The sequence below is a fragment of the Gopherus evgoodei genome, chromosome 8, assembly GCF_007399415.2.
Source record: "Gopherus evgoodei ecotype Sinaloan lineage chromosome 8, rGopEvg1_v1.p, whole genome shotgun sequence".
Classification (NCBI taxonomy): Eukaryota; Metazoa; Chordata; order Testudines; family Testudinidae; genus Gopherus; species Gopherus evgoodei.
In genome coordinates, this window is record NC_044329.1 from 89064408 (window position 1) to 89281514 (window position 217107).

Consider the following 217107-nt stretch of genomic DNA (forward strand, 5'->3'; position numbering starts at 1 on the left):
ATCACTTAATTTTAGCAGTACAAGACAACCGCATTTCACACAGTAGCTTAATACAAAATGAGAAACTTTTAATGTCTGTATGAGAGATGGTATTATTAGCATTCATATCTGTAAGCCCATAATGTACCATATTGCCATTGCTTAAGATTGGTATTTGTTTAATCTATTCAATGTAAATGTGTTAGGGAGGGTCTGATCCATAAACACAACTACATGAACAAATTCAAGACCAACAAGGAAATTGTTCCCTTTCTCCATTCACCGCAGTACATCTGGGATGGTACAAATGCTATGAACACATTGCTATTTAATTATTATAAGAATGTCATATAAAAACTTGAAAGGAGTTAAATGCTGCACAGAGGAGTTAAGCTGGGAAGGTTTTAATAGCATTCTAAAATGTAACTTTATATTTCCATTAACATCAAATTGTATTATGCAACTTTACCTGTTAGGAAACACTTTCTTATAGTTTATCATATTTGAAAAGAACACTGCTTCATTTTGTGCTAACAGAAATACCAAGTATGACTCAAACTTACTGGCTTAATTGATTTAAATTACTCCTGAAGTTGCTAAATTAATAGCAAAAATCATGTTAAAATACCTTCCTCTTCTCTTTGTGAAAGTGGAGAGACAATAGTAATTATCTAATTTTTTCCTCAGCAAAATAATGAAATTACAACCATTCATTGTTGGAGGTGGATCCCCCTGCACCACAAAATCCTCAGGCTTCCCTTTCTCTCTCTTCTACCCCCTCTCACCATCCCACCCCTACACTACACTGCCGCATATCTCTTCTCCTCTCCCAACCTACCTCTTCATCCTGAGGCCCCATAACTTCCTTCTCAACTTCATTCCCTGCACCAGGACTCGAAGAGACCCTCCCTCTCTCCACCACACACACAAAGAGAACCCTCAGAGTCCACTCCCTTTACTATATCACCGGGCAGGCAGGAATGTTGGGCAGGCAGATTAGGTCAGAGTGCAGGGGTGCCCATTTTTCTAGGGGACCCCAACTGGCCAGAGGCCCTGGACATGGGCCCCATTGGCCCAATGGTTAATCCATCATTGCTAATACCAAACACATTTACCCTATGTCTAAAAATCCTGCATTTCATACTTTATCCCCACATTAAGGTTTCCAGATCCATCTTCAATTCTAAATTACAAGAAGTTGAAGAGAAATAACAGGTCAAATCATGGCTGGAATTTACACAGCACATACAGAACAGCTATGGTTAGTAGGAAATTGGAAAATGAATATAATCTTGATAAATTTCATTCACTTCTCAAGACCCCTAGAGGAGTCATTAAATAAAGGACAACTTGTCATTTCACATCAGGCCAAACTTTTTTTTCTCCTGTGTTGTACTCAAATTCCTGCTGTTAATTATGTGAATTAATCTGTATGCGCCAGACCTTCACCAGCATCAGTGCAGCTCCATCAGTGCAAAGCTGTCCTAATGCTGCCTTACTTGACTGCAAGAGGATCCTGCCAGCATAAGGGAAATAAATGAGTGTGGTAGATACACTACATCAGCTTGTAGAGTGCAAGGGGCTTGGCTAAGGCATCCTGAACCCTGGCAATTTTGGGCTGCCATAGTGGCTTTTTGAAGCAACAGGCAGCCAAAGCAATTAGAATAGGCTCTTCTTACATGTACCATGGGACTAGCCTGGCATAAAGCAGCCCCAGGACTGGGAGAGCACAGACTCAGAGCTACCTTTGTCCCTCTCCTGCAGCAGTGCTTAACACTCCTCATAGTTTCCTATTTGTGTATTTGATTTTAAAATGGTCTCTCCCTACCCCTGACCTTCCATAACACTTACCTACTGCACTACCTGGGCTACAGCTAGAGAGGGAACAAAAGCACCATTTCTCTCCCCTCTACCTACCTTCAACTGAGTTGCATGGAAATGGTGCAAAATGGCCGGAGATGGACCCCAGGAAATAATGGGCTTTTAATGCTACATTTCTATACATAAAACATGCACAAAGAAAGTGTTTTGGTACTTGGAGGGAGGGAAGAAGAAGGAAAAGGCTTAAATCATTCTCCTAAAAGAATGTCTGAACTTTGACCTGGGGTATAATTCCCAGCTTGAGGAGACATACTTGTGCTAGCTCTGATCAAGCTAGCATGCTAAGAACAGAGTGTGGTCATAGCAATCAGAGTGGCTAGCTACCTCAAGTAAGTTCCTGTCTAAGACACTAGGCACATTCTCATGGCAGCTAGGTCCTCTGTCTGCCGGTGCCATCATGGCTACACTCTATTGTTGGTATGGTAGCGCAGTGTAGTAAGGCTCATCATCTACTCATTTTTACCAACCAGATTTAAATGGGAGGTCTGGAAAGTCTTCTCCTGGGAATATTGTATGTCTAATTGGAAAACAATGTTTTAGAAACAAATTCAAAACAGTCCAAACATGGAAAAATCATGAGCGTAAAAGGGATGCTTTATTGGGAAAGCTGTGAGAGCAAACCTCCCCTTTTGAAAGAAACCTGTTTTAGGAGACTTTCTTTCCAGAAACAAAACATAAGTATTTTGATGATTCAAATCATAGTGTACAGCACAACATAGTTTCAAAGTACAAAATCTGTTTTAAAGCGGTGGTCTCTCCGTATGTATGAAGCACATGCAACTATTCAATCCTCCCACACAGATCAGCAGGGTATGAACTCACTGATCTTCAGATTCCTATCTTAGACCCTTACTGTTGAGCTACAGGAGTAACAACCCTTTTGCAGACCACCCAGTGAAGAAGGACTTAACATGCATTTTCCCAGTGGGTTATGCAACTATTTCCTAGTTAGCAATAGAATACTGGTGATCAGGAATCTTGGAGTCTATCTCCGGTTCTGGAAAAGGAGGGTGGCTTATAGTGGTTAGAGATAGGATTGACTAAAACCAGTTTTAATCATTCTGAAAGGCCACGGAGATAAGACTGGGTTTGTCATTTAGAGACCTTGACTCTGTGTCTGCAGTAACCTTTGCATAAACTGTCTGCTACATTATGAAAAAAAACAGATGTGGAGGTCAATAGCTCTTTCCTAATTGCCTTTTCCTTTCAATCTGTCCTCCGAGGAACTGAGTAATTTGCCATCAAATTCTGTGTGTTCAGCTTGGAATAAAAATGTTCAGTAATGGCTAAAAAGTTACACTCTATAGACTAACACTACCCATGAAACTGATATTCTAGGAATCAGCACATGAGGAAGCAATAACACAGGAACACTGCGAGTACAGGTGAGAGCATTTCCCTAGATTTCCGTTCCTGTGTGGTGCCATAGTGGATGCTGGCAGCCATGAGGCACAATTACAGAAAAGTTCTTCTCAGCCCCTGCTGCCCCAGGCTGCAGCATACTTGCAACAGATGGAATCTTTAGAGAATTTAGTTGCCAAAATTTAACAATTATCCACTGAGCATGTGTGAATTCTTGGTTTTTCGGAGACCTATAATTATGCCAAATTTGGGTATATTTTTATGGGTACAGAAAAATGCACTTCCCTGACATGCGGGCAACATTTGCCCCTTCAGCAAATTTCATGTCCCTGCTCTAAACCATGGAGATACTGAAGCTTCACACTGAAACAGTTGTAAGAATGTTTTTAATGAGGGCAAAACAATCTATATGTCCCTAACCTTGTTCTGAGAAACAGCTGAACTATTTTTGCCATAAAGATCCAAAAAGAATCAACCTGAGGCAGACATCCAGTATGAGAAATTTCAGCCTAAAGTTTGGCAAAGTTATAAGCAGCTGAAAAAAACAGGCTTATAATAGAAAGTGTTAAGCAGCCTTGCCTTGAAGCATCCCTACAATCTCCACATATAATAAGAGATTAAAAATGATAAGATAGAGAACAGTTCAGTGGGAATATTGTTGGGACAGGTGGGCAAGAATTAATTTTCTTTGTTACTTCCTTACTCTCATTTTTGTCTGCATCTTCAGTTTCAGTTGTAAACTCTTTGAAGCAGAGACCAATCATGTCTATGTAAAGTGTCTATCACATTTTGGGAGCTGTGTGAATAATAATAATCCATAAAAGAGAGGGAAAACATTGGAGAAAAAATGTATTGGCAGTGTTTTCAACTAATTTAAAAATCAATGTAAAATCATTGGAAGCCCCTGGGGATTGTGAAGTCTTTGCTGCAAACTGCCTTCAACCAAAATGCTGTGTCTTTCATTTCGTTTTGTAATTGACACAGCTACGGCAAGAGATACTCTTGAAAAGGAAACCTTGGAAACAGTTTTAAAAGTTTTTTCCCTTGATATTTTTTAAATATGTGAAAATAAAATATGCCCAAGAAAAAAGTAAATGACTGTAATTTAGAAAAGGCTATTTATTAAATTTATACAAACACTTAAATAAATCCTTAAAGTATGAATAGTTTAATTAACTTTTTATAGGCTAGTTTGTGCCCCCACTTGGTTGCTTAAAGAGAAGGTGGGCACAAGATTAAACAGAATCCCTCCTGGAGTTTCCACTAAGGTGGAGGGAGATCCTCACTGGTCCCAACTCAGAGCTGTGATTGGACCTTAAATTTGGCCACCTTCAGCCAAAATTATTTCCAGAGGTGTGGTAAATGCCCTGCCTCTGGCTAATAGGTGATGTCAATATATCACTGCATGAGACTAGACAGAAAAACTAGCCATTCGAGTGAAGTGACTAAAGTGTTGTCAAATGCACGAAAAAACAAACAGAAAAGACAGAGCTGAAATAATACTTTTTCTAGTCTTTGTCATAATTATAGAGAAGTAATCTTAGATGTTGCTTGTAACTGTAGTACATGAAAAGCATGTTCAGTCAAATGTAGTTTTAATGTTAATGAGATTCCTTTAATGTTTAGGCAACAGGAATGCTAAAAGCTTAACCATGTCAATGTATATGCAATTTTCTGTAAAAAGGCCAAGGATGCTGGCTTTGCTGTTGCCTGACCTATTCCACAGATAGGTATCATTTGGTGGAAGGCCAGAAAAACACCTCATTTTCCAGGGAGTTATATCCAGGAAGAGCAAATAAGTTGTCTGCCTACCACAACTCCCTTTCTTTGGTTTGATCCATTCCTTCTCTCCACACTGGGGCCATGCTTCTTAGAAGGATTTAATCCAGCTCCAGAAGGTGAAGAGATGTAGTGACAGACTCTGTAAAAGGGTTAATTTTCTATTTTGAAATAAACCTTTCACCATCCTCTGTTGCTAGAGAAGAGTTGGAGTAGTGTCTCCACCAATCGCTAGCAAAAAGGAGTGGGGCCCCCTACCCTCAGTCTCTTCAGAATCTCCTTGCTTTTGCTGTTTTTAAAATATAGGGACTTTTGGCCATCACTGACATATCAAGAGTCATATGGAAAAAAAATTGTTTCATAGTTATACTATTTATACAAAATAAATGCTTCTGTTTAAAATTTGCTCCAAAAAAAATTCTTCAGAGGAATAACTATTTATACCCACATACAGGGAATGTGATGCTTCAATAGTGAATATAATTTATGATGAGAATCAAAGATTTTAAAAAATAAAAAACATTACATGTCAGTGATACAGAAAATAAATATTTTGGCCCTCACCAAATAAATTAGTCCATCAGTGTAAGCTATAAATTACTGTCCATCTTCAGTTTGTGCTTGTCCAGACACAGGACAATCAGCTTCATACTTTTTTTTCAGGCCTTTCAAGAATATTCGCAAACTTTCTGGATCCAATTGAGAGTTCCTTGCAGTCTGAACCAGCCTTGTTGCTAGATGGTATACAGCCCTCTGTCTTAATGTCTCAGGAGTGGTTCTTTGCTTTTGCTGTTCTTAAAAATAAACACATACATTAAAATGTGAACACAGATATTCATTTATTGAAGTAGTAATGTTGGCTGTTTTCTGCCTGTCCTGTATCTGAGTCTGCTGATATACCATTTGCAGATTCTATCTAGGACTATGTCTCATACTTCATAATAGTAATGACAGTGCTCTTCAGTAAAACCCATTAAAACCGCTCCCAAAAACATAATGTCTAGTTTTTTGACCTAACACCAGAATGAACTGAGAAATCCGTTTGAAATCTATCCTACGAACAGCTTCTTAGTCTGTAAAATTCTGGTGAATTAAGGTTACAAGGATTATATAAATTACAGATTTATTTATTTTTCGCAACAGTTCATGGAATAAAGAAGCTTTTTGAAAATAAAATCCTTCTCTCTCTTTCTTGCAGTCATTTTATTAGCAAATTTGTTAAAAGTAAAACTGATTTTCTTTAAAAATTCTCAATAACCAGTAACACAGTTGCCCTGTATCATTAGATCTTATTTTTTTGTGCCATGCTTATGTACCTCTGTAATATATCATTGAGCTACTTACATTTTATCAAACAATAGACAATACATGAGAATATATTGAAGGTATGTGTTTTATAAGACTATAATTTAACTACTGCAAATTACTACTACATACCAAAATTTGTCTAGCAATATGAGTTGTGATCTCCTTTGCATCCAAAATTATTGATGGCGGTAGAGAAGAAACTTCTGCAGCTTTTAATCCTAAATATAAAAAAATATGAAGTAGTCCTTCGCCGTCTGTGCCAGAATGAATACTTACCTTAATCAAAATGTCACTCTAAAATGAAATTTTTCAAAAAGTATTTATATTTAATTCCCCTATACGTTTCCTCTCCTCTGTATCTGAACTCAATAATTTTCATAGCAGTCCGACTTATGGAGAGCAAAGATTAAATCAAGTTACTCAGGGTCTATAGTGATGCCTGCTCTAAAACATATATATTCTGTGTAATCACAATAGCTATTATGACACAAGCTAACTGCTGATGTCACTAACTGCTCATGCTCAAATGCGTCAGCTGTAATACTAGGGCTGTGAATAGGCAGCTCTTTTTCCATTACTGAAGGAGGGGCAAAGTCTACAGAGTAGGAAGAAGAATCCCCCAGTAAGAGGATTGGAGAACAAAAGTTGGGAAGTGGGTTTAGCAGCCTTCACTTAATTCTGATCCAACATGGAAGAGAGAAGAGCTGGGTGTGGAACAAAAGTAGGGTTGCCATCTGTCCAGATTTTCTCCGGTTCGTCCTTTCCTGAGATAATGTCCCAGGAAATCTGTAAGGGAGATCAATACATGCTGTCAGTCATACATTTTTATGGGCTCAGGACATCATCTTGGATGGCCTGTTTTTTTGTACTTCGGAGATGACAACCCTAGACAGAAGGAGCCTTACTCAGTGAGGAGAACGAGGTGGAGAGCAGAATTTGAGTGGCTGGTTTCCAGGATCAGTGAAAATGATTGAGACTCTGTGTGTTCCTGTCTCTCACCTGATGAGCCATTTGTCTTTGGGAAGAGGGACAGAGTATCACTGATGCCTGTCCTGCTCCCTAAAGTGTGATGTTTGATTCTTCCTCCATTCCTTAACTGGCCTAGGAGAACTTGAGACCTAACCCAATCTAACAGCTGCTGACCAGCTTCTCTTTTCAATAGCTGGGCTGCATGCTTCTGCCTCCCCTGAAAGCTGAAAGGAAACAGCAAGGCTCCTAGGAGTCCTTAAATCCTGCAGTAATGCTGGCAGACCAGGTTCCTCAACTGAACACTACTCCTGAGGGCATTCTGCACCAAAAAATTAAAAACTCTGCACATAGTTTAGAATTCTGCAAAAATTCTGCAAGTTTTGTCAATAAATAAATGCAGAGGCTACAGCATAGCAGTGGGGCTCACAAGCCACCAGCTGAAGGTGGGAGATCACTCTGCAGCCTCCCCACACCCCGGGACACAGACTCAGCGGTGAGGCTGCACCCGACCCTGACACAGCACAAGGCCTGGGCTTGCCACGGAAACACCCTGGGGCCCTGCCCTCTGCGCCAGGTGTGGGGCAGGCAGGCTCAACCAGGCAAGATCCAAGTGTGGAGAGACTCAGTGTGGGGGGGATCCAGGTGTGGAGTGAGAAGATTCTGTGTGGGACAATCTGGGTGCAGGCAGCTCAGTTGGGGGTCTAGGTGTGAGGGGATCTGGATGCACAGAGGCTCATTGGGGGGCTTCCATGTGCAGGGCAATGGGACTCTGCACGGGCTTCCAGATGAAAGTGGTTAGGGCTCAGCAGAGGGGTCTGGATGTGGGGAGGTCTCAGTAGGGGGGGTCTGGGTTCTGGAGGAGTAGGGCTTGGTGGAGTGGAGGTTTGGGTGCAGCTAGTTGGGGGCCAGAGGATGGGAGTTTGAGTGCAGAAAGCTCAGTGGGGGTGGTCTGGGTGCAGGGATGGGAGTCCAGAGGCAGAGGTTCTGGGTGCAGGGGGCCTCCTGATTCAGGGGTTGGGATGGGGTTCAGGTATGAAGGGCCAGGGGGGTTCTGGGTGAGGGTCAGGCTTGGCAGGGATGTCTGGGTACAGGAGGTCCAGACGCACGGGGGTTGGGTGGATGGGGAGCAGCTCCCTGTACAGTGACCCCTCCCCCCCAGCTGAGGAGTGATGGGAGCAGGAAGCAGGGGAGGATGCTGAGCTTCCTGCAGCTGAGGGAAGTTTCTGGGGAAGAGGAAGTCCCATCCTCTCCTGCTTCCTTCCAGCCCAGCCGGGACTAGCAGCTGATCCTGGTTTAGGGTAGAAGCCACTGGCTGGGGTGTCCCCAGTCCTGTGGTGATTTACCTCTCTGCCAGCTGCTCTGGGTGCCTGAAGCAATGTACCTGCACAGCTAGGGAGTGGTGTGTGACTGCTCTTCCCTGTCAGAAAGTCATTTTTATGTGGGGAAGCAAAGAAATCTGTGGGGGACATGAATTCTTGCAGTCCTATAAATAATCTATGTATAATTTTTCAGAATTCATTTTGTAAAAAATCCCCAAAACTGGCCTTGTGTTACCAATGTGAGGCAAATTAGCAGTGAAATTTTGATAAAGGCATAGAAGGAACATTTTATATTAAATTAATTCTAACTTTAACTCAAATAATTTATAGTCTTCTGCTATCTCAGACTTGTAAAAATTGTGTGTTGTGAGACAACTCCCTATTGATTAAATCAGCTAAATCAGGGATCAACTACAAAATCTAGCATTTATACCTAGTCTACACTAGAAGCACCACATCAGCGCAACTGCATTGATGCAGCTGCTCCACTGTAGCATGCCTGGTGAAGACACACTATGCCGACAGGAGAGAGCTCTCCCAGCAACATAATTACTCCACCTCCGCGAAAGGTGGTAACTATGTTGGCAGGAGAGCGTCTCCCACTGATGTACTGCTGCCCATATGACACTTGTGTCAATGTAACTTGCATCGCTCAGGGGGGATGTCTTTTTTACATCCCTGAGTGACATAAGTTATATCAACATAAGAGGTAGTGTAGACCAGCCCTCAGAAACATTATGTGGATTCTTTTCACTCCCTGAAGGATTATGGGTCTATAAAGAAATGAATGGATGACAATGAGACATAAATAAAATATTTTAATCTGTTACACAGTCTGCTTCACTACAGTTTATATTAAATTTAAAGGATAAATGAACCCACTTTCCCCAGAACACAGTTTTGACATTTCAAAGGATAAAAAGCACCTCTCTGCATAAATAAACTGAGGCACTCATCTATGAACACTAATTTATCATTTTTAATAAAACTTCATTCATTTAGGATGAGCCAAATGGGTACACTTTTAGCTAATTCTTTTATATCATCCTATATGAGCAAAGACAAAAGAGGCAGCTCTCAAATAAGTCTTGAATGTGCAGGCATCCATTTAAGATTATCTCACAGCCCCTTGAATTGCTCCCATAATCAAACAGGAAACCAATGCAGAGCACTCAGTACAGCTACTATGTGCTCAGAGTGACCCATTTAAAGTCACTGTGTTCTCAACCAGTTGAAGATTCCAGGTGAAGTCTTAGAGCAGAAAGATCATTTTATTAGACAATTAATTTTTTCATACTGTGGACACAAAATAACTACCTTATTACACAACTATTTAAAATACAAAAATAAATGGAACAGTATTTTAACCTGTTTATTTATTTAGCATGTGCATAGTCGTCTAGCCAAGCAATGGCATCTTGAGTGGCATGAGGAAGTTCTTCTAGGCCACCGCTGAACCTGCAACAGTTACTATGTAAAAAATTATTCACAAAATGGAGTGATCTGTCAGTGGATAGTAGGAATGTTAGACCCTAATAGTTTAATATAGCTTCTGTACTTTTTATTAATATCAATACTGAAGTCCATTACCATAGTTTTTTTCCTCTGTGTGTCCTTTCGAAAGTATGTAAGTATAAGTAATTTTTTCCTTATTTCCAGCACTGTTTCTCACGTGTTGCACTTCAAAATGATTGTTTTCCACATTGGGATATAAAGCATCTATGTGACACAGTTCCAGGAAATGTGTAGCAAATAGAGTAAATGCCTAAATTAGGCAACAGAAAAGGAAATATAATAACATATTAAGTAATCCTGCATAATTCATTATAATTAAGCAAAATAAGGTTAAAATATATATTTTCAAAGTGGGTATAGGGTTTAGCACTATGACTTTCATTGATGGCTAAATCTGTGTGCATTGCTTTGAAAAAATGCCCTGAAATTACTAAAAAATATTAAATTGAATGAAGAGATCTATTTCTTTGGTACTGTAAACATGGGCACGATTATAGCAAAATAGTAAAGAAAGCTCCAAATATAGGCAGTTTTAAAGCAGTTTCAAAAATATATTAAATGAGCCCTTTCATTTTTAAATTAAGTGATACTGTTTGCTGAACATAATACATTTAATCAACCTAATGATATAACAAAAATGGACCATTTAGACTGTATATCAGAAAAACACATGAGAGACCTTTTAGGCTATGGGACAATCTCATAAGAGGAGCAATGGAAGTCTCAATACATGCATCTGAGGAAGTGGGTATTCACCCACGAAAGCTCATGCTCCAAAACGTCTGTTAGTCTATAAGGTGCCACAGGATTCTTTGCTGCTTCAATACATGACATATTTTAAACTAGACTGGGAATAAACAGTAACATGAATTTAGGATACAATCCTTTACTGGCAGGAAGACGGACTGGATGACTCAACAGATCTTCCCAACCTGGATTATCTGACCCCTTTCCCAATGGAATATATAAATGTAGCCACTAATACAGAATTTCCTAACTTTCATACTATTTTATCAAAATTACTGTCTAGAATGTACACAAAATTGCCTGAACATTCTGATATTATATATTATCCTTCAGCTAAAACTATGAGAAATATTTGAACATTTCAAACCAATCTGCAAAAGTATTCCAAAATAAGCCCGGGTAAGAGTCCAGCCTATGTCCAGGTCTGCAAAAGTTTGACAACATGCTGAAGTTAATAGCTAGGAAATAATTGGAGTTTCCTCCCCACTTAAAGGCCATTTCTACTTCTCTTGATAAGCCACCTTATCTACGCACCTTTAAGTTCAGGAAGATTGGGGGTGGAAGATCCCAACAAATTATGGAAAGGGAGCAGCCAGTTGGGAGTTCCCTTTGGAGATTTAGGTATATAAACGCTAATCTCCAAGCAAAACCGAAGAGGTTAGTTAGTTTGCTTTCAACACAGAAAGACAAACAGAAGGGTTCATTTCATGAACCAAATACTGCAGGATTCTCCTAGAACCAATTACTATACAACTACTTTAGGGATATTGTCAGTCTCGTTCTTGGTATAGTCACTGCAAATTGTAAAAGTCAAGGCAGAGTCTTGGCCAAAGGAAAGAACAGGAAGGAACATGAATGGAGCCAAGGGTTAGAAGGAGTGTGTTCAAGGGATGATCGTGTGGTTAGAATGGGATGGGATAAGAATAGGACAAGTACTAGAAGGGCAGGAAGTATGGCATCCTTGTCCTTATTCTTATCTATTGATCAATCTCTTTTTTATCCGTAAATCCCAGTAAGTGTATCCGTATTATTTAGATCAGAATTGTCCATAAAATGAAGACTGGAGTATGAGAAAATGTTTTTATTTGGTACCATTTTAAGTCTGCGTGAGAAAAAAATTACAAATTTTAGAGACTAATGATTAAAAAATATTAAAAATACCTTTAAAGTCAGTAGATATTCACACACTGAATAACAAATGCCAATACCTTCTTCAGTGCTGGTACCTCTGCCAAGTTCATCAATTATGATGAGTGATTTGTCATTAGCATTTTGTATGATATATGTTATCTAAGAAAAAAAATACTTTGTTATCTCTAGCAGTATATTTTTCAATCTCTGCCCCCGCACCCGAAAAACCAAACAAACCAACAAAAAGTCCACTGATAATGTGAGTAAAGAACATAATCTTTCAGAAGATCCATGGCTTTCACCTCTGAGCAGCTTCCAAACAGCTGGCATTTTAAAACAAACAAAACATCTTGCCACAAAAGTGTTTGTCTCTTTCTCTCTAAATATGTAATTTTTCCTCAAAATGAAGTCTCAGGTGAAGTACTAGCAACAGTTAGATATGGTCCAACAATAATTTAAGGTACAATATCTAATGAAACATCAAGATGTCCAATGGAACAGTGATTTCTACTCCTGTTGGAATGGTTTCAGAGATACTGGACTTAAAACGGTGACATGATTTAGAGAAAAGCTATTATGAATAATTCTTAGAACTTCCTGCTCATCTCCAGCTTGCTGGTTGGGGAGCAGGTCTTAAAGTCCAAAACCCACACTGAAAATCTTGAAGAAAAAAAGAGAAGATGGCAGGCAAGATAGAAAGTTTGGAGGGCATTATAGAAAGGAGCTACAGGTAGAGAAAAGGATGGTTGTGGGGTTTTCTGCCTTATTTGATAGCAGGCCTATTTTAGAAAAGTTTTAAAAAATAACTTACTGGTATTATTTTTCTGCCCTGCTTCCTGAGAAGTCCAGTTGTCCTAGTTACTAACACCTGTTTGCAATATGGAGGTCTGGTTAAACTCTTCTTCTTTCATATGGCTTAAAAACAGTATCGTTAGCTGTCCAGATTTAAGTTGGCAATCCAATTGATTGCTTCAGGTGATGCAGAGTAGATGGAAGAAATACCACTGATATATGATCATTTGGGACATGAGTTGATAAGGTGTTTCATAGCTTGAAGTCTGTTTCTGCACTCACAAATAGAATTATGTATCATCACATTCAGTTCAAAGTGTAGCATATTTTCATGTGAGTGAAAAGCCAGTGGGTTGTTCAGTTGAGTCCTTGATGAGGTGTTTGCATGGAACAGTAGTGTCCTTTCACCTTGCTCGCCACAGACTTCATGGGAGAACCCCGAGTCTTCAAACTTTTGCGCTGCAAGCCAAAAAAGCTCTCTGGATTTGAGTTGGAATCTTGATATATTATTTAGGTATTCATATATTGGAAAATCCTTTTCCTTCAGGTAGCAATGAATTTGGAGTGGGCTGATGTGTGCCAGTATGGGAAGCCATGGTTGTGACATTGATTTTACTGTGTCTGTAATGACATGCATGATGGTGTTTAGTTGAGAATTGACAAATAGTGTGTCTAGAAAGGTCAGCAGTATTCTGTGGCAGAGTAGAAAAAGGCTAGTGAAGAGGTTTGTAGAGTTTCTGCATTGGCTCCCCAGGTTGCTGCTCACAGCTTATGGATGGGGTTTACACACATCTTTATTTTGTCATAGATATTTTTCAGATGCTAGTTCAGAGCTAGTGCTGACCCGGTCTCTGTGCTGCGTGGTGGCGGGGCTGGCTCCAACCCGTCCTGGTGCTCTGGGTGGCGTGGCTGGAGCACTGGTAAAGGGACAGGGAGTGAGGGGATTGGATAGAGGGCAGAGGAGTTTGGTGGGGTGGTGGTCAGGGGGCAAGGATGTGGATAGAGGTCAGGGCAGTTAGAGGGTGGGGACCATAAGGGTTGAATGGGGGCAGGGGTCTCGGGGGGGGCAGTCGGGAAGGAGGGGGTGGGTTGGATGGGCGGTGGAGGGCAGTCAGGGGCAGGGGTTCTGGGGGTGGTTGGATGGGGCAGGAGTCCTGGGGGACAGTCAGAAATGAGAGGAGGGGTTGGATGGGGCGGCGGGGGCAGTCAGGGGCAGGGATTCTGGGATCGGTCAGGGGACAGGGAGCAGGGTGGGGAATGGGGCAGGGGTGTCAGGGGGGGCCATCAGGGAATGGGGAAGTTGGATGGGGCAGGAGTCCGGGGGGGGGACGACATCAAGGGGTGAGAAGCAGGGGGGTTGGATAGGGGGCAGGGGCCAGGCCATGCCTGGCTGTTTGGGAAGGCACAGCCTCCCCTAACTTGCCCTCCACACAATTTCAGAAACCTGGTGTGGCCCTCAGGCCAAAATGTTTGCCCATCCCTGGGCTAGTGGAATGTGAGGCTTTGGTCTAACATCACATCAAGACATTTTGCAGTTTTATCTTCTAATCACAGACGTCCATGTGCAGCTCTGCCCTAGTTTTTCGATTGTTAGATGATATGCTGACACCACAGTTTTAGCCTCTGTCTACACTGCACACGACATGTTTAGTAGGTATAGCTCTCTGGTGCTGGAGTCTTAAATGGGGGGCAAAGGCTCCAGCAGCTCCTGTGGCAGGGAAGTCCTCCAGCAGTGGGAAGCTGCCAGAACCTTTTCCTGCTGCTGGAGAATTTTCCTGCAACTGGAAAAACTCCAGCAGTGGGGAGCCAGTTGCAGGACATTACACTGCTAAAAATAGCAGTATAGATGGGGGAGTCACTGCTTGGATGAGCAGAATGCCATGTAGGGTACAAGATTCAGGCATGTCTTTACTATACTCACCAAAACAATACCTTGCTGCAATTGGACCAGCTTTTGACGTTCCCCTGTGTTCGCCACCCCAAGCTGATGCAAAATTAGCCAAGCTTTGTGGCTGCAGTAAGTGATATCCTGATCTTCAACTGTCTTGAGTCATCTTTGATGGCATGCTAGAATCAGTGACTCTGCGAGGGATGTTGCGGTATTTATTTGGTTCTTCTTTACTTCTATTGCCATTTGGGCAATGACATGACTACTGGAGTTCAAACCCAATGTGGATTAACAGCAGTCGATGCCAGCTGTGTAGAAATTAGCAAAAGTAATGCTAGACGTATTCTGAGGGATTTCAACTGGTCTTCGGTGATGAAACAGAAATCTGGATTGCAGTATCTGTTCCAGGAGCAGAATGAAAAGTGCCTGTGTCTTTTGCATACAAAAGAAGGTATGTGTCTTCATTTGATGACAATTCCAAAAGTGCCTCATCCACAATATCGTTACTAGCATAGTCCTACATTGTGTGGTGGCGACTGTAATCAATGACATATATATAAGCCAGGCAACAGACTGTGGGTAATGAGGGAGAAGACAAGTCTGTATTCAGTGGTTTATGCACGTTAAACACTCTTCTCTTGATGATTCTTACTGAGATGGTGAAGGTTTCAGAGTTGCTCCTAGCAACTATCGTGTCATAATCCTCAGTGCTGTGCTTGATGCACGTCTCAAGGCTGTGTTTTGGGTGATGGAGGTAGGTGATGAGATTGTAGCCAGCAATATGGCAGCGTGGTTCTTGCATTTCTTGCAGGGCAATGATGTTAATCATGTTGTCTCATGTAACACTGAGCTAGCTGGTCGCTTTTAGGCTAGTAAATAACTTCAACATTCACACTGGCAAATTCTTAGAGCTGGGTCTACATTCTCTTAAGTGACTCTGGATGGAGTCACTTTTTGCAGAGTAACTATTTCCATTGCTGTTCAATCTGGGACTTCACTGGGTGATGTTCAGATGCCAATTTGACAATATTGGTTGTGCTTTAGCACATAACAATGGAGACCACATGGTAGAAGGTTGTCATCACCTGCCTCTGATTAGTCTCTGAACAGTAACTAATGGATCATATAGCAGCAACATCCAGACAGCTTTCTTTCGCTCTACAAACAGCCATCCGGTAGTTAACATTTCTTTCAGATGCATCACCTCAAGACTAGACTACTGTAATGAAGGGATGCATCTTAAATTCATGTGGCAACTGAAACTGATGCAAAATTCACTTGTTAAGTAAGGTTTGTTTCCCCATAATCAAATTAAGACTGTGATTCACAAAACACACTAAGACTATGTTAAGTTCTGTGCTTGACAGTGACAGCCAATTAGTTCCTGCGTTGATTTCTGATGCTGGTTTTGACCTGTAAATCCCTAAATGGCCTGGGACCTACCCTTTCTAAAAGATGCTTCTCTCCTCATGACGTACAATATGGAAGAGAGATACAGAAGCCAAGTTGTCTTGACTGCTTTGTTGTACACAGAATCATAGAATGTAGGTTTGGAAGGGACCTCAGAGGTCACCTAGCCCAGCCCCTGTGCTGAGCAGGCCAAGTACTCCTACACTATCCCTGACATGTGCTTGTCTAAAATAAAGTGCTTCATGCCAATGAAATATATCCATAAACCAATGTAAACTGTCCCAGCTTAATGTTAATCAGGGCCCTTGATACTAAAATAATTAAACTTGTACCTCTTTCATTTCCTTCATGAATGTCGATGAATTTGTTTCTATGTCATCATCCATACCAATTCTAGTGAAAATTTGCTCAGCAATTCTAAAAGAAGAATATTCTGCTGGGACATAAGAACCTGTAAAATAAAATAAAAGTACAAGTTACCTTATGTTATCACTGGTAGTAACACTATAGCTAAAAATTGGCCTTGTGTAATACACATAAAATCTCATCTTATTTTTAGAAACACATTTTTCCACTTAGTAAATAATGAAATTTTCAGTAGAAAACAATATGAGTAGTGCAAAAGAATACTTGTAAGGTAAACTGTTGCTCACCAATCTGTGCCATAATTTGACAGAGAGCAATCTGTTTCAGATAAGTTGATTTACCACTCATATTTGGTCCTGTAATAATGATAAAATTGCTGCCTTCTGTGATATACGTGTTATTAGAAATAGGTTTTTCCACAGATATCTTTTCAAGAATGGGATGCCATCCCTGCTTGATTGCTAAGGTATCAGTAAATTCTGGACGAACTAAACCAAGAAAAAATTGTAAGAAATGTTAAGCACTAAATACAAAATAAACCTATGACAATTATTAAAAAGCTAAATTTTTTAAATAAAATAAGAATGACTCATGCAGAGCTCTGAGTCTGTTACACTTTCTCTTGTTGAATAATATCTTGCTACTTGAGTTGGGGGCTTCACTCCTCTGCCAGACATAGCATGACAAGGTGCTGCCTCAGTTTCCCCCAACCTGTATCTACAGAATAAGTCAAAACAAGCTTGCCTTAAAGCATTTCCCTTTAATTAACAGAAACAAATATCCAAACAGGAAGACCTTCCACTCAAGCCTTTAATCCTACTCCTAGCTCCAGATTTGGGAGACCCCTCTTACATAGTTCTGTATTTTGACTGCATCATGAGGGCTCCTAGTCCTCCTCCCTGGAGCTGGAGTACTGTTCAGAACAGTCTTTCTACTGTTTACAGAAAATAACCCTCCATCCTCCTCCCCAGAGCTGGAGGTACCACCTTCACCTTCCCAGTTCTCACTGGAGCTTGGGTAGAACTCTTGCCATTGCTTTAGCTAACATGGCATAAAGATATGATCCAGTTCTTCTCCCTGGAACTGAGGTTCAGGTATCATTTGTCTATCCCATAACAGAGTGGGCACCCTCCCCTTTTCTATTGCCTGCTATCTCCTGTCATCAGGAGTCTTTTTTCCCCAACACTGCTCTTTGCTGACCTCCTCTCCATACTGAGTTCTGGTAATTTTATTAAAATCAGGTGATCCCCTAACTGAGCAGTAATCACCCACCTGGGCAATCAGTTAGCTCCCAATCCACCAATTAGTCACCAAGGCTGGCGTACCAACCTTAGTCATGGGTAGACTGTCCCTAATTCTCTAAAAGGTCAGTCACCCCGTGACAAGAACTATTCACAAAGAAGAGATTATTCAACATGAGCAAGAGTGGAAGAATCAGAAAGGATATTCCCATGTAGAAGACCTGACCTATAGCTATCAAATCAGCAAAGACAGTATACTTGGAGGAATTAATGGGCTGTTTTCAGGTAGAGACTACATCTTTTATACAAGTCCTCATGATCTTATTACAGAAAAATAACATCTTAGCCCTCCATTCTCAGATAACATGCCAAGATTGTGTTCAGAAGCAAGTGGAGGAATATGTGAATAAAAAGGGAAAGAAAAGTAGGAAAAGTGAAGCTATAAAAGTAATTCATACACTGAACTGAAATCCAATTTTAGTTCTATAGATGACTAATATATGAAGAGATAAATACAAGAGCCACAAACTAGACCTGGTACTATTATATAAATATTGGGGGACAGGGGTGTAGCTTTACCAGCATTTTTATTTATATTTACCATCTCTTAGAAAGACACTTACCGTAGTCAGAAAGAGTGCAGGCATGGGCAAATGACAGCAACATATCCAACATTGACACAGTGTCAGAGAGTTTGTATAGGCAATGGATATGTTCATAGATTTCACTCAGTAGTTTACACACTATCCTGCAAGCAGACTGCTCTGAATTAGTTACTGTACACTACTATATTTTATTGCTTTACACAGTTTACAGCAATAAAGCAATTATTAAGTTCATAATGTCAATATGGTACTTAGATACGAGGATGACAGGCATTACATAAATGCCATAGAGATTTGTAAACATGGGCAATTCTGTGAATTTCTAAAAAGCATAGTAAGTTATTGGGGAACAACTTCTAGGCCCAATTCTGCCATCAGCTTTGCAGATGCAACTTCCACTGCTTGAAAGGGAGCTGCATGTGCAAAATTCACTCTAAAAAACACAGTTTTGGAACCAATGTTGTTCTTTGTCCTCCAAAAAGTGTGACTCTTCAGTTTCTTGAGTCCTTCATATTTAAAATGGGTTCACATGATCTCCAAAAGAAGATGTAGCCAAAACTAGCCTATGTTAGCTTTTGTGATCTAGATTTAAAGAGAACAATATATGCCCTTGGATCCCTTTATAAGCATAATTTATGGAAAAACTGAAGGTTAAAATGAAAGGCATACTTAATAGAAATAATGGCTACAAATTGCCAAATTGCTATACTCATGGTGTCATTTTGTTTTGATAATATTCTACAAAAAGTTTAATAAATGTCATGGATACTCTTCTTTTTTATGAATAAATCCCTATACATTTTAATCATAATTCAGAATAATGTAGATTTAGCCTTTTAATGTGCTCTCTCATGAAGAACACTCACTCTCTACAATCTGGAGTGCTTTTATAAGACACCATTATTTACCAATGAAAATATATTAGAAAACCTCACAACTAGTTGTTAATATGGCAAATAAATCAAGTTAACACAAATATTAAAGAGTTTGAAATGTTCTTACAAGTAGGTCATGTGATAAATTTCTCTCAAAGACTCCTGGCTTCTTTCATTCATTTTAATTAAGTCTGCTGAAGTAAAGCTATATGCATTTTTCATTTTAGTGATCTGTAGGGAAATTAAAACTTTAAGTAACACATTTCAAATAAATGCACATAAAGAAAGATTTACAGAAAACAAAGTAAGAACAATCTGGAAAGCTAGTGACAAAACTGTTCCCTTATTTCACTTTTCCTAAATAAAATAGCATGAAAAAACAAGAAAACAAAATGCAAATATCAGAATGATAGAAACCTTATAACATTTCATATTATCTCACAAATAATATATCACATATTGACATTTAACACACTGTATAAAAGAATATGGGTTAAATAAATTCTATCCTCATTTATTATGTAATATCACTGAAGTCATTAATTTTATGACAAAACATGTCCAGAACACATACCTTTGTAAATTCTGAAGGAAGCTGACCATTAGGTAATACTGCACACTCTGCATTCATTTGGATAAAAAATCCACGAGCAGAACTGAAACTCAACTTCAAAGGTAGGTTGTATTTTTCTCCAAGCTGTGTTATCATTCCTAAGTAATATGAGGGGGGAAAATCAGCCATAATTGAAATATTTTCTAACATACTATAAAACTCATTGTGTTATCTGAGTAGGAAATTCATCATGCGGATATCTAGATACCAATTCCAGTAAATTAGACAGCCTTGTTAGGACCTTGAAACGAGGCTTGTGTGGAGGTGAAAGAGCTTGGTAAACCATTCAAATAAGAGCACTAGCTTTATAAAACTAGTGGACAAAAAGTGCCAGGTGAGAATAGGAGAATTCATAGGTTCTTTTAAAAGATATTCATACGTTGTTATAGGGATCTCAGGAGTGGGTTGTCCTTTTTCTGGAAAGGAAGATTTCTCAGAGAAGTAAGCTTTAGATGAATCCACTTTCATGCCAATGTGTTTCACCCTGCTTTCTCAACAGGTAACCGTAATGCTTAGATCTGGGGCTGTCAATCTTTTCCCACTCACTCCATAGTTCAGAATCCTTTGCATTTCTAAATCCTAACCCCAACCCACCCACCTGGGAGGGTGATAGATGCAGAGGACTATTAGGTGGCAGGAGGAAAGGTGCTGCTAAATTATAGGAATTCTGAATTTTGCTGAGTGGGGTACAGGCATGTGCGGGTGCTTGGGTGGATGAAAAAAAATACTGATGTTGTACTGCTGTGTGGGGAGAAAAGGAGGATGCTGCTGAACAAGGTTTCACTGGCATTCATACTCCTCACTGAGCTGGCTCAACCTCCCACTGTTGCTACCACCAGAGACACAGACCAGCAAATAGTTAGGTAGAGAAGATGGGCTCTGTTGGACACCTGGATCCAGGAGTCACTCAGTGCTCTAATGTCAGCATTTACTTCCTCAATGCTTAGCATGATAACAGGAAAAGGAGAAAAGAAGCTCTTCCGCTGTAAACATGTGGGCTGCCGTAAAACTGGACTGCAGTAACCATCAGGAGTGAGAGAGAGCTCCTCCTTGCCTACATCTCTCTGGGTCTTAGCAGCCATGTAAGGAAAATTTTGGAAAGCAAGGGAACAACTAAACTCTTGTGATGTTCACTCTTTGTGATGTCAACTGTAAGCTACAAAGCTAACAGGAACCTCAAGACAATCTATAGTATATTATTGGTGTTAAATATTCTATTATTCATGTGTGCTATTTGTCATTCTTTCCTGTTAAAGTGTGAACTAAAAGAATAATCTTGTCTGCTCAGAAACGTGATAGGAGCTATTCAGAAAAAGACAATTATTTTCATCAACTTTAGACACTTTATCTAAAACAGTTACATTCAAAGAATAGAGGCATTCTTCCAACATTGATTTTATTCATTTTGGCTTTAAAATAATATCAAGAAAGTGGTTTTACACAATTCTTAATAGCACACAGTTAAATCATAGCTCACAGACTCAAACTAGTTAAAATATTAAAAACAAAGTATTTGTGTTTGTAATGTGTCAGCAGATGATAAAACTAATTTTTTGTACCGGAAAATTTTATTTGAAATAATATTGTTTCAACACTTCAAACTGAATTTAGATGCACTGCATTGTAGGTGCAAACCATAGGTTTTAAATGGAAAGATTACTATATGTTTGATTCATATTAGCTTGTTTTTCTGTGGCAGAATAAACAAAGCAATCTTTTTACTTTTTAAAATCGCAAAATAATTATTCATCATTTCATTTTAATTACAGTTTTTATCTACAAATGGAAGATCTCTATGTAAATTTCAAATAGTGTTACCATATTTCAAATTCCCAAATAGAGGACACTGCAAGGGGGAAGGGTGAGATGGAGGGGGAGTGGAGCACAGTTTATTTCTACTTTGAATATCTAGCATTTATAAACAACAAGTGTAATATCCTCAAAATGTCCTGAAATAGGACAAGAAAGGAAATATCATGGACATTTGTTCATATTTAAAAAATCTGCCAGGACAGAGATTGGAGGACAAAAATAGGCTGTGTCTGGGAAAACCGAGACGTATGGCAATTCCAAATGTACCTCAACCATTTTTTTTAATCAATGACAAAATCAAATTACAATAAAAATACTTGCCTTCTCTTCATTAGAAAGTTAGCACTATATAATCTTCTACAATTTTATGGTGCTATATAACGGGTGCAATATATTTCTATTAGCAATCAATTATGAAATACCTGCTATGTCATCTACAATCTCTGTGTATGTTCTACGAGCTATATCAAGGAATTCATTGATATTTGGCCTGACTGCATAGCACTTCTGGGTCCTCATATTCAGGCATCCTTTTGTGTATCTTGTATCATCATTAATGACAGTTTTAATCTTTTCAAGTATGATTCCAAACCTACAACGGTAGTTATATCAGCTATCAGCTAGGTAATATTTTTCAACTTCATTATCAACATTATCTTCAATTACAAATAAAAATGACTGAAGCCAATAAACTAAAAACTTAACGTGATTTTTTTTTACCTTACGCATCATATGAACACACCTAACTTTAACCTAAATATTTCAATACCTTAAAGAATAGCAGACATTGCACACTGCTCAGATATCGGAAACAGCTACTTGTCCTCAGTCATTTTGGGTGATTCTAAGAAATCAAAGTATTCTCAATTTTTTTTGTCTTTTCAATAATATCTACTGGAGTATTTAATTTTTGTAAGAATTTAAATTATGTTTGTCATTCATAGCGATCAACTATTGTTAAAACCAATGTTCTTTTTATCTTTTTTCAAATTTCTCCTGCAATAGTTGAAAAACTGAATTCCTAAAAACTTCATAAGAAAGAATAAGTAAAATGAAGAGTTTCTAATGATAACACAAAAAACAGGAGCTATATATATAAATAATTCAAGAAGCAATATCTTAAAATCCTAGACATCCTCAGAAAAAAGGAGACAAGATATTCTAGCTATTAAAATATTATCACAGTACCTTTTGTCTTCCAGAGAACTGTAATATGCCTTTAATAGATGTGTCTTGCAGCTTTTCAAAGCAGTCTATTGAAAATTAAAATATAGATTAAAATTTAATCATGTTTTTATGATTAAATAATCATTTTAACAGTCCGTAAGACCTTAGATTCATCTGGGCTTATTTGAAATTGGGGTAATATAGAGAGCTTACTGGTTGGGCTGGCATCTATTTAAGTTAAATAATCATTATAAAATTAAGCTTTTAACTAGCATTCAGAATCCAGTTCTGAAAGTATTAGAGACTCAAATATGTTTATTTTTAAATCAACATCAAATTTAGCATAGGCCCTTGTCTTATTTTTAGAGGATGTTACTACAGTGACAATGTACAGTTCCATGAGCTATAAAGTAAATATAATGAACTGCACTGTGTGACAACAAAAATTAACTAGTTTGGGTTTTATATAGAAAAAGTAACAGATTACATTTCACCTTTAGAGGATCCACAAGTTCCAAAGTATGCTTCAGATAGATTAAATTAGTTATTTTTGATTCAGCAGCTTTAACCTGTTGAAAAAAAAATTACAAATACAGTACGTATAAATTTTTAAAATACATTTCAAAACAAGCATGTATTTTTACACACATATTCTGAATGTATCTTTCATGCATTATTAAGTGATTTATGAAAATTCATATGACTAATGACCAGCTTGACAATTTGTAAATTTGCTGGTTTTTTTTAATTTGACTATATATAGCTTGAGAAAACTCAAATTACAATACAATATTTTTAAAAATTTTCTTCAACTGACAGGAAGTCTAAAATATTTGTGCTTTCTTACAGAGAACAGAACATTTTCTATGTGCTGTTGCCTTATAAAGAAAGAATAGGTAGCAGTTCCATAAGGGAAAAAAAATCTAATTTTTGTGCGGCGAGTTTAAATCAATATTGGAAAATCAAAGGCTTCTGAAAATGAAACTGAAGAAAACTTTAGATTTGAAAAATGGAAAATTCTTATGTAGAAACTAAGGCAGATTTTCAAAGGCACAAATGAAAATCTTCCCTGTTTTTAAAGTCAAATTAATAGAAAATATAAACAAAAGTGAAGGCTCCTGTGTGGGAAATCTAAATAGTATTTTTATTTCAATTTTATGAAAAATTCAATTACACATAAAAATCTACTAAAAAGCCTTAGTTTACTTTAAAAATAATTATGCTACAAATTGTTGGAACAGAAACACCCCAACCCACCCAATTTCTAATGTTCTGAAGTTTCTTAGAAAGAAAAATGTGCTCACAGAACTCAATTAAATCCCTTTATATGTTGCTGAATTTTGCTGAATTTTCTTCTCAGAATGAAGCTTGGGAATCAGCCCAGATGGTGTCTTAGTGTAATTGAAGTATCAGGGATGACATTTACAGAAATATTCCTTAAGATGGAGCAATTTGATTGCCTGGAGTCACCTTAGCAAAGTGGAAGCAAGCAAGAGGAGCTGTTCCAATAACCATAGCAAGCTTCTGCCAAAATCTCCCCCACATACACACATTACCAATTACAAGTCCAAGAACTTAAGTGTGTCTTGCTTTTAAGAAAAAAAAAGCAGCATTCAACAGTTTTTTTATTCTATACCTGTTGGTAACATTATAACATGGTGTTTTAATTTATTTTTTAACATTTTAAAATAGACACATGGATGAGAGTAAAAAGAAAGATTTATTTCCTTTCTAACTTATTTTTTGTCTAAACTAGCATCCAGAAACACTAAGGAAAATTGTGATGTACTGGCTGTATTTTAAGTATACTGAATAAGAAAAGTTCTTTTGTTAACAATGAAGTCTAGGCAGCTGTATTGTTACTAAAGCACTTTCCTGACATACTTTTTTGCACTAGATGGATGCACTTAGTCATTGGTTAGTAATGTTTTGCAGTTTGCAAATAACGGAAGTGGTAACAGCCTACTCTGAGATGAGCTAATTGAAGCTGTCGAGGTCAGTGCTGAAGTCCAGGATTCAAATCTTGGTGTTGATGCATTGAGAATAGGGGCATGTAACAGATTTTTTAAAATTACATTTAAAACAAAATGGGTGGCAAAATCTGGACCTAAAAAATACCCTGATTTGAGACGTTGACTTGTATTTAAATATTCTCTGCATCCCTCTATCTCTAAAACAGCTTGCTAAATATGGCAGGTTCAAATTTTCAATATATTTTAATCCCCTTGAAAATTTGTGCATGTGCTATATTTGAAGAAAATGAGCTGTAATAAAACAAATATTAATAATTGCTGCATTTAATTGTACTGTCTATGTTATGTGTATTAATAGTTTGTACCTTGATCGCTGCTGAGAGAGAACTTATTTCATAGTTGTAAGAGACTTTCACTTGGTTTAAGCATGAAGGCCTGTGTATGGAAGCTAAAAGGAACAAGATTCTAAGTTCTGGCTTGACAGATTTGGAAGATTTATTCAGAAACTGAAACTAAACTAAAGAAGTTTGTTTTTTAGTAAATTTTTTGCAGCCCATTTATAAGGTACAATCTCAACTTCTTTATATTGCATAAGAGGCTCCTGAAGCTAAATAATAGACAAAGCAAAGTTAAGTGGGCAATCAATTTAAAAACTGTGAGTATATCACAAAAAGATTATTTCTATTATACAACTTTTAACATTAAAAGGTGTATTTTACCTTTCATGCTCATATGAAAATGCTTCTCTCTCCTACTCTCCAGAGATGTTAAGATGGAGGTGTGATTAGGATGAATAAGTAAGAGGATGGACATTTTAAAAGTACAGTGGCATTTGTGAAGGAACAACAATCACATTTTTTTAGTCATTCTCCACAAGAGTAACAGGGCCTCGCTTCCTCCCCAACTATTTAACAGCTTGAGCTTGTTAGCCTTGCTGCTTTGCCCACCTTTTCTCCCTCACTTGTGAAGAAGTGTGTTGGATTAGACTGGGTGTAGGAAATTGCAGATTGTGTGAGAGCAATTCACATCAGTCATGTATTTTGTTGTTGTGTGTTTGAGCTGATATGGGGGAACCAACAGGCCTGTTTCAGCGTATTTTTACAATATTGTCAAGGATGCCTAGAGCATTAGCTGGGTGCTCTTTTATTACTCTCTACATAAATCTAAATAAATAAATGAAATCACTTTGTGACTGGCTGAAATTCTTCACCTGTTACAAAGTAAAAATATGGTTTAGTTTAAGGGGTACGTACTTTCATCTTTCTGGGTGAGGAACAACATATATAAATCGCTGTATATCTTTAAAACCATGTTTCCATCCCTCTTTGATATACAATCTTTTTCTTACAATATAATACAATTGTACAGCTGTTATATGAAGTTTACATGTTGCATACTCTATTGAGATAACTGACAATTATTCATTATTTATGAGATAGATGCATTTATAAACCTACTGTATCTTGCTTTGGAAATTGTACTAAAATTGAAAGAAGTTGTTCAGTATCCAGGAATCTTGAAATCACTGTAAAACAAAATTAAACATAAATTAGAAACTGAGCTGAAATTTGCAATAATTTTAATAACAAATCTTTAACAAATAAGTGATTTCATTTTCCAAAAGAAAACAGGCACAGAAAACTATTTAGTACTTCTGTTTGTTAAGTCATTTTCTTCCCTCATCCAGTCACAGAAAAATCTTGACAAAGTATTGTAGCTTCAATTACCAGAAAGAAAACAGACAAAAGAACTACCTATTTATCTAGATTCTTATGTCACATCCGTAAGCATGGTATCTCAGCACTTATTGGTCATTGTATCATGATAGCTATAATGACATTAGCTCTCCCATATTCTCTTCAGTAAAGAAACTCACAGAATTTAAACAACCTAAAAGATATTGAACGGTAAGAACATTCCTATCCCCACAACAGGGTAGGAGGGCTGAAATATAAATGAGGGGAAAGCGGGAGACTATAACAAAAATGGCATTGTCAGTAAACTACTGTCCCTTGTCAAACGTCTCTACTTCCTATTTTATAACAGAAAATATGAGTCAGATTGCAGATGTAGCAGGCAGTCCTCAAGAGCAAACAGGCTATCTTAAAAATGATAGCAACATTTTCTGTTTGAAGATTCCCATCCAGTTATGACAATGAAAAGATTACTATGTATCTGCCCTGCAATTTCAAGAGTTGTAACCTGAGCCTGTGGTGGAATGACCTTATCAGAAGGAAGCCAGACAGAATATAGCGCTAACTATGCAACTACAATAGCTCAAGAAAGATGCTGGCTGGTGGGCACTACTGAACTATTTAAGGGGCAGCAGACCCCCATGCATCCTGCAGAGGAAAGATCCCCAAATCCAAAAAAAGCCCTGGTGTGTGGCAGTGCTTTAGTGGTGCTATAGCACTGATTGCTGAAGAGCTACACATATGGTCAATCCTCCTGTATGGATGTGAGAGCTGGACATTTAAAAAGGAGCCTGAGACACAACTCACAGCATTCACAATTTGGTATTACAGAAGGTTAAAAATTAGCTGGATAACCAAAATTATGAATGATCAGGTGATGAAAAGGAACAATTTAAAAAGAACAAAATTACTCGATATTGTAGGTAAGAAAATAAAATCTTTCTGTGGACAAATTGCTCGCCAGTCACCAGAGCAACTTGATTCCAGCTCTTATATTATCAGGCAAGAGGAAGAAAGAGAACCAGCTATGTTGGAAACATCACCAGGTGGACTGGTATCCAAAGGATACTAGAAGTTTTACAACTCTGTTGTGACTGTGAAAGATGGAAGGTGAAGGTTGACAACTTCCATATTAGAAATGTCATGGAAGGACACAGCTGAGGAATTAGCCTCCACTTGAATGGAGATAATGTACTGACCTTTCTCAGGTATTACCCTAGCTCCTGCTCCATTTCACACCTGGTCTTAAGGGCAAAGAATGAGAGATCACAATGGGAGAGCTACATTTCTGGCAAGGACCAGAGTGAAAATTTTTACAAATCATAAGGATCATCACCCAGATCAGAACTGTTCTAACAGTCACAAAGAAAATAATGAGAGTTGTATGGTTCATACATTTTAAGGCCAGATGGAACCATTAAAATTTAACTTCCTACACAACACAGGCTATAGAACCTCATCCAGTAATTTCTGCATCAAACCTATAATTTCTGTTTGAGCAATAGCATACTTTTTAAAAAGATGTCAAATCTTAAAAGTCCAATTGATGGAGAATCCACTATGTCCCTAGGTAAGTTGTTCCAATAGTTAATTACCCTTACTGTTAAAACTTTGTGCCTTATTTATAGTCTGAATTTCTTTTGCTTCAGTTTCTAACCATGGCCCTTTTCTATGCCTTTTTCTGGTAGATTAAAGAGCTATCTACTGGCAGATATCACATTGGAAACTGTAACCAAATCACCTCTTAACCTTCCCTTAGATAAACTAAATAGATTGAGCTTCTTTTAGTCTCTCACTATAAGGCTTGTTTTCCATAGTCTCAAATCTTTCTTGTAGTCCTTCTCTGAACCTTTTCCACTTCAAAAAGGATGTTGGAAAAATTGGAGACCCCAGAACTCAGTGCAGTACTCCAGTAATGGTCTCACTAATACAGTATACAGACATAATACCAACTCTCTACTCCTACTCAATATTCCCCTGGTTATGCACCTAAGGATCATGTACACCCTCTTAGCTACAGCATTACAGAGGAAGCTCAGAGTCAAATGGTTATCTGCCAATACATCCAAGTCTTTTCAGGATTGCTGCATTTCAGAATAGTGTGACCTACATTCTTTGTTTGTAGATGTATGATCTTACTTTTGGCTGTATTAAAATGCATATTGTTCACCATATTGAATGATCCCAGATTGCCTGTATAATTTATCTTTCCCTGTTATCATGCCACCAATTTGAGTGTCATCTGTAAATATTAATCCATTTAACATGGACTACATATAGTGCAAATTCTTAAAAAATCAGAATGCATGCTAGAGTCTTAAGTATATTATGCCAACACAGTAAACTTTATTAAACTTGTGATGTCAAAAAATACCAAATTTATTTGTCAAGACCTATTTTCCATAAAACAATGTTGATTGGCATTAATTATGCTAACATCCTTCAATTCTTCACTGATTGCATTCCATATCAACCTTTCCATGATTTTGTCAGGATAGAGGCCCACAGTTATCTGGGTCATTCCATTTACCCTCTTTAAATATTGAAATATTAGTAAATGGTGATTTTTTTCCAATCCTTCTTTGTTCCCAGATTTGTTATAAATCAAAATTAATGATTCTAGGAGTTCCTTGTCCTATTCTTTTAGTAGAAAGAAAGCAGCTGCTCCTCACAAGTTAGAGAGCTGATCACTAACAAGATCAAGAGACAATGTTTGACAAGTAGTCTTGTGGGAAAGCATATATTATAGTACACCTCTCCTACCTACCTCACTACCTTTGAGCTACAAGTGCCAAAACACAGTCTCCTCTGCTGCATCTTCACATGCATATTTCTGATCTATTGAAATGGGGTGGGTGCGCATGGATGAAGTTAAAGCTGGAGAAATACACTCCAAGTTTCCAGGGGAAAGGAAACAAAAATACTAAAGAAAAAGTGGGTGGGCTGGTATTTTTATACCAACATACACCTTTTGCCTCCTTACTTCTTGATAGGTGGAATATAAATATCAAAATATTTTCTATGATAGGATGGAGATAGAGAAAGAATGAGAAATTCCCATTCACTGTTTTAGGTAGTCGTGATGCAGTAACTTTTTTCCAAACTTTTATTTTAAAAATGCATATTTGTAATATTTAAGGTGTAAAAATAAAGGATAAACATACTATCTGAGCCACTCTGACAATCTGCAAAATTTGGTGGTATTTATATATTCACATCTGCTCTGCTGTTATAATATCAAGCTAAAAGAGTGTAGCTCTACAGACTACACGGCATCCATTTTCGTGTTGTGAAAGCCTTGGAAAGAGTTCCTGATCTGACCAAAAGTAGTTACTCATTTAGTTAAAAACCACAATAAGCCGTCCAAAACCAGGAAATAAAGATTTAGCAAATTTAATGTTAAGCTTAGTTGGACTAACTAACTTGTGCTCTTTAGCAGTGTGTGTGTATTCATATGTCTCATTACCTGTATCTTAGAAATCAAAAATGAGAAGCTGCATATTCATAACAGTATGCAAATTACATTACAGATGTTAGTGGTGTATATCTGGAAAGCTTGGCTCCAACACAAAATGCACTTGTTAAAGAGCTAGTGAGACTGTAAGGAGGCGCCCTGGCTCCCCGCCGTGCCTGAGAGGGACGAGCCAGAGCAGGTGCTTCAGTGGGCGGAGCCAGCACTGCCTGTCCCCGCCCCCCGGAAGTCAAGGGGCGGGACAGGAAATATAAAAGCCCGGCCCTAGCGCTCAGTTGGGCGCAGGCTGCTGGAGAGGACAGACGCTGGTGCCCAGGCTCCCGCCGGGCCTAGCCTGCCCCGCGCCCACTACCCAGAGGAGCGCTGGCCTGACTTGCCCCGCGCTCATTACCCGGAGGAGTGCTGGCCGGACCTGCCCCGCGCCCACTACCCAGAGGAGCGCTGGCTGGACTTGCCTCAGATCCGGTACCCGGAGGAACGTTGGCCTGACCTGCCATGTACCCGATACCCTGAGGAGTGGCCTGAGCTTCCCCACGACCGGTACCCGGAGGAGCCCATGGACTGGGACCCCCCCAGACAACACTGGCAAGGACCAGGTACCCAGAGAGGGGGAGGTTGGAAGTGGCCCGGGGGTAGCCGACCCTGGTTTGGCTCCTGAAGAGCCCGAACCCATGTCAGTGTGTTGCGGCCAGGATCCCCACTGACCGCAGCGGGTCTTGACCGCTGCTAGGGCCCCGGGCTGGAACGCAGTGGAGTGGGAGGGCCTGCGTTCCCCCTGCCACCCATAACCGGGTGGCAGACTCCCCCTCTTCCCGCCTATTGCCACTGCTCTGCCCTGATCCAGAGGGCCAGAGCTAACTAGACTTGTGTTTGGTGCCCTGTCCGAACCAAGGGCTGGGCACTTTTGACTTTGCCACTGCTCTGTCCTGATCCAGAGGGCCAGAGCTAACTAGACTTGTGTTTGGTGCCCCGCCCTGCAAAGGGCCTGGGGTGATACTGTGTTTGCTCAGCCCCTGCTAGAGGCCTGAGCTTGAACTGCTGGTGCCCCGCCCTGCCAAGGGCCTGGGCTGATACTGTGTTTGCTCAGGCCCCTGCTAGAGGCCTGAGCTTGAACTGTTACTGCCCCACCCTGTCCAAGGGCTGGGGCTTATTTACTTTGAGAGCCCCGACCCTGGCTAGAGGGCTGGGGCTCTACCTTGTTTGCAGACCCTGTACCCCCCTCAACACCTGCGGAGGGGCTAAGCCTACCCGGACTGCAGCGTGCTAGGAGGCGCCCTGGCTCCCCGCCGCGCCTGAGAGGGACGAGCCCCGACACGACCGGCTTACAGAGACCAATTCAAAATTCCTCTAAAGCACCATTCGCTGGTCTGCCTCATTTACTAAAAATTTTAGCAAAATGATCAAAAAAGAGGTAAAAAGTCAAATTAAATAATGACGGATTATGAACTATTGCTAGAAATCATAGCATTTTTAAAATCCACTATGAAATGTAATTTGACAAGTCAAAACATGTTTCATATCTATTTTATTAACACATGCTATGAATTTTCAGCTATTATAAAAACCAAAATATTTGAATGGATATTTTTAAGTGTTTTAAACATAAAACGAGCTATTACCTGCCTGAAGACTAAAAAAGAGCTCCTCATCCTGGAGTAGTTCCTGAACACAATCCAATCTTGTGTTAATTGTTTCAGCATCAACCAGAGGCTCCAGGATATTAGACCTAAGTCTTCGGCTTCCACCTGGAGTTTTAGTATAATTTAGAACGCCAAAAAGAGTGTGACCATTCCTTTGAAAATAACACAAATTTAAAAAAAAAAACCTCAAAAAAATCAAGCTGATACAAATCAAATGAAATTTTCTGATTAAATTAGCCTACAATTTACAGCTTGGTTGTCAGAAGTGCTGAGCACACACAAATTCCCTGGAACTCCATGTGAGCTCTGGGACCTCAGACAGAAATATCAGACTATGAGTAAGGCTACATTTTAGTCACGGGTATTTTTAGTAAAAGTCACAGACAGGTCAAGGGCAGTAAACAAAGGTCATGGGCCATAAATTTGTCCATGACTTTTACTAAAATTACCAGTGAATAAAACTTGTGGGGGTGGGGGGCTGCCCAGAACCACTACTGGTGCTGGGGGGGCACAGGCAGCAGCGCGCTGCCCGGGACTCCCACTGGTGCTGGTGTGGGCAGGACTGGCAGGCTCCCTACTTGGCCCAATGCCCTCCCCACCCTGAGCAGCAGCAGAGTTTGGGTATGGGAGGGGGCAGGAGGTTGGGGCATAGGATGGAGTGAGGCAGGCTCCGGCAGCGCTTACCCTCTTCTGAACTCCCCAGAAGTGGCAACATCCCCCTGGCTCAGCTGCTAGGTAGAGACATGGCCACACACAACTTGTGGGTCAGTTAAATAAGTCAAACCTGCTGACAGCAGGTTCATTTGTGACAGATACACTATACACCTTTACACAATTCTTATCTTTTCTTTTTTTCTTTCTTTCTTTCTAATCTCTTTTATTATTAGGGGTTTGCTGATGCACACAAAAAAATTCCAGGCTAGGACTACAAATTTTGCACTAAGTTGCAGTTCATTTGTCTTTTCAAATTATTTAAAAATCAGCTTTGCATACGATGTAATTACTATGACTAGATAGATTAGATACATGTGCATAGAACTTGGCGCATTGTAAATTTATAACAATGAAAAAAAATTGAATTTGTAAAAACAAAATAATCTTACCGAGAATCTCTATTGTTAGTTAACAATTCAAGATTTTGGGCTGATGATGAATCTATCATAGCAGTTTGCTCACTTCCCTGGAAACGAACCTTGAGCGACTTAGGAGCATAAACTGAATTTTGAATAAATTCAACATATTTTAGCAAAGCTGCAGCAGCTGCTAGACAGTAATACCTGTAAAGTAGTGATCACTTACTGAACATTAAATATTTCTCCTCATCCAGCGCAAAAACATTTACTGTACTAGGGAGAAGGTTTCTCTTAGCAATCTTATGCCAAGCTATAGAGTCATGTTCACACCTATTAGGGATTGGGAGCACTGTGTAAACTTGCTGATCCTCCGAACCATATATGACAATCTTCAGAAGTTTGAGAGCCAGGACATGCCTGCCAGGGCTCCGGGCTTCAGTCCCACTCCTGCTGATGCCCCAAGCCCCAGCAGATGACTACCGCAGGACTGAAGCCCCAAGACAATCCTTCCCATTATGCAGAAGTCAGAGGCAATGCGTGGTGGGGCACATGCAGTCACATGCCCCCCTCCAATTTTTCCCAGGGTTTGCTGGCCCTGCATGGTTACATGGTACCACTGGGCTTCTGCCCTCCACAGCAGCTGTTGGAGCCAACATGCTGGGAGTTTTGGCCATAGGGAGAGGCAGCAGCAAACAGCTGGGAGCTGTAGGGAGAGCCTCTGCTTTTGATGTTCCCTCTCCTTGCACTGTTAACACCTGGGAGATGCAGGGAGGGGTCACTGATAGTAAGAGGAGGAGGGTGACAAACTGTTGGGGGCGTGAACCTTTAAATTGCACACTCTCACTCTCAGCAAGCACCAGTTGTCTCTGGCAGAAACCTCTAGCCCTACCACCCCACCGCAAGGCACAAGCCTTGAGCTCCCTGCCATGCTCTGGTAGGCATGTGTGTACCACAGGGTTTCTCAAATAGGGGTCACTGCTTGTGTAAGGAAAGCCTCTGGTGGGCTGGGCCAGTGTGTTTACCTGCCCCGTCTGCAGGTCCGGCCGATCGCTGGCCATGGATCACTTCTCCGAGCCAATGGGAGCTGCTGGAAGCAGCATGGGACGAGGGACTTACTGGCTGCCGCTTCCAGCAGCTCCCATTGGCCTGGAGCAGCAATCCACGGCCAGTTGGACCTGCGGATGGGGCAGGTAAACACACCAGCCCGGCCCGCCAGGGGCTTTCCCTACACAAGCGACGATGCCTGTTCGAGAAACCCTGTTGTACCAATTAATGAGAAGCCACTGGCCAGTGTATTAAATCTGTACAAACTGTTAAAACCTTTTATCTGGAAACGCTACTTCTTTTTCTTACTTAGGTTAAACATACTTGGATTGAACCTCCATTAGGACAGTGCCGAATTCAGATGTACACAACTGTTCTATATATTCCAAGCCCTTTGTTTCATTGAAGTATTTTCTTTGGACAGTAGTAAAAGTCACATTCTAATAACAACAAAAACAAAAACAAAAACAGCAAAGGTTTCAAAATCTCATGGAAATGACCCGTAGTGTTGTGATGATTTGATCTCTGTATGTAAAAATGTGACACAGAGGTCCATTGGCAGTTCACAACTCTGGGTCAGCAAATTTTATCAGGCCTGACATACTCAGTGTACCCCCACTCACCGCTATTATGATCTGTATCTGGAAGGTGTCATGTAGGATATCATGAGCAAATTGGTGGCACACTGGTCCTGAAGCTCACTGCATGACTGGTCCTGAAGCTCACTGCATGGTGTATTATAGGTGTGTTCTGGAATTATGTTCTTAAACTGTGTTTGGTAACTAGTGCGTGGGCTCAGTCTGCCTTGGACAGGGGATGTATGTTTGCTTATCTGACTGGTCTGGTCATCAGGCAGAGATGATGAAGGTAAATAAAACCATCAAATGGGTGAGTGGGGGAGATAGCCTCTTAACTATCATGACAGGGGAACACAAAACTGCAAAAATTAACATGGTGTTGGCTCCCTGCAAGACACAGTAGACTGAGCCCTCAAGAGGGCTTCCTGAGCAAGTTCATAGATTATTAATGTTAGGAGGGACCTCAAGAGATCACCTAGTCCAACCCCCTGCTCAAAGCAGGACCAATCCCCCAAATAGCCTCCTCAAGGATTGAACTCACAACCCTGAGTTTAGCAGGCCAATGCTCAAACCACTGAGCTATGCCTCCCCCCAGGTGTTCATTGAACTTTAGAAGATATAAGCAAAGACAAGAAGCTATTTTGGCATCCATCACTTGAGGGACTAGAGCTCTTGAAATCACTGACTGTTGGATCCTTCAACTCAGGGGACTGAAATTTCTGGGAATGAATACAGATCAGAACCCTCCTTAGACAAAGCCTGTAACTTGCTTTAAAAATTAAGTTTTAGTCTTAGAAAGAGATTTTTACGTTAGTTTGCTTGTAACCATTCTTATCTTTATTCCTTATACACTTAAAGCTATGAGTTTTTATTTAATAAACTTGTTTTACTTAAACCAGTTCAATGCTTTGACTGAAAAAAGTGTTTGTCAACCCTCCATTAAATTAATGAGCTGTTGTTTACTGGCTCTTTAAAGGAGAAGCAAATTTAGCTTCTGTGAGTATTCCAGGACAAGACTAGACACTCCAGGGCAAACACTTTCAGGGAAATTCAGTATTGGGCACAGGTGTTGTGGTCAACCTGCAAAAAGCAATTGCATGGTGGAAGTCAGGATATGACCTGCATGCACGTAGGCTGGCTGTTGGTGTCAGAGTTGTGAGCCACACCAGCATCACATTTAAGGCATCAGAGTTGCAGGGCAGGCAGTTACATAACCCCTTATTGGTCCAGGCTGAACCCCAAATTGTCACAACTTATTAATTCTGGTTGATTCTATGAAGTTATTATAAAATTTTGCATCATAGAATGACTGTGTGTATGTGGAATCCATCAGCTGCTGACATGGACAGCTCTATACCTACCAGACCAGGGCCAATGGAGAGTTGTTAACTTTAATCACTGTGCCCTGGACCAAGCAATGAACATGCTAAGGAGATTGGCTGGAGCTGGGAGAAACTACTTCCTCCAACTTATCTGCAGAGAGGGGAAGTAGAGAGTGGAAAATTGCCAAACAGGACACAGAGACAGAGATGACAAAGCTAAGATTTTAAAATGACTCACAAGAAAAACAGTAAGCTTTGGTAAGAAGAGGGGAAGAGAAAGGCAAGCATTCATAGTGGGGGATCCAATTTAACTGCAGGACCAACAAATGTCAGAGAAGGCTAGATGGGCTGGAAAATCTCCATAATTCAGAAGACATGACGTGGAGCAGAAGACACCCCAGAGGACTCTGCCCAAGCCTAAAGAACTCTCCAGAATGGTGAGGAACTGAGGCAAGGAAATTGTATACATATGTTTATTATTTTATCTTGATCTATGCATTTCTCATTCTATTAAGTAAAGAGCAATACTACTTTAGAACTGTGAAAGTCTATTGATGTGTCTGTTGGCTTTCACTGTTGCATGTCCCTGAAAAGGCAAGCTGTAAGCCAGAAGGCTCACATCTTTGGAAGGATTCTGGAAAATGTGCAAGAGCTGCTGGGGATGCTTGCAGGAGATGGCATTACTTTTGGGACATAGGCAGTTGGACTGTGGGGTCACCACTGCCAAAAGAGGGTCAGACACAAGGTAACACCTGGAGTGTGTGTGCAGAGGCCAAAAGCCAGGAACACTGCATAAACTTTGCCCAGCCCCAGTGAACTAAGGGATTCAGTGTTTGGATCCCCTCATAAAGACGGTCACAAACCTGCAGCCATATAAAACAGTCAAATAGGAGCCCTATAAAAACTAAATGAAGTCTAAAAAAAAGATTACCTTGAAATTTTCTGTTATCAAACTGAACAATTTGGTTGTATTCCCTGTATCACAAGCGGTATTTGACATTATTATTTCTAATGGTGTTAAAATCTTGAGTTTTGTGATAACCTAAAAACAAAATTAAAACATAATTCATTAAAAATCATTTAGCAGTCTCAAAGTACATTTTCACAAATAAAATAGTCCAGAAATAACTGACAAATTCTATAATCTTTGTAAACACTTTTAAATCAATTAAAAATTCCACTTGAAGGGATGTGCACGCACAAAAATCAGGCAGACATCATCTATTCCCAGTCAGAACTAAAAACAGTAAGGTTTTTAATGGCTTTTTCACTTCCTGAGCTTTGAGCACTGGTAACAGGTGAGACTGCATCATTAGGAACTTTCTGTTGGCCAGATAATAAGTAAGTGTAGTACAGAAAGCAATAGGATAAATATAATGCAAAAAGAGAGGATTTAGTTACACCTATTGCACCACGCTCCAAAGAGAGTAGATGAAGATATATTATTATTTATTATTTGTAGCATGTAGAAATCTGTTAAATTTCTTTCCTCCTCTCCTTCCCTTTTATGCACTCTTGTCTCTCTAACTGCTGCATACAAGAACTAAAAAAGAAATAGCCTGTAGTAATAATTTTCCAAACAGAAGTGTCTGCAGATATCGCTCACTAATATAAAACAGAAAAATAGTTACAAAAATACCTAAAATTAAAGTAAAAGATTTGGATAATAATTTATCTTATGTCATGAATATATATATATATATATATATATATATATATATATATATATATATATATATATATATATATATATATATATAAAAATATGATGAAACACCCCTGCAAAAAAAAAGGTGGTTACTCACCTTTGTAACTGATGTTCTTTGAGATGTGTTGCTCATATTCACTCCAATTAGGTGTGTGCACGCTGCGTGCACCATCGTTGGGAGATTTTTACCCTAGCAACACTCGGTGGGTCAGCTGAGGCGTCCCCTGGAGTGGCGCCTTCATGGCACCGGATATATGCCCCGGCCGACCCAGCGCCCCCTCAGTTCCTTAATGCTGGCTACTCCGACAGAGGGGAAGGAGGGTGTGTTTGGAATGGATATGAACAACACATCTTGAAGAACAACAGTTACAAAGGTGAGTAACCGTCGTTTCTTCTTCGAGTACTTGCTCATATCAGTTCCAGTTAGGTAACTCCCAAGCCTTACCTAGGTGGTGGGGTTGGAGTGAGATGTTGCAGAGTGAAGAACCGCTGAACCAAACGCAGCATCACCCTTGGACTGTTGCATTATCACATAGTGGGGTGGCAAAGGTCTGCACTGATGACCAAGTCACTGCCCTACATATCTCCTGTATGGGTATGTGTGCCAGGAAAGCAGAGGATGAAGCCTGAGCCCGCATGGAGTGGGTGGTAAGGTGTATAGTTGGGACACCAGCCAAGTCACCATGCACAGATGTATGATGTGATCCAGGACGAGATGTGCTGGGAGGAGACTGGAAGGCCCTTCATCCAGTCTGCCACCGCAACAAACAGCTGCAACATTTTCCTGAAAGGTTTTGTTCACTCGATGTAGAAGGCCAGGGCCCTGCGAACGTCCAGGGAGAGCAGCTGCTGTTCCCGCTGAGAGGCAAGTGGCCGCGGGTAGAAGACAGGGAGGAAGATTGTCCTGGTTGACATGCAAGGCAGACACCACCTTAGGGAGGAAGGCCGGGTGAGGTCACAGCTGTACCTTGTCCCTATGGAACATCGTATATGGTGGTTCCAATGTGAGTGCCCTGAGTTCAGACATCCACCTCACCGAAGTGATAGCTATGAGGAAGGCTGTCTTACAGAAAAGGTACAGGAGCGAGCAGGTGCCCATCAGCTCGAATGGGGCACCCAGGAATCTGGATAGGACCAGGCTAAGATCCCATGTAGGGATCGGTTGTTGAATTCGTGGGAACAGGTACTCCAACCCCTTGAGAAAGATGCTGACCATGGGATTGGAGAAGACCAGATGCCCATTTTCGCCTGGGTGGAAAGCCGAAATAGCTGCTAGGTGCACTCTGATGGATGATATTGCCAAGCCCTGCTGTTTTAAGGACAGGAGGTAGTCCAAGATGATAGGTACTGATGCCTGTAAGGGGGCTGTATGACTCTGAGCTCACCAGCAGGAAAAACATTTCCACTTGGCTAAATATGTGGACCTGGTAGAGGGCTTCCTGCTACCCAAAAGGATTTGCTGAACCAACCGAGAGCAGCACAGCTCAGATTGATTTAGCCATGTAGCATCCACGCTGTGAGGTGGAGAGATTGCAGGTTGTGATGACAGAGTCGTCTGTGGTCCTGAGTAATCAGGTATGGCCACACCGGAAGTGGAATCAGAGTGTCCACCAACAGCTCTAGGAGAGTGATATACCATTGCTGTCTGGGCCACACTGGGATGACCAAAATCAGATGGGCTCTGTCCCTGCACAGCTTGATCAGGACCCAATGGACTAACGGGAATGGAGGAAAGGCATAGTGCAAGTGATTCTTCCATTGTATTAGGAAGGCGTCCGACAGGGAACCCGGAGAGCATCCTTGGAGAGAGCAGAACACCTGGCATTTCCAATTCTCGCGAGAGGCCAATAAGTCTATCAGAGGAAAGCCCTACTTCAGGAAGACAGAGTGGATGACGTCCAGGCTAACCAACCACTCATGAGCTGGAATGATCTGCTGAGGTGGTCCGCTAAGATGTTCTGAACTCCTGGGAGAAACAACGCCACCAGATGGATCGAGTCAGCTATGCAGAATTCTCACAGATGAGTGGCCTCCTGACAGAGGGGGGACAACCGGGATCTCCCTTGCTTGTTAATGTAAAACATGGCCATTGTGTTGTTTGTGAGGACTGCAACACAATGGCTTTGAATGCGCTCTCTGAATGCTTGACACACCAGGCGCACGGCTCTGAGTTCCTGTATGTTGATGTGGAGGGATAACTCTCCTGCAGACCATAGCACCTGTGTATGTAGATTCCCGAGGTGGGCTCCCCATCCCAGGGATGACACATCCATGACTAGGGACACAGAGGTCTGCAGGGTGTGCAATGGCAGCCCTTCGCACACTGATTTGAGATCCAGCCACCAGTCTAGAGAGGCTAGTATCCCTGGTGGGATGGTAACCACTGTGTTCAAACTGTCCCGACCTGGGCGGTATACTGTTGATAGCCAGGCTTGGAGTGGATGTAGTCACAGCCTGGTGTGCCTGGTCACATACGTGCAAGAGGCCATGCGTCCCAGGAGGCATAGGCATGTTTTCACGGTCGAGGTCGGGAAGCTTTGCAGGCTGTGGACAATGTTTGCCAGGGATTGGAAGTGGGCTTCCGGCTGAAGTGCCCAGGCTAGGCTTGAGTCTAAGACTGCTCCTACGAATTCTATCCTCTGGGTTGGTACCAGAATGGATTTCGTGACACTGAGCAGGAGGCCCAGTCGATTGAACATGTTCATGGTAAGCTGAACATGAGACTGTACCTGATCCCTGGAGCGACCCCGAATAAGCCAGTTGTCGAGATATGGGAACACTTGGATCCGTTGTCGATGAAGGGAGGCAGCCACAACAGCCATGCACTTAGTAAACACCCTGGGGTCTGTGGACAGGCCTAAAGGAAGGATGGTGAATTGAAAGTGCTGTTGATTGACCACAAAGTGAAGGAAGTATCTGTACGCTGGGTAGATTGCAATGTAGAAGTATGCGTCCTTCATGTCGAAGGCGGCGTGCCAGTGTCCAGGATCTAGGGAAGACCTAGTGAGACCATGCGGAACTCCAACTTTAGCATGAATTTGTTGAGTCCACATAGGTCCCGGATGGGCCAAAGCCCACCCTTGGCCTTGGGGATAAGGAAGTATCGGGAGTAAAAACCCCTGCCCCTTGACTCTCCCAAAACCTACTCTATCGCTCCCAAAGTTAGGAGTGATTGGACCTCCTGTAGAAAGAGGTGCTCGTGAGAAGGGTCCCTGAAGAGGGATGGGGAAGGAAGGGTGGGGGAGGAAAAGCAAATTCCGAACGTGATGCTGGACCAGTTGGTGCCGCAGGGGCACTCTGCACCAAGGACGACGGTGCCGAGTCTCGGTGCGCGGAGGAAGGGACCGGGCTAAGTGCTGCCTCCATAAGGAGCTGCTTCAGTCTAAAACCCCACTCCTTTTTGGTCCTCGGCTTGAAGGCTTTGCAAATGTGGCACTTGTCCGCTTGGTGGGATTCCCCCAGACACTTTAGGCAAGAGTCATGGGGGTCTCCCATTGGCATCGGCTTCAGGCAAGCCGAGCAGCATTTGAAGCCCAGAGACCCAGGCATGGAGAAGACCTCGTTCCCCCCCACTAAGTAAACTAAATCTAACTATACTAAGTAACTATTAACAACTATAAACAACTATTAACAACTAATCAGAAACTATTAACAGGTACTAAAGCAAATGCTCGGGAGAGTGGAGATCAGCTAAGCTGTGCTTCACAGTTCCAATGACCGTCACGGGCGGTAAGAAGGAACTGAGGGGGCGCTGGGTTGGCCGGGGCATATTTCCCATGCCATAAAGGCACCACTCCAGTGAGGGCCTCAGCCGACCCACCGAGTGTTGCTAGGGTAAAAATCTCCCCACAATCGTGCATGCGGCGCGCACACACCTAATTGGAATCTATATGAGCAAGCACTTGAAGAAGGAGGTTATGCCTAACATGGCATTCCATGGGTGTGACTGAGGCCTGATCTACACTACATGTTTATACCGAATTTAACAGTGTTAAATCGAATTAACCCTGAACCCGTCCACACAATGAAGCCCTTTATATCGATATAAAGGACTCTTAAAACCGATTTCTGTACTCCCCAACGAGGGGAGTAGCACTGAAATCGGTATTGCCATGTCGGACTAGGGTTAGTGTGGCCGCAAATCAACAGTATTGGCCTCTGGGTGGTATCCCACAGTGCACCACTGTGACCGCTCTGGAAAGCAATCTGAACTCGGATGCATTGGCCAGGTAGACAGGAAAAGCCCCGCGAACTTTTGAATTTCATTTCCTAACCCAGAGTGGAGCTCTGATTAGCATGGGTGGCGATGCAGTCCCAAATCCAAAAAGCTCCAGCATGGACCGTACGGGAGATACTGGATCTGATCGCTGTATGGGGAGACAAATTTGTTCTATCACAGCTCCGTTACAGAAGACGAAACTACAAAGCATTTGAAAAAATCTCCAGGCTATGATAGACAGAGGCCACAGCAGGGACTCAGTACAGTGCTGCGTGACAAGTGTAATGGAAAGCCAAAGAATCAAATGGATGCTCATGGAGGGAGGGAGGGGGGTCTGAGGACTCCAGCTATCCCACAGTCCCCACAGTCTCCGAAAAGCATTTGCATTCTTGGTTGAGCTCCCAATGCCTGAAGGGTCAAAAACATTTTCCCGGGTGTTTCAGGGTATATGTCATCAATTTACCCCCTTCCCCACCCCGAAAGAAAAGGGGAAAAAATCGTTTCTCGCCTTTTTTCAATGTCACCCTATGTCTACTGCATGCTGCTGGTAGATGGGGTGCTGCAGCGCTGAACACTAGCATCCCCTTCCTGGTGGCAGACGGTGCAAAATGACTGATATCCATCCTCATCATCAGCCCGTGAGTGCTCCTGGCTGGCCTCGGTGAGGTCGGCCAGGGGCGCCTGGGCAACAATGGGAATGACTCCCAATCATTCCCGGTAGACGATACAAAATGCTTGATAACCGTCCTCATCATAGCAGCTGGAGGCTGAGTTCCATCAGTGCCCCCCACCCTTCATGTCTAAAGAAGATTCTGTGCTGCCTGCACTATCATAGCAGCTGGAGGCTGCCTCCCCCTCATTTTATCTCACTAAAAAGTCAGTGTTTCTTATTCCTGCATTCTTTATTACTTCATCACACAAATGGGGGGACACTGCCATGGCAGCCCAGGAGGGTTGGGGAAGGAGGGAAGCAACGGGTGGGGTTGTTGCAGGGGCACCCCCTAGAATGGCATGCAGCTCATTTCTGCGGGATCTCTGGGGCTCTGACCTCGAGCGGCTGTGCTCTCTGGTTCTCTAGTACACTTGCCCCATATTCTAGGCAGGACTAACTCTATTTTTAGACAAAACATAAAGAAGGGAATGACCTGGAGATTCATTCCCATTTTTGTCCATGTGCCCCCAGCCGACCTCAGTGAGGCCAGCCGGGCGCACCCATGACAGCAGCAGATGGTACAAAAGGATTGATAACCGTCATCGCCAATTTCCAATTGCAAATGGTGCAAAATGACTGATAACCGTCATCTCATTGCCAATTTCCAATTGCAGACAGTACTATAGCTGGTAACCATCTCTGCTCCCTTGCAAAGGCAAATGAATGCTGCTGTGTAGCACTGCAGTACCGCCTCTGTCAGCGGCATCCTGTACACATACGGTGACAGTGACGAAAGGCTAAACAGGCTCCATGGTTGCCATGCTATGGCGTCTGCCAGGGCAATCCAGGGGAAAAGGGCACGAAATGATTGTCTGCCGTTGCTTTCATGGAGGAAGGATTGAGTGACGATATTCACCCAGAATTACCCATGACACTGTTTTTGCATTGGGATCTCAACCCAGAATTCCAATGGGCGAAGGAGACAGCGGGAACTATGGGATCGCTACTCACAGTGCAACACTCCGGAAAGCGACGCTAGCCTCGGTACATGGACACACCACCGAATTAATGTGCTTAGTGTGGCCGCATGCACGCGACTTTATACAATCTGTTTTAAAAAACCGGTTTCTGTAAAATCGGAATAATTCCGTAGTGTAGACATACCCTGAGGAAGTACCTTTTCAATCAGAAGTAACTTTCTGGGTTTGCAGCTGCAGAAATTCATGGTGTTCCTGAAAGTCATGAGCTGCAGACTCACTTGGACTGTATAAGGCTCTTTGGATTAGGTCATATTTTAGACCTTGTAACTTATGCATACATGTTCATGCTACAGTCTAACCTGCATTATTTCTCTGTTTTGGTGGCTCAAAAGATACATATTTAAACTAGCTTTTCCTTTTCAATGAGATATTCATTGTGACAGGGTGTACCATGTGTTTGACGCCCTCCCACCTTGGCTAATCCTGCCCCAAGCAGGTTTCCTTCTGGTGGAAAAGAGCAGTGAGTTTAGATACTTCATTGGCTGCCAAGAGAGTCCACCAGGTTCAGCAGTTGGCAGAACCAACAAGAATTGGTCCTCAAGCAGCTAGAAGGATCAGGAGGAGAAAGTCAAGCAGGGCACAACAAACAAGGTAAAAAGAACTGTCTGCTTCCTCTGGGGAGAGGGGCTAGTTCTGGGTGAAGGTGAAAGAGGAGAGGACGGATGTCCCCTGTCTTGAGCCAAAAGTCTGTGCTGCCTGGTCAGGAGCCTAACTTTTATTTAAAGTACAACAGAATTTTGCTGCTAGTTTCTTATCTAGGAAAGGATTAACATCTACATATACCTAACAAGATCAATTATTATGTATTGTTTCTATTTGTATTATTTGCAATAATGCCCAAAGGCCCCAAATTAGGATTTGGGCTCCAGTATATAGGTGATAAAGTGCTGTACAAAAAAATAGAAAGACATAATCCCTGTCTAAAATCTCTTACAGTCTAAGACAAAATTTAACCAGTGTGACAAACAACTGAAGGGAGATGGTAGGGGGAATGGGAGTAACTATAATAAATTAATGAAACTACATAGACTCAATAGTTCAGAACCATCTAAAATATTTTTGTTTGGGCTGTGGCTGCCTAACCTATCCATCATTAGCTGCTTAGTTTTTTGGTGGCATTACAGCAAAAATAAGTCTTAAGGAGGGACTTATAGGAGAAGATAGTGGCCTTAAAATATTAATTCAGGGATGGTGTTCCATGCATAAGGGGTGGCATGGAAGAGTGCAACAATGGTTGAAGCAATATCATTGGCAAAGCAGAGGTCACAACCCAATAAGAGACAAGTATGGATAACAGAGGGGCATTGTAGTAAAGGGCATTGAAGACAATGGGGCCAGAAAATGGTAAGTTGATGGAAGGGTAAAATCAGAGTGACAGGTAAAGGGAGATGATCTTAACACATACGTTTTGTATGGACTGAAGGGTGAATGTGCTGTCAGAGAAGCCAGCAAAAAGGAGGTTACAGCAATCAATATGTGAGATAATGAGGAACAAGTTTTTGCAGTGTGTACAGAATGAAAAAGGGCAGATTTTAAAAACATTAGCACAAAACACAGCAGGAGTTGGACAGAGCTTGATGTGGGAGCATGGGAGAGGAAAGAATCAAAGACAAGTCAGGTTATGTTTGAGTGACAGGTAAGACAGTGATGTCAACAGTCAAGGAAAATGCAGGAAGGTCTTGAAAGGATTTCCATTTTTTATCATGTTAATTCTAAGATGGAGACAATTAAGAGGGGATGTCAGATTGAGAGAGAGATGGAAATACAGGATTGCATGGATGGAGACAAGTCAAAATTAGAAAGGTAACTTTGAGGATCAAGGCCAAGGACAGGGTCATAGTGGAACCCCAAAGGAGAGTGGGAAAAGGGAGGAGAAAGAATCCAGACACAAATAAATACACTATTGCTGAAGAGAAAACTTACTTGCTATCATGAGTTGATAGACTCTTTTAAGAGAGACAGCTTCAAAAATGAGTATCCAATGCACAAAAAAGCCAGCATAAATGATGTTACTCTTCACATTAACAATGCTACTTTATTTTTTTATTACTCTTGGTATGAACAAACTGCAGCTGTCAGTCAGGGATTTCCTGCTATTATTTATAAAAACTTCTGACAAAAAAAGGACATCTATAATAATCTTCAACATTATGTAAAATACAACCATATACAGCAACCAAAAGTATTCCAAATTACCTTAGCATAGGTTGTATTGTCCGCAAATTGGGATAATACCACTTCAGGGTTTTTTAAGTCAATACTAGCCATTCCTACTTCACCTCTGGCAAGTCCTCTCCCTTCTACTACAGCTACAATAACGGATGCAACCAAATGAGCAGAGACAGCAGATGAGGATGTAACTGTAAAACAGTAGTATACATTTATAGTTATCACCCAGTTCATGATAGAGTGAACAATGTATGTTCTTATATCCCCCACTCACAAAGAAGCAAAAGTCTAGCAATTGTCCAAATTTACTTAAAAATTCAAAGTACAAGTTGCTGGATTCTACATTTGATGTATTATGCAGAGAATGAACCATATTATCAATTATTTGAACACCACATATATATGTGAAAAAATAAGAACAGAGCACATGTACACAAATAGGGGATGAACACGAAGAATGACATTTTTAAAGGTGCAAATATGTGTAGAAAATACAGTGCAGGAGCACTATTTCTGCATTATGAAAAACAGGTAAAGAATAGAAGGGCTATTACGATCATTAAGCATTTGTAATTTTAAATACAAAACTGAGGGCAGCTATTATTGCTGGTCAAATTTAGACAAATTAAAATATGGAGAGAGACACTAAAATTGAAGGTAGTTTTCCATTAAAAGTGTAGTTCTGATGAGGTGTCCCTAACTTTGTAAAATACTAAGCCATCCTTTCTGAAATTTCATATCTGATCTTATGCTAAGAGAGATATTTTCTGATGTTTGAGGAAAATCAAACAATGCATTTGAGACAAATGATGTAGGTTTCACTTTGGTGAAATTTTCCTAAGCAATCTGGCTTAGAAATTCCATGTTTTGATCTCTTGGAGTTGGTAAGGAATCAATTAGTGAATATGGTTAATATGTACATCAGGAACTGCACAGAGTTCCATATATATGCACAGCACATATAAGTGCTTTACAAACTCCAACAGGAGCAAACCTCCAAAAGCATATAGGAGTTTTGTGGAAGTAGGAGTGGTGTTCCAGATGACACATGGTTTAGAGAGATAAGCACAGCGCTAAAAAGTCAGAAAAGCCTATCCTATTCCTACATCTGCTGAGGACTTACTCTTCTTTCCACTTATATAGAACTTCACAAATATGACTTGACTACACCTCAAAACATCACAGGAGATTAACATCATTATCTCCATCTTCCCACTAAAGAAACTGGGGCTTAAAGAAGTGATTTGCCCAGTATCAGACTGCAAGCAAATCGATGTCAGGACTTGGTTTAGAATACAGGTCTCCTGACTTCCACACTGAAGCCTAATCCTGTAGTGTAATAACCTAGTCCCAGATTTGGACCTTAGCGTCCAAAATATGGGGGTTAGCATGAAAACCTCCAAGCTTAGCTACCAGCTTGGACCTGGTACTTGCTGCCACCACCCAAAAAATTAGAGTGTTTTGGGGCACTCTGGTCCCCCTGAAAAACCTTCCCTGGGGACCCCAAGACCCAAATCCCTTGAGTCTCACAACAAAGGGAAATAATCCTTTTTCCCTTCCCCCCTCCAGGTGCTCCTGGAGAGATACACAGACACAAGCTCTGTGAATCCAAACAGAGTGACTCCCCCTCTCTGTTCCCAGTCCTGGAACAAAAAGTACTTTCCTCTTCACCCAGAGGGAATGCAAAATCAGGCTAGCCAATTCAACACACACAGATCTCCCCTGATTTCTTCCTCCCACCAATTCCCTGGTGAGTACAGACTCAATTTCCCTGAAGTAAAGAAAAACTCCAACAGGTCTTAAAAGAAAGCTTTATATAAAAAGAAAGAAAAAATACATACAAATGTTCTCTCTGTATTAAGGTGACACAACACAGGGTCGATTGCTTAAAAGAATATTGAATAAACAGCCTTATTCAAAAAGAATACAAATCAAAGCACTCCAGCACTTATATTCATGCAAATACCAAAGAAAAGAAACCATATAACTTACTATCTGATCTCTTTGTCCTTACACTTAGAAACAGAAGATTAGAAAACAGAACTACTTCTCCAAAGCTCAGAGAAAGCAGGCAGCCAGAAAACAAAGACTTAGACACAAACTTCCCTCCACCCAAAGTTGAAAAAATCCGGTTTCCTGATTGGTCCTCTGGTCAGGTGCTTCAGGTGAAAGAGACATTAACCCTTAGCTATCTGTTTATGACATGTAGACCAGAGGTTCTCAACCTATTTCCACTCAGAACCATTATAGCCACCTGACCAAAAGCATCCCATGTATTCACAGTCTGCACACTATTGTAATCATCTTTGTAAAAAATATGCCTTGTAACATATTTGAAAACAAATTACTGGTGAATAATATCATGGTGATATGTATATAGCAACATTATATGAAAGTTATGAATTCTCCCATATGATGTCATTAGCACATGTTCAAAACCAAACAGCCCTGCCTAGGCAAAAATTGTTACACAGGTCCATCCTAAACAAAGGAATGCATGTTTGCCTCAATTTCCATATAAGTAGTAGACAGAATCTTTAAGACAGCAGGGGGAAGAGATGGCAGGAAACAGAACAATCTGCATTTTAACAACACAAGTAGGGGCACGGAGCCTCCTTCGCCACCAGACTCCATGCTGCTTTTCTTACTGCTTGAATGAACTTTACTCTGAAGGGTAACCCTCAGAAGAATCCATTTAAAAGGTTCACTGGACTGTAAAAAAGGGGTAGAGAACCTGACATTCTCTTTCACCTAAGATAAAGGCACCAGAACCTTTGGGCCTTTGGGAGAGATCCTGATGAAGTAAAAGGTAATTCATGATTTTGCTGGAAAACCATGGGTGAGAAGGCCATCTTAAACAAAACCTTGAACCAAACCTTGATAGATTAAGTTTTAGACTTCTAGATGCATGTTTTCACTTTTATTTGTTTGTAACCATTTCTAACTGCTATCTCTTATACCTGAATTCACTTAAAATCCTATCTTCTTTTGTTAATAAACTTGTTTTGTTTTTAATCTAAACCAATCTAGTGCCGTGTTTAAACTGAACTGTTTGGTAACGCCATCTAAAGTAACAAACTATTGAATATTGATTTCTTACAGGGGCACTGTACCTTAATATCTGAACTACCCAGGAGAGGGCTGGTCATTGCAGAACACACGTTTTTGGGAAAATCTGGGACTGAGAGTGTGTTGGGGTCACCTTGCAAGTAGTAAACAAGGCTTGTGGAAGCCAGTGTGTGACTGGTGCATTGCTGGCAAGCTGCTAGGGTCAGAGCTTCAGCTATACACATACACTTAGGATATGACCTTTATGCTGGTAGCCTGGTTGTGCTGGGCCAGGTTGGGAGCTACAGCAGTAAAGCATTGTGAGGCACCCAGGAGGACAGAGCAGGCAGTGACACGACTCCTCACTGGTCTGGATTGTACCAGAGAATGTGACACCACCCCATCAGGTTTTTTTAAGTGGTCCACCCAAAAGGACTGTGGGATTGGGTAAATGGCAAAAATTCTCAAGGATTTTTGGGGATTCTAGTGAGCTGTTATTGGATAGGTAGAGCTGGAAATAGTAAGGGGGATTTGGTCTCTAGCTGTTGGTGCTTGGAGCGCCTGGGTTTGGGATTGGTCAGATGCTGGCTGATGCAAGTGCTTCCCTTCTCTCTCAACCCTTCCATACCCCCTCACACAGCTCTCAGACAGCATTACTTCAAGAGGCTATCAAGCCAGTTCAACAGCTTCTAGATGTCCTGTATTATCCTGCCTCAGAACTGAACACTGGGAAGGGGGAGAATCTCCACTGTGATTGAGTTTGGGGATGGAGCAGCAGTAGCAAAAAGGGGGAGGATTATTTGGGGGAAAAAGCTGCTACTTTCTTGCTCTCCCTTTGCTCCTGCTGGATCTTCACAGCTATAGGATTCTGCTAGGTGGCAAGGGGTGGGTTGTTCTCAGCTAGTGGAGTGCTAGCCAGCAGGCAACCCTCAGCAACACACCTGAAGGCATGGCTCCATCATTTGAGAAATATTGCTGTAGGTTACAGGGCACCATAGACAAGACACTTAACTAAACTGAGACACAGAGAAGTTTAGTTTGTATACCTATTCTTTGGCAAATTGATTCTAGGAATATTACATTTAGACAGTATTCTTTATTAAAAGGTACAAATGGCAAATCATAAGCACATTTAAATAGCTTTGTTTAGTGTCTGGGATTATTTGTTTCACAGTTAATGTTATGTATTTCCAAAGAACAGGCTAGTGGAGAAATTACTAATGACTTCTTTTCAAGAAAATTGTGGGTGAGGTAATATCTTTTACCCACCTTCTCTCTCTAATATCCTGGGATCAATACAGCTGCAACATTGCAAACAAGAAAACTGTGACCAATAACCAGAGTTCTTGACAGACCCTAATCCTGTTTGAAGCTACTATAAAACAATTGTCCAGAAAATATGTCATTAATTAGAAGATGATTCTGAAATGTAAAAGACCTCCAAATTAAGCTAAGAAAAATTCTTGCATAAGGTATATATCACATTCAAGCTTTATTTACAGCAGTTCCGCAGTATGTAGCTTTTATGGCACAGAGAGATTTACTGAGATATCAAACAATTTGAAACTGAAAGTGAATTACTGCCAAATCCCAAAAATGTTAAAAAGTCAATACATTAGATTCTTTGCTAGAAAGAAAGTTTCTTGCTCTGCCTTTGTGGTACCAGGCAGTGTTCTCATCAATCTTTTTCATTTTTTTAATCAAATACTCTTCTAGAAGGCAACATCTTCATCAATCTTTTTTCTTTTATCAGTCAAACTCACTATCACAGTTGTCAACCTCTTTATCAACTTGTCAGTTCTCCCTTTTGTCCACTTCGCTATTAACCTTCTATCAGTTTATCGCTAGATTTGGGTACAGTATAATAGTTTAAATCAAAGCTAATTCAAAATAAAAGCTAAATAAAAGTTACAATAATATTGCTACTTATTTTACAGATATAGTATATTTCATTCTGAAGGATCCCACAGCACTTCACATAGTAAGCCCTTACACTAGCTCTGAACTGAAGTCATCACTGGGATGGATGGTGTTAGCCAACTAATACAGAGCAATATGATATAACACGGTATGTGGCAGGGGACATTTTGGTCCAGATACTAAAGCAAACTTTAAAAAAAAAATACTCTCCCCATTTAGGGATTTATAACATGACCAAGTACTATCTGAATGCAACCCAAAATTCAAAAATCTAGCGGTCTGAAAGTCTAATATCCCCCATTTGCTTTGTGATGCGAATGTACGCAGATGTTCATGTCAATGTTTACTTTTTCCTCTCGTCCATCATCTTCATTTATTTTTCAATTTCAAGGAAGTTGTTGTGGGAAACCTCATGTAAATAAATGGGTTATATTTTATTCTGAAGGTGGTAAGATTTATGTTCTTTCTCAGAAGGGAGTTCCACAGCAGTGGGTCTACTGGAAAGAAGCCACAATCCGCTACATTTGTGAGTTTCATTCGGGGTGCAGTCACAACGCCAATGTTCCTGAGAAGCATAGCTCAGCCCACAAACAGCCTCAACGATCAAGATCAGAAATTTACATTGGATTAGTTATTGAACCAGGTGCCATTGTAGTGTCTGAGCACCACGGTGTTTTTGATGTGCAATGTTGATTAGAAGGTGGATTGCTTCATGTTATGCTATCTGGAACATCTTAACAAGCAAAAGTATGAGGCATTGCTGTAGCAGAGTGGAAGCAATAAATATTCAGATCATAAGTGGGAAAGCTGTCTTACATGAGGGAAATGCAGAGCTGGGAGTCATCAGGACACTACTGAAGCTGGAGTCTGTGGCAGTTCACAACCTACCCTGAGATTTAACATGTGTCAAATGGGGATGTGGGAAAGGAACTGAGCCTCCTGGAACTGTACAAGGGAGTGTCCTTGTGAATGAGAAGCTGATGCCCACCACAACTCCCTCTTCTGCCTGAGAGGAAGATTTGGAGCCAACATAGTGCAAAGTTTGTCCATCCTGCTAGATATCTCAGGCAACGAACCACATCTCATAGTCAAGTGTGTCAAATGTTGTGGACATATCTAGTTACATGAGCACTGATGTTTGTTGTCCACTGCTAAAAAAAAAGATCCAAACCTATGACCACCCTTGTCCCAGTGCTGTGTCCTGGGCCAAAATCCAATTGTGCGAGTCAAAGTTGCTGGTCAATTTGAGCTGCTGCTAGAAAGAGCTGTTCTCAAACTTCTTAACAACCTTCCTCAGAACTAGCAGATTTGATACTAGACAGGACAGGAACTGGCAAAGTCATGTCAAGAGATTTTTTTGAGCACTAGCTAGACAAAGCCTTTTTCAGGGTGGCTATTACATTGCAATCACCAAAGATGATGCTGAGAATCTCTGTCAACAGGGGGTTCAGGTTCTCATGACTGCTTTCACCAGCCATAAGAGATAGATAGCAGAGTCATAGGCTCAGATATCCTGCAGTAACTTTGAAAACTTCCAGCTGAATGAACAATCTTAATTCTATGAAGGATACATGTATTTGCACTCCTTTTGCATAAACCCCAATTCTTGGGGCCCAGAGCCTTTGTCCCAGATCCCAGCAATCTTATCTGCAAGGCAACTTTGTCATTTTTAAAGCACCGTCAGGGCTGGCGCTTCCATTTAGGCGACCTAGGCGATCGCCTAGGGCACCAGGATTTGGGAGGGTGGCAGGCGGCTCCGGTGGACCTCCCACAGGCGTGCCTGCGGACAGTCCGCTGGTCCCGCGGCTCCGGTGGAGCATCCGCAGGCACGCCTGCGGCAGGTCCACCGGAGCCGCAGGACCAGCGGACAGTCCACAGGAACGCCTGCGGGAGGTCCACTGGAGCCACGGGACTGGCGAGCTGGCCCTGCGCCTAGGGCACCAAAAACCCTGGCTCCGCTCCTGAGCACCATACAATATTATCCTGGTATCTAAGGACCATCACTGTGGTACTTAGGTAGAAAGCTAATCACAGGAAGAAACGCTGGTTCTGAGGATGACAGAAGTGAAGACAGTACAGCTTGACAAACTGGTTAACAAACAAGAATAGTTCTGCTGACTATAAAAAAGAGATTATCTTTTTGTGCTGTAGCTAATTGGTTTCCAATCTCATTTTGTGCCACTTACTTAAGTTCTGTAGGCAGTAGTATCCCATAGACTTGAAGAAGTCTGTCTTACTGACAATCTCCACTTCATCTAAGGTTTGAAAACCTTGTTGCTCCACCTCTCACCTAGCACAGTCAAAGTCTATGGAGCACTTGTTGGTTACAAGTGGGTTGCTAATTGATCACATTGAGCTACTATTTGTCATTTCCAGTCACTAAATCACATTAAAAGCAACTAAAAATATTTCCCAACAGTACTTTTCAGATAACACGTGCTGTAGTTCTCACAAGGATATTATTTGATCATCAGTAAGAGATGATGTGTTCCACACATTCACAATCTAAATAAGAAAGGAAGTAGTCTATGAAATACTCTGTTCAGATGTGATCCACATGATGAAAAAGTTTGAAAGCTGGTACATAGACTAGCCTGGGTGGGGGTGGTGGGGGTTGTGTAAATTGGACCATATAGTGGTGTAAATTTGACCTATATTGCACTATATGTGTCATTAAACCAGGTCTTAACTATGCAAGCCAGGTCAGACTTCTCATCAGAACAGGTCATGTTGAAAAGTTTATTGACCACTGATCTTGAACTGATTAGAATGAATCTGAGATCTAGTGTCTTTCCTTAGTTTGTGTTATCTCCTGTAGTCTCCAATGTCCACACTGAGCCTAGCTATAGATATATACCCTTGGGTCCTTGTATTTGAACTGATTTTAATTTGTCTACCTGTACCTGTAATGAATGGGAATGGGAACATTTAGCTGGACAACTGCTACCAGACATTTTTAGTTCAATAAATTCCAAGGTGCTGGCAAGTCTCCTCAACCCTAGCAGGGACAATACTGATGACATGGCGCATTTGAGATATCAATATACCAGAGTAGTTGATAGTAGGATGCATGAATATGCAAACATGATGTAACTGGGTGAGAGACTGTAAAGGTATGGGCCACCGTGTGCACCGCCTTGTGGCCAGGTGTGGCACTGTGGGTCAGCCCTGGATTACTAGAACACTCCTTCACTGGGACTTTGTATGTTTTGAAGTTTGCCCTATTGGAGCAGGGAAGGGCTGCTGTTGCTCAGTGCCTTTAAGAGCCAAAGATAGGCCCGTGAAGAGGTGGTTTCACTGGTGTGAATAACTGCAATGGAATCTTTAAAATGCATGCAGAAAATGCAGGGACTCAGTTCCGAATGTTGTATCCAAAAGATTTTCACATAGAAAACTACATGATACTCATTTAATCTAACTCTGAAGCCAAGAATGGCTAAATCCTCTACGTCAGCATTCAGACTTGAAGTTCATGGGAGTCTAGTAATTCCAAATCATGTGCTCAGACCACTGAGACACATCATTTAAGGAAAATTGCCAAAATATGTCTTTAAAAAGAAATGCACACGTCTAGAAGACACACTTCAGTGATGGTTCATAAATTATGCAAAGTCAAGCATCATCTTCTGGCCTTGTTCACCCTCATTCTCATATTTCACTATTGTTATCCTACATAAAGGTAAAATGTCTTACTTCCCCACCCCCGCACAGTTTGAATTATTCCGTCACTGTACAGTGCCTCTCTTACCAGAAGACAGAGAATGAACATTTAATTTTTTGACTACTGCCAGCTCACTGTTATCATAAACCTAGTCCCAGATTTGGACCTTAGTGTCCAAAATATGGGGGTTAGCATGAAAACCTCCAAGCTTAGTTACCAGCTTGGACCTGGTTAAGCTGCCACCACCCAAAAAATTAGAGTGTTTTGGGGCACTCTGGTCCCCCCAAAAACCTTCCCTGGGGAGCCCAAGACCCAAATCCCTTGAGTCTCACAACAAAGGGAAATAAACCTTTTCCCTTCCCCCCTCCAGGTGTTCCTGGAGAGATACACAGAAGCAAACTCCGTGAATCTAAACAGAGGGATTCCACCCTCGCCATTTCCAGCCTTGGAAAACAGAAGTACGGAGAGCTAATCTCTCTTCCCCCTCTCACCCAGAGGGAATGCAAAGTCAGGCTGGTAAATCTAACACACACAGATTTCCCCCTGACTTCTTCCTCCCACCAATTCCCTGGTGAGCACAGACTCAATTCCCTGGAGTTCCCCACTAAAGAAAAACTCCAACAGGTCTTAAAAAGAAAGCTTTATGTAAAAAGAAAGAAAAATACATAAAAATGGTCTCTCTGTATCAAGGTGACAAATACAGGGTCAATTGCTTAAAAGAAATATGAATAAACAGCCTTATTCAAAAAGAATACAATTCAAAACACTCCAGCAACTATACCAAGGTAAATACAAAAGAAAACAATAGAAACCTTACTGCCTTACTATATTTGTACTTACAACTGGGAAACAGAAGATTAGAAAGCAGGAAACAGAAATCCTCTCATAGCCGAGAGAGAGACAGACAGAAGACCAAGAACAAAGGACTCACACACAAACTTCTCTCCACCCAGACCTGAAAAAGTCTGGTTTCCTGATTGGTCCTCTGGTCAGGTGTTTCAGGTTACTTTTTTTCAAGTGAAAGAGACATTAACCCTTAGCTATCTGTTTATGACAACTGTACATACCTGTCCTGCCAGCTCAATGCTTTAGATGAAACTTAGAATGTAGAAATTATTCAAATATGCTAATTTAGCAGAAAATAAGGCACAACAGTCTTTAATTTACCAGAGCCAACTTGAAAAGGAGGTGGTCTGGATTTATATGAAGCACTTGAAGAAATTTTAAAGGAGTGAAACCCAACCTTTAACTTGCACATATGTCCAGATATTTACAACTTCCTACTACAATTTATGTAAAAAAAAAAAGGAATTAGTGTCTTACAGATACCAGCAGAATCCAATGAGAGAGGAAGTGGCCCACCCAAATGGAAGGCTACTGCACCTATTGAAAACTTAAGATATCCAACCTATAATGTTCTGTAAATTCTGGGGTCAAGGACTGGGACACCACCTTGCATATTTTAAGAAAGGACACCTCCACTCTCTTGGCCCAAGAGAGAGACAATGAGCTTTGAAAGAGACTGCTACTTCCTTGCCTCTCCTGATGCATATCTCTATCACAAATTTCTTAATCCAGACTGGTAAAGTAGACCTCAAAGCTATTTGTCCCTCTTGTGACATAAATGTGTCACAAAAAGCATTTCCAATTTCCTGAAGGTAACTGCTCTATTGTAAGGAATCCTGAGAAGCAATCCTTTTAAAAAGTAAAAAATAAGTTGCAGAAGTAAGGGAATTTGAAGTTTAGAGCTTCTAGTCATAATCATGCATATACAATTTGGATGGAGAAAATGCGTATTATAAATCTGAAAAGAACAGAATATTTGAGGTTATTGCCAGAAGAGGATGGAGCCAGCAGGACAGAAGCTGCAAAACTATGAGAAAACAATGCAACACACAAATAAGGCAAGGGATGAAGTTGCCCCATGCATAGACCTCTACTCTTAATGAGCTGATCCCCAAAATTCTTACCCAGAGAATCTCCTGAATTTCTTCTGTTCTGAAATAATCATTGCACACACAACAAAAGGTTTCCAACATATGCTGGAGAGGTGGTTCCTTTCTTGTAGTACATTATAGTACTAGTAGTATAGTAGTAGTTTCACACAGTCCAATTAACCATTTTTTCTGGAGTATGGGGAGCTCAACAGCTAAACAGTAAGTCTGAAGTACACTGCATTTTTACTGAGTATCAGACTTAACAGATTTTCTGACACTGGTAGTTTGAATTAATGAAAGAATAAATAGTGTAATTAGAAGAAATTAACAATGGAGCTAGGAGGACAGGAAGAAAAGGAAAAGTAAAAGATGGAGAGAAAAAAGAAACAGCTTTAGATTAGGAAATTTTATGCATTCATGGTATTAGATTTTAAAGTATTTCTTTCACAGGAATCCCACAGATCCATAAAACTGCAGAACAGTGTTACTGTATAAGGCAGAGGAGAGATTAGAATTGTTTTTTCTTTGTTTTAAATTACATGACACAGATCAAGTTCTAATTTGGAAAAAGGGAAAGAGTTCAAATAATTAAAATTAAATTAAGGGGATGCAGGGCTCAAATGTGCAGGATGTCAAGTGCCCTCACTTCCTTTGGACCACAATGGGTATTTAGAGCACTCCCTATTACACAGGATCAATCATTCAGAGAGGGAAACCAAGCAGTAATTGTTGAATGTATACACATACCATGTATGGGAGCATTAGTTCCTTGCTCAGAAAACTCCCTCAGGTGATCAACAGATGCAGTACAATTTTTCTTATCTTGGGAGACAAATTATAAATAATGTATTTTGTGTCAGGATAGTCAAAATCAGCTGACACACTACTGCTATCAGTTTCTGACCAAACTCTTTAGGAGCAGTTTTAGGCATACAGAGCTGTGGGCCTTTGCTCATGAAATTAATTTCCTCTGTTTGCGAATATATGACAAATTTCAGGATACAGCATAAGATATATCTCAGGAGGTTTGTTTTTAATCATGTGCCAGTGAAGCAAATATAGTTATTTTATGCAGGCAATGTTTTGAATTTTAACTGTATGTTTTTAATTCTGAGTTGCCCATGTGCTATAGCTATTATGTCATTTTTCCACATTTCAGAAGCAATCTCTGTTTGTCAAGCACTTTGTTTTCCCAATTAATTTGTGCAAAATTTAGTTCTAAACCTTACCATTTAATAATGTTTCTGGTGAGACTTAACCCTGTTTTGACAGATGTTATGCATTTTTTGAGTATGAGGGCATTCAAACCCGGCACTTCCCTGAGGCCAATTGCTTGCTACTTTTCAAATTATGCAAAAAGAACAGGAGTATTTGTGGCACCTTAGAGACTAACAAATTTATTTCAGCATGAGCTTTCCTGAGCTACAGCTCACTTCTTCGGATGCATAGAATAGAGCACACAGACAGGAGATATTTACAGACTAACACAGCTGCTACTCTGAAACTTTTCAAATTATGTCCTTAAACTAATATCAAGTGGAGGTACTTTTTATTTTGATAGAATACATTCTCTTTATATTTTATTGCCTTTTGGTTTCACTGGATGACAAAAAGGTAAACTATTCTATTTCTGTCATTAAATGTGAAGACAATACAAAAGGACTTAAAGCAATCTTCCTGGAAAACTAAAGCTGTTCATGTGTTCTATATCTCTCGGAACCATAACATAACTTTGCAGTGCCCTCTACTGTGCATCTCAGCAACTCCTTCTGATACCAAGAACCAGAGAGAAACACGTCCATGAAAACAAAGAAAGCCACCGCAGGTCAGAAGCAAGCAGCAAATTTGAAAATGCTGTGGAAATAAATAAATACACAAATTTGTGCACCTGCAATCAGACAATCTGTGCTTGGGATCAAGTTTTCTTTCATTTCTCATTGTTTCCTCTCCTCCAATGAGCCAAGAACTGTCGACCAAAACTGGAGAAACCAAGTGATACGACCTTGATACAGATTTGGGGAAAAATGGATCATTTTTTTAATAGGATCTCTTTACCTCTATGTTGTCTATTGAGGCTGTAAACTCTCAGGCATTAAGTAATAAGGATAACAAAAGCTATTCTATAACCATCCCCTAGCCTCAGATAAAAATTCCAAAGTCACAACCAAAAGTCTGTGCTTAAACTGTAAATGGGACAATTTGTGTTCTTCTGATTTAAACAAATGCTTGAAGAAGAGAAGAAAGCAAGCAACGTGTAGGCATATAAGTTGAACCAGATAGATTCTACCAAGAGCATGTAGTCGTACATAAGGCTATGATTTAGTCATGGGTATTTTTAGTAAAAGTCATGGACAGGTCATGGGCAATAAACAAAAATTTACAGCCTGTGACCTGTCCATGACTTTTACTAAAAATACTTGTGACTAAATCTTGGGGGGCGGGGCTGCTAGGGGAGGATGCTGGGGGGGCTGCCGCTGATGAGGGCAGGATGCCCAGGGCCAACAACACCAGCTGCCAGGGATGGCACAAGCAGTGCCTGATCCGGCCACCTGCCCAGAGACTGCTGCCGGGGGCCTCCCAAGCAGCGGTTGGTGTGGCTGTCCCTTGGGCCACTCCAGCAGTGGCTGGTGTGGCTGACCCAGGGCAACCTGAACAGCTGGCCCTAGAGTCAGCTGCTTGAGCGACCCTGGATCAGCCACACTGGCTGCCTGCAGAAGTCATGGAGGTCACAGAATCAGTGACTTCCGCAACCTCCATGAGAGACACAGATCCTTAATCATACAGCACAAAAATGGTGTCTTGCTCACAAAAGCAAAGCCATCCACCAGTACTTTCACTTACAAGGCAACACTTATAAACTCCATATACACCCCAAAACAATCTAAGCATATTATTTCAAAAAATAAAATATATTTAACTCCAAAAAAATCTAATTCTACTATTTCTCTTGAGTTTAACTCTATATAAAAAAGAAAAATACTGTCCCTAACTTTTCTCCTTGTTAAACAAATCTATCTTTCCTGAGAAGTATGCCGACTCCTCCTTTCTGACAATGCTTTGTCTTTATTTCTCACAAACTAATTTTCTCCCAAACAGCTTATCCTGTTTCCTCACATTATGAAACAGGCTATATTTCTGTGAAGCCTAGGTTGTCTCTCACAGGGATTGGCAATCTTTGGCACGCAGTCTGCCAGGGTAAGCACCGGAGGGAAGCAGCAGCCAGCACATCCCTTGCCCTGCGCCTCTTCCCGCAGCCCCTATTGGCCTGGAGCGACAAACTGTGGCCAGTGGGCACCGCGATCGGCCGAACCTGCAGACGGGACAGGTAAACAAACCGGCCCAGCCCACCAGGGTGCTTACCCTGGAGGGCCGCGTGCCAAAGGTTGCCGATCCCTGGTCTATCATAATGCATCTGCAAGACTGGATTGCTAAAGAATTACTTTTAAAATGTTACTCCTGAAGGAATTCTGCGCCAGAAAAGTAAAAATTGTGCGCACAATATTTTAAAATTATTCAAAATTCTGCATATTTTATTTGTCAATAAATAAATGTGGGGGTTCCAGCATGGCCACTGGCTGCATGGTAGTGGGAGATCACCTTGCAGCCCCTCCTCCCCTCCCCGGGACATGGACTTGGCAGTGAGGCTGCACCCAACCCTGACACAGCACAAGGGCTGGGCCTGCCCCAAAACACCCTAGGGCCCTGCCCCTCCATGCCAGGTGCACCAAAATAGCAAGCAATAGAGACAAAGCTGTCCTCCTATCTAGGTATGGGGCAAGCAGGTTCAGCCTGGCAGGATTGAAGTGTGAACAGGCTTAGTGTGGAGGGATACAGGAGGGGCTGAGAGAGTTCTGTGTGGTGCAATCTGGGTGTGGGCAGCTCTGCAGAGGGGCTCGTTGCGGGGTTTTGGATGTAGAGGGAATGGGACTCTGCAGAGGGATCCAGGTCAAATGGTTGGGGCTCAACAAGGGGAGCTCTGGGTGTGGAGAAATGGGGCTTGGCAGGGGGGTCTTGGTGTGGGGGGATTGGTGGGGTGAAAGTCTGGGTACATCTGGTTGGGGATCGAAGTGCGGGGAGCCTGACAGAGTGGTCCAGTGCAGGGAGGGAGGGCTCATCAGAGTGGGAGTTCAAGTGTGGGGGTCTCAGCCAGGGTGTGGTCTGGATGGAGGGGTGGGGGTCTGGATCCAGGGAACAGGGTCTCAGGAGGGAGTCTGGGTTCAGGGGGCCTGGGTATGGGGAGTCTGGATAAATAGGGGTTGGGCAGATGGGGGAGCAGCTCTTCCCCCGCAGCTGAGGAGTGATGGGGGTAGGAGTGGGGAGGGTGCAGAACTTCCTGCAGCTGGGTGGGTTTCTGGGAACAGGTCTGGCCTGCTCCTTGTAGGGGAAGAGGAAGTCATGTCCTCCCCTGCCTTCAGCCCATCTGGGACTAGTAGCTGAGCCCGGCAAAGAGTAAGAGCCATCGGCTGGGGCATCCTCAGGCCCGCCCCCCACCTTGCAGTGATTTACTTCTTCACTGGCTGCTCCGGATGCCAGAAAAGACACACCCAGGCTGCTGGGGAGGGGTACATGATCACTCTTGAAGCTTCCCTTTACTTCCCAGTCAGAAGTCATTTTTCTGAGAGGATGCCAAGAAATCTGCAGGGGACATGAATTCTGCATGTGTGTAGTGACACAGAATTCCCCCAAGAGTAATTTTAGTATCAGAAGACTCAACATCTAATATTAATGGAAACCCTGTCCAAGGGGCTGTCATGTTCTGGAGCGCAAACCAGGGCAGTGAGGGGTTATGTCACTGCTTGCCCTGTAACCGTGAGTGACTCAAAATGCTCTGCTGCTGAAGCTCCCTCATCTGGAGGCTTCCAACCAGCATATAAGCATGCACTGAATTTGTGTATGTTAAGCAGCCCTGGTTCAGCACTCTGATTCCAGCAGCCTCCTTGTTATACTACTGCCATACTCTTTGTTGTGAAATAACTCCTTGAGACGAACTAGAAGAATTCTGCTGCTAACTCCTTCACATGTTAGTGTGGTATCAGGTTCTGTGGTGGGGCAGAAGTTCAGTCCCTAGGAGAGTGCAGATACTTCAGTTCCAATTAGGGGTAATCTTCACAAGCTGATGATGTTGAGGTGTTGTGTAGCATCCATGTGGTGGGTCCTAGTGTCATGGTTTCTTCCAGAGGTGGTGTTTTAGTGGTTGTGTAGTTATTGTAGTTGGTTCCACCTTTATTTTTGTGTTGGATGCCTATCAGTTTTTTCTGATAGTTGTTTTAGGTTTCCTGCATGATCTCCAGATAGGTTTCCCGATTTTTTTTCTTCCAACAGATATGAGTATGTGATGATTTCCTGCTTGCAGTAGTCCCTTCTGGAGTATGTAAGGTACAGGAGATGGTTCCCTCTGTATTCTAAGGTGCTTCTGAAGAGCTGTTCAGCATATTTGGGGTTGTATGCGGTGGTCAGAGCATTATAAATGGTGAGTTCTTTGGAGATGATGATTTGTTTCTTACATCTGCTCAGAGCATAGATGTTGCTGCTCAGTCTGGCTTTCTTCTTCATGTTATGAACTTTCCATTTCTAAAAAATTATTCCTCTAAACAACTCTTCTTTTCCAAGAGTGAAGGAGCTCACAACATAAGCTGCACAAAACTGAAACCAAAAACTTTTAAAGTGGTCACTTTCACAATATATCAGAACAGCTGATATAACTATATATATACTGGAGCTGATTAGAGCCTGGATGAGAGCTTTGCACTAGCAAAATAAAAATTACTCTTCCTAAAAGTATGGGGACAAAGCTGATTTTGTTGTTTGTCTGACAAGATAAAAAAAATAGAGTACAAATTTAGGTAAAGTTACCTTAGTTAAAGTTACCATAGACTCACCAACATGTCCATATACTTACACCAAAACTGAATAATTGAGAGAATATTTGAGTTCCAATTTATATCAATTATTTTGAAGAAAGAATGCAAGGAAGCAAAAAGTTAGCTAATCAGTAACTAAAATAATATTTTTCTTAGGTACATATCCATCAATGTTAGGTAGCCTATACAATGCAATACCCCCCCAAAAATACATGAACATAAAAGTTAATGTTAAGTATGTTACTATGTAACATTAAATTGTTAAAATATATTTTAAAAAATAAGGCTACAGATTTAAAGAGAGCTACTCCTATAAAAATATCAACTCTACCTGAATATCCCATGAGAGGAGTCCTGCTTCTACAACCTGATCTACTAGAGAGAGGGGTGTTTTTCCTATCCAGAGCACTATTTAGTCCTCTTGCAGAAGAAGAGGCTTGTAAAATTCATTGTGCTAACATTTTCTGCATACGAACTCTTGTCCCAAAGTATGAATCTATGAAAAAAAGACAGAGCATCTCTTGAAAAGATAATGCATAGATCACTTTGCTGTTTAAGTCACACAAACGCCATAAAATAAAATTAACACAATCAGACATGAATTGTTTTGTTTGAAAAGCAATATAAATAAGGAAAAATAGTTAAAAGACTGTTAAGACATCTTAATGGAGAAAGGTTAATATATCCAGTTACAGAACCCAGGGGAGCTTTGCTGAATTGATATTAATATTTATATAATCCAAGTATAAAAAGAGAAAAAGTAAACTTCAGTAAGATGCTATTTTGGAAACCAACTCATATTGATATGATAATTTCTCCTTAATGCCATTACTTTATACTGACAGCAAATTCCCTGCTTAGGATATTATACTAATATTATGTGATAAAAAGCCAGATACAATGCATAATTTCATATTTGAGGGCTTTCTAGGCCTACAGAGGGGCTGCTCTATTTGTCAGATTTTCTACCTTCAGTTGCCTGTCAATTTCAATAATAATATCTGAAGTTGCACAAAGTGCTTAGGAAAATTCCCAAGTCTGAAAAGGGTCATAAAAAGAATGTATTTGCCTAATACTGAACACACATTTTAAAGGGTAATAAAAATGAAGAGAAAGAACCATATTCAAAAACTCATTCAGTTAAATTATCTTCTTCTGCCTATATGGTTCAACGCAAAGTCATACAATTTAAAATTTAAGAACTGGTGTGCTTCCTGGAATTTCTATTTTACTGATGAATTTGAAGATCTGCACTGTGAATTCTATGATGGTGCATTTACCTCAGAATCTGCTCTCATTTTAGTACATTAGAAACACTACAACAGCACAGACGCAGCATAGACACTACAACAAGAAAGGAGTTCTTTGGTTGCTATAGTAAATCCACTGCTCCAAGATAATTCTTTCATCGACCTAGCGAAGTCAACACAAGGGCTTAGTTCAGTTAAACTACATTACAAAGGGCATAAAATTTTTCACAGCTCAAAGTGATGTGTAACTTTGTAACAAAGAGCAGGCCATCTGTGTTTATTTAGATCTTAACTGGTTTTTAAATCGTTCTCTTGAGATAAAATGAATCAACGTATAGGAAAGTAAGAACCATCTGAATTAGATTTACATTTTTGATCCATCTTGTGTTAAATAAAGCAAGAATATGTTTTCTCATATCCAAAGACCGCATTAAATGTAAAAAAAAAAAAAGCGCATTAACATAACAGGGTCTGTAAAAGAAAACATTGTTGTATCCTATATTTTATGAAAATATGGTACATTGGTCTACAATACATTGCACTTAGAAATTGCTAAATGCCTAATGGATTTCTTGAAATTATCTCCAGATGGTTGGCACAAAAATACAGTTTACACCACCACCATTTATGTAATAGAAATTTGATCACAAAATACTATGACTGAAATACCATTAAAAGACTTGACATTCACTAGTCCTTACTCTCTGGAATAACCATATTTCCTATAAACAGTTGTTCCTGCAGTATACCAATTGCTGTATAGTGGCAGTTGATTTTTTAAATGGCACCCACAGTATTACTCATACAGGCTAGGGCCTTGAAGTAACAATATAAAAAAACATAACACTTACCCACTGCAGTATGTTAGTTATTTTCCTAATAATAAATGGAGAACACCTGCTGAGGGGAAGATGGCCAGTAAGTCCCAGTGGCAAAAGCCCTAAGTACCTCTGTACGATCTTTAACAGTTTCCATTAAATAATCTTTGACCCTAATGGCCTAATCTATTAACATAATCTTGCACATTGAAGCCAGGGGAAGTTTAGACAACACTAGAGCAGACTGTGTCATGGGCTCCTACACCTCCACCACACAAGCCAACACAACATTCCCATTCCACATACAAGAAAATATGCGAAGTACCTCAAATAGATATTAGGTAAATGTTGACTTTTTAATGATCCTCAATGTATATATATCAGCACTATTGCTTTCAACTTTGGCCACTGGTACTTGGCTGGCCATACACCTCCCCTTTAATGGTATATATCAGGGGTAGGCAACCTATGGCATGTGTGCTGAAGGCGGCACACGAGCTGATTTTCAGTGGCACTCAGACTGCCCAGGTCCTGCCCACCAGTCCAGGGGGGCTCTGCATTTTAATTTAATTTTAAATGAAGCTTCTTAAATATTTTTAAAACCTTATTTACTTTACATACAACAATAGTTTAGTTATATAATATAGACTTATAGAAAGAGACCTTCTAAAACGTTAAAGTGTATTACTGGCATGCGAAATCTTAAATTAGAGTGAATAAATGAAGACTCGGCAGAGCACTTCTGAAAGGTTGCCAACCCCTGGTATACACCATAACCCTCCTCCCGACCGGTGCTGAAACCAGGGCCTTGCCCCTGCTGAACACCTGCAAGCCGCCACATATTCAACTGTCAGCACTCTAACCCACAATACAGCTTGTGTGGCTCTAAGTCCAAACCTATTTTGTGTGTTCTTGTATGCTCCAGAATATGGAGTACTCCAAGCTTTACTATGTGCCAGAGGTTATACTAAATGAAAGTAATTAATTGAGGTGGGTGGGGGCTCAACACAGATGCTGGGCTCCACCTTGTTCAGCCTCAAGGACCAAAACCTGTACCATTGAAGCCAGGGAGTTTTATCATAGCTTTTATGGCCCTGTCTTGATGGCCAAAAAGAGTATAGTTTTCAACTGCATTAGCGGGAAGTAGCTTAACACAACTGCAAAATTATCAGAGGTGTCAATTAATTGCAGTTAACTCGTGATTAACTCAAAAAATTAATTGCGGTTAATAAAATTAATTGTGATTAATCGCAGTTTTAATCGCACTCAAACAATAGAAAATCAATTGAAATTTATGAGATATTTTGGATGTTTTTTCATATATATTGTATTCTGTGTTGTAACTGAAATCAAAGTGTATATTTTTTATTATAAATATTTGCACTGTAAAAATGATAAAATAGTATTTTTCAGTTCACTTCACACAAGTATTATAGTCCAGTCTTTGTCGTGATTTACAAATGTAGATTTTCTTACATAACTGCACTCAAAAACAAAACAATGTAAAACATCAGAGCCTACAAGTTCACTCAGTCCTACTTCTTTTTCAGACAATCACTAAGAGATAAGCAAGTTTATTTACATTTACAGGATAATGCTGCCCTCTTCTTATTTATGTCACAAGATATTGAGAACAGGCATTTGCTTGGCAGTTTTGTAGCTGGCATTAAAAGATATTTATGTGCCAGATATGCTAAACAAAAGTCTTAAAAGAGTAACACTGATGCGGCAACTACAGAACCCGAACCATGAAAAGAGAATAACAACCTTCTGCTGGTGGCATCTGACTCAGATAATGAAAATGAACATGCATCCGTCTGTACTGCTTTGGATTGTTATTGAGCAGAACCCGTCATCAGCATGGACCCATGTCCCCTGGAATGGTGGCTGAAGCATGAAGGGACACATGACTCTTTAGTGCAGTGGTCCCCAACATTGTTGGCTGGCGGGCACCAGCCGAAGGACCACTGCGGCAATGGAGCACTCGCCGAAATGCTGCTGAATTTCGGCGGCATTTCGGCGGCGACGCCTCTCGATGACATCGCTTGCCCTCGACAAGCGACGTCATCGAGAGGCATCCCTGACGAAATTCGGGAGCGACGCCTCTCGATGACATTGCTTGTCGATGGCAAGCAGTGTCATCGAGAGGCGTCCCTGCCAAAATTCGGGAGCGATGCCTCTCATTGACGTCACTTGTCAGCAACAAGTGTCATCGAGAGGCGTCCCTGCTGAAATGCCGCTGCGGCATTTCAGCGAGTGCTCTCCCAGGGGCGAGGACGCGGGTGCATTAAAAAGCCCCCGCGGGCGCCATGGTGCCTGCAGGCACCATGTTGGGGACCCCTGCTTTAGTGTATCTGGCACATAAACATCTTGCAGTGCCCGGCTACAACAGTGCCATGCAAACACCTGTTCTCACTTTCAGGTGACATTGTAACAAGAAGCGGGCAGCATTATCTCCTGCAAATGTAAATAAACTTGCTTGTCTGAGCAATTGGCTGAACAGGAAGTAGGACTAAGTGGACTTGCAGCCTCTAAAATTTTACATTGCTTTATTTTTGAATGCAGTTTTTTTATATAATTCTACATTTGTAGGTTTCATGATAAAGCAATTGCACTACAGTACTTGTACTTGGTGAATTGAAAAATCTTTTTAGTTTGTTTTTTTACAGTGCAAATATTAGTAATCAAAAATAAAGTGAGCACTGTACACTTTGTATTCTGTGTTGTAATTGAAATCAATGTATTATAAAATGTAGAAAATATCAAAAAATATTTAAACAGTATTCTATTAATGTTCAACAACGCAATTACTCACAATTTTTATTGCGTGATTAATGATTAATTTTTTTAATCCCTTGACAGCCCTAAAAATTGTTAGACTACATGTTTAAAAACATTAAAAGGTCTTTTCAATCATGTTAGATTTATTGAGCTAATACAACTGAAAACCACACCTTTTTGACCCATCAAGGTAGAGCTTGTGGGAACAGGATCTAAGTGCTTATCTACATAAAACTGTACCATTTTAACTATACTGGCATACCTAAAATAGTACCACCATCCCAGGTGTGGATATAGATACACTAGTATAAAATGTGCTTCCCTAAAGGAATGGAACTAAGCTCTACTGACATAACAGTATACTTTATACTGGTGTAAACAGTGCCCACAACCTAGAGCAGGGGTCAGCAACCTCTGGCACACAGTTCGCCAGGGTAAGCACCCTGGTGGACCAGGCCAGTTTGTTTACCTGCAGAGTCAGCAGATTTGGCCAATTGCGGCTCCCACTGCCCGCGGTGCACTGTCCCAGGCCAATGGGGGCGGCAGGAAGCCGCAGCCAGCACATCCCTCACCCGCGCCGCTCCCCGCAGCCCCTATTGGCCCGGAATGGAGAACTGCAGCCAGTGGGAGCCACGATCCCCCGAATCTGCTGACGTAGCAGGTAAACAAACTGGCTCGACCCGCCAAGATGCTTACCCTGGCGAGCCGTGTGCCAGAGAGTGCCGACCCCTGACCTAGAGATTGTGCAACTATTTTGATTTAAAAATTACACCTTTAACTAAAATAGATATATCAACACAGAAAGCATGCATAGACCTAGGGTGACCAGATGTCCCGATTTTATAGGGACAGTCCCAATATTTGGGGCTTTTTCTTACATAGGCTCCTATTACCCCCCACCCCCGTCCCGATTTTTCACACTCGCTGTCTGGTCACCCTACATAGACCAGATGCTTAAAATGATGAGGCTACTTCCTGCAAGGAAAGAGGTTTTATTGGTCAACTGAGGACTTCACCTGATACTGTTAACTCCTTCTTACCCCAACCATATTAAGTAATTTTTTTTAAAATAAACTGTGAAGCAAATTGTAAAGATGTGGAGGAATTTTTGATGGGTTTAGAGAGCAAATTGTTTTTTCTTATTTATATGTTTATTTTAACATTAGCAATATCACATCGCCCCACTTTCTTCCCATTATGGGAGATGTGAGTATTGCTGTCATAGGAAACTTTAATTTGAGCTGCAGTTCCAACTCCATCAAAAGGAGAAGAGCATCCTCCTCCTTACACAGACAGCCCATCTAACCGTTCAGGCCGATGGGCAGAGATTTGCTGGGACGGGATATACGTGGACGCTGGGCGCTGTGTAACACTGATCCCCTGGGGTGCACATTCCCGTTTCCCCTTCCCAGGAGCAGCAGTTGGCCTGGGTTGGCTGGTGGAACAGGGAGGGCACGGCGGACCTAGCTCCATCTAGGCTTCTAGGCTGCTCAGACCACTCCGTACACAGGGCCCGGCAGCTCGGGGGGTGGGCAGGGGGCGTGTCTGAGTTCGGCCAGCCGCCCTGCTCCCCACCTCCTGCTGCCGCAGAGAACAGCTGCGGCCCCGGCGCTGGGGTCACGCCCCTGCCGAGGGAGTTTGCCTCTCGCTGGGGGCCGGCCGGCTCCGCTCTGCCGCCAGCGCTGCCCGCCGTGCTCAGCGGGGTTTGCAACAGCCCGAAGTGGTAGCGGGGAAGGTGCTCCGCCCCGGACGAGGACGAACAACGGCCCGAATAGGAGGCCGAAGCCGAGGCTTCCTCTCGCGCTACCGGCCTCCTCTCGTCGCTTCCCCGCTGCATCCCCTCAGCGCAGGCACCAGAGGCCACACACAAAATGGCGGCGGCGCCGACGCTATGAAACCCGCGCATGCGCAAACAGGAAAGGGCGCCCTCCGACGCAATCCAGTATACCATGGCCACCTGGAAGCTGTTTTGTTTTGGGAATCGTAAGAGCCCTGCCGTTTGTCATGCGGCTGGCCCTATAAATCCCCGACATGGGAGGGGGCGTACAAAACAGCTGCTGCTGCACAGTGGGTTTGGTTCCCGTCTGCCCGAGCAGACAAGATGTAAAAGTCCCTTGGGGAGGCGCATGGAGGTTCCCCTTGTCCCACATGCTGTTCCTAGCTCAGGCCCTCCGCTCCGCTGTGCTACCCATATACCCTACGCTGCCACCCGCCAATCCTCTTCCCCTGCACCAGTATTTTCTCCAGGGGCTTCCCCTCACCCCATCTTCCTGAAGATTTCCTCCAGGGTGCCTGCCCTTCCCCTTCATTTAGCAAAGATAAGATTGAGGGTGACTGGAGCGCAGTCTATACCTATCTACATGGAGAACAGCTATTTAATAAGGGGCTCTTCAGTCTAGGGTTCAGTGAGGTTATAGTGCAGATACCCAAGAAAGAAACTCCCAGAGATTGGAGTAACTGGTGTGGTATCACTCTTTCATCCGTGCCATGCAATGTATTGTGTAAGAGCATAGTCCAGCATATATATATCAGAGGTAGTTGGTAGCATTCTCAGGAAAGAGCAGACCGGTTTTTGGAAAGGGCGTGGATGCACAGACCAGATCTTCACTCTATGAAAAGTAACAGAACAAAGGTTCAGAGAAGGGCAATTAAAGTGATTAGGGGTTTGGAACGGGTCCCATATGAGGAGAGATTAAAGAAGCTAGGACTTTTCAGGCATAAATAAATAAAAGGAAGTTCTTCACACAGTGCACAGTCAACCTGTGGAACTTCTTGTCTGAGGAGGTTGTGAAGGTTAGGATTGTAACAGTGTTTAAAAGAGAACTAGATAAATTCATGGAGGTTAAGTCCATTAATGGCTATTAGCCAGGATGGGTAAGGAATGGTGTTCTTAGCCTCTGTTTGTCAGAGGGTGGAGATGGATGGCAAGAGAAAGATCATTTGATCATTACCTGTTAGGTTCGCTCCCTCTGGGGCACCTGGCATTGGCCACTGTCAGTAGACAGGATACTGGGATGGATGGACCTTTGGCCATTCTTATCTTCTTATGCTTAGAATGGCAACGGCAGCTCTACATAAAATTCATAGACTTTGAGAAGGCTTTTGATTGCACCACAGGCTGATCCTGTGAATGCTTTCTGTGGGCATATGGAATCCCTCTCTATATAATCAACATCAAAAGCTTCTATTCCAACTTTATATACAGTGTTGATTACAGTGAGCTCAGTTTTGAAGTCAAAACAGGAATATGTCAGGGGTGTGTCATATCTGCAATCCTCTTCAACATTGCCATCGACTGGATAATGCTGCATACAACAGAAGACATGCCAAGAGGCATTAAGTGGACACCCTTCTCATCCCTTGAAGACCTGGCCTTCACAGATGATCTCGCTCTCCTATCACATACCTAACACCATATACAAGAAAAAACAACTTGACTCAACACATTCAGCCAGCAAATTGGACTGAAAATCAACCACAATAAGACAGATATTATGACCTTTAATATTGCCTCACTATCACCAGTATAGATAGAGGATCATGTTTTTACCAATGTAGAAACATTCACATACTTAGGCAGCACCATCAGCCAGGACGGTGGAACAAGCCAGGACATCCAGAACAGAATCATTAAAGCCAGGAACACCTTCAGGAATTTAAATGCTGTCTGGAAATCATCAAAATACAACACTAAAACCAAACTCAAGAAAAGCTGCATACTTTCAACACTACTTTATAGTGCAGAATTCTGGGGAATGAGAAAGTATGACATGTCCAAACTGTCTTCATTCCATACAGCCTGCCTCAGAAAAATCCTCCATATCTTTTGGCCCAGAATAATCTCAAACCAAGATCTATTCACACAGTGCAGCTAAGAAGATATGAGTACTATCATTGCCAGGAGATGGATTGGCCATGTGCTTTGAATGGAAACCGATCCCAACACCAGAATAGTAATGAGGGACACCTGAAAGCAAGCGAAAATGAGGTAGCCTGAAAATAACATGGCAAAGAGCTGTGGAAGCTGAGCTGAAAAAACTGGGGCACAGCTGAGGACCCATTGAAAAACTTGCCAGAAACAGACAGGAGTGGAGGAGCTTCATTACTGCCCTAAACGCTGGAGGCATAATGGGAACATGGTGATGATGATCTTCAATCTAACTGACAAAGATATAACACCATCCAATGGCTGGAAGTTAGTTAGACAAAATTGGACTGGACATAAGGTGCAAATTGTTGACAGTGAGAGTAATTAACTAAAGACCCTTGTAACAATTTACCAAGAGTCATGATGAGTATCCATCAATGACCATTTTAAAATCAAGACTAGATGTTTTTCATGAAACATACAGTCTAGGAGTTATTTTGAGGTGTTCTATGGTCTGTGCCATACTGGAGATTAGACTAAATGATAACAATGGCCCCTTCTGGTCTTGGACTCTGTGAATGCCTGGCCATCACAGACCAGGCCTCCTTTATTCCTCCCCTGCTTCCACAGCCCCCTTCTTCCATGCCCTTGGTACCCACAGGCTTCACTGTTGGTCTTCAAGGAGGCAAATGGCCTTTTTCCCTCAGCCTCCCCTCTGGAGGCTTTGGGGTCAACCAGCTGGCCAGCTCCCCATCTGCTTTCTACAGGGGGCCCTAAGAAGAGGCTATTGCTTTCCCAGTGAGACTACCCCATCTGGTTCTCAGGGAGTTAAAGACTCACTTCAGACAGGCAGCATCTGCTCCAGGAGAGCCCTCAGCAGCTCCTCCTTATTCCTGAAGGAATTGTGTGCCAAAAAAGTAAAAATTCTGCCCACAATATTTTTTAATTCTACAAAATTTATCAATAAGTGTGGAGACTCAAACATGGCAGTGGAGAGCACAGGCCACTGGCTGCATGCAGGTGAGAGAAATCACCCTGCAGCCCATCCCACACACAGGACAGGGACTCAGTGGTAAGGCTGCACCTCATCCTGACACAGCACAAGGGCTGGGCCTGCCTCTCTGTGCCAGGCGCACTGGGTGTGGATAGGGAGGCTGAGCCCAGCAGGATCCCCGTGTAGAGGGGATCCAGATCTGAAGCGAGAGGGTTCTGGATGGACAGGGGCTCATGGGGTGCAAAGAGTTCTGGGTTTGGGGGCAACAGGACTATGCAAGGGGATCCAGGTGAAGGTGGTTGGGGCTCAGCAGGAAAGGTCTGGTGGGGGGGGGGGCTCAGTGGTAAGTGTAGGTGCATCTGGTTGGGGCTTGGGGGGGGTAGGCATCTGCGTGGGGGAGGCTCATCAGCATGGTCCAGGTGCAGGGTGAGTGGGGTTCATTGGGGTGGGGGTTTGATGAGCCTGCTTAATGGAGCCCCTGCTGCTGAGGGGACACTGCATGCTGGTTCCCGCTTCTTCCCCTAGTCTGCTACCCCTTCCTCCTATCCCCTACCCCTCTCTCCCACATCCCCATCTGTCCAATCCCATCTGGCTTCCTTCCCAACTGCCTCTTCCCCTCACCCACCACGTGCACTCACCATTGTACAGAAAACAGGATGGCTCTCAGCACACATTAGAAGAGCCTAACGAGCACTAGGACCCATGAGTCCATCTTTTTAATCTCACCTCATAATGCTGTTCCATAACATTAATCATGTGTGTTGCCTGTCTGTCCAATTCTAATGCATCTTTGAGATAAGGCAAACAGTACTGCACCATATGCAAGGTGTAGGAAAACCATAGATTTATAAAGTGTCATATTTACTGTCTTATTTATCCATTTCCTAATGGTGCCTAACATTTTTTACTGCTGCTGCAGATGTTTTCAGAGAATTATCTATGACTCAAGATTAAATTAGCTGTTGCTAATCAAGAAGACACCATTATTTTGTATGTACAGCACTTAACACTGAATTCCATCTGCCTTTTTTTGCCCAGTCACTCAGTTTTGTGAGATCTCTTTGTAACTCTTCACTGTCAGCTTTGATCTTCACTATCTTGAGCAATTTTGTATTGTCTGCAAATTTTGGCACCTGTTTACCATTTCCTAGGTGATTTATTAAGACGTTGATCACCACTGGTCCCAATATAGATCCCTGAGGAATACCACTATTTCCCTTTCTACATTTTGAAAATGGCCATTTATCCAACCCTTTGGTTCTGGTGTTAACCAGTTACTGATCCATGAGAGAACCTTCCTTCTTACCACAAAATTGTTATTGCAGTTCTAGGACATTAGTAGCTATGCTGCAATGAATGATTGTGTGGTTTCAATACATGCACTGAAGAATATTTCAGTATGAAGTTGTGTAAAAATATCAATAAATTATAGAAACAAGTGTGTGAAAACATTTAATAAAGGATCTCTACATGCAAAGACAAGCTGTCACCAAAGACAGTACTAATATCTTACTGTAATTCCACAAAGTGAGCTGAAAATCTTAACATTTAACAAGATAAAATGAGGTAGTTAATGATACCAATGCACTCTGCTCTGAAACTAAGTACTTTAACTTCCACATGTTGTAAAGGCCAACTAATTTTCTTCAGTGGATGCTTTATTGATGGAAGATTATATCTCATTCAGTTTACAGATAAATGAATATGTGTAGTGATACACATTGCTTGATTAACTACAATATACAGTACCAGAATCTTTCCAAAAATTCTGTATAATATTGTAATTAAAATGGAAGAAAATATATTTAAACAATGACTAATTAGGATACTAGTTTGCTTTGTAATACATCTCTAACCAGTAGTCTTATCTAAAAGAAACATCCATTAATTTAGAAAAAAATAGTTTGACTGGCAAAAAGGCTTTTAAAGAAAAATAACCTTAAAATAAGGCAATTGAAGTAAGGACTAGTGCTCTGCATTGACCATTCTATTAAAAATGGAGAACTTTTGAAAAATCTTTTTAGGACATCTTTAACTATAAATAAGCTGGGGGACTGTTAAAGCCTACTTTTTCCTTCACAATTACCTTTAATATGATCCAACAGGAATTTCATTTAGTCCTTCTCAGTCAGAACATGGTGGGCAGATGCAAACGCACAATGCTACGGGATGTAAAATAGAGGCACTTTAAGCACTCCAAAGACAAAACGATTTCATCCTTCAGAAAAAATATTTCATAGCTACTTTTATTTGATATTATTTCTTTCACAACTATTTTCTCAAGTGCTAATGAAGTAGTAATTCATATCAATGACAAATTTTCAATTAGCAGCACATTTGGCAAGTCATACTACTGTAGAGAGGCGATCTGTAGAATGCTTATTACCTGCAAGTCTCAATCGACACTCAACACAAATGATATTGTATTTTCAGTAGTAAAAATATCTTCTTTAATAAAGGACTTTACTGGTGGCTAACAACTGTATTTGCTGAGAACAAAAACCTTTACACTTATCAATTGCTATGAGAAGAAAACTATCAGTATTGGATAAAAATGATGGAATATCCTAAACAGGATGTTTTAAATGCACACAGTTGTCCACTAACATCAAAGTGTTGTAACTACTAGTATCTTTTCTCTGCTTCTCTTAAATACAGTGCTCAGGGTAACTGACTGTCAATACATGCTTATATTATCAAGACAATGTTTTGTGACTGATGTAGGAAACAAAAAAAAAAATCAAGTCATTCAAGTACTCTATTACTGTGACTAATATGCTGTTGTTTTGAGTTAGTGTACAAACAGAGCCCACAGGTCCACATATTTAGATGCAGATAAAAATGTTTCTTCATCTGTTACAGAACCTGCAATACATATAACATCCACATAATTTATTTAAACAAGCCATTTTGACACAATCCACGGACAAAGTGACAAGGTTTATTGTACAGTGATAATTTTACTGTACTGATGTAAACACATTAAAATGAAAAATATATGCAAGTATGTTTGAGATGAGTTTCAACCAACAAAATCAAAGCAGCTGAGCATAGCAATTTTTTGCTTCTGTAAGGTCTAGCTCACAAGTTCAGGCTGTACATTTATTCTTTGAAGGATGTCTTCAGGCATACAGAAAACAGGACTGACAGGCTTAATTTGTTCATCTCCTAACAATGACAGACCAGCAATTCCAAATAAGGTGTGAAAAGGATCCACCTGGAAAAAAAATTAAGAATTTATACACACTGACAACTAAAACCCTTTGGATGAGTTTACAGCGAGACAGTAAGACGACTGAGTTGCTAGAAGAGACTGAGAAAGCTCAATGGTGGTTGAATATTTAATTTCAGAGAACAATGGAAGTGCACAACTTCCTGGTTTTTAGTATGCAATTACTTTAAAATATCAGAAGTAAATATTCACACACATTAAAAGGAAAAAAATAGCCAGCTTCAAATTATATACATTTAGGATACAACTTTGAGATGTTTGAATTAATGATGTTTGTTGCCACCAGAAATTTTTTTAAACCTGAACTCAACAGTACACATGCAGATAATGGAAAAAGTCTGACAGCTCTTTCCACCAATTCTTGTATGCATTATTACAACATGGTAAATCTAATTCCTCATGGTTTTACTATCTATAATGTAAAAGTTACATGCTAACCTGATGATCTAAAACCAACTCTGCCATAAACTCCATATTTTTTTTACTCAACATTATATTGCTCTTTGGCAATCTCTCTGAACTAGAGCTGTGCTGACAGGTCTTAGAGGGGGCCAAAGGGACCCAAATACACAACTGAAGGGAAAACAAGGAAAAATGGGGCATAGGAGAAGAGAAAACATAGGTAGGAGGCAATTCTCTCAGATTTAGAGATTCCTTCATGAGATAAGGAACAGATTTTCCAGAAGGCTGCTATACAGTTTGCATGTCCCTACACAGACAACATAGAAGGCTACTTAAACCTTTAGGCTGAAGGTATGTATGTCTTCAGTGATGTAGCCTGCATCCTCACTGCAAAGTGGGCATTGTCAGCCCTAATAAAAACAGAAACCAGGGCTCTAACCTATACCCCCAACTGTGCTAGCTAGCCCAAATAGAGAGCACCACTTAGCTCAGGTGATAAGATGATGTGTGTGGACAATAACCAAGTAGAAACCTGAGCTGACTCTACGCTAAAGACAAACCCTTACGACCTAGTTCACAGCTTACTAAAGCTCCTTACATTGCTCTGCAGCATAAATGAGCAATAAATTAGGTGGAAAAAGCCCCTTGCGTATACCATCTGCACAGGAGGCCTCATTGGCCAGTTTACAGCTGGCTTAAGGGCTCTACAATGATCCAGCTACCAGCCTCCCACATATTATTATTATATTGCCTAAAAGCCCAGCCTCAGACCAAGGCCCTAATGTACTGAACAAAACAATTAAAAGACTGCCCCTTCCTAAAGAGTTGGCATAGCAGGCACATCATAAGAATGTCCAGAATGCACAGCACTGACTATTCTCTGCTTTCTAAGGCCCACACATAGGCCATTAAAAGCCAAATGTAAGCTAAAGGAGCTCTTGAAGCTGCTCTAAATTTACACAGGGGGCTGGACAGGCCCCTGCATGGACCCAAAGTTAATGTTACTTTCTAATTCTCCTTAGAGACATAAAAAAAGCTTCCTGCTACACGTGTAGGGCTAACTTAGACATGGGCAGGCCCAAGTTAAGACAAGCCAAGCCTGAACAAGGAATTGCTGTAACAGCTAACCATTATGAATATATTTCTAGCAAATAAGGGAGAGAGAAACTAACTAAACTCACGATTGTGGATATTAGAGACACAAAGTGGGTAAGGCAATATAATTTATTGGACAAACTTCTGCTGGTGAGAGAGAAGCCTTCTAATTACAGAGCTCTTCCTCAGGTCTGGGAAAGGTCCTCAGTCTCACAGCTAAATACCAGGCGAACAGAGAATTTAGCTTTAGTAGCAGCAGTATTCAATTCTCACAATAACTGCCACAACACTTTTATTGATGATCAGATTGCAATTTGACCTTAAATATACTGATAATTTTAATGGGAAATCTTAAATGCTATTTTTACCTTCCGTTTTCATGTAGCTCACTTTCATCTTTAGTTTACCTAATAGTTTTTGTTTAAGCTGACACATTTGTCTTCACTAAATTCTAAGCCAGCGGTTCTCAAACTGTGAATTGGGACCACAAAGTGGGTCAAGACTTCATTTTACTGGGTCAGACTTGCTGGGGCCTGGAGCTGAAGCCCGAGCCCACCACCTGGGGCCAAAGCCCAAAGGCTTCAGCCATGAGTGATGGGACTCAAGCTTCAGCTTCACCCCTGATAGGTTGGGCTCAGGTTACAGGCCCCCTACCCGGGCTGAAGCCCTTGCGCCTTGGCCCCCCCTGCTGGGGTGGCGGGCCTCAGGCGGGCTCAGGCTTCAGTCCTCCCTCCTGGGGTCATGTAGTAATTTGATATCAGTAGGGGGCAATGAAGTCTGAGAACCCGTTCTAAGCTATAAATATCAAGAGCATACATTCTTAATGTTTTCCAACATCACTTTTAACTGAAAAAAATATCAAATTTAACTGGACAAGTCTATTTAAATGAAACATCTTTAACTTTTACTTCTCTTTTTACTGTAGCATTTTAAAATGTAACAGTCACAACTGCAATACAGTCTACAATCTTATTAGCCTGTCGCTTTTCAACAAAATGTTTTTTCAGCCATCTGCTGGGGCTTTAAACAGGGAAAGGGTCCTGAATTCTCAGCATGGGATAAGTCAGCAGATATTGAAAACCGTCACATGCTCCCTCAAGAAAACAGATATGCTAAGGTAGCATTACCTTGTTCATACTCATGTACTACCTTTCATATAAAATAAAGCCTTTTGCAAACCTGTAAACTTTGAATTTCAACCTAAAATGTACATTTAAATTAACTTGCCATATCTCCTGGTCTGTCTGCAAATCCTCCAGTCTCCTCATCCTGGCAAGCCAAGATAAAGCAGCGTAATTTCTCTCTGTCAATCCAATGTAGTCTACCAATTATCTTCAGGGATGCTAACACCCACCATGAATAACATACATCTGGTAACTGGCAAATAAATATATTAATAGAGTATTACGTTTTTTAAATGAGTTGCAGTAGTAACACTAGGTTTTGTGAAACCACTAGCCATATCAAAACATCACTGAGCAGAGTACAAATTTGGAGCACTGCCTCTTGGGCAGAGATCAGAGTTCCTCCACACACCTTATTTGCAGATGCCCTTCCTCCCCCGCCAGCAGGAGAATCACAAGTGTTCTGCTGCTTTTGAAACCTTGCCAGTCTCTGACAGGATTTTGGCTCTGAAGAAGAGACTCATTTAAATGGTATTTTCATTTTCATGGCTAAGAGGGACGAGAGACTATGAGAACAGTATCAACCACTAATTTAACAAAAAAACTCTTAAGTTTGAAAGCATTTGTCTGCTGCATCCATTAAGAAAACTAGTGCTAAGAAGTCTCCACTTGCAAGTCAGTCATACCAGACTACATTATTCAACTGTTGGACACACACAACACGAATCCTACAAAAATTATAAATCAAGTATTTTTCTGGTTACTTTATGAACAAACATTTATAAAACCTGTAGTATACAGCATTCCTAAGACATCACAATATATCCAGGCCCTGATTCAGCAAGGTATTTTGAAACCTTAAACTATGTTGAGAACATTGCATCTTCTAAAACAAGAACCAATAGTGGATGATACAGTGAAGGAATCAAGATTAAGAGTAAAAACATCTGAAGTTTTGCAACAGCATTTGAAAGTCCATATTTTCCAGAAATTAGAAAAATAATATTTCTGCTTCTACACTAAGCAGAGTAAAAGTTTTTTAAAAAGTGAATCAAATACCTTCTCTGGCCTTCCATTGAGACCCCCAGAGGGTAACTGACGTTCACAAAGCCACCAGCCCAGCAAGTCAGCATTTATTTGGTGCAACTGGCCTGTTATGGCCAGAAATCCTGTGCAACAATAGATCTAAAATTACAGACATAAAGTTCATGTGTATTTAAGAACTAAGTAGCATGTAATAGACTAAATGTAGGAGGATCACAAAGCAGGATTCCATTCTTTCACATCATGCTAATAGTTAAAATAAGCAAGTCAGAAGATTAAGTGTTCAGTTTACAAAGTGAACATACTACTCCACTGTTATGATTTTTTAAATTTTATCAGAAGATAACATCTTACTAATGTACTCCAGTTGTCATTAAAAGCAAAATGTAATTTGTAGTGTCCTAAAAAAAATCAGATTGAACGTTAAGGTATTTTCTTAATGTATGCAGGACCTTAGAGGAGATTTAGAATTAAAAAAAAAACCACCACTATTTTGAGGGGGGACTATGACACGTTTAGGTTGTATGTTTCATAAATAATTAAGTTTCTCTACATTGAATAGTTTTTATATTTTCATTTAAACAAGTAAAACCTTCCAAATTACAATACTCAGAACAATTGTGGAAAATGAACAGCTGATTATTGTGATTAGATCTATATTGAAATAGTACTAAAATGGGTTGAAGGTCATTTCTATCAACTGGAGGTTCGGAGTAAGTGTCGGTATGAACTTCATCCAAAGTTAAAGTTACATGTAAATTTTCTAGAGGAAGTCATACAGGTCATCTTCCTTGGCATTTATCTATTCTTAATGAGCTCTAGTACCCCTCCAGCTAGCTTGTCACCTTAAAAGAAATTCCACCAGCACCATCAAGAAGTTAACCAAGTTACCTCTGCAACATATCAGACTTTAGAATAAAAGGTAAGAGTGGAATCTACAGTAAATTCCACTTGAACTATAACTATAACTGGGCCCTGAACTATAATTATCATTGGGCCAAACAAGTATTTTTCCTACCAGAAGGCAAGACATTTGATCAACGTGCAATCCAGTGAAGTACAAAAAGTTCTGATATGCTTAACCTAACAGAGGAAAAAGTAGATGACGTCAAAATTGTATTCTAATCATATTACAAAATTTGAGATTTCCTCCCTAACAAATTTGAATGCTCACTACTTTTTGTCTCTCTTTTGGAACTTTAGCTACATTTTTAACTCATTCTTGTGATGTCTGAAACAAAAATTCACACTATGCAAAACTGTGGTTCTGATATGGATTTTTAGGGACAAAATCCAGCTCCTAGACCTCTTTACAGATCAATTCTGTACTTGTGTCATTTAAAGGAATAAAGTTCTTTACATACATTTAGGAAGTGACAAAACTGCTTCAGTCTGCATTGCTGACAGGTTTTAGAAACAGTTATAGAAACTAGATATTTGAGAATTTCTTGTTAATTTAAAATATTTCAATGTGCAAGCAACAGCACTTACCTGCCCTGCATGTGATTCAGAACCAGGTCTACAACCAAATCCTCCATCAAAGTTCATACAGGACAAAACAAATTCGACTGCTTTTTCCACATCAACAACATCTAGCTTTCCCTGCAAGTCAGAAAAGTCCCTTTAACATTTTATACTACCACCAAGTAAATTATGTACAGCTACTGTAGCATCATTCATCTGCCATCTACAGAAAACTTAAGTATTTGTATCTAATATCCACCCTTATTGCAGAACTTACCAAAAGAGCTAGTGTTGCTGCAGCACAGAAAGAGAATCTGGTATCTATTTCTCCTACAAAGAAGGGAGGGAAAATAGTATAACTGCAGAGAACTAATTTTGATATACATATGCACACAGATGATGCATGCTATTAAAAAGAACACAGTAAGTCACTAAACATGGGTGTTTCTCTGAATATTAAATAGAAAACACTCCAATACTTTATACCAATATTTTCCTCCACCAGCCAATAATTCACATTACTTCCCAATAGGATCACACTAAACAAATACAAAATGATCTCTATGTAACCATGAATTAATAATCCTTTGATTACTTAGTGGTTGCAAAACAAATATCCAGGCTTACTTCAGTTAAAAGAAATTTGTAAATATCTTATTTTTTAGTTTATAAAAAGTACCCAGTGCACATATTGTGCACTGAATAGAAAGAGAACTGGTTGAACAATGTTACCACAGAGATTCATTCACCAGTTAATTACCCACACTGCCCACTCTCAGCTCTTCACCATCATAATCTGAAGGCCACAAAGACTCACAACTTTGGACAAAACAAGTTAAAGGGCAGTGGACCCTCAAGAAAATATCAGCACCAGTCTCCACAATACTCAAGGTCTTCAGCTGGTGTGAAGGCATAGATCAAGAAAGAGGGTCTCTCAGGCAAGGTCTACACTAGAAACTTTTGCAAGTATAGTTTCATCAGTTAGAGGAGTGATTTTTATGACATTTCTATAGTGGCAAAAAAGCCCCAGTGTAAATACAGTTATATTGTTTTAAAAAGTTTGTTATTTTGCTAATGGAAAAGGATTACTACTTGGTATAGCGCGCGCACAAGATGCATGTGCGCGTACGCGTGTCTGTGTGCGCAGACACGCAGTTATACGAGCAACTGTGCATAAATGGGCAGTGTGTGTCATACACGTGTGCGTCTGCGTGTCTGTGCGCGCGCGCGCTATACCAAGTAGTAATCCTTTTCCCAGTGTTGATTAGACCTCAGTAATTAGAACTCAAGTCAACACTTTAAACTGTACCCCAGACGCAAATAGGGAATGAGTGCAGTTTTTCAGAAATGGTTTAATATCCTTGTTGTAGCTCATATCACCAATCAAGCAGCTAACCGCATTCTGTACTAGCTTTAGCTCCTGAATTTTCCTCAATGGTAGCCCCATTTATAGTGCATTTCAGTAATCCGGTCTGATAATTTACATTTTTGTTAGTATTTGTCATATCCCTGCCTGTGCATTTTATTACTATATTATGACAAACTGGCTGAAATGTAAAAGTTAGTGCTGAATACGGATGACCATTTTAATACCAACACGTAGCTTGTCAACTTCAAATTGATGTTTATGGATTTACATATGTTGAAATATCTCGATCAGTTCATTTTATTAACTGAAAAATGAAACAATGGCTCTGTTGTAACTGATATTCAACAGGATACAATACTGAAATATTAAAATATATTTCATAATAATAAATAATACTTTAAAATGTCAATAGAAGAAAAGGTGAACAAACATACCCTTTAAAAATAAAAATCAAACGAGATCAGTATTTTTAGAAGCTGTGAATGCAGACACAGATTGGTGTCATTACTATGCAGAGAGGTAATTCCCTTTACAAGCAATAAATATATACAATTTATAAATCACTAGATATTAAACTCAAAGATTAATATCTAGTACAAGTTACACTGAAATGAGAAGGCACTTTCCCATCACAAGCTCTAGCAAGTTTTCAGCTTTCAGAAGCTTCCATGAAGGTTGATCAGTTTTTGTTATTTATAATCAATTTTTCTCTAAGGGCTTGTCTACATCAGAAAGTTGCAGCGCTGGTGAGGGAGTTACAGCGCTGCAACTTTGAAGGTGTACACATCTGCAGGACATCACCAGCGCTGCAACTCCCTGTTTGCAGCGCTGGCCGTACTCCCGTTTTGTCTCGGGTGTAGAGGATCCAGCGCTGGTGATCCAGCGCTGGTAATCCAATGTAGACACTTACCAGCGCTTTTTTTGACCTCCGTGGAAGGAGGAAGCCTCTGGTAATCAAGCTGGTCTCCTTCCCCGGCTTGCTCTCGCGTTCCCGGAACCCCGAGCAAGCAGGTCTCCTTCCCTGCGGTTTGCAGGGTGGTTCGGGGAACGCGAGAGCAAACCGCGGCGAAGCTGGTCTCCTTTCCCGGTTTGCTCTCTCGTTCCCGGAACCCCGAGCAAGCAGGTCTCCTTCCCTGCGGTTTGCAGGGTGGTTCGGGGAACGCGAGAGCAAACCGCGGCGAAGCTGGTCTCCTTTCCCGGTTTGCTCTCGCGTTCCCGGAACCCCGAACAAGCAGGTCTCCTTCCCTGCGGTTTGCAGGGTGGTTCGGGGAACGCGAGAGCAAACCGCGGCGAAGCTGGTCTCCTTTCCCGGTTTGCTCTCGCGTTCCCGGAACCCCCCTTGAAGCCGCCCAACAGCGCTGCAGTGTGGCCACATCTAACACCACTTGCAGCGCTGGTTGCTGTAAGTGTGGCCACTCTGCAGCGCTGGCCCTATACAGCTGTACTAATACAGCTGTAACAACCAGCGCTGCAAAATTTTAGATGTAGACATGGCCTAAGTTGAGTCATCTAGAAAAGCAATGACGTGACTGGCTGTTACACAATGGCTCCTTTTTACAGCAAAGGTAATAAATGCAGTTCATGCATAAGACACAGTGAAAAAACATGCAGAGCGACTTATTCTTAACTGCTTCATTATACGTAAACCCATTCATGAGATTTTGAAGATATGTTACCCCATTTGTCTCCAGCAAATGATCCATCTTCTTTTTGCAGGCTCTTTACGTAGTCCACAATTTTATTTACATCAACAACATGGAGACTATCATATAAGGTAAGAATCTGCAAAACGAAAAGGACTCAAATCAATTACCAGAAGGGTAAAGTTTCCTAGAATTTACCAGAGCCCTAGTTTTCTTAAAAACACACAACTTCATTTTACTGATGATGAACATAAATCACTAAAATTTTTAACTACCATGAAAGCTTCAGCTAACTGCAACCTACCCAATGTTACAAGCTTGATTCCACAAAATTTTAAAATTCCCAAATTAAGGTGAAGATTTCCATGCATGGTCTCAACACAATCTCTTTCTCCACTGTAAAGTTTTAAGTAATCATTTGAGTTAAACTAGCATCATGGAACACGGTATTGATTTATTAGTGTCTGATTATGGTTGAATTTTGTTAGGAGAGAAGAATGTTCTGGGCTTGTACTAGTATGTATACCTAAGTAATGGAGAGGTGTAGAAAGCTTTTGGATGGGCACATTTTTACAAATATAAATTCAAAAAAGAAATCACAATTTAAGAACCATCAGACTTTAAAATTATAGACTAGTCCTCAATAAGAAGCACATGCTTGGTAATAGCGAGAAGAATTTTAAGTTATGAAATTTTTACTTAAATCATATTATAGGAAATAATGCAAGTGATTCATTCTATAGAGGTTTTTCCAAGAGCTTTTTTGAGTAGGATTATAAGTGTTGCAATATGCTTTTTAAATTGAAAAAAACAAACGGAACACAAGATGTCAATGTTAACATAATAGAGTTGGAGGACAGGAAAAGCAGAAATTAAGCTTCTGATGGTAATCTGCACTGATTTATCATTTTGGATTAGCAGTTTAGAATTCTTAATGTACAATATAAATGAATACAGCATGTACCAGGTGGATTAGTTTAGCATTGCTAAAAGAACCACAGATTTGCATTTCCTGACTATTTTAAATTTGCAAATTTAATTCTCAGTTTAGATTTTTATACTTAGGCTGCAATCTATTGTGGTTTTATTATCTTATAGTAACATCAATATTAAGCATAATGAGTCTAAATAAATTGGAAGAACCTCAAGACTTATTCCCTCTCTATACTGGGTTGGGAACCCTACACACAAATCTTTTGGCTGGCCTGCATGGATAGACCCAAAGTAGATCCAGAATGTGTCATAACCAATTAAGACAGTGAGAATAATTTGTGCCCAAATGTATGATAAGCAGAAGTGTAGTTCTCTACCCACAATAGCTGGTACTCACTCAAACTAAAAAGAGTGGGCATAGCAATTTCCTCAGGTCTCAGAGTAATTCTAGAGCTAAAGTGTGATAATCGTCAACTTTAGATTCAGGTAATACATGCCAAGACTCATCATTGACCTGCGAAACTCCTGGGCCCCATCTCTCACTACCAGACACATCTACTCTATATTTCATCCTATTCAAGGATTACAACCCACAACACTTCTTCCCTAGAAAATGATCTATGATGCAAGAGTATTTAAATGCCATTTAGATACATTTGGTCCCAGCTTGTCAAACTATTTTCCACTAACTTCATTCAGTTCTTGTAAGTGTTTAAAACTGGACTGGGTAACATTTTTTGGTATAGAGCAGAGGAAACTTGACTCTACAAGTAGTTAGAACCTAGATCTGTAATGGAGCTAGTGTGTAATCACGAGGATCTCTGTTGTACGGCTTCCTGTCTGCTGCAGATACATGACCACACTTTCACTTTGAAAGAAGGCTTTACATTATTAGCTGAATATGAGTAGGCAGGCAAGTTGGGACAATACTATGGTAGATGTTGGCTCAGAATGACAAGATGCACTTGGGTCAACCTCTGTGTGCAGGGTCCCAACACCACAAAAGAAAGTGTTTAATAGCTTACAATTAAAAAAAAAAATCTACATCAATGTTTTACTTCTCAAATTTGTATTGCTGTACTAGTAAGCTTTAAAACAGAAGCTTCCCAATTCAAAGTTTCAATTCAGGCACTACACACAAAGGGGAAAAGGGAAACATTCATCTCTACTAGCTTTAAAGAAACTGGGTTTATATATCCTTATTATACACGTGCCTTCTTATTTTCCCCAAAAGAGGTTGATACAATTCAGCATCATTCTTGTAGCCTTTTTGAAAACTAGACAGACTATTCTATTTCTTTGGAAAATAAAACATTACTATAGTTAGAAGTGTGCACATGAAGCACATGATCACTGCCTGAAGGTGACAAGCTGCTGCATCTTGTGCTTTCCAACTTGGTGCATTATACATGTCTAACTTGCAATCAACTTATTAGAGAATTCACAGAATTAAATCTATAAGTTAACAATTTTTCTAATGAACAAATCAGGCTCAAATAAAGCCTTTCAATGTGCCAGCAGAAAAATGAAATACCTTGGTGGTATCTAGAATAGTCAAATAAATGTATTAAGTTAAGCAGCTGTTTTCACTTACTTCCAATATTTTCTTTTCAATATATTTACCTGGACAGCGCTAAGGGTATATAAAAGGTGAGGATCGTGACCTATACTGGCACTTATTCCACCGCACTCATGTTGACATGATTTGATGAACGCTAGAATTTCTTCTTTGGTCATTCGTTGCAGCTGTCCCATGAGATCCATTACAGTCAGTCCCCAGTAGACACCACTCATCCTCAAATATTCCGACATACAGTACTCCTAAGTAGTACAGAATTTTAGTTCTTAAGCAGACAAAGATATAGAAACAAGTAGAGCCCTGCCGGGATACAAAAATTTGGATCCGCAACCGATCTGCAAAGATGTTAACAATACAACTGCATCCACAGATAGAATGCAGGTATCTGTGGATTTGCAGGGCTCAGTGTAACGTACAGAATTGCAGAATTTACAATGTTTTCTGAACTAAAGATCTAGCCATTACCAAATCCTCCCCATTCAACCAACAAGCCAAGCTATACTTTATTCTAAGTTGTTTACTTAAGAAATATAAGCTTTCTAAGCTGGCTAAGATACTGCAACTGAGTCAGTGAATTTCTGCCTTTTACTTAATTTTTCCATCTTAGATGGCTGAGGCATAAGGTCAAGTTACTTGCCCACGTTTACGCAGCAAGATAGTAGCTCAGACCAGATTATGAGTTACCATCTTCTTGGTTCTGGTCCTTTGCTCAAGCTACTAAACCAAATGGTCCCCTCAAAGTAACAGCCTAACATTCAGTTAAGTACATAATTGCCATTTCCCAAAATCAAAGCAAAGCAACTTAGAGTAACAGGAAGAGAAAAACTCATTTATTGTAGCTTAACATATTGTTATAAAATCTTTACCTATGATTTTTCATATTGTATTATAAAATTCCACAGTAATTTATGTATTTTCTTGCTACAGGTGAGCAGGAGAGTGAGACCATACACATGGCAAAAGAGAAGGCAGGCTTCAGTCAGAGGCACCACACTTTAAAACGTAATTGAGATCATCTTGTTGGGAGACCTGTCGTATTTAAACGTCTAATTTTATTTTTCTGTACATTTTCTCTGTGTAGCCTTATGAATATAAATTATATACAGATATTTATAACTGGCTTAAAAAACCCCAAGCACAACTGCTACAGACTACTTTGGGAAAAGGTACTATCTGACTAAACTGTCCAATTCACTTAGTTCGTAATTCTATTAAAACTCATCTAAGCAGTTCTACTATGAGCAGGATACAAGATATTACTTTAATAAAGAATTATGCATTATATGCCCAGCTGAAGTCATAAGCCTGCCCAATATTGTAACACACATCACATGGCTAAACTATGTCATTTTCTACTTAAACGTTGCTCCAAGCACTGACCCCATAACATGTCAAGATATGCCTCCAGCATACTGAGGATTATTACAGAATATCTGTATTTGAAAGGATCTGCAAGTACTCATTCCCAAGAGAAAATTCCTCATGTCTTGGTATTTCTGGCACAAAGGTTAAGGCTAGACCATTGGGTGACTTGAAAGCGGACCACTAAAGTCAAGCCAGACCGAAACAAGGAAACATAAGAGGTCCAATAATTAGAGATGGTCAGGAATTTTCCAACAAAACAGTTCCATCAAAAAAAGCCAATTAACTGAACCAGACGTGTTTCAAAACAACAGTCTGCTTTGACAAACTTGCATCACAGACTTCCTAGTGGGTTGCTCTGGAGCCTAGGATCCCAGGGTCTGAGGATCTCGGGTAGGTAAGCCAAGCGGACTACTTGAGCTGCGAACCAGGTTCCCAGCACTCAAGGGCAGGCCCATTATGCAAGGCTTCCAGGGCTCCTTGCCATGGAGTCAGGACCTGAAAGCCCTGGCTCTAATAAGGGCTTCCCTGCTGCAGATACAGGAGGGAACCAGGGTTCTCAGGGCTTCCAGGATCCCTGCCACTGTATCCTGATCTCTCAAAGTTTATCTACACTGCAAACAAACAAAAAACCCAATCCACAGCTATAAATAGGGCCCTACCAAATTCACAGTCCATTCTGGTCAATGTCATGGCTACAGGGTTTGATCAATTTAAAGATTTTAGATGTTTATCTCTGAAAATTCAAGGTGTTGTAACTGTGGGGCTCCTGACTCAAAATGGGATAAGGTGTGGAGGGAGGGGGGCCATGCAGAGGCAGGGAGGTTTTGTAAAGCTGTTGTAGTGTTGTAGTGAGGTCCTGAAATTCCCATCCTTACTTCTGTGCTGCTGTTCTGAAGGCAGCACACACCCAGCTTCCTGCAGTTAGAGGAAGTTCCCAGAGCTGGAGGTGGGTAGGATCTCCCCCAGTGCTGCTGGGAGCACCCCAGCCAAGGGTTCCGAGCTGCTAGTCCACACCAGGGACAGATTAAGGCAGGGGGCCTGGCCAATTTAGGGATCCCCCCCGGAAAAAAAATCAGTGTCCCAGCCCCAGAAGAAGCCCCAGGTCAGAAGCCCCTATCAGCTCACCGTGAGCCCTGGAGGGAGCTGTAGGGGAAGAAGCCCCGAGCCTGGGATGCCCTGAAGCTCGGCAGGAGCGGCAGCAGGGGGGAAGCCCCAAGATAGAGCTGCCCAGAGGCCAATATGGCAGGAGCAAAAATCCTGAGCTCCACACCCAGAGGCACAGGAGAAGCCACGAGAAGTGTGTGTGTGCACATGTGTTATGGAAGCCCCGACCCCTGGCTGGAATGACAGGGGCCAGTAGCTCCAAGCCCAGGCTGTCTGTCCCCTCCACTGCCCTGGCTGCAGCCGTCAGGAGCAGAAGCCCAGAGAGGAGAAAGCCCTGGGCTTGGTGCCAGAGCCGTGTGCGGGGCAAACCCAGAAGCTGAGGCTGCCCCAGCTGCAGGTACCAGGAATGAAAACCCCCAGCCTGGCAAGAGACGCTGCAGGAGGAAGCCCCGAGCTTGGCACCTGGACGCAGAGCTGCAGCCTGGGGGAAGCAGAAAGGGAGAGAGAGAGAGAGCATGACAGCCAGTTCCTGGGCTTCTGCAGCAAAGAAGTGAGGGTGTATCACCCTCATTTCTGCACTGCCTCTGGAAATGGGTCTGATCTCCTCACCAAGAGCAGCCCTGCAGGGAAAGGACAACTCCTGTGCCTCCCAGCATGGACGGACTACCATCTAGGAGCTCTCAGCAGCAGGGGAGATCAGATTTTACCGTGACACATTTTTCACAGCCGTGAAATTGGTAGAGTCCTAACTAAGTCTCAGAGCTCAGGTTTGCAGACTCAGGCTTGTGTTAGAGTGCTAAAAACAGCTGTGCAGACATGGTCACGCAGGCTGTGAAACCCAGAGATAGGGGTGGGTCTCAGAGCCCAAGAGGGAACATTTTAGTACCACAGGACAAGCCTGAGCTTGTAGATCCAGACTCTTGAGACTTGCTGCCACAGATCTGTTTTTCTGCCGTGTATATATACCCTGAGGGCTTCCTGCGCACTCTGGCAGATCAAAGCAAGTTTGATCTAACACGGTTTCACCTATAACGCAGAGAGATTGTTTGGCTCCCGAGGATAGCGTTATATTGGAGTAGAGGTGTATTTTTATAGCTCTATTTTTTTTTTAACCTGTCTCTGTTTGTTTGTTAAAAGATATAACATGGAATTGTATTTGGAAATGCAGAGTGAAAGCCTGGCCCTAATGCCAAAGCTCCCAACGATTTCACTGGGACCAGAACGTCACTCCTTAGCTGGGAATTTTGCTGGATGATGAACTGAAAGAGGAAACAAGTATTTTGGCCACTTATGAGAAAGTAATAAAACAGTGATCTGGGTTCCATGTCAGCGACAGATAGTTGTGGTCATCTTCTCCTACAAAATTCTATAGGAGGGATGAATGACCAACCAAAAATATACCAAAAACAGTACCATTTCTCTTTCATAAAACCAGATAGGGTTTGTTGGCTAAGGTTCACTATTAACAAGACAGAAGTATATGCTGGTTGCCTAGAACAACTATATGGAAGAGAGAGGCGCAACTGCCTTGTGTTACCTGAATTCCAATGTAAGGGCCCTGTGGGAATTTCAGATGCTTTTGAATATACAAACAGCAGCAGCAGATAAGAGTGCTTCCTTTTGTCTATGTTTGGCAAGGATAGCTGCAACTTTGCCTCTTCGATGAACACCTCTGCAGTTATCTGTATCCTTTTTACCCTCAAACTAGATTATTAAGAACATAAGAACGGCCGTACTGGGTCAGACCAAAGGTCCATCTAGTCCATTATCTGTCTACAGACAGCAGAATGCCAGGTGCCCCAGAGGAAGTGAACCTAACAGGCAATGATCAAGTGATCTCTCTCCTGCCATCCATCTCCATCCTCTGACAAACAGTGGCTAGGGACACTACTCCTTACCCATCCTGGCTAATAGCCATTAATGGATTTAACCACCATGAATTTACCTAGTTCTCTTTTAAACACTGTTACAATCCTAGCCTTCACAACCTTCCCAGGCAAGGAATTCCACAGGTTGACTGTGTGCTGTGTGAAGAACTTTATCTGCCACCTATTAATTTCATTTGGTGACCCCTAGTTCTTGTATTATGGGAATGAGTAAATAACTTTTCCTTATCCACTTTCCCCACATCACTCATTATTTTATATACCTCTATCATATCCCCTCCCTTAGTCTCCTCTTTTCCAAGCTGCAGAGTCCTAACCTCTTCAATCTTTCCTCATATGGGACCCTCTCCAAACCCCTAATCATTTTAGTTGCCCTTTTCTGAACCTTTTCTAGTGCCAGAATATCTTTTTTGAGATGAGGAGACCACATCTGTACACAGTATTCGAGATGTGGGTGTACCATGGATTTATAGAAGGGCAATAATATATTCTCAGTCTTATTCTCTATCTCCTTTTTTAATGATTCCTAACATCCTGTTTGCTTTTTTGACCGCCTCTTCACGCTGCATGGACATCTTGAGAGAACTATCCACGATAACTCCAAGATCTTTTTCCTGACTCGTTGTAGCTAAATTAGCTCCCATCATATTGTATGTACAGTTGGGGTTATTTTTTCCAATGTGCATTACTTTACAAAACATCTGTTAGTCTATAAGGTGCCACAGGATTCTTTGCTGCTTTTACTTTACATTTATCCACATTAAATTTCATTTGCCATTTTGTTGTCCAATCACTTAGTTTTGAGAGATCTCTTTAAAGTTCTTCACAGCCTGCTTTGGTCTTAACTACCTTGAGCGGTATAATAGTGTAATACACTGACTTTAGGGCTACAGCTAAAATAATATGGAAGTCTCAAAATAGTACCTATTCTAGAATCCAGATTATATCCAGTGATGTTGAGGCTCATTATAGCAGGCAGAAAGGCAACTATGGGGCATACGTGGTATTTGGGAACACATAGCACTATAACACAAATTCATCTTAATAAACAAAAGATCACGTTTCCTAGGTCTCAGAGTAATTCTAGAGCTAAAGCAGTGATCTTCAACTTTAGAGTCAGATAATACATGCCAAGTCTCATCATTGACCTAGGAAAAGCACCATCGCCACCTCTCAGAACAACAGTATCTTTTCTTTTAACCCTTCCCTTTGCATTCAGCCAAAAAGATACCTAACTTCCTAACTCATCACCTGCCAACCTACTCCTATCAGTGCAGGAAAGGGCAAGATATATCGCTTATCAGAGTATTTTCAATAGTGAAATAAGCAAATACCTACATAATCGTCTTTCTTTGCACCATAAGAAGCTATGTAATCTGCATGTTTCTCCAAAAACAAGGTGCTTGGTGCATCAGGTTTTATAACGACATCCTTTTGTGGCGTTCCCTTTTTTAAAAAGAAACAAAAAGTTAAGTTGTATTATCAATCTAATGAGATCTCAGTACCTGATTTTTAATTAACCGATTATTGTTACAAGTAACACTTAAGTTGATTGTAACAGAACAGAGAACAATTAATTCATGTTATCTGTACCTGTCGAAGCTTCATTGTCAGTACTTCATTTCTTTTAAAACAGACATTACATCTGCTTTATTCTTTCCAGATAAAATTTATTTGACAGAGCAAAGTCTATAAGTAAATACTTCAGTAAGTTTACATTTTCACTAACCCAGATAAACATTAACCAAACTACAAGTTATTTTAAAAACCGACCTCCTCTCTTACCCCCCCTGGCAATCAAGGGGGCGCTCTGCAGCGAATCCACGCGGACGGGTTAATAGCGAGCCGCCTACGGTTCACGTGGCTGGGCCTGGGCCTCGTGCTCATCGCAGCCCCGATTCCAAGTCAGGATCGCTCAACTCAGCGCTCAGATTCCAGCCCCCAGCCTGCCCCTAATCCCTGCTGGCTCCGCAACGTCAGCCTGGGACCGCCCGGCACTGCCCAGTTACACATCCCGAGTCCCTCACAGGCCGGCACCGAGAACAATCCCCCCACCCCCGTCTCCATCTCCAGCCCAGGCCCCATCGCAGCCCGCAGCCCCCACCCCCGGGCCACGTTACTCCAACGGCCGCCGCCCCGCTATCCGCGCGCTTGGGCCCCGCTAGGCTGGCAGCGGGCGCCGGGCTCTACAACCGTTACCGCGGGGCGACGCCTCCCGCGCTCTGCAGCGAACCAACTGGTCCGGGAGCGACGGGAGCCAAGCGAGCTCGGCAGGCGCAGGCCGGTGGCCCGGCCGGACGCCGAGACCCGCCGAGCGGAAGCCGGCAGCAAAAGGGCGGCCCAGGCCAGCAGCGAGCGGACGCGGAGGGAGACCGCCCGGAGAAGGCCGCACCACGCGGCAGGAGCGAGCCACCCACCATGTTAGCAGCCTCCGCCGCACGCGCCACCAACCGTCTGTCCTACGGGCGGGGTCGCGACTAGTTGAGCGGGAGAAGGCGGTGCCCCGCCGGCCTCTCAAGACCCCGCCATAGCTGTCTATGGCGCTGCCTGCGCAACTGGTTACTCTGAGCAGAGCTCCTCGTAGCCCCAGCGGCGCAGTGCGGGCGCCCTGCCTAGCAACGAACCGACTCCGCTTAGGTGCGCACGCGCTGCCCGCCTCAGGAGGAGCCGGCTGACCGGCGCCGCCTGCACAACAGAGAGCGACCACGTGGGGCCCATGGGGGGTCTCGCGCAGTTGCGCAGGAGTCACCAAGAGACTGAGGCTGCGCCCAGCTGCAGCCACGTCAGGCATCGGCTTACGCCCCGCGCACGGCGTCGGCCGTCCTGACTCGACGGGGCCCAGGCCCATCGCGGGTCAGCGTCTGCGCTGTGCTCAGCGGCTTGTGGTGGGGTCAGCACACCGCCAGCAGTGCCACCTCGCCAGCCCGCTGCCCCAACGTTCCGTTAGCCACTTCTGCCCAGGGAGGGACACTGCTCAGCACTCCCGCAGTGTTAGAGAGAGGGAGACTTTTTCAGGGGAGGGTGTAAGGAACTGGGAAAGTTCTTAATGTTCTCTCTGAATACTGTGTTGGTGCCTCAGTGTCCCCATGGCCGTTCTTAAGTATCTGGCAGAGCAAAGGGCCAGTGCACCTAAATGCCTGACACTCTGTCTCTTAGCAACTGATGGCCTGGGCCCCTCCTCTGCAACAGTGCCAGCTGAAGGTATTGGAGACAAAGGGATCAGGTGACCTCCTGGCCCGGGGAAAGGGGCTGAGCAGAGAGGAGGGGCTGGGGGGGTTGTTAGTCTGGAGCTGGCTGAGGGCAGACATGGGGGTCTGGCTCACTGACCCCCAGAATGGACCCGGCCGAGGGGTCCAGTTCTCTGTACCTACAAGCTCTGTTTTAGACCCTGTTCCTGTCATTGAATATACCTCTGTTTTACTGGCTGGCTAAGAGTCACGTCTGACTGCAAAGTGGGGTTACAGGACCCGGTGGCTCCCCCAGGACCCTGCTGGGGTGGACTCGCAGTGGGAAGCGCACGGAGGGGCAGAGGATGCTGAATGCTCCAGGGAGAGACTCAGGAGGTGAAGACGTGTGAGCTTCTTGCCCTGAACAAGTCTGCTCCAAGGGAGAGGAGGCTCCCCAAAGTCCTGCCTGGCTTGGTGGGGAGGAGTTCCGGAACATCGCCCGGTGACTCCGTGACAGAGGGATTGTGGCTTCCTTGAGGCTTACAAATCTTTTTCGTTTTAATCTCTAATCCCCCACCCCACCCCACCCCACCCCACCCCGCTTTTTTATAAAGGTTGGGCCCTCCTCTGGGTTAACCTACCTAGGACTCTCCCCAGACCAAAGAGCAGATTGAGATGTAGCTTCTCCGACTGGGGCAGCACACCATACAGGAAAGAATGAACTAGATTAACTGCAAGAGTTAACTTAAAGCAAATTCAGGCTTGAAAGTTAATGCAGGTTCAGAGAGGGAATGAATGTAAAGCATAATAGCTGTGCTTGATAATTCCACCTGTGGAGGCGTTCTAGAAGAGTGCTTTGGGCAGCAGCTTAGTCCGCTTTAAGTAGGAACAAAACACGCTTAAGATTTTTCTTGTGTAGACCAGGCCTAACTGTTAACTACTGGAGGAATGTAAAAATTCACACCCTTGGAAAGAACAGTGAAGCCAACATAACCCCTAGCATAGCACTAGGTCAATGGAAGAATTCTTCATGACCTAGCTAATTTCCACCTCCAAGGGAGGCAGATTACTTACAGTAATGGGAAGAGTCCCTCCTGTTAGCAGAGGTAGTGTCTACACTGAAGCGTTAAGAGTGGAGCATCTGTGCTGCTGTAGCATTCCCTTAGGTCTAGTCTACAAGGTAGACCTCAGTACATCACTCAGACCTATGAAAAATTTTGCATCTTTAGGGCAGTAGCTAGTTCAACCTCACCAGCATGTAGAGAAAGCTAGCCTGACTGACAGCTGCTGCCCTGAACCTTAGAGACTTTACTATATGACTTGTAAATTGCATAATATGTATATACTTCATCCTTCCTCAGCGTGGGGCTCCTTTTCTGGCCTTATATTTCTATCGTTCTGTAATACACAAGCTATATGCACTTTCCAAGGCAGCCGTTGTTTGTTAAAGTCAGAATTCTAGGAGTGCAGTTATTGTTCTTTCAAACGTTGGTAGAGTTGTCGTTTTCTAACACCTGGCTGGCTTCAAAGACAGACTTTGGGCTTGTCTACATCACAAAGTTGCAGCGCTGGTGAGGGGGTTACAGCGCTGCAACTTAGGAGGTGTACACATCTGCAGGGCATCACCAGCGCTGCAACTCCCTGTTTGCAGCGCTGGCCGTACTCCCGTTTTGTCTCGGGTGTAGAGGATCCAGCGCTGGTGATCCAGCGCTGGTAATCAAGTGTAGACACTTACCAGCGCTTTTCTTGACCTCCGTGGAATAAGCAGGTATCCCAACATACCTGAGGAAGCCTCTGGTAATCAAGCTGGTCTCCTTCCCCGGTTTGCTCTCGCGTTCCCCGAACCCCGAGCAAGCAGGTCTCCTTCCCTGCGGTTTGCAGGGTGGTTCGGGGAACGCGAGAGCAAACCGCGGCGAAGCTGGTCTCCTTCCCTGGTTTGCTCTCGCGTTCCCCGAACAAGCAGGTCTCCTTCCCTGCGGTTTGCAGGGTGGTTCGGGGAACGCGAGAGCAAACCGCGGCGAAGCTGGTCTCCTTCCCTGGTTTGCTCTCGCGTTCCCCGAACAAGCAGGTCTCCTTCCCTGCGGTTTGCAGGGGGGTTTGGGGAACGCGAGAGCAAACCACGGCGAAGCTGGTCTCCTTCCCCGGTTTGCTCTCGCGTTCCCCGAACCCCCCTTGAAGCCGCCCAACAGCGCTGCAGTATGGCCACATCTAACACCACTTGCAGCGCTGGTTGCTGCAAGTGTGGCCACTCTGCAGCGCTGGCCCTATACAGCTGTACTAATACAGCTGTAACAACCAGCGCTGCAAAATTTTGGATGTAGACATACCTTTTATTTTTTCTTTCAAAGGGTGAGCAACAGAGAATCTAAAATGCATAAAGTACATAAAAAGAAAAAATTCAATTACACTCCATTCCAATATTATTACTTATAAGAAGTTCTGGAGATAAAATTTAGTATTCTGTTTTTGCAAGCTTTGAATAAAAATGTGTTCTGGAGCCACACTATTACAGATAATAAAAAGAGAATCCACAGTACTATTTCAAATACTACATGATATCATACCTAACTAGCGGGCTATAGCTATGCCAAACCATAGTCACTTAATTACTTTGGTATTCAGAGAATAGATTAAAGGATTTCCAAAAGCCCCCTGGAGTGTTCTACAACCAAGCCCTAAGAGTAAAGCGTCCTTCAAAATACAAACATTCCAGGAATTGGGTTCATCGGTTTCTGAGGGAATACCTTTACCAGGCTTTTAGAAACGTAGTCAAGTACCAACTAAAAGAGCCAAATACCACCCTGTAATTAGAGCAAATAGACAACTTCCAGTCTTTGAAATCTCTCTCCCATTATTTGTAATGTCTGTACTATTACCACATGCAATAGGTTTCCATTAGGGCCTCTGCAAAACCAACAATTTCTTGACAATACAGTTCATCAACCACCTGTACAGAAATATACAATTACAAATTTAGTTTTGGATGCTTGGGGGCAGGGGAACATGAAAACAGCATGCCAGCTCAGATGACCCATGGGAATCACTTTTTATGTGCGTGGGAGGTCTGAGGGAGCCGTACAAGTCATTCCATTCCTCAGACAGAAATGCCATGTAAGATAATATGTAGTGTTGGAGCCAAGATTGAGATAAATGTGTAAATATGCTATTTATTTTTCAGTTTATAAAAGGCACCCAGTACACAGTATGTGCACTGAATAGAAAGAACTGGTTGAAAAATGTCAAAACAGTGATTCATTCACCAGTTAATTACCCACATTGCCCACTCTCAACTCTTCAATATCATAATCTGAAGGCCAGAAAGACTCACAACTTTGGACAAAACAAGTTAAAGAGCAGTGGACCCTCAAGAATACATCAACACCAGTCTCCACAATGCTCAAGGTCTTGAGCTGGTATGAAGGCACAGATCGAGAAAGAAGGTCTCTCAGGCAAGGTCTACACTAGAAACTTTTGCAAGTATTAGTTTCATCAGTTAGAGGAGTGATTTTTATGACATTTCTATAGTGGCAAAAAAGCCTTAGTGTAGATAGTTATATTCTTTTAAAAAGTTTGTTATTTTGCTAATGGAATCAATAGTTATACCAGCAACTGTGCATACATGGGGGTGTGTGTGTGTCTGTGTGCGTGCTATACCAGTAATTCTTCTCCCAGTGTTGATTAGACCATAGTAATTATAACTCAAGTCAACACTTTAAACTGTACCCCAGATGCAAACAGGGAATGAGTGCAGTTTTTCAGAAATGGTTTAATATCCTTGTTGTAGCTCATATCACCAATCAAGCAGCTAACCGCATTCTGTACTAGCCTTTGCTCCTGAATTTTCCTCAATGGTAGCCCTATTTATCGTGCATTTCAGTAATCTGGTCTGATAATTTACATTCTTGTTAGTATTTGTCATATCCCTGCCTGTGCATGTTATTACTATATTATGACAAACTGGCTGAAATGTAAAAGTTGGTGCTGAATACGGATGACTATTTTAATACCAACACATAGCTTGTCAACTTCAAATAGATGTTTATGTATTTGCATATGTTGAAATATCTCGATCAGTTCATTTTATTAATTGAAAAATGAAACAATGGTTCTGTTGTAACTGATATTCAACAGGATACAATACTGAAATTTTAATATTTCATATAAAAAATACTTCAAAATGTCAATAGAAGAAAAGGTGAACATACCCACCCTTTAAAAATAAAAATCAAACGAGATCAGTATTTTAAGAAGCTGTGAATGCAGACACAGATTTGTGTCATTACTATGCAGAGAGGTAGTTCCTTTTACAAGCAATAAATATATACAACTTATAAATCACTAGATATTAAACTCAAAGATTAATATCTAGTACAAATTACACTGAAATGAGAAGGCACTTCCCCATCACAAGCTCTAACAAGTTTTCAGCTTTCAGAAGCTTCTATGAAGGTTGATCAGTTTGTTATTTATATCAATTTTTCTCTAAGTTGAGTCATCTAGAAAAGCCATGACGTGACTGGCTGTTACACAATGGCTCCTTTTTACAGTGAGGGAAATAAATGCAGTTCATGCATAATACATAGTGAAAAAACATGCAGAGCGACTTATTCTTAACTGCTTTATTATATGAAATGTGTCAACCCATCCATGCAATTTCAAAGATATGTTACCCCATTTGTCTCCGGCAAATGATCCATCTTCTTTTTGCAGGCTTTATACGTAGTCCACAATTTTATGACATCAACAACATAAGGTAAGAATCTGCAACACGAAAATGACTCAAATCAATTACTAAAAGGGTAAAGTTTCCTAGAATTTACCAGAGAACCACAGCCCTAGTTTTCTTAAAACAAAAACACACAACTTCATTTTATTGATAAACATAAATCACTACAAAAATTTTAACTACCATGAAAGCTTCAGCTAACTGCAACCTACCCAACGTTACAAACATGATTCCATAAAATTTTAAAATTCCCAAATTAAGGTGAAGATTTCCATGCATGGTCTCAACATAATCTCTTTCTCCACTTTAAAGTTGTAAGTAATCATTTGAGTTAAACTAGCATCATGGAACACGGTGTTGATTTATTAGTGTCTGATTATGGTTGAATTTTGTTAGGAGAGAAGAATGTTCTAAGCTTGTAGTAGCATGTATACCTAAGTAATGGAAAGGTGCAGAAAGCTTTTGGATGGGCACCTTTTTACAAATATAAATTCAAAAAAGAAATCACAATTTAAGAACCATCAGACTTTAAAATTATAGACTAGTCCTCAATAAGAAGCACATGCTTGGTAATAGCGAGAAGAATTTTAAGTTATGAAATTTTTAGTTAAATCATATTATAGGAAATCCTGTAAGTGATTCATTCTATAGAGGTTTTTCCAACAGCTATTTGAGCAGGATTATAAAGGGGGCGGTGGAAAGAAGGAGAATTTCAACAAAATTTTGAAAAATTTCATCCAAGTCTATGTTCTCTTTATCTGTTGATAGCAATTAAAGTCCTATGGAGTTCCAGAAAACAAAATTAGCAATGCCACAATTCCAGCTACAGTGTTTGCAGTAATCTATATTTTGCAGTTTACAGAGCATTGCATAATACTCCAGTGTTGTAATATGCTTTTTAAATTTAACAATAAAACAGGACACAAGACGTCAATGTTAACATAATAGACTTGGAGGACAGGAAAAGCAGAAATTAAGCTTCTGATGGTAATTTACATTTATTTTGGATTAGCAGTTTAGAATTCTTAATGTACAATATAAATGAATACAGCATGTGCAAGGTGGGTTAGCTTAGCATTGCTAAAAAGAACTGTTGATTTGCATTTCCTGACTCTTAAATTTTCAAATTTAATTCTCAGTTTATATTTAGGCTGCAATCTATTGTAGCTTTATCATCTTATAGTAACATCAATATTAAGCATAAGAAGTTTAAATAAATCGGAAGGACCTCAAGACTTATTCCCTCTCTATACTGGGCTGGGAACCCTACGTACAAATCTTTTGGCTGGTCAGCATGGATGGACCCAAACTAGGTCCAGAATGTATCATAACCAATTAAGACACTGAGAATAACTTGTACCCAAATTTATGATAAGCAGAAGTGTGGTTCTCTACCCACAATAGCTGGTACTCACTCAAACTAAAAAGAGTGGGCACAGCAATTTCCTCAGGTCTCAGAGTAATTCTAGAGCTAAAGTGTGATAATCATCAACTTTAGATTCATAATACATGCCAAGACTCATCATTGACCTGCGAAACTCCTAAGCCCCATCTCTCACTACCAGACACATCTACTTTATATTTCACCCTATTCAAGGATTACAACCCACAACACTTCTTCCCTAGAAAATGATCTATGATGCAAGAGTATTTAAATGCCATTTAGATAGTTTGACAAACTGGGACCAAATGTATTTTCCACTAACTTCATTCAGTTCTTGTAAGTGTTTAAAACTGGCCTGGGTAACTTTTTTTGGTATAGAGCAGAGGAAACTTGACTCTACAAGTAGTTAGAACCTAGATCTGTAATGGAGCTAGTGCATAATCACGAGGATCTCTGTTGTACGGCTTCCTGTCAGCTGCAGATTCATGACCACACCTTCACTTTGAAAGAATGCTCTACATTATTAGCTGAATATGAGTAGGCAGGCAAGTTGGGAAAATACTACAGTATAAGTTGGCTCAGAATGACAAGATGCACTTGAGTCAACCTCTGTGCGTGGGGCCCCAACACCACAGAAGAAAGTGTTTAATAGCTTACAATTAAAAAAAAATCTACATCAATGTTTTACTTCTCAAATTTGTATTGCTGTACTAGTAAGCTTTAAAACAGAAGCTTCTCAATTCAGAGTTTCAACTCAGGCACGATACACTATTAAGTTAAGCAGCTGTTTTCACTTACTTCCAATATTTTCTTTTCAATATATTTACCTGGACAGCACTAAGGGTATATAAAAGGTGAGATCGTGACCTATACTGGCACTTATTCCACCGCTCTCATGTTGACATGATTTCATGAATGCTAGATTTCTTCTTTGGTCATTCGTTGCAGCTGTCTCATGAGATCCATTATAGTCAGTCCCCAGTAGACACCACTCATCCTCAAATATTCCGACATACAGTACTCCTAAGTAGTACAGAATTTTAGTTCTTAAGCAGACAAAGATATAGAAACAAGTAGAGCCCTGCTTGGATACAAAAATTTGGATCAGCAGCCTATCTGCAAAGATGTTAACAATACAACTGCATCCACAGATGCATGTAGCCACAGATAGAATGCAGGTATCTGTGGATTTGCAGGGCTCAGTGTGACGTACAGAATTGCAGAATTTACCAAGTTCTCTGAACCAAATCCTCCCCATCCAACCAACAAGCCAAGTTATACTTTATTCTAAGTTGTTTACTTAAGAAATATAAGCTTTCTAAGCTGGTTAAGATACTGCAACTGAGTCAGTGAATTGCTGCCTTTTACTTAAATTTTTCCATCTTAGATGGCTGAGGCATAAGGTCAAGTTACTTGCCCACATTTACGCAGCAAGATAGTAGCTCAGACCAGATCATAAGTTACGATCTTCTTGGCTCTGGTCTTTTGCTCAAGTTACTAAACCAAATGGTCCCCTCAAAGTAACAGCCTAACATTCAGTTAAGTACATAATTGCCATTTCCCAAAATCAAAGCAAAGCAACTTAGAGTAACAGGAAGAGAAAAACTCATTTATTGTAGCTTAACATATTGTTATAAAATCTTTCTTGATCAGCATGACCTATGATTATTCATATTGTATTATAAAATTCCATAGTAATTTATGTATTTTCTTGCTACAGGTGAGCAGGAAAGCGAGACCATACACATGGCAAAAGAGAAGGCAGGCTTCAGTTAGAGACACCACACTTTAAAACGTAATTGAGACCAATTTCTTGGGAGACCTGTCATATTTAAATGTCTAATTTTATTTTTCTGTACATTTTCTCTGTGTAGCCTTATGAATATCAAATATATACAGATATTTATAACTGGCTTAAAAAACCCCATGCACAACTGCTACAGACTACTTTGGGAAAAGGTACTAACTGACTAGACTGTCCAATTCACTTAGTTTGTAATTCTATTAAAACGTTATCTAAGCAGTACTATTATGAGCAGGATACAAGAGATTAATTTAATAAAGAATTATGCATTATATGCCCAGCTGAAGTCATAAGCCTGCCCAATATTGTAATACACATCACATGGCTAAACTAACTATGTCATTTTCTACTTAAACGTTGCTCCCAGAACTGACCGCTAACATGCCAAGATATGCCTCCAGCATACTGAGGATTCCTAAAGAATATCTGTATTTGAAAGGATCTGCAAGTACTCATTCCCAAGAGAAAATTCCTCATGTTTTGGTATTTCTGGCACAAAGGTTAAGGCTAGACCATTGGGGGACTTGAAAGTGGACCACTAAAACCAAACCAGACCGAAACAAGGAAACATATGAGGTTCAATAATTAGAGATGGTCAGGAAATTTCCTACAAAACAGTTCCGTCGAAAAAGCCAATCAACTGAACCAGATGTGTTTCAAAACAGTCTGCTTTGACAAACTTGCATCACAGACTTCCTGGTGGGTTGCTGTGGAGCCTAGGGTCCCAGGATCTGAGGATCTCGGATAGGTAAGCCAAGTGGACTACTTGAGCTGGGAACCAGGTTCCCAACACTCAAAGGCAGTCCTATTATGCAAGGCTTCCAGGGCTTCTTGCCATGGAGTCAGGACCTGAAAGCCCTGGCTCTAATAAGGGCTTCCTTGCTGCAGATACAGGAGGGGAACCAGGGTTCTCAGAGCTTCCAGGATCCCTGCCATTGAAAACCCACTGCATCCTGACCTCTCAAAGCATATCTACACCGCAAACAAACAAACAAAAAAATCCCAATCCACAGCTATAAATAGGGCCCTACAAAATTCACAGTACATTGTGGTCAATTTCATGGCTAGAGGATTTTTGATCAATTTAAAGATTTTAGATGTTTATATCTGAAATTTCAGAATCTTGTAACTGTGGCGCTCCTGACTCAAAATGGGATAGAGTGTCCATGTGTGTGGGGCACGGGGGGGCGCGGAGGGGAATGAAGAGGCGGGGAGGTTTTGTAAAGTTGTTGTAGCGAGGTCCCGAAATTCCCACCCTTACTTCTGTGCTGCCTTCAGAGCTGGGTTCTGAAGGCAGCACACACCCAGCTTCCTGCAGTTAGAGGAAGATCCCAGAGGTGGATAGGATCTCCCCCAGTGCTGCTGGGAGCACCCCAGACAGGGGTTCCTAGCTGCTAGTCCACACCAGGGTCAGATTAAGGCAGGGCGCCTGGCCAATTTAGGAATCCCCCAGGAAAAAAAAAAAAAAAAGTCGGTGTCCCAGTCCCAGAAGAAGCCTCTACCAGGTTACCCTGAGCCCTGGAGGGAGCTGCAGGGGAAGGAGCCTTGAGCCTGGGATGCCCTGAAGCCTGGCAAGAGTGGCAGCAGGGGGGGAAGCCCCAAGACAGAGCTGCCCAGAGGCCAAGATGGCAGGAGCAAAAGTCCTGAGTTCCACACCCAGAGGCACAGCAGCAGCCCCGAGGAGTGTGTGTGCGCATGTGTTATGGAAGCCCCGACCCCTGGCTGGAGTGGCAGGGGCCAGAAGATCCAAGACCAGACTGTCTGTCCCCTCCTCCGCCCTGGCTGCAGCCGTCAGGAGCAGAAGCCCAGAGAGGAGGAAGCCCTGGGCTTGGTGCCAGAGCCAGGGGCGGGGCAAGCCCAGAAGCCGAGGCTGCCCCAGCTGCAGGTACCAGGAGTGAAAAACCCCAGCGAGGCGAGAGATGCTGCAGGAGGAAGCCCGGAGCTCAGCACTTGGACCCACAGCTGCGGCCGGGGGGGTGGGGGGGGTAGAAGGGGAGAGAGAGAGAGCCTGGAGCCCAGTTCCTGGGCTTCTGCAGCAAAGAAGTGAGGGTGTATCACCCTTATTTCTGCACTGCCTCTGGAGGTGGGTCTGATCTCCCCACCAGTAACAGTACTGTCTTTTATAAAACCAGACAAGGTTGGTTGGCTAAGGTTCACTATTAACAAGACATAAGGTACATGCTGGTTGGCTAGGAGAAATATATGGAAGAGACAGGCGCACCTGTCTTGTGTTACCTGAATTCCAATGTAAGGGTCCTGTGGGAATTTCACATGCTTTTGAATATATAAATAGCAGTAGCAGACAAGAGTGCTTCTTTTTGTCTCTGTTTGGCAAAGATAGCTGCAACTTTGCCTCTCAGATGAAGACCTCTGCAATTACCTGTATCCCTTTCACCCTTAGACTAGATTATTGTAATACACTGAATTTAGGGCTACACCTAAAATAATATGGAAGTCTCAAAATAGTACCTTTTCCAGTAGAATCCAGATTAAATCCAGTGATGTTGAGGCTTATTATAGCAGGCAGAAAGGCAACTATGGGGCATACGTGATGTTTGGGAAGACATAGCACTATAACACAAATTCATCTTAATAAACAAAAGATCACGTTTCCTAGGTCTCAGAGTAATTCTAGAGCTGAAGCAGTGATCTTCAACTTTAGAGTCAGATAATACATGCCAAGTCTCATCATTGACCTAGGAAAAGCACCATCGCCACCTCTCAGAACAGTATCTTTTCTTTTAACCCTTCCTTTTGCATTCAGCCAAAAAGATACCTAACTTCCTAACTCATCACCTGCCAACCTACTCCTATCAGTGCAGGAAAGGGCAAGCTATATCGCTTATCAGAGTATTTTCAATAGTGAAATAAGCAAATACCTACATAATCGTCTTTCTTTGCACCATAAGAAGCTATGTAATCTGCATGTTTCTCCAAAAACAAGGTGCTTGGTGCATCAGGTTTTATAACGACATCCTTTTGTGGCATTCCCTTTTTTAAAAAGAAACAAAAAGTTAAGTTGTATTATCAATCTAAAGAGACCTCCGTACCTGATTTTTAATTAACCGATTATTGTTACAAGTAACACTTAAGTTGATTGTAACAGAACAGAGAACAATTAATTCATGTTATGTGTACCTGTCGAAGCTCAATATTTGTCAGTATTTCTTTTCTTTTAAAACAGACATTACATCTGCTTTATTCTTTCCAGATAAAATTTGTCTGACAGAGCAAAGTCTATAAGTAAAACCTTCGATAAGTTTACATTTTCACTAATCCAGATAAACATTAACCAAACTACAAGTTATTTTAAAAACCAACCTCCTCTCTTACCCCCCGTGGCAATCAAGGGGGCGCTCTGCAGCGAATCCACGCGGACGGGTTAATAGCGAGCCGCCTACGGTTCACGTGGCTGGGCCTGTGGCTGGGCCTGGGCCTCGGCCTCATCGCAGCCCCGATTCCAAGTCAGGATCGCTCAGCTCAGCGCTCGGATTCCAGCCCCCAGCCTGCCCCTAATCCCTGCTGGCTCCGCAACGTCAGCCTGGGACCGCCCGGCACTGCCCAGTTACACATCCCGAGTCCCTCACAGGCCGGCACCGAGGACAATCCCCCCACCCCCGTCTCCATCTCCAGCCCAGGCCCCATCGCAGCCCCCACCCCCTGGCCACGTTACTCCAACGGCCGCCGCCCCGCGATCCGCGCGCTTGGGCCCCGCTAGGCTGGCAGCGGGCGCCGGGCTCTACAACCGTTACCGCGGGGCGACGCCTCCCGCGCTCTGCAGCGAACCAACTGGTCCGGGAGCGACGGGAGCCAAGCGAGCTCAGCAGGCGCAGGCCGGTGGCCCGGCCGGACGCCGAGACCCGACAGAGCGGAAGCCGGCAGCAAAAGGGCGGCCCAGGCCAGCAGCGAGCGGATGCGGAGGGAGACCGCCCGGAGAAGGCCGCACCACGCGGCAGGAGCGAGCCACCCACCATGTTAGCAGCCTCCACCGCACGCGCCACCAACCGTCTGTCCTACGGGCGGGGTCGCGACTAGTTGAGCGGGAGAAGGCGGTGCCCCGCCGGCCTGTCAAGACCCCGCCATAGCTGTCTATGGCGCTGCCTGCGCAGCTGGTTACTTTGAGCAGAGCTCCTCGTAGCCCCAGCGGCGCAGTGCGGGCACCCTGACTAGCAACAAACCGACTCCGCTTAGGTGCGCACGCGCTGCCCGCCTCAGGAGGAGCCGGCTGACCGGCGCCGCCTGCACAACAAAGAGCGACGACGTGGGGTCTCGCGGGAGTCACCAAGAGACTGAGGCTGCGCGCAGCTGCAGCCACGTCAGGCATCGGCTTGCGCCCCGCGCACGGCGTCAGCCGTCCTGACTCGACGGGGCCCAGGCTCATCGCGGGGCAGCGTCCGCGCTGTGCTCAGCGGCTTGTGGTGGGGTCAGCACACCGCCAGCAGTGCCACCTCGCCGGCCCGCTGCCCCAACGTTCCGTTAGCCCCTTCTGCCCAGGGAGGGACACTGCTCGGCACTCCCGCCGTGTTAGAGAGAGGGAGACTTTTTCGGGGGAGGGATTGTGGCTTCCTTCTCAGGCTTACAAATAGTTTTCGTTTCAATCTCTAATTCCCCCACACCCACACCGCTTTTTTATAAACGTTGTTCCTGCCTCTGGGTTATCCTACCTAGGACTCCCCCCAGACCAAAGAGCAGATTGAGATGTAGCTTCTCCCACTGTGGCAGCACACCATACAGGAAAGAATGAACTAGATTAACTGCAAGAGTGAACTTAAAGCAAATTCAGGCTTGAAAGTTAATGCAGGTTCAGAGAGGGAATGAATGTAAAGCATAATAGCTATGCTTGATAATTCCACCAGTGGAGGCGTTCTGGAAGAGTGCTTTGGTGATGGGCAGCTTAGTCCGCTTTAAGGGGGAACAAAACACGCTTTAGATTTTTCTCGTGTAGACCAGGCCTAACTGTTAACTACTGGAGGAGTGTAAAAATTCACACCCTTGTAAAGAACAGTGAAGCCAACATAAACCCTAGCATAGCACTAGGTCAATGGAAGAATTCTTCATGACCTAGCTAATTTCCACCTCCAAGGGAGGCAGATTACTTACAGTAATGGGAGAGGCCCTCCTGTTAGCAGAGGTAGTGTCTACACTGAAGCGTTAAGAGTGGAGGATCTGTGCTGCTGTAGCATTCCCTTAGGTCTGGTCTACAAGACAGACCTCAGTACATCACTCAGACCTATGAAAAATTTTGCATCTTTAGGGCTGTAGCTAGTTCAACCTCACCAGCAGTGTAGAGACAGCTAGGTTGACTGACAGCTGCTGCCATGAACCTTAGAGACTTTACTATATGACTTGTAAATTGCATAATATGTATATACTTCATCCTTCCTCAGCACGGGGCTCCTTTTCTGGCCCTATATTTCTATCATTCTGTAATACAAGCTATATGCACTTTCCAGGACAGCCTTTGTTTGTTAAAGTCAGAATTCTAGGAGTGCAGTTACTGTTCTTTCAAACGTTGGTAGAGTTGTCGTTTTCTAACACGTGGCTGGCTTCAAAGACAGACTTTGAAAGAAAAAATAAAAGGTGAGCAACAGAGAATCTAAAATGCATAAAGTACATAAAAGAAGAAAGAATTCAATTACACTCCTTTCCAATATTACTCCTTAGAAGAAGGTCTGGAGTTAAAATTAAGTGTTCTATTTTTGCAAGCTTTGATTAAAAATGTGTTCTGGAGCTACACTATTACAGATAATAAAAAGAGAATCCAGAGTACTATTTCAAATACTACATGATATACCTAACAAGCAGGCTATTGCTATGCTGAACTATAGTCACTTAATTACTATTCAGAGAATAGATTAAAGGATTTCCAAAAGCCCCCTGGAGTGTTCTACAACCAAGCCCTAAGAGTAAAGCATCCTTCAAAATACAAACATTCCAGGAATTGGGTTCATCGGTTTCTGAGGGAATACCTTTACCAGGCTTTTAGAAACGTAGTCAAGTACCAACTACAAGAGCCAAATACCACCCTGTAATTAGAGCAAATAGATCACTTCCTGTCTTTGAAATCTCTCTCTTCCATTATTTGTAACGTCTGTACTCCTATTACCACATGCAATAGATTTCCATTAGGGCCTCTGCAAAACCAACAATTTCTTGACAATACACTTCATTTGGGCTGCTGTACAACAATCAACCACCTATACAGAAATATAAAATTACAAATTTAATTTTGGATACTTGGGGGCAGGGGAACATAAAACAGCATGCCAGCTCAGATGACCCATGGGAATCACCTTTTATGTGCGTGGGAGGTCCGAGGGAGCCGCGCAAGTCATTCCATTCCTCACACAGAAATGCCATATAAGATAATATGTAGTGTTGGAGCCAAGCTTGAGATAAATTTGTAAATATGCTATTTATTTTTCAGTTTATAAAAGGCACCCAGTGCACAGTATGTGCACTGAATAGAAAGAACTAGTTGAAAAATGTCAACACTGATTCATTCACCAGTTAATTACCCACATTGCCCACTCTCAGCTCTTCAGTATCATAATCTGAAGGCCACAAAGACTCACAGCTTTGGACAAAACAAGTTAAAGAGCAGTGGACCCTCAAGAATACATCAACACCAGTCTCCACAATGCTCAAGGTCTTGAGCTGGTATGAAGGCACAGATCAAGAAAGAAGGTGTCTCAGGCAAGGTCTACACTAGAAATTTTTGCAAGTATTAGTTTCATCAGTTAGAGGAGTGATTTTTATGACATTTCTATAGTGACAAAAAAGCCTTAGTGTAGATAGTTATATTCTTTAAAAAAAATTGTTATTTTGCTAATGGAATCAATAGTTATACCAGCAACTATGCATACATGGGGGTGTGTGTGTCTGTGTGCGTGCTATACCAGTAATTCTTTTCCCAGTGTTGATTAGACCATAGTAATTATAACTCAAGTCAACACTTTAAACTGTACCCCAGATGCAAATAGGGAATGAGTGCAGTTTTTCAGAAATGGTTTAATATCCTTGTTGTAGCTCATATCACCAATCAAGCAGGTAACCGCATTCTGTACTAGCTTTTGCTCCTGAATTTTCCTCAATGGTAGCCCCATTTATAGTGTATTTCAGTAATCCAGTCTGAAAATTTACATTCTTGTTAGTATTGGTCATATCCCTGCCTGTGCATGTTATTACTATATTATGACAAATTGGCTGAAATGTAAAAGTTAGCGCTGAATACAGATGACTATTTTAATACCAACACATAGCTTGTCAACTTCAAATTGATGTTTATGTATTTACATATGTTGAAATATCTCGATCAGTTCATTTTATTAATTGAAAAATGAAACAATGGTTCTGTTGTAACTGATATTCAACAGGATACAATACTGAAATATTTTAATATTTCATATAAAAAATACTTTAAAATGTCAATAGAAAAGATGAACATACCCACCCTTTAAAAATAAAAATCAAACGAGATCAGTAGTTTTAGAAGCTGTGAATGCAGACACAGATTTGTGTCATTACTATGCAGAGAGGTAGTTCCTTTTATAAGCAATAAATATATACAACTTATAAATCACTAGATATTAAACTCAAAGATTAATATCTAGTACAAATTACACTGAAATGAGAAGGCACTTCCCCATCACAAGCTCTAACAAGTTTTCAGCTTTCAGAAGCTTCTATGAAGGTTGATCAGTTTGTTATTTATATCAATTTTTCTCTAAGTTGAGTCATCTAGAAAAGCAATGACGTGACTGGCTGTTACACAATGGCTCCTTTTTACAGTGAGGGACATAAATGCAGTTCATGCATAATACATAGTGAAAAAAACATGCAGAGCGACTTCTTCTTAACTGCTTTATTACATGAAATGTGTCAACCTATCCATGCGATTTCGAAGATATGTTACCCCATTTGTCTCCGGCAAATGATCCATCTTCTTTTTGCAGGCTTTTTACGTAGTCAACAATTTTATGACATCAACAACATAAGGTAAGAATCTGCAACATGAAAATGACTCAAATCAATTACTAGAAGGGTAAAGTTTCCTAGAATTTACCAGAAAACCACAGCCCTAGTTTTCTTAAAACAAAAACACACAACTTCATTTTACTGATAAACATAAATCACTAAAAAAAATTTAACTATCATGAAAGCTTCAGCTAACTGCAACCTACCCAACGTTACAAACTTGATTCCATAAAATTTTAAAATTCCCAAATTAAGGTGAAGATTTCCATGCATGGTCTCAACACAATCTCTTTCTCCACTTTAAAGTTTTAAGTAATCATTTGAGTTAAACTAGCATCATGGAACACGGTATTGATTTTTTAGTGTCTGATTATGGTTGAATTTTGTTAGGAGAGAAGAATGTTCTGGGCTTGTAGTAGAATGTATACCTAAGTAATGGAAAGGTGCAGAAAGCTTTTGGATGGGCACATTTTTACAAATATAAATTCAAAAAAGAAATCACAATTTAAGAACCATCAGACTTTAAAAGTATAGACTAGTCCTCAATAAGAAGCTCATGCTTGGTAATAGCGAGAAGAATTTTACGTTATGACATTTTTAGTTAAATCATATTATAGGAAATCATGTAAGTGATTCATTCTATAGAGGTATTTCCAAGAGCTTTTTTGAGCAGGATTATAAAGAGGGCGGTGGAAAGGAGGAGAATTTCAACAAAATTTTGAAAAATTTCATCCAAGTCTAAGTTCTCTTTATCTGGTGATTGCAATTTAAGTCCTATGGAGTTCCAGAAAACAAAAATTAGCAACGCCACAATTCCAGCTACAGTGTTTGCAGTAATCTATATTTTGCAGTTTACAGTGCATTTCATAATACTCCAGTGTTGTAATATGCTTTTTAAATTTAACAATAAAACAGGACACAAGATGTCAATGTTAACATAATAAACTCGGAGGACAGGAAAAGCAGAAATTAAGCTTCTGATGGTAATCTATATTTATTTTGGATTAGCAGTTTAGAATTCTTAAATGTACAATATAAATGAATACAGCATGTGGAAGGTGGGTTAGCTTAGCATTGCTAAAAGAACTGTTGATTTGCATTTCCTGACTCTTAAATTTGCAAATTTAATTCTCAGTTTATATTTAGGCTGCAATCTATTGTAGCTTTAACTTCTCTACCCACAATAGCTGGTACTCACTCAAACTAAAAAGAGTGGGCACACCAATTTCCTCAGATCTCAGAGTAATTCTAGAGCTAAAGTGTGATAATCATCAACTTTAGATTCATAATACATGCCAAGACTCATCATTGACCTGCGAAACTCCTAAGCCCCATCTCTCACTACCAGACATATCTACTTTATATTTCATCCTATTCAAGGATTACAACCCACAATACTTCTTCCCTAGAAAATAATCTATGATGCAAGAGTATTTAAATGCCATTTAGATAGTTTGACAAGCTGGGACCAAATGTATTTTCCACTAACTTCATTCAGTTCTTGTGTTTAAAACTGGACTGGGTAACATTTTTTTGTATAGAGCAGAGGAAACTTGACTCTACAAGTAGTTAGAGCCTAGATCTGTAATGGAGCTAGTGTGTAATCATGAGGATCTCTGTTGTACGGCTTCCTGTCATCTGCAGATATTAGCTGAATATGAGTAGGCAGGCAAGTTCTGACAATACTATGGTATATGTTGGCTCAGAATGACAAGATGCACTTGAGTCAACTTCTGTGCGTGGGGCCCCAACACCACAAAAGAAAGTGTTTAATAGCTTACAATTAAAAAAAAAATACATCAATGTTCTACTTCTCAAATTTGTATTGCTATACTAGTAAGCTTTAAAACAGAAGCTTCCCAATTCAGAGTTTCAACTCAGGCACTACATACTATTAAGTTAAGCAGCTGTTTTCACTTACTTCCAATATTTTATTTTCAATATATTTACCTGGACAGCACTAAGGGTATATAAAAGGTGAGATCGTGACCTATACTGGCACTTATTCCACCGCTCTCATGTTGACATGATTTCATGAATGCTAGATTTCTTCTTTGGTCATTCGTTGCAGCTGTCTCATGAGATCCATTATAGTCAGTCCCCAGTAGACACCACTCATCCTCAAATATTCTGACATACAGCACTCCTAAGTAGTACAGAATTTTAGTTCTTAAGCAGACAAAGATATATAAACAAGTAGAGCCCTGCTTGGATACAGAAATTTGGATCAGCAGCCTAACTGCATCCACAGATGCATATAGCCACAGATAGTATGCAGGTATCTGTGACGTACAGAATTGCAGAATTTACAAAGTTCTCTGAACTAAATCCTCCCCATCCAACCAACAAGCCAAGTTATACTTTATTCTAAATTGTTTACTTAAGAAATATAAGCTTTCTAAGCTGGCTAAGATACTGCAACTGAGTCAGTGAATTTCTGCCTTTTACTTAATGTTTCCATCTTAGATGGCTGAGGCATAAGGTCAAGTTACTTGCCCACATTTACGCAGCAAGATAGTAGCTCAGACCAGATCATAAGTTACGATCTACTTGGCTCTGGTCCTTTGCTCAAGTTACTAAACCAAATGGTCCCCTCAAAGTAACAGCCTAACATTCAGTTAAGTACATAATTGCCATTTCCCAAAATCAAAGCAAAGCAACTTAGAGTAACAGGAAGAGAAAAACTCATTTATTGTAGCTTAACATATTGTTATAAAATCTTTCTTGATCAGCATGACCTATGATTATTCATATTGTATTATAAAATTCCATAGTAATTTATGTATTTTCTTGCTACAGGTGAGCGAGACCATACACGTGGCAAAAGAGAAGGCAGGCTTCAGTTAGAGGCACCACACTTTAAAAGTAACTGAGACCAATTTCTTGGGAGACCTGTCGTATTTAAACGTCTAATTTTATTTTTCTGTACATTTTCTCTGTGTAGCCTTATGAATATAAAATATATACAGATATTTATAACTGGTTTAAAACACCCCACGCACAACTGCTACAGACTACTATGGGAAAAGGTACTAACTGACTAGACTGTCCAATTCACTTAAGTTTTAATAGAATTACAAACTATCTAAGCAGTACTACTATGAGCAGGATACAAGAGATTAATTTAATAAAGAATTATGCATTATATGCCCAGCTGAAGTCATAAGCCTGCCCAATATAGTAACACACATCACATGGCTAAACTAACTATGTAATTTTCTACTTAAACGTTGCACCCAGAACTGACCGCTAACATGCCAAGATATGCCTCCAGCATACTGAGGATTGCTAAAGAATATCTGTATTTGAAAGGATCTGCAAGTCCCATTCCCAAGAGAAAATTCCTCATGTTTTGGTATTTCTGTCACAAAGGTTAAGGCTAGACCATTGTGGGACTTGAAAGTGGACCACTAAAACCAAACCAGACCGAAACAAGGTAACCTATGAGGTTCAATAATTAGAGATGGTCAGGAAATTTCCTACAAAACAGTTCCATCGAAAAAGCCAATCAACTGAACCAGATGTTTTTCAAAACAGTCTGCTTTGACAAACTTGCATCACAGACTTCCTGGTGGGTTGCTGTGGAGCCTAGGGTCCCAGGATCTGAGGATCTCGGATAGGTAAGCCAAGTGGACTACTTGAGCTGGGAACCAGGTTCCCAGCACTCAAAGGCAGTCCCATCATGCAAGGCTTCCAGGGCTACTTGCCATAGAGCCAGGGCTTTCAGGTCCTGACTCCAATAAGGGCTTCCTTGCTGCAGATACAGGAGGGAACCAGGGTTCTCAGAGCTTCCAGGATCCCTGCCATTGAAACCCACTGCATCCTGACCTCTCAAAGCATATCTACACCACAGACAAAGAAGCAAAAAAAAATCCCAATCCACAGCTATAAATAGGGCCCTACAAAATTCACATTACATTGTGGTCAATTTCATGGCTAGAGGATTTTTGATCAATTTAAAGATTTTAGATGTTTGTATCTGAAATTTCAGGATGTTGTAACTGTGGGGCTCCTGACTCAAAATGGGATAGAGTGTGTATGTGTGTGGGGCTGGGAGGGGCGTGGAGGGGAATGAAGAGGCGGGGAAGTTTTGTAAAGTTGTTGTAGCGAGGTCCCGAAATTCCCACCCTTACTTCTGTACTGCCTTCAGAGCTGGGTTCTGACAGGGGTTCCTAGCTGCTAGTCCACACCAGGGTCAGATTAAGGCAGGGCGCCTGGCCAATTTAGGAATCCCCCAGGAAAAAAAAAAAAAAAAGTCGGTGTCCCAGCCCCAGAAGGAGCCTCTACCAGGTTACCCTGAGCCCTGGAGGGAGCTGCAGGGGAAGGAGCCCTGAGCCTGGGATGCCCCGAAGCCTGGCCAGAGTGGCAGCAGGGGGGAAGCCCCAAGACAGAGCTGCCCAGAGGCCAATATGGCAGGAGCAAAAGTCCTGAGTTCCACACCCAGAGGCACAGCAGCAGCCCCGAGGAGTGTGTGTGTGCGCATGTGTTATGGAAGCCCCGACCCCTGGCTGGAGTGGCAGGGGCCAGAAGATCCAAGACCAGACTGTCTGTCCCCTCCTCTGCCCTCCCTGGCTGCAACCGTCAGGAGCAGAAGCCCAGAGAGGAGGAAGCCCTGGGCTTGGTGCCAGAGCCATGGGCAGGGCAAGCCCAGAAGCCGAGGCTGCCCCAGCTGCAGGTACCAGGAGTGAAAAACCCCAGCGAGGCGAGAGATGCTGCAGGAGGAAGCCCGGAGCTCAGCACCTGGACCCAGAGCTGCGGCCGGGGGGAGGCAGAAGGGGAGAGAGAGAGAGAGCCTGGAGCCCAGTTCCTGGGCTTCTGCAGCAAAGAAGTGAGGGTGTATCACCCTTATTTCTGAACTGCCTCTGGAGGTGGGTCTGATCTCCCCACCAGTAACAGTACTGTCTTTTATAAAACCAGACAGGGTTGGTTGGCTAAGGTTCACTATTAACAAGACAGGAGGTACATGCTAGTTGGCTAAGAGAAATATATGGAAGAGACAGGCGCACCTCTCTTGTGTTACCTGAATTCCAATGTAAGGGTCCTGTGGGAATTTCAGATGCTTTTGAATATATAAGTAGCAGCAGCAGACAAGAGTGCTTCTTTTTGTCTCTGTTTGGCAAGGATAGCCGCAACTTTGCCTCTCCGATGAATACCTCTGCAATTACCTGTATCCCTTTCACCCTCAGACTAGATTATTGTAATACACTGAATTTAGGGCTACACCTAAAATAATATGGAAGTCTCAAAATAGTACCTTTTCCAGTAGAATCCAGATTAAATCCAGTGATGTTGAGGCTTATTATAGCAGGCAGAAAGGCAACTATGGGGCATACGTGATGTTTGGGAAGACATAGCACTATAATACAAATTCATCTTAATAAACAAAAGATCACGTTTCCTAGGTCTCAGAGTAATTCTAGAGCTGAAGCAGTGATCTTCAACTTTAAGAGTCAGATAATACATGCCAAGTCTCATCATTGACCTAGGAAAAGCACCATCGCCACCTCTCAGAACAACAGTATCTTTTCTTTTAACCCTTCCTTTTGCATTCAGCCAAAAATATACCTAACTTCCTAACTCATCACCTGCCAACCTACTCCTATCAGTGCAGGAAAGGGCAAGCTATATCACTTATCAGAGTATTTTCAATAGAGAAATAAGCAAATACCTACATAATCGTCTTTCTTTGCACCATAAGAAGCTATGTAATCTGCATGTTTCTCCAAAAACAAGGTGCTTGGTGCATCAGGTTTTATAACGACATCCTTTTGTGGCGTTCCCTTTTTTAAAAAGAAACAAAAAGTTAAGTTGTATTATCAATCTAAAGAGACCTCCGTACCTGATTTTTAATTAACCGATTATTGTTACAAGTAACACTTAAGTTGATTGTAACAGAACAGAGAACAATTAATTCATGTTATGTGTACCTGTCGAAGCTCAATATTTGTCAGTACTTCATTTCTTTTAAAACAGACATTACATCTGCTTTATTCTTTCCTGATAAAATTTATTTGACAGGGCAAAGTCTATAAGTAAAATCTTCGATAAGTTTACATTTTCACTAACCCAGATAAACATTAACCAAACTACAAGTTATTTTAAAACCCGACCTCCTCTCTTACCCCCCGTGGCAATCAAGGGGGCGCTCTGCAGCGAATCCACGCGGACGGGTTAATAGCGAGCCGCCTACGGTTCACGTGGCTGGGCCTGGGCCTCGTGCTCATCGCGGCCCCGATTCCAAGTCAGGATCGCTCAGCTCAGCGCTCGGATTCCAGCCCCCAGCCTGCCCCTAATCCCTGCTGGCTCCGCAACGTCAGCCTGGGACCGCCCGGCACTGCCCAGTTACACATCCCGAGTCCCTCACAGGCCGGCACCGAGGACAATCCCCCCACCCCCGTCTCCATCTCCAGCCCAGGCCCCATCGCAGCCCCCACCCCCGGGCCACGTTACTCCAACGGCCGCCGCCCCGCTATCCGCGCGCTTGGGCCCCGTTAGGCTGGCAGCGGGCGCCGGGCTCTACAACCGTTACCGCGGGGCGACGCCTCCCGCGCTCTGCAGCGAACCAACTGGTCCGGGAGCGACGGGAGCCAAGCGAGCTCGGCAGGCGCAGGCCGGTGGCCCGGCCGGACGCCGAGACCCGCCCGAGCGGAAGCCGGCAGCAAAAGGGCGGCCCAGGCCAGCAGCGAGCGGACGCGGAGGGAGACCGCCCGGAGAAGGCCGCACCACGCGGCAGGAGCGAGCCACCCACCATGTTAGCAGCCTCCGCCGCACGCGCCACCAACCGTCTGTCCTACGGGCGGGGTCGCGACTAGTTGAGCGGGAGAAGGCGGTGCCCCTGCCGGCCTCTCAAGACCCCGCCATAGCTGTCTATGGCGCTGCCTGCGCAGCTAGTTACTCTGAGCAGAGCTCCTCATAGCCCCAGCGGCGCAGTGCGGGCACCCTGACTAGCAACGAACCGACTCCGCTTAGGTGCGCACGCGCTGCCCGCCTCAGGAGGAGCCGGCTGACCGGCGCCGCCTGCACAACAGAGAGCGACCACGTGGGGCCCATGGGGGGTCTCGCGGGAGTCACCAAGAGACTGAGGCTGCGCGCAGATGCAGCCACATCAGGCATCGGCTTGAGCCCCGCGCACGGCGTCGGCCGTCCTGACTCGACGGGGCCCAGGCTCATCGCGGGTCAGCGTCCGCGCTGGGCTCAGCGGCTTGTGGTGGGGTCAGCGCACCGCCAGCAGTGCCACCTCGCCGGCCCGCTGCCCCAACGTTCCGTTAGCCCCTTCTGCCCAGGGAGGACACTGCTCGGCACTCCCGCCGTGTTAGAGAGAGGGAGACTTTTTCGGGGGAGGGATTGTGGCTTCCTTCTAAGGCCATGTCTACATCTAAAATTTTGCAGCGCTGGTTGTTACAGCTGTATTAGTACAGCTGTATAGGGCCAGCGCTGCAGAGTGGCCACACTTACAGCAACCAGCGCTGCAAGTGGTGTTAGATGTGGCCACACTGCAGCGCTGTTGGGCGGCTTCAAGGGGGGTTCGGGGAACGCGAGAGCAAACCGGGGAAGGAGACCAGCTTCGCCGCGGTTTGCTCTCGCGTTCCCCGAACCCCCTGCAAACCGCAGGGAAGGAGACCTGCTTGCTCGGGGTTCCGGGAATGAGAGAGAAAACCGGGAAAGGAGACCAGCTTCGCCGCGGTTTGCTCTCGCGTTCCCGGAGCCCCTGCAAACCGCAGGGAAGGAGACCTGCTTGCTCGGGGTTCCGGGAACGAGAGAGCAAACTGGGAAAGGAGACCCGCTTCACCGCGGTTTGCTCTCGCGTTCCCGAACCCCCTGCAAACCGCAGGGAAGGAGACCTGCTTGCTCGGGGAACGGGAGAGCAACCCGTGGCGAAGCTGGTCTCCTTTCCCGGTTTGCTCTCGCGTTCCCGGAGCCACCCAGCAAACCGCAGGGAAGGAGACCTGCTTGCTCGGGGCTCCGGGAACTAGAGAGCAAACCGGGAAAGGAGACCCACTTCGCCGCGGTTTGCTCTCGCGTTCCCGGAGCCACCCTGCAAACCGCAGGGAAGGAGACCTGCTTGCTCGGGGAACGGGAGAGCAAACCGCGGCGAAGCTGGTCTCCTTTCCCGGATTGCTCTCGCGTTCCCTGAGCCACCCAGCAAACCGCAGGGAAGGAGACCTGCTTGCTCGGGGCTCCGGGAACTAGAGAGCAAACCGGGAAAGGAGACCCGCTTCGCCGCGGTTTGCTCTCGCGTTCCCGGAGCCACCCTGCAAACCGCAGGGAAGGAGACCTGCTTGCTCGGGGAACAGGAGAGCAAACCGCGGCGAAGCTGGTCTCCTTTCCCGGTTTGCTCTCACGTTCCCGAACCCCCCTGCAAACCGCAGGGAAGGAGACCTGCTTGCTCGGGGTTCCGGGAACACGAGAGCAAGCTGGGGAAGGAGACCAGCTTGATTACCAGAGGCTTCCTCCTTCCACGGAGGTAAAGAAAAGCGCTGGTAAGTGTTTACATTGGATTACCAGCGCTGGATCACCAGCGCTGGATCCTCTACACTCGAGACAAAACGGGAGTACGGCCAGCGCTGCAAACAGGGAGTTGCAGCGCTGGTGATGCCCTGCAGATGTGTACACCTTCAAAGTTGCAGCGCTGTAACTCCCTCACCAGCGCTGCAACTTTCTGATGTAGACAAGCCCTAAGGCTTACAAATAGTTTTCGTTTCAATCTCTAATTCCCCCACACCCACATCGCTTTTTTATAAACGTTGGGCCTGCCTCTGGGTTATCCTACCTAGGACTCCCCCCAGACCAAAGAGCAGATTGAGATGTAGCTTCTCCTACTGTGGCAGCACACCATACAGGAAAGAATGAACTAGATTAACTGCAAGAGTGAACTTAAAGCAAATTCAGGCTTGAAAGTTAATGCAGGGTCAGAGAGGGAATGAATGTAAAGCATATTAGCTGTGCTTGATAATTCCACCAGTGGATGCGTTCTAGAAGAGTGCTTTGGTGATAGGCAGCTTAGTCTGCTTTAAGCAGGAACAAAACCTGCTTAAGATTTTTCTTGTGTAGACCAGGCCTAACTGTTAACTACTGGAGGAGTGTAAAAATTCTCACCCTTGTAAAGAACAGTGAAGCCAACATAATCCCTAGCATAGCACTAGGTCAATGGAATAATTCTTCATGACCTAGCTAATTTCCACCTCCAAGAGAGACAGATTACTTACAGTAATGGGAGAGTCCCTCCTGTTAGCATAGGTAGTGTCTACACTGAAGCATTAGAGTGGAGGATCTGTGCTGCTGTAGCATTCCCTTAGGTCTGGTCTACAAGACAGACCTCAGTACATCACTCAGACCTATGAAAAATTTTGCATCTTTAGGGCTGTAGCTAGTTCAACCTCACCAGCATTGTAGAGACAGCTAGGTTGACTGACAGCTGCTGCCACGAACCTTAGAGACTTTACTATATGACTTGTAAATTGCATAATATGTATATACTTCATCCTTCCTCAGCACGGGGCTCCTTTTCTGGCCCTATATTTCTATCATTCTGTAATACAAGCTATATGCACTTTCCAGGACAGCCTTTGTTTGTTAAAGTCAGAATTCTAGGAGTGCAGTTATTGTTCTTTCAAACGTTGGTAGAGTTGTAGTTTTCTAACACATGGCTGGCTTCAAAGACAGACTTTGAAAGAAAAAATAAAGGTGAGCAACAGAGAATCTAAAATGCATAAAGTACATAAAAGAAGAAAGAATTCAATTACGCTCCTTTCCAATATTACTACTTAGAAGAAGGTCTGGAGTTAAAATTAAGTGTTCTGTTTTTGCAAGCTTTGATTAAAAGTGTGTTCTGGAGCCACACTATTACAGATAATAAAAAGAGAATCCACAGTACTATTTCAAATACTACATGATATCATACCTAAGAAGCAGGCTATTGCTATGCTGAACTATAGTCACTTAATTACTATTCAGAGAATAGATTAAAGGATTTCCAAAAGCCCCCTGGAGTGTTCTACAACCAAGCCCTAAGAGTAAACATCCTTCAAAATACAAACATTCCAGGAATTGGGTTCATCGGTTTCTGAGGGAATACCTTTACCAGGCTTTTAGAAATGTAGTCAAGTACCAACTAAAAGAGCCAAATACCACCCTGTAATTAGAGCAAATAGATCACTTCCTGTCTTTGAAATCTCTCTCTTCCATTATTTGTAATGTCTGTACTCCTATTACCACATGCAATAGGTTTCCATTAGGGCCTCTGCAAAACCAACAATTTCTTGACAATACAGTTCATTTGGGCTGCTGTACAACAATCAACCACCTATACAGAAATATAAAATTACAAATTTAATTTTGGATGCTTGGGGGCAGGGGAACATAAAACAGCATGCCAGCTCAGATGACCCATGGGAATCACTTTTTATGTGCGTGGGAGGTCCGAGGGAGCCGCGCAAGTCATTCCATTCCTCACACAGAAATGCCATATAAGATAATATGTAGTGTTGGAGCCAAGCTTGAGATAAATTTGTAAATATGCTATTTATTTTTCAGTTTATAAAAGGCACCCAGTGCACAGTATGTGCACTGAATAGAAAGAACTAGTTGAAAAATGTCAACACTGATTCATTCACCAGTTAATTACCCACATTGCCCACTCTCAGCTCTTCAGTATCATAATCTGAAGGCCACAAAGACTCACAACTCTGGACAAAACAAGTTAAAGAGCAGTGGATCCTCAAGAATACATCAACACCAGTCTCAATGCTCAAGGTCTTGAGCTGGTATGAAGGCACAGATCAAGAAAGAAGGTCTCTCAGGCAAGGTCTACACTAGAAACTTTTGCAAGTATTAGTTTAATCAGTTAGAGGAGTGATTTTTATGACATTTCTATAGTGGCAAAAAAGCCTTAGTGTAGATAGTTATATTCTTTAAAAAAGTTTGTTATTTTGCTAATGGAATCAATAGTTATACCAGCAACTATGCATACATGGGGGTGTGTGTGTCTGTGTGCGTGCTATACCAGTAATTCTTTTCCCAGTGTTGATTAGACCATAGTAATTATAACTCAAGTCAACACTTTAAACTGTACCCCAGATGCAAATAGGGAATGAGTGCAGTTTTTCAGAAATGGTTTAATATCCTTGTTGTAGCTCATATCACCAATCAAGCAAGTAACCGCATTCTGTACTAGCTTTTGCTCCCGAATTTTCCTCAATGGTAGCCCCATTTATAGTGCATTTCAGTAATCCAGTCTGAAAATTTACATTCTTGTTAGTATTGGTCATATCCCTGCCTGTGCATGTTATTACTATATTATGACAAACTGGCTGAAATGTAAAAGTTGGTGCTGAATACGGAAGATTATTTTAATACCAACACATAGCTTGTCAACTTCAAATTGATGTTTATGTATTTACATATGTTGAAATATCTCGATCAGTTCATTTTATTAATTGAAAAATGAAACAATGGCTCTGTTGTAACTGATATTCAACAGGATACAATACTGAAATATTTTAATATTTCATATAAAAATACTTTAAAATGTCAATAGAAGAAAAGGTGAACATACCCACCCTTTAAAAATAAAAATCAAACGAGATCAGTAGTTTTAGAAGCTGTGAATGCAGACACAGATTTGTGTCATTACTATGCAGAGAGGTAGTTCCTTTTATAAGCAATAAATATATACAACTTATAAATCACTAGATATTAAACTCAAAGATTAATATCTAGTACAAATTACACTGAAATGAGAAGGCACTTCCCCATCACAAGCTCTAACAAGTTTTCAGCTTTCAGAAGCTTCTATGAAGGTTGATCAGTTTGTTATTTATATCAATTTTTCTCTAAGTTGAGTCATCTAGAAAAGCAATGACGTGACTGGCTGTTACACAATGGCTCCTTTTTACAGTGAGGGACATAAATGCAGTTCATGCATAATACATAGTGAAAAAAACATGCAGAGCGACTTATTCTTAACTGCTTTATTACATGAAATGTGTCAACCCATCCATGCGATTTCGAAGATATGTTACCCCATTTGTCTCCGGCAAATGATCCATCTTCTTTTTGCAGGCTTTTTACGTAGTCAACAATTTTATGACATCAACAACATAAGGTAAGAATCTGCAACACGAAAATGACTCAAATCAATTACTAGAAGGGTAAAGTTTCCTAGAATTTACCAGAGAACCACAGCCCTAGTTTTCTTAAAACAAAAAGACAACTTCATTTTATTGATAAACATAAATCACTACAAAAATTTTAACTACCATGAAAGCTTCAGCTAACTGCAACCTACCCAACGTTACAAACTTGATTCCATAAAATTTTAAAATTCCCAAATTAAGGTGAAGATTTCCATGCATGGTCTCAACACAATCTCTTTCTCCACTTTAAAGTTTTAAGTAATCATTTGAGTTAAACTAGCATCATGGAACACGGTATTGATTTTTTAGTGTCTGATTATGGTTGAATTTTCTTAGGAGAGAAGAATGTTCTGGGCTTGTAGTAGCATGTATACCTAAGTAATGGAAAGGTGCAGAAAGCTTTTGGATGGGCACATTTTTACAAATATAAATTCAAAAAAGAAATCACAATTTAAGAACCATCAGACTTTAAAAGTATAGACTAGTCCTCAATAAAGAAGCACATGCTTGGTAATAGCGAGAAGAATTTTACGTTATGACATTTTTAGTTAAATCATATTATAGGAAATCATGTAAGTGATTCATTCTATAGAGGTATTTCCAAGAGCTTTTTTGAGCAGGATTATAAAGGGGGCGGTGGAAAGGAGGAGAATTTCAACAAAATTTTGAAAAATTTCATCCAAGTCTAAGTTCTCTTTATCTGGTGATTGCAATTTAAGTCCTATGGAGTTCCAGAAAACAAAAATTAGCAACGCCACAATTCCAGCTACAGTGTTTGCAGTAATCTATATTTTGCAGTTTACAGAGCATTGCATAATACTCCAGTGTTGTAATATGCTTTTTAAATTTAACTATAAAACAGGACACAAGATGTCAATGTTAACATAATAAACTTGGAGGACAGGAAAAGCAGAAATTAAGCTTCTGATGGTAATCTACATTTATTTTGGATTAGCAGTTTAGAATTCTTAAATGTACAATATAAATGAATACAGCATGTGCAAGGTGGGTTAGCTTAGCATTGCTAAAAGAACTGTTGATTTGCATTTCCTGACTCTTTTAAATTTGCAAATATAATTCTCAGTTTATATTTAGGCTGCAATCTATTGTAGCTTTAACTTCTCTACCCACAATAGCTGGTACTCACTCAAACTAAAAAGAGTGGGCACAGCAATTTCCTCAGGTCTCAGAGTAATTCTAGAGCTAAAGTGTGATAATCATCAACTTTAGATTCATAATACATGCCAAGACTCATCATTGACCTGCGAAACTCCTAAGCCCCATCTCTCACTACCAGACATATCTACTTTATATTTCATCCTATTCAAGGATTACAACCCACAATACTTCTTCCCTAGAAAATAATCTATGATGCAAGAGTATTTAAATGCCATTTAGATAGTTTGACAAGCTGGGACCCAATGTATTTTCCACTAACTTCATTCAGTTCTTGTAAGTGTTTAAAACTGGACTGGGTAACATTTTTTTGTATAGAGCAGAGGAAACTTGACTCTACAAGTAGTTAGAGCCTAGATCTGTAATGGAGCTAGTGTGTAATCACGAGGATCTCTGTTGTACGGCTTCCTGTCAGCTGCAGATACATGACCACACCTTCACTTTGAAAGACGGCTCTACATTATTAGCTGTATGTGAGTAGGCAGGCAAGTTGGGACAATACTATGGTATATGTTGGCTCAGAATGACAAGATGCACTTGAGTCAACTTCTGTGCGTGGGGCCCCAACACCACAAAAGAAAGTGTTTAATAGCTTACAATTAAAAAAAAATCTACATCAATGTTTTACTTCTCAAATTTGTATTGCTATACTAGTAAGCTATAAAACAGAAGCTTCCCAATTCAGAGTTTCAACTCAGGCACTACATACCATTAAGTTAAGCAGCTGTTTTCACTTACTTCCAATATTTTATTTTCAATATATTTACCTGGACAGCACTAAGGGTATATAAAAGGTGAGATCGTGACCTATACTGGCACTTATTCCACTGCTCTCATGTTGACATGATTTGATGAACGCTAGAATTTCTTCTTTGGTCATTCGTTGCAGCTGTCTCATGAGATCCATTACAGTCAGTCCCCAGTAGACACCACTCATCCTCAAATATTCCGACATACAGTACTCCTAAGTAGTACAGAATTTTAGTTCTTAAGCAGACAAAGATATATAAACAAGTAGAGCCCTGCTTGGATACAGAAATTTGGATCAGCAGCCTAACTGCATCCACAGATGCATATAGCCACAGATAGTATGCAGGTATCTGTGACGTACAGAATTGCAGAATTTACAAAGTTCTCTGAACTAAATCCTCCCCATCCAACCAACAAGCCAAGTTATACTTTATTCTAAATTGTTTACTTAAGAAATATTAGCTTTCTAAGCTGGCTAAGATACTGCAACTGAGTCAGTGAATTTCTGCCTTTTACTTAATTTTTCCATCTTAGATGGCTGAGGCATAAGGTCAAGTTACTTGCCCACATTTACGCAGCAAGATAGTAGCTCAGACCAGATCATAAGTTACGATCTTCTTGGCTCTGGTCCTTTGCTCAAGTTACTAAACCAAATGGTCCCCTCAAAGTAACAGCCTAACATTCAGTTAAGTACATAATTGCCATTTCCCAAAAGCAAAGCAAAGCAACTTAGAGTAACAGGAAGAGAAAAACTCATTTATTGTAGCTTAACATATTGTTACAAAATCTTACTTGATCAGCATGACCTATGATTATTCATATTGTATTATAAAATTCCATAGTAATTTATGTATTTTCTTGCTACAGGTGAGCAGGAGAGCGAGACCATACACATGGCAAAAGAGAAGGCAGGCTTCGGTTAGAGGCACCACACTTTAAAAGTAACTAAGACCAATTTCTTGGGAGACCTGTCGTATTTAAACGTCTAATTTTATTTTTCTGTACATTTTCTCTGTGTAGCCTTATGAATATAAAATATATACAGATATTTATAACTGGTTTAAAACACCCCACGCACAACTGCTACAGACTACTTTGGGAAAAGGTACTAACTGACTAGACTGTCCAATTCACTTAAGTTTTAATAGAATTACAAACTATCTAAGCAGTACTACTATGAGCAGGATACAAGAGATTAATTTAATAAAGAATTATGCATTATATGCCCAGCTGAAGTCATAAGCCTGCCCAATATAGTAACACACATCACATGGCTAAACTAACTATGTCATTTTCTACTTAAACGTTGCTCCCAGAACTGACCGCTAACATGCCAAGATATGCCTCCAGCATACTGAGGATTGCTAAAGAATATCTGTATTTGAAAGGATCTGCAAGTACTCATTCCCAAGAGAAAATTCCTCATGTTTTGGTATTTCTGTCACAAAGGTTAAGGCTAGACCATTGTGGGACTTGAAAGTGGACCACTAAAACCAAACCAGACCGAAACAAGGTAACATATGAGGTTCAATAATTAGAGATGGTCAGGAAATTTCCTACAAAACAGTTCCGTCGAAAAAGCCAATCAACTGAACCAGATGTGTTTCAAAACAGTCTGCTTTGACAAACTTGCATCACAGACTTCCTGGTGGGTTGCTGTGGAGCCTAGGGTCCCAGGATCTGAGGATCTCGGATAGGTAAGCCAAGTGGACTACTTGAGCTGAGAACCAGGTTCCCAGCACTCAAAGGAAGTCCCATTATGCAAGGCTTCCAGGGCTACTTGCAATAGAGCCAGGGCTTTCAGGTCCTGACTCCAATAAGGGCTTCCTTGCTACAGATACAGGAGGGAACCAGGGTTCTCAGAACTTCCAGGATCCCTGCCATTGAAACCCACTGCATCCTGACCTCTCAAAGCATATCTACACCGCAGACAAAGAAACAAAAAAAATCCCAATCCACAGCTATAAATAGGGCCCTACAAAATTCACAGTACATTGTGGTCAATTTCATGGCTAGAGGATTTTTGATCAATTTATAGATTTTAGATGTTTATATCTGAAATTTCAGGATCTTGTAACTGTGGGGCTCCTGACTCAAAATGGGATAGAGTGTCTATGTGTGTGGGGCACGGGGGGGCGCAGAGGGGAATGAAGAGGCGGGGAGGTTTTGTAAAGTTGTTGTAGCGAGGTCCCGAAATTCCCACCCTTACTTCTGTGCTGCCTTCAGAGCTGGGTTCTGAAGGCAGCACACACCCAGCTTCCTGCAGTTAGACGAAGATCCCAGAGGTGGATAGGATCTCCCCAGTGCTGCTGGGTGCACCCCAGACAGGGGTTCCTAGCTGCTAGTCCACACCAGGGTCAGATTAAGGCAGGGCGCCTGGCCAATTTAGGAATCCCCCAGAAAAAAAAAAAAAGTCGGTGTCTCAGCCCCAGAAGAAGCCTCCACCAGGTTACCATGAGCCCTGGAGGGAGCTGCAGGGGAAGGAGCCTTGAGCCTGGGATGCCCTGAAGCCTGGCAAGAGTGGCAGCAGGGGGGAAGCCCCAAGACAGAGCTGCCCAGAGGCCAAGATGGCAGGAGCAAAAGTCCTGAGTTCCACACCCAGAGGCACAGCAGCAGCCCCGAGGAGTGTGCGTATGCGCATGTGTTATGGAAGCCCCGACCCCTGGCTGGAGTGGCAGGGGCCAGAAGCTCCAAGACCAGACTGTCTGTCCCCTCCTCCGCCCTGGCTGCAGCCGTCAGGAGCAGAAGCCCAGAGAGGAGGAAGCCCTGGGCTTGGTGCCAGAGCCAGGAGCGGGGCAAGCCCAGAAGCCGAGGCTGCCCCAGCTGCAGGTACCAGGAGTGAAAAACCCCAGCAAGGCGAGAGATGCTGCAGGAGGAAGCCCCGAGCTCAGCACTTGGACCCAGAGCTGCGGCCGGAGGGAGGCAGAAGGGGAGAGAGAGAGAGCCTGGAGCCCAGTTCCTGGGCTTCTGCAGCAAAGAAGTGAGGGTGTATCACCCTTATTTCTGCACTGCCTCTGGAGGTGGGTCTGATCTCCCCACCAGTAACAGTACTGTCTTTCATAAAACCAGACAGGGTTGGTTGGCTAAGGTTCACTATTAACAAGACACAAGGTACATGCTGGTTGGCTAGGAGAAATATATGGAAGAGACAGGCGCACCTGTCTTGTGTTACCTGAATTCCAATGTAAGGGTCCTGTGGGAATTTCACATGCTTTTGAATATATAAATAACAGTAGCAGACAAGAGTGCTTCTTTTTGTCTCTGTTTGGCAAAGATAGCTGCAACTTTGCCTCTCCGATGAAGACCTCTGCAATTACCTGTATCCCTTTCACCCTCAGGGCTTGTCTACATCAGAAAGTTGCAGCGCTGGTGAGGGAGTTACAGCGCTGCAACTTTGAGAGTGTCCACATCTGCAGGGCATCACCAGCGCTGCAACTCCCTCTTTGCAGCGCTGGCCGTACTCCCGTTTTGTCTCGGGTGTAGAGGATCCAGCGCTGGTGATCCAGCGCTGGTAATGCAATGTAGACACTCACCAGCGCTTTTCTTGACCTCCGTGGAAGGAGGAAGCCTCTGGTAATCAAGCTGGTTTCCTTTCCCGGTTTGCCCTCTCGGTCCCGGAGCCAGCCAGCAAACCGCAGGGAAGGAGACCTGCTTGCTCGGGGTTCCGGGACCGAGAGAGCAAACCGGGAACGCCGCGGTTTGCTCTCTCGGTCCCGGAGCCGGCCAGCAAACCGCGGGGAAGGAGACCTGCTTGCTCGGGGTTCCGGGACCGAGAGAGCAAACCGGGAACGCCGCGGTTTGCTCTCTCGGTCCCGGAGCCGGCCAGCAAACCGCGGGGAAGGAGACCTGCTTGCTCGGGGTTCCGGGACCGAGAGAGCAAACCGGGAACGCCGCGGTTTGCTCTCTCGGTCCCGGAGCCGGCCAGCAAACCGCGGGGAAGGAGACCTGCTTGCTCGGGGTTCCGGGACCGAGAGAGCAAACCGGGAACGCCGCGGTTTGCTCTCTCGGTCCCGGAGCCGGCCAGCAAACCGCGGGGAAGGAGACCTGCTTGCTCGGGGTTCCGGGACCGAGAGAGCAAACCGGGAAAGGAAACCAGCTTCGCCGCGGTTTGCTCTCTCGGTCCCGGAACCCCGAGCAAGCAGGTCTCCTTCCCCGCGGTTTGCTGGCCGGCTCCGGGACCGAGAGAGCAAACCGCGGCGTTCCCGGTTTGCTCTCTCGGTCCCGGAACCCCGAGCAAGCAGGTCTCCTTCCCCGCGGTTTGCTGGCCGGCTCCGGGACCGAGAGAGCAAACCGCGGCGTTCCCGGTTTGCTCTCTCGGTCCCGGAACCCGAGCAAGCAGGTCTCCTTCCCCGCGGTTTGCTGGCCGGCTCCGGGACCGAGAGAGCAAACCGCGGCGTTCCCGGTTTGCTCTCTCGGTCCCGGAACCCCGAGCAAGCAGGTCTCCTTCCCCGCGGTTTGCTGGCCGGCTCCGGGACCGAGAGAGCAAACCGCGGCGTTCCCGGTTTGCTCTCTCGGTCCCGGAACCCCGAGCAAGCAGGTCTCCTTCCCCGCGGTTTGCTGGCCGGCTCCGGCACCGAGAGAGCAAACCGCGGCGTTCCCGGTTTGCTCTCTCGGTCCCGGAACCCCGAGCAAGCAGGTCTCCTTCCCTGCGGTTTGCTGGCTGGCTCCGGGACCGAGAGAGCAAACCGCGGCGTTCCCGGTTTGCTCTCTCGGTCCCGGAACCCCGAGCAAGCAGGTCTCCTTCCCTGCGGTTTGCTGGCTGGCTCCGGGACCGAGAGAGCAAACCGCAGCGTTCCCGGTTTGCTCTCTCGGTCCCGGAACCCCGAGCAAGCAGGTCTCCTTCCCTGCGGTTTGCTGGCTGGCTCCGGGACCGAGAGAGCAAACCGCGGCGAAGCTGGTTTCCTTTCCCGGTTTGCTCTCTCGGTCCCGGAACCCCCCTTGAAGCCGCCCAACAGCGCTGCAGTGTGGCCACATCTAACACCACTTGCAGCGCTGGTTGCTGTAAGTGTGGCCACTCTGCAGCGCTGGCCCTATACAGCTGTACTAATACAGCTGTAACAACCAGCGCTGCAAAATTTTAGATGTAGACATGGCCTCAGACATATTATTGTAATACACTGAATTTAGGAATACACCTAAAATAATATGGAAGTCTCAAAATAGTACCTTTTCCAGTAGAATCCAGATTAAATCCAGTGATGTTGAGGCTTATTATAGCAGGCAGAAAGGCAACTATGGGGCATATGTGATATTTGGGAAGACATACCACTATAACACAAATTCATCTTAATAAACAAAAGATCACGTTTCCTAGGTCTCAGAGTAATTCTAGAGCTAAAGCAGTGATCTTCAACTTTAGAGTCAGATAATACATGCCAAGTCTCATCATTGACCTAGGAAAAGCACCATCGCCACCTCTCAGAACAACAGTATCTTTTCTTTTAACCCTTCCCTTTGCATTCAGCCAAAAAGATACCTAACTTCCTAACTCATCACCTGCCAACCTACTCCTATCAGTGCAGGAAAGGGCAAGATATATCGCTTATCAGAGTATTTTCAATAGTGAAATAAGCAAATACCTACATAATCATCTTTCTTTGCACCATAAGAAGCTATGTAATCTGCATGTTTCTCCAAAAACAAGGTGCTTGGTGCATCAGGTTTTATAACGACATCCTTTGTGGCGTTCCCTTTTTTAAAAAGAAACAAAAAGTTAAGTTGTATTATCAGTCTAAAGAGACCTCAGTACCTGATTTTCAATTAACCGATTATTATTACAAGCAACACTTAAGTTGATTGTAACAGAACAGAGAACAATTAATTCATGTTATCTGTACCTGTCGAAGCTCAATATTTGTCAGTACTTCATTTCTTTAAAACAGACATTACATCTGCTTTATTCTTTCCAGGTAATATTTATTTGACAAAGTCTATAAGTAAAAACTTCAGTAAGTTTACATTTTCACTAACCCAGATAAACATTAACCAAACTACAAGATATTTTAAAAACCGACCTCCTCTCTTACCCCCCATGGCAATCAAGGGGGCGCTCTGCAGCGAATCCACGCGGACGGGTTAATAGCGAGCCCCCTACGGTTCACGCGGCTGGGCCTGGGCCTCGGCCTCGTGCTCATCGCGGCCCCGATTCCAAGTCAGGATCGCTCAGCTCAGCGCTCAGATTCCAGCCCCCAGCCTGCCCCTAATCCCTGCTGGCTCCGCAACGTCAGCCTGGGATCGCCCGGCACTGCCCAGTTACACATCCCGAGTCCCTCACAGGCCGGCACCGAGGACAATCCCCCCACCCCCGTCTCCATCTCCAGCCCAGGCCCCATCGCAGCCCCCACCCCCGGGCCACGTTACTCCAACGGCCGCCGCCCCGCGATCCGCGCGCTTGGGCCCCGCTAGGCTGGCAGCGGGCGCCGGGCTCTACAACCGTTACCGCGGGGCGACGCCTCCCGCGCTCTGCAGCGAACCAACTGGTCCGGGAGCGACGGGAGCCAAGCGAGCTCAGCAGGCGCAGGCCGGTGGCCCGGCCGGACGCCGAGACCCGCCGAGCGGAAGCCGGCAGCAAAAGGGCGGCCCAGGCCAGCAGCGAGCGGATGCGGAGGGAGACCGCCCGGAGAAGGCCGCACCACGCGGCAGGAGCGAGCCACCCACCATGTTAGCAGCCTCCGCCGCACGCGCCACCAACCGTCTGTCCTACGGGCGGGGTCGCGACTAGTTGAGCGGGAGAAGGCGGTGCCCCGCCGGCCTCTCAAGACCCCGCCATAGCTGTCTATGGCGCTGCCTGCGCAACTGGTTACTCTGAGCAGAGCTCCTCGTAGCCCCAGCGGCGCAGTGCGGGCACCCTGACTAGCAACGAACCGACTCCGCTTAGGTGCGCACGCGCTGCCCGCCTCAGGAGGAGCCGGCTGACCGGCGCCGCCTGCACAACAGAGAGCGACCACGTGGGGCCCATGGGGGGTCTCGCGGGAGTCACCAAGAGACTGAGGCTGCGCGCAGCTGCAGCCACGTCAGGCATCGGCTTGCGCCCCGCGCACGGCGTCGGCCGTCCTGACTCGACGGGGCCCAGGCCCATCGCGGGTCAGCGTCCGCGCTGTGCTCAGCGGCTTGTGGTGGGGTCAGCGCACCGCCAGCAGTGCCACCTCGCCGGCCCGCTGCCCCAACGTTCCGTTAGCCCCTTCTGCCCAGGGAGGGACACTGCTCGGCACTGCCGCAGTGTTAGAGAGAGGGAGACTTTTTCGGGGGAGGGATTGTGGCTTCCTTCTAAGGCTTACAAATAGTTTTCATTTCAATCTCTAATCCCCCCCCCACCCGCTTTTTAAATTGTGGATGCTTGGGGGCAGGGGAACATTAAACAGGATGTCAGCTCACATGGTCCATGGGGAGTCACTTTTTATGTGCGTGGCAGGTAGGAGGGAGCCTCACGAGTCATTACGTTCGTCAGAGAGAAATGCCATATAAGGTAATATGTAGTGTTGGAGCCTTGTTTTTCCCAGGATATTAGGGAGACACAGTCAGTGAGCTAATATCTATTGAACCAACGTCTGTTGGTGAGAGAGTCAAGCTTTTGAGCTTTCACAGAGCTCATCTGCAGGTCTGGGAAATGTACTCAGAGCATAACAAGTAAATTGCTCCTAGGAGAATTCTGAGCTGCTCTGCAGACCAGAATTCAGGGCCCAAACAGTCCTTTTTTTTCGTCCACCAGGGGCTGCTGTGGCACCAGAAGAGAGAAGTCACTCCCAGGTGGGAGTAAAGATGGGAAAGAGAAGAGGCTGTGTTCCTCACAGTGCCCTGGCCATGGGTCCAGGTCAGGAGGCGCAGGAATTGGAGGGATGGATGAATGGATGGACAGCATAGGGCACATAGGTGGGTCATAGACTTGGGTTCAGAAGGATTACTGGGAGGGGAGAGAGGGGGATGCGCTGAATGGGAATGGGGGGTGCAGAGACACATGGGGAGGAGTGGTGTCTGACTGAATGAGAGAGACTAGGGGTCAGCCAGGGTTGACATGGGGCAGACTCCCTAACAATCCTTCCCCACTCCCAAAAAAACTTGTTCCGTACTTCTCCCACCCACACTCAACAACCCACCAGTCCTTCCCAGCAATTACTTCCCTCTCTCTCAGCTCCTCAATTATCCTAACTCTCCCAAGCCTTTGCACTGCTTCTGAGGAGTGCAGGAAATATGTTTCTGTATTGGTCTTTAAATTAATTATTACTCAAAGTTCTATATTACTATGCCTACTATGGAACTTATTTGTCCTGAATCTTTTTTGTTGTCTGTATTGTTACAGACATACATGTTGACAAGTATTTTGAAATAAATTACCAAAATAATTGAAACTAGTGTGATTATATTGTGTTATTTTTACAAATAAAATATGCAGAATTTTAAAATACTGTGCCCATAATTTTTAATTTTTTTGGCACAGAATTCCTCTAGGAGCACTAAATACAAGGTGGAACAGATTGTTTAGTATAAGTTAACATATCTCAAGGAACCAGACAAGGTGAAGTGACCTCTTAACACCTCTACCATCATGGGGCGGGAGGAAGGGAACGCAGCTGGTGGGTGTCTCTATTCAGTCCATGATTTTTACTATCTAGCTCTAAATCGCCTTCAGTGAACAAGGACACCCCACTAGAAGTAGATCACACCATGGAATGGGCCACACAAATACTCTGAGAAAACCTGCTTCAATAAATAAATAAAACCATTTCTGACTGCATACCCTTAGTTGTCACCTACCATTCCACTCTGGAACCCATATAGGGGACCATCAAACAACTACAACCTATACTTAATGGGGACCCTATTCTGAAAGAAATCTTTTCTGAACCTACTCTTTCATTAACCTAGGGCCCTGATTGTTGGCAAAACTAATACTTGTTAAATAACAGGCATCAAAAGGAGTAAGTCTTTCTCTTGGCTGTAGCTACTTAAAGGAACAGGAACTTGAGAAAACCTGCTGTCATTTTATGTGGTATTTCTAGCTGAGGAGTGGAATCAAATGAGAGGTGAGCATTTCTGTAAAGTACTGAAAATTTGAAGAGGACCTGCTGCTACAGTTTTTTCAAACTTGGCGTAGTCTGCTTGGAGATTGTTCTTCCCTAACAGAATATACTACTCAGCAAACTGTACAACTTGACATGTTTGTATTAGAATCTAGAACTCTAGATCAGAAAAGGTGCATACAGTAGGATTTGGCTCAAAACAAGATTAACTATATTCTCTCTGAAGCGTCAAATGGAAATGGTGTTCTGCCCTTCCTAACCTAAGCAGTTGTGTAGTCTGTGTGTTATTCAACACTCACTATTTTCTACATCTGAGGTGATTGCACTTCAGAACTGGGAGATGTGATCCTGTGCATGCCCAGCCATCCATGAATTCCACACAGGACACCCACGTATCCCTGAGTCCCAGCTCCCCCATCCCCACTCCAAATGTGCATCTTGTACTGTAGTAGCCCACTGGATTGTACAGGCTCATATTTAGTCTGTCATTCCAACAATGGGTAATTAATATATACCAGTCCTGTTGACCTGAGTAAAGATTTTTCAAACACACACACGGGTTTAGATAAAAAGTTTTTATTAAATGGGAAAAAAATAGATTTTAAGTGATTATAAGTGGAAAGGTGTAAAGTCAGAATTGGTTACAAAAGAAAAAAAGATAAAACTGCAAGCTAATTCCTAAACTTTACCAAGCTAAATAAGATTTGAAGCAAACATAATTGTCACCACACTAGATACTGCAGGCAATTCTCACTTCAGTGCTCCCGGTCTGGATTTCCTTTCAGCCTGGAGTATTCTCCTAAGTTTTGAGTTCTTTAGGTATTCATTGATGGTACGAGCAGAGCAATGTAATGCAGAGAGGAGAGATGAGGGTCCTGCGGAGGTCACTGTCTTTTATTTTTATACCCACGTCCTCTCTTTCTGGAATATCCCTGGCCCCTGCTGTGGGGTTGTCATAAACAGATAGCTAAGGGTTAATGTCTCTTTCACCTGGAGCACCTGACCAGAGGACCAATCAGGAAACCGGATTTTTTCAACTTTGGGTGGAGGGAATTGTGTGTCTGGGGTCTTTGTTTTCTGGCTGCCTGTTTTCTCTGAGCTTTGGAGAAGTAGTTCTGTTTTCTAATCTTCTGTTTCTAAGTGTAAGGACCAAGAGATCAGATAGTAAGTTATATGGTTTCTTTTCTTTGGTATTTGCATGAATCTAAGTGCTGGAGTGCTTTGATTTGTATTCTTTTTGAATAAGGCTGTTTATTCAATATTCTTTTAAGCAATTGACCCTGTATTGTATCATCTTAATACAGAGAGACCATTTGTATTTTTTCTTTCTTTTTTATATAAAGCTTTCTTTTAAGACCTGTTGGAGTTTTTCTTTACTTCAGGGAAATTGAGTCTGTACTCACCAGGGAATTGGTGGGAGGAAGAAATCAGGGGAGATCTGCGTGTGTTGAAGTGGCTAGCCTGATTTTGCATTCCCTCTGGGTGAAGAGGAAAGTACTTTTTGTTCCAGGACTGGGAACAGAGAGGGGGAGTCACTCTGTTTGGATTCACAGAGCTTGTGTCTGGGTATCTCTCCAGGAGCACCTGGAGGGGGGAAGGGAAAATGGATTATTTCCCTTTGTTGTGAGACTCAAGGGATCTGGGTCTTGGGGTACCCAGGGAAGGTTTTTCAGGGGGACCAGAGTGCCCCAAAACACTCTAATTTTTTGGGTGGTGGCAGCAGGTACCAGGTCCAAGCTGGTGACTAAGCTTGGAGGTTTTCATGCTAACCCCCATATTTTGGACGCTAAGGTCCAGATCTGGGACTAAGGTTATGATATGGTGTAGCAGCGGGTGGGATATAGATAGAATCCAGAAGCCAGTAGGAATATTATATTTTTCTTTTCTCTGCTAAGGGCTTTTTAGCAGAGAGAAACAGTTGGTTTTAAAAGGGAACCAGAGAGAATTTTTTTTTTCTGCTCTCTCTGGCAGTTTGTGGCTTGCATGTTAAGCAAGAAGCCATTAGCAGACTGTTAAGGGTCTTTTGTCACACAACAGCACTCCCATTGAGAGTCATACCAGCACTATATAAATGCAAATAAAGTGGTTTTTCAGGTTTACTTGACATTGAAGATTAGCTAAAGGCACTGTTGCTAGGCAGACTTCAGGAGGCAACAGAGCCTGCAGTTCAGAAGATAAACACCGGAGGGCACCCCAACACAAGAAAACAGGAATCATGACTTCTAAGGCAAAAATTAAGGCCGAAAAGCAATTCAAAGACGCTGAACACAGGCGACAAATGGAGATGAAAGAAAGAGAAGAACAAATCAAAGAGGCAGCACACAAAAGAAAACTAGAAGAGGCAGCCCACAGAAGACAGATAGAACTCCAGAGGGAAGCCCACCAACAGGCCATGGAATTAGAAAAGGCTAAGCAACAGACTCTAGCCAATCCTAACAACCCATCGCCCATTATTGCTCCACAGCACAGGAAATTTCCCACCTACAAGGCAGGTGATGACACCGAGGCCTTCTTGGAAAATTTTGAAAGAGCCTGTCTTGGGTACAGCATCCCCGAAGACCAGTACATGGTAGAATTAAGGCCACAACTCAGTGGATCTTTAGCAGAGATGGCAGCTGAAATGCCTAAGCAGCAAATGAATGACTATAAACTTTTTCAAACCAAGGCCAGATACAGGATGGGGATAACCCCAGATCATGCCCGTCGGCGCTTCAGAACCCAAAAGTGGAAACCAGAGGTGTCATTTCCCAAACACGCCTACTACATTGCAAAAAACTATGAGGCCTGGATAACAGGAAACAACATTCAAACCTTGGAAGAACTGAACCTCCTCATACAAATGGAGCAGTTCTTGGATGGTGTTCCTGAAGACATCACACGGTACATACAAGATGGAAATCCCAAAGATATCGCTGAGGCGGGGGAGATTGGAGCCAAATGGATGGAACTGGCAGAAAGCAAGAAAGCTATTGTCAAGGGGAACGATTACCCCAGGGGGCACACAGACCATAAACCCTACAACCGAGGACAGCCAAGACCCCACATACCACCCAAGTAAAGCCACAGACACCCTACCCTTCCACCTCACCAGTCTCCAGTAACTCACCTCGGCCCAGTGACCCATCAGATGGAAGATGCTTTAAGTGTAATGAACTGGGACATATCAAGGCCAACTGTCCAAAGAACACCATGCGAGTGCAATTCATTACACCCCCACCACACCAAAGATCCTCAGGCCCAGATGCCTCTCAAATACCCTTGGAGCGAAGGGAAAATTTGAGAGTGGGCGGAAAGAAGGTTACTGCGTGGAGAGACACGGGGGCACAAGTGTCAGCTATCCACCAATCCTTCGTTGACCCCAAATTCATCAACCCAAGGCCAAAGTTACAATTTACCCCTTCATGTCACAAGCTGTAGACTTGCCTACAGCTCAACTGCCTGTCCAGTACAAAGGCTGGTCAGGAATGTGGACTTTTGCAGTCTATGACAATTATCCTATCCCCATGCTACTGGGGGAAGACTTGGCCAACCAGGTGAGGAGGGCCAAGAGAGTGGGAATGGTTACACGTAGCCAAACCAGGCAAGCTTCCAGACCCATTCCTGTTCCTGAGCCGTCCACAGAGGCCCTGTCTGTGTTACCAGAGACCCAGACGGAGGTAGTGGACCCGGATTCCATGCCTACCACTGAAACAACCACAGCATCTCCAATCCCAGGCCCGGAACTGGAACAGCAACCAGCACCAGCAAGTGCAACCCCAGCTTCAATCTCAACGCCAGAGGGCGCCAGCGAGGCCAAACTGGCATAAGCAACAGACAGCCATACCCAAAAGGCTCCGCCAGAGCCTGAAATACCCTCAGGTGCACCAGCGGAGAGCGGTTCACCAGCAACGGAAACAACCCCATCACCTACATCGCTTCCAGAGGGACCAAGCCCAAGTCCACAGTCTGAGGAAGAACTGGTGACCCCAGCCTCAAGGGAACAGTTCCAGACTGAACAGGAAGCAGATGACAGCCTTCAGAAAGCGTGGGCGGCGGCACGGAGCACCCCACCGCCTCTCAGCTCTTCTAATCGATCCCGGTTTGTTATAGACCAAGGACTTTTATACAAGGAAATTCTTTCTGGTGGACACCGGGAAGAATGGCAGCCACAAAAACAGTTGGTGGTTCCAACTAAGTACCGGGGGAAGCTCTTAAGCTTCGCCCATGATCATCCCAGTGGCCATGCTGGGGTGAACCGAACCAAGGACCGGTTGGGGAAGTCCTTCCACTGGGAGGGGATGGGCAAGGATGTTGCCAAGTATGTCCGGTCTTGTGAGGTATGCCAAAGAGTGGGAAAGCCTCAAGACCAGGTCAAGGCCCCTCTCCAGCCACTCCCCATAATTGAGGTCCCATTTCAGCGAGTAGCTGTGGATATTCTGGGCCCTTTCCCAAAAGAGACGCCCAGAGGAAAGCAGTACATACTGACTTTAGTGGACTTTGCTACCCGATGGCCAGAAGCAGTAGCTCTAGGCAACACCAGGGCTAACACTGTGTGCCTGGCCCTAACAGACATCTTTGCCGGGGTAGGTTGGCCCTCCGACATCCTTACAGATTCAGGGTCTAATTTCCTGGCAGGGACCATGGAAAAACTGTGGGAAACTCATGGGGTGAATCACTTGGTTGCCACCCCGTACCACCATCAAACCAATGGCCTGGTGGAAAGGTTCAATGGAACTTTGGGGGCCATGATACGAAAATTCATCAATGAATTCTCCAATAATTGGGACCTAGTGTTGCAGCAGTTGCTGTTTGCCTACAGGGCTGTACCACATCCCAGTTTAGGGTTTTCACCATTTGAACTTGTGTATGGTCACGAGGTTAAGGGGCCATTACAGTTGGTGAAGCAGCAATGGGAGGGGTTTACGCCTTCTCCAGGAACTAACATTCTGGACTTTGTAAGCAACCTACAAAGCACCCTCCGACACTCTTTAGCCCTTGCTAGAGAGAACCTAAAGGATGCTCAGAAAGAGCAAAAGGCCTGGTATGACAGACATGCCAGAGAACGTTCTTTCAGGGTAGGAGACCAGGTTATGGTCTTGAAGGCGCAACAGGCCCATAAGATGGAAGCATCATGGGAAGGGCCATTCACAGTCCAAGAGCGCCTGGGAACTGTAAACTACCTCATAGCATTTCCCAATTCCTCACTAAAGCCTAAAGTGTACCATGTTAATTCTCTCAAGCCTTTCTATTCCAGAGATTTACAGGTTTGTCAGTTTACAGTCCAGGGAGATGATGCTGAGTGGCCTGATGGTGTCTACTACGACGGAAAAAAAGACGGTGGTGTGGAACAGGTAAACCTCTCAACCACCCTGGAACGTCTGCAGCGGCAACAAATCAAGGAGCTGTGCACTAGCTTCGCCCCATTGTTCTCAGCCACCCCAGGACGGACTGAACGGGCATACCACTCCATTGATACAGGTAATGCTCACCCAATCAGAACCCCACCCTACCGGGTGTCTCCTCATGCCCAAGCTGCTATAGAACGGGAGATCCAGAACATGCTACAGATGGGTATAATCCGCTCATCTACCAGTGCATGGGCATCTCCAGTGGTTCTGGTACCCAACCAGATGGGGAAATACGCTTTTGCGTGGACTACCGTAAGCTAAATGCTGTAACTCGTCCGGACAACTATCCAATGCCACGTACTGATGAGCTATTGGAAAAGTTGGGACGTGCCCAGTTCATCTCTACAATAGACTTAACCAAGGGGTACTGGCAAGTACCGCTAGATGAACCTGCCAAGGAGAGGTCAGCATTCGTCACCCATGCGGGGGTGTATGAATTCAATGTCCTTCCTTTCGGCCTTCGAAATGCACCCGCCACCTTCCAGAGGCTGCTAGATGGTCTACTAGCTGGACTGGGAGAATTTGCAGTTGCCTACCTCGATGATGTGGCCATTTTTTCAGACTCCTGGCCCGAACACCTACTCCACCTGGAAAAGGTCTTTGAGCGCATCAGGCAGGCAGGACTAACTGTTAAGGCCAAAAAGTGTCAAATAGGCCAAAACAGAGTGACTTACCTGGGGCACCAGGTGGGTCGAGGAACCATAAACCCCCTACAGGCCAAGGTGGATGCTATCCAAAAGTGGCCTGTCCCAAGGTCAAAGAAACAGGTCCAATCCTTCTTAGGCTTGGCCGGATACTACAGGCGATTTGTACCACACTACAGCCAAATCGCTGCCCCACTGACCGACCTGACCAAAAAAACCCAGCCGAATGCAGTTAAGTGGACTAATGAGTGTCAAAAGGCCTTTACCCAGCTTAAGGCGATGCTCATGTCTGACCCTGTGCTCAGGGCCCCGGACTTTGACAAGCCATTCCTAGTAACCACAGATGCATCTGAGCGTGGTATAGGAGCAGTGCTCATGCAGGAAGCAACAGATCACAACTTCCATCCTGTCGTGTTTCTCAGCAAGAAACTGTCTGAGAGGGAAAGTCACTGGTCAGTCAGTGAAAGGAATGCTATGCCATTGTGTACGCCCTGGAAAAGCTACGCCCATATGTTTGGGGACGGCGGTTCAAACTACAAACTGACCATGCTGCACTAAAGTGGCTTCATACTGCCAAGGGGAACAACAAGAAACTTCTTCGTTGGAGTTTAGCTCTCCAAGATTTTGATTTTGAAATTCAACACATCACAGGAGCTTCTAACAAAGTTGCGGATGCACTCTCCCGTGAGAGTTTCCCAGAATCCAGTAGTTAAAAAGTGTTCTTAAAATGTAACAGTCTGTTAGTTATATACTTAGTAGTATATGTAAAGGTGCATGTGTTGTATTAATCTGTTTATTTTCAAGTTCTAGAAGGAAATCGCCGCCAGTGAGCTTCCCCGCTGTCTGCAATTTGGGGGGCGTGTCATAAACAGATAGCTAAGGGTTAATGTCTCTTTCACCTGGAGCACCTGACCAGAGGACCAATCAGGAAACCGGATTTTTTCAACTTTGGGTGGAGGGAATTGTGTGTCTGGGGTCTTTGTTTTCTGGCTGCCTGCTTTCTCTGAGCTTTGGAGAAGTAGTTCTGTTTTCTAATCTTCTGTTTCTAAGTGCAAGGACCAAGAGATCAGATAGTAAGTTATATGGTTTCTTTTCTTTGGTATTTGCATGAATCTAAGTGCTGGAGTGCTTTGATTTGTATTCTTTTTGAATAAGGCTGTTTATTCAATATTCTTTTAAGCAATTGACCCTGTATTGTATCATCTTAATACAGAGAGACCATTTGTATTTTTCTTTCTTTTTTATATAAGCTTTCTTTTAAGACCTGTTGGAGTTTTTCTTTACTTCAGGGAAATCGAGTCTGTACTCACCAGGGAATTGGTGGGAGGAAGAAATCAGGGGAGATCTGTGTGTGTTGAAGTGGCTAGCCTGATTTTGCATTCCCTCTGGGTGAAGAGGAAAGTACTTTTTGTTCCAGGACTGGGAACAGAGAGGGGGAGTCACTCTGTTTGGATTCACAGAGCTTGTCTGGGTATCTCTCCAGGAGCACCTGGAGGGGGGAAGGGAAAAAGGATTATTTCCCTTTGTTGTGAGACTCAAGGGATCTGGGTCTTGGGGTCCCCAGGGAAGGTTTTTCAGGGGGACCAGAGTGCCCCAAAACACTCTAATTTTTTGGCTGGTGGCAGCAGGTACCAGGTCCAAGCTGGTGACTAAGCTTGGAGGTTTTCATGCTAACCCCCATATTTTGGACGCTAAGGTCCAGATCTGGGACTAAGGTTATGATAGGGGTAGATAAACAGTCCCCTTTATTTGTGAGATCTGCACCATATCTGGGAGGAAATGTGAATTTCTTGTTTACACTTCCCCATTGCTGAAGAATGGCAGTTTAAATGATAGCCCACTTGACTTTAATGACCCGTCTGGGGTTGCTGTGTGTTTTGTCTCTGAAAAACTAGTTTGTGGGTGTTACCCAGAACTACAACATATTTCAGTTACAGTGAAATAGCAAAATCTCATAATTTTACATCCAGTGATGTTACACACATCTTAATAGGACAATGATGTTCAGCAGATTGAGTTTCTAAATGATACCTCGCAAGTCATGCTTTGTACAAAACATAGCATAATCATATAAAAGTGAATATGGAGTACAGGGTGTCACAGTGTATAATTTATATTTGTTATTTTGATTTGTAAAATGTTTTGGAATTCTTAAGGATGAAATGTAGTGTATAACAATATGGTGTAAAATGGAGAAAATCCCTAGAAAAAGAGGATACTTGAATGTGAATTTTCAGTCTTATAGTTCTTTGTATACATCACCTGAATATGTTGCAGGATTGATGTTCTCCAAGTTAGCAAACTGGCAATTTACAATAACCACAGATTAAAAAGCTACAAGAAACAATAAATGGCCTGCATGCCAGACAGCCTTCCATCAAATGCTCCGGTCAATAATAGTAAAAAAAATAACCAAAGTCCTCTATAAGCACCAATCATGGGTTTGGATGTTAAATTTCAGATGGTGGCTTGCTACGAAAGAAAGAGGAATATATCAGAGAAACCAAGGAAAGGTGCATGGATATTGAGTTCTATCAGAACTCTTTCTTGGTGACAAAATCTCTCAGAAAATTGCCCTTTTCAGCAGTTCCCAGAGTTAAGTTATTTCTAAGTATAGACTGATAGAAATGCAGACAGAGAGCAGGGATTGACAAGGAGAGCAAGACCTAGGAGGGTTAAAGTGTAGAGAATGGTCTTCCACAACCACCATCTGATTTTCCTGTTCTGCTACCTAAGTTAAAAGTTGAATCAAGTCCCCATGGAAGAGATTCTCCCAGAAATGATAATGGAAATTTATTTTTTTTTTTGGGGGGGGGGGGGTTGGTTTGGTGAGAGGAAGCATTGTTTCGTGTATACTTGCCCGGGGGGGGTCCCTTTTTTCCCCCTTCTGCTCTTTTCCCTAGTAACATTTTTGCCATTTCCCTTTTTGAGCATGTCCTGTCCCCCCGAGGTTTTATAAAACAGCTAATAGGCCCCAGGTTCTGCGTGTTTATTATCCTAAGCAAAGCCACACGTAGGAAAGAGTGGTATTGAGCTAATAGTTCTCTATAGTTTTTCTTATTCTATTTCTTTCTTTGATTCTTACAATTTCTGCAAACTGAGAACACTTTAAAAAAATCCCAAGGATGCAGAAAGGTACAAAAAATATATACATTCTGGAGCAGTTCAACCACTGTAATGTAGAGATGGAGCCCAACTCTGTTACACTAAGGCTCCTTCTATATTACTCTGGTAGTGTAAAGGGGCCTTCAGGTGGGCAGAAACAGCTTCCTGAGAATAACCCCTATGCAGAGGGTCTCCCCAGCTGCTGTAGAGATAGCATAAGAGGTCTACATTGGTCTTGTTTCCAGCCACCACTGCAGGAGTTGGACTGGGAGCATGGCCAGAGCATGCTGCACTATGACTAGTCTCTGCTTCCCAAGGGCTTATTGGAAGCCATGGGAAAGAGCATAAATTAGAGCAGCCTTAGGGCAGGCAAGCTAAGCTCCTGCAGGATGCCAGAATGCAGGGAGCACAAACCTCCCTCAAATGCAATCAGAACTGCAAGTGCAGTTGACTGAGAAGAGGCCCATCACCTGATATGCTGAATTGGTGCATTTACTAATTACATCCTCTGAGAAGAGACTCTGAAGTTGCAAATATTTCATATGCATCCATATAGCTTGTTTCAGGAACCAAAACTTCCCATTTGCAAAAATTAGTGTTATAGTTTTATGAAAGCTAGGACTAGGAAATGAAGAAAAGCACAAAGGAATTAAGACATTGTCCACCTAATATTACAGTGGAAATCCTCTTTTAAGGCTGTCATAGTATAATTCCCAACTCTGGACCTTAGCGTCCAGGATATGAGTACTAGCCTAAAGTCCTCTAAGCTTAATTACCAGCTGAGATTCTGTAGCGCTGCCACTAATCAGGAATTCCAGGGCCTGATACCCTCTGGTCCCGCCAAACCCTTCCCTAGGGACCCCCAAGACCCAGATTCTTTGAGTCTCACAACAAAGGGGAATGAACCATTTCCCTTCCCCCTCCTTTTCTTCCTCCCAGCTCTTTCCCGCCCTGGGTACACTAGGAGACCACCGTGATTCAACTCCTTGAATCACTCCTTCCCCCTCCCTTCTTCCCCGGAGAGAGATACAGAGATAAAACGCAGAGAGCAGGTTTTTCTTCCCTCCTCCCTTTCCTTTTTCCCACCAATTCCCTGGTGAGTGCAGACTCCCTTCCCTGGAGTTTTACAAAAGACAACCAAAAAAAATCAATTAGATTCTAAAAAAAAAAAAAAAAGAGGAAAACTTTAATAAAGAAGGAAAACATAAAAATTGTTCTGTAATCAAGATGGTAAATATACAGAGTTTTTATAGCTTATAGACAATAGAAAGAAGCTTTCTCCAGCAGAAACACAATTTAAGTTACTTCCAGCAAGTACACATCTGCAAATAAGAAAAACAAGTTAAAAGACTATGACCGCCTTTTTACTTACTAACTATTCTGAATAGATAAGAGACTGTAACAGGGAGATTGGCAGAAACCTGGTTGCACCTCTAGTCCTGTCCAGGACCCCGAGAGAACAACGCACAAAACCAAAATCCACAAACAAAAGCTTCCCTTCACCTAGATTTGAAAATATCTTGTTTCCTGATTGGTCCTCTGGTCAGGTGTTTGGGTCCGTTTGTTAACCCTTTACAGGTAAAAGAGACATTAACTCTTAACTATTTGTTTATGACACACACCCCAAATCGCAGACAGTGGGGAACCTCACTGGCAGTGATTTCTTCCTAGAACTTTAGAATAAACAAACAGATTAATACAACACATGCACCTGTACATATACTAATACGTATGTAAACTACAAGACTTTCTACATTTCAAGGACAAATTTTAACCAGTGGATTCTGCGAAACTTTCACGAGAGTGCATCAGCTACTTTGTTAGAAGCTCCTGAAATGTGTCGAATTTCAAAATCAAAATCTTGGAGAGCTAAACTCCATCGAAGAAGTTTTTTGTTGTTCCCCTTGGCAGTATGAAGCCACTTTAGCGCAGCATGGTCGGTTTGTAGCTGGAACCGCTGTCCCCAAACGTATGGGCGTAGCTTTTCCAGGGTGTACACAATGGCGTAGCATTCCTTTTCATTGACTGACCAGTGACTTTCCCTCTCAGACAGTTTCTTGCTGAGAAACACGACAGGATGGAAGTTGTGATCTGGTCCTTCCTGCATGAGAACTGCTCTTATACCACGCTCAGATGCATCTGTGGCTATTAGGAATGGTTTGTCAAAGTCCGGGGCCCTTAGCACAGGGTCTGACATGAGCGCCACCTTAAGCTGGGTAAAGGCCTTCTGACACTCATTAGTCCACTTAACTGCATTCGGCTGGGTTTTTTTGGTCAGGTCGGTCAGTGGGGCAGCGATTTGGCTGTAGTGTGGTACAAATTGCCTGTAATACTCAGCCAAGCCTAAGAAGGATTGGACCTGTTTCTTGGACTTTGGGACAGGCCACTTTTGGATAGCATGCACCTTGGCCTGTAGGGGGTTTATGGTTCCTCGACCCACCTGGTGTCCCAGGTAAGTTACTCTGTTTTGGCCTATTTGACACTTTTTGGCCTTAACAGTTAGTCCTGCCTGCCTGATCCGCTCAAAGACTTTTTCCAGGTGTTCTAGGTGTTCGGGCCAGGAGTCAGAAAAAATAGGCACATCATCGAGGTAGGCAACTGCACATTCTCCCAGTCCTGCTAGTAGGCCATCTAGCAGCCTCTGGAAGGTGGCGGGTGCATTTCGCAGCCCGAAAGGAAGTACATTAAATTCATACACCCCTGCATGGGTGATGAATGCTGACCTTTCCTTGGCAGGTTCGTCTAGCGGTACTTGCCAGTACCCCTTGGTTAAGTCTATTGTAGATATGAATTGGGCACGTCCCAACTTTTCCAATAGCTCATCGGTGCGTGGCATTGGGTAGTTGTCTGGACGAGTTACCGCATTTAGCTTACGGTAGTCCACGCAAAAGTGTATTTCCCTATCTGGTTTGGGTACCAGAACCACTGGAGATGCCCATGCACTGGTAGATGAGCGGATTATACCCATCTGTAGTATGTTCTGGATCTCCCGTTCTATAGCAGCTTGGGCGTGACACTCGGTAGGGTGGGGTTCTAATTGGGTGAGCATTACCTGTGTCAATGGAGTGGTATGCCCGTTCAGTCTGTCCTGGGGTGGCTGAGAACAATGGGGCGAAGCGAGCGCACAGCTCCTTGATTTGTTGCCGCTGCAGATGTTCCAGGGTGGTGGAGAGGTTCATCTCTTCCATGCCACCGTCGGTTTTCCCTTCATAGTAGACACCATAAGGCCACTCAGCGTCATCTCCTCCCTGGACTGTAAACTGACAAACCTGTAAGTCTCTGGAATAAAAGGGCTTAAGAGAATTAACATGATACACTCTGGGCTTTAGGGAGGAACTGGGAAATGCTATGAGGTACTTAACAGCTCCCAGGCGCTCTTGGACCGTGAATGGCCCTTCCCATGATGCTTCCATTTTATGGGCCTGTTGCGCCTTCAAGACCATAACCTGGTCTCCTACCTTGAAGGAACGCTCTCTGGTATGTTTGTCATACCAGGTCTTTTGCTCTTTTTGAGCATCCGTTAGGTTTTCTTTAGCAAGGGCTAAAGAGTGTCGGAGGGTGTTTTGTAGGTTGCTTACAAAGTCCAGAATGTTAGTCCTTGGAGAAGGTGTAAACCCCTCCCATTGCTGCTTCACCAACTGTAATGGCCCCTTAACCTCGTGACCATACACAAGTTCGAACAGTGAAAACCCTAAACTGGGATGTGGTACAGTCCTGTAGGCAAAAAGTAACTGCTGCAACACTAGGTCCCAGTCATTGGAGTGTTCATTGACAAATTCACGTATCATGGCCCCCAAAGTTCCATTAAACCTTTCCACCAGGCCATTGGTTTGATGGTGGTACGGGGTGGCAACCAAGTGGTTCACCCTGTGAGTTTTCCACAGTTCTTTCATGGTCCCTGCCAGGAAATTAGATCCTGAATCCGTAAAGATGTCGGAGGGCCAACCTACCCTGGCAAAAATGTCTGTTAGGGCCAGCCACACAGCTTTAGCCCTGGTGTTGCCTAGAGCTACTGCTTCCGGCCATCAGGTAGAAAGTCCACGAAAGTCAGTATGTACTGCTTTCCTCTGGATGTCTTTTTTGGGAAAGGACACAGAATATCCACAGCTACTCGCTGAAATGGGACCTCAATTATGGGGAGTGGCTGGAGAGGGGCCTTGACCTGGTCTTGGGGTTTTCCCACTCTTTGGCACACCTCACAAGACCGGACATACTTGGCAACGTCCTTGCCCATCCCCTCCCAGTGGAAGAACTTCCCCAACCGGTCTTTGGGTCTGTTCACCCCAGCATGGCCACTAGGATGATCATGGGCTAAGTTTAAGAGCTTTTCCCGGTACTTGGTGATTCCAACTAACTGTTTTTGCGGGTGCCAGTCTTCCTGGTGTCCCCCCAAAAGAGTCTCCTTGCATAAAAGTCCTTGTTCTACAACAAACCGGGATCGATTAGAAGAGCTGAGAGGCGGTGGGGTGCTCCTTGCCGCCGCCCAAGCTTTCTGAAGGCTGTCATCTGCTTCCTGCTCAGTCTGGAACTGTTCCCTTGAAGCTGGAGACACCAGTTCTTCCTTAGACTGTGGACTTGGGGTTGTTTTCGTTGCTGGTGAGCTGCTCTCCGCTGGTGCACCAGGGGGTATTTCAGGCTCTGGCTGAGCCTCTTGGGTGTGGTTGTCTGCTGCTTCTGCCAGTTCAGGCTCGCTGGTGCCCTCTGGCGTTGGGGTTGAAGATGGATTTGCAAGCACTGTCGTCAGTGCTGGCACCGGTTCTGGTGCTGGCTGCTTTTCCAGTTCCTGGTCTGGGACTGGAGGCACTATGGCTGTTTCCGTTGTTGGCATGGGATCCGGGTCCACTACCTCTGTCTGGGTCTCTTAACACAGACAGGGCCTCTGTGGACAGCTCAGGAACAGGAATGGGTCTGGAAGCTTGCCTGGTTTGGCTACGTGTAACCATTCCCACTCTCTTGGCCCTCCTCACCTGGTTGGCCAAGTCTTCCCCCAGTAGCATGGGGATAGGATAATTGTCATAGACTGCAAAAGTCCACATTCCTGACCAGCCTTTGTACTGGACAGGCAGTTGAGCTGTAGGCAAGTCTACAGCTTGTGACATGAAGGGGTAAATTGTAACTTTGGCCTTTGGGTTGATGAATTTGGGGTCAACGAAGGATTGGTGGATAGCTGACACTTGTGCCCCCGTGTCTCTCCACGCAGTAGCCTTCTTTCCGCCCACTCTCAAAATTTCCCTTCACTCCAAGGGTATTTGAGAGGCAACTGGGCCTGGGGATCTTTGGTGTGATGGTGGTGTAATGAACTGCACTCGGTTTGGGTTCTTTGGGCAGTTGGCATTTATATGTCCCAGTTCATTACACTTGAAGCATCTTCCAGCTGACTGGTCACTGGGTCGAGGTGGGTTACTGGAGACTGGTGAGGTGGAAGAATAGGGTATCTGTGGCTTTCCTTGGGTTGTCGGTGGTGTCTTGTGCTGCCCTCGGTTATAGGGTTTATTGTCGGTGTGTCCCCTGGGATATTTGCTCCCCTTGACAGTAGCTTTTTTCTTTTCTGCCACTTCCATCCATTTGGCTCCAATCTCCCCCGCCTCAATTACTGTTTTGGGCTTTCCTTCTAGGATGTACCTTTCCATTTCCTCAGGAACACCATCTAAGAACTGCTCCATTTGTCTCAGGAGGTGCAGCTCGTCCAGATTGTTAACCTTTGTTCCTGATATCCAGGCTTCAAAATTCTTTGCAATGTGGTCGGCGTGTTGGGGTAATGACACATCTGTTTCCATTTTAGGGCTCTGAACCGCCGACGGGCATGTTCAGGTGTTATCCCCATTCTGTATTTGGCCTTGGTTTGAAAAAGTTTATAATCATTCATGTTCTCCTTAGGCATTTCAGCCGCCACCTCTGCTAAGGGTCCACTGAGCTGTGGCCTCAGTTCTACCATGTACTGGTCTTCAGAGATGCAGTACCCAAGGCAGGCCCTTTCAAAATTTTCTAAGAAGGCCTCAGTGTCATCAGCTGCCTTGTAGGTGGGAAATTTCTTGTGATGTGGACCAATCATTGGTGCAGGGTTGTTAGGACTGGCTGGAGCATCCTGCCTGGCACGCGTCCATTTCATGCTCTCTTTTTCCCTCTCTTCACTTTGTTTTTGTTGCTTTTCCATATCTCGTTGGTGGGCCGCATCTTTTGCTGCTTGCTGTCTTTTGTAGGCTGCCTCTCTTTCTCTCAGCTCCATCTCTTGTAGTTTTTTTTCCATGTCTTGCCTGTGGTCTGCATCTTTGATTTGTTCCTCTGCACCCAGTTTTACCTTGGAAGTCATGTTTCCTGCTTTCTTGTGTTGGGGTGCCCTCTGGTGTTTATTGCCTGAACTGCTGTTCCTCTGCTGCCTTCTCTGTTGCTAAGCAAGAGAGTCTTTTTTAACTTTTTCTAAGTAGCCTTCCCCTATAAAACTAGAACAAAAAAAACCAAACACCTTCATTTGCATGTGTGTTCTGCTGATGTAGCTGACTCACAGCTGGAGTTCTATTGTCTAACAAAAGACCCTTGTTAAAACTTAATGGCCTTTGCCTGAGGCAATATCTATGCACAGCGAGAATGGAGCAAGGAAAAAAAAAATCTCTGGCTGTAGTTTTGAAAACCCTCTCTCTGTTACAAGTAACTAGCAGAGAAAAAGAAAAATGATAATCTTACTGGCTTTTGGATTCTACTATCCCACACGCTGCCACCATGTCATAGTATAATTCCCAACTCTGGACCTTAGCGTCCAGGATATGGGTGCTAGCCTGCTGCGGGCAGCTCAGAGGCTTTTGAATCCCGGCCGCGGGCCGCACAGTGAGCCTTCGCGGGCCGCATGTGGCCCACATGTTGTGCAGGCCTGCCATAAACACTCAAAAATAGCTCAAACAGCATTCTCCAGATGAGAATTTGTTTTTAAATTGAGAGGGGAAGTGTTGACCCTTATTCTTTTCAAGTAGATCTGTGGATCTTTATCTTCAATTTGGACTAACAGTGATAGATAAAATATGCATGTGTCAGATTTTTTCACAAGTGAAGCCTGAGCAGCTGAGAACCCAGCATACATGTAAAAAGTGAAATTGTGCAAGTGACACTTTAGACCAGTACATTACAAGACAAGCAGCCTAATTCCTGGTGTTTTATCATTTACTTCAATAGGAGCAGAATCACAATATGAAAAATAAAGTTTTTTCAAGTGCATGTTTTTTTCAACAATACATGCCAGGTGCAGGCTTCCTTCATGTAGGCTACATAGTTATGGTTCTCCTTTCATGTGCACAAGCACTTCTGTTTTCCTTTAGCAAGACTTCTACGAGGATAAGCATTTTGCTAGTGCTACCCAAAAAACAGAATTTATGCCTCGTGGCACCTTAAATACAATAAGTTTAGACAAAAACCTCTCACTACAAAATGATTCAGTCTCAACTAGGAAACAGAACAGAGAGAATAAAACTTGAAATGTGAATTTAGTTCTCATGAAAGATTGACAGTCCTGGAAACTGACATGATATTTGTTCACTTCCAGTGGCTGGATACTGACTGCTGTTCAAGTAATGTCTGAGGTTAGTTGGATCCCCAAAACAGGTACATAGCATGCACAGTATCAGTGTAAATTTCCCCTCCTCAAAACCCACTAAGTATCAGTGATAATTTGGAAGAGAGATGAGTTAGTCCCTCTATGAGGGAGATTTCCATGGCCTCGACTGAGATGGTCCATTGCAGTGGTCTGTGGCATGGATAATGACCAGATAGGAATTAAAGTATAATTATTAACTCATTCACAAAGTGACTAAAAATGAATTGTCTAATTCTGAGCTGGACCTGATTTGAACAAGTAACTTAATGTCACATCTTACTATCCTATTACCAATCATACCACACAATGTTTCTACCATAATCTATTTGAAGGAAATTGGTCCCCATTTGAAAATAAAAATGAGTAGTGCACATCTGTTTTCTGAGAATAAGTAGTTTTTTTATTATTGCAATTCAGCACTAAGAAACAACTTTTCAATCATCTACTATTAAACATGACAGGAAAAACTTTGCATTGTGTGATTTACTGCTTCTATCAATCATCATACTTGAGTTTATGAGGTAATATTTATGTTTAATAGGGATACTATAACCAAAAATGTGTCACAGTAACCCTTATGGTGATTTTGAATGCATGCAGTTCAAAGAAACTAAAATAAATCTGAATCTGAATGGTCTATTAAAAAAAATATGTAGTTAATGAAACTACTACTGCGCATAGCATTAGTTCCCAAAAGTTGTTCACAGTATTTATCCATAAAATGAAGTCTTATTTTAGGAAGGAAAGAGAGAAAGAGGTTTGTTTTTTTTAAACTGTACACAATACGACAGCTTTTTTTTTTTTTTTTTTTAAAGGCACAGCAGGTAAAACATACATCCAAATAGACAGAACAAAAGAAAAATGTCATCAGCACTGGTTTCAGATGAGTAAGATGAAAGATGGTGCACAAGTAAACCAAATTTTATGTTATGCTATGCCACTGTAAACAAAAACAGGTTTTGTTCATACATGTATGGACAATTTACAAGTAAAGTAAAATAAAGTGATAATTCAGTGATAATTTCCTAAAACAATAATCCTTGTTTTGATGTCAAAACATAGTAATAATAATTTAGCAGGGCCTAAACATTCACCTATACTTAAATTTTAAATATTCTGAAAGTGCAAGTTTGTAGAACTCAAAGCTGTACGTACACAGAAGAAATTGAAACTTACTGATTTGGAGACCATATGAAGCAGAACATGATCTCTGAGGAAACAGAGTAATAGCTTTTTATTAAAGGTTTCGGTATTTTTTCTTTGCTTAGGTCCAAGTCTGCCTCCTACAGAATTCAATGATGAAACTACAGTGTACTCCAATGTGTGCAAGTTTGGACCCTTCTAAGGAGAAAAAAAAATGTACTATTGAAAAAAAAATGCATACCATATTGGAGGCCAAAGATATGCTTTAGAAAATACCAAATTTGTATTGGGATGGAGGGGGAAAAAAAGAAGTATAAAAGTAATGTTTAAGAAAGTACATAATACAAAAGTGTGAAGGAAGGTTCTTATATTTTTTTCTTTTTAAACTGCATTCAAGAAAAATATTAAAGCCCTCTTTTCCTTTATGAAGGAATTGACAGCCAACATCAATGCTTTTGCTTAACTTTTAAACTTGGCAACATGTTCACGTGCTATGATCAGCCTTTGGATCTGAGCTGTTCTCTAGATCTGAAAAGAATTATGACACCATTACATTACTGTGTTACATTGCCAGTTTTAAAATAGCCAGATCAGTTTCAATACAACATACAAAACGTTAAAACTTCACAAGTATGTAAAGCAGTACTATTCTTTTTAACCAAACTGCTCATGGCCACTTCCCCCCTTACTTTCTTAACAACTTTTGTTGTTTCTGTCTTCATTTATTCAGGTTTGCAATGCCTCTCCTCCCCCCCCCCCCCCCCGTAATACTGTGTTCTTCATCTCTCAGCCCACATTTTGTATCTTCTCTGGCACTGTGGTCTCTCATCTCCCCCCTTTACTCCTGTTGCTCAAACCACCCCTCTGTTTTAGCTGTGTGCTGGCACAAAATGAAACATTACTATGAAGCTCTTTGTGCTAGACTGAAATCAGGATTTTGGTCTTTATCCTTTTTGGCAGTACACAAAAGGAGAGTGGCATGATGGGAGGCATGAAGTATGATTCAGTGGTTAAAGTACAGAACTGAGTTAAGATTTCAGTTCCTAACTCTCCTAAAGACTTGTGCAGATTTGGTCAAGGTCTCACAGCTTCAGTTTCACCAACTGCATAATAGGGATAATTGTCTTCACCACCAGGTGTTTCAAGATTCCCAGAAGGAAGGCGGTATATAACTGCAAAGCATTATCCGAGCAATGAAAAACCTACAAGCCTTGTTAAGAAATATCACAAGACAGGATTCAGTTAACACTCCATGTTTGAAAACAGAACAAAGCTTCAGGCTCTTAAGAATTTTTGGGCACTTTAAGCATAAAAGTTTATATTTTAAGTTGTACAGAGAGAGCTTCTAAATAAGATCATGGTCATTGTTACTTAGATTTGTAATTGGGACTAAACGGAGAACAAGAAAGGGGGAAATAACTTTATCAGAACAGTCTATGGAAGAACGTGAGAAGTACTGAATGAAATCAAGTACAGAAAGGAACAAAAGACCGATGGGAAACAAAAGTTTTTGCAGATTGAAGCATATGACAAGAGCACATGCAGTCTGTCATCAGGCAGTGATACAATAGGGCAACAGTGCAAAAAGTAATCGAGAGCAAGGACACATGTGAGGTATCATGCATCAGACTGGAAGTATAGTATAAATCTGAAATAAACTCTCTTCAGAGGCTGGGATACTTACTTTAAAGTGACAGTGGATGAAACACAGTAAGGCATTTAAAGATCTCTTTACAGATAGATGAGGCAAACCACCGTAGATTATTCTTTTCCATAAACTTCCCACAAGATTCGGAATAGAAACCTAGAACTAGAGAAGTATGGTTAGATTGACTATTGAAGGAAATTAGAATCACTCCAAAACATGCGACCAATGATCAATGTCTGACGAATGAAAATTCTTCAGTCCAGACTTCAGAAGAATGTTGCAATCAATTCAGCAAATATATATTTTCTATTTATTATTTTTAAAGAAAGTTTAATAATGAAACACTGCTATAAATATCAATAACAGGAGACCAATCAAAACCACAAAAGAAAATATTTTGAGGCTCTCTTCTCTGTAATTCCTTAGAAATTAGCTGAGGTATCACAAATATAACTCCTGCAGAGAGATTAATGGGGATAATCATAACTAGGCTTGGAAGGATTAGATTTTTATCTGTAAATGTCAGTAAACATAGCTTTCACCATGCACAAACTGACAAAAATACATTTCCACCAAAATAACTGAAAATGTACAGATAAAGTAGGATAAACACTGCTAAAGATAAGATGAGAATTTATCAGAGTCAAAATCCAGCGATTTAAAATTAGTGTTTTACAAAGGGACTAGCAAATAAATAGTAAAACAGATACAATTTCTTGATTTACAGATATTTACTGTGTTTATTTTGACATGACATTAACAATTTATATATTAACAGTTTATAAAGCTTTAACTTTTTGAATCTCAATGTCTACTGTCATTAAATAATTGCCTGACCTCACCATAATTTCCTGCAATGGTGAAAATTTAATATAAATTTTAAAAATTCTTAAATAAGCACAGATATCATAATTATAAAAAAGATCAATCAAAATCAATAAGGTTCCAAGAAGATGAATGTAGAAAATGTAGAGATCTACTCAGTTTTTTTCCCCAAAATAAAAATCAATTACCATTCCTTTAGTCCCAAATAAAATTGATGATAAAAATCAACAATAATAAATCCAAGTTCCTAGAAGAAAGATTTAAATAAAAATACTTACAAGGCAATTACAGAACTAAAAGGCTCTGGACACTTTAGACAAGAAACTGTTACATACTGTGACTGTGGTTCTCTGAGATGTAATGCAGACATGTATTCCACTTAGATGTGTGTGATCACCACTCAGACGTGGAGATTTTCTTAACAGTCCCTCTAGGGGGTGGCACTCACACGTTGTGGCCATAGCCCCATCCCTGGCTATTGAGGTATTGCCACCCTGACCCCCCCTAAGTTTCTTTGCACTGAATGCTCAGAAACTAAACGCCTATGCAGAGGGGACAGAAGGTGGGCTGTGGAATACACATCTGTATCACGTCTCAAAAGAACTACAGTTACAGTAAGTAACCATTTCTCCTTCAAGTAATGCTGCTGGGTATTCCACTTAGGTGACTCAAGCAGTACCTGTAGGGGGCATTGCTCAAAGTCTATTTAAACAAGGACTGCACAACCACCTTCCCAAAGTTTGCATCTGCTCTGAATGCCATGGTAATGGCACAATGGTTTGTAATGTATGTATCAACCACCATGTGGCAGCCCTCCAAATATCCAATACTGAGATGTCACTTGGGAATGCTATTGATGTAGATTGCACGCTCATAGGATGAGCTCACACCCCGCAGAGGAAGCATAGCTAAAGCGATTTCATATGCAGTCATGATGCTGGAATTTATCCACTTAGAGATCATCTGTGAGGAAACTGCCTGCCCCTTCGTACTGCCTGCAGACTACACAAACACAGAGACGGCAAAGCCTCAAAGGGTGTAGTCCCGTCCAGATAGAAGGTCTGACATAGTCTGATGTCCAATGCGTGAAGACGCTGCTCCTCTGGAGATGAATGCTGCTTAGGAAAAAAAACAAGCAAATAAAACTGCTTAGTTTAAATTAAACACAGACCACTTGAGACACAAACTTTGTGTGCAGCCGAAACGTCACTTTGTCTTTGGAGAATTGTGTGTAAGGAGGCTCTGCCATCACAGGCAGGTTCTGCCTGCAATTCACACATTTTCCTTGAAGATATTATTGCCATGAGGAAGGCAGTTTTTTTACATGAGAGGACAGGGGCAGGATGCCAGAGGTTCAAACTGAGGTCCCATAGGAGTCACTAAAACGGTGGTAACATCCCACAAGGGAACCAGTTCCTGCACCAGTGGGTGGAGATTAAGGATTCCTTTCCACCATGGCTTTGGAAAACACCGATCTTCCATGAATGAGTGGCTGAGACTGCAGCTAGATGCACCCTCAATGACCTAAGTGTATGCCTGACAACTGAAGACGTGGCAAATAGTCCAAGGTGTCTTGGATACTAGCTAGTGTCAGCTGAACTCCGAAGGCCAATGACCACATTGAAAAACGCTTCCACTTTGCCGATAGGCCATCCTAGTAGACAGTTTTATACTACTGAGTAGGTCTATTGATCAGCTGCAGAACATCATTCTTCCTCATCATTCAACCAGAGCAGCCACATTATAAGATGCAGGGAGGGAGCTGAGTGCCGGATGCAAGGTGTGACCGTGGTTCTGCACGAGCAAATCAGGATGGAGAGGAAGGAATAAAAGAGGCCAAAGTGACAGTGCAAGAAGGTCGGAAAACCAGCACTGCCTCGGCCATGCCAAGGCAATGAGGATGAGCCTGGCCCAATCTGCTGTCAGCTTGAGGATGACTTGTGGAATGATCAAGATCAGAGGAAAAGCATGCAGGAAAGCCAATTGCCAAATGAGATGAAAGGTGTCCTTGAGGCCACCTTGAAAGCAGAAGAGACGGCATTTCCTGTTGTTCCTCGTAGCAAAACAGGTCAATCATTGGGAGGCCCCACGCTGCGAAGATGACATGCAGAACACAGGGTTCTAGAGACCACTCATGGTTCAAGGGAAAATTCCTGCTGAGATGGTCCACAAGATGATTCTGGACCCTAGGCAAGCGATTGCCTAGCAGAGTCAAAATGGGCACTTGGGGGGCACCAGCAGGAGGTGTGTCGATCGGTCAAACCATGGACTTGACTGCCTCCTCATCTGGGATCTATGACCCTTTCTGGGGTAATCCCACTGTCTCAAGGGAGCAAAAGGTTGCCCAAAGGTGCACTGCAGATAGTATTGTTGCTGTGGTTAACCACTGAAGCAACACCTCCTCACTGTTGGTGTCTACACCCCTCAAGAACATAGGGTAGCCTTAAAATCCTTGAAGGAGGGCAGGGTCTCATCTATTAGTGTGAAAACACCACCCAGCCATTGAAGGGCAAATCCCCTATGGCCTGCTGCATGTCAGGAACAATGCTGAATTCTGCAGCCAGGACATTCTTCTCATGGTCACCACAGAGGCCATAACTCTGGCCGAAGCATTTATGACATCCAGCATGGACTGCAATAAAATGTCTCGGCCACTAAATAGCCTTTAATGATAAATGCCCAAAATACTTCTCTGGAGATTTCAGGCATTAGAGGCTAGCAGGCACTGAGCCAGTGGCCCCTCTGCTAACTGCAAGACAAGTGCCACTCCTGGTGCCCATAGTGCTCCATAAATGGTCCCCAATGTGGGTCAGGTGATCGAGAGCAGGAGGACCAAGATCCCAACCTCGGTGCTGAGAAGCCTTGGGTGTCAGGTATAAAAATGGAGCCAATCCTGAGGGAGCGAGTAACCAGTCTAATTCATTTGTTGCCCAGAACGAGGCAGGGACCGGTGCCAATGAATGAAGCAGTATCAAAGGCACTGAGTATGCAAGTACTGGAAGGAGTGTCGACCCCGAAGTCAGTGGCAATACTGAAGCAGGTGATGATGATGAAGTGGAGGGTGGTGAGAGCTGCCACCGTAATGCTGACAGTGCCAAATGCAATGGTGCTGAGGAGTTTCCCAGTGCCAAGGACGTCCCTTGCACTGAACCTGGTGGAAGGGGAACATCGGGATGTGGTGGGAACAGACCTGAGGATTCAGCGGCCCATCCAGACAATGGAGCTATAAATGATGCAGTCTTAGCAATGTCCCTTTACCAAGGGAGCAGTCGGGATGGAAAGGCAGAGGTGGTCTGTGGCTTCCTGGTACGCTGCCAACATGGAAACAATCAATCACTGTTGGCATCGCCCTTGTCCATACTGGACTCAATGGATGCTGTGGATCCAGAACCAGAATTGATGGTACAGGATTTCTAACCTCCCTACTCAGCACCATGGATAGGTTAGAGCAGGGATTCTCAAACAGATTTTTTGGTGGCCTCAGAGTGCAGCCACCAACTCTTGCTGACAAATTTTTCCTACAATATTTAATTAACTTTAGGAAAAACAAATAAATATGCATATATACACGTCCAATTCATTGTAATTTATATAGGTTTTTTCCAGATTTAGTAATAAAAATAAATAAAATAAATGTACAGTGTTCTCTATCCTTTACTGGATCCTAACCAGAATAGAAACACAAATAAGATGCTTTGCATGTTCTTGTCTTTTTGTTGTTGTTTCCTTTGCCTTTTTGGTATTTTTTTTTTATTTTTTTTTTAGCTTGATAGATAGTAAGTCTGCTGCTGTGAAAAGTGATATTTGTATGTTTGTTAATATCACTTCTCACAGCAGACATACTCAGCCTTGGCAAATCCTGGGACAAATTAAGCCCTGGGGCCGAGGGATGATGGCGTGGGTGGTGAGCCTGGGACCAGAGCTTGAAACCAGAGCCTGCTACCACACAGATGAAGCCCAAAAGCCCTGCAGCTGAAGCCTGTCCCCCTGCCCTTGGGAAAGTGGGGAATGCACCAGCTGCCTGCACCTCCAACATTTGTGTCTCCAGAGGAGGGCAGGGCCCAACCCGGTGAGAGGGGCCACTGCTTCCCTCCTCCCCCATCACAGCACAGGAGGCTGTGGCCGCAAGAAAAGCCCCTGGTGGCTCCACATGGCCACAGTGGCTGCACTTGAGAAACGTTGGGTGAGAGGCACCTGCGCCATCCTGCGTGCCAGCACTAACCCTGTACTCTTCCTGAGGGAGGCAGAAGACTGCCCATGATACCTGGAATGGTCTTATGTAGTCTTTTCCTCGGTGCACTAAATGGGGAACAGCTCCTCAGTCTCTTTGGAGAGGCGCCTGCTCCAGAGCCTGCAGCACCAGCACTCTCAGAACTAGAGGGTGACCTCCAATATGGCTAGAGCCTCGGCACCAAAGCATGGCCTGTTCAAGTAGCTGCTGCTTTAGGCAAAGATCCCTAGACATCTGAGTCCATTTTGTGAATGATCTACAGATTGAATACTGCACCTTGATGTGGGCTTCACCCAAGCACAACATGTGGAGACTGCTGTTGAGAATCACTCCCCCTCATGACTGACAATGTTTAAACCCTGGTGAGGGCATCTCAGGGGAATACTTAACTAAATACAAATAATGTGAATTGAACACACACTAAGGATACGCCTAACAACTAGAAAAAAAATACTCTAATACAGTGAGAGATTGTGTAGTCTTAACTTCACAGAGCTCCAACTCCAGCCATAGGCGGTAAGAAGGAACTAAGGGGGCCAGGGCAATGCTGCCTCAACTTGGCCAGGGGAGGGGTTATGACTACAAGGTGCAAGCGCTGCCCCTCTATGGATACTGCTAGGCAAAATGTCTCTGATAAATTGAGCACACACACACACCCCTAAGTTGAATACATGGTTGCATCTATTTGAACAGCACCATAATTCCCTCTGAACCTTTCTATGAAATGAGCTTCTAGAATCTGATCCCTTTAAGAAACATCAAATCAAACATTTGGATAGATTTCTCAGATAAATGTTGTAACTGATATAAAAAGACATTACTCTGAAACTTAATAGGCCATTTGTAAATATGACAACCTAAAACCATTTTACAAACCCAAGGCATCCTAGTTACACAGTAAAAATATTTGAATAGCTTATGATGGACATGGATCTGCTCTATTAATATTGCATGTTGACCTAGTTACTGGCAACGTTTACTGTATGAATATGTTGGGTTAGTAATGGGGGAGGGGAGATGTCAGGAAAAACAAAGGAAAACAATGACTCAAAATAAGTCACTGTTTGGTAGCCACTTTGTGGTTGTTAAGAGACAATGCTAGACAGAAAAAGACTTGGGAACACAAGAAGATCAAAAGGTCAGTATCAGTTTATAAAGAGACTGGGGAAGCTGTCTGGGGAAAACCACACCAACATAGGCACCTGCTGGGGGTGTCTGAAGGTTGGTCTGCTTAGGTTATAAACAGAGGATGGTAAGATGTTATCTCAGGTAACTCAGATACATGGGTAGATTGTTTTAAAATCTTTTTTCTTTTATGCTTTGTTCCTACTGTTAGAAATAAACAATACTTTGTTTTTAGCCCACAAAAGCTTATGCTCAAATAAATTTGTTAGTCTCTAAGGTGATACAAGTACTCCTGTTCTTTTTGTGGATACAGACTAACACGGCTGCTACTCTGAAACCTGTTCTTTAACAAGCTGTCTGGTCACAATATTCACCACTGATCACAGACTCTCAAAGGGAAGAACTGTTAAACCCAGTCAGACCTGCTGGGTAAGCATAGCTTATACACAGGGCATCACAGGGTACAGTAGCCCAGGGCCCAGTCTAAGAGTGGGAAAATTGTGGGATTACAGTTCAGGAAAGGTAAAAGGAATGATGTCTGAACCTGAAGGGGTACACTCAGAGACCAGAGAGGGTACTGGGACAGAGCTTGAGTGGACTGTGCTTTTCTGTAGAGAAGGTAAAGAACTGGAAGGGAGGATGTTCTGTCTGAGACTTGTGTAATTGGGCTGGATTTTCAGAACTCTTTCCTGTTTCCTTCCAATAGATGGTCCCATAACACTATTTATAGATTCATTGGCAAAGGAAACACACACATATGGAATTGGAACAATATCTGGGCCCTAATCTTTGGCTGGCTGTGTGTGCCACAGCTAAACTTGGGGAATGCAAAGCCATAGTTGTGCTCCTCTTATCTTGAGCTGGTTCCCTGGTGAGAGTCAGAGAAGCTAAGAAGCTGCTCTAACTCTCACCAGCTGCCAATGGACCTGAAAGGCTGTTTGAGCAGCCAGAGGTCACAGGAAAGTCCCAGCCACATACCCTTTAGTCTAAACCTGCTTTTGTGCTGCTGGAGGATACTACTATGCTATGAAGCAGTCACACCACAGGGGAGAATCTGGACCATTACATGTATTTTGAATAGTACAAGACAAGACAGAATCTCTCTTTTTAAAAAAGCCTCGAGACACTAATCTCACTACCAGAGTAACACTTTTCTGAAGGATGTAGACCTTGTCTATCAGCTGTAGATGAATGCTGTCCATTTTCTGGATGAGAGAGTTAATGTTACACACTTCATGGACTGGCAAATAATCATGAGAGAAAGCTCAAGAGCATCACTGGAAGTTTAATTTCAGAGCCTAGGATTACAGACATCAGTTGTCTTATCCATTGCTTGCTTGTGGAAAAACTGAGTTGCCCAAGGGACACTGACAAAATGGCTCCTCAATCCAGACCAAGGAATAAACTCAAAGATGAAAGCCTCCCATTTCTTTCTTATTTTGCTTCCCTATATCAGAGAAAAATAAAGTAGAGGAAAAGTTAAAGAGGATTGCTGTCATGGGACAAGAGAACTAAACAGGATTCTACCTGAACACAAGTCTTCAGGTTTTGCAGAGGGTATAGGAATGTGCTGTACTAAACACAGAATAAGGTTGCAGCTTCCTTTCTTTTTTCTCATATAAAAAGGAGAAACCAGAACAGCTTCAGAACTACATTAATGAGAATAATAAAATAGTTTTATATCATTTATGTGAACCAAAAAAAAAAAAACCAGGAGGAGCAAAGAAAAGGTTTCCCACCAATTACATTGATAGTTAGTCACAGAACATGGTTTCTAAACTCTCTTTGCATCATTAGAACTTGCCAGCACCTTCACAGTTAGGTTGGATAAATATTTTGTGGCCTAGGAAACGCACTGCGTGGTGAAAGAACCAATTCCTTTTTAGAATTATTTAGTTGCTCCTATTCCTGCACGTGATAGTATTAGGAATAAAGTACTGTGCCCCCGTCTGTGCAAAGAATTCTTTTACAATCATTCCTTTAGAAGAGTAATTAGTACCAATAATGTTCCTGAGATAACTTCTGCTCAGCACTAGTACTGCAGCACTCTGAGTACTTGAAGTGGCTTTTAGTTTAAGTAATCATATAATGCTTTTATTATGAGTCCCTCCTTTCTGCCTATGTGACTTGGCAAATGAGTGAAGATTACCACCAGTTTTGCAACAGGGAAGTGCAGTGGATCATCATGTAAGGAAGAAGAAAATTCAATCTCCACTTCAGAAAGCCTTTTAAAATAGCCTGCAGGTTTGATTATTTATATTAACTGTTTTGTATAATTCAGTTTCCTTAAAAAGAGACTGTTACTCACCTTTGTAACTGTTGTTCTTCAAGATGTGTTGCTCATATCCATTCCAGTTAGGTGTGCGCGCGCCATGTACACGTTCGTCGGAAGATTTTTAGCCTAGCAACACTCGGAGGGTCGGCTGGGCACCCACTGGAGTGGCGCCGGATATATATTCCTGCCGACCCAACCGCCCCTCAGTTCCTTCTTGCCGGCTACTCCGACAGTGGGGAAGGGGGCCGGGTTTGGAATGGATATGACCAATACATCTTGAAGAACAACAGTTACAAAGGTGAGTAACCGTCTTTTCTTCTTCGAGTGATTGCTCATATCCATTCCAGTTAGGTGATTCCCAAGCCTTACCTACGCGGTGGGGTCGGAGTGAAATGTGGCAGAATGCAAAACTGCTGAGCCAAAGGCTGCATCATCTCTTGACTGTTGAACCAGAGCATAATGTGAAGCAAAGGTGTGGACCGAGGACCAGGTAGCTGCGCGACATATTTCTTGGATTGGTACATGAGCCAGAAAGGCAGCAGATGAAGCCTGAGCCCTGGTAGAATATGCGGTGAGATGGCCCAAGGGATCATAAGCCAAGTCATAGCAAGTGTGGATGCACGCCATCACCCAAGAGGAGATCCTCTGGGAGGAGACAGGTAGGCCCTTCATTCGGTCTGCCACTGCAACGAAGAGTTGGGGCAATTTATGAAAGGGCTTCGTCAGTTCGATATAAAATGCGAGCGCCCTACGGACATCTAGGAAGTGCAACTGTTGTTCCCGTCGTGATGAGTGCGGCTTCGGGAAGAAGACCGGAAGGAAGATGTCCTGATTGGTATGGAAGGCTGATACTACTTTAGGGAGGAACGCTGGGTGTGGTCGCAACTGCACCTTGTCTTTGTGAAAGACTGTATACGGAGGTTCCACCATGAGCGCCCAAAGCTCGGAAACTCATCTGGCCGATGTAATGGCTACGAGGAAAACTGTCTTCCAGGACAGGTATAGCAGCAAGCAAGTTACCAACGGCTCAAATGGTGGAGACATAAGTCTGGGTTGAGGTCCCAGGTAGGGGCAGGGTGGTGTACTTGAGGGTATAGGCGCTCCAAGCCCTTGAAGAACCTGGAAACCATAGGGTGTGAAAACACAGAGTGGCCACTTTCTCCTAGGTGGAAGGTAGAAATGGCCAAGTGCACCCTTAATGATGATACCGCTAGGCCCTGCTGTTTGAGAGACCAGAGGTAGTCCAGGATGGTGGGGATCGAGACCTCAATGGGAGTAACATTTTGCGTTTCGCACCAGCAGGAGAAACGCTTCCACTTGGCCAGATACGTAGATCGAGTGGAAGGTTTTCTGCTACCCAGGAGTACTTGTTGCACTGGGGCAGAGCAACGTAACTGACTGGGTTAACCACGCAGGAGCCATGCTGTGAGGTGAAGGGACTGCAGGTCTGGGTGGTGAAGTCTGCCGTGGTCCTGAGTTATGAGGTCTGGATGACAAGGCAGGGTGATTGGGTTGGCTATCAACAGGTCGAGCAACATGGTGTACCAGTGTTGCCTGGGCCACACAGGGCAATCATGATCAGGTGAGCTCTCTCCTTGCGGAGCTTTAGTAGGACCTTGTGAACCAACGGGAATGGTGGAAAGGCGTGAAGTAGTTGGCTCTTCCAAGGAATCAGGAAGGCGTCCGAGATCGAACCCTGGGAGAGACCTTGGAAGGAGCACTACCTCTAGCATTTCGTGGGAAGTGAAGAGGTCTATGTAGGGAAATCCCCACTTCCGGAAGACAGAATGTATAATGTCTGGACAAATCGGCCACTCATAAGACAGGAAGGATCTGCTGAGTTGATCTGCCAGAGTGTTCCGAACTCCTGGGAGAAAGGACGCTACCAGGTCTACCGAGCGGGCTATGCAAAAGTCTCATAGTTGGATCGCCTCCCGACAAAGGGGGGAGGATTGTGTCCCTCCCTGCTTGTTTATGTAGTACATGGCCGTTGTGTTGTCTGTAAACACTGAGACAACACGGCCCTATAGATGTTGCTGGAATGCCTGGCACGCCAAACGGACTGCTCTTAGTTCTCGGACATTTATGTGTAACGCCAGCTCCTGAGACGACCAAAGGCCTTGAGGGGGAAGATGTCCAAGGTGAGCACCCCAGCCGAGAGATGACGCGTCTGTCGTCAGGGACATGGAGGGCTGTGGCAGATGGAACGACAATCCTGCACACACCAGGGAGGCCGTCAGCCACCAGTCGAGGGAGCCTAGGATGCTCGGGGGAATGGTGACTACCATGTCTATGGCGTCCCTGCCTGGGCAGTAAACCGAGGCGAGCCAAGTTTGAAGGGGACGCAGATGTAGTCTGGCGTGCTTCGTCACGAACGTGCAGGCAGCCATGTGACCGAGGAGGCCGAGACAAGTGCGAGCCGAAGTTGTCGGGAAGTTTTGAAGACTTTGTATAATTGATACTATTGCCTGAAATCGGGGTCTTGGTAAACTGGCCCTTGCGAGATTGGAGTCCAGGATGGCCCCAATGAACTCTATTCTTTGTGTGGGCACTAGAGCAGATTTCTCTAGGTTGATCATCAGGCCTAGTCGCATGAAGAGGTCCTTGACGACGCCCACATGACTGGTGAATTGGGCCTCGGAGGTCCCCCGAATAAGCCAATCATCGAGGTACGGGAAGACGTGTATTTGACGACGACGGAGGGAGGCAACGACTACAGCCATGCACTTAGTGAATACCTGAGGGGCTGTAGAGAGGCCAAACGGAAGGACCGTAAACTGAAAATGCTGATGGTTGACCACAAACCAGAGGTACCGTCTGTGCGGAGGGTAAATGGCAATGTGGAAATATGCGTCCTTCATGTCGAGGGCGGCATACCAGTCTCCGGGATCCAAGGATGGGATGATTGTCCCCAGGGTTACCATGCGGAACTTCAACTTTTTCATGAACTTGTTCAGTCCTCGCAGGTCTAGGATAGGCCTGAGGCCTCCTGTCGCCTTGGGGATTAGGAAATACCGGGAATAGAACCTCTTACACCTTAAGTCCTTTGGTACCTCCTCTACAGCTCCCATGGCAAGAAGCGTCCGTACCTCTTGCAAGAGGAATTGCTCGTGAGAGGGGTCCCTGAAGAGGGATGAGGAGGGGGGTTGGGAGGGAGGGAGTGAAATAAACTGGAGGTGGTATCTGAATTCTACCGTGCGTAGGACCCAATGGTCTGAGGTTAATTGGGTCCACGCAGAGAGGAAAGGGCAAAGGCAGTTGTAAAAACTGAAAAGGATCCTAGGAGACAACTGGTACCACCGCCCTCGGGAGCACCTTCAAAAGTTCGGTTTGGATCCCATTGTTGGCTTGGAGGGACCATTATTCTGACCCCCTTGAGGTCCAGACTGTTGTCTGCGGTTGCCTCGACCTCTCCTCCTGCCAAAGTCCTGTCTTGGTCTAGGCAGAGGGTAAGGGCGTTGAGGTTGTGTGTGGAAGGATCTTCGTTGAGTCTGTGGTGTATGCATCCCAAGTGAATGCATAATCACCCGATTATCTTTCAGACTCTATAGCCTAGGGTCCGTCTTCTCGGAGAATAGACCCTGGCCACCGAATGGCAAGTCTTGCATAGTGTGCTGAAGTTCAGGCGGCAGACCTGACACCTGAAGCCATGATATACACCTCATGGCGATTCCAGAGGCCACAGTTCTGGCTGCCAAATCGGCAGCGTCCAGCGAGGCCTGGATAGAAGTTCTCGCACCTTCTTTCCTTCCTCCAATAGAGCCTTAAATTCTTGGCAGGAGTCTTGTGGGACCAGCTCTGTGAATTTCCCTACCACCTCCCAGGTGTTGTAATTATAACTGCTAAGTACGGCTTGCTGGTTCGCCATGCTGAGTTGGAGGCCTCCCGCGGAGTAGATTTTACGGCCCAACAAATCCATGCATCTAGCCTCCCTAGATTTTGGGGCAGAGGCTTGCTGGCCATGGTGCTCCCGTTCATTTACGGACTGTACGAGAAGTGAGCAGGCAGGAGGGTGCACGTATAAGTACTTGTACCCCTTAGAGGGCACCATGTACTTCCGTTCCACTCCTCTGGCCGTGGGCGGAATAGATGCCGGGGATTGCCAATGGTATCTGCCTTAGCTGATTGATCGAACGCACGGTAAAGGCCCACTCGAGTTGGTGCATCCGCCGACAATATATCTACCACGGGGTCCTCAACCTCCGGAACCTCCTCCACCTGCAGGTTTTATATTCAGGGCGATGTGCCTCAGGAGGGTCCTGGTGTGCCCTGAGATCAATTGGAGGCGGGCCCGATGAGGATGTCCTCGCTACCGCTTCATCCGGGGTAAGAGGAAGACGAAAGGCTCGGACGAGTGGGTTCCTGTATGTCTCCTGATCTAGGGTGACATCAGGGACCAGTGGGACCTGAGGGTCCGGTGCGTGGATGGAAGCTTCCTCCGTACCTGCAGGAGGGGGGGTGGCTGACAGTGGCCTCTGGCACCCGGTGTTCCGATGGAACGGAGCGTGACGTCACTGCGAGTCCACCTTGGGCTTGGTGATATGCCCAAGGTGTCCAGAAGGACCACTGATGAGGTCCCTTGTCTGCGCCATGGGTCTCTTGGAAAACTCGGCTGTGTGTATCCGAATCACAGTCGTGTGCGTAGGAAGCACTGTCCGCATGTGATGATATTGATGTATTGCGAGACGGCCACGGAGGAGCTGAAACCACTTGAGAAGGGTCTCTGCGTCTGGTTGATCTGTCTCCACGCGGCACTGAAGAACGGTACCGGGCGCCGTACCGGTACCAGGAATGAGACAGGGACCTGCGACCGGAGCGGTGCTGGGAGGTCGACCGGGACCTCGAAGCTCTACGTCGAGAGCGGCTGCGAGAGGTGTGGTGCTGTGAACGGTGCCGAGAGTATCGGGACAGCGAGCACGATCTCGAACGGTGCTGCGAGTATGACCGGTACCGAGATGGAGAGCGGTACCGGGACTGCGAGCGGCGTTGGGACCGGCGACGGGACCTCGATCGTGACAGGTGCCTTTCAGTGGTGCCAAGCGAGGATGATCTAAGCAGGGCAGGCTTGCCTACTGATTGGATAACCCGCACCGGCGGTGCCGGGGGTTGAGGCAGCGCAGGCTCTGTCAAGGCAATCAGATCCCTTGCCGTAGAGAATGTCTCCGGCGTGGAGGGAACAATAAGCTCAAGCACGGTTTGTGCTGGAGAGCTGTCAGGCACCGGACTCGACGGCTTTTGCGAGGCCGGAATCAACGGCGCTGAAGTTGTCGGTGCCGCGGCAGTTGTCAGTGCCGGCGGTCCGACTTAGGCGGGTGCTCTGACTGCGACGTAGGCACGGGAATCGCAGGAATCTTGTGCCTCTTGATCCGCGGGGAGAGAGAGCAGTGCCGGGCAGGCTTCTGGGCTGGTGACGGTTGGTGCTGAGGGGCCTTCGCGGTGCCGGTGCGCTCCACTGCTGAAGATGCACTCCCCCCCCCTGCAGACTGTCTGGCGCTCAGTGCCGAGGGCGGAGGAATAAGGGCTGCCTCCATCAGGAGCTGTTTGAGACGAAAGTCCCGCTCCTTTTTCGTCCGTGGCTTGAAGGCCTTGCAGATGCGGCACTTATCTGCGAGGTGGGATTCCCCCAGGCACTTAAGGTAGGAGTCGTGAGGATCTCCTGTCGGCATTGGCTTGCGACAAGCCGAGCACAGTTTGAAACCCAGTGAACCGGGCATGGGCCCCGGCACTGAATGAGGGTAAAGGGCTAATCCCCAACCCCTCTTAACTATATACAATAACTACGTTAAAGAACTAATGAAACTAAGTAGAAATATAGAAAATTGAACTATATACACAATAACAATGAAAGAACTACGAGAAGCTAGAGAGGTGGAGATCAGCTAAGCCGTGCTACCACTGTTCCACACGACCGACACAGGTGGTAAGAAGGAACTGAGGGGCGGTTGGGTCGGCAGGGGTATATATCCGGCGCCATGGCGGTGCCACTCCAGTGGGCACCCAGCCAACCCACTGAGTGTTGCTAGGTAAAAATCTTGACAAACGGCATGCAACGCGCGCGCACACCTAACTGGAAGGGATATGAGCAATCACTCGAAGAAGAACTGTTTGTTCTTAAGACTGAAGTGGGGGATTAAAGTCTATATTCTTCTCTACTTTTGATTTCTGGTCCTTTCAATCTCTGCTTCCTCTTACCTTGCTTAACCAGGTGCTGCTCCTGCTGTGAATTGAGCCTCACTGAACTTCCCACAGCAGCATTTTAGAGGAGCTTTCTAAGACAACACTGGATACCTGCTATACCAACAAGGTGCTATCAGAGGCAGCCTTCCTTTTACTACACACAGCCCTTTATGTTGCTGCTTAGTTTAAGAGTTATCTGAATTGGGCCGAGAACCATGTTTCATTAAAACTAAAACTAATTCAGGCTGCTTAAGTACTGGCCATGTAGAGTGGGTCAGGACAAAGCCTGTTTTAAGCCAAGTTAAGAATGGTGTTTTAGCCTACATGTGGACTTGCTATACCAACATTTCTGTATTTAGACTTAAGATAGCATTTAGAAGATGGCTCTTACTTGGAAAGAAACACTCAAGTTCCAGAATAAAAATATCCACATAATATCAGAGAGTGTTCTAAAACTGAAGGCACAAGTAGCACATCTCTCAGATTTCAAGAGTAATTTCTAAGAGCTAAAAAGAGTAGTGACTGCCATCAACTTTAGTTCAGATCATACATGCCAAGGCTCATCACTGATTTTCGAAGCTGCTTTGCCCTCTTTAAAAAGCCAAATAGCTCCCCTTCCTCCCTCCCCTTCCTCACTCCTGGGGTAGCCCAGAATTTTTTTTCCAATCCATCATCCCAGCTCCCTCCAAAATAGGGGCAAATGAAGTGAACGAAGCGCTACGACAACATGCTGCTTAACCTTGGCTAAAACAAGTTCAGTGACAGAGGCCTGGTCTACAGTACACACTTAAACCAAATTTAGCAGCGTTAAACCGAATTAACCCTGCACCCGGTCCACACAACAAAGCCCTTTATATCGATATAAAGGGCTCTTTAAACCGATTCTGTACTCTTTCCCGACAGGGTAAAGTAGCGCTGAAATCGGTATTGCCATGTTGGATTAGAGTTAGTGTGGCTGCAATTTGACAGTATTGGCCTCCAGGCGGTATCCCACAGTGCACCATTGTGACCGCTCTGGAAAGCGATCTGATTCAGATGCACTGGCCAGGTAGAACGGGAAAGCCCGCAAACTTTTGAATTTCATTCCTGTTTGTTCAGCATGGAGCTCTGATCAGCACGAGTGGCGATGCAGTCCCAAATCCAAAAAGAGCTCCAGCATGGACTGTACAGGAGATACTGGATCTGATCGCTGTATGGGCAGACAAATCTGTTCTATCAGAGCTCCGTTACAGAAAATGAAATGACAAAGCATTTGAAAAAATCTTCAGGCTATGATACAGAGTCCACAGCATAGTGCTGTGTGACAAGCGTAATGGAAAGCCAAAGAATCAAATGGACGCTCATGGAGGGAGGGGGTACTGAGGACTCCAGCTATCCCACAGTCCTTGCAGTCTCCAAAAAACATTTGCATTCTTGGCTGAGCTCCCAATGCCTGAAGAGTCAAAAACATTTTCCCGGGTGTTTCAGGCTGTATGTCGTCAATTTACACCCTTCTCCCGCCCCCAAAACAAAAGGGACAAAAATCATGTCTCGTCTTTTTTCAGTGTCAACCTATGTCTACTGCATGCTGCTGGTAGACGGGGTGCTGCAGCGCTGAACAACAGCATCCCCTTCCTGGTGGCAGATGGTGCAAAACGACTGGTAGCCATCATCATCATCAGCCCGTGAGTGCTCCTGGCTGGCCTCAGTGAGGTCAGCCGGGGTCACCTGGGTAAAATGAGAGAGTGACTTCCCGGTCATTCCCGGCAGATGATACAAAAGGCTTGGTAACGATCCTCATCATAGCAGCTGGAGGCTGAGCTCCAACAGCCCCCTCCCACCCCCCCGCCTTTCATGTCCAAAGAAGATTCTGTACTCCCTGGACTACCATAGCAGCCGAAGGCTGCGCTCCTCTCCCCACCACCCTTTAATGTCCTGCCTGCCCAATCAAAGCAGCTGGAGGCTGCCTCCCCCTCATTTTATCTCACTAAAAAGTCAGTGTTTCTTATTCCTGCATTCTTTATTACTTCATCACACAAATGAGGGGACACTGCCTTGGTAACCCAAGAGGGTTGGGGGAGGAGGGAAGCAACGGGTGGGGTTGTTGCAGGGGCACTCCCTAGAATGGCATGCAGCTAGGGCTCTGACCCGGAGCAGCTGTGTTCTCTGGTTCTCTAGTACACTTGCCCCATATTCTAGGCAGGACTGACTATTTTAGACAAAACATAAGAAGGGAATGACCCAGGGAGTCATTCCCATTTTTGTCCATGCACCCCCGGCTGACCTCATGACAGCAGCCATGACAGCAGCAGATGATACAAAAGGATTGATAATCGTCATCGCCAATTTCCAATTACAAACGGTGCAAAATGACTGATAACCATCATCTCATCACCAAATTACAATGGCAGACGGTGCAATAGGGATGGTAACCGTCTGCTACCTTGCGAAGGCAAATGAATGCTGCTGTGTAGCACTGCAGTACCGTGTCTGTCAGCAGCATCCAGTACACATATGGTGACAGTGACAAAAGGCAAAACAGGCTCCATGGTTGCCATGTTATGGCGTCTGCCAGAGCAATCCAGGGAAAAAGGGCGCAAAATGATTGTCTGCCGTTGCTTTCATGGAGGAAGGATTGATTGATGACATTTACCCAGAATCACCCGCGACACTGTTTTTGCCCCATCATGCATTAGGATCTCAATCCAGTATTCCAATGGGCAGGGGAGACTGCGGGAACTATGGGATACCCACAGTGCAACGCTCTGGAAAATCGACGCTAGCCTCGGTACATGGACACACACCGCCGAATTAATGTGCTTAGTGTGGCCGCGTGCACTCGACTTTATACAATCTTTTAAAAAACCGGTTTTTGTAAAACCAGAATAATCCCGTAGTGTAGACATACCCAGAGTCCCAAGCTGACTTCTTGGCCAGCCTCCTTCCTCAGTCTACCTAGAAGATGCATCCTACCTCCAAAGATGCAAAGCAAAACCTGAACACAAAAAAGTGAGGTGGGCAGGGAGAAAGCAGCTTTTCAAATATTTAGTAGTCAATTTTAAAAGCAAGCAACCACTAGCTTATTTTATAGACATAATACAACCCCTATAGTAATATTTTAGTTATTTGTTTTACTTACCTGATAGATTTTGGCATCTCTCATTAGTTTTTCTACAGGATATTCACTATTAAACCCATTTCCTCCAAAAATCTGGACTGCATCTGAAGCTAGCTGGTTTGCAATGTCACCAGCAAATGCCTTGGCAATGGATGCGAAGTAAGTATTTCTGCGACCCACATCAATCTCCCACGCAGCCCTTTGGCAAGCCAGTCTAGCTAGTTCCACTTTCATTGCCATTTCAGCCAGCATGAAGGACACTGCTTGGTGCTATGATTGTTAAAATAAGAGCAAGTTAATATTGCCTAGCTGGGATTCTACAGGGAATACAAAAGAAACAATGTAGCTTCTTTAATATTGTGGGCAAAGCAGTATATGGAATTAGTTCTGTTCAGAGATATGCTATGGGACGGCAGAATCTCACCCCTATAGCTCAGGACATAGTCCCAAGTAATTAAAAATTAAACCTATTTCATTACAAAATTTAGCTTTGAACTGCGCTGTTTAGCTACATTATTAATGGGGTCTGTATCCTGCTTTACATCAAAAAGAAAAGTTGGTATCAAATCTCTTCCCCGCAGCTCCCTGCCCAATAAGTAAGGAAACTGAAGTATCTGATTGATGTAATTCAGCCCCAGCACACTGCTTTCAAATGACCTATTACCATTTACCAATTCATTCTTTAAAGAAGTTTCTGGACTTAGAACCTGGTTAACTTTATTTATGGGTTTATATGGAGCGCTAAACTCTACCTTCCCATTTGAAAAAGCAGAGTGAGGGCAGAAGCATACTATAAAGCAGTCCTACGAAAGTAGAATATCTTAACAGCACGTGCTACAAAACTGTGCTTTGTAACTTTTTGCTTAACTTACCTCTATAATTGGTTTTCCAAAGGTTTTTCTTTCCAAAGCATACCTCGTAGCTTCATCTAATGCTCTCTGTGCTAGTCCAACAGCACCTGCTGCTACCTGTATAGTTCAAACAGTACATAGTAAAATCTGAATTGACCACTTCTACTTTAATTTTTTTTGTTTGTTTTTTTTAAAAAGCATCTTATTTCTGCTACTTACTGGAGGTCTAGTTTTATCAAAAGCTCCCATAGCAATTTTAAAACCAACTCCCTCAGCACCTTAGAACATTTTCTTTGGGCACTCTCACATCTTCAAAGACAATACCTCTGTATCTGAGCAGCGCTGACCCATATTCATCTCCTGAAAAGGAAGTTTACAAAAGGTATAACTGTAACTGAATACTTCCATGGCATGATGTTTTCTAAATTTTGATTTACTTGAAAAGAAATTGAAACAGATTTTTTAAAACCAGGTTTCAAAGTTAACACACCAGAGAGCACTTAGACATGCATATTGGGTAACGCCACCTACTTGCATTACAATTAACCACTGCCCTTTGTTTTATAAACCATATTTTTAAACAAAAGACAGATTAGCTCTTGAGAGCAAAAATTTAAACAGCCTTGATATAACTGCATTTGGTGGTTTTAATCCTGAAGAGTTACTTCTCATTGATAAACAAGCAACCAAAAACAATTTTTTTTTTTACTTACGCTAAAAACACTCAAGGAGTTTATTAAAACAATGATTTTTTTTAAAACAATCATTCTTTTCCTTATGCTTTTTATTCCTTTAATTTTTTCTAAGCACAATGAAAATCACTAGTTTCACCTTTTGCTTACAGTCATTTTCTAAAGTTGTTTCACTTTTTGGTTTTCATGCACTAGCAACAAAACATTTTAGTGACAAGCTCTGAGAGAAATTGTTCTTTCAGAAATAGAGTCTATTGAAATGTTACAAAGTCAAAAATGTTTCTATTGAAGTTTATTTTGTACAAGGTTGATTTAATTTTGGATTTATTTGAAAAAAATCAAAAAATATAAATGGCAGGTTAAGTTGATATGACAAAGTCCCTTGATCACCCCCAAGAATAGAGCAATCAGTAAACAAGCATTTAGGATACCGCTCCACAACGTAAAACAACAAATTTGATCTGTAGCATGGCTACACCTGCTGCATAGTGGTTGCTGTTCAAGAGATGGAACAGCCATGGCTGAAAGTCAGGAAGGGAAAGAAGACATATGTTCCTCTTCTAATTAATGGTCATTTCAAGTTGCCAATCAAGTTGGCAAAATGGTTTCAGGTACCACACTGGCCCATGAGTCATTCCCTTCCCCCCTATCTCCATCTCTTTGACAATTTTTGCAGGTGTGTAATCACATTTTTCTTTTTCTTTCCTGCTGCTTTTTAAACACCAACATAAATAAGAAAAAGACAGGCTCTCTATGCAGAGCATTCAATGAAACTGACTATACATGAAGTTATGCCAAATACACAACAGTAAAATATAGAGGAAAAGTAGTTTTTCATTTTCAATAGTTAGGTGTTACTTGAACCAATAGGTAACATCTTTTCAGACAGAACTCAAGGTGTGGAGTTTCGCAGATAAGCTGCTCCTTCCTTACTGCCACAGTTATGCTTCCTTGCAGAGACACACAGATCGGCCATCAAAACAAAGGAAGTCCTCTGATTGCAAGAAAAAGAGGTCTTAGGAGCAATTCTGATTTCACATATTTATGTACAGTGGTGTAACTCCATGGTTATTTATAGAGTTATATCAAATCAGGCTTTTTTTTTTCTTTTTTTTTTTTTAAAGTCATCCAGGGGACCAAGCCTCATGTTGACTTGAAATAAACCCATAAAACTAATATGATGGACCTAGTTAGTCACCATTAATTTATTTCAAACATCTTCAAAAATTAGTCAGAATATAGAAATAGCAATAAGTACAAAAAAGTTTTGTGCTAGGCATTTATGTTGTGTACCTAATACGTTAAAAAGCATTCAAGTCATAGTACTTTCTCCTTTAACATTACTGTTTTTGACCAGAGCAGTGCAATTCCTAGTACCCCAGGTAGCACGCTTATAAATATCTATGCATATACACTCCACCTTTCTTCCAATTTGGATTCCAGGGCTGTCTGCTTCCACAATAAATCCAGTAAAGGCTTTGCTGGCAGGAGCTTTCAGATCAGGATTGGAACGAGCTAACAGAAAATACCTAGTGCAAACACATAGTAACTTGAGTGACTCAAACCTGTCTTCACGATTAAGAGCTAAACAGATAAGTTTTTTAAAGATAGATACTAAGTACCATATAATATTAACCCTATCAAGAGATTCTAAAACAGAAGCATTAAGTTCTTTTCTTCTGGTAGATGACATGAACAATAAACAGCCGGCTTTAAATTGGAAATATTTCTACTGAGGCACTTCCAGTACACCCACCACTGTGGTATCTAAGTGTTAACAAAATTACACAGGACAAATAGCTGATACAAAGGACCCTTTCCTCATAGTGTTATGTACATTTTTATTATATTAGTTACCATCTTTAGGAATGTTATGAAAAAGTTATTGCAGAGATGGGTCATTTCATAGCAGATCAAGGATTAGGGGAGCAGTGATTGTGTGAAACCCTTTAGAACTATCACATGATCCCATGGAGGGGATTAATTTTATTCTTCTAGGTCTAAGATGCAGCTCATTTCTAAAAGAAAAATGCAACAAATATAATAAGTCACCCTTGTAGTATTCATTGATGACATAAGACAGATGCTAGGTGCTATTAAATGGTTTCTCAAAGATCTTGAACCATTAAGCGGATTTCTTTGAAGCAGGTTGTACAGGATATTAAACCAAGGCAGGATGAGAGAACTGTACTTTTTTTTTTTTTTTAAATGCTCTTTTCAGACTTTAAGGCAACAACATCTAGATTTGGGGATAGCTCGGAAAGTATTCTCTTTAAGACACCACACAAATGTAATTGCTTTTTATAATCATCTGTGTGGGAAGTGACAAGTGTCTTCTAGCCGTATGTGGCTAGAAGAAAGAACTATGCTCAATGACCATGTATACAATCAAAGCAGAGTAACGAATAAGACAAGTTCTTTTGAGTACTGTGTAAGTAAGTCATCCTCTGTACTTTTCCTCCTTTTAAAAATAGATAGAATTGAGTGGTTTCTAAATCATGCTGCTATCAAACACATTTTCAGAAGTTTTGTTATCTGGTGGTTTCCTTAGTAGATCTTGTGGGGCACTAAAGTGTGTATTGTTAGCTGCAAAATTCTGTAATGATATATATTGATCATGGCTCAAAATATAATGTAATGAACATGAAGATTTAGAAGAGGGATTATAAAAGAGAGCCTAATACCTATTTTAGTCAGAGGAAATTTTGTTATATATAAAACATGGTGAAGGGCTGAACATAAAATTGAAACTGTACAGCAGATTAATAAGCAGTTAATGTACCAGTTAGCTTTGCCACCATTGGTGATCCACATCTTTTGACCATTTATGACATATTCATCTCCTTTCTTCTCAGCTCTCGTTTTTATACCTGCCACATCAGAGCCTGCTCCAGGTTCTGTTACACAGTAGGCCTAAAAGGGGGGGGGAGAGGGAAAAAGGCAAGGCATTGAGTAATAAAAATCACTTCATTTAACGAAGAGGACTGTATATATTATCATCACACTGTGGAGATACCAAACTATTACTTATAATGGTTTTGATTTTTTCATCTCACTCAACGTGTTTCCACAAATGAATTCAAAGAAGCCTTACCAAAAAAGGTAGATAAACAGCAAAAGTATGTTTAATAGGTTTAAACTTCCAGAGTGACTTACTAGATATTATGGAAAATATTGACAAGGCATATTGTGCAGTTTACTTTTTGAAGTAATAGGAAAGTAGTAAGTGATGTGGGCAGCAACTCAATTTATTTTTATTTTTTAAGTCTTCCCAGTTATCTTTATATCCTTGATTCACCACAATGTAAAAATTGTTAATAATTCAGTCTGTGTATAGTAATAGTGCTTTACTGGGGGTCTGAATGGCTCTTAAAATTATCAGAATAAAAACCACTTCACTTTTAAGCTGCTAATTTGAATCCAGCCCAGGCTGTATTTTCTTTTCTCTGGTCTTCCCATCCCCCTGTACGTAAATAGGGCTTGCGCTGTTTGACTGAGCCACGTTTAATTTACATAGGAGACATAGCTGCCTTCTCTCCTGTCTGGAAGAAAGCCTCTTTCTCCCTATTTGGCCACAGACTTTAAAGCATAATATCATTATGTACCCCTATCTCCTCATATAGTGTTACATTTCACAATGATATTAATCACTAGTGTGTCATTAGCTTTCAGAGAAGACCTCCACTCTATACCATCTTAAAATACAGTAGTATTGTATATTATCATTTATTCAATTGCTTACCATTTGAGGTTCAGCCCCCATCTTTACATACACAAGTAAATACATTGCAAATGTATTTTTTGAAAAGTAAAACCAGACCAAGCATCTCTCCTGTTGGGCAGAGACGCCATGCTATCCCCTCCTGCACTTGACTTGATAGCTTTGTTTACCAAACACGTACCTTCACTGTCTGCCTGAAGACCAGGCTGGCCAGAGAATCAAATACACATTGATTTGTCTAAGGCAGTCTGTGCTTATGCATTATGTGCAAACATTTTAAGAATATAATTCTGGTGCATATTCAGAATTTTTTATACACATACACTACATACATCATGCAAAAATGTTAATCATCGGTGAGTTATTATTTTCTAATGATAATTTACATGCCATCTTTCAGATACAGATATGACAATAGTGTGTTAGGTACAGTGAGTATGTCAGGCTTGACAAGGACTACTGACAGAGTGAAGCACAGATGAGCCTCTGTGTCACAATGAGGCATGTCTTGGTTTAGCTGTTAAAGAAATGCTGTCTTTCCACCCTCCACGTATCATAGTATCAGAAACAACACTGACTGAAATGGCATTCATACTTCTTGCCAAAAAACTAACTTATGCTCTGACAATCAGTCTATCATTACAAATACACACAACAACGAGTTGTCAAGTATGTAATACATACACACACACACACACACACACCATAAACACATGGAAACATATTACTCTCACATTCCACTCTCTACATGCAAAGTTAAACAGTTTTTCCTAATAGATCCCATCAAGGACCTGGTGAAGCCTTTACAAGGACGACTATTGATAAAGATCATCAGGAAAGTGGGGCTCACATATAAACTTTAGTCTTGTCTTTTGGATACAGTACAAAGCAAATCTTGATACTAAAGATGCCAGAACATTAGGGGTGCTCTATTCTATCTAGGATCTGACAGGGTGGAAGCTCACAACAAGCCACTATGATGAATAAGAATACTAAATACATGTATTGCAAACTTGTGATAAATGAGACACCACTGATAAAGCTAAATTACTTGGATCACCAAAACTAAAATTTCCACATTTGGGATTAGGATTTGAAAAGCTACTGACTAATGCTGTCCTCTAAGTATTTAAAACAAACACCACCACACAGGGTCAAATGAGGCCAACCGAGTGACTAATTGGCTTGCTACGCTGATAAAACTTCAATAATAGATAACATAAGAATGGCCATACTTTGGGTCAGACCAAAGGCCCATCTAGCCCAGTATTCTGTCTTCCGACAGTGGCCAATGCCAGGTGCCCCTGACTTAATGAACAGAACAGGTAATCATCAAGTGATCCATTCCCATTTTCTGGCAAACAGAGGCTAGGACACCATCCCTGCCCATCCTGGCTAATAGCGATTTATGGACCTAGCCTCCATGAATTTATCTAGTTCTTTTTTGACCCGTTATAGTATTATCCTTCACAACATTCTCTGGCAAAGAATTCCACAGGTTGGCTGTGTGTTGTGTGAAGAAATACTTCCTTTTGTTTGTTTTTAAAACCTGCTGCCTATTAATTTCATTTGGTGACCCCTGGGGTTCTTGTGTTATGAGGAGTAAATAACACTTCCTTATTTACTTTCTCCACACCAGTCATGATTTTACAGACTATCATATCCCCCGCTTAGTCCTCTTCCACCCCCAGTCCTCCCCCCCCCACAAGCAGAAAAGTCCCAGTCTTATTAATCTCTCCTCATATGGCAGCCGTTCCATACCTCTAATAATTTCTGTTGCCTTTTTCTGAACCTTTTCCAAGTCCCATTACATCTTTGTTGAGATGGGGCGACCACATCTGCATGCAGTCTTTAAGATGTGGGCGTACTATGAATTTATATAGAGGTGATATGATATTTCCTGTTTTATCTATCCCTGTCTTAATGATGTCCAACATTCTGTTCACTTTTTTGACTGCCGCTGTACATGGAGTGGATTTTTTCAGAGAACTGCTCACAATGACTCCAATATATCTTTCTTGAGTGGTAACAGCTAATCCAGATCCAATCATTTATATATATATATATAGTTGGGATTATGGTTTTCCAATGTACATTACTTTGCATTTATCAACACTGAATTTCATCTGCCATTTTGCTGCCCAGTCACCCAGTTTTGAGAGATCCTTAAGTAGCTCTTCGCAGCCTGCATGGTACTGAACTATCTTGAGTAGTTTTGTCTTTTTGTTTTTTTTAAATATCTGCAAATTTTACCACCTCACTGTTTACTCCTTTTTCCAGAGCATTTATGAAAATATTGAATAGGCCTGGCCTAATAAAGACCCTTGGTGGACACCACTATTTATCTCTCTCCATTCTGAAAACTGACCATTTATTCCTACCCTTTGTTTCTTATCTTTCAATCTGGTTTCTATACTTCAACTCTAATATGATACATGTGACCCTGGACAAGGGTCATGGACACATTCTTTGTGCCTTAATTTCCACATATGAGAGAGTGTGAAGTGCTTTGAAATCTAGAGCTAAAAGTGCCAAGGGATGTTTTATGTTTATTCTGTTCTTTTGTAATGCTCTATTTTTGGCTGCTTAGTTATGCAGCCTTTATTGAAGCAGACATCTGAATCTTCACTATCTTCAAGATACAGCAGCTACTGAGAGATTATAGTACTTCAGATTGTTTTTACGCCCGTAGGTGCTGGGACATATTTTTAATTTTCTGAAACCTGCCTCAATTTTTTTTTGAACATCCACCCACCACGCCTCTTCTTGAAAGATTGAGACAATTATGTTAGGATTCCTAGATGACTATACTCCAAATAACTTCTATTTGCTAACTGAATGTGTTCCACTTACTATCCCTGATATTACAGTAAATTGTGATGTCCACTTATATTTAAGTAACTATTTGGATTAAGTACATATCCCATTACATTTTCTTCAAAAGAAAGCAAAATAAGATATCATGAACCCTGAGCATTCTACAAAGTAGTAGCTACACTTACACACATTAATGGCTCCTCAGTCATTCTCCCCAAATATTTCTTCTGCTGTTGCTCATTTCCTGCAATGATGACTGGCATTTGCTACAAGAGAAGATTTATTCTTTTAAAATAGTGAATAGCATTCTATAAACTCTAGTCAAAAATAGTAGGAAAAAACAACAACAAGACTTACTCCCAAGGAATTCCCTTCAATAGCAGTTTGGACCCCTGTACATCCATAAGCTAGTTCTTCTGTAATAAGGCATGCTTCAAAAGTGCCAAGGCCCAGTCCACCTACAGTTAAACAGTTTATTTACCAAAAATAGCTTACAGCCAAAGCATGCAACAATTCTTAATACAGATAAATTCAAGGAAATATCCAAGGGGATATGTTTTTGAAATGTCTGTATTTATCACATTTTATCCAAATAGTGAATTCCCCAGGCTTGAGAATTTAGAGTTTTGTCAAATAAGACTATTTAAAAAAATTAAAATTTCACACTCTAGGGTTTCTGTGAGCGATCTGCTCGGCAAACTACTAAAAACCGAGACAAAAGTATTTTTGTACAAACTTCTTGTTGTCAATACTCTTGCTCTCCCCCTCCATACTGGATCCTTGTGCCTCCAGATTCTAGTTGTTATCCAACCAGCCAAGAATTTTCCTGAAGTATAAGAGTTCTGAGCTGAAAAGCTGGAAGTATGGAATCCTACCCCATTCCCCTTCTGGCCCAAATTTAAGGATGTGCTCCAAATAGTCTCCAATTGGCAAATGGTCCCTCTGGGGTCAGTCCTTGGGCTGTTCTAATTTCTGCCAGAGCATAGGCCAAGACAGGCAGAGAAATTGGGGAGTAATAATCAGTTCCCTGACATTTCCCCAACTAAACCAAACAGATGCCAGCCATAGCAGAGAATCTGGCCCTAAACTGATAGGTTTCAATCTAACCTCCAGTTTCCACAGTCAGCCTGAGTAGTCCTCTAAAGCCTACAGAGGTTAGTGCCTTTTTTTGTGATTGCATGGCATTGTTACCAGACTTGAGGCCTACAACAAAATTATTTTTTCTACAGTGATCACTCTTGATTAAGTCCATATCATATTTAGCCACTGTAGTGAGATTCCTTCGAAAATATAGTAGTTAAAAAAATAATCACTGAAGTTAACTGTGTACCTTCTTCTAAATCACACTACAAAAGAAAATCTGCTAGGAAGAGATGGGGTCCTCCTGACAGGGAAGGGGAAGAACATCTCCTAGTGAGGAGAGCTTTAAACTATGTTCAAAAGGTGGCAGGTGACCAAAGCCCATAGACAGGCATAAAGAAGGCAATCTTAAAAGAAAGGCTAGGTGTTGGGGGGGGGGGAGGTAGCAGGACATGGAAAATTACAGTAAGGTCATAGGAAGGACAAGAGAGAAATCAGTGGGGAAAACTGTTCAACATCTTAGAGTTCGATATATAAATGCAAGGAGATTGGGGAATAAACAGGAAGAAGTGGAAGAGAGTTGTACATAAGTTAAATGATGACTAAACTGCCATCACAGAAACTTGGTGGGATAAGTCTCATGACTGGAATATTGGTACAGAAAGGTAAACCTTGTTCAGGAAGGACAGGAAGGGGAAAAAGGGAGGAGGTGTTGCATTATACAACAAGAATATTATATATATACACGTTCTGAGGTTGAGGAATTAGTAAGAGGCAGACCAGCTGAAAAAGTTTCTGGGTAAAGACAAAAGTAGGAAAAAAGGGTCATGGTAGGGGTCTAATATAGGCCATCACATCAGGAAGAGGAAGTGGAGAACGCATTTCTAGAATGAACAGAAATATCCAAAAACACAAGACTTACTAGTAATAGAGAACTTTAACTTCCCAGACACCTGTTGGCTTTAAGTCTTGGAATGTATTGGGGAAAATTTTTTGCTCCAGAACGTGAAGGAGGTAACCAAGCGGACAGCCATTTTAGACTTGATGGGGAATTGGTTATGAATCTGAAGAGAGAAGGCAATTTGGGTGAAAGTGATCATGAGATCATAGATTTCCTGATTCTAAGGAAAGAAAGGAGCGAGAACAGCCAAATAAATGACAATGGACTTCAACAAAGCAGACAAACTCAGGAAACTGATAGGTAAGATCTCATGGGAAGAAAATGTAAGGGATAAAGGAGTTCAGGAGAGCTGGCAGTTTCTCAAGATGACAATATTAAAGGCACTACTGCAAACTATTCTGATGCAGAGGAAAGACAGAGCCATATCAGCCTCTTAACTATTTTTCCTAGCAGGAGCTGTTCAATTACCTGAAAATCAAAAAGGAATCCTACCAGAAGTGCAAAGGATGGAAAGGGGAGTACAAAAGAACAGCACAAGTATGAAGGGACAAAATCAGAAAGACTAAGTCACAAAATAAATTACATGTAGTAAGGGACCTAAAAGGCAATAAGAGGTTCCTTAAATACAGTAAAGAAAAAAAAAGAAAGAAAAGCTTAAATCCTCTAATTAACAGAGAAGGAGAGCTAATAACTGATGACATCAAGAAGGCTAGGTGTTTAATGCCTATTTTGCTTCAGTCTTCACTAAAACTGGTCATACTTCAACACAATAAATATTAACACGAAGGGTGAAGAAAAGCCAAAACAGGTTAAAGACTGTTTGAATAAACTAGAAGTATTCAAGTCCACAGGGCCTGATGAAATTCATCCTTGGGTACTTAAAGAACTAGCTGAAGCAATCTCAAACCCAGCAGCAATCATCATTAAGAACTCAAGAGGCCTGGAAAAGGGCAAACATAGCACCTATCTTTAAAAATGAGAATGACGACCTGGGAAATAATAGACCCATCAGCCTAACTCCAAAACCTGGAAAGATACTGCAATAAAGTATTAAACAATGAATTTGAAAGCACCTATAGGACAATAGGGTTATAAAAAATAGCCTGCATGGATTTGTCAAGACCAAATCATGTCAAACCAACCTAATTTTGTCTTTGACAGGGTTACTGACTTAGTGAATGAGGGGAAGTTGTAGACATAGTATCTCTTGATTTTAGTAAAGCTTCTGACACAGTTCCACAAGACATTTTCATAGGCCAACTAGGGAAATGTTGTCTAGATGAAATTACTATAAGGTTGATGCAAAACTGGAAAGACAGACTGTATTCAAAGAGTAGTTATCAAGGGTTCACTGTCAAACTGGGAGGACATATTTAGTGAAGTCCAACAGGGGTCAGTCCTGCATCTGATACTAGTCAATAATTTCTTTAAATGACTTGAATAATGGAGGGGAGGGGAGGGAATGATTACAAAATTTGCCAATGACAGAACTAATAGAGGTTGGAAGCACTTTGGAGGCCAGAATTAGAATTCAAAAGGACATTGAAAAATTGATCTGAATCAACAGGATGAAAGTCAGTAAAGACAAGCACAAAGTAATTAGGAAGGAAAATCAAATACATAACTACAAAAATGGGGAACACTTGGCTAGTTGATAGAACTGCTAAAAGAATCTGCGGCAGGGGAAATAGCTGATCACAAACTGAATTGGAGTCAACAATGTGATGCAGCTGCGAAAAAGGCTATCATTATATTAACAGAAGTGTCGAATATAAGACATGGAAAGTAACTGCCCAGCTCAGTCTGCACTGGTTAGACCCACGTTGGAGTACTGTACAAATCATGGGTACCACACTAGGAAAGACACAGATAAACTGGAGAGAGTTCAGAGTAATGTAACAAAAATGATAAGTTTAGAAAACTTGATTTATGATGAAATAAGAAAACTGAACACATTTAGTCTAGAGAAAAAACCTGGCAGTCTTCAAATGGTTACGGACTGCTATAAAGAAGACTGATCAACTTCTCTCCACATCCACTGAAAGTAGGACAGGAAGTAATGGGCTTAATTGGCAGCAAAGGAGAACTAGGTTAGATATTAGGAAAATCTTTCTAGCTGTAAGGGTAGTTAAGCTCTTGAATAGGCTTTCAGAGGAGGTTGTGGAATCCCCATCACTGGAGGTTTTTTAAAGCAGATTGGACAAACACTTGTCACGGATGTCAAAGTTTACTTGGCCCTGCTTCAGCATAGGCGGCTGGAGTTGATGACTCCAGCTCTACATTCTGTGATTCTATGATAATGCTGTATGTTTTTTCCAGTAGAAGCCCCCAGCCTCTAGTATGTTAGTGAACACTGTTGTATTCGTGTATTTTAACTTTTAAGATCTAGGGGTTTTTAATCATGCACAGAACAAGTCAGCCTGCCTATTGACTATACCTGTTACTACTTTACGTCTTCAAATTCGGAGTAGTTTACTTAGTACCAACCACATAACATTACCTTAAAAAAAACACCAGGGGGTCCTCTGTAGCATCATTCTTCATTTCTTTTATTTTATAAGCTTAAAAAAGTTAGTTACTCACCACAACTTTCTGGTATGTGTGAATTCATCAGACCAAGTTCCCATGCACGTTTTATAAGGGGAACAGGATACTGAAAAGAAAGTATTTTCACTCTCAGTCATTCAGTTAATTTCTGCAGAACTGGAAAATGTTGAATATCCACACCTATTTTCCCACAAAAATATGGCTAGCCTACCTCTCCAGTTTTGTCATACTGTGCAGCAACAGGGATGATTTCCTCTCTAGCAAATTTACGAGCAGTAGCTTGAAACTCTTTCTGTTCATCACTGAGCTCTAGAAAATAAACCATTTTAGTCACAAATTCTACACTTCAGTTAGTCTTACTGCTTGTTAGAACTACTGATCTACTCCAGTGTTCCTTCTAATTCATTCCATGTGCGGAATGAATATTGTTATGTGCACAATATGGAGCATATTCAGAGTGTGGGAGGGAACTCAGGGCTAGGGCTGAGGGTTGGGGTGCAGGGACTCCAGGGCTGAGGCTGCAGGATAGGTGCCCCTTCCCCAGCCGTGCCTGGGGGCACGCCGCAGCAGAGTTGGGGCTGGCAAGTCCCCAGGCAGGTTCCTTGAGCACCAGCACAGTGCTAAATAGGCTGCTGTGCAGCTTACAGGGAACCTAGATCTGCTCCCACCTGAAGGGCAGGGAAAAAAGAAAAAGAAAAGCTATTCTCAATTGTCAAAAAGGCTCAGTCTTCATCTATCTAAGAGCATAACACTCTACACTTTTCACCTAACAACATGTCCAATGCACTTATTTATTGATACAGTGATTTGCAGAACAGGCAACTCATCACCACCTGCCCTTAGTGTGAGGAAATCTTATTAGTTTCCATGTCAAGATCACCACTCTGCTTAACACAGATAGATTTACAGTAAAAACAAGAATAAGTTTAGTATCAAAGAACAGAGATTCAAATGAAAGCCAGTAAGAATATTGTAAACAAACAACTACATACAAAACAAAATCCTAACATGCTTTCTGGAGCCTAAACTTAACTCACAAGACATACCTGTGTTTCCTAAAGGACAGCATACCCCAAATTCCTTTCCCAGCATTTTCAACTAGTATGGCTCAGACCAGTGGTCTCCAACCTTTTTATGCACAAGATCACTTTTTGAATTTAAGTGCAACCCAGGATTTATTCCGCCCCTTTTCCGAAGTCCCACCCCACACACTCCATCCTGCCCTCGCTTCATCACTCTCTTTCCCCCACCCTCACTCACTTTCACCAGGCTGGGGCAGGTTTTGGGGTTCTGGAGAGTGCAGGCTCTGGGCTGAGACCAAGGGGTTTGGAGCATGGGAGGGGGTTCTGAGCTGTGGGCTGGGGCAGAGTGTCAGGGTGCAGTAGGGGGTATAGGGTGCAGGCTACGGGAGGTGACTCAGGGTTGGGTTGGTGTAGGCTTCTGCTGGGCGGCACTTCCCTCAGGAAGCTCCTGGTTGGCGGTGCAGCCGGGTTAAGGTAGGCTCCCTGCCTGCCCTAGCCCCGCACTGCTCCCTGAAGGGGCCGACATGCCCCAGCCTGGCCCCTGGGGATGACGAACGTGGCTCCACGCATTGCCCCTCTCTGCAGGCACCACTCCACAGCTCCCATTGGCCACAGTTCCCCATTTTCAGCCAATGGGAGCTGCAGGGGTGGTGCTTGCAGACAGAAGCAATGCACAGAGACCCCTCCCCACGGGGACATGCTGCACTGGCCACTTCTGGGAGCCGCGTGGAGCAGGCAGGAAGCCTGCCTTAGCGGAAGCCCCGCTTCACCACACAGCTGGACTTTTAGCAACCAGAGATTGTGATCAACTGGGAGAGAGTCCAGGATTGACCAGTCGATCGCAATCGACCGGTTGATGACCACTGGCTTAGACCCTCCTTTTGTAAGATCAGCTTTTCTTCCCAGACTGAAGGATGAAATCTAATCTCCTTTCTACTTCTTTTATGCCGTTACAGAATATGGTCCTTTAGCCCAGAAGGTCCCCTCTTCAGAGGCTTATCTTGGGGTTACTGTGTCTTTGTAAATCTCACGCCTGCATCTGGCCCAGACAGCAAACATAGCCTGTCTCCAAGTATGTCCATTGTTTTTTATGCTGATTGAATTGGCCCAGAGGCATACAATACACAGTAGACAAGCAGAAAGATAAGTGTTTACTACCCACTTTCTGCCTAGAATCTGTTTATCACCTTCAAGTGATCTGTCTTAACTTACATAATTTTCAATATACACAGAACACATTATCTTCACATACATTTCATAATGGCTATGATGACCAGTGTGAAATATGCTTTCAGCAAAGATTTTACATAACTCCTTTTGGAGAACCCAAGGGACCTATAATCCTATATACTGTGGTGCCCTCTGTCAGTTGGCACCAAGAGGTTTCTGAGTCACAGTGGAGGAGACATTAAAAAAAATAGTTTATAATCAAAATGAATAAGGAACACTGTACTGACTGGAATAGAGAAGGGGGATGAGGAAAGTGAGGGCTTAGTGGATTCCTGATCACTAGTTCCAAGGTTTCTGACATATTTCACAGAATACAGGGCCTTGTCTTTAAGCAACAGTCTGCTACACAGAAGATACAGACGTTCCAGGCATCTTTTCTTTGGCGCTTGCTCAACCAATTACTAAATAGTTATTGCAATTGCATCTACACAATCAAATCAAGTGTATTAGTCCAAATATCTTCAACATTTAATACCAGACAGAAAAACATTGTGCAAGTCCACAAGGGGCAGGCTTGCCAATGGATAAAGCCTGCAAGTATGTGGCCTACGTTTTCTAACTGACAATAGCAGCAAAGTGGGGAGTCACAAAGGAGCTACTTCTAGTCATTAGCAGCACATGTGATCACTCCACAGCTGAAGCAATTGAACTTTACCCAAAGATAACATGGAAAGTCAAAACCTGGGGACTGGAGTGTTGGATATCTCATGATATACGCACTGGCTATGTTTGAAGTTTGTCCTTGCCACCTAGTATGTGTCCTGAGGGTGATATTGAATTTCCTCAGGAGAATTGTCCAAATGGGATGCCATGGGCTAAGACACTGTTTCAAGGGATTAAATACATCTTTAAACAAGGGTAAATATGGCATGTCTTGCACCTTAAGGAGTAAATTCTGCAAGGCAACTTGTTGGCTGATGTTAGATAGAACCGGCAGCAAGGACAGGATGAGCAGTCTCATAGTACCTGTTATTACACCTATGGTTTCATTCTGTTGAGTGTCTATTAGTCCTGTGTGAAAAGAGCTGAGCCACATTGGGAGCAATATCCTGCTACAGAATAGCTCAAGCAAACCCAGAATTTTTTTAGTGGGGTATAATGCAGTTATGTTCTCATCATATACTCCCTATATGCCCTGATTTGGCAGGGGAAATCAAAGCTGCAACTATCAGGCCAAGTCTTTCAGACCCCAACATGGACCGTCGAGCTTTCTCAGAGAATCAAATACTGAACAGTCACAGTTCAGCTTAATGTTAACAATGCAGCAGAAATCCGGTATTTTCAAAGCTGTATATCTCATACGCTTCCAAATATCTAGCTACCGCCTCTCCAATTACGACACTTCAGTTATAATTATGTGCTCATATCAGGATGAACTCATACACCTGCTAAATTATTTGAATTTATTATGTCATTAGACTACAACATATCATAACCACTGGACAGACAGTAAGTTGAAAAGTTAAGATGGTTATACTGTTACAGGAAGCACTTGTGGAGTCGCCTTCATCTCAAGTTAAGGGATGCCTCTATTTAAAGAGTTCATATAAACTTGACGTATGACACTTTAAAGAGAGAAACTATGGGCCCAAAACATTGTCAGGAGGACAAAACCATTACTATATCTTTCTCATTACTAATGAAAAACTACACATAAACAGATGAAAGAATCACACTTCTGTATGTGGTTACAATTACAAAAAGCAACCTGAGCAGACTTTTGAAAATCTAAATTGTTATAACTTAAGTTACATCTAAACCATATTCTTTCAAATATAACAGTTTTCATGCTCCTTTAAGACTATTTGTATTTCAAAAGAAAGCCATTTGAGTTAGTTATTCAAGGACAGAAAGATTCCACCACTGAAGAATTCCAAAAGAAGTTGAGTTTTGTTTTGTTTTTTAAATCCAACTCTACACACACACACACACACACACACACACACACACACACACACACACACACACACACGGGTTTTCTGACCTGACCAAGAAAGGAATTTTGGCTCTGTGACAAAGTTCCTCCTCTACCTTAGTGGGTCCTGCGCTTATTGGCAGATTTGCTCACCTCAGTGATCTTCCCCACAGTCTGGCTCAACTCCTTCTGTGTCTGATCAGGAGTTGGGAGGAACCCGGGCCCACTCTCTACTCCGGGTTCCAACCCAGGCCCTGTGGATTGCAGCTGTCTATAGTGCCTCCTGTAACAGCTGCATGACAGCTACAACTCCCTGCACTACTTCCCCAAGGCCTCCTCCAAACACCTTCTTTATCCTCACCACAGGATCTTCCTCCTGGTGTCTGATAACGCTTGTACTCCTTAATCCTCCAGCAGCACACCCTCTCACTCTCAGCTCCTTGTGCCTCTTGCTCCCAGCTCCTCACATGCACTTCCTCTCCTCTGGCTCCTCCTCGCCTGACTGGAGTGAGCTCCTTTTTAAACCCAGGTGCCCTGATTAGCCTGCCTTGATTGGCTGCAGGTGATCTAATCAACCTGTATCTTAACTGGTTCTAGCAGGTTCCTGATTACTTTAGTGCAGCCCTTGCTCTGGTCATTCAGGGAACAGAAAACTACTCACCCAGTGACCAGTATATTTGCTCTCTACCAGATTCCTGTACCCCACTGGCCTGAGTCTGTCACAGCTCTTAAATATTTTTTAAAAGAAAGAGAATAATCAATAAAAATAGGGCTTTTGTATGGAAGTGTTTTCTCAACCTGAACTACAGGATCACTCTGCTTTGCAATAATATGGAACACACTCTTGAGCTATTAAAGGACAGTTACTTTCTCCAGAATGTAACAAATTTTAGATATAAACTGCTGAGCAACATTGCATCAGACCCACAGAGTACTTACCAAAACTAAAGCCAGCTCCAGATTTAATGTGATGAGACGCTTCAGCAGCTTGGCTAGATTGTGACCTCCAGCTACACTGAGCAATGCTTCGAAGAACCTGTTTAAAATAAAGGAATATGAAATTTAACATGCTCACAAGGCAAAGCTTCTTGGAGCCTTAAGAACTACTGAATTGGTTTATAACACATTAAAATTTAAATACAGACATACATTCATCTTTCTAAGCAAATACTGCATCCAGTGTTGCAAAATAATTACAAGTGTTTTTAAAAGTTTCGGCTATTTTAGGTCCTGATCCTGACAAGTGTAGCACGTGGGCAGACTGCTTGTCTGCATGGAAACCAAGACTTCAGCGGAGCTGCATGTGGGTTCAGCAGTCCAACTATGCACTACATGTTGCAGTACTGGGGCCTTGAAAAGGTGGTGGTGGGAGTGCAATATAAGCATTTTTTCCTCCTGTTTTAAATTAAGCTTTTACATGTATTTACAACCTTAATGCCAGTTTAATAACATTCTGCCTAGAAATCAGCATTTACCAGAATATATTGTTTGGAAAATCTCAATCTGAGAAATTCATGAAGCATGCATTATTTTCTGTTTGCTTTTTTTGTAAGGAATTACTGCCCCAGATGGCTAGTGATCTATGGTCACTTTGCTCCAGAAATTCATGACTCAGCAGTAAATATGTAGTTTATATTCCTCTCTAAAGTTGATCATTGACTTTTCCCCTTCCATTTTACTTCTGTGCTTCTTGCGTTCTTTGCTTCTTAAGTGGTGGCAGGTATACTGTTTATTATATCTTAAGGCATGCTGTGAAGAGAAGTACAGTGCTTAACCAACACAAGATTCCACTATGCAATTTCTGCTTAAGACTGATGAGATAGAGCCAACATTTCCCCAAAGAAAAAAAAAATTACGCAGATTTTTCAGGGGGGTTCTTTTTTTGGAGGGAGCCGGGGGTGAAGAGGGGAGAGCAGCAGTTAACTGGATCAAATGAAGCATGCACAGTGTAAATCAATTTGGTAAGTCCAGCAAAGTAAGTATGAGCTGGTCCTCAAACTGGTAATTTAGTGTTCAGACTTTGTGTAAAAGTCAACTGCATGAGACTTTTAAGAGCACACTTTGCAAACAGTATTAAACCCACTGATCATTCCCTTGAGAATACAGTTACATATGTGTCATGAACATACAGCTAAGGGTAGCATAAAATCCCTCCTTTACCAGTACAGGGTTAAGAAGCTCAAATAATCTGGTGTTCACCTGACCAAACGGACCAATAAAGGCAGAAGATACTTTCAAATCTGTGGGGGAAGGTTTCTGCTTGGTGCTGTTCTCTCTGAGGCTACGTCCAGACTACCCGCCGTATCGGTGGGTTAAAATCGATTGCTCGGGGATCGATATCGCGTCTCATCTAGACGCGATATATCAATCCCCGAGCGCGCTTATATCGATTCCGGAACACCATCAACCCCAACAGAGTTGCGGAATCGACAGGGAGAGCCGCAAACATCGATCTCGCGCGGTGAGGACGGGCGAGTAATCCGATCTTAGATATTCGACTTCAGCTACGTTATTCACGTAGCTGAAGTTGCGTATCTAAGATCGATTTCCCCCCGTAGTGTGGACCAGCCCTGAGACAAAGAGAGCAAGTAATTCAGCTCTTACAGAAATCATACTATTTCTGTAATATTAGATGTCAGTAATAGCAAGGAAATGCGTTAGAATATCTTTTGTTTTAGCTTGTGAATTTTCCCTATGCTAAGAGGGAGGTTTATTCCCTGTTTTTGTTTTTGTTTTTTTAATTTTAAAGTTTTGCCTATAGGGGAACCCTCTGTGTTTTAAAGCTTATTACCCTGTAAAATTGTGTTCCATCCTGATTTTACAGAGGTGCTTCTTTTATTTTTTTCCTTTATAATAAAGTTCTGTTTTTAAGAATCTGATTGGTTTTTTAGTGTCCTAGAAACCCAAGGGTCTGATCTGTGCTCACTTTGGTTACTTATTTAGTTGGTATATTATTCTCAAGTCTCCCCAGAAGAGGGGGTGAAGGGGCTTGGGGGGATATTTTGGGGAAACAGGAACTCCAAGTGGTCCATTTCCTGAATCTCTGTCTAACTCACTTGGTGGTGGCAGCAATGCATCCCAGGGCAAGGTATTTGTGTCTTGGGAAACTTTTTAACCTAAGCTGGTGGAATATAAGATTAGGAGGTCTTTCATTCGGGTCCCCACATCTGTACCTCAGAGTGGGGAGGGAACCCTGACAATATGGAACAACAAATTTGACCAAATGTAAGTTACTTTCAGCACAGCATTTCACCTTCCAAAGAGGTCTCTCCCTTCACTGATTTCTAAGATAAGATATCATAGTGTTTCAATAAATGACATAGTAATAACAAGTCATCTTTAAAGACTATATAATACCATAATTAGACACTTTCTTAGTAGCAAAGATTTTGTTTTGGCTAAAAGGTCTATCATTCTCTTGATAAGTATAGAAGATAACACATGATCTGATAGATGCCTGAAAACAGCATAACAGGCACATAGTATGCAGCATTAAAATGTTTGATTCATCAAACTAATGCAGAAAACACTACAATAAAGTCATTGGATACTATGGCAAACAATTGTCAAATGTCAGAAAGGAAGAAAGCAGATTGCTCGTTTGATGGAAGAAGAAACATGGTGGGACACAAAATTAGATTAACAATCAGACTGAAGATACAAAAAAAAAATTCCACTGGATCAAATTTTCTATAAAATCTGCCTCCCAAAACCTACAAGTTAAAATAAAATTGGTAGCTAGAGAGCAATTAAGAGTTATACACAAGGAAAAATTCTTTTCTGAAGTTTTTTTAAACTAGATGGACAGTTTTGAAGGTAAGTAGATACAGAAAGACAACTTCAGATGGCAAGAGAAGAAAAGCAAACTATAGTATACTTGAATGTTGCATAATCATCTTGAATTGGTAAGTAAGCAAGTTATTAATAGTTCCCTAATTCATTCCTCTGTAAGAAATTATTTGATTACATACGTTATAAGTCCTCACTCTAAGTAGGCAGTTATGAATTACTGGAGACTTTATCTTTTGGATAGTGTATTCAGTTAAAATGTGAGTTTATTACTTCACAAACAATCATGGAAAATTTTATTGAAAAACAATACTCTCTTATATTTCTGTCTGTATGCCAAATGACTGCTATGATTATTGATACAACATATAGAACCATGCAAAATTGTCTAAAAATGTCTAAGTGACAGATCTGAAACACGTTAGGGACTTGGATCCTTCAACTTTTCTTGATTTCAATGTCACTGACTAAGACAGTAAACTTCATTATATCAGGACAGCTGTTTTTGGAAAGGCTTCTTCTAATTTTCATCTTGCCAAGAGTTTGTAACCATTTTTTTGGATGCAGTCCTTGCGGCAGTCACTTATGCCTTAGGGGATCTAATGGCTTTGTTTAGGCTAGAAAAGGGATTAACTTCGAGTTGGTCTTAGATCTTACCTAGGCAATAACTCAACCTGCTAAAATCACGCTAAACACACTACCCTGCAGCGACACAAGGAAAAGCAGTTAACTTTAGTTTAGATTTACCAAAACTATCTTAGCTAAGCCCACCCTATACTCACCCCTTTTCCTAATCAAGACAAAGCTGAGTAGTGGAGTACTACAATGAATTTTATATAGAGGAATACCTTACGTCAACCAAGGGTATGTCTACACAACAACGTAAGCCCAGGCTCAGACTTCAGGTTGCTTCCAATCCCCTATTCCACCTACATACAAATCTCTCAGATGTAGACTCGGACCAAAACTTCTGGGACCAGGGAGGCGAGGGAAGAAGAGCAAACGATGGGCATGAGTCCCACGAGTGGCCTTAGTGCAGTCAGGAAACCCCATTCTCTCCAAGCCAGCAATTAGTTCAGGAATATTTTGATGCCTACCACCTTGCAGTAAACCAGGTGCCTCATTAACCTCCACCACTTTACTCATAGTCGACTTTCCAACATCAAACTGGTTGGCAACAGACCTGAGGCAGTATGGGGCAGCCAGATTCCAGACAGTTATAGCAACGTGCTATGGCAAGAGCTCCCTCATGCAGATGTCCTTACACCAGAGGGTCAGGGCAAGCTGCTCAAAAAGCTCCAGAAATGTAGCTTTCTTCATCTGAAAGTTCTGAACCCACTGCTGGTCATCCCAGATCTGCATGATGATGTGATCCCACCAGTCTGTGCTTGTGGCCCTACACCAGAAGCATGGTCTATGTAAGGAGCATAAGCAGCTATGCTTAGTGTACTGAGCAGTAACAGCTAATGCGAGTCTGCCATCCCAGCATACTCTTCCTCTTCTGCCTCCTTCTGCTCCATCATAAAATCTGTCACGTCTTTGGTGGGTCAGAAAATGCCACCAAAATGTCCACCAGCACCTCTTAGATGCTCCACCCTCTTCCTAACAAAAAGAGTAAAAGCGCATGTACTTGAAGTACTTGAAAAGTGGTCTCCTTCATGTTGCGAGGCAAGATATATTGATGGGCTGTTCAAATTTCCTGTAATGTGCAGGGTGGGCTGTAAAGTTTTCCCACAATGCACCACACACAAAGGGTTAGAGTGGCCACATTTTGGGAGGGCACTAGAGAGTCTGAAATATCATTGGTTTGACTCAGGTCTGTGAGTTGCAGAGTGGATGCTGGAGTCCAAGGTTTGAGCCCTGGCTAAAAAATTGTTAATGTGGGGTTAAGAATGACTATAGATGCTCAAGCCCCAGGTTCTCTATACAGGTTAGCTGACTCAAGTCCCACTAATCCTGGGTTTACATCGCAGCATAGACATACCCCTAGAAGCTGAAGCAGAATTGGCAGGTATCTTATTATGGGGCACCACGTGCTGCAAGTACAGGACATCAGCTTTCCATGATCCGCATTTGTTGCCTGTTAGCTTTGAGGTGAACTTTAAGATGTTAGGTTTGATCTGTAAAACACTAAATGGCATGGGACTTTTCTTCCTGCATGACACTGCCACAGCCACAGCCAGCAGAGGTGGTCAAGTTGGTATAAAAGAGAGTTGCGGCCAAGAGGGGAACTCATCTACAGAACTTGTTTACCTTGCTAACCCAGAATACCTACATTTCTTGATCACTGTAGTCAGCTGCAAGAACCATCTATTTACCTAGCATTTCAGAGTGGCAGGGCTATAATAAAGTCTGGTATTTGTGGTTAACAGGGTATTTTGACTCATTTTTGGAGTAACTATTTTCTGGCTTGAGGTTGGTAGGTAGCTGCTAGTTCAAGTACAATTTATTTTCTTGTACAGAACTGTATTTTTTACTTTCTACAGAAAGTGATTAGGACCTAGCATAAATTATTTTACAGCAGTATGACTCAAATTAAAATATATAATTAGAGATGTATATTTAAGGAGATACCTCCTTGTCAGATATTTTCAAAAATCCAAAGCTTTGTTCTCTTATTAGTGATCACTTCTGTTCAGTCTGAAGCAGAAGTTATGCTTATTCATTATTTTTTCCTCCATGAATTTAGTCTCTTGGACTCCTGTTGGTGGGGAAATGCTAGAGAAGAGCCCCCAGGTTGTGTAACACATGCTGGTAAACAATGAGCAAAAAGACAGAGAAACAGCATTTTAGAAGTTTAACACCTGAACTGTTCAAGCATTAATCTGTCTCAGAACACTGAAACACAGAACAGGGAAAGGACGCCAGAGGTCTGTATTTCTTTACTCTCTGAGGGCTTGTCTACATCAGAAAGTTGCAGCGCTGGTGAGGGAGTTACAGCGCTGCAACTTTGAAGGTGTACACATCTGCAGGGCATCACCAGCGCTGCAACTCCCTGTTTGCAGCGCTGGCCATACTCCCGTTTTGTCTCGGGTGTAGAGGATCCAGCGCTGGTGATCCAGTGCTGGTAATCCAATGTAGACACTTACCAGCGCTTTTCTTGACCTCCGTGGAAGGAGGAAGCCTCTGGTAATCAAGCTGGTCTCCTTCCCTGGCTTGCTCTCGCGTTCCCGGAACCCCGAGCAAGCAGGTCTCCTTCCCTGCGGTTTGCAGGGTGGTTCGGGGAACGCGAGAGCAAACCGCGGCGAAGCTGGTCTCCTTTCCCGGTTTGCTCTCTCGTTCCCGGAACCCCGAGCAAGCAGGTCTCCTTCCCTGCGGTTTGCAGGGTGGTTCGGGGAACGCGAGAGCAAACCGCGGCGAAGCTGGTCTCCTTTCCCGGTTTGCTCTCTCGTTCCCGGAACCCCGAGCAAGCAAGTCTCCTTCCCTGCGGTTTGCAGGGTGGTTCGGGGAACGCGAGAGCAAACCGCGGCGAAGCTGGTCTCCTTTTCCGGTTTGCTCTCTCGTTCCCCGAACCCCCGAGCAAGCAGGTCTCCTTCCCTGCGGTTTGCAGGGTGGTTCGGAGAACGCGAGAGCAAACCGCGGCGAAGCTGGTCTCCTTTCCCGGTTTGCTCTCGCGTTCCCCGAACCCCCCTTGAAGCCGCCCAACAGCGCTGCAGTGTGGCCACATCTAACACCACTTGCAGCGCTGGTTGCTGTAAGTGTGGCCACTCTGCAGCGCTGGCCCTATACAGCTGTACTAATACAGCTGTAACAACCAGCGCTGCAAAATTTTAGATGTAGACATGGCCATAGACTCATAGGTCAGAAGGGACCAATATGATCATCTAGTCTGACCTCCTGCACAAGGCAGGCCACAGAACCCTACCCATCCACTTTTATACAACCCCTAATCCAGGACTGAGTTATTGAAATCCTCAAAACTGGTTTGAAGACCTCAAACTGCAGAGAATCCACCAGCAAGCGACCCGTGCCCCAGCTGCAGAGGAAGGCGAAAAACCTCCAGGGCCCCTAAACCTCTCCAGTGCACCTGCTCCATAGGGCTTAGCTTTAGAAAACATTGTCATTTCTAAAAGCCACACTCCAGAGAAGAGCAAGAGGCCAGTTGACTGAAACCTTCTTGCAGAACTGATTAGAGCCAAGAGTAGAGGGGGAGAAGAATGACTTGGTCAAACAGCAGTGTACGTTCTATCAGGATGGCGCACAAATACACACACACAGCCTAAGCCTCAGCTCTGTCCTGTCTCCCCACACTCAGTGACTAATGATTCAATGAACTCCAGCATCTTCCACATTCCTCTCCACAGTTTTCCCCCTATATAGCCAGGACCTCAGCATCTCCTTTGCCTTGCCTTCCATCCCCCAACATGAGCCTTCCCTTGCCTGAACCTGACCATTCATTCAGCCCTGGTGGCTCTCCTACTTCAAGGTGTGGCCTCCCACCCCTCCCTGCCCCTGGTGTCACTCCAGCCCCCGCCTCGGCCCCAGAATCTTTTCCTCCCCCCTCCATTTCCTTCGATCCTAGGCTCTCATCACCGCCATCTGTACCCCCATGTGAGCCACAACATACATCTGCAGGGGCGGAGCTTCCACTTCAGGCTCTGACTCTGGCACCTTCCCTCAGAACCGATCACAGTGTGCGCATGCCTGAGCCTCAGGCGCTCCCCAGTGACCCCCATTTCCTGAGCCGCAATATAGCTCCCCTCAACGACCGCTTCTCCCGCGGCAGGGGAGACCCGCGTCCCCCCCAGGGCCACCCGCCTCTTCTCCTGCGGCCGGGGTGACCCACGTCCCCACCCAGCTTCTCCTGCGGCCGGGGTGACCCACGTCCCCACCCAGCTTCTCCCGCGGCCGGAGTCACCCGTGTCCCCCCCTTCTCCCGCGGCCGGGGTGACACATGTCCCTCCCGGGACCGTCCCGCTGCCGGGGCCCGCACTGCCCCAGTCCCACCTCCCCACCGCCAGGCCTGTTTCTCCTTCCCCGCCAGGTGAATTCCTCCTCCTCACCCGGGTGACCCTCAGCGCGGACATCTTGAGGGGCTCCGCCGAGCACTAGCCGACCCCGCCGGCAGCAGGCGAGTAGCAGTGTCCGCTGGGCCCCGCCTCCCGACGCACACCGAGGGCGCCAGCCAGCTTCTGGGCGGGGCTGAGAGAATGGGCCAGTTGAACAGCTCGGGGGCGGGCTGGGTTTGGGGTCGGGTCCGGGTCAGGGTCCGGGCTCGGAGTTCCGCGTTCAGCTTGCACCCGAGAGCCTGGGGGCCCGCCAGGGAGGACTCACCCTGGGGCCTGGGCGCGGAGAAAGGCAGTGTCCCGAGAGCGGTGCTGGGCAGAGGGGGGAAGAGGAGCCTGGGGTGAGAGGGTCAGGCTTGGGTGGGCAGGGATTTGGTTCGGGAGGGGCTTACTTTTTCGGGGGGGGGGTCTGAGCGCCCCCCCCCCGCATGTTAGCTCTGCCTGTGTTGAGTGAGGAGCTTAGAACAGGAACGCTTCGGAGCATGCACTCACTGCATGACTGCTTGGGGTGCGAAGCTGAGAACGGGTACGCTCAACACGCACACCTCAGACTCTCCTGAACTGGAGAGTGGCGAAGGGAACACCTGACTGGAGCAGTTCACACATCTCACAGCCATTGGTTCAGGCTGTATTCATCTCCATTGAGTATTCTCTTTCAGAGATGAAGCTCAGCCCTGTTGTTGAACTGATCCTTGCTGCTGTCAAGTTGCCCTGTGTATGGCTTCATAAGCCATTGCATTAAGGGGTAGGTCAGGTGATATCTCCCAGGATCACAAAGTGCATTTTGACTTCCCTTGCGGTGATCTTCTGGTTGGGGAAAGAAAGTCCCTGCTTGCAGTTTCCTGAACAGGCCAGTGTTCTGAAAGATGTGTGCATCATGCACCTTTCCAGACCAGCCTGCGTTAATGCCAGTGAAATGTCCACTGTGATCCACATGCTCCTGGAGAACCATTGAGAAATACCCCTTGCAATTAATGTACTTGGTGGCCAGGTGGTCTCGTGCCAGCATTGAAATATGCGTGCCATCTGTTGCCCCTCCACAGTTAGGGAAGTCCCTTTGTGCAAAGCCATCTACAATGTCACGTTGCCCAGAGTCATGGTCTTTTGAAACGATGCGATTAATGGCCCTGCAGACCTCCGTCAACACAAGTCCAATGGTAGACTTTCCCACTCCAAACTGGTGAGCGACCAATCTATAGCAGTCTGGAACAGCCAGTTTCCACAGTGCAATCGCCACACACTTCTCCAACGGCAAGGCAGCTGTCATTCTCGTGTCTTTGCACTGCAGGGCTGGGGCGAGCTCATCACACAGTCCCATGAATGTGACTTTCCTTATCCAAAAGTTCTGCAGCCACTGCTCATCATCCCAGACGTGCATGAGGATGTGATCCCACTACTCAGTGCTTGTTTCCTGAGCCCAAAAGCAGTGTTTCACTGTGGTCAGCACCTCTGTGAATGCCACAAGCAATCTTGTGTCGTAGCTACTACACATGACGAGATCAATGTTACACTCCTCTTGCCTTTGTAGTTTAAGGAATAACTCCACTGCCACTCGTGACGTGTTGGTCAGAGCGAGCAGCATACTGGTCAATAATTCGGGATCCATTTCTGCAGCCCAAAGAGGCAGGGTGCACAGTACACAAAATGTTGAAAGATGGCGCCAAATGCGGATGGAAGCACAGGGATTGCTGGCATGCAAAGCAATGCATAAAGGGGCATTGGGCCAGGACCTAGCATGCCTTGTGACCCCCTCTGCCTTCCCAGAACTCTTAGCAACAGAAGAGGTACTCTGTGGGATAGCTGCCCAGAGTGCAGCACTCCAAATACCGCTGCAAGTAACTTCCGGTGCTGTAACTCTGCCAGTGTAAACATGCCCTAAGTGACATAAATTACACTGACAGATGCGTCGGTGTTGACAGTGCTGTGTCGGCAGGAGATGCTCTTCTGCCAACATAGCTACCACTGCTGGTTGGAGGTGGTTAATTATGTAGCCAGCATAGAGCAACTGTAAGGGAGATCTTACAGTGGTGCAGCTGATCCATACAGCTGTGCTGCTTTAACATCTCTAGTCTAGACTGAGCAAGTACAGAATGACTTTTGAGTGTGCTTTGGCTATTTAAAAACCTGCTGGTGCTGCCTCTGTGGGAAGCTGCATCTGGCTGTTGACAATATTCCTACGCTTATAGTCGCAGGAAGGGAAGGGTGAAAGCTTTGTTCGGGGCTGGCCCACAGAGGCTTAGTGCCTGGAGGCTGAGTTTGAACAGCCAGAGACCAAGGCTATTAGGGGGCCCTTGAGGCAGCAATTTGAAGCTGAAAGCCACTAATATTTAAAAGCAGCAAAGAATCCTGTGGCACCTTATAGACTAACAGACGTTTTGGAGCATGAGCTTTCGTGGGTGAATACCCACTTCCTCAGATGTAGGTCTGTTAGTTTATAAGGTGCCACAGGATTCTTTGCTGCTTTTACAGATCCAGACTAACACGGCTACCCTGTGATACTTGCCACTAATATTTGTTGCTATGCTCAGGAATGCAGTGCTTGTAATGCTAGGAGATGATTGGTGCAGATGATACAATATTTGGCTTTAACATAATTGTATGTTGCTTTGCAGGGCTCTTTTTGCTTTCAATTAATAGAATAAAGATGGCTTTCAAACCAACACAGTTTATTAAAAAAACAACTGGAGGAGAGTCAAACAAAAAATACCCACATCAGCAGTGAGGGGGATGGGGGAAGGGATGGTCCCAGGAGGAGATGGGGTCCTGGGATGGCTAAAGATTTGTGGCTATCTAGGGATTATATCCAACCTTCTCCTTTGGAGTACAATGCAGGAGGTACTGTACTTCAGCAGGGCCAAACTGCAGAGGGATGAGTGTTGAGTGCAGTGAGTGGTGACAGTCCACAACCAAGAGCCAGCGGGCCTGGGTGGGGTGGGTGGGGGAGGAGTGGAATGCCACAGAATAGACTGGAACCAGGAGGTTGATAAGAGTGTGTTGGCAGTGTCTGGGGGAAAGAGTTTTGTGATAGCAGCTGCAGGGGAGGATGAGTGAGGAAATGCTCGGTTTGCAGAGCTAGTATCACCTGGAGCATGTCAGGTTGGCACTCCATAACCTTTAAGAGCCACTCCATGGCTTCATTTTGGCATGCCACATTCTCCTTTTGGTCCCTCTTCTCGCTGTCCTGCCACTCCTTCAGTTCCTGTTTCTCGGTGGCAGAGTGCATCATAACATCATGCAGAAAGTCCTCCCTAGTTCTTCTTGGCCGCTTTCTAATTCTGCGCAGCCGTTCAGCCCTCGATAACAAAGAGGGAGGCTGTACTCCCAAGGTCATCTCTGTGAAGTTTGAACACAACATTTTGCAGAAGCAGTATTGTTTGCAACACACACAACACTGATTCAGTGATTTAAAACACAGCCGGTACTCACTAACTGGCTGACCCCAGGCAAACACATGAGCCACAGGACTCCCAAAATGGTGAGTAGCCGTAGGGGCAAGGTAAATCACTGTTCCCAGACCCTGCTGTACACTGGACACGTGGCTCTTGGGGAGAGCCAGCACTGTAGCGAGGATCTGATAATCATTCCTGTCCCCACACTTTCCACAGAAGGCGATCATTATGGAAGATATATCGCTGCTGAGGGTGAGCAGGGAATCAAGGGAGGGTCTTCTCCAAGACTGTGGCTTACACCTTGGCCCTATGCGGCTCGCATGTGTGTAGCAATGGTTCCCACCCCCCGTGATGGCACAGTGACATAGGAAAGTTACTTTAAGTGGGGCAAGAAACAAAGCAGCTTTGCCGAAGAACCTGCAGCAGCAGATGGCACAGTATCTTCATGAGAGTTTCCTGGAGATCCGAGGAAGATTCCCGCAAAGTGAGGGAGTCAATCAACAGCCTGTTCCACCACTCAGACTAGGCATGCGGTGGGAGACAAGCCTGCTTTCTACAACAACTCGCTTCAGCAATTCCCCAAATCAAATCCACATACCAGGGGCCTCCTCTCTTGGTTGTGCTTTGCCAAGATCCAATAGCTGTGACTGGCTAGGCTCCTCCAGGGTAGAAAATTGCTCCTGGCTGCATGCATCTTTCACCTCCGAGTCATCCTCTTCCTCTGGGTTCCCCTCCACATCCTCATCCAAGATTTCCTCCTCCTGGCTCAGTCCACTCTCCACTGGCACGCAATCCACCAAAGTATCCACAGTGGTCTTCGCAGTGGAGATGGGGTCACTGCTGAGTATCACGTCCAGCTTTTTGTAGAACCAGCAACTCATGGGCACAGCTCGGGAGCGGCGGTTTGCCTCCCATGCCTTGTGGTAGGCATTCTGCAGCTCCTTCACTTTGACCCTGCACTGCAGTGAGTCCCAATCATGGCCCCTTTCTGTCATGCATCGTGAAATCTGTCTGTAGGTATCATAATTCCTACAGCTGAAACGCAGCTTTCTCTCTCCAAATGCTGATGAGGTCCAGCAGCTCAGCATTGCTTCAAGTGGGGGATCGCCTGGGGCGTGGAGCAGGCATAGCCACTTCAAAAAATGCTCTGAGACCACTGCATGCAGCACTGAGCAAACAGGAAGGGGACTTTCAAAATTCCGAAGGAATTTACAGGGTGGGGATGACGGTTGGTCACATGAGGGCAGGGCAGTAGAGTTCAAACCGGTGACCAGAGAGGTGAGAACAGGCATTGTGGGATACCTCCCGGAGGCCAGTCGTAGCACTGTAATTGACCACGGTGTCTACACTGGCACCACAGCGCTATAGCCCTTGCACAGAAAGCTGTATGCTTCTTGTTGGGGTGTTTTTTTTAAAGCGCTGCAACTGTGCAGTTTCTGAGTACGCAGTGGCTTGGCAGTGTGTACACCTCGTGAGTTACAGTGCAGAAAGCTGCTTTGCTATGCAGAGACTTGCTAATGTAGACAGGGTCTAAGGAGGGCATTTTTTCACACCACTGAGTGACATAAGTTATACTGACAAAAGTGCTAGTAGTCTACACTAGAAGTGCTATAGTGTGTCTGATGAAGATGCTCTCTGCTGATGGGAGAGAGCTCTCTTGTCAGCCTAATAAAATCACCTCCCTGAGAGGTGGGAGTCATGTCTGTGGGAGAAGCTCTCCCACCGACATAGCACTGTCTACACCAGCGCTTAGGTCACACCCCTGAGGGACATAAGTTATAACGACATATCCTGTAGTGTAGACAAGCCCCTAGTTATTTGGGGGAGATGTAATCCAAGTACAGCAGAATATTCAGAAGGTACTGAAACTGTTTTTGCTAAGAAAATAAATTACACGTGTGAATGCTCACCGGGAAGGGAGAGTGAGTAGGTGGGTGCAAGAGTAGGTAGTAATAGGGGTTGGGGTCTGCAGCAAGGGATGGGGTTGAGAAGGGGAATAAATGGGAATGAGTGGTAGGTGAGGGAAGAGGAACTGGGCTCAGGTAAGGAGGAATAGGGGAGAAGAGGAGGGATTGGAGAATATGAGGGTTAGCAGAGAAAGTTGAGGGTGAGCTGGGCTTGTCAGACTTGGATTCTCCCCTTCTGTATGTTTGCTAGGATCTAGAGGAGCCCTACCCCTCTTCAAGGGTCTGAGACCCTCTCCCTGCCCATTGTGTCTTCTGGAATCTGAGGGATCTTGCTCCCTGAGCTTCTGAGCTCCTCTCCCTGTGCCTCCCTGCGGGCTAGGATCTGGGGGTGGGGGAGTACTGAAGGTAATGCAGACTTACACATCTGAAATCCAGAAAATGAATAGTTAATACACCTCTCCCTTGATATAATGTGACCCGGTATAACACAAATTCGGATATAACATGGTAAAGCAGTGCGCACTCTGGTGGATCAAAGCAAGTTCGATATAACACGGTTTCACCTATAATGCGGTAAGATTTTTTGGCTCCCGAGGACAGCGTTATATCGAGGTAAAGGTGTATATACATTTTCCTGATGAGGAGTGGGGCTGGTCAGAGTCTGTGGGGAGGGGACCTGGGCTGGTTTGGAAGAGGGGGCCAGAGTGGATGGACCAGGGGCATGGCTTCCCAGCCTGACTAAAGCAGGGCCTGAGCCTGGGAATCCAAGCTGGAGGTGAGTAGTGGGAATGAGGGGCCCAGCTCAGAATGCAGCTCAGACTACAAAACCAAGGTAGCATGCAACCCCCACCCTAGTAAGACACTGCCCATGATATGTGTACACAGCAGCACAGGGCAGAAAATAGCAAGGAGCAATTTCTTACATGTTAATAGCTTCTCACTATCAGGGCCGGCTCCAGGTTTTTTAGCAAAAAAAAAAAAAAAAAGCCAGAGTGCTGCTGCCGAAGCAAAAAATATATAGATTGATAGATAGATAGATAGATAGATAGATAGGAGTGCCGCCCCTTGAGAAGTGCCACCCCAAACACTTGCGTGGAATGCTGGTGTCTAGAGCCAGCCCTGTCTGCTATGTCAGCTGGTGGCTTAATGAGAAGGGGAAAGGGGAGAGGGAGCTGGAAATGTTGGTGCGGGGAGGGGTACACATTGCAGGGAATGGTTGGGCAGCGGATGAAGAAGGTTTCTCTCATATACTTACAGTTATTATAAATGCCACGTGATAAAACTGTCACAGTTTTGGGACATAGATTGATGAGATTCTCTCATTGGCCCTGTTAGTAACTATGCATTGCAAACATTTCAGAGCAGCACCATTATCCTCATTCTGTTATAACAAAATGTAGAGGAGCGGAAAGGAACACAGAGGACATACATAGCAACTGGATGGCCTTGTGGATAGAACGCTGGATTAGAACTTTTCCTAGTCTTGCCACTGGCCTGGTGGGTGACTTTGGGCAGGTCACGTTATCTCTCTGTGCCTCAGTTTCCTTTCTGTAAAATGGGGATAATGATAGAAAGTTCTTTGAGATCTATTGCTGAAAAGTACTATATAAAAACTAGGTCTTTTCACTGTTATCTGGCCACAGTTGTGCATCAGCTGCAGACCTACATGAGGACTACAGCTGTCTAAATGAGCACTCACTTCTACCAACAGTTCTCTTTCTGTTTAAAAAAATAGGAAATTAAAGGGCAAAAACTCAAACATCTGAAAACTAGGAAATACAGAGTTAAGGGAAATTAAAAATACACTTATGTGCATCCTTAACTCTACTCTGTGTGATCAATGCACCCATATCACACATGTTCCCACTCTGCCTTTTCACTGTAATGGACAGGCACTACCTGCACTTGTCCTATGCTCCACAGGGGCGGCTCTAGGCACCAGCACACCAAGCACGTGCCTGGGGCGGCAAGCTGTGGGGGCGGTCTGCTGGTCGCTGTGAGGGCAGCAGTCATGCTGCCTTTGGCAGCATGCTTGCGGGAGGTCCGCTAGTCCTGTGGCTTCGGCGGTAATTCGGCTGTGGGTACGCCGAAGGTGTGGGACCAGCAGATCTCTTACAGGCATGCTGCCAAATCCGTGTTAACAGCAGACCTCCCACAGGCATGCTGCCGAATCTGCGTTACCAGTGGACCTCCAGCAGGCATGCCGCCAAAGGCTGCCTGATTGCCATGCTTGGGGCAGCAAAATACATAGAGCCGCCCCTCATGCTCCAACACTGAACCTGTCCCCCAACAGAATACCAAACTTGTAAAATTTAACAACCACTTTATACTCTTCTATCACCTCTTCACATTTGCTCACATGATATCACCTAAATCTGTTCTTTCCCTATCCATCATCATTAAATCCACAGACTGCTCTCATATCCCACCAATGGGAAGAAGACCCTAATGTCCTGATACTGACATATCCTACACAATTCTATATTGAAATGGTGCAGACTGAAATGAAACCTCTTTCCTTTGATAACATGGGAGGACTCAGACCCAGATCTCTTCATATCACAGTCACAACTCTCCCAAGCTTGTCTAATTTATTCCTCCACCATTTAAGACAATTACATTTAACAGTGAATGCAGCTGCAGTGCATGAAGATAATTCCCAGTGGCTATTGCTGCTCCTAGGAAGCAGAGCTAAGGTTGCATGGGCATTCTATATAATTGGTTTTCAGAAGGCTGAATTTTGTGAACTCCACATGCTGAAAGGGAACAAGCTATCAGCAGGCAACCTTAACACTGTGTTAACGTTTTTTGCCATTTAATTATATGATAGTTAGAAATGAAGAAGTGTGTAGGAACTTTGGTTTGTTAGATGAATTAAGAACAAGAAAAATGGCTAAATTTGTTGAATTGTGTTACAGGTATAAATGACAGTTATTATTAGTGTTGTGTCATTTTTGCTCATTACATAACAAAAATAATGCAAAGATACTACTTGGCCACAGTTGTCCGGAGGTGCTGGAACAATTTTTATAGTGGGGGTGCTGAGAGCCATTGAACCAAACTGTAAACCCTACATATAATGGAATCCACTTCAAGCCAGGTGACGCAGCAGCAGCAGCCCCAGCACCTCTAGTTCCAGCACCTATGCAGTTGACTCCCAGATAATTATGTTTATTAATTGTATGCAAACATGAAACACGGGGCTTAATGCATATTGCTGCTCTGAGTGATTTCTGATAGGGTATTTTAACCTGACGTTAATTTTCACATAAATTTCCCGGTAAATATGAGGCATTCAATATGAAAGTGGTGGATGCTCTATAGATAAAAAGACTTTGTAAGGATACCTACCTACCTTTGAGCTATATATTAGGAAAAATGGCCCACAGACATCATATCATCCTCTAATTACCTACAATTAATACATAATTTCTGAAAAAGGTTCTCCCAAAAAAGATTATTGGAGATTTGAATAAAAATGCTCACTAACCACTTTCAAAGGCAATATGCATAGTGAATTCAATTTCTGTATAAAAGGCCAAATCTAAAAATAATGTACCAAATAACCTGTTTCCCTCACTTTTTTTCCATAAATGTTTGACAGAATCTTCATTTTAAAGCAGTTTGCTAATCTGAAGACATATGCTGGACACCAGTTTAGATACAGTATCAAGTTTAATGGACAGGTATTTTAAAACTCCATGATTGCTTTGATGAGTTTGATAAGCCATGATTGTCAGTAATTTAAAAAAAGGCAATTTTAGGTAATAGCTTTGTATGGCCCCACATATCAGATTACTCTTGTGGTGTTTCCTTCATATTAAAATATTTTCTGTGTTATTTCTTGGAATATGTACTTACTGACTGATAGAGGCTGATTCTGATCTCACAAGGCTTTACATGAGTGTAACTCCTTTGACTTTATTGAGGTCATACCTGACTTGTACCAATATAGTTGGAATCAGAATCAGGTCCATAGTCTCATTAACTAGTATTCTATAACGACTTTTGATAGATGCAGTATTGTTGCAGTATAGCCATGTTGATCCTAGGATATTAGAGAGACAAGGTGGGTAAGATCAATTCTTTTATTGGACCAACTTCTGCTGGTGAGAGAGACAAGCTTTCAAGCCCCACAGAGCTCTTTTTCAGGAAGTTTCTCTCTCTCGCCAACAGAAGTTGGTCCAATAAAAGATATACCTCACCCACCTTGTCTCTTTACTTTTGATAGAGGCATTTTTCCAGGTGGAGACACTTTTGACAGATAGACAGCTGGTTTTAACTCCTTTATCATTACATGGTTCTGTTCTCACAAAAAACATATTTCAATAAAAGGTCTAGCCTCAATATAGGACTCTGTCTTGTTTAACTAAATCCTCAAGATTTTGGTGTATGCTAACTATATATTTCTAATGTGCTAATCACCATACTGCAGTATCTAGGTCACAAATAAAAAGATTCCAAGTTTCACTGTTCTCTTGGAATGGCTACATCCTAAATAGGGTGGTATCCCATAGGTCATCTTCAGGGGAGATATCTAAGTGAAGAAATTCATCAGTCAGTATATTATTGCCTCTATTGAGGCAATTTAACTACTTAATTTACTGAGCCGTCCACCTTTCTATCCATCTATCACCTATTTCTCTAGGTATTTATCATTGTAACATGTGAACACCTCTGAGTCAATTTAGCCTCACAACACCTCTGTGATATAGAGAATTATTATCCCCATTTTATAGTTTTGGTACTGAGGCACAGAACAAAATAATGGCCTGATTTTGATAGCCTTATTTCTACTGAATAGCACCTTACTTCATGTACAATTCAGCTGTGATTACTGGAGTAATCAACAGAAGTAAAGGTTTCAGAATCTGGCTATAAGGATGAGATTCACAAAGATATTTTGCACCTAATTTCAACTGAAATCAATAGGAAGTTAGGTGCCTTAATACTTTTGTGAATCGCACCCTAAGTAACTTTCTTAAGATGACACAGAAGTCTGTGGCAAAGCTGTGAATTGAACTCATGCTGTGCATGCCTTACATTGGGACAATTTCTATTTCGGTGATGTCTCTTTGATGTAGCACCCTTCCTTGACTGAGCATGGCCCAATGAAACTGTAGAAAGCTGCTCTAGAAGTAGAAAGAAAAGTTTTTCAAAAAGTGGTAGGACAGTCACGGTTTTCATAATCTGGCCCCACATCTTGCAGGCTTTTAAAAATCTTATATTTACTTTTGGTTTGACACAACAGCAGTTTGTGTTGCAATCTTTGAGTTGCAATATGGGGACAGGCTGATGCAAATATCTTGTCATGCAGATTAAAAATAAGCAGATGTCCTTACTGACAGTCACAACCTTAACATTACATAAAACTGAAATGAGAGAGCTGTACAGAAATCATTCTAGACAAAAGATACCTACAGCCTGTTACGGGTCCAAACCATTGTGTAATATCCACACTGAGTTGATTAAAGCACTCAATCCTAGTCTACACTAAATAGTTAGGTCGAAGTAAGCTGCCTTGTGTCAACCTAGCTGTGGAAGGGTCTTCAATTAAATTTGGCTCCCACTGAGGCCTGGTCTACACTATGCGTTTAAACCGAATTTAGCAGCGTTAAACCGATTTAACCCTGCACCCATCCACACAACGAGGCCCTTTATATCAATATAAAGGGCTCTTTAAACTGGTTTCTGTACTCCTCCCCTATGAGAGGAGTAGTGCTGAAATCAGTATTGCCGTGTCAGAATAGGGTTAGTGTGGCCGCAAATTGACGGTATTGGCCTCCGGGTGGTATCCCACAGTGCACCATTGTGACCGCTCTGGAAAGCAATCTGAACTCGGATGCACTGGCCAGGTAGACAGGTAAAGCCCCGTGAACTTTTGAATTTCATTTTCTGTTTGCCCAGCATGGAGCGCTGATCAGCACGGGTGGCGATCGCTGTATGGAGAGACAAATCTGTTCTATCAGAGCTCCGTTACAGAAGACTAAATGACAAAGCATTTGAAAAAATCTCCAGGCTATGATAGACAGAGACCACAGCATAGTGCTGTGTGACAAGCGTAACGGAGAGCCAAAGAATCAAATGGACGCTCATGGAGGGAGGGAGAGGGTACTGAGGATTCCAGCTATCCCACAGTCCCCGCAATCTCCGAAAAGCACTTGCATTCTTAGCTGAGATCCCAATGCCTGAAGGGTCAAAAACATTTTCCCGGGTGTTTCATGGTATATGTCGTCAATTTACACTCTTCTCCAGCCCCCGTGAAAGAAAAGGGAAAAAAAAGTTTTTCGCCTTTTTTCAGTGCATGCTGCTGGTAGACGGGGTGCTGCAGCGCTGAACACCAGTATCCCTTTTCCGGTGGATAGCAGTCATATTGTACCGTCTGCCATCGTCATCATCAGCCCGTGAGTGCTCCTGGCTGGCCTCGGTGTGGTTGGCCGGGGGCGCCTGGGTAAAATATGGGAATGACTCCCAGTCATTCCCAGAAGATGGTACCGAATGGCTGGTAACTGTCTTCATCATAGCAACTGGAGGCTGAGCTCTGTCAGCTCCCCCCTTTCATGTCTAAAGAAAAGATTCTGTACTGCCTGGACAATCATAGCAGCTGGAGGCTGCCTCCCCCTCATTTTATCTCACTAAAAAGTCAGTGTTTCTTATTCCTGCATTCTTTATTACTTCATCACACAAATGGGGGGACACTGCCACGGTAGCCCAAGAGGGTTGGGGAAGGAGGGAAGCAACAGGTGGGGTTGTTGCAGGGGCACCCCCTAGAATGGCATGCAGCTCATGATTTCTGCAGGATCTCTGGGGCTCTGATACGGAGAGTCTGTGCTCTCTGGTTCTCTAGTACACTTGCCCCATGTTCTAGGCAGGACTAACTCTATTTTTAGACAAAACATAAAGAAGGAAATGACCCGGGGAGTCATTCCCATTTTTGTCCATGCACCCCCGGCCAACCTCAGCGAGGCCAACCAGGAGCACCCATAACAGCAGCAGACGGTACAGAATAGCTGATAACCATCATCTCATTGCCAATTTACAATAGCATGGCAGATGGTGTAATAGGGATGGTAACAGTCTCTGCTACCTTGCAAAGACAAATGAATGCTGCTGTGTAGCACTGCAGTACCGCCTCTGTCAGCAGCATCCAGTACACATACGGTGACAGTGACAAAAGGCAAAACGGGCTCCATGGTTGCCATGCTATGTCATCTGCTAGGGCAATTCAGGAAAAAAGGGTGCGAAATGATTGTCTGCCGTTGCTTTCACGGAGGAAGGATTGAGTGACGACATTTACACAGAATTACCAGCGACACTGTTTTTGCATGGCGATCTCAACCCAGAATTCCAATGAGCGGGAGAGACTGCAGGAACTATGGGATAGCTACGGGATAGCTACCCACAGTGCAACGCTCTGGAAATCGACACTAGCCTTGGTACATGGACGCACACTGCCGAATTAATGTGCTTAGTGTGGCTGCGTGCACTCGACTTTATACAATCTGTTTTACAAAACCGGTTTCTGTAAAATTGGAATAATCCCGTAGTGTAGACATATCCTGACATAAGTGCCTCTCTACTCCAATTTAGTAACACCACCTACCAGAGCGGCACAGAGACATGGTCGATGTAATTAGGTCAACACAATGTCAGTGTAGACACTGTGCTGCTTACATTGACTCTTACTGGCTTTCGGGAGCCATCTCAGAAAGCCCCGCACTGACAATACAATCAATACAAGTGCTACTAGTGAGGATGCGCACCGCCAACACAAGGAGCCAAATGTGCGCGCACACAAATGATTTAATAACTGTGGTGGCTGTATGCTGATGTAAATTAGGTCGACATAATTTTGTAGTGTAGACATGGCCTCAGAATCTCCTATCCAGCAAGGGTCCTCTCCTGTTATTATTTACCCTGTCCTCCACACTTATAATTATTAAAGTAAAATGGTATGTTTGTGTTTTCCCTTATAGACAAATACTATAGAATTTCATAGGGATTAAACAGCTGAATTCTATAGAAATATAATTGGGTTCTATAGACATTACTTTAAAATGTCTGTAGATTTGAGTAGAAAAGGCTATACTTCCATTAGGTTTTAAGTCATTCTATAAAATTCTACAGCAGAAATATAATTTTTCAATACATTCTATAGCATGATCCAAAACCCCTGTAGATCAATGACTGTTTTCTATGACATTCAACATCCAGAAAGGTTTATGAATTAAACTGAACTAAAGCAATTGTTTTAATAAAATCCTGTGCAAACAGTAGCAGCTAACTAAGGCGCTATATATGCTGCAAAGTTAAAAAATGTTTTAAACATGGTTGTTACCCTACCATGTTATAGCAGTGTTGGTTTTGTTTTATTTTTTTTATCTTATCTGCGTGAAATAGAAAAAAAAATGTAACCCTGTTAGGCAGGAAACTTGTTTCACTCCTTCACTTCAATCCCTCATTTCTCTTTCTCAGCCGCAGTATCTTGGCTTCACCTTTGCTAGTGAGCCTACAGTACTTTTTACTTTTCTTCCTCCTGTGAGATTTTTTCCCCTCTATGCAGTGTCCATGCTGGCCAGAAAAAAAAAGTCAGATCCTGTTTAAATGTGGCTGTGATGCAGTTATTTTTGAAGTGTAGATGGCATGTAGAACAGTCCCATACCTCACTGTGGGGAGGAAGAGTGTAGGGGTAGGTTTGTTGAGGAGGATGCAAGTGGAGGCAGGGACAGACTGGCCAGCAGAGAGAGTAAGTACAGAGGCAAGATCTGGCTTGGGGAGGGATAGTCCTGCTGGAGAAGAAAGAAAAGCTGGCTGAGGGTAGGTAGAGTGGGAATAGGGACAGACTGGCTGGAAGGATAGAAGTGGAGATGGGGACTCCAGGATGCTGGCCAGGCGATAGTGCTGCTGAAAAGGATCTGTTAGTTTAAGTGGATCACAAATTGAATATGAGTCAACAATGTGATGCAGCTGTGAAAAAGACTTTTCTCATTCTGGAGCGTATTAACAGGAGTGTCAAATGTAAGACATGGGAAGTAATTATTCAGGTCAGTCTGCACTCTGCTGGAGTACTGTGCAAATCCTGAGTACCACACTTAGGAAAGACATGGACAAACTAGAGAGAGAGCAACAAAAATTATAAAAAGTTTAGAAAACTTTATCTATGAGGAAATGTTGAAAACCACAGGCATATTTAGTCTTGAGAAAAGAAGACTGAGGGAGAACCTGACAGGCTTCAAATATATTAAGGACTGTTATAAAGAGGACAGTGACTTATTGTTCTCCATGTTCACTGAAGGTAACAAGAAGTAGTAGGCTTAATCTGCAGCAATGGAGATTCAGGTTACATATTAGGAAAACCTTTCTAACTATAAATTAAGCTCTGGAATAGGCTTCCAAGGGAGGTTATGGAAACCTCATCGTTGAAGATTTTTAAGAGCAGGTTGAACAAACACTTGTCAGGGATGGTCTAGGTTTACTTGACTCTGCCTCAGCATGGAGTTGAATTTCATTACTTCTGGAGGTCCCTTCCAGTCCTACATTTCTATGATTTTATGAATAGGAGGCATCAGCAATAGCTGTGAGGGAGATTAGAAGAAGTCCCTAGTCAGGGGCAGTAGCAGGAGGCAAAGGCAACTCAAAGCTAGGACAGTAACCCTTTGCACCCCCAAATAATTGCTTCCCCACTGTTACTTCTCACGTCTCCTAGTGGCAGAGTGGGATGTTCCATGTCAGACTTCTCCAATGCCTCATGAAGACTCTGAGACACTCAAACTTTGAGGGCCCCAGAACAGGCTCGGCTTGTTCGTGTTGTGTATTGAGGACTGTGTTGGAATTGCAAGCTATCACTTTAAGAGTGGGGGTGTTTCCTGATCCTGCAGTCAGAGTCATCCTGGAATGAGCTAGTCTAGAACAAGCTAGAGTGAGTTACACCTCACTGCTTTATGGAGCAGCCTGCTTTGTCTCTCTCTGTTTTTGGTTACTGTGTGTTATTGTTCTGGATTATTGGAGTCAAAGTAGTGTTACACTGCAATCTTGCAGTAAGATTATTTTATATTTTTATCCAACTTCTCACTATGCATACCATGAACATAAGAGTTCACATGCAAATAATTTTCTACATCTCTGTTGGGCAGGGGTGTCGCATTTCCAACTGGAATCCTACCAGAATCATCACAGAAGAGAGAAAGATAATCTCTCTTCCTGCCTCCTTTTCCTCTGCCTGAGCAACCAGGCTACCCCTTTGCTAATAAGCCTGCAGTAATTTTACTTATTCCTCCTGTGAGAATTTTTTTCTGCAGTATAGCTTATATATTGCTCAGCCCAGTTCATTAATACAATAGAACATCCTATTTCATGCTAATGATCAGGAGACCCATTGATTATTGCTGAATTGTGTAACTTAGCAAGTAAACACAATACAAAAATAAGGATAATGTACTGCAAAATATACTCAGTTCATTTATTTTGACAGTTGCAGTCTAGGCCTAATTATGTATGTTAATATTTCATAAGATGTTATAGAAGTGCTAAGTATTTTTATTATTATTACTAGTTAATGTACTGCAGTGCATTTTTTATTTAATTAAGTCTTAGCAATATCAGACCTCACTACAGCATCTGCTATGAAATTTTTATTAGAAATTTTTCTGTGTGGCCATGTAGTGCAGATTAGTGAGGCTCTAATGCAAAAATAACAACAACAAAAAATACATTTTGTAGCATTGGTATCCTGAAGTCAAAACCTATAGACTAGAATAACTTCAGAATAGGGCAACCTAACAAGCATGGCAGTTTCCCTTTAATAAAATTACAGAATTTATTTTTTATAAAAAAAATATTAATCATTGAATGCACTATTACAGTAGTGACTATAGATAAGGCTGAGATAGAATCTTTATTTTAAGTGGCTGTTTACAGACTCTTGCAACTTTATCAAAAACAGTATTTTCTTTAACTGGATAACAGTTCGAAAGTGACATATGTATTTTGGAAAGTTTAGGAAAAAAGCCTACATGCCTTTTTTTTCATGTGAAACATATGCAAGGTTCAGTTATAAACATTTTCAGAAATTTGTTTTATTTTGTGCTTGGATAACTCAAATATTGCTTTGTTTCAAAACTTCAGTAAGGACGGATGATTGTGCCTCATTGTTATTACAAAGCCACATTTGTTCAGTCTTGAAGTTTTTTAGGCAGGACACTGGGCATGCCTGCACACAGAGTTTAATTTCTTGCTTTACCTTCAGAAAAAACACTGGGCTATGTTTATCTGAATATCTAACACACACATTTGAGAATAATGGATAGTAATGGAAACCAATTTAAAATATTCATATTGGATTTATAGAAAAAATCATACAATTAAAGAGACTCACCCTGCATTCCTGGCACACTCAAAACTTCCATTGACTCTTCACTGGGAATTTTGGATATAGAAAAATGCAGACTCAAGCCATAAATCTCAGAATTTTAATGACACACATAATGGTACCTTGCACTCCTTTAGCATCTGTCTACTGCAGATCTCAAAACACTTTATAAAATTTATGGAATTTAACCTCAAGTAAGTAGTGATTTTGGCATACATGATTGGCCCAAGCTAATACAGGATGTCAATGGTCTATCCAGGAAGAGTACTTATGCTTCATGCTTCAGTGATAAGACTATCCCATCCTAATTTGTTTTAAAATATTATGTATTCTCCTCTACGTTATGTGAATGGTAGATTCAAACCTAGCTTCTGAGGAATTTTTTTAGAAACAGTTTTAGTTGGACAACCATGGCTTTAATTTGCTCTGAGTGTAAAATATAGGCAGGTTAAAGACATAAAACCCCCAAACAAAACAAAATAACCATTGGGGGAAGGAACACTGCCTACCTCTAATCCAACCTAGATAATAATATTAAAATATTTGCTGCATTGAGCATTCTAGCAGCTGAAAAAAACTTTCAGATATGCTGCTCTTATTCCCTTTCTGCCTTGGAGAGCCATATTTTAAATATTTAATAGAGCTGCCTAGTTGCAATGAAAGCATCTACTTGTCAAAAATATTTAACATTTAGAGTAGCTCAGAAGCTGGAACAGTAACTTAATAAAAAGTATTTTATGGTTAGAGCTGCTGTGTGGGTAGGGTAAAACTACTTATAACTCTAATATTCATAGCCACTAAGTACATTTGAAAGGAACTCTTTGTTGAAAACATCCTGTGTTTTACCACTTAAATGTTTGAATAATGTGAAAAATATTGTGCACAGTGAAAGAAAGAGCATATTTATATACACGTATATGTTTTCAGTGGCCAGTTCTTTTGTACTGCGGAATTGAGAAATGTTTCTTAAATTTATTTCTAAACTGTTGTTAAAACTTTTTTTTAATTGCCTGACTTAAGAATGAGACAAAACCATGCTGAAACAAAGAGTTGCTTTGTGGGGAATTATATCTGAGGAAAGGGAGCCACTATATGGGATTATTTGAAGTGGAAGATGGTTTTCTTAAATTATACAGTTAAAAATATTGTGTGAACTACTGTTCATAAAAGTACGAAGTTGTAGTTGGAGTCCAAAGTAATCTCTGCCATAGAATAGTAGCAGAGCAAGCTTCTCTAAACTGTCTCACCAATGTACCTCAACCCTGCTCTGAAGTGTCACTGGGGTGAGAGGGGAGTTCAATATCCACTATCAGCGTGGAGGAAGATGATTGCCAGTTGTAGCGTTGATTTTTCCGCATGGATCTCTGTCCACAGCAAACTGAACTCAGACCACGAAACTCATTTCACATTGACTACAGAATAGTGATCAGATAGTGAGGACTTTTGGTCAGTAGTATCCAAGATTGTATTTGAAGTGGTAGCTTTGTAGATCAGTTTTGGAATCACTAGAAGGCTGAATGATGATCTGCATTGAATTATAGAAAAAACAAGGCAGCTTCCATTTTTATTGTATATCAATAAGACTAACTTGTGGTTTGTCCTATCCTGTCGCTGAAGTCATTATTTATCTACTTGTAATGTGTAAATTCAAATTCATATAAAATTCAAATTGCAAAGCAACAGTAGAGGGTGCTGTGGTAAGAGACTGCTGTCTGGATTTTTAATAAATGTTTGTATAGACATTGTCAGTAATTTTAAATAGATAAAGCAACAGAAATAGTCATCCAGTGATAAATAAAAGCTACATATTGAATAGCAAAGTATAAATGGATGTTAGCTTAAAAAGCAGTTTGAAGAATAATTATATAGTGAACCTCATTTATTTTTAGCAGCTGTAGCAAAGGACTGTATGCAATTTACACTTTAAAGCAAATTCTCCCCTCAGATACCTGGGTGCAATTCCCTTATGGTATGTCTACACTACCCCGGTCGATTTAGTATGTCTAGTCTAGACGCGATGAATCAATCCCCGAGCTCTCTTCCATCGACTCCTGTACTCCACCACCAGGAGAGGCGCAGGCAGAGTTGACAGGGGAGCAGTCAACGACACCACGGTAAGTTGATCTAAGTACATCGATTTCAGCTATGTTATTCACGTAGCTGAAGTTGCGTAACTTAGATTGATCCCCCCGCAGTGTAGACTAGGTCTTAGTAGTAGAGAGGAGTTGTGCCCATCTTTTCAGGGAAGAATGAGATGCTGATTATGCTGGTACTGGTGCTGATGATTATTGTTTTTAATTATAGACTCATAGACTCATAGACTCTAGGACTGGAAGGGACCTCGAGAGGTCATCGAGTCCAGTCCCCTGCCCTCATGGCAGGACCAAATACTGTCTAGACCATCCCTAATAGACATTTATCTAACCTACTCTTAAATATCTCCAGAGATGGAGATTCCACAACTTCCCTAGGCAATCTATTCCAGTGTTTAACTACCCTGACAGTTAGGAACTTTTTCCTAATGTCCAATCTAAATCTCCCTTGCTGCAGTTTAAGACCATTGCTTCTTGTTCTATCATTGGAGGCTAAAGTGAACAAGTTTTTTCCCTCCTCCTGATGACACCCTTTTAGATACCTGAAAACTGCTATCATGTCCCCTCTCAGTCTTCTCTTTTCGAAACTAAACAAACCCAATTCCTTCAGCCTTCCTCCATAGGTCATGTTCTCAAGACCTTTAATCATTCTTGTTGCTCTTCTCTGGACCCTCTCTGTCTAACAGTAGTACCTAGAGACTTTCACAGAGATTAAAGCCCCATAGCATTAGATGCTGTAAAAACACATAGAAATAAGCATTGTCCTAAAAAGAGTGGTTGTATATTTTTTTTTATGACAGACAATGAGTGTGAAGGAAGACATAGAGACAAAAAGGTGAAGGCTTTCAATAACTTGATATGGTGGTTGGGTGCCAGAATCCCTTAGATCCCTTTGACAGTCCCAGATTAAGCGATTGGGCCAAGTTCACACAGCACATGAGTTAAACTTGTTTTAATACTACAAATGATGCTGGGTTACTCTTTTGAGAAAATCATAGAAGCCCAATCATAATAGTTTAAAATTGGCAGTTTATTAAATAAACAACCAAACAACCCTAACCAAAACAATGCCTAGTGTGCATGGCTGTGTTTTTTCAAGAGAGATTTGAGAGATTAAACTACAGAGAGGTGCCTGGTTCTGGTAATTATGCTGACTGATATCCATAGGTGTCAGATTTTGATTTCACATTTCCCCTCCAGCTAGACATTGTTTTGGGTCACACTGATGCCCCATGGGTAGTGCTTTTCTGTAGAACTGGTTCCGTACATTCCATTACTTCTGGCTGTAACACTCCCTGAGAGTCAAGTCCCATGACCAGTCTGAGTAAGGGGTATCCACATGAGGGGAACAGCGAAAGGAATTTTCCCCCGTATTCTGACGTAGTGAAGTAGTAGTGGGAGCTGCTCCATGGAGACTATTTCAGCTCACTGGTTAATGTACCTCTTTCTACACCCAACGCTCCACCACTGCAATGTGGCGAGAGCCAGAGGATCATTTTGCCAAATCCTGGATTATATAGAACTGTCCCCCACATAGCCCCTCTCCCATATACAGCCCATCCCTTTGCACAGTGGATAGTTTCGCTCTCAGGGGGACCTCTGGTAGTGGGGTGGGCCAGGATTTGCCTTTAATCATCCAACTCTTCCTGGAGCAAGACTCTTGGATGAAATGGAGCCTTCTGTTTAAGCTGGTAAATATCTCTATCCCTTCATTTAAACCTCTCATGTACAATAAGGCTGAGAGCCTATATCCCCCTACATTCAATCTTACAACTGCAGCAACTATTCTCCATCCCTCTACAGTCGACACCATCTATTAATTTAGGAAAAAAGAGAAGAAGAAACATGAAAAGAAATCAATACAAGAAACAGATATGAAGAAATAGGGAGTTATGGTAGCTGGCCAGGCTCTCAACAAATGTAAGTTGTAAGTCACTTGTTCAGCAAGTACTGTCAGGGCAGCCATATCACTGAGAATTACTTACCAGGTGCCTGCTATATGCGGTCTGCCTGCCTTCCTACTATAGAATGATTGTGTTTGCAGTCTGAGTGTTAGCGGCACTGGAGTCATAGGTCTACATTGCCACTGCGAGTGAGTCTCCTCGCAGACACAGACAGACTCAAGCTAATTTGGCTCCGGTTTCTATAAATAGAAATGTAGGGGGACTGCAGTTCCTACTGGGACTGCAGTTCCTACTTTTAAGGCTCCCGATCTCCTGGGGTGAACTCAGGTGGCTAGCCTGAGTCTCAACTTCTACATGGCTATTTTTAGCATGTCAGCTCCAACAGAGCTACTGCCAATCTGTCTACCCAGCTGGGAGGCTGCTTCCAACTGCAGTGTACACATACACTTTCACATACCCACCCAGCTCAGGTGTAAAACACCACTATATTGGAGCAAGAGTTTTCTGAGTGTGGATGGGACTTAGGGGCAACACTCAAGTAAGAACCTCAGTTAACTTTGCATTGAAGACAAACACTCTCTGATTCAACAAACTCCTGATGCATGTACCCAAAGCTAAGTACACATTTACATACTTTGATGAAATGGGGTCACTTTGAGGCAGCGGTTCTTAACTTATTTACTATTGTGCGCTGCATATGCAACTCTTTATGTGTTATATGGGCTGCATCCACACAATATATATACTATGTCTATGGCCCTGAAGATGACACATGGGCCGCAGTTGTATGCTGAGGGGGCTGCAAATGCCCCATTGGCCACTGGTTGAGAACCACTGCTCTGAGGGAACATATTATCCCAACACATAGGGGTATCAATCCTTGCTAACTGACGCAGGAGGAAGGCAAATCTCCCCTCTTCCCCACCTCCCTACCTCATGTTCAGGGCCAGATTAACTCTCCTGTGGACCCAGGGATATTAGATTTTGTGGGGCCCCTGTATACAAATCTTTTTCCTAATTTAAAACAAAACAATCACAATTATGGCATCAAGGCTATTAATGCTTTACAAAACTTGCCTTTTAATTAACATAAAGCGTTCTGTGGTTACATTTCAGTCTTAAAACATGTGGGATATAGCTAAGTTAATTCAAAATAGCCTACTTCTTACCTCAGAACAGCTGTTATATTAGTTTTTTTCTGGGAGGGACATTGGGTGCAGGAGGGGGCTGCAGGTTGGTGCAGAGTGCTGGGGTGCAGGAGAGGGTGAGGATGTGGGCTCTGGGAGGGTGTTTGGTGCAGGAGCGGATTCTGACCTGAGGCATGGGGTTAAGATGCAGGAGGGGGTGTGAGATGGAGGCTCTGGCTGGGAGGCGCTTACCAAAGATGGCTCCTGGCCGGCGGTGCAGCAAGTCTCAGGCAACCTGCCTGCCTGCCATAACCTCACACCGCTCCTGGAAGTGGCTGGCTGCTGGCATGTCTCTGCGCGCCCCTGGGAAGAGGGGGACAGTGTTCTCTGTGCGCTGCCCGCACCTGCAAGCGCCACCCCAGCAGCTCCCATTGGCCAGTTCCTGGTCAATGGGGGTTTCAGGGACAGTGCTGAGGGTCGGGGCAGTGTGTGGAACTGTCTTCCCCCCCAGCCAGGGGCCACACAGACGTGCCAGCAGCTGTCTGCTTCCGGGAGCGATGTGGAACCATAGCATGCAGACAGCCTGCCTGAGCCTTGCTGTGCTGCTGGACTTTTAGTGGCCCAGAGATCACGATTGACTGGCAGAAGCTCCA

General features: G+C 43.1%; 3 protein-coding genes, 2 long non-coding RNA genes and 8 other non-coding genes across 23 annotated transcripts; 1 reads left to right on the plus strand and 12 right to left on the minus strand.

The window, feature by feature from the left end:
• Positions 1 to 5545: 5545 nt before the first annotated feature.
• On the minus strand, positions 5546 to 62279 carry MSH4 (mutS homolog 4). Its single transcript, XM_030573592.1, has 19 exons — positions 62102 to 62279; positions 45371 to 45534; positions 36487 to 36597; positions 33980 to 34095; positions 32642 to 32815; positions 31518 to 31690; positions 26190 to 26257; positions 23254 to 23328; positions 22781 to 22845; positions 22015 to 22184; positions 19742 to 19878; positions 19295 to 19398; positions 18311 to 18435; positions 16734 to 16934; positions 16413 to 16531; positions 12021 to 12149; positions 10188 to 10362; positions 6439 to 6527; positions 5546 to 5790 (listed from the first exon to the last, which is right to left on the minus strand). Exons 1-19 carry the CDS (start codon positions 62112 to 62114, stop codon positions 5599 to 5601), a joined length of 2400 nt encoding a protein of 799 aa, XP_030429452.1. The 5' UTR covers positions 62115 to 62279; the 3' UTR covers positions 5546 to 5598.
• Positions 62280 to 72920: 10641 nt separating this feature from the next.
• Positions 72921 to 104878, minus strand: RABGGTB (Rab geranylgeranyltransferase subunit beta). 6 transcript variants are annotated; one of them, XM_030573764.1, is made up of 12 exons: positions 104774 to 104878; positions 103686 to 103793; positions 99826 to 100021; positions 97559 to 97649; positions 91060 to 91167; positions 85411 to 85608; positions 82888 to 82993; positions 80120 to 80172; positions 79870 to 79980; positions 78394 to 78519; positions 77438 to 77587; positions 72921 to 74698 (listed from the first exon to the last, which is right to left on the minus strand). In XM_030573764.1, exons 3-12 carry the CDS (start codon positions 99909 to 99911, stop codon positions 74558 to 74560), a joined length of 1170 nt encoding a protein of 389 aa, XP_030429624.1. In that variant the 5' UTR covers positions 99912 to 100021; positions 103686 to 103793; positions 104774 to 104878; the 3' UTR covers positions 72921 to 74557. The 6 variants fall into 6 exon arrangements, with proteins under 6 accessions (XP_030429624.1, XP_030429626.1, XP_030429627.1 ...); XM_030573766.1 differs by lacking the exon at positions 99826 to 100021; XM_030573767.1 differs by lacking the exon at positions 77438 to 77587.
• Positions 84218 to 84302, minus strand: LOC115656930. The gene has a single exon (XR_004001804.1). It is a non-coding gene; the product is annotated as a small nucleolar RNA SNORD45 (small nucleolar RNA).
• On the plus strand, positions 90548 to 103294 carry LOC115656695. Its single transcript, XR_004001738.1, has 3 exons — positions 90548 to 90578; positions 96092 to 96094; positions 103209 to 103294. It is a non-coding gene; the product is annotated as an uncharacterized LOC115656695 (long non-coding RNA).
• Positions 90788 to 90870, minus strand: LOC115656933. Its single transcript, XR_004001807.1, has one exon. It is a non-coding gene; the product is annotated as a small nucleolar RNA SNORD45 (small nucleolar RNA).
• On the minus strand, positions 99063 to 99145 carry LOC115656931. The gene has a single exon (XR_004001805.1). It is a non-coding gene; the product is annotated as a small nucleolar RNA SNORD45 (small nucleolar RNA).
• LOC115656935 lies at positions 103417 to 103499 on the minus strand. Its single transcript, XR_004001809.1, has one exon. It is a non-coding gene; the product is annotated as a small nucleolar RNA SNORD45 (small nucleolar RNA).
• A 2314-nt stretch (positions 104879 to 107192) lies between the features above and the next one.
• Positions 107193 to 130556, minus strand: LOC115656694. 6 transcript variants are annotated; one of them, XR_004001733.1, is made up of 7 exons: positions 130214 to 130556; positions 128423 to 128529; positions 122857 to 123053; positions 120800 to 120890; positions 114452 to 114559; positions 110730 to 110925; positions 107193 to 108808 (listed from the first exon to the last, which is right to left on the minus strand). It is a non-coding gene; the product is annotated as an uncharacterized LOC115656694 (long non-coding RNA). The 6 variants fall into 6 exon arrangements; XR_004001735.1 differs by lacking the exon at positions 130214 to 130556 and adding an exon at positions 129497 to 129683 and having other exon boundaries at positions 110730 to 110948; XR_004001732.1 differs by lacking the exon at positions 130214 to 130556 and adding an exon at positions 129497 to 129680.
• On the minus strand, positions 110011 to 110093 carry LOC115656937. The gene has a single exon (XR_004001811.1). It is a non-coding gene; the product is annotated as a small nucleolar RNA SNORD45 (small nucleolar RNA).
• On the minus strand, positions 114179 to 114262 carry LOC115656938. Its single transcript, XR_004001812.1, has one exon. It is a non-coding gene; the product is annotated as a small nucleolar RNA SNORD45 (small nucleolar RNA).
• LOC115656932 lies at positions 122094 to 122176 on the minus strand. The gene has a single exon (XR_004001806.1). It is a non-coding gene; the product is annotated as a small nucleolar RNA SNORD45 (small nucleolar RNA).
• LOC115656934 lies at positions 128151 to 128233 on the minus strand. The gene has a single exon (XR_004001808.1). It is a non-coding gene; the product is annotated as a small nucleolar RNA SNORD45 (small nucleolar RNA).
• An 18829-nt stretch (positions 130557 to 149385) lies between the features above and the next one.
• Positions 149386 to 194812, minus strand: ACADM (acyl-CoA dehydrogenase medium chain). Its single transcript, XM_030572838.1, is given in 14 exon segments — positions 149386 to 150245; positions 169117 to 169365; positions 169968 to 170063; positions 170166 to 170222; positions 170224 to 170276; positions 170279 to 170306; positions 172059 to 172167; positions 173421 to 173551; positions 177362 to 177442; positions 177534 to 177634; positions 181741 to 181810; positions 181916 to 182013; positions 186811 to 186907; positions 194664 to 194812. Coding segments are annotated over 14 exon segments (1200 nt in total). The 5' UTR covers positions 194688 to 194812; the 3' UTR covers positions 149386 to 150239.
• Between the last annotated feature and the right edge of the window lie 22295 nt (positions 194813 to 217107).

What these genes read in the sequence shown, in the direction of transcription:
- RABGGTB (XM_030573764.1), bottom strand. Translation starts at nt 99,911, where the DNA reads ATGAAATCATGTCAACATGAGAGCGGTGGAATAAGTGCCAGTATAGGT. An exon ending in ATTTGCCGGAGACAAATGGG is followed by an intron (nt 91,168 to 97,558) that starts GTAACATATCTT and finishes TTTTTAAAAAAG; the next exon opens with GGAACGCCACAAAAGGATGT. An exon ending in TCAATGGAAGGCCAGAGAAG is followed by an intron (nt 77,588 to 78,393) that starts GTATTTGATTCA and finishes TTTATTTGCCAG; the next exon opens with TTACCAGATGTATGTTATTC.
- MSH4 (XM_030573592.1), bottom strand. An exon ending in TCAAATTATGGCACAGATTG is followed by an intron (nt 16,532 to 16,733) that starts GTGAGCAACAGT and finishes TTTATTTTACAG; the next exon opens with GTTCTTATGTCCCAGCAGAA. An exon ending in TCATGAAGGAAATGAAAGAG is followed by an intron (nt 12,150 to 16,412) that starts GTACAAGTTTAA and finishes TTTTTTTCTTAG; the next exon opens with ATAACATATATCATACAAAA.